Raw genomic sequence first — 288358 nt, 5'->3', positions numbered from 1 at the left:
TTGGTGATATTTCAACATGTTTTACTGCAGAAATTGGAAATGTAGATAAAAACAGCTGGTTGGAAACCCACTAATGACTATACATATAGACATGTCTGAAAGAAGATAGGAAAGAGAAGAGAGTGAGGGTTTTTTGTAATGTAATGCATTACAGTGGAGCATGGGCTATTTCCTTGAACATCAATCAAACACTGGTTTGAAGATCATTCATGTTATGTGATATTTTCATACATTTACGATATTGTGATGTGACATAAAAAATACATTCCTATCAAAATTGTGACACTAATTTCAGCTGCACTATGCAGTCCTACTCACTCTGTCAGTACAGATGGAAAAAAGCAGTTCAGCTGACGGACACTTCAGTTTATTGGACAGTGTGTGAAAGAGAGAGGGGAAGAAACAGAAAGAGGTTTTGTTAATTTGGGCATATCAAAGCTGAAAACCAGTTGTTGGCCGAATTGAACAAGTCATGTGGAATTATGTTGGATATTGGAGCCTGGGTTTATTCTTTGATCTTGATTCATGAGATAAGAATGACAGCTAATGTGGTCATCTATTGTGAAAAGAGAGAGTGTGCTCTCCGCATGATTCGCTTGGACAGAGAGTGAGGAGTTTGTTACATGCATCATTGTTGTATCCTCTTTAGTAGTATCCCAGTGCTAAATGTACTGGAAATTGGAATTTTTTTCATTTTTAGATCTTTTTGTACAAAATTTGATTATATTTCTGTGCTAAATAAACACGCACGCGCATCCCTGTTGTACAATCTAATAATGTGCAATGCAACAGCTCTGCCATAACATCTGTCTTTACAAAGTCTAAAATGATCAGTTTTTGGTGACATTATCAGAAATGTGTAAATTCAGTTATATGTTTATTATTGAGGTCATGGTTAAGGTCATGTAATTTTTGTTCTTAACATTTACAGACATGAGGCGTACTAGGAGCACCTCAGAATATGATACAATCCAGCATAAGACCATTCACTAACTATGACCTCTAAAACATATAATTAAATTAACACCTCTGTGACATAGAAATTGTAAAACTAAACTGTGGCAGAACACTTGTATTGGATTGCATTAGACTGTATAGGTGTACCTAATAAAGTGGCCACTGAATGTAAATTCTCAGTAGTGTCCTCAGTATATCCTTTTCTCATGCCTGAGTTACTAGATTCATATTGCTCAGTGCATCTTTGACTTGACTTAAATAGGGTTGTATGTCAGCTGACTGTGTCACTGTGCAAGAGAGTTTTGTTTGCCAACTCTGAATGCTATGCTGCTTCTTTTTGAGCCCCAAACTACAGATAATTATGGGGGCAGGGTGTTTCTAGATAAAAGGTTACATTTAATGGGATAGTGGCAGTGTGACTCAATATTTAGCTGCCTCAGGGCATGTTTGGTGCTTATCTCTGACCTCTCTTGTGTGGAATTTGCATGTTGTAGTGTCCCAACAACACTGTTACCTAGTGGACTGGATTAGAGCTGCTTTATGTTTAAATAATAATCTGTTTGTGTTTCAGCTACACAGTGGACAAGGTTTGTACCTTTTACCCAATATTTACCAGGTTTTATGGAAGATAATATAATTAGCAGGAGGAGAGAGTATATTTATATATATATATATATATATATATATATATATATATATATATATATATGTATGTGTATATGTGTGTTACACCATTTCAGGTTCATTTCCTGCATTGTCATGATCACAAATTTGCAGTAACCTTTATACCATCTACACATTTGGTATACATAGTTAAGCTCCATATATATTAGTGCTGGTGGAAGCATCTTGTTTTAAATTGTCTGTTGAGATGAATAGTTTATGAAAAAGACATGGAATTGAAATAGTGTGGTATGTATGTATGGTAAAACTAATTTTTTAAGCCTCTATATTATGATGTAATGTGGTATTATAGTGCTGCATATAGGTTTAGACTGTTTACCATTAAATGGTTAAAATAAAGATAAGTAGAATAGATTTCTCATGTATACACTGCTTCTAACTCAACTAAAACTATTTGTCATGTTTTTAATTATTATTTCTTTTGTCTGAGTAAGTGAGGTGTCACAGTACAGAGTTACAAACTGATTACATCTATTGAAAAACTTTGTGATGCATGAATCCAATACTTAGTTTATCTGATAAGATTAAATTTTAATGCAGCACTGTAATTTTTGTACTACTTCTGAAAGCTTTTTGATTTGCATCTGCCTTTGAAATCCATCCTTTAATAACAGTTTTGCATTATTCAGGACAAGAAAATACATGAAGCCGCAGTGTTAAACCGTTTTGCTCTGCCACTGTGAAAATGCACTGTATTGTGGGTAAAACACAAAGAAATTTCAGTTTAATCTTTTTTCAGTTGCTCATATGAAGCCAAAAAAGCTGCAGTGAATGGTAAATGGGGTAAATTAATGTAAGAAGTAACCAGTAATTTCTGAATTAGACACCAATCTCTGATGTAACAACCCAGAAACAACATGTTTCACCGGTCAACAGTTTCCAATGATATTGGTATGTAACTATTATGCAGTGCATCATAGCGTAGGCTGTTAGCCAGGAGGCAGTGACAGTCTCATTAAAATGGAACTTTAATTAATGATCTTGTCTGTTTATTACAAGTGTCGTGATGTGCATGAGCGCAACCCCTGCACATTTACACATTGTCAACATGACAATACACCCTGATGGCTATCTTCGGTTGTGATCTAGAAATCAAGACAGTGCTTAATTCATCAGGGGAAGGGGGTAGGTTAAACTTAGAAGCTGTCACAGAGCCCAATTCTCCCCCACAGAAATACTGACAGAATGCCTGAGGGTCTGGTCACTTTCATTATAATAGACAGCAGAGAAGATTTGGTTTCTGCTGCAGTCACCAGGCAGCTGCAATCAGGAGCACAGCTCTCTCACGCTCTTGCCCAGTAATTAGAAACAGGGGGGATGGAGGGAAGAGCTTGCATTTAACCTTCACATCCCCTTGTTTTATTAGAAGTGAATTTCCACATCCTATTTGGGTAATCCTCCTGCACAACTTGTATCTTGCTTTATACAATTTCCCTTATGTGGTCAAGGTTGGCTTTATTAACATTAACATGTAGCTATTATGATTACTTATTATTTGTTATTATTGTTGGTGCTCTGACAATACTTGCATCTCTAATATTACAGGTTTGGATTTATGCACTTTCTAAAGTAAGACTTATTCTGCTCATGCTTATCAAAAAGACTAGACTTTACAATTGGAGTTCAGGGTAATGAGTTTTGAGGTGTTTGCTCCTTATCCACACCACAACTCATTTTGTATGCCAGCCGGCTCACTTGGCTTGCTGCCCTTCACTGCGTGCACCGAGGGAATCCCAAATTCCTGTCGTAAAAGCACAGGAAGCTGTGACCTCTTTTGAAAGACTATGAATCATCCTGTTATCTCCATCTCTTCGGGGGGGGGGGCTCTCCTTCCAACGTATCACTGTCGCGTCAGGGCTTGGTAAATGAAGTGGGAAGGCAGTCGTAATGACACTGCAATGGCATTCTCAGAATTGAATTGGGGAATGAAATCTGCATGCCGTCAGATATGCAAACAATATTATGCACCAAACTGAAGAGAAAGTTGATGTAGAAGGGGAGCTGAAGTCATACAAAAGGTACAATGATAGAAGAGATGTCTTCAGTAACACTCTTTTCAGCAGTGCATTCCCAGGCTGGGGTAATGAAGCGCAGATAGTCATTAGCATGCCCTATGTGTGTGTCTAGTCAAATTACCTCTTGGCCTTGCTGCCGAGACTCAAAACAACCAGCCCTTCAAGTCAGCTGATTAAATGCAGCAAATGCCCTGCATTGGCTGATTTTCTCTTAATTGGTGGTGAAACCTCAAGCCAAGTTCACACTCAAAATATCATTCTTGGGATTCCCATTTAGTATGCACTATATTCAGTCTCACCAGGGATCTAATTTATGTGGAAACTCTTATAGTTAAATGGTAAATTTGAAGGACAGTTGCAAATAAAAAGGGTAAACTGCTTTTTTGGGGCAGCACAACAGCTCTCTTACATTCATTTGAGTTAGCATATCCACACCGCAGCCTCGTGCAGGGATTTGACTGTTTCACTTTGATCGGTTTTATTCTTTCTGGCATGCACATTAGGTCAGTATCTGTCCCCCGCATTCCTCTGGATTGAATATGATTTAGACCACTGCATGTCTCTGAATTAACAAACAGTTACTGGCAGAAATGACCCCTCGTAGGCTTATGAGAATGGATTGCAGAGTTTGTTAAAAAATTTGCTTTCTTTTTCTTTTCTTTTTTTTTTTAGTATTTCATTGTAACATTAATCCTGTTGTCCAATCATTCAGGTTAGTGAGACCTTGTAAACGTGGAGAACATCTGATTGATAAAAGGAGGAATTCATGCTCCCCCTTCTAATCTGTGTGCAGGGACAGAATGAGTTTCAAAGGTCATTCCCTTACTTAAGACAGACATAATGGATATGTCACTTCTGTTTGTTGTGGTTGGAGGTGTGTCACGCCATGCATTAGCCCTGAATTGTCTAGCATGAAATTATATTCCCAACCCTTTAAGTAAGGGTTGGGAATATACAATTTATATTTGATAGTTTTAGTGTGGAATGGCTGCATTGGTGACGGGCGGGGTGGTGGGGGCTAAATTGCAATTTTACTACCTGGAGAGAATGAATAGTCGTTTTTTTGTTTTTTGTTTTTTTCGCCTTACAAAAGCACAGAATAAGACAACAGCATCATAGCACAAATCATGGTCAGAAATGTGTCACCAGCAAGCCATTTACAGGTATAAATGATTGTGTTCATGTGCCCAAGGGAAGTAACACCGTAATTCACAGGCAGCGTTCACATGTGGCATAATGCCAAATTGAATTCTTCAGGAAAAAATAGGTTGAAGCTGGCCTCCTGCCACAACGCTAAGTAAATCTTGCTTGTGCCAAATTACAATGTTATCCAAGCTGGATTTGATATGGCTTATGCTCTGTAAAGATGGCTAATAATGGCCATTATAGATGAATTAAAAATTTCAGTGAGTAATGTACTGTAAAATCTACAATATCACATCATGTGTGCCTGCCTCTCTTTTTCTCCCTGAAGAAGATAGGTTATATTTTCAACTGTTAATGACTGTGACATTTCTAAATGTCTTGTAAAATAGGGCACATTGCCTGTCTTTGAAAGGGGAGATGGGGCAACTGGTGGTCCAGAGCTGGCCAGGGGCCAAAGAGATGGAGAAAAGGCTAACCTTTTAAAATAAAATAAGATTAGGTCATTCATCCTTGTCTCAGCATTTTCATTGTACTGTTTTGTGCAGAGAAGGGATGAAATCACAGCAATCTGAGGGCCTCACACACAAAACCTAAACTCTAAAATTAGGTGTCATGCTGCCCATCTCAAATATATAGCACAACACATATGGAGTAGCAGAGTTTCCCACTGTGTGGTGGTCTTTTCTGGCATGGATTTGGTCCAGTCATTTCCTACAGTGCAAGGCCGATTCTTATCTCTGTTAGCATATTAATCCTGTGAAGTCTTTGTGAGGGGAAAAATATCTAGAAGACATTTCAGACTTTCCTTTAAGTCCTCTGTTTGGATTATAGTTAAACAGTGTTGAGCATATCACATAGTTAACACTGTTATCTTGCTCTCTACCAGAGGACAACTGTGGAAAGGGGTGTTGTCGTCCCAGAAGTCCTTGTATTAGTGAATATAGTTCATTAGATGCTTTGAATATGTGCATGATTTCTTGAAGTGATAATTAATTCTCCATAATGCTCAAAAATCTACCCTCAGTGCAGAACCACGAGAACCATTTCCATCATGTTCATTTTGACTTAATATTCATGCTTCTGTTCTTTGATCAGCTGGCTGTCAGTGGGTAATGGCTCATGATCGCGTGCTGCTAATCCCTCAGAATCAGCACTTGCAGTGATTAGTAGTCTTTAAAAGTAAATATTCATAGTATTTAAATCCATAGCTGCATTGTGCTCAAATAAAGCACCTGACACCAGTGTAGAACTAGATTACAAATTTATGATATTTTCTTCTTTCTCTCTCTCTCTCTTTTTTTTTTTTTTACTCTGGACTTGCATTTAATTCCCACACATGTCACTTGGTGACTGTTGGAATAATTATCACCTGACTAAATATCCCACAGGCAGTGGAATCACTGGTGAGCTACTTAAGATTTTACCTGTAATGTCAGCATGTTACACAGATATTTCTTTTCCTTTTCTAAGAAATTTTGCAATCATTTTCTTAACATTAGCCCACTTGTTGCTCAGTAATAACATGTTGTGTTGTTCATCATGGATATTGAGTTTGCAGATTCGATTGTATGTCATCTATTGCTAGCCATTTTCCTTTACATTATTATTTATTTATTCATTTGTGACTCTGTGAAATAATCTGAGAAGTGGCAGCAATTCAGAGTCCAGTAATCAGGGTAAATTGTTTCATGGGAAGGAACTCGATATAGCAAGTGGATTATACAGTTTTTAAGAGATTAACTAAATTAGAACTTTCTAAAATTTTAACTTTCAATGTTGCCTTTATTTTTTGAGTTGCATTGAAAGAGTATATATGTAAATACTTGACTGAAATAGTCCAAGCTACATTTGAAATGCAAATAAAAACCTAAAAAGAAAAACAGTGTTTGATTTTCAAACTTTGTACTTTGAGAGAACCAAAACAGCTGCAGGGAGTCAGAGCCCTGGTCTACATCGGTGAGTCAGAGGCATCAGAGCCTCCAGTCTTAGACCTCATGTCATTCCCATTTAATATTTTCATTAAAGTGATTACACACAGAACCCTTATAAATCTTGTGTCATTGTTGTAGCAAATTTAACTCTCTGCCTCAAGGAAATTAACTGGGTGATGTTAACCTTTTGGTGTGATAAAGATAAATCCCCAGCATGGGAGATACTTCTTTTCATGAGGACACCACCATCACGAAACAGGATAAACCATTTTATCATGCTTCAGTAGTACTTAAATAGTAAAACAATATTGCAGTTAGGGCTCTGTGGTGCACATCCACTTCCTCTTTCTTTATTCTCTCCTCACTTTCACATCACAACTGCTAATGCCCACGGCATGTCTTTGGCTGGAAGATCAAATGTTGTGATCTGATCTGACCAGTTGAGTCAGCAAGGAAGTTCTGAGACACTGTGAAACCTTGTAATGTGATCTCGATAATCACCACTATCCTCAGTTTTAGGAGGCTGTAATCACAGTAGTTTTGGCGTCTGTCTCCTCCTCGCCATGTGTGATGTTGCGAGTGTGTGATTTTACTTGGCAGAGGAATTTATTTCTGTGACTTACCGTGTTTGTGTGCTTCTACCCAGAGTTAAAGTTTAGCCAGCATTATTTAGACATTTGTAACACTTGTAATTGGGGTCCTTTTAAGGAAAAGGGAAGTAATTTGATTTTCTCTGTTCATGGACTGGCATCGTAACAACCAGTTATTTTCCATTTATTTTCCAGTGTTACATGTGACAACAATGCAGCATCAAAAGAATCAAAGCTACCACGTCAGAAAAGTCAGAAATCACCATAGTCAGGTATCATGTAACACAAACAACAGTCCACATGCTGTGCTTTACTTTGACAGCAATCACTTCAAAACAGGAGGTAGCCAGCTACCACATAATCTGACCTGCACTACAGGTAGCGCTTTTGTGCCCTAATTCATTATTTTAATTCTTCTGTGTAATCACAACAAAGTTGAAAAGACACAGTTACCGAATTTACTGAGGAGACAACATGACGACCAAAGAGCAACCAAGCAGCGTTGGACTGGTCTCTAATGGGTTGCAAGTGAATTAACGGTAAAGAGGCCTTTGGCTCTTGCATTAACAAGAATTATTCAAAGAGCAGGTTTGTTATTTGAATTATGCTGCACCATAATGATGTAAAATGTCTTTGTACCTTTGCCTCTGAACGTTTTGCAAAAACAGCTATTATCAATTCCTCATAAATGCTGGAGGCTCATTACTGTGGACGTCAACACCACTTTTATTTACTTACTTTTTTTTTTAACACATGAATCCTTTTCACCGTAATTGCTGTTGAGTTATTAGCAGTGTAGACTTGACAAATGAAACTATGAATATCCATTATCTATACACACAGTCTGAAGCCCATGTGGAAAGCCAGCTGACAGGGTGATTTAGATAAATGTATATATGCATTAGGAATTCTGCTTCAGCTGTGCATTTCAGTCTAGATGATGCAACCATGTCAGAGGTAGTTAACTGAATAATTACCCTTATTATACACTGCATGTTAAAATAGAAGGAAGCCATAAAATATTATTATGGGTGTTAGTATATTTTAAATTGTGATGTCTTTAATAATGATAATATTCTCCATTACCGAACACAAATGCATTATTCAATATCCAGTTCAGTACACGGTGAAATCGCACACACACACACACACACCAAAAAAAACCCACTGTAAGCTGGACCATAAAATAAACATTTCTTGTCAAGTTTCTCATTACTACATCACCCTTTAAAACCTGCTTAGGATACACAACCAAAGAGAAGGATAGCTTTTGGTAGCAGCATCTGCAGTGCCCGATAAGCCTGGTCTAGGTGGTGTTAGTGAATCAAGACCCTTGATTATCTCCATAAGCCCCGTTGCAGTGGCCAGTTCCTAGATGTGGGTCTGGATAAGCTCTGGCCCACCTATCACTTACAGCTTTCAGGAAAGGATAACCAAGAGGATAAGGAAAGAAAATCAGTTATGATACATGTTCCACGGGTCACCACACCTTGACAACGAGACCACAGACCTCCCCTTTCTGGCATGCAGTTGGAGTCTCTCTTGGCTCTGAAGCAACGTGCCCACTAGCAGGTGTGCTGATAGGATGTTGTAATACAGGATTTTCAGGGACCTCAAATGTTAGTTTGTTGACAGCATGACAGGAGGTTGTGTATGGGGGCCTGGCCTCAGGCTCAAATATGAATAACCAACCTCTGTTTGTTGTCAGACAGTCAGGAGCATGATACTATACCAAATTTGAAGGGATGCTAAAACGGACCCATTATCAACAAGAGCAAATGCACAACAATGACAAAATAATGCTTAAAATGTTATTAAAATAATAATAATAATGATTATAATGATATATATATATATATATCCCTACAGCCATCTGAAGGCAGTGGGATAAGATATGTTATACATCTGCACTACCTGATCTTAGAATTGCTGTGTCAGAGCACAGTGCTACTACACATGGGTTTACGTAGGTTTTGCTAAATTGTGTGCAAATGACCTGTTTTCTCCCACATTTACACCCTCCTCTCCAACAAATTACACTTAAATACTGCAAAATCGTTGTGCCATCTTATTTTCTAGTCCAGGAAGTGCTATCTTCTTGCTATACGCAAAGAAGTCATAGTTAGTTTTAGGTCACTAAGACACTTTGATAATGTTAAAGAGGCAGGTTAGTTAAAGATCCTGGCTTAGTAAGGTTATAGGTAAAATTTCTTTGACCTACTGACCATGTCCCTTCTATGTGATTGTATGTATGTTTTTACTCATTTTGCAGTTTCTTGCTCAGGGGATTCCAGTTGTAAATTTGCAGGAAGCTAACAGTAGCATCGTTAACTTTGATCAGCAGCAAACACAATGTCCTCGTAAAACATAATCATAATATACCTAAAAGTTAAGCTGTGCATGCAACTTTAATCACAAGCCCATAATTTATTCAAGATGATCTAGAGGCAAAAACTAATCATTGTGTATGAGGAAAGACAGCACTGCTTCTGAGTTCTTATTTTACTGTGACCTACAGGATACAACTGACATTTGAAAAGGTTGAGCCATATATGACACCTCAGAACAAGTTTAGAGAAAAACCAAAATACAGGTCAAATACAGGCTTTTCTCCACACGTTAAATGAAAAACAGATAAATCTTTCTTCCAATTTTTCTGTCATTCTGTCTTTATCCAGGTGATGTTTGAAGTAGGTGTGAGATAGAAAAGTTTGTATCTAAAAAATAAGTCTGAGGCTTCAGTGGAAATTGGAAAACAACAGAGCCTCTCTGCTCCATATTGCAACTATATAAGCCATAAAAGGGTAAGGTTATCCGTTTGCTATTTATATTGGTGGTACAAATTTTGTTTTCTCTTTGTATAGGCACATTGTTTTTTTTTTTTGTTTTTTTTTTAATCATGGCATTTTTCATAGAGTTCCTCTGTTTAGTGTTGGCAAAGAGCTGAATAACAGCGTTATTACCTGCCATGAACTGCCACATTTACAGAGATCAAAAAGCGCTCGTTTTGTACTGTTTGCTCAGGGTGCAATTTCTCCAACAGAATAATGTTGAAAAATTACTTTGTGCGTGTGTGTCTGTGTGCAGAGACGTGGGTGTGTGCATATGCGTGCTAATGGGAAACTAAATCATGGTGCCTTGTCTTCATCACTGCTCTGTGAATTACCTCACCGCATGGTAGTTTGGAGCAGCTTATCCTCAGTCCAGCGAAACTCTTTGGCTGCATGTTGTCTGGTGCAATCTCTGCTCTCTATAAGCTCTCCTATTGAGTATCCAATAAAACATTTGGCACATTTGTTATTTTTTTTTCCTCTACTGAGGTGTGCTTTGTTGACAAACCTACCTGAGCATCTGCTCCAAAGAAAGAACAGAGCCTGACTGTAAAAGACTTCACAGATGTTATTAGTATTTCATCACAAAGACATTAATGAATATTCATATGCATATTTTTACAGTTATTAATTAATTACAGCAGCAGTCACCATAAGCATTACTTTCAGTAATTAGGCTAATGTTGAACATAATTTTCTGCATCTTTGGCCTTGTTTTGTTAATGTGAAAATGGATTCAGTGACACCTCTATGAATGCTGTCATAGATGACCATTTGTTGTGTTCCATGGTTGCAAAAAATAATAAAATCAAAAAAACTGAATTTTTCAGTGTTTCCTCAGTACAAGTAGAAACAAAGATTTGCAACTTGTGTCTTCATTGATTGCAAAGTCACTTTTAAAGAGTTAAAACAATCTATGTGATGTAGTTGAACATTAAAAGTGGACATCCACTGCAACAAAGTGGATACACTGTGTTGCCTGGTCTCATTTGTGTTACCTCTTCTCACTCATAGAAACCAGTCTTTGCTGCTCTTTGTTGTACCTTATTTCCTTTCGTCTGGGAATGAGGTTTGTCGAGGTGAAGCTGTAATGAGCTCTTGTTAAAATGACACAGCAAGGCTGCGAGACTCAGCATTTCAGAAAAGTACAGGTCCAAAATTAACTTCCGTGTTAATCAAGCTGATGTGACTACAGTCATAGATGGTTTGTATGAATGAATGTAGGTGGTTTAATGGTTTAATCCATGCAGAATGTATAATATACACTCATCAGCCACAACATAAAGTGTGTTCCCTACTACAGACAATACTACATACTGCATCTGACACTGCCTTTTCATTCTGAGCTCCTATTGGAAATGTTACCAAATGTGGTCTGAGTCTGTTATTGTTTCCTGCTGCAAACATTGTGAGCAACTCCAAAAAGGAATTTTGGTTTGCTGCTGAAGAATAGTTGTGCTGACTGTTAAATATGTGTTTGAAGTGGACATGGTGTTAACTGAAAGTTGTTTTTAGTAGTATTTTTATTATAGTGCAGCCAGATTGATAAAACAAAAATACCAGTAATGAATAGACTGTCAGGGATAACGCAAAACAAATTGGTTGATATTTTATAAGGTATGCCAATTTGTGCTTATTCCATTAAGGATAGATGTTATAAATAAAAAAATTGATTTGTTTCCCTTTTCCCTTTGTTGGTTTGAAATGCATTAGACATTGACCTAAACTGATACTAAACAACCTTGCCCATAGTTGCACCGTGAATGAATGTTTGTCTGTTTAAAGTGATGCAATCATTCGTACAGCTCAGTAACACCTGAAAAACATAACAATTGCTCAGTCTGAGTTTTCAAGTTCTGGCGAGGAAAATAATATGTCAGACTGCATTTTTCTGTTAATACAAATTGGGTCTGATCAAGATAGATTGGAAAAACTAATTTTGCCATGCTTGATAAACATGTAAATACATGCAAATTTCTGAAGCGCCGCTTTTTAACTTCACATTTCCAGCTCGCATTTGCTCTGCAGGAATAGATTTTGACCCTGATGATGATTCAGTGGGTGAATCAGGAAGCCTCTGTAAGGAGTCCTGTTTCAGATGTGATGAAACCAGAGATGGGAGCGAAGGGAGGGGTAGGACGAGGTTCTTTGATCTCCATCTATTTGAATGAGCACTGGCATAAATTGCCGCATCCACTATCAGCAGCGAAAATCAAATGAGATCTACAAAGCACGGGCCTAGTTCAGCTGATGTGCTCTAACTATTGGCAGGGGCCAGTGATATCATTTACGTCGTTGTAGTTGGAAGAGACAGATAAGACTGACAGATAGGCTGCGGGAATGAGATAGCTGATTGTTTATGTCCTTCTGATACTTTGTCCTTTTATTTTGTCTTTTTCAAATTTTTTACACCCAGCATGGTGACAATGAGAGGTGTATGCGGTGTGTGTATATTTTACAGGAGGATAACGGCGGATAACAAATAAGGTTAACAAACAGGCAGCGTGCTTTATAGGTCAGCAAGTTTGGCAGCGACTTTAACTACACCTCTGTCAAACTATCACCATAAAACATCACCGTACACTTTAAAGATTGTTGGCTGACACACACTAGCCCAGGGCAAATGTACACAGCCACAGATGTATTATTTTCAGAGCAAAGAATGATTTTCCTATGAGAAATCCACAATGTGGGCTGCCAACAGAACTCTTTATTTTTTTGTAAAAGACGCAACACAATCAATCTCAGCCATCGCCTTTCCCTGATGATGAGATCACAATCCGTCTCACTGAAATTTGGTTTGGGATTTTCCGCCTACCCATGTATATTCTGCGCATCAATAAGACAATGTTGAGAGCTCCGACTATTTATTCAGTGCAAACTTGATGATTATGAGGGAGTGATGCTCTCCGCAGATATCTTGAGCTATTCAGGGAATCTATTGAAGATGAAAATGTTGATGCATGTTCATTATTCTTTGAGTTCTTTTGGGTGAGGCGTGATAGCTAGAATCACAAAATGAAATTCAGTTTTAAGCATGCGCTTGAATAAATTATATAAAAAATAAGTGTCCTTACCTAGAAAATACCTTTTAATACATCAGGGTTGATGTGTTTTTATTCATGTCTGTCAGAATGAACAGAATAGAGCTATTTAATTGCACTTTAACTACTGCTAACCTGTTGGTCTTTAAAGATTCAGCATCATTTTTTCTTCACAAAAGCACGGGTCAGATTTATCAATGCAAGCAGGTCCTTGATGTGGCTGAACAACATTTCAGCAACAAATGAACGACTTCTGTGTTCTGCCGGTTGTGGAAACAGTTTCACAGTGTCTGGTCCTGCATTGAAATTCCAGTCCTGTAAAAGACACAAGCATGGAGTGGAAAGATAACAAGCTCACTCCTAATCTCCCTAAATGTGTTTGAGGCAGGTGTTTCCTGTAAAATGAGGACAGCACACCAAGATCAAAGCACATTGCTTCATAAATTCTGTCGCCTCATTCTGCATTCAAAGTGAAATGACCTAAAAGCTATTTGCTGTTTGGAACAGTTGAGAAAAAAAACCCAACAAAAAACCAAATACAGATGTGCTTGCATCTTCAGTTTGATACTGGTGTCAGTATCTGACACTGTCAAGGCCATAGGTTTCATTTTAGGTTTGGGCTGATGGAACATCTGTGCTAAGCGCTCACTACTAGATGCAGTTAATGGATAATACAGTGTAGCATCTGGAAGCATTTAGAGCCGTAACAACAAAAGTTACTCTCGAGAAGTTGTCCTTGCTGCGAGAAAGGTCAGCAGATAAATAAATGTGATGTTAACAGAACTGGCTCTAAATCGTTTCCATCAGAAGATACAGGGCCACCATGGAAACAAAATTGAGTGCACTGTTTTCAGTGGGTGACACCTTATCTGCAGCAACCACAAATCTTCTGTTTTGGGAGGAAGGGAGAGCTCTTTTTGTGCAGGTTTCTGTCCTCGCTCTTCAGTATGAGGCATTTGAGAGTGTCTTTCCTGTCTAGACTTGATATCACATCTTTGATCAAAAAAGCAAAAAAAAAAAAAAAAAGACAGGATTCCAATATTCTTCTGACCCATTTAAATCCTACATTAATCTCACCATGACTCAAGTCCACTGGGGAAAATATCTGAGATCCTCAGGCTGATAACACTGAAGTTATCATAGTAAACTGATGTTTGTTTTGGCATTGGAGGTTTGAACTCTGCCGTGCTGCTGTTAAAACAGAGGAATCTGAGGCCTTTAAGCCATATTTGCTTGGTCACATCGTTTAACCCAAGAAAAATGGCTTTCTTACACTGAGGCTGTTCAGCTTACCATGCAAAAAGTTAGCCTTTAGTGAAGTCTTTTTTTTTTTTTGTAATCTCAGGAAACAAATCAGACAATGACTTTTATTCAAAACAGTCTGATATTGTCCCATGGATATGCAACATTGTGCCTTTCAAATGCTGCCTCTTTAATGAGAAATAGATTTAATTCTGCACGGCAGAAATTACTCTGGTGTTGTTTGCAACATGCTGCTTTTTCCCCCAACAAAACAAAATTAAATCAGCTTCTCTTTGCATCACTCGATTGGTATCCTGAAAGCAAACAGTTGTACTTTTCTTTAGTTTTGGAGAGGCAGTACATCGATGGTGGTGATTTTAAAAATTCAGGTCATATCCCAACAACATCTGAAAATGGGTGACCATATGATCCTGTCTGCACTGATTACCTGCAGCATTGTTAAGTGATTACTTTGGTTAATAAGTTGTGTAAAGTGAAGAGTGTCATGTCTGCAGTTGAGTCATCTCTATCTCTCCTGATGGAGATATCAACACAGCTGTCGTTTTTTTACAGCTCTCATTGCTGGTATCATAGCTTATTTGCGCCTGGTTTATGAAGCTGTAAACTAATTTGACAGGAGGCAAGAGGTGTGTGTGTGTGTGTGTGCATGTGTGTGTGTGCGTGTTCATCCATAAGTGTATCTATTTGTGCAACCAGTGTGCAGAATTATGTATGAGGCTGACAGTGACTGCTCATGGGATCACAGGATTAAATACCCATTGTTGATCACAGATTTGACACCAGGTTTTTGTCTGGTTAATTTCTCCAATATCTTTTGACTGTTCTATATTAGCAAAGCATGCAAGCCCATAGTAAGCATAGAGCAGATGAATGACACATTTTATTAATGAAGGACAATTTGGTTATCAGGAATAATGAGATTTAAAAAAAGGTCTATAATTAATACAGTGATGCCCAGGAGTTTATGATTGTTGTGCATACACATTCAATCAGCTGAATTGTATACAATTAATAGGATGCAGGTTTTTTTCAATGATCGCTAACAAGCATTTATTATTCAAAGTTGTGTTTAAATATTCACACAATTACGGAGACAAATTGCTGGTTGAAGTTTCACAAATAGTCCAATCACAGCTGACTCCCATCTCAGCTGGAACCCATTCAGGTGTTGAATAACTTTCAATTTCAAAATCAGCTATTGAAAAAGGGAACAAAAGGTACAATGATGCTAAGAGAATGTGCCCACATAAATTAGGCAAAATCAAGTTGTAATGAACCTTGGACCTGAGGTATTTGTGATTGTGTGTGTGTGTGCATGTGCGTGAGCTAATTTGCTTTGCTACAGGATTTCTACCATTTTTCATTTCTCTGGGCAACATAGTAGTACGTTGTGCTATTCTATTTTTTTAACTGGACAGTTCTTTGTAGAACTACCTTAAATACCCTCCATTATTAGTAGAGATTTTCCTTTGGGAAAAAATAACTGCTCATGTTTTGTTACAGTGATGGATTCTTGAGACTTTCTTGCAGCATTTTTGGCCCTTTTAGTCATTTTTGGCACAAAATAACCCGGCGTGCTAAGTCGAGGGCAGTTTGGGAGTTTAAAGAAGTGAATTGAAATGATGCTGGGAATTCTCAAAAACTGTAAACAAGTATCATTTCAATCCCTAAATGTCAGTTGATCCTGATTATGTTGAACTGTTTATATTGTCTCCTCGTTCACAGATGAGCATCTTAGAGTACATTAAAAGAAAGTCGCTCAAAGCCTTCTAAATAAAAATAAAAGCAAATAAAAGTGAGTTTGCTGATTTGCAGTGTTTGAACTGTCTGAATTTTAACTCCCCTCAAAGATTAATAGTTTCTATTTCAATTTCAAGTGAAATAAAAAGAGTCAGCCCCTTAGCAAGTCCTGGCTCTCCATTGTTCTCCATTCCATTAAAATGCACATATAAACATAGCGGTTGCTTTTAGATGAAATTAACGCTACAGCCTGCTTTGATAAATGCTTTTGTGGAGTATAAAGCATCTGAATCTCCTCATCTATGGGAAATATCCAAAATGGGTGAACTGAGGTGACAGCTTAGCCAGCTTGTTTACCAGACAGATGGAAATGCTGTTTTCTATTTATGCTGGGCATGACACACCAACCCCCTGAAGCAACTTAGAGAGTGGGAGAGGGAGGGGACAGCGGAAACACAGTTGTTTGACAGTGATTATTCTGTCTTAAGTAGAGGGGTGTTAGCATTAGAACAGTTTCACTGCAGCTGTTCAGACCTCTCTCTCTCTCTCTCTCACACAACTAGACTGCCCTTAGTTATGAGGGGAAGTCCTGACACGCACAGAATCCCTTTTGACAAATTGAGGCCACTGGGAAATAAAATTGCAGTGGTGGGTACAGAGCTATGACATACTGCGGCGAGCCAAGTGCCTGGACTGTTAACAGTTTTTGTGACCTCACGCTGAAGTCCACTCCAGCATCCATTCAGCATGTCCCCCTCTTCACCCCCCTTCATCCCCTCCCTACCTCCCTCCAGGCCCTAGATTAGGATTGTTGTGAGTCAAGGAGCTCCTCCAGACCTGCCAGAGCTTTTTCACAAATTGACATCAAGACCCTGCCAGGATACGCGAGGTCCAGTCAGCCAACTTTTAACTGATACATGACACCGTACCGTAATTGGTCGTGACAGCTCATTGTGAATCAGGGAAAACTTGCGTTTGTGTGTGTGCGTGTGTACAGTAATTATGGCCAGTACAGCCAGCGTGTGACACATGTGCCTCATGGGCAGCAAGACTCAAAGAGCGTCCTTCAGTTTTAGAAAACTGTTGAAGACCCTGGTGGTGCCTGGTGAGCATCTGCCTTGCTGAAGCATCCTTGAGCAAGAAAATTAAGCTGTGACCCTGCAGCCAGGACTCACAGTGGAGCAAAAAGAGAATTTTCGAAATAATGTAGCCATGAATAAAATATCACACTCTGTCTACAATTCCCATTAATTAAGGTACCATAGATTTCCCTAAATTAAATTCTTGTGTTGAGTACAGCTGTGATTTCAATTAGAAACAGGTGGGGCAACCCTGGGTGGTGCAGCAGAAACATCTACAGCTTTATCATGGCTCAACATAATAGCTGAATAAAACTTTATATTAGTAAGCTCAGCTTGGTTTAACATTCAAATTGGTCTCTTTTATCAACACAATTGCACTGCATTAACATTTTCAGGGAGAATTTGGACACCTGTACAGTTTCTGTGTGGGAGCTGGTTGCATGTCGCTCCTGTATAAAATGTAATTGCAGGCCTGAGCCTTCAGCTTTAAGTGGAAGGTTATAGTGGGGTGGAGTGTGCACATGCTGTCCACATTCACCATCAAAGTGTGTTGTTGCCTCTGGCAGGGGGAAAAGGTGCAGTGGATCTGGGGGGTTGACAGCTGGAGGTAAAATAAATTTATAAGGGGAAAAGGTGTTGATGATGAGAGAGCAGGGGTGGTGGAGCACTTTTTCTGGGGTCTTCTTTTAGGGGATTTGACACTGTGCACCCACAGCTGCTTATACAGACATTCATTCCACAGCTGGTGAGAAAAAAAAATCTTCTAACTCAATAACAAAGCCTTCATTGTTTCCCCTCACTGACTGCGATATCTACCACTGAGCTTATACGACAGACAAAAGAAATGAGACTTATTTCATGAAGTATCATGGGGCAGAGGAGGGTACATAGCTAAGAATGAATTTAACCATGGTCTGTCAGGCTGAACACATGAGCGACCACTGTGAAATCCTCCTCTTCAAAAATGAACATCAGCATTTTTCCAGCAAATTATTATTAAAAGCCATCCTGTGACTGCTGTGTTCCTGTTCTTCCTTTATGAGCAGCGTTTTGTTATAAATGATGCTTTATTGGTAGTAAATGGCGGTGCTGGTGATCACACAGCTGCTGTAGGCCAAGATTATTTTATGGTGTTATGTTGTTGTGTCAAATTGCATTTTAGGCCTGTAGTATTGATTTTGTGTGGAGCTTAAGATCACTGGCAGATGGCTGTGTTCTCATCAGTCTCTCTGATATTGAAACAAAGTCTGAGTCAGTGTGTGAGTGTCCATTATTTGTAATTTTATACATTGAGAGAGGTTGTTGACACAGTTGTAGCCCACGCCAACCAGAAATCACGGGCCAAACTCCTCCAACCTCAGGAAGAGACATTTTATATGCATATAGTTATTAAAATGTTCACAGCCCAACAGACTCATCTGTTAAGCAGTAAAACAAGCTGCCATTACTGTAATCCAACTTGTAAATCTTCACAATAACACTGTAATGTATGTACAGGATTTACAATTTACATTTTAACCACTCTTACCAATTTTTGGATTTTTTTTTTAACCGTTCATTTTTAATAGACAGTTCTGCAGGTGTTTTTCTAGCTGGGTACCTTTTGTTTCTTGGCCAAAGTTTCAAACTTGTTGTATAATCAGAGGCTAGAAAGTAATGCTGAATGGGCTTTACTACTCACCACTTTGGAATGCAGAGTGTGGAGGTCAGAGGTCACCTGCTGCTGTCAGCAAAAAGGCTTTCTTTTCACTGAACCACATGACAGTGTTCATAGAGAGCAAAAACACATTAATTAGTCAAAAAATAGTGTGGTGCAAAAGTAGGTGAGTTGATTAATGCCAGCTTATAAATTTATTACAATAATTTGTAAGATTTCTTTCCTTTTGAAGTCTCTCCCCGGCTCCCACAACACTGGAACAAATATTAGCAACAAGCACTTTGTTGCTCAGAAACACACACAGACACATACACCTGCGATTTCCAGCTGCTTTGTGATATATCAGTGAGCCACAGGCTTTGCAAGATATTGGGTTGTCAAGCCAAAAAAGCAAACAAAAAAAAGCAGAATTATTATAGTATTTAGCATCATGATGGGTACGTTACATCTCCAGCTCTACAATGGAAAAGTAACCTTGTCTCTGTAAATTACAGGCCACTGTGAGCTGCGTTAGATGCCTGTTGATGTTGTTTTTATTCGTTAGTCACTAGCAAAATAGTCAGTCAACAGTGAGACACAAACCTGTCTTTCAAACAGCAGCAATGGATCGTAAATACACTGAGCAATAGACTTCTGTTCAAAAGCTGTTTGCCTATCGTCTTCGTTCTCACACAGACCAGACTGGTGAATGTGAACTTGCAGCTCAAAACCTTTTTTCTGCCAGAAACCCTGGTACTTTTCTCTGAATCTTAGTTTGCTTGGGTAGTGAACTGAACGAAACACTTCAGGGAGTACTCTTCTGTCATAAGCACCCTTTTCACCACAGCACATTTGCCTTCGCTGTTACCAGCTGTGAAGAATCTTGACATGCAGACGGCACTGTGAATTACAAATATTGCTCAGATGTTTTGAAACTCAGGTCATGATTGAAAGATATTAGACAAAATTAGAGCTGATAAATCTGACGGTTATTTTCAAATAATTGATTAATCATTTAGTTTAGTTCGTTGTTCCCAAGAGACTGCTTCAACCAACGCAATGTCAACAACCCCTCATGACTGGTTGTGACTATTTTTTTTCTTTATTTCTGGGCACCTGAGCAGGTCAAATAATCCAGTAATTCACAGTAAAGCCGCAAAGGTTGAATAGAGGAGAGTCTTTGATAATAATGTCATGACCTCTCAGTCCAATGTTGTGACTCCTTGTAGAGGTCCTGACCATTTGTAGGTTGTGAACCACTGAATTGGTCCAATAAATATTGGAAAATGGCCATTACAATTTCCCAGAGCCCAAGGTGATATCTTCAGAATGCTTTTTTCCTTCACCCAGAAGTCTAAAAGCCAAAGATATTTGATTTACAAACCTATAAAACAGAGAAAAAACGAAATGTTTCTGCACCAGACAAATGGTGGCACTCAGTAGTTCATTTGTATGTATTGAAACTGTATAATTTTCTTCACCAGTGGTGCTGTGTCATTCTTCGACTTTAGACTATAGTTGAGGAAAAGGAAAAACACACAGACATCCACTTTTGCTCTGTCAGTTCGGGCCAACATTTGACTTAGTGCTGTTAAAATGGCAGTGAGTGAAGCAAGACTCGAAGTAAGAAGTAAGCAGGATTCTCTCAGGACATCCTTATCATCCATTCTTTCATTTGTCCAAGGCAAGGTTTGAGACCCTGAAATTCAGGGGATTAATGTCTGCTGTGATAACCGACAGGATGTGCCGTTGGACTCGGAGCTGCAATCCGCAGGACTGCTGAACCGTGACGCCCTTGCAAAGTATTTCATTTATATTTTAGGAATGAAATAAAAGGAAGTAACCAAATCAAATGGATGATAAATGAAAGGACAAGGATCATAGTGAAAAAAGGGGAAACATTCAGTGTAATTTAAAATGCTGACTCTGTAGGTAAAGTAAAAATTGGGAGAGGAAGCATGAGGAATACTAACCTTATCCTCTCTGCAAGAGCCGAGGCACTTGATTCATCAAAGAGGGGGTCAGGCTGCCCTCATCACCACCAGGTGGGTTTCATTAAGTTGTCATCCTCGGCAGCAGCGAGTGTGCTGTTTGCGTGCCAGTTGCTCTCTGTAGTGCTGAAATTCCCCACGTTGGCTGGCTGTATTGAAATGTGCCTTACATGTTTGCAATATTTCTCTCCACATGCATATATGTATGTTACCTAGTTTAATGTGGAATTAGATTAATGAATTTGTACTACATGCTGAATATTGGTTGGTTGGTACATGAGAAATCACCTCAGAACATATTTGTAACATACAGATGACACTTGCCACAGACACAGGATGTGGTGTCATTTCACACCTCAGTATTGATAGGCTGTTATGTAATACAGTTTTTGGAAAATTACGAACACATGAAGCAATTCCAAGTGCTTTACATAAAGGCAAAGCATTAGGTAGCATTTGAAAACACAAAAAAAGAGTAAAATAAGATACAATCTTGGATAAAAATAAATCATAATAGAAATATAGTGTGGTTACAGTGCTGTTGTAATCTAAGAGATTCAGTGAAGGAAAGGTATAGTAAGGAATATGAGAACAACAAAGTTTGTAATTTTCACATGCAGTGGGATGCTTTGGGATGAATTTCCCTCTCTCAGGAGGGGAAACAGGAGCTATTTTAACTTTTCCTAACCATGGTTACTCCTAAACTTTACAACCAAGTGAACACATCTACCATTTTCTAAGCTAGAGAAGGGTATACTTGATTCTAAATATAATGTAACCTTTCATTTGTGAAGTTGCAAAGGCATTTAATATCTGTATGACAACATTAAATGTCTGTCTTGAGATGAGCAGTTTATGGGTAAATGTTTGCACAGAACTAATATTTATATGGAGCGTGTTCCAAGATGAGCATGAACACAGCATCGTGCAGTAAGTTAACATCAATGTTTTATATCCCACTTCCACTCCCACGCTATTTTGGTTTGGGATGGCACTTTGACCCTCCATGTGCATTGACCAACAGAGTAGAAGTGGGTAGGGAAAGGGTGTTGGGGGTGGTTTGAGAAAGAAAGACAAATCACAAAAATCCAATGAGACCGTAAATCAGACCTACTCGTTGGTTTGCAACACTGACCACAATTCGTGTTACCCATCCATCCATTTATCCATCCATCCATCCATCCATCCATCCAACCATTATCTTTCCTTTGAGGGTTGAGAGACAGGGTACACACTAGACAGGTCACCAGTCTACATAATAAATAATACAGTAAAAACTGTTTTGATTAATTTTATTGTCTCTGAAATGATTGAGTGTCTCTAACTTGAAACTGTTTGCAGGTTGTTTAATGTGCATAGTACTGAGAACCAGTTTTTCCCAGTTCAGGGTTGGCGAACTTGTTCTGTGATGTGTTGTCATGGTTGTGTAAAATACAGGTGCACTTATGCCTTTTTAGATGCCAGTGATGATTCTCTGACCTTTTCATATAACTCACAGAGATGAGTGCGATAGCTTTCTCAAATGATGAATCAAATAACTCCACGGTAACTAATGGTTTAATGGCAGAGGCAGCAATGTCAGTGTACATGATATCTCCATCCAGTGTGGAGTGTTTCTCCTCCTTCCTAACATTCCAATACTAATGTAAATTTCCCCATTGTGGGACTAGTAAAGGATTATCTTATCTTATCTTATTAAAATGCTGTTAAATATATTTAATGACTGTGACTATTGTTTAGGATGTTGTCGATTAACTGAACTGATCACAAGTTATGATGCTTCACTATCTGAGGGAAACCATGAATAATGTAGTGAACTACATAATGTTACCATTAAAAATCAACATCTTTTTAAAATTATAGCAAAGCACATCCTTCTAAAGTTAATTTAGAAGTACCTTTTTTATTTACTTATTTTTTTGTTGTTGCTGCATTGGTGGTGGATCCCAGCATGAATACTATTATTTACTTCATACTTCATATTTGCCAAACAGGAGAAAGCAGCAAAGTCTGCACAGAGGAAGAGAGGCAAATTGAAAATACAGATTTTGTGGCTCAGAGACACTGCTAATGGAAATTTTATGCTGCCATTGGACCCTTAACAGAGGAGGAATAAATTCATGGCTATGATGCTGTGTAAGAAAAAAAATAAATGGTGTACTGATGATTGAAGCAATTAGTGCCACTTAATTTAATTGTCCACATATTCTTATTTAATTGCCCCACTCATGCATATCAATCCACTGGGTCTAAGAAAAGGAATGTTTACAAACTGTGAATGTCATTTGAGCCTTGTATAAATTGATGGTGGTGACATTATTATTTTTTATAATAGGGAATTAACTCTCAAAATGAGAAAAAATATATACAAGATAACTGTATTAACTTGTATGCATCACACATTTGACAGTATATAGGATTGTTTGCATAGTCTGGCACAGTCTAACCTCACTGTATAAGGTTATAGTCAAATACATTATGCACTGTATACAGTATGTTCATGCAGAAATTCTTCTATTTTTTGTGGCTCTTATGGACAGAGTTATTGTGCTTCTGGAAGCAAAAATATAGTCTTCATTTGACTTTCTCCATACCAGCAAAATATGCCTCCTACGTTAATAAGACTTTATTTCCTCGCATTTGTAACCCTCGTTTGCATGGTGCAAAGTGCGGTCATTAAAAACTAACCTGTCATATGCAGGGGTTTTCATACCCAAGACGGTGTATGCTCTTGACTACACAAGAAAAACAGCATGGTTCATTAGGAAGCGCTTGGCAAGGAGCACTGGCTTATTTCTAGGCTCCACCGGGGCTATAACTGTGATAATACCACAGTGACATCATTTGATAAACTAAACTGCATCATTATAACAACTCTGTGCACAGACTTGTTTTGTTTGTGGGATCTCCTCCTGCGGTATACACAGAAACAATGAAGACAGCGTTGCAGCAGAGCACTTAGGTTTGTCTTTAGCTAATCACACTGCCAAGACTGCTGATTACATCCGCAATAATCAATGTGACATCCTAAACAGAAAGAAGAGAAAATGAAAAACAGAGATTCACAGCATCTGTGAGGGATTCATACCCATAACACACTCACCGACCAAATGATGAGAGATTTTTATTTGTCAAGACTTATAATTACATTTTTAAGCAGCAGTAAATCAGGTGTGTCTGTGTTTGCGCTTGTGGCTACCTATTGGAAAGAGATCAGGATGAAATATTGGTATTGCTGCTCTGGGCTGAGAAGATGCTTGTTTCAGCATGTTGAGCATGTCACCCTTCCTACCACAGCCCCAATCAATGCTGCCTTGACAAATCTCTCCCAGAGTGGGAATCATATTTTCAAGTGTTTGAAGGGCATTTGCTCACCCAGGCCCTCACAGTGACCCAGCTCCGTTTCACATTTACAACCTTTCCACGTTGCATGACACATTTAATCCATTCTATATTCACAGACTGACTCCAGGATGTCATATCTCCATGCTGCACTCCATCTGACACACATAGGAAAAAATATCTATCTATCTATCTATCTATCTGACACGCACACTGTAAGATTAGTGTTACTATTACTATAATCCTTCATTTATGGGGCCACAATTTTCTAATAATTTGCTAGGTAGTTTCCTGGAAAGAACTATGTAACTTGACATTTTGTAATGATTTTTGTACACCCATATAAACATAGGTGTTCATTAAATTTACTCTAAGTGTTAACAGTCTGGGAGCTGATTATTGTTATTTTGAACTAATTCTAGGAAAAAGTCAATTGGTCCATCAGTACCAATTGGTAAGAGTAAGCTAGTCTTTTCTCAATACATTGCAGGTCAGTTGAACATGCAAAGATGTAAAAGTTGTCTACATATATGAAGCGTATATATATATATGTACTATATATGAAGTATGCAATAAACGAGGAATGAATATTTATTTGAAAACCTAAAACAAATTCTCTGTGATTGGTACCAGATTACCAGGTCATATTCTCATTCAAGTGGGCAGTGCTTGGTAAAGTCCAAATGATAATGACTCTTTTGACTCCATCACTGCGTCAAAGACCTTGTAAATGATCGTATTAGTTTAATCAGCAGTAATATATCTAAGCATAGTCTCATGAAAAACAACTACAGCGTAGAAGCAGAATTTAACCACAAGTCAAAGATCTCTGTCTGCACAGTAATGTTCAGGTACATTACTAACAGCTATAAAAGGAGGCAGGTTTACTGGGCTCCCTGAGGAGAAAAGACTTTGTTTGTGATGTGATTCAGGTGAGATTGAAGATGAAAGTTCATTTCATATTTTATGGTTTGTTTGGCTACTCTTTTTAGTAAAATGTCTTCCATGTCTGCTGAGTTTTTTGTCCTTGGAGGATTATGAACAACTTGCTGTGTTTTAGGAAGAGAAACTTCTTTGTGGCTGATTTTATTTGTGAAGCTCAGGGCAGAGGAGAAGTTCTTTGTTTGCAATGTAAAGTAAGAAGTTATACAGATACAGATACATTGACACAATGAACACAGTTTATGACATAACATAAAAATGTGATTATGTAATATTATATCTGCTTTTCATTCCAAAGCAATCCAAATTAATATAGTCAACATAGTAATTGTGAACAGAAATTCCCCAACATGACAGAGAGTTACTTTTGTAAACAGCAGTCCAAATTGGTTGTGTTATTGTAGCTGAAGAAAGTAAACATTTGGAGCCTCTGTAATGAGGATGCAATTGCATTTATGGAGAGTTATTCATAGATAAATGGACAAAGAATGAAGACATTTCTTCTAGCCTCTCTAAGTTGGATATATATATAATATATATTTTTTTTTTTTACAAATGAGCATTAACATCCTGCTTAAGCCTGAGCTGTTTTCAAAAGCCTACAGACCTAAAAATATGGCAGCATGTCTCCTCACATCTTCTATATTTTGACAGTCACTACAAACTTTTCACTGCTCACTCTGTGCACATGAGTGCACCTGAAGTGAATGTTATAAAGCCTTTGACCCATGATGATCAGCTGGCCATGTGAGCCAGTTTTGATTTTCAAATCTTTTCTTCCTGCTGGCACGTTTGTCTCCTCCCTATAATATTTGATACATGCTAACCTTTGGCATGAGAAGAACTCAGACGTCAGATGAAAGTAAAGTGACTGTAGGGAGAGAAGGACAAAATCATCAATTCAAACTCAAATGCTGTCAAATCCAGCACAGCAGTATGTTATCTGCTACTGCAGACATGTAGTTTTTGGGTACAACTCTGCCCTGAAATTAAAGTGAATATTTCCACACAAACTAACTGAAGCCCATGTCACAAATAACAAATTTCATACCTTCAGTGTTCCAATCTGCCATAATGATTCAAAGAATTCACACACGTTCACCTGAAATAGCGAGTAATGTTAAAGATCTGAGGACTTTTTAAAATTAAATCTAGAGAATCTAACTAATAATTGACAGTAGCATGTTTTTATCTCTCATTCTTTTTTTTCTTTTTTTTGCTACTGTCTAATTATATGCACAGGAGAAGCCAAATATTGGCAAAAAAGATCAGATTGTAGTTTTTAATTTAAAAGAAAGCAAAAATACCACAGATATTAACTAACATTAACAGATATTAGTCAGTTAAACACTAAAGAAAATGTTTATGAGAAAATGCCTCATATGATTGCCGGATAATCTTCTTTTTCAAGCTATGAATGAAGAGGAATTAATTTTTTTCTGGCCAGACAATAATCAGCAACTAACATATGCCTGAGAAGAGTCATAGTGTTCTCCAGACTCAGAGAAAATATAAGTAAAATGCATTAAACACAGAAACCAACGCTGTGCTGATAATGTGCTGCCCAGGTGAATTTAACATCATTCCATTTAATTCAGGGCTGATGCATGTCAGTGCCAGACAGGGAGTTAATAGCATAATTTGAATTACATTTTGTGATCCCCTATCACAATCCCCAAAAGGTCAAAAAAGGAAAAAAAAATGTCCCTGAAACCTCACACCCAGGCAGCTAGAAAGAGCGTAATCTCAAAGTCGCCTTAGTTATGTATTATAAATGTTAATTCAATTACAGTTACATTATTACCTGTAATAGGGATTTGACATGAGATCAGAGACCTTTCTCTGAAAAAGAAAAGATAAGGCAGATATAGCACTATAGAGAAACACTGTGTAGTAGCTCTGTGGTGCTGCAGTGACCGATGAGAGATGGTAAAGAGGAATAAATAGAAGAATGTTATGACCTGAATGTAGGGCAGTGTAGGGAGGGGGACACAAATAAAAGCTCAGACCTCACAACTAAACCCTAGTTTCCTCCTAAAAATGATGGTGCAGCTGCACGCAAATGAAAACACTGGGGCTGCCAACCGCATTCTTAAACTTTCAAGGTGATACCTGGTTCTTTGTATCAGCAGGAAACTGTTGCCAAGGGAACAGAATTACTTGACTGTTGATAAAGAATGTCAGGCAATCAAGAGGGAGCTGGAGGCGCTGAAGCACACTCTGATAGGGCGGCACCTCCACCTCTTCTCTGAACAAAGATGTGGGAAACCTCCATCAATCCATCAACTATTCCATGGACGCTGGTCGGATTCACTAGGATCAGCACAGGATTGCAGTCAGGAACCTAAAAAGGCCTTGGTTCAGGGATATTAGTCTTATTTTTTGTCTAAAAATAATCTTGTTGACCATGTTTTCCTTTAGAAAAATAATCTAATTTTGCTGAAGTATATCAGACCTTGTCTTAATAAGATATTCTAGCTTGTATTGAGCTGGATTCAACCCGTAACAAGCTACAACAATTGTTTACATGATATTGCAGCAGAGGAGCGAGATTGTCTTATTTTAAGAGTAAGACCACTTTCACACTTCAGTTTAAGAATCTTGTAGTCCATCCATCCATCCATCCATCCATCCATTTTCTTCCACATATTCAGGGTCAGGCCGCAGTGGCAGCTAGCTAAACAGGATATTCCAGATGTCCCTCTCCCCAGCAACATTTTCCAGCTCCTCCTACGGGACCCTGAGGCATCCCTAGGCCAGATAGGATATATAATCCCTCCAGCAAGTTCTGGGTCTGCCCCGGGGTCTCCTCCCAGTTGGGCATTCCCAGAAAACCCCAGAAGGAAGGTGCCCAGGAGACCCTCCTAATCAGTTGCCTGAGCCACCTCAACTAGCTTCTTTCGACGAGATGGAGCAGTGCCTCTACTCTGAGGCCCCTTCGGATGTCCGAGCTCCTCACCCTATCTCTAAGGCTTAGCCAAGTCACCCAACAGAGACTTCACCCAGTCTCTAGATAGACATTTCACATTATTCCTATTAAGAGAACTCCATGCAACACACACACACGCAGAAATGTGCAGTGCTATAGCTCATCTCCCTAAGAGCATACCATTGAGGCTGGGTCCTTACTGCAGTGGTCTGGGTTCAAATCCAGCCTAGGCCTTTTGCTGCATGTCTTCCCCTCTCTGCCCTGCCTTTCCTGTGTCTCTCTCCACTATCACTAATCAAATAAAGCAGAAATTATTAAGGTACAAATCCTTAAAGTGCAACTTGCTTAAATTTTGGAGTTTCTCTCTAGTCTAGCTCTTAAGGTCCATTATGACCTTTCAGTTGCTAGTTTCAGCAGATATCTGTGTTCAATAGAAGACAATTTGATTATATTTTAGAATGTTTGGCTTCCTCCTAGTAGGGCTGTTTTTGCAGTGTATCTGAGCATGACTGCTGCAGTGGAAGCAATGCAAAGCAAAGACATTCATAATGACAGTCATTACCTGACAAAAATAGACCTTGGAAGGTCACCTGCAAGGCAGAGCCAGTTTTGCACAGAGAGTCAGCTAACAAATGTCAGTGTGCCATTCTCTCAAGACTTCAGCTGGGTACTCAGTTAAACCAAAAATCCATGGCTTGACATTTTTTTGTCTCCCTTCCTGCTGCATGTCAGCTGCACAGTTTCAGGGGAGGACTGTCAAATCTGCACACACGAGCCTCTTGTCTTTATGTAACATACCTGATTTGATGCTACTTGTTTCAAGTAGGAACTCTCACATCCACCGAGTGGTCAAGTGAATATAATCTGGCGGAGAAATATTTTGTTACAAGCTATGTGTTTTAGAGGCAGTTATATTTTTATTTCTAGGTACACTTCACTCCTGGGGCTAGATGCATAAACTATGCGTAAGCACAAAAAAACACATGCATATACTATTTCCCGTGATTCTCTATAGCAAGCTGTGGGCGATATGATAAAGTAGAGATGAAATACAATGTGAGAGATGTAATCTTATAGTAAAGCACGTTTCCACCATCTGTATTATTATTTGTGCAATATATAAAATGTCAACCAATGTTCTTTTATAAACTTAATTTTAAATGATCATTTATGAGTTATGAATTGTATAATTTCTTTTATTTACATACAAGCAATCATATTTTCTTCCTTAATGATCATTTTATCTAATTTTATTATTATATAAGCACTTGATTTGTGTATGACATCAGCAAAGCTATCCCTTTATCTCTTCAGGGGTTTTGCTGTGCTTTGAGGGTTTCATCCAAAGTAAAACTTTCATCTTTTTGTTCCTATGAAATATATAATATAATACTTTATTCAGGTAATGAGCTGAACAGATGTTTTTCACTGCAGAGCTTCAGTTAAATGTATAATCACAAGATAAAATTTGATTCACAGACCAGCTTTTAAAGCATGGCAAATAAATGAACCGATATACAGATATGCGAGATATCATCAATTATTTCAAGTTAAATGTAATGATGCATTTATTATGTCTTTTTTCTTTGAAACAAAACCATTAGTTGAACCAAAAAGCCAAATAGGTTAACATTATAATGGATAAATTTGATTTATTATCATTACTCAACTGATTTTAAAAAGAACCCCCTCCCTTTTTTTTTTTTTTTCTTCATTTTTTAGTGTTCTGAGGTCTGAAAAGTGATGGAGGCAGAGAGCAGAGTGTGAGAGCTCAGTGCGTACTCTTCTGAATCATGCTCAGTTCATAAAACTGTAAGCTGCAAATTGGAAGTAATTATGCTCCACTTATCACAGAATCACCTCTCTGAAGACTCTTACAAGCTAAAATGTTTGAATAACATCTGAATACAGAACATTTTATTTCCATAGCTGTGTATATAATTAAAATAAGTAACTAAAATGATAGTGTTATATATTCAGTGAATGTTTTGGAATATACCCTTCTCTCTTTCTGCAATGCTTGGATGATATGAAAGCAGTAGTTGAGGTAATACTAGAAACTGGGAAAAAGAAAAGCAACTCTTAAGGATTTTTAGCTTGTGGTTGCATAAAATTCACTGATGTAGAGCCATATTTTTTAAAAAGATTCTTGGCAGGACTGATGCAGAAAAATCAGTATGAAAAGACACTGCCAATTTACCACCAAATCAGAATCCACCAAATGAATAACCTTGACTAAATTACAGTTGCTCAGATTTGCATCCACACAGAGCTTAGTTAAGATCATCCAAATGAAGGTTCATAACTTTTATAACTACACAGGTATTAAATGACTGGAACTGGAAGCAGTAAATCTCAGTACAGTCCAACAGTATGTAAACCCTTTTTCCATATGCAGGCTCTTCCTTTCATCTGCTAAACATAACAACATACACTAAATGGCCACAAGTCCGTGAACACTCAAACATTACAACCAAATGTGATTCTTTGACATCAATGTAGAGCTTTAACAGCATCTACTCTACTCTGGGAAAGCTTTGCACAAGATTTGAGAGTTGGCTTAGTTACAGGATATTTCTACCACTCAGCCACAAAAGTGTTCCACTTCATCCCAAAGGTGTTGGATAGGGTTGAGGTCAGGACTCTGTGCATGCCAGTCAAATTCTTCCACATTAAATTCAATCTCTTTCTCCTAGATATTATGCTTTTATACAGCTACTTACTATACAACTAATTCAACTGTAAATACATTTTAGATTGAAGCATTTTCTATTTTCACAGTGATTAAATATTCTTAATTTCAATAACTAGCAAGCTGCAAAAATACTGATACTGAAGGTATCATGTTAATGATACTTGGTTAAGGCTTGGTTAAGGATGTGAATCCCAGGTTCTGGTGTCAGGGTCTTGTGTTTTGCATGCCCTGCGACTTCTGTACATTACATAAATGTACTGCTTCATTTGCTTGTGAACATGCAGTAATCCAAGCGATGGTTACATTTGCCTCTATTGACATGAATAGGAAAACAAATTAGTACAATGTTAACAGTTTAAGGAGGCAGCAAAATGTTTCTTTAAAGACCTCACTTTGTGCACAGAGGCACTGTCTCATTCAAACTGTTGTGGCAATGTTGTAAGCACCCTATTGTCTAAAATATCAATGTGTCCTGCAGCATTAAGATTTCCTGTAATTAGATCTAAGAGGCTGAGTTCAGCCCCAAAGCAGGGGGACAAAACTGCAGGTGTCCACATACTTTTGGCAGTTAAGTGTATTTCAAGCTGAGATGAGACAAAAAGGGGAAAACCAAGATTGCAGGTGATTACTTTTTCTTTCTTTATTGTTTTTTTTTCTTTCTGAGTCTCCCTCAGGTGTTAAAAAATGAAAAACCACAAGTTTAATTTTGACTCTCTGTCATATACAAATTATGGTAAATAACTGTGCCGGAAGAATGTTGTTCACCCACACATGAACTGCATAGTTTGCCCACCTCAGTGTTGATTGTATTATGCAGTATTTTGATTTTAGATATTGTTTCCACAATTGAATGTGCAGATATTTTTTTACCCACATATTGGCATTTGTTTCAGTTTCTTTGGCTGGCATTTACTTCCTGTAAAGCAAAGAATCATGAGGAGGCACAGGAAATTTTTTTCTACCATCCTACCCTGCTATTAGGTTTATTTTGTCCAATTGTGTTTATTTGGCCATGATCACTTCCAGCTGCCTTGACTCATTTGTTTGACTGCTGAAGCAAATATAGTTTCACTTACAATTTTCACCAATTACAAACCAGAATTAAGATGGATCTTTTTCCATTTTGACAGTAGACTGTTAAAGTTTAACTGCTTGGTGAAAAATGATTTCCCTTTTGGTCAAAATTTGAAGAAGTAGGGAGGAATAAATATTTTATCCCACTTTTATATTGCTGAGTTGTATTAACCTTTGCCGTTTATTTTCATACTTAATCTCTCTCTTTTCTGCCTCTCTCCAGTGGCCTCATAACATTTCCATTTTTCCATATCGATTTAGAAGAACAAGCTGTCAAAGCACCTGTTTCCAGCTGTATGTTGAAACAGGCTCAGCTGCTCAGCATCTTCTCTCTCTGATTCTACTTCAGCAAACCTCAAATCCATTTCGGCTGGGAATTTAACTAGTTAAGGCATCAGGTTCTGAAAATAATTCATTTCAGAAGGTTTAGAAATCTCAATGCTGTGGTGAAGAGTTTCTCATACACTTTTCAGCCTTGATTACAACTTGTTTTCTGTTTTGAAATCGGGCTAGTGCGTTGGAGGATAGAAGGCTCTCTGTACAATATTAGGGTGCTATACAAGGTGTTATATTTAAGTTTTTGCTGTTGCTACATAGCCAGTGTTAGGATTAACAGCTGTTTACTTACCAGTCTAGAGGAAACGGTGGGAGTTCAGCATCAAACTTCTTTCCTTTTCTTGCCAAGATCTCAGGTGGTGGAAAGCAATGCCAGTGTTAACTCTCTATTTACATCACTTCTTCCTACTGAGGTTAGCGTGCTAACCAGCTAGCTCTGACCCATCCCATCTTGTAATACCACTTTGCAATTGTGAGTCACTGTGGTGTCCAGTCTGCCCTCAAGCTAACATGACAGAATGAAGACATAGTGTTGCCCAGAGGACATATTCTAACCTCTTGTCTTCAACAATGGCTGAAGCTCATGGTAAGTAAACAGCAGTGAATGCTAACATACAGTCGCTTTATAGTGATTGCAAACGACTAGCCTTGGTCTGTGCAAAGGTAACAAAAGCCTGAGAGATGCTGGTAGGTGGATTTTGTTACCTTTGTGTCATCTGGGCCAGGCTTGGTGTTTCCCCCTGTTTCCAGTCATTAGAATAAACTAAAACAATCTAAAATATATTGATTCAGACAGATGGCTGCAGAGTAAGCATATACTATGCCACCTCTGATTATAAATTGTCTCAGCTTCTTATGCTGTACATTTTTTTGCTGAATAGCTGAAGCATTATGGGTACAGATTGGTCAATGACTAAATGAGACAGCAATTCAATTCCTGTATTGAATCTGACATGTTTCATTCACACTGCCCATAGTTACTGAGCAAATTGACAAATTACTTAACTTAAGGGGTTGGGAATGATGAGTAGTCTGAGTGTAGTCTAGTCGAACAAAGACAATTTATACCCTACCTGACTCCAATCCTGGCTGCTCTCCAGCAACTGGTCCTAATCACTCACTAACTCAGAAACTCTTGAAGTGGAAGTGTGTGCTGCCAGGACCCCTCAGACGTTTCCCAGACTGTCTGAACAAATTGGTTTGCAAGGGGGTGAGTGTGTAATTGTTGCCGAATCAGATAAAAAGTTGCCTGATTCAGGCACTTTGTATAACTGAATTCCTCAGACTGAACAAAAGACTAACTGGGACACAGTGGGTCATTTGTGCTCATGCATTACTGCTACTATTACATTTTATTTAATGGGTTTGTTCTGAAAAATCAGCAAAAATAACTCTACTTAGAAATGAATCTTCTGAAAGTTCTTGCTGTCCATTAGCTTGATTGATGGCTATTAATGATCACACAATATTTGATACTTAATACCTAAATGAGGTAATGTCAGACACAATCTTTAATCATTAATGTGACAAGAGGGTGGTCAAGAGAATTAGATTAAATCTCAACATGTCAAGGTGGTGTTTAAGTCTGTACGAGGTCGGGTAGAGCTGTTAAACTCCCTCTCTTCATGTCTTTCTCCCTCTTGTCACTCACACAGATACTCTAAGGGCAGATTTGACAGCCTGTATCTTCTAGTTCCTCTTCAGATTTTCCCATTTCAACCTGCGAGCTTTCTCTTTTGTTACTTGAAGTAAACACCTTTTGTAACAGCAATATCCCAACCTATGGTAAGAACTCAGAAAGTACCCCTCAGTTCTTCAAGATAAGATGTGGAAGTGGTGATCGCACTGCACAAGCCAGACCTTGAGCCAGTAATTTTGCTGCATATGAAGCTCCCCCCTGCAGATCTGTCGTCTGGGAGCAACATCAGTTGGCTTGCTGCATAAAGAGAACAAAGCGTGACAGTGTGTAGTTTTACCGTGATGTAAACCTAATGCTCCTCTGATGAATTTCTCATTAAATAAACCTGTGCTTGACACTGAGGCAAATTATGGATAAATGGTGGGTAAAAACGTTCAAAGCTCTTTCAACAGATACAGCGCTGTGACAAGATTTTAAATTACCAGAGTCAAAGAGTACTTTAGCGCTGTGTGTTATGTTTAAAACAACTGGAACAGACTGTAACACTTAAAACTGACTTTATTTCTGTACAATCCTGTCTGCTAGATACTGTATTTATACACTATTCATTTACAACAGCATACATTTTGAAAGAAACCGGGTTATGTTTTTTTTTTTTTTTTTGACATACAGATATTTTTAATGACCATACTGAATCCGCAAAGTCCTGCAAATTAGACCACATGAATTCTGATCTGGTGCTCCTACAAGCAGCACTATATCATTTATCAGTGCCTGCCAAAACTGTTAGAAGTCATTGTTGGGGGAAAAAAGTGCATTAGGTTTAGCCACAAAAAGAAATTGGTAAAGGAAACCAACAGTGATTATAGGAAAGAAACAAGAAACAAACAATGGTCTCCAGTCTCGAAGTCTTGCATTATGTTCACCCATCCAGCCACACTGACCTCTCCTTGTGTGGACTTGTGACTCTATAATAATGTTTATGCACTCTTTTCCTCCTTTGCTTAGATGTACAGTATTCATAATGTATGGCTGCTGAAAGGTTTCATTGTTTGAATGTAACAATGTTGTTTTGGCTATTTGCAGAAACAACTGATGCTGATGATTTTTCTTGGGAGGACAGTCTTGCTTCGTACACCCACCATCACAACTTCTGTGCAGCACTTTGTGGACTGGGAAAAAAATGCTACAGAACAATCACATTTTCCTGAAAACACATTAAACCAAACCATTTAGTAGAATGCAGGTATAAATGTGACATCTGGTTAGAGAAGGGTTGCTTGTGGCATGTTGCCATTCCTCCCTTTGAGAGGTAATCTGAGTGTTTAGAGCTGTCAAATCAAACACAGCTTTCAATTTTTTCACATCAATGCCTCTCTGGTCATATACAACACGTACAACGCTGTCACAGTATGTTAAGAGATTTCACATGGTCTAAACCATCATTGCCAGAGTTAATTGCTCGAAAGAGTGGCTATGCAGTTAAACCAAAACAGGATTAAACACCAATTGATCTTCCCCCTCATGCTTTACACTGACATCCTTTACCAGTGAATGTATACTGTATAGGCACTAACAAGCATGAGTTCTCACCTCTATTCACCCTCCTTTTTTGCAGAGGTGCAGAGGTTGGCTTGCCAAGTAAGCCATTCATCTATCAGAAGTAACTAAAACTGAAACTCAGCATCTTCTCTTTTAAAAATGTGATAACTGTGCATAGTTTTCTCAGACTATTTAGCACCTACAGCCTTTTCAAAGTACTGTATAAAAATACAGACTTGGTTTAAGAGGTGAATAAATTAATGTCTGCCTGTGTTTCCTGTGGCATAAGGAGCATTTTGAAGGAACATTTAGTACACCATAAAGATGTCTCATCGCTAAACATATGCACTGAGAAAGATCACCCGTGTTTAAATGTGTCATAGCCTGTCTATATTTTACCCAGTAATGTTGTCACTTTGCATACTTTACTTTTTTTTCTCTTCATGTATATTAATGCAGAACAAACATATTTTGCATGTAGAACCAGCGACAGCGAAACCGGCAACTAGACGAGAGAGTGAATTATTCAAAAACAAGGTTATTTTTCATGTCTCAGTCTGATCTTCTGATCCCCTCGCAGAGATTGTTTTGAGCTCTGATGATATTGGTCAGGGAAAGGAGCCTCAGTGGCTTGATCCACAGTTAGTGCTGCATAACAGTAGCTATTGAATATTGAGTGATCAGCCCCCGGGGAAATTAATGGGGTATCAAAGCAAACAGGCTGTATCACAAGTCTGGTTAAAATGACAGTGGCAGGAAAGAAAAAGGAAAAAAATAAAAATAAAAAAAAGCCGAGGGCCCAAATGCTGAGCGTACTTAGCATTATCTATTGAAGTTGCAGAGCTGCAGGTGCTGAAGGCACGACTCCACCTCTCTCTCTCTCTTCCTGTGTACACACTTGACTCCTGTGTGGAAAGAGCAACAACAGCTGTTTAACCTGAAGCACTATTGTCCAACTGAGGGATTTGTGGATAAAGGCCTGTCAATGTAGAGTAGAGAGGGAGAGAGTCGTCGCAGTCAGCCTTTGAATACACCACATTCACTATTCCAATATAAAGTGACTAGTATGAAGCCTGAACAGCTGCTCTCAAACTTACATTCTGCATAACTTGCAAGATTCTTAAACAAAAGCATGCCCTGTGAGAAAGAGGAGAGAGCTTGAAACCAATAATATTAAATAAGGTTTCCAGTGCTGAGGGCTTCTTAATGGCGGATACAGTACAGCAGAGGAGTCTGAACAGGCTGCCTCCCTCTTGGACAGCTGTGCTAATGGAATCCTGCATACTCTCAATTATAGCCAAGTCCCAGATCTACTCTAAGTGCCAGGTGGAAACAACACATTGTGTATTTACAATTTTATTTCTCTACTGCAACCTAACAAGAAAACAATGAAGGAGAGGTGCGCGTCAATAGTGTGCCATGGGAAACTATATCATTAGAAAACTATATTAGAATCAAGTCAAATGACTGTTGTAAGATAATCCTATGCATACAGTGTGACTTAGTATGCTGTTTTTTTTTTTTACACATCAGACACAGTCAGTAAGATGTCAACGTGTATTATTAAGTAAAAATCTGCATAGTAAGGAAAATTGTGCAACATGGACAATAAAGTCTGATGTGGTGATACCACCAGCTCTTTGTTTCAGTGTAACACTGAACACCACTGATGCAAAGCAAGTTGCCTGTAATCATTCTCTGTGGATTGAATCTCCTCTTAAGCACTGTGTGATAGCAGGTGATACGAGACTTACCAGTGACCACTGGAGGCTCTGGAGTGATACCCAGAAAACATCAAAGTAAAAGTGATGCTGAGTTGGCGGGAATTTAGTCTTACAAGATGTGATGAATGTCTGTGGAAGTGATAGTCATGATTGCGTATTGTGTATGTCAGCTGCTCAAGATTTATGACAAGACAAAAAAAGTGCTGGTTGGCACAAAATCATGCACATTTTTGGATAAAGTCATAGGCTCAAGAGGGAGAGCAGGTCCTCCACTAATCACATGGGTGGCGGTTCGATCCACAGCTGCTCATGACCACATGTCGAAGTGTCCTTGAACCCCAAATTGCTCCCCATGTAGTCAAGCTTAGCTACAGTAGACATTAAGCTTGGAAAAACTCCTTGAAGGCATCTCCTTGAAGAGTCATATTCCCAGTACTCGAAGCAAAAGCATACAGCCAGTGATCTCTGCAGATTACATATTGCTCATCAGTGAACTGCTCACTTTAATATGGCATTGCACCACTGAACACAAGCAATGCATAAATCAGCGTCTGCCCTGGGGGTTGACTCACCTTCCACCCCCAGAGTGTTCCCCTGTGATTCAGGCTGCTTTGACATTCACCTGCCTGCCCTCACGGGCGAAGTAACAGACCAGTAGCTCTAACCTTTACTCAACCAGTGATTTAGCCTGCCTGTCTGCACTGATAACACACTCTATCAGAGTCAGCCTGAGAAGAGGAGACGAGGGTTGCTCTGTGGAGCTGCTGTGCTCAGGTAGGGCCTTTAGTCACTGCCACCCATCGTGTGCGTGTTAGCCAGCATCCTCCTTTTATCTCAGCCTTGGTAGCCTCTATTCCTCACACCCACTGAACCTTAACACTCATCTATTCGACAGCACAAAACCATAGCGTGGAGCCTTGAAACTCACCTACATGAACTCATACAATGGCAGCCTCCAGATCCATCTAGTCACATAGCCTTTCACTGTCTCCAAAGCTCAATTCACTCCATCTGCAGGGGGGACTGGGGCTTCGCTGGGATTGAATGCTGTCATTTTGATGAGATTACTTCTTGACTTACAGATGAAATGCTTGAATACTTCAGACATACACTAGACTCTACACAACAGCTTTAACTCTATCAACAATGGCACAGTGATACACTGCAATGACTAACGTCTATCTGTGCCCTGCAGTTGTTGGAGTGGAATTTTAGGAACAAATGTCTTACATTACAGACCTTGATGTATTCTGCTTGAGATTTACAGTGACTGACCACATTTGTCAACAGCAATTACAGTGCCATAGTTGAGTTTGTGATAATATGTTATATAACTTAATTAAAATGTCATATATTATTGAAGTCATTAGACAATATTTCTAAAATGCCAATAAATGTCAGTTGGACAGTTGGGTTAACAGAGAAAACACAATTAAATGAACTGGTGACATTGTAAAAACTTTGGCTACAGCAAAATGAGGCTTTAACTTGATTGTATGGATTTTCAATTAAAAGTCAAAACTCATTTGACATATGGTCTTTATCTCACTCCATATTTTTCATGCAAAACATTAGATAGAAATATTCACTCAGTGAATATGGTATCAGTGATTCTCTTTGAGTTTCCTGCTTTGCAAATGGAGTGTATAAATGCATATCCGTGAATGTTGGCAGTGTCTCAGTGCTCCTGTTTTGTGCGTCTGTTCCTGATGACAGGGACTTTTACAGAACAATCATCACCTAATAATGTGCAGCTGAGAGTTGTGTATTCATCGCAAAAAGGTGTTTAACTGAGTGTGAGTGCCGAATGCTTTTCAAGTTTTTCCCCACTGACAGATGCTCTCTGAATCTGTGCTGTGAGTGATTATGTTTGTCAGGACGGTGGTCTGTTTGCCGAGCACTGGAGAGTGAGATTGGGAAGTGAGAATAGCTGCCTGAGATAGACAGCTGCAGCACTGTGGTGATTGCCACTTCCTCTTGTGTGATTCGAAATTGAGTTTCCCAGGGTTAAAAAAAAAAGAGAGAGAAGTAAGTCTCTGCCCTATGCTTGTCTGCTGTACTGCCAATCAAAGCTGTGTCCACCTCATAACACTATGCCAACGCTTTAGCCGCTAAAGTAGCTTTGTTGCAACAGCAACCTAGACTGAGCCCTTCATCTCCGCACTGAGATGCTCCAGCCACTCTCACTGAAGAGCCATGATAGTACAGAAAAGAACTGTGTTTTTGTACAGTGGTCCAGATGAAGACTACAACGCTTGTGTATGTGCAATCAGACTCTGTTGCTCTTGCAATTGGAGTAACAAATTGTCTCCCTTGTAATCAGCCTCTCTTTGCCTGCTGTTCTCATCAAAATTCTTTTGAATGTTCTGTTGCCATGGTACCTTGAAAAATCTGCTGCTGAGATTTTTTTTTCCCTGAGATAGCAGTTCTCATTTTTTGTGTCTGCTTACCTCACAGACAAAAACACTTTGGATCAATTTGAGACTAAATTAGTACATAATGTATAAATAGATTGTTTTGGGGGTAAAAGCAAAACATAAACTGAGAAAATAAAGAAAGTAATATTCTGCCGTGAAACTTCTGCTTAATTTTTGTTGAATTAATTCTGTTTGAATGCATGCACAAACACTATAAGAAATATAGAGGTTGAAATTGCTCTTGGCTGGACTGTGAAGTCTCCATCAGGAGCAGTGGTTGAAATCATGGTTGCCTCACACGCAGCATGAGCATAGATCTTAAGGTGTAATATCTATATACAGAACAAACATTTTAGGTGATAGATAGAAATGCTCAGCTGAACATTCTAATCTTTCTCTCAACATACTTTCCTGTGAAGTGCACCTAGAATCAGATATAATGTGTATGTCTGACTTTCTGAATACCTGCCTGATCCATCAAGAGTTCAGTGAATCAAATTTGAGAAATACTTGCTTCATTTATTTTGACTAAAGATAAGCTAGTTCACAGTGAATACATGACACCAAATTGGATTTTAAAGCTGCGATAACCAATATTTTTTGTATAAACAATGTATCGAATGACTGTGTGCAATGTGAAAAGTATTACATGTGGTGACAAACCCACAGAGATATATCACCTGAATCAGGCCTAGTCCACACGTACACTGGAATTCTTAAAAATGTAGCTTTTTACATATGCGTTTTGGCCATTGGACATGTGTTAACAGGGAAAACTGAGTTTTTTGGCTAGATGTGTCATTGTTGTTCGCTTACCAAGATAATAAGTTTCGATCAGATTTCTGATTGGCTAACAACATGACTTTACAGTTAGGGCTATATCGCCACCTGTTGGTATAATATACTCTTAACTGTTTTTTTTTTTTTTTTGTTTTTTTTTTTTTTTTGCATTTTCTCATGGACAGAGATTCTTTTAAGAACAAAGGAGGAAATCCCCCATGTATGTGTGCACTAACTAGGTCTCTATGGAGGAATTTAGCAACTTTCAACTTGTTTTGGTTTGATGGCACACAACTTTTCAGTCGTGGTTCATTGTCACCACTCTCATCAACCCTGTTCTTTGACAAAGCAGGCAACTGTTTTTATCAATAAAGTTTAGATAACCCACAGCACATGACCTGCACAGCACCCCATAGACACACACTGTTAGCAATTAGCCTGTGAACGTAGCAGAGCATTCAGCAGCTAAAAAGTCAGATATTTCCCTCAAGAACTTGTGGAGACCAGAAGAGCTAAGAGGAGGAATTTAAATTTGTCAAGTGGCCAATAATGAATGCTAATGTGTCAGCTAGATATGTAAATAAGCAACCGCAACAACTTTGTAAGGTGGTAATATGTAAGTGTTGCATTTTCAGCTCATTCTGGTTCTCCCAAGTGGACAAAAATAACAGTGTATGCAGCTTTAAATACAAAAATAACCCAGTCGTGATCAGTCTCTCAGTTACTAATTGCTATCATAAGAAAGTATTCATATTGTTGTTAAACCAAAGTGAGATGTGAATTGTAGTGTTTTTTTTTAGTCTGATCTAAGTTTACTTTCACAAACTTCTGCTTGCTGTCAGCAACAGTCAGTAAAGACTGATGTGTATCTTTATGTTCAAAGGGTAAAAAAACATGTCACAGTCTTACAGCTCCTCCAAAGTTCAAGATCAAAAGAACTGAAAAAATTCTGCTGCTCTTGAAGAACAGCAGACAAAGCTTTAATGTCAGAAACCCTCATTCTCAGCCTTCATTGGGGTTACATGATAATTTGCAGTCAACGATATGTAATATCCAAGATGCGTATAGCCATAATTGACTATAGCTTTTCGAGAGATACAGAAAACTTGTGTAAGACTGTGGGCTTGCAGAGATTCATTAACTGTAAAAACAACAGATGTGATGGATGATTTCATGCCCCCGTGGAAAGTGAAACAGAGTGCTCATTGAAATACTGAGTTACCAAGTGCAGTGGCTCCATTAAAGAGAGAGGGTGTCAAAATCTTGTAGAAAGCCCCTTTAAAGAGGCCAGACATTCCATATCTGCCTCTCTCTTTATTGCCACTGAAAAGGTGTCTCTCGGCCCAGGTGGAGGTGATTTAAATTTCATTACGAAAGAGAGAGACGGACCTTTTGGATCTTTCCTTCTTAAGTCTTAACCCAAGAATAAAAGGTTTTTAAACATATTCTCTAGCTATTTTAATACGGTACAATGTCAGACCCTTAATTACATTTGATGATATAATTGTTAATATTTTTAAATACTGGCATTCAAGTGGCTATTTAAGATGTCCCCAAGAATTATACATGATGTCTTGTAGCACTGAAGAAAGCTTTTGCAGCTAAAACACACTGGCCTTTTCTCTCAGAGCTTTATCCTTTGTTCATATAAGAGCAGCAGGATTCTTTTTATAACTTCAGGCATAAAGACAAACTTGGAGGACTGCTTGTGAGTGAGCTGTACCTCACACTTCCCCAGATGGCCTACGTCTATCTTTAAGATTTACCATACAAGGACACATTGAAGAGCCCTTAAAGCTGCTAAGTAGTACTTGTAGTATATAGCAGGTTGAGGCTGAGGTACAATAGATTTGAAACATGAAAGCATGATTGCGCTCGCTGTGATTGATTGGTAGGAGTGGAGTAATGTATAACATTTTCTGTCATTTGTAGCTGTTAGATCCCTGGGGTTTGCTGTGCATAATCTGTGCGTGTCGTTCTACTGTAACCTACTGGAAGAATAGTATTTTCAAAAAATTGCATGATTTTCTCTTGATTTTACAGATATCTGAGGACGGATCTGGATGAATGAAGCTCAAAGGGGTACATATATACTGTATGTACCCCACAAAGGCTGAGCTCTACTGAAACAGTCGGCCTGTTACGTCTCTGTGTTCAAAAGGCACTGCTGATAAGCCAATTAGAGACCTTTACAATGGAAATCACATCTACAGTGCTTCTGCATTTGATGGTAGATGGAGAGTTTAAAGCACATTAAGAAGAGAGAGTGAGAGAGAGAGAGCGAGAGTGAGAGAGAGAGAGCGAGAGTGAGAGAGAGAGAGCGAGAGTGAGAGAGAGAGAGAGCTAATGTACAGGGTGATTCAACAGCATAAACAAGACTTGCTTGAATCCACTACAGAGCAAGACAGTGCTTTAATGTCTTTGTCACTGCACTAATTCTAATCACAATTCAAAGTACACACAAACACACACACACACACACACACATGCAAGACCGCGTGCTGACATGTTGAACTGATGGAGCATCACATTATAGGCTCTTGAGGCTAAGCCAGGGAGAAGAAATTGGGAATTTCACTGTCCTTAATGGAAATTGATCGGAGCAATTTGTTAAAACAGTGACAAGGGCAACTGTGTTGTGTCAAAAATGGCATTTTTAGGTGGACACATACAAACACTGTGTACACCTGAACCTAAATTGAGCAACCTCGTTGTGTAATATGTTTCAGGTCATTAAGCACACCCTCTGAGGGTATTAGTGGCTGGGCGGTGTGCACTGGAATTGAGCGCAGACCCCCTTCTTATGTTTTGCACTATAGGGAACGGCAAGTTTCCTCATTAGAGTGGATGGATCACACTGACCTAATCTGCTATTATGCTTTCAAAGACTAGTGTGCAGTAATTTCATCACTTTGGCGAGTGAAGACAGTTACGACCGACAATCTCTCAATATCACACTAATCAATCACTTTTACAGTGCATTACTGAGAGAGGGAGCTTTGCCCCATGGAGTGCAGCCTGATATAAATAGCAGATTGGCTTCCTTCACGGCTCTTTTTCAATTTCCATCAGTATTCGGTGCATGCGTCCCGTGCACTCACCCACCTCACAAACACACATGCTCGTTCAGATCGGGCTCAGAGCAATCGCATAATGAAAGTTAAGCTCTACAGCACGTTCTGCTGCACAGGGAAATTTTGGGGGATTGGCATCTACTCAAAACTAGTTGTGAGTGTGCATTTGAATCTGAACTCAGCTGGTTTCAGGCCTTTTAAAGATAACTACACAGTGAATGTTTGCTAAGTTATTGTTAAGTTGGGAGGTTTTTAAGAGAAATGCAGCCTTTTCAAAAGAGGAAACATTGCTTTGTGAGTGCATGAGTCCCCAAAATGAGTTTGTGTCACATCTCACTGATCCATTTAAAATGTCCTGGAGGTGCCCCACCCATTATGAACTGCCCTTTAATTACAACAGGCTGCTGCTCTTGTACCAAGGGCTGAATTTTGCCACCTGTCATGTTGCAGCAGTGAAACAAAGATGATCTGAAACTTAGAGCTACTAAGTAAGATTATGTATTTATTCCAAAACAGCAAGAAGAATATTCCTATAAAGATTTACTATTTCTATAATTTTCCTTTAAGGACATAAAGTGTGCCTGTGGTATTCTGTGCTGAGCAGTAACCTTGTTATTTATGGTACTCTTATTTCTTATCATTTACACATTATGGTAGTCTTACATTTGGGACCTGTTATGTGTGATGCTTTCACTGTATCTTAAATTTTCTTATATGATGAGGTATTTTTTATGGCTAATTAATTCAGCTCACAGCAGACATATTCCATTTAAATCAACTGGACTTTAAAAAGGAATTCTGACTTTCCGCTCGTCTCAGGTCTCTAAAATATCCACCGTTTCATGTACAGTGCAACGCAAGTGTGTGCAATATGTGTGATGCTCCTGCAGCGAAATCAATTGGATTTGATGGGATTTGTCAAGTCCACCAGAATTTCTTTTCCCACCACATGTCCTGTGGCCTTCACGCAGGCAGACAATACACTGGGGGATGAATATGCACAACAACAGAAAACAGACATTCAAAACATGTTATCCTCTTCTTAGAGGCGTATTGCGGATGTGCACATTATGATGAAGGATGGGCTGTCTCCGGCTTTTCTTCTGCAACTCTGAGAGGATTACCCATTGTTTTTTTTCCCCTCTCTTTCTGTCTCTCTTTCTGGTGGGTGGATATTCATGGTTATTTATCTATATGCTGGATATCCATTTCCATTGATCTCGGCCAAGAGGAGTGCTTGTCCCACAGCAAAGCACACCATGAGGTGCTGACTGAGACGTGTGGGTGGTCAAGTTATTTGTGCTTCCACGTATTGTGCGGGGCATCCAAGATTGAGAGGGATAAAGAAAATAAGAGGGTATTCATTAGAAGCTGAGCACAAAGCAGTAAACATGTCTTATGCCTATGGGCGAGTGAATGTTTTTTTTTTTTTTTTCCTTCTTTAAAGTGCAGCAGTGACCCATCACTCCCTTCAATTCCCCCCCACCACCACCACCACCATCGTTGCAGCAGTATCTTGTTGTGCTGGACTGAGAGCCACCAGCCCATCCCGGAGTATCACAAACACCCCGCAGCGCCTCCTCTCCTCTCTCTCTCTCTCTCTCTCTCTCTCTCTCTCTCTCTCTCTCTCTCTCTCCCCTTAATATGAACCCACTATCATTTTAAACATTCCCTCTTTCTCTTCAGCGCAGTTAAAAGAAAGAAACCACCACTTTGCCGTGTTAAATGCAGATTAAATGACATCACATTGCTGCAGTGCGAGCTGCACTGTCCGTGAAAAGGTGCCAGTCGCTTTCCCCTGATAACCCAAGAATTTGTCCGCTGGCCACTTGGCTCTGCTCTGCTCCAGACATCATGGCGTGACAAACATGTATTCATTTATATCGGGCTCTTACTACCCAGTTGGACGCCTGCACGAGGAGTAGAGGTGCATTTTCCAAAGGGGAAAAAAAAGGCTGCCTGTTCTCCGGGACGCAGCAAGAATTCCTGCCACATCCCGCCCGGAGAAATCGACCGCATTGCTTTTGTCGAAGGAGCGGACAGACCAAGTCGCGTATGAAAACTACTCGCTCGCATGGGTACTCATAGTGTTATTATAGGAGGAAGGTGGGGAAAGAAATGATGCCATCAGTGCATGGGTGGGATGCCTTCATTGCGCTTCAGACGGGGGGGAAGTTGTGACAACAAACGGCTACAGTGATGGCAAACAACTGGCTGGTAAAAACAGGCGTGATAACAGCACTGTAGAGCAGTAACGACCGGGAAAACCTGGTGTTGGCGGACAGTTTTCGACCTTCACGGATTTTTTTTTTTTTTTTTTTTTTTTTTTTTTTCACGGACTTGAAGCCGGAATTTGACGCCGCAACCTTCAGACTGTCAAGAGCGCAAACCCATCGCTTCGGAAAGAGCGCCCCGGATCGCAGTTTACCTCCTCACGCCATCTGTGCACTGTAATTCATAACAAGCCTGAGATTTATTAGGAATTTAATCCACCGTATTCCTGCCGTTACAAACCCATACGCGCGGAGGAGGAGGAGAAGAAGAAGAAGAGGGGGGGACTCGATATGACCACGTACTGACGCTTTAACCCTCCTTTTTGAACACAGCTCGGACGCAAGCGTCAGACTCTCCTGAGCTTTTTTTTTCTTTTTTTGTGGGAAGATTTGTGTGTGTGTGTGTGTGCGCGCGCGTGTGTGTGTGAGTGTGTGTGTGTAGGTTGGGGGGGGGGGGTGATTTCAGCTTTTACATGTTCTGCCTTTAAGCCTCAATCGGATCGTACTGGGATTTAAGGTGGGGTTTCATCCAGACGCAGGTAACTGGAAGATACCCCCGCGGTCTCTTGTTGATGACACTTCAGCAGCAGATTGTCGCTCATCAGCGTCCGTTGGATTTCCTCTTTTCTTTCCCCAGCACAACCCTGACCAGCCCGATGATGAGAAAGGTTTTACGCGTGGTATTTGGAATAAATGAACTCTCGCTGCCATCTGAGGTTCGTTGTGAATTATAACCAGTGAGGCGAGCGTGTGGACGGAGGGAATCATGTGCAATAGGATCAACCCTTCGGCATCTGCTTTATTAGTCCCACTTTTGGTAAGTCACTTAGTAGACTTGGTGAGAAATGTGCAGTGGACTTTGGCACCTCTGACACATGTTTGAATGAGACGTATGTTTCTCTGATGAGCTGAACAGTGTCCAAATCTCTGATGTGCCGCATTGATTGTGCAAACTACTAAATGTAGAATAATAGGCCTGCAATATGCTTCATGTATCTATCTATCTATCTATCTATCTATCTATCTATCTATCTATCTATCTGTCTGTCTGTGTCTCTGTCTTGCTTTCATAATGTGCAAATCTTATCTTCGCTCTACTTTAAAGGCAGCCATTCACTGTAGTCTGCTGGATAATGCGATGTCTGTCTAGCAGAGATGTGTTCAGGTTACTTGAGATGTTCGGTCCTCACGTGGCGGAGCAGTTATTGATAGTATTAGTGCTGTCTGTTAGGCAGAGTCCGATACCCCCCCCCTCAAAAAAAAAAAAAAAAAAAAGCAAAAACCCAGCCCTGTCATACTGTAGCCGTGCTGTGGCTCCTGTGGCTGTGCATTGAACAAAATGGTTAAACACATGAGTTGAATTTCCAGAGTCTGGAGCGCATGTGGAAATGGCCCGGGCGTGTCTGCATCAGCACGACGCAGAGACCAAGACTTTTCAGAAATTAGCAGCAGCAGCAGCAGCAGCAGCACTGAAATCCACCCATCAGGGGCAAATTGCACTGATTGCTGAGAGAGTGGACAGTTTTACTGTGGAGTCACAGAGCTTGGATGATGGGGTGGTGGTGGGTGGATGGGTGGGGGTACCTGCTAATGTCCCGTGAGTTGAGTTCAAAAGGAATGCAGCCAGATAATTACATTGTTTTATGGCGAGAGGAGGCCTCAGCAGGATGTGTGCACTGTGCGCATGAGTTAGAGGGCCGCACACCTTTTTGTTTTTGACTTGATCAGCTAAGCAGGTTCAGAGTTGATAAAGAGATACAGAAGCACTGATGCAGCATGATAATGATCTCATGGGCGCCATGAGTGAATGCTGGCAATTACGTTTGCAGCTGGAATTTTCAGCCCCTCTCATCATTTTCCAGTTACTCAATAAGCTCAGCCTCCTTAGATTCAACTCAGCATTTGTAGGAATTTGTTAAACTATGCAGGGCTGGAGAGGTCAGTGTCTCTGGTCTCTGTTCATCACTCAGAGGACATTGGCTACAACAGATGGGAGAAGTGAGGGTCCAGGATGCCTGCGTTGGAGATAGCAAGGCTGTAAATCTATTAAATTGAGGTGGGGTTAGATGTCAATATGCTTACACTAAAGTCAAGTGAACATCCCTCATATAGCTCTGCTTTATCCGCATAATACCTTCCAAGACATCCCCTGGGGAAGATGTAGATACTGGCCAGCTGTGTTTCTACATCAGGGCGTGCAGTGAGTGTTACTGCAGCTTGCAGTGCCTCTTGAAAACACTGACTACCACCTGCATCTAGCATCTACTGTATGCACCCAGCTTTACCCTTAGTGAGCCACAGGACTGTATGTATGTTCCTACATTGGCAGAGTACCACCTCTTTACAGTTGTCGACTGAAATTACACAGTGAGATGGAATATGAATGTTGTCACAAGGTCTTGGCATCGTTTCATATTGTGGCAGATGCCTCAAATGTCTAAGAGCAATAAAAAACACACATTGTATACACCATATAAGGCTTTTATGGTAAAAAAAACCAAAAAAAAACCAAAAAAAAAAAACAAGCAGCCAGCTCAGGGGCTTGGCTCACTGTTATTGTTACTGTTGAACCCTGTGTTTCTGACTGTGCTCTGTTAATAGAGCAAATTGAAATTATGTTTGGTTAAAGCTGTGCATCATACAGGTTTTAATGTAAGGGACTTGAAACGACTCCTAAAAACGAAGGTTAATGAGGTTTCTTCTTAGGAGGGTTGATACCCTTGAGCCTTATTGGATTTGTAATTTGAATTAGCAGTGCATGCAGCAGGGCTCTTATGTATTTAGATGTGTGTTTTTTTTTTTTTTTTTAACTAGCTTTGTGTGCTACAGTAAGTGGTGATGATCACGTCTTTGGCTTGTCAATGTGTTGCAGGATGTTACAACAGAAGCTCAGAGCACTTGCTGTCATGTGTTTGCCTAATGAAATCAGGCAGGATGGTCATTATCATGCATTATTGCCAGCACTTCAATGTTTAGCGTTATGTTTAGCAGTGCCAGTGCAGGCAGGGAGCGACTGCAAAACTAATTCATATCTCAGCAGGTAATGCATGAAAAGAAAGTGACAATGGCATGTGTGCAGAGTTTTCTTTTTTTTTCAGCTTTCTAGGTTGCTGTATACGGGCCGTGGGGTGAGATTAATGGGGTCTCTCTGCCTTGCCATTCTGTTGCATTGTGTTACAGCAGCTGCTCATGGTGCCGGTGTCATGTGTTAGCATTATGAAATCGGGACCAGTAGAGGGTTATCAGCCACTGCAGGAATGAGAGAATAACAGCAAGCACAAGCTATTGATCTGTATTTGGGAGCAAAAAGACTTCATAAGAGAATATGTAGACCTGTTTTTGTTCTCTGTACAAGGCATATTAAAATAGCCATTTACAGTGAGTCATGCTCCCAGCTTAACATTTGCAAAGTGTACACATTTGCTCCAGAGATTATTTTTTTCAAGCCATTCTAAGATATAATTCTTACGAGTTAAAATGCTATGATGTCTTTTAGCATACGTGATTTTCAGTCAGTCCTGCACACAGTTAAGTACAGTATCATATATCATGATATCATGTAATATTGTGCCGAGTTGCAGAGATAAGAGGCTGATCTCAGCATTAAGGAAAGGTTTGTTGCAACAGAGAAGAGTCACCAGTCTAGTTTTCTTTTCATTCTCACTTTTAAAATCCATGCTGCTTTTGCGCTCATGCATTGTCTGGAAGGATAATATGATGCAAACCATGACAGACTTAAAAGAGGCAATGTGGTGAATAAAAAACTCTACCCTCTTGTTAATTTTTTCTGAATTCTGGACTCTGCATGCAGGAAAGGAGAGAATAAGTACCAATTAAGTTGTTATCGGTCGACAGAATTAGATGGATGTTTCTCCCAAGGCAAGTCAAGTTATTTAGTGCTCAAGATTCATGAAAAAAAGTTGAAGAAATGGCGTAATTACAACTAGCCAAAGAGATCAAAGGAGTAGCCACCAGAGCACTGAAGCAATTAAACTGGAGCTACCCTCGGAATTTGTTTTTTAAGGTTAGCGAGTAGCAAAGTGACAGAAAAAGCCAGTGGTTCACTGAAAGCACTGAACACTGAAGCAAACACAGGTAAATAACATACAGGCCTCAAGAGGCATAAAAGACTTTCCTCTTTTCAACTTTGCTGCATCATGAATTTCAACAGGAGCAAAAGGTAAGCGCACTAAAATATTACACTAAAAGGTTACTGCAGTGATATTTTACAAGTCGTAAACAGAGCTGTTAATCACTTACATGAGCTATTTGATACAGTCTGTATAGATTAGCCTGTTTAAAGAATGGTCCTTCCCACTCAGCAGTAAGGAATGAATCATTTGACAGTGGTCGAGGACTCAAAGGATATTTTTTTTCGTGCAGCATGTTCGGCATGATTTCCCCTTCCATAAACAGGGCTGGGGGTTGTAATGCATTAATTAGCTCAGACCGTTGGTGTGAATGCATGAGAGAAAACCAGAGTAAAATAAATCTCCACACAGTCCAAAGACGTACATGCAAGGAGGATTGGAAACTTTATTTTTGCCTGTTTGAAGGTGAATGTGACTTTATTAGCCCCGTGTCAGACTTGTGACCTGTCCAGACTGTACCTTGTACCTTGCCCAATGCATGCTGGGAGAGGTTGCCGTCCCCTGCGACCGTGACCAGGAAAAAAAAGTGTCGAAAATGGATGAATGAACTACATTATTTGCTGAAAGTGACTTGCACTGTTGCTAATGTCACTGCAAACACAGTCAATCAGATGCTCCAGCAAACATGTGTTTGCAAATGTTCAGTCAATATATTGAAATGAAACAAACTGTACTCAGCTGCAGTAAAAGCAAAGCATCAGAAATTATCCAAAAACCTCACACACACACACACAAAAAAAAAAAAAATTAAAGTGCATAAACCAGAGTATGCACATGTATGTCTTGAGATCATTCGTCTTCTGACTTGGTAACCTTTGGAAATAATGTTCCCTTTTATCTCCAAGGCTTTTAGCCCCTCACATCTGAGCAGTACATCTGAATAAGGAAAGCTGTCATTTATTGTCACAGAGCATGAACATGTGCCTGGAGCATGCCTGTTAACCGTGGCTAAGTTGCTGCTGCTGTTGTTGCTGTTGCCGTTGTTTCTGACAATGACTGATAAAACAGGTGAGCATAAAGACCACCAGTGCTTAAATTCTGACCCACTCCGTGCTACATGACGAGTGTCACATGTAAAATGGAGCAATAGGGTGTGACCAGAATGTGCAGTGTGTGTGTGTGTGTGTGTGTGTGTGTGTGTGTGTGTGTGTTGGAGGTGAGGGAAGCAGTGGAGAGTCACTGCTAGAGACTAGCTGTCGGAAGGAGGGATACAGATTCACATAGAGATATATATAGAGGTCAGAGAGCTAATTCTTTTCAGGAATCATGTGCAGGATGTGGTATGATATTGAACGCCCAGCTGAGCCCAGTGGTAAGCTGCCGTTACAATCCAAACATACCATATTCAGCCTGTCTAGAGCAGCTAGAGTCGTGACAGAAATATTCAATAGGGAAAAACATGTCACCTGCCGTAGAGCATATGGCATTTAAACTGCAAAGGAGCATCACATTTTATACCCATGAGATCTACTGCATGGTACCAACCAGCCGCCCATTCCCTCTGTTGACTCAGATAAGAAAATTATTGGTGGCATGTGTCTCCCTCAAGAACCTCTGCTGTGCAGTCATCCTGCCACTGTGGCAGCCTTGAACTGTTGCTCCTGACGCTGTGTGTCAGAGCCTTTGTATGGTCATTTAAGTAAAGTGATGTCATTATGTAAACAAGAAACAATGCCTGGATGTAGCACAGTATAATAGCGAATACCCACTGATGTCTCACACTGCAGCTTCTAGTCTTGTACTGTTTACCTGAAGGTGACATTGATTTAGATCATGCTTTCAGTAGCTGCATCTGGTCATATTGATCAATATCTTCTACCAGTACAGCATTTCCCTTTGGCTCTCCTGAGAAAGCCAATTAAGAGAGCTACATGCTCTCATACAGAATTTGAAATGCACACAAAGACTATCTTCCCCACAGTCCCATTAAATAATGCATAAGAACAATATATTATTGTGCTGGCCTTACTACCACAGGTCTTACTAGTCCTATTAAGACTTTCCTCTCTGAACTAAGGAGCATTGGACAAAAACGTAGCGCCTTTAATGCACTATAGGAAAAAGATAATGCCTCCATGAATTACTCCTTCTGAATATGCCACTGTGATGAGAGATCATTGTGTCCTTACAAATTGATTTGTTTGTCATTAAGTCACATGGCATGCTCTTCATCAGACTGCATCAGCCTCACTGGAGATGTCTAATTCTTCTATTAAAGGCTGTAAGACCACTGGAAGCATTAACTGTTCCACTGAAGCAAACGGTTAAAAGCCTCAACCTTCACATTCTGTTTTCTCTGTTTGGTTGAATGTCTGGCTTTAATAGAGAGACATGCATATTCTAGCACCCCAGTGCAAAAACAAAAAGTCTGTGAATAATGTCTTGTCACTGACCATATTTTTATCTATTTGTCTTTTGAAAGTGCCCATGCATGTTGTTCCAGGACAGCTGTGGTAACTGGATGTCTTTTACTGTATTCTATTTGATGATGTGCAACCACAATAAGGTATTTATTTACATTGAGGGGAAGATGAATCAGAGAATATTATTGCAGCAGTTTTTTCTATGCTTTAATTTCTTCCTCACAGTCCTAATATCTTAATACTTATTCAAAGAGCATGTTGAATTCTGTGAGATTTACAATCAGGCATCTCGATTTCTCATTTTTAGAGCTGGCAAACAATTGTAGGGGGAAAATAATTCTTTTAGCCTTGATTAAATCTCTCAGAAGTCTTAACGTCTGTGAGGAGAAAGTCAGAGGACCACTGCTGCATTGATACAAGTCTAACTAGGCTTGATCACAAAAATGCAGAACTTAAAGAAGATGAAAAATGTATTACCTCAAAGAAACAGGAGCGACAGAGTATCCACGCATTTGGTTCAAATCCATGAAGTTCCACTTCGTTCTAGGCTTTGTTGCATGTGTTAAGTGATATTCATCTAATATACACACAAGATTCTCAAACTGATAATTTACTGCCTCGGGCATTTTTTGATACAATAACAACCCAACAGGTTAACCTTTTACCTCAAGGTGTGGTGCGTTATATCTGTGTAATGCTGCAAATATTTGCTGTTTAAATCTTTGAGACCTTTGAAAGCTTTATGGCTCTGAAATACTGAGCACATTCTCCTCAGAGTAGATTTAAGGCACAGTTTCTGCAGAAATGTAGCACAAATAATTATTGATCAGTGTTGTCTTTTGTACCAATGGATGTAGAATGTCTTCATTATGTTCACTGTAGATAAAATATATGTTTTTTATAAACATTATTTGATATTATGTTTGATTTTCCTCGCCAGTGTTAATGCGAAATTAAGAATAGCTGTGAATTGCTGTGTATCAGCAAAGTTGTGATACTTAATGAAGTGTTTATGCAATGTGGTCTGTTTATTTTCCTGCACTTTTCTTTAAGTAAGCAGTATAACACATTGATCATCATGTTAGTGCACATACATGAGCAGAAGGACACTTAAGCAGGGTGGATTTCTTGCTGACGCAGAGGTTGAGCTGTGGCTCAGAAAATCTATTCCTCAGATCAACGTCCATTGGATGTTTCTATCCTTGTCCAAAGTGTTCACTCAAGTTCATCTATTAATTACATGAGCTGTTGCTGATGTACTGTTTCCTACAGTCTGTTAATTTCAGTAATACTTCATTTTGGGGATAGTTAGGGTCTTGTTTCTTAGGATTGATTTTTGGACCCCTGGAATGTGCCCAGTGTCTCCCATGTGTCGACAGGCTGGCTGTTTAGTAGGATGTATAAATCCTGCAGAACATGAAATTTTCATGCATTGCATACATTCAGTGCTTGACCAGGCTGAGTGTAGCAGAGATTAGCATAATATAATTTACATAATATAGCTATAGTTTTTTCCGGGTTAGTGAGTACCCATTTTTAGTCCTATCTATCCATCCACATTCAGTTGCCACTTTATTAGGTACACCGAGCCAAAATGAACGCAGTCTAATACATGGTCCTTCAATAACTCCTCCCTTCATGGAGGTTATGATGTTCAGATTTGGTTGAAACTGTTTTAGAGAGGTGGAGTTTGTGGTGCTTTTAAATGTGTTGTGTTTTAATTATTTTGTCCACCATTTTTATGTCAGTGAGAGTGGGTTAAATAACATAAACAGCTCTCAGTGTAATCAGTTAGAGCTGCTGAATAAGAACTTATGCTGTGCCCCAATTTTATATTACATCCTAATTGTACATTAATATTTATATATATTGTTTTTATTGTTGTTAGTATACAAGAAATCAACATACTTTACCATTTTATACTAATTGGAAATAATACAGTTCATCACCAGACACCAGTCAATCTGCCAAAACTTTAAACTTTACAAAGAGAGACTTATCTTTCTAAAAATGTCATGTGCGTGTAAAAGCTGTCAGCAGCTCCTCTCTTTCTTTTGTGCATTGCATTGCAGAAGAATAGTGTACATCAACAACACACTCAAAAATCTTTGTTTTTTTTTTGTATGCATTCTGAGTGTACTTAATTCTGTCACTTGTCCAGAGTGAACACATTACATATTCTAAGCCTACTAAGAATTAGTTTGTAGTGTCATTTGGGACTCAGCTTTTGACTTGTATTTCTGATTCTTTTATTTTGGCATAATTGACCAATTTATACAATAATGCCTCCACATCCCCAGAAATGTGTGTATGAATGTGTATATGGACATATCTATTTGTCTAGCTGCCCACCCATCTGTCCTTGGTGTCACTATCTCTCAGACCTACTCTCGCTCATTATCTGGGTTATTTGGGTAATTTATACATATTAACAGAGCCTGCTTTAGCAAGTGATGGGACAAACCAAGGAGAAACATGACATAAAAACAACTATAAGACTGTTAAATGGCGGTACATTTGCTGTGTAATTGTGTTCAATATTGCAGTGTGCTGTGATTAAAATTTAGTTGTTGCATTATTTTCCTAACAGTGAATAGTGACACATTGTTGAAAAGACTTAAAAAACTAAATAAGAAACAGTGCCTCAAAGAGGATTTCTGTCATAACCTTTTTGAGGATGCTTCTGCCCTTTAGTGGGACACTGGCAATATCCAAAAAAATATCTTTATTTCTGTTGGAACAAAGCCCCATGTGAAGTGGATCAAGTGCATGCTAGGCTTTGTGCAGCTCCTGCCAAGTCACAATGCAGCTTCAGCCAAATACAGCCTATAAAAGACTGTAATGGTACAATCTCTGTGCCTTACCTGTGCTTAAAGCTTGCAGAATACCTATTGACTATAGGGGTACAATGCAACAGAAAGTGCTATTTTACCATTCAGTGCAAAGAAATTGCCAAACTGTCAATGTGAGCATTTTGACCAGCAATTTTTAGGATAACGACTGTAGCCTATATGGCACTAAGTGAAGAGTGACTGCCTATTGTGTCCTACATAAATGGAAATGTGCTTGTTAGGGAAGCTTTTTAGTCCAGCACTCTAGTTCACTCTCTGTAGGACACTTATGGTCAGCTAAATGTGGGGATGATCAGGTCGCTGCCAAATGTCTTCAGCTGATCTGATGCTGTTGTTGTAATTATACTGAGGAGTGCTCTACGTTGCTCTGCCACAAATGTAAATGCTAATGTGAATCTTTTCCTCCATTTAAGACATGCAAGCAGTGGCCATTGCAAAGGTAATACTCTGCCCAAATATGGCTATCTTAAAATTGGAAATCTTTCTCCGGAGTGCAATTAACCCACAGCGCTACCAGAGGTCCTTTTAAGAGGGTTTTTATTCTAAACCAGCATGCTTACATAAGACAAACCAGCCGAAGGATGAGTGGTTTAGCATGCTGTGTTCTCGATGAAATCTTTTGTGATGTGGGGAATCATCTGTAAGGGCCTATACCGAGGGCAGGTGCTTGACATTGACTTACATGAGATGTGAACTGGCAAAACAAAAGCAACTCAAACTTCACTATTGAAAGGAAAAACAGCAGTGGCATAACGGCCTCAGCCCTCAGCATACCTGTCTGTCAAGATGCATTGAGACATGCCAACCGAACTCGTGTCAGAGAAAACAGTGCCCACTAGAAGGTCAGCTGTATATCATGCTCATATGAGCGGTGCTGAGACGTGAAACAATATGAAAGCTTTATGGTTTGATACCAGCATCAATATACTGTGTGGCAAACTAGCAAACAAACCAGCCTAGCAATGCAAAGTGATAATCTCGTTAAAGAGTGATTATCATCCAACAAGCAATAGCTGCATGCTTTTGGCCTTTCGGAGCCATCCATGCTTACAGTTATTGATGATGCACTTTGACGGGCTTCAGGAAAGATCAGTTCATTAGATCGGTCTGACAAACTACTTTCTCCGTCGAGAGACGTGATAGATGATGACTTGATGTAGTCATTGTGGGCTGGGTGTCTATTGACTAAAAGGGCCTCATTTATGGTGGCCAGGATTAGTGATGTAGGACATTCATAAAGCGTGTCAGCCTCCTCCTGGAGGTTTGGATGGATGGATGGCTGAAGGCTCTGGGCTTATCCTGCAGAGCTACATGTATAATTTAACTAAGCAGACATGGAAAGTAAAGTATGTGTACAGATTTACTGTTCTGTAAAGATACTATTGCAAGGGATGGGAACTGATAAGATTTTGATGCCAATGCCATTATCGATTCTGCTTATTGGTCTGATTCTTTCTAGATTCACTTAATGATTCATATGTGGTGCTAATATTGTAAGAAAATAGGATATGTGCATAAAGTGTCAAATACATGCCATTCCTTGAATTTGAGCCCGTGTTGCATAGAAAGATGTTTCAGTGTACTGCTGGTGTTTCCACAACTACTTGAAACCATTTTATCATTTTACAGACATTACCTAGCACTGTCAACACCTTTATTAATGAATTGAAGCCTTGCTAAGGACTGTATTCCTCTCCACATGACTCTTTCTTTTGCAAGTTTGACATTATTGTTTTGCAGTGCTAAACTGTCAGAGAAACATGCCAGCATCGATAAAAAAGAATTGATAAGCTTGGAAGCATACTATTCTGAAAGTTCAGACAACTTGGAACTGGTTCTCGATTCCCATCCCTAATTGGTACTTGACCTCAGGTTTACCATTCTGCACGGATGTGTACTTCACTACATTTCATTGAACTTTTTTGCTGCACTACGTTCATCTGGTAGCTGTTAGTACAAGCCTTTAACATCTACAATCTTAAACCTACCAAAGGGTTTATTCTCCAGAGTGAAAATGATACTTCAGTACATTTTACTGCTTTAGTTTTACAGAGGTAAACTGATTAATAGGGGAGGCTTCCTCTCGATAGAAAATTTTCACATTGCTTATGTTACACGCGTTAACAGTTTTCATGCCCCTGGGTCTCTGTTTGTTTGAGTGTGTTCATACTTCAATCTGACACTTAAGTAGGCGCTTAAGTTAAGCTCAACCTCTTAATTGTTTGGTCTTTTAAAATGTTCAAAAATGTGGAAAGATATTCAGTTTAGTTGCAACTTTTTATCTCATCATCAATTGAATTTCAGTATAAAATCATTTGTATGAACTAAGTAAGTTCAATTCAGTTCAGTTAAGATGAATTTCTTTTTCCAGAAAGATAAAGCTATGAAAACGCTTTACAACAAGCAAAGATTAATCAGAAATGTCAAAAATTAGTGAGACAGAAAGACATTGAGTTTACAGTGATATATGACAGAGAAACAAAACAGTGAACCAGAGAATATTCACAAATTTTCATTGTTTTTGCCTGAAAAATCTCTTATAAAAATAGTTGCAGCTTGTTTTTGAGTTGACCAACTTTAAGATTAATCAGCTACTCACTGAAGAGCTGCAAGATGGGAATGTTTGGCATTTTTGCTTGAAACAGATGACATGATTAATCAGTTATCAGAGAGTTAATATTCTGTTGATCAACTAATCCTTCAGTTGTCAGGTTCATTGTTCATATTGGACGGACTTCTCAAATAGTTCTATATAGCAGCTATCACTGTCATAGTATATTCATATTAATCCAATGAGTCCGGTGTTGTCCCATTTTTCACAAAATCTCTTAATGACTGGAGCAACTTCAGAAAGTGTCACTTTGAAGATTAAAGAACTGCTTTTCCACTTTTCATAGCTTCAGGAAAATCTTATTCATGTATACAGATCTCTACAAAAGTGTCCAAGGTAATGCTGCAGAGATGATGTGACGTTAATTTGGAGAGCATGTGCTGTCAGAGTCTCTAATTATTAATCCTCCCAACCAAAGGCAACTTAGATTTGTCAGGATTTCCACGCTTGAGCTCAGCACTGAAGTAAGATTCGAATCTCAACAACAATTATTGACTCAGTCCGGCCTCTGTCACCTTACATTTCACAAATAAAGCATCTGCAAATGACACAAATACATTATCTAATTGGTAAAACATTGTGTGTTAATACGACAAACAGACAAATATAAAACTTAAAACAGTTGCCCTTTGCTTTTGTCTCATAATTTCTTTGTTTTGCTCTATGATTGGGTGCTGCTTTGTGAGTGCATGTCTCAGAGGAAATAAAGCTCCGGTTCAGGATGAGAAGGAGATAACGTCGGAGAAATCCTCTAACTGAAAGAGTGCATGGCATTAGCTCAGTAATAGCAGATGGATACCCCTTTGATCCACGGCTGGGGAGGAGAAGTCGATTGAGTGACTGTGATAAGACATTCAGCAGTTAAGCACTTCCATTGTGTCTTGTCTTGACTGTATTTAGACTACACGGGCATTTTAATAATACTATTATTTAAAGAGGGGACTGAAATTGAATTACAACATACATATGTTCCTTTACTATCATTTCAAACAAAAAAAAAAGTGCTTTGAAGTTTGACCTACACGTACTATGGTTAACAAGACGACACTCGTGGAACATGTGTTCGTCCAGAATATGTAGTACGTTACAGCCATAAGTGTCAAATTCAATCATGAAATGAAAGAATTCCTCATGAACGTCTTTACAGCTTGGAAAGTCTTTGAATTTTGACATGTCAGTAATTTTTAGATTAGACAGCTGAGCAAGCAAGACACTTGGCAGCTGGCTGTCACTTGAGTAGCTTTGGGGAAGAGACTTCATCGCATTAGACAGTGAAATGCGTTGTGCATTTTACGGTCTTCAGTGATGTCGCCTGTGATCATCACACACAGCCACAGGAAAATTCAATTTTAAATCACATATTTAAAGAAATTATGCATAATTAATAATGCTAATGTTAACTTGTGTCTTGCTAAAGCTTTGAGAAGCGCACAGACACCAAATTCACTGGCAGTATGTGGTCAGGGCCTTCTTCAGGGGGAAAAAAAGAAAAAAGCCTCTTAATACTTTTTCACTCAGGTAAAAAACCTACACACCAGTTGTTTTATTGGAATAAGGTGGAATGATGGAGCTTTGAGTGGATTTTCCTCCCTCTGTACTCTCCGATCACTTTGAGTGTGTTGACAATGACATTAGCTTCATTTCACTCATGTGGCATTGTGGCTCAAGCTCCTTGGTTGTCTTTCCTTTCTCAGGCTTGTTGATAGGACACATCAGAGTTATTTGATGTGTTGCCATGGCAGCAAGCATCCCTCAAACCTGTTAGGTATTTGTGGTATCCTGGTGGCTCAGCTGGATAAAGTGTGTGCCATGTAATTGTGATATGCCGTGTTTGAATCCAGCAGGGACACTTTGTTACATATCACTCGTTTCTCCTTCCCATCTTCTTCATCTCTCTCCACAGTATTTAACCATAAAAATAACCTTTAAAACAGTAAGAAAGTGAAACTCTTATCTGACAAAATATGGAAGGAGAGACATTTTGAGCAAGATGCTCTGATTTGTCACGCTTCATCTTAACTCATGACAGAAAATCATGAGCGTTTGTAGAAAAAATATGTTGATGGATACTGATTTAAAAAGTCACTGTGCTGCCTTTCAAAGCAGGTTGGATGTTGGCAAGCTGAGAAACGTTAAATCAACTGTCCTTTTCAATTAGATATGCAATAAAGAGACTTGAAGATGTAAAACAAGCCTTATCCAAAACAGATGCACCTCCGTGTTTGACTTGAGGGGTAGTGTTTCTCTCAGCATGGCTCTAGTCTAATCGGTAGCCCAACATATGGCTGATGAGCCTACAGCTCTGTCATTCTGGTCCAAGCACACTTAATAGACTCCAAATGATTTGGCTCCAGGTGAAATACTTTTTGTGTGACAGAGAAGGACCTATGACAGTGAAGTTCACCTGAGACAAATATTAACAAAACAGCACAGAAGCTCACTGTGATGTCCTCAGCATATAGTATTGATATGTTCTTTCCTTTATCTTTCTTTTTTTTAAGAATCCTATCTAGTATTCAGTTACACATTGAAGATTTAATGGCTTGCCTAACATCTCTGCAAAGTCCTTTTCATTTAACTGAAAAAGAAAACTTTGATGTAATTACTCCAGAAGTTTGTGAAAATTTAGATCATGCTGTTTATGAGGTAAATTGATATTTAATACAATTTAGAAGGTTGCTTCACCTTGTAATTTAAAGCCTTGGCATTTAAAGCAAACGTCTTCTGCAATTGGAATTTAAAGGTTGTGCATAGTTTTAGGCAAATGGTAAATTAGGATTTTGCAATACTGGCAAAACATTTTTTTTTTTTCAATTTTTATTATGAACTGAAACTTTTTTGAGTTAGATAGACACATATGTCTTTTTGTCCTTACTAATTTTAAAGTCTGCTGCATATGCTTATCTTTTGACTATCTTAGTGCAGGTGTATGTGCAAAATCAGTGAGATAAATAACCTTACTGTAGCTCCAGAGGAAAAGTTAAGCCAAAATCGTTAGGATTTAATGTCTGGAAACCATAAATGTCCAAATAATATTTTTTGCCAGATTATGTGGCAGAATTATTACACTAGACAGGTGAAAACTTTGATTCGCTGGTTTGCACTAGATGAAGTCAGAGGTCTTTAGGATTCATCCTGTGGATTCATGAATGTCTGAACAAAATTTCCTAGCAACACATCCAACAGTTGTACCATAAGTACCACCAGCGTACCAAAGTGGTGGACTGACCGACTGAAAGACCCTGTAAGCATGGCTTAAAATAATTCATAACTCAGACCTCGATATTGCATTTGAAAACTTTTTTTTCCTTTTTTGAGTAACACACCATTTAAGTCAGTTCATGCATTATTACCTTCAGCTGCTTTTAGGAGTTGACACTAACTGTTGACATTATGTATGCCCTGTTTTTTCTCTTTAGTATTTTGCATACCATTTACATTTAATCTGACTGGTCGCATCATAATTTAGCATCACATCTATTTATATAAGATGGTGCCTTGTTGCTGTTTAATTTAGTCGTAGTTTCTAAATGCATAGCTACATTCAACATTTTCTCACTGCCCACCCTGTTATAATGCAAGTAGAATTGAATTTCATTATAGCTTCCACACAAATACCTGCACGACTATTATTCAAATATGTAATTATTTTCGCAGTAATATGTTTGACTTGGAGTTCGTCATTGTTAGGAACTTTCTGTTAATCAATGTTGGATCAGATTACTGTAAAATCTTACATTGACAATTATGTTTACTTTGCGCAACAGTGATCCTCACAGGTGATACAATTGTCTCTTATAAATGAGTTTTTAGGTAATATGCTGATAAACCAGAATGAGGTTATGAAGTTGTCAGTGTGGCAGGTGATGTAGTGCCTCAGTGAGCAATTTACATACATGGGAAAATCAATATAGAAATGCCAGAAAAAAAAAGATTAAGCAGGATTTAGAATGTAAATGTAATGAAGTATCTCTACTAATGGCATGCAGTTATAACAGCTCTGTTATCTGGGGATCTCAGATGCAGCAGCAAATGTATTTCAGCAGATGCACACCATTTTGATAGAGTTTATTTTCTAGGCATATAAAGATTAAATACTAATGTGAAAATAAGAGGATAAAAAAATAATGGTTACATCATGTTTTGCATGAAGATGTACAGAGCATAGATGGGCAGTGTTTGCTCTTCATAGTGAATGACTAATTTACATATGTGACATTTACAGTGGACTTAATTTTAATATTAGTCGTCAGGAAATGGAGAATTAGCTTTAAATCATGACAAACTCCAGATTTCCTCTCTAATCTGATTTGCAAAATGTTCCCTTTTCTAGTGACAGTAAGCAACATCACAGAGAAACACCATGAAAGAGACTTTTAACTTTGAAGTAGATAAATTAAAATTACAAAGACACATGGGAAATCCATATTAAGATGAATACAATTAACAGCATGAGTCAGCTTTTAAATCTTTGGGGACAAAGGCCTGCCTTGAATTTGAAAACATTAGAGAAATCACAGCCACAGCTGAGTTACGGTTTTAATTTAGAATATCAAGATATCATAGCTGCATCACAGTTTAAGCTTACACGGCCCAAGCCAGAGGCAAAGGATTGTGGATGACAAAGACCTGATGCAAGACTATCTTTTAGAATAATAAGAATAGAGAGAGCAGTGTCACATTCATAGTGTATAAAGTGAGGATAGATGTTCCTGCATGGTTTTTGAAATAGGTAATTAAACAGTATCCATATGGTACAGTGCAAAATTTATGATTTTAGGTTCTCATCCCTGGCTGTGTTCCCTGAGACAGAGGCTGTCCATGAATAATTAGCTCAGTTTGAGCTTACTTGTTAAGAAGCTTAGAAGTGCTATGAGCTAAAGTATAAGCCGGCTTAGTGAGGTAAGTCTTGTACACCAACTATTGACCACATGTTCTTGTAATGCACAGATATATTTTCAGCATCTTTAATAGGTAGCTTGCTGGAGCCTGATCACCTATCGGATTACGGTGCTCTCTGAACCCGGAATCACAAAGACGCAGAGGTACCAGTGGAAATGCTACAGCACACGGGAGGGGCTGAGCTGTCACCCACTGCTACTGCAGAGACTCCAATTCCACATCCTGTAAATGCTTGAAATGATTATGATAGGAGCGATGGTTGGGATTGACATTGAATCATCCTGCCATGTGCCGGTTACACTGACAACGTCTCTAAATGAAGTCTCCACGATAGCTTTCCCTTCATTTCGACCACACCACTTATGTGAAAGTAATAAGCTAGTGACCCTTTATGTCAGCCTGTCTAAGCTGTGATGGCAAAGTCAGTAGGATAAGAAATGTATAATGGCCTTGTAGTCCCTGTTGCCTTTTAAAGACGCCCAGATTTTCCAAGCCATTACCTTTGAGAGATGAGCACCAGTAAAGAGCGAAATATCCTGTTTGAGCAGTGTTTCGCATCAGCATTGACTCACACAGAAGGGGACCTTGTTTTTGTCAGTAAATCAACATGGCCTGTGAGTCTTGTGGCTGCACACAAGGGGGAATCATTGGCAGGTCCCATCCTTCAGGTTTTGCCTTTGTCCTCTGCATTGTAGACTGTTTCCAATGGTTACCAGGACTGTCACAGACCTGGAAGGTGCTGCAGCAGTGGCTCAGTTTCTGTTGATAAAAGCAACATCTGCAATAATATGACACAATTCTAGCGTGATTGCAACGCTAATTTGACCACAACTACCTATTAAACAGGACAAGAATAGTAAACATTTCTATTTCCAGGAGGAAGAAAATTAAGACTTTATTGCCATTAGAGCAAATGGTGCATATCGCCACAGTGTACTGCATATACCAGCTAAGTGCTAATAAATGTACCCTTTTGTAATTCAGGCAGAGATTTCTTCATCCACCATTTCCCCTTGAGATCTTTTTTTAGAATTACAATAAAGCTCCATCTGTCCATCCATTTTGAAAGTAGTTCATACAGCACACACACAAAAAAAAACTCTTGAGCCTACTCTTAATGACAGAGTAGGATGAGATTCGAAGAAAACATAAAGGGAGATCTTGTGCACTTCAGCCACCTTAAAGGAGCAGATAGTGTAGCAAGAGAAGAGAATCTCTGGGTCATTTCACAAGGGCTCAACTCAATGGAAGCACTGGACCATTCATACGCATTAAAGTTTGTAAGGCAGCTAACATTTTAATGTGCAGTGTGTCTTCATCCACAGCAAAACATTGATAGCAAGCATACTCTAGTATCGTCTTTGGCCCAGATACAGTATCCCTCTCTGCTAGATTTTGAGAAAGTGTTTCAATTTTGTTTAATTATGGATGTTAAACTTGTTTGCTTTCTGTTTTAACTTTGTTAAGAGACGTAAAAATGGCCTCCAGCAAATGAGTCTGTAGCCGGCTAATGTATTTGCTCTACACATGGTGCGCACTGTACTGTATACAACATTTACATGTTCGCTAACATTGTTCTGCAGGCTTGACTTCTCTCAGATCACACCCAGGCTAAAATAAAATGTCATGTCTTCAGCACACTGTCTCACCCACTGCTGAAGATGCATCTAAAGGAGGAATGACGCAGATGTTGCTGTCAGCAGACTTCTTTCTGCGTGTATCTAAATTTGGAGCAGAGCCATGTAGTATCAGTTAATGGAGTCAGTTTGTAATAGAAAAAAGAGGATTTTGGACTGAATTTCACATTGTAGATACTAATTTGACAGCTGTTTCATTGCATAAATTTTATTATAATGGGATGACAACAATGTGAGAAATCCTTTGTGCTGAGCTTTGACACTCTCAAAATCTACTGCTGTTAATCCACTGTATTCCTGCTGAAAAATTGCCAGTGTAATACCCCAAACAATCAGGAGAACGTTATTCATTTACAGAGGGTATTTTAGCATAACGCCTTATACAAATGATGCGCATATTCTTTAGGTAAGAAGCAGTTTCACAAATGCAGTGCATGCTACAGATAGTCGTGATGTAGGTGTGTAGCTGCAGGGCTGGCTCTGACTACATGATCAGATTTCACAGATTTCCCGTATCCTGTTGCTGCAAAGCCACAAGAGAGGATCAATTTAACGTGGCAAAATTTAACTCTTAATTGTCTCTGTCAACTTAAACGCAGTACGTTTGAGATGCAGAGATGGGAGGAGGCACATTTTCAAACCCAGTGTTGCAGTTCACTGCTCCACAGCTCGCTCCTGTTATTGGCATATAGTCACACTGTATCCATTATTAATCACATGGTTCTCAAGGACGACGTCTGTGCAAATTAGTATGCAGGGAGCGCGAAGATCACTTACCAGCAGTGACTTCAAAATTAAGTATTAAAAACAGAATTCTGGCCTTTCTTGCTATGTGCCAGGGCCGTATCTTTCTGCTGCACAAAATGGCCATGGGGAGATTTTTAGCTGAAAATTTCAGGCTTTACAATGTTTGCAGTTAAATTCTCTGGGCATGACAGATAAAGATGTTGCTGTAGCATTAATATTTTTACCTTCATCTTCTTATCTTGTTTTCTGAATAGGGCTCTGAAAAAAAAAAAAAGGAGGGAGACTCACTGAATCCCTTGCTGAACTCTTCTTTACAATATATGAGCAGTTGTGATTTTGCATAGTTGTCACAGAATTGTAGATGTTCAGATTTCCTCTTATTACTTTATTATTTATCTTAATCCAGCATGGACAAGAAGTCCTTACAGTGCTTGCTGCCTGGGGAAAAAAAGTTACTTACTACTTAGTTACTTCAAACTTAGCCTCGTTTTAACACAAGTGTTTGCTGAGTGGACTTTTTACAAATCACTGAATTTATATGGGTTTCACTCAGTAAATATTAACCCCAGTAACTGCCAGGTTGAGCTGCTGCCTAACTGACAAAACCAACATTAGCTTGCTAACATATTTCAAAGAGCAAAAGAGGTTTGTCTGATTTGACACTTAATCAAAATACTGTTTGATTTAATAACGAACATGCATTTCACTAAATACACAGTATATGTCAAATTCCAAGATGTAATGCCAAAAACGTTATACCTAATAATTAAATAACATCAGTCAGCTTAGCTTGGTCTGATATTTCTCACACATTTTAAATAGCATGCACCCAGCTAGCTGGTAACTCTGAAACACACATTTCTTCATGAATGCAGATATAAATAAAACAAAGTAATTTACAAAGGATTGTTTGCTCAACTAAAACTGCTTTTTGAATGACATTACATTTGATGTTACTGTGACTTCTTCATTTTCATGGTTGATTAGATGGAGGAACTGATTCACACGACTAATGTCTAAACTAAGACATTACTTAGGCTTCATTAGAGGAACCCAATGTAGTACATCACTAGTTTACAGCTAATGAGTAGTTACTGCAGTCCTCTGTAAGTTGACAATCATTTTTTAAAATGTCTGAGGTGTCTATTAATTCCTATTCCAGTTAATATGAGAGGGTGGCTGTTAATAAACCCATATTCGCTCATATTTTCAGCAGAAAATGAAAAGCTGTTATCGCAGTAAAAGAGATAGAAGAAAAAAATCACTTTATGAAGGGCAAAGGTTCACAGATGAAGTTTCAGTGAAAATCCCTTATCAAAATACAGAAAGCTATTATGGTAGGTTATTAAATTATCGCGTGGATGACTCAAGTCTAACTAAAGGTCTTCTTTCATGTAGGGAACTGTGGTTGAAAGGCAAGGCCTTGTCAGTGCACACTTAGTGCCTGACATTCAGCTAATGAATCGTCATGCTGTAATATATTCATCCCCATGCTGCTCTTGAGAACAGGTTGGGTTTGGATACAGAGGGATTCATCACTCTGTTGCCCTCTGCACACTTGTAGTGTATCCGTGGGTGAACAACGGCAGTGAGTGGGGACCGGTCATGCAGCTGCTCAGACGCATCAAGCTTAAAACTGTGCCACTTTTCCATCAACAGCAGCATGACATGGCCGCCTCTCTCACTGAAACGAGGAGTCAATTGACTGGCAGGCAGAAAAGGTATTTGGGGAGTTCAAGGAAGTGAAAGTAGTCGTCTGAAGTTCCTTTTTTTGTAGAATTTCACCTTCCTCAAAACCTATTGTGGCACTTAAAGGTAGCAATGGACCCTGAAGGAATTGCACAAGAACAACAGCATGTAATGGTGAAAGCATCTTTTTCTCTGCCTGGAATTACTCTGCCAAAGCTTTGCTGTGCCCTCAGAGAATGAGAAGGGACTCTAGAGGCTCTGTGACCCCTCACCCGTAAATGCAGTGCACTCTGCTGACTCAGGTGGTCCAAAGTCTTTTACGATCTTACAGTGCGCATTCTTTTCTTCGGCATTCGAGCAGGTTACAGAGAGACAAGTCAACAAAATAGCTCCTTACACCTAGAGATAATCTAATAAACGCTGAGTGGTAGCACGAGGAAACTACCTGATGTGTGTGTTATGGGCCTCAAAGACCCATAAAGTAAAAATGCACAAATGCAAAGAGCGAAATCCCCAGTGCCAGCTCACTTAGGCTCACAACCAGTGACTGAGATGCCTTTGAACTTGAGATTCAAAATTGATTTTCTTTAAGTTGCTTTAATGGGTTGAGGCTGCCACCCTATTACTACCACCCCAACTCCTCTATGACTTTTTCTAAACACACACTCATTAAAGTTAAATGCGAGATGGGTGTGTTTCAATCCAGGAGGGATCATTACAGCTTCCCTCAGTCGTGCCGTTGTGACATGTTTTCCCCCCGGGCTCGCTCGCTCCCAGCTGACGTTGTTGGCTCACATCCTCAGCGTTTCTCACGTTCAGTCGTGTAACCACAAACACAGTCACCTAATGTATATAATGTGTCACCAACACTAGAGCTGGCACCCTGCTGCTGCTGCTGTTGCTGTTGCTGCTGCTGCAGTGGTTTCGGGGATAAGATGATTTGCCGTCCAGGCGTCTTGATCCCCAGAGGCGGGTAGTATCGTTAGGCCCGCAAGTGCAAGGCACTTAACCTGGCCAGTTAATCACCCATGCTAATGATGTCTGCTGCGAGTCCATATGCTGTACATCAGAGGCCAACAAGGAACAGCTTTCATCAAAGCCACAGATGCATACTGTATAATTATGTCATGTGTGTTGTCAGTTCAGGTAATATTGTGTTAACTGATGAGCTGCATATTTGACAAAGAAAGTAATGATATTCATAAAATAGCTGAATATGAAAATAAGATGGCTACTAACGGGTCATTGTGGTGTTTAAAAGGTAAAGAATTAACAATAAAACTGTAATCCTGTAATTCTGTAATTCTCCTGGATTAGGGTGTAGAATAGTTTCATATATAATGTTTGTTAAAATATTGGATCACACTGTCTTCTGTCTGTAATTTCTTCCAGAGAAAGTTGAAATATTAAAGGGCCACTCTGGCAATTTAGTATTGCACTTTAATAATGTTCAGGGAGGCATTAAAAAAAAAGAATGGTCCAAATCGATGCAGCAGAGACAGTCATCCAGACTTTTAGCCCCTAACATGGGTCAAGATTCAGAAACACAGGCTCCTACACTTACCTCAATGCAACCAGTAACATCTTTTTATTAGGCCCTCCCTGTCTACCCACAAGCGCCCCTTTAAATTAAATCAGGTGTATAGTAACAGTCGTTCTCTCTCTCCCTTAGATTCTTTTTTCTGTTATTTTTCACAGTAAAAGTTAAATATTAAATTAGTTCGGGGATAAAGACTTTTTCTAAACTTCCAGAAACACTTTATTTTTAGATACACACTCAAATTATTTGCTGAAACAGGGATCTTGTTACAGATGGTTATTGATGCCCGATAATGAAGATTTTCCCTCATGAAAATCTGAGGAATCGTTAACTTTCTATTGGATTTCTACAAAGCAGTTTCAGAGGGATTCGACAGTGTGTCTCTATAAAATACAAAAACTCGCCATTTTTTGTCTTGTCCATTTGAGCCTGCACACCAAGTCTCATTTGAATTCCTTTTAACTATCAGATTGAGTCATACAATTACCATTAATCATCTCTCAAGGCCTGCCATTACAGGGGTTATATCAACCCTAATTTAATCTTCGTCTTGTCTGCCCTCTTACCCTCTGATCGGGGGAGGATTTCAACTGAATCGAGACTTGAAATTGAGAGGAGACAGAAGACTTATTGTCATGTAGTTATGTTTAACTTAAATACAAATGTTGTCCCATAATACAAAATATGCCCATAAAATATTTTCTCCATGTGTATTGTGGTTGTTTTTTTCACTTTACAGTGTATTTCTTAATTTTTTTATTTACCTAGCCAACATATTGTAGAAAACCTATGTCGTGCTTAGGTCTTCTGTGGCATTTAGGTGGCAGGTGGTGATTTTTTAAAATGGTTTCTGTCAGTTCAGCCATTGTGTAAGTACACTTGTCACACAAATAATTTTTTTAACACCCCTCCCATGCTGTGAAATGCCTTTTAGTAGCTGTATTTCCATGGCTCAGTGTGCTTTTCCTTTTAGCAGTGCTCTCAAAGACCACTTAGAAAGACCGCAGTTGTCTCGTGCCATGCAGCTCACACTTAATAGAAGATTTCCAGCACTGTAATATGATGCTGTGGAGGACTGGCTCTGCCCCATCCAGCAGCATGGGCTTATATTCCAGTGCCATTCAAATTACCATTAAAAACAAAAACAGGAGTGTGCAACCCTGTGCTTACCCAGTGTCAGACAGTCATTACGGAGTACTGCTGCTCACTGCAAAAAAAAAAAAAAAAAAATAAATAAATAAAAAAATACAACTAGAAAATTAGTCCAATTCACTACTGCATTTGTTCAATCATTAGCTTGTGTGGTCTGCCTGTTAATACTGCCGAATGCCTGATTGGCTATTACAATAACAGAGGAGTAGGCCATTTAAAAGGAAATGGAGTCCAAGTGCAACAACCTATGAGCAATGCTGTTCTGTGCAGGATGATAGTCATTTCCCCCTGTTTCAGATGAAGGATAATAAGATGGTGGGAAGCTAAAGGTTAGTAAATCCCCAAACTGTCTGTGAACATGTTGGTGAATGAGGATCCTTCTCCTCGCCGTCTGCAGCTACCAGAGCTGGTGTTGAGAAAGAATGGTCGCAGGCCAGCATAGAGCAAAAAGAGACCGCTGCCACTTAATATGTATCAGCTGTAAAGGGTGCTTTTGTATAGCTGCCCTTTGTTCTGCCCTTCCTACAAAGGGGAGCAAGAAAAAGTAGAACATCTCCATGGAGCTACATAGAGATGAAACAGTTTGTTGATTAATCAGTTAATCTCAGTAAGAGGATATGCTGTTTTTTTCTGTTATATAATAGTAAACTAAATAGTTTTTGTTTTCAACTGTTAAATGATAAAAGAAGGAATTTGAAGAATTTGTTGCCCTGGAATTTTTTTTACAATCTTCTGACATTTTATAACCAAACCAAATCAAAAAATCGAGAAAATAATCTGTGGATTATACAGTAATGGAAAAAACAGCCTCACAGCTACAACATTAATAGAATTAGCCTCAGTATTAACATTAGTAATATGTATTGTTTAAGGTGCTGTTATGTATATTATGCATATAGCTTTTTAATGTCATACCTTTGTCAGTTCTCTTGTGCTGCTGTAGTATGTGAATATCTGTCACTCCAGTGGTCAAAAACAGTTGAAAAAAAGTGCCACTTTTCTTCCTGACTAATTCTGGGAAACATAAGCATATTAGAAAAAAACTATAAAAGGAGAGAGGTTAGACTTGTACTTTGCTTTGTGATCAATAAGTCATAGTCAAAAAATACCAAGGCACACTGCTTTTAATAAGCCTTTAATAAATGGGCTTAGTGCCTATGCATCTTAAAGGCTTTTTTAATTTGCACAAAGCAGTGTGCCTTGGTGTTGATCACAAAGCAAAGTATGAGTCTGACCTCTCTTCTTTTGTCTCATGATACGTCCTTGGATCCAAAGAGCACCTGCTTTTTGAAAACTGGATTTATTAAACTGCCCCCTCTCAGCCAATCTACTGGCATTTGCTCCCTCTATAGGTAAGCATATTACTCTGTGTGTGTTTGCAGCTTGGCACTGCAGAAAAAGACCACATCCTACAAGCATGGCAAACATTCCTTGGAAGAATAAATGTTAAAAGGCACAGAAACCTCTAGTACCACACATTCACTACAGTGTGTATATAAAATGGAGACCTTACTAACTGTCTGTAATATAAAATGTAGCCATTGTGCTCAGAAGTACCAAGTGTTTGTCGCTTTTAAAGATTTATCATGGAAAATGTATTCAGCAGTCACCCGTTTGTCTTCTGAATGCTTTATTGAAATTTAGTTTTTATTGGATGTGCTGACTGCAGAAGTTCTTTTCGTATAGAAAGCCCTTGCTGATATAATTTCTCTGTAAACGCAGTATACTGTCCAACCACAAGCCACAAAATTGGATTGTAGCGGCAGTAATTCCTTTGAAGTGTGAGGACTTTAGAGATCAGTTGTGACTTGGTGGCTTGATAGATGTGGGAGCAGGTACATGTTTAGGGTGCCCACAGCCCAAATGTGGCTGTCGTTATGTGTATGATATAGATATGTCATTTCTTGCAGTTGTTCCTATACAAACAGCACACACTTGTCCCATTTTGTATCTAATTTTTATCCATTAAGTGCTTAGTGTCAGTATAATATTATTCAGTTCAAAATAACGGTGTGAAATCATGTATGTTTGGTGTGTTATCACTTTGAAGACACTTGTGGGAACTATCGGGTGTTGTTAAAAAGGGTGGTAATGATACAGAAGCTTTATCATGTTCAGCAGAAAAAGGCCTGGCTGCAGTATAATGGGCTGCTCCTGACCTATTTGGACATTATAATGATGTCCCAGAGGAACAGAGAGCACAGTATAAAATGACTTAACGTGAAATTCCTAGACGTTATGGGTTCCTATAGAAATGGCAGTATATTCCAAAAAGTTTATGATTAAGAACTGAACGTTCTAATAATTGACTTGTGGCTCCTAACACACAAGGCTGATGTAGTCCTCCTAACGATGTCACAGTTTTGTAGGCAGTTGGATGATTCACACTGTATTTAATGTAACCTGTGTCCGAATTATTAAAGCGAGATGGCCAGTGCTGTCTTAAGACAACGCTGTTTGATGCAATGCAGCACCGTGCATTATATAACTTTAATAACAGCATTGCTACACTACTCCTTAAAAAAAAAAGAAAAAAAAAAGGAAAACTGTGTTGCATCGTCCTTTATCTTAAGAAAGGTGTCAGCACAAGTACAACTCGATATATTTCAAATGCAATGATGTGCTGTCCGGTCCAGTTTAGCTATGGCCAGTCTTGCAGCAGTACTTTATATTGTTGTCATTGTAAATTTACTCTCCCTGAAGCGCCCTTGACATCAGCACTCGTGTGCACGCTTATACCTCTATATCCTTTTCACACCCCTGCATCTCTTTCCCTTTTGTCTCTGGTTTCTGCGTATTCCTCATTCACGCTGTAGCTCTTTGTTCCTGCCTGTTATATCGCCTGTACTCTGAAAATTTTGACTGAGAAGAAACTAAACATCAACCTCCCAGTGTTTTTCTGGGTCAAGTGCAAAATGAAATACAGTAGGACTAGTCAGGGATGCACCAGTGCTGGTTTCTATGGTAACTGCAGGGCTGTATTTAGTGCAGTTGTTTCACTGCGCCTGGCTCTCTGTTTTCAACCAGGCGAGGAGGGAAGAGTGAGGACCGTTCCCAAGGGGGCTAAACAGAAAGTGGGGCAACATCTCTCATCACCGTCAAACAAAATCTTTCAGCTTGAGAAGGGATCGTGTCATGAATTCCTTACCATGCCACAGAAAGAGATGATGCACAGAGGAGGCACATACAACCAAACATTTAACAGTCATAGTCACAGATGTAACAGGCATTGTTTATCTGTTGACACAAACTGACAAAACTTCTGATTTCTCAATTTACCATCTTTCTACTGTTGCACTGTTGGGAACAAATAGCTAAAAAAAAAAACAAATAGCTGCTGTAGCTCATAAAAATACAAAATAAAATGAAGAAAGGAAATATTTCCAGAATACGTGGTCTGACAGACAAACTTTTTAAAATGAAAGTAGATAGTACATTTAAACCTTTTCAGCATTTTATTATATGAGCATTTAGGGTGTTATTCATATGGCATGAATCTGCAGTTTATTTACAGAGTCTTTAAACAATAAATAAAGGAGATTTAAGCTCTAAGGGCCTAGCATCCATTTTAAAAGTTATTAATCTGTTGCTAGATTATTACAATGACATAAGGAGAGTCAATCACAAGCTTTTTAATAGTGGTCTTACATTTCTAAATTTTAGGTATATGTTTTGTTTAATGTCCATTGCACTGACTTCATTATACTTATTTTTTGACTACAATTTAGCCTTTTCTGTCAGGAATGCCATACTTATTTATGTTAAAGTTAAGTGAACTCTTTTTTTTTCTGTGTATGTATGAGAATGTTAGACTCAACATGGGCTGTTTTATAGTAAGTGAAACACTAATCAAAACATAATTGAACAAAGTAATTAATCCCAACATGAACTAAACATTAATCAGTATTTTTGAATAAGCTTAACCCAGCTTAACTCAAAGGAAACTAATTATTGTGTTGCAGTAATTTGTAATTATTTGACAAAAAATAAAGACTTACAGCTGTACCTGACTTGAAACTAAATCAGATTTGGCTGTTACCACAATTTGACTATTGGTTCCAGTTTTTTTTTTTTTCTTTTTTTTTTTATCAAACAGATATAAAGAGGAGTGTCTCTCCTGCCGGGCTGCTGACAGTGATGTCAGCCAGTGTTAACTCGCCATAACACCAGTAGTTTCCGCTTTAGCTGTGCGTGTTTCTACAACAGGCATGCAGCGCTCGGCAGGCAGGCAGAACTCAACATAACACCTGACACCAGAGCTGGGAATGTCAGAGCTGGCCAACAGAAACAAGTCACACTCGTGCCTTGTGCTGTTCAGTGTCTGCCCTTCGTTTCCATCACTGTCTCTTCTATCACAGTTAGGTGGGTGGGTCAGTCATTTTATGACAAGACTCAGTTGTCAGGTACACTGTTGCTTCTGCATTGCTCTGTGTGTGTGTGTACTGTCGGGCCACTAAAAAAAAAAGTGTAACAAGTCATTTTATGAATCGACTCGTTGTCCTCTAGACAGATGCATCCAATTTTAGGGGATAGCTGCAATGAGAGTGAATTGAAAACCTGTTGTTTTAGAGATAGGGCACATAAATACAGTACATATTTACATTTTTTTTAATTATTTTAGCACCCTTTGTATTAAGTCAGTTTACTGTAAAATGTTTTCTTATTGAGGAATCACACAAGGTTATGGATAAAAAAAAACAAGTTAAGAAAGTGAGACTTGAATATGCAAGTAATCGGGTCACTGCGTTTCAAAAATTATTTAGTCTGACATAAATGAATGATGTAGCGCACATCTGGCCAGATGCTTCATGCGTTTTCCAAGCCCAAACCACATGTCACTTGGAACAAAATTCATTTGTGTCAAAACACTAAGTTGTATTTCAGTGCCAGGTGACTGCAAGATATGAGAAAACAAGTCAAGAAAGTTCAAAGCAGGAGCACTCTGGGATGCAGTATTCAAATTAGGCTGGAGTGAAGGTACAACTAGGGAAAGTCTACAGCTGTTTGAAGTTTGACAGTATTTCACTGCCGACTCTCTGCTTCTAGCAACTCATTTCAGGTTCAAGAGGACTACTACAGGCCTGAACCCACTTTAAACACAGGGGTGTTAACTATTTGAACACATAATGATTAATTAAGCACTGAATAAACTACTGACAGCAATACATTCAGTGCATTTTTTGGCTAATATTTTACTGATGACAAGACTTAGCTTTAACCTTTATCTTGTGAAATACTTGTATTATTTATCACTTTTCTTTAGAGATTGTCTTCATAACTTCAAAGCCTTTTTGAATATTTATCAGACATTACATGCAGCAGCAAAGCATTGCACTTCTCATATTGATAGTTATTCTGTTCCTTAATTTGAGCAGTAAATTAATTGATGTGAATTAATGGCCGAATTAAGGGTTCTGCCTCATAAATGCAAAAAAAACCCAAAAAAAAACAACCAAACATGATCCCAAAATCGAAATGTTCTATGAATAAAGCAAAATGGAGGTATGAGGAGGGAAATGAGCCAATAAAAGAACTCTAATGTAGATATATATGGAACAAAGTGTTAATGGAGAGGAAATATTACAGACACACTCGTTTTGCTTCGGGAATAGCAACCGTTCACAGTGCTTGAGTTTCGTCTGGCTCACAATAAACATAAACTGAAAGTTTTTTGACTTTAGAGCAGCAGAGAGAATTGCCAGTGCCTCACAGAGCTGTGTGAAAGACGGGGCCGTGAGCACAGCATGTGTTGCATATAAAATATATTCTCCCCTCTTGACTTTCTTTTCCTTATTTTTTGCTTCAGTTGATTTTCCAGATGCAACCAATTGGGATTTTTCTGTCAGAGAAGAACATCGAATAGCATTTTTATACATTAAAAAAGGAAAATGTTGAATCCTGCGCCCTTTATGTAATAGATAAAGACATGTTAATCTCACACAAAGTTATGTTTTCTTTTCAGAATTACTGTTTCCTGCTGGTCTGATGTTAATGTGGTTTCTCTGCTACATTCATTGACCCATGGCAATGTGCCACACCTGAATTTTCAACGATCTCTGGGTATAATATTTCTGCATTTATCTTTATTTGGCAGAGTTCATTCCATCACACAAATGGTATTGTCAGTGTCATTGTTTCCTGTTTTCCACTCTCTTCGTTTGCTGCAGTAAGCTAATATTCATTCAATAAGGCACTGAGACCAGCCTAACATTTGCTGCATGTGCTTCACAATAAATTTGTTAGAAGACAGTGGGAGGCCTTTATTGTGAAGCCACCTCAGAAGGATGCCAGCTATGTTCGCTAATGTTGAGCTGAGACAATTACATCTCTGACAAAGCAGAGTGTATCATGAGACAAGGACTGATGTTATCTGAAAAGCACTGATGAGGTTTTAGCAGCTGGAGTTAAAAAAAAAATTAAATAAAAAAAAAAAAAAAAAAAAACACTGTAGGAGTTTTGGTTTGTTAGCAAAAAAAGAAGGAACAGAGCCATGTGCAGATCAAGTGGTCAGATGAAACACTACAGAAGCTTTACTCAAACCTCAAACCCCCACCATGTAACACAAACCTGTCCCATGGAAATACAGAGGGCAGCATGTCGGCTCTGTTCACTGCTGCTCACAGCAGCTCAACACTGTTCATAAGATCTATATCTGCACATAATACCAATAATCCTGCACGATGAGCCGTGTCTATTACTTGGTAAAATGCAAACATTCAGCTGAAGTTGAAGTGAAGCTCCTCAGCAGGTGTTCACAGCGGCTTTGTTTACGTCCAGCAAATCACTCAATTTTTTCAATTATTCTGAATCATTCTTTTGCAGAGGGGATGCCTCTGCCTCTGCTCCACAATAATTGTTGAATTAAATGGATTTTTTTGAAAAAACACAATTAACACTATTGTTACACAATTAACATTCACCCCATAAGATTTACTTGTGAATGGCTTATGACTACTATAACTGAATTAATTTCACTTTGAATATGACTCCAACTGCTAAGGTACAATCTGCATGAGTGAGCCACCTCATGCACAGTGTTTGTGTATGTTCGGCAAAATAAGAGCACATTTTTCAGCATGAAAGACAAAACAGTTTTATAGGAAATATTGTTCTGACATACCAACTACAGCCAAAGGACAAAGTGTGAAAAACGATAACAAATGGTGAAAAATCTTTGCCAACAATGGTGTTGTTTGAGCAAGTGAACGAAGGGCATTTATAAATTGTTTATTCATTCTCTGTTGTTTCAGTGCATCGCAGTCGTATTTTGGACTGTCCTTTCAAATCAAATCACCAACACTAGCATTAACATAGACAGCTGCACAGTTGCAAAACAAACGATCGCGATACCAATGTCAAATACCGACGTATAGCTTGGAGACTGGTCATTTAACAGGCTTTACAACGTCAGCATTCACATGGGATTAATATTATATTACAGACAACAGTTCCAAGATTAAAAATGTCCTGTCATCCAAGATTCTGTCACAGCAGCCTCTTCCATCTTAGGTAATTTATTGTCTCTAGATATGCATGACAAACGGCTCTTACTCATTTTTGGCTTTTTTGAGAGATTGATGAATGCTCATTTATACATATTGTACATTCTGCCTTCTGTGCTACTATTTTTTATGTTCATATTTATTATTCCATCACTATGAATCTCCATATTCCTGTTTTTGTGCAATATACAACTAGTCCTCCTACCACTTGTACTTTAGATGAGTATGACCATTTTATGCTACTTTAAATACATTTTAGAAGCAAATGTAGTACTTTTTTTTTTGTAGAATAAACTGGCCAACAGTATATAAATAGTTGAAATTAACACATTAAACTCCTGCTTACATTCTTATGCATCAGAGGTGATAATCTATTAATATAATATAACAGTATAACCCAGATGGGGCTATTTTTCTGAATGACTAGGATTCTTACTCATAATATGTGAAGTACATTTTGCTGATGACACCTCTGTACTTACGTGTAGCACAGAGTAGCGGAGTATTTTTACATTGACGTATTGCAAAGTAAAGGATCTGAGTTCTTCTTCCATACGTCCTATGTTTTTCGCCATTTATCCATCTTAGTTGTAGACATCACAACGATATTCCCCGAGATAATGTCTCCTGTTTGATTTATAATGAGTGAATTTGTAGAGGAGTAATCTACTTTTGAGGCGCTCGGGGGCCGAGTGGAGAGCTGTATGACGGCGAATAAAACCACCTCCAGACTACAGAGCTGTCATTAATCAGACCTTTGGCTGACAGTCCAATGCCTGCTGCTACATTCCCCTCAGACCCTATTGTTGGATATTTATGTTGATTGTAGCTGTTCTTCCCCCCGTCCTCTCCCATCCACTTGCTTCCCTGTCATTAATTAAAAGCATGTAGTGAATTTCAACTCACAGCTCTCTTAAAAAAATGTGCAGACTAATTTTCCCATCGGGCTGTTTTCAGCTTGTCTCCCTTTGTTCTGGAAACTGCCTCTCTGTGTCAGTGACGAGGGCCAACATGCCACAGTGGTCTCTAGTTCTTTTGGTGTGACACTGGACAACATGACTACTTCGTCAGGATAAAAATAGTGGTCTATTTAGTGATGGTGACGGGGCTAATTTACCATGTTGTGGTCCTTATTTAAGCTGTGTTCAACACACATAGTCATCACTGGGTTTTCAGCCACTAAGCTTATGGGAAGTGTGACTTACTATGCTGAGATGAGCAGTATCTGACTGTGACAGTGTGTAGTGGGATGGCCAAGTGTCATTTTCAAAATAACACTGTCGCAAAGAAGTGGTTTGGTGGCCACTGCTGAAGTATGTAGATTACACAAACTGTTTTGTTATGGATTGGAAATTGGAAATAGAGTGGAGGAGCTACAGTATAAAGCAGAGACCAGACACACTGTACGTAGGCAACCTTAAAACAAACTGGAGTAAATCTTGGAATAAAAGTCTTAAATCTTTTCATGTCTCATGTCTGCAAACATACCACTCTGTTCACCTCTGCTGAAGATGCGGGCTGCTTTCATAAGACAACTGAAAGAGCTGCCTGTCAGAAGAGTGCTCCATTAGTGCTACACCCACACTGCTCTTTTCTCAGACATACAAGGTGTATCATTTATGGATTCTGCCATTGTTTGCATATGCAGCAGCTCCTCTGGAATCTGCAGCAGAAATTGTCAAAGATGGTGATCGTCTCATTCCTCGTCGTCCCAGGCATTTTTTTTAACTCCGCTGTCGGATGTGTGGCAGTGAATCTTGATTCCATGGCAGACAGATGCCAACTTTCATCCCTTTTTAGTTTCCTTCAGAGAGGCAGTATGTTGGCTGAGAACATAAATTCAAAGTGAGCCAGAAAGTCAATCTCGCGTGGATTTGACGAGCAGAATATCCAAGCCACATAAGCACCTTTTGATCAACCCTATGAGTTTATATCAGGATTGACATTTTCTTAAAGTTAATGGGGCTTCTCTTATAATTACATGAAAACTGGATATGTTGGGGATTTCTTAAGTGCTGTAATTGATTTTAATAAGCATAAGGATTTCTTATATTTCAAGCTACATTTAGCAAAGGAGCCGTGTAGGGAGAGTTATGCATTCTTCAAGGCTGTAGATGCAGTGTTGTTGTAGGTGAGGATGTGTGCCCGCAGGTTGAGCATTAAAATCATCAAACAAAATGCACAATATTCTCAAAGCTGGCCGTTCTCCGAAGTTTGACAGCATTGTGTGAAAGGATGTTTATGGTCTGGTGAAACCACTCAGATTTCAGGGGAATGGTTAAGATTTATTAAGTATCAAGTCCATTCAAACTACACAGTCATTTATCAGGCATGGAAACTGCCAAAGCAGCAGTAGCAGCGGCAGCAGCAGCAGTAGCCCTGGCTATGGAGTAAATAAAACAGCAAAACTGACTCAGTATGCTGTTCAGGCCATCTCACAGGTCAGACAAGCAGTATGGTTTCAGAGCTTTGTATCGCTCACACATTTTGCTTTACTTTACTCATCTCATTTGACTCAGAGCTCTCTCCCTTAATACATGGACTGGGTTTTCTAATTTCAGAGTAAATTTTCTCCCTGAGATACTCAAGAGATAGATAGGAAGAAATAACTTCAGTGACGCTCTCCACAGGCTGCTATCATCATTTTAAAGTGAACTTGAAAAAGCCCTTTTTTTTGGCATTATGTCTGCTTATTTCCTTTTCTTTCCTGAGTGTAAGCTGAGGTGAGCTGCAAGTCTCAGTATAGCATACTCAGTGAATTATGAAAATAGGGCTGAAGCATTCATATTGATAAAAGTACACTCTCAGAAAGGCCAGGACTATACAAAACAGACATCTATAATATGCTAAAAATCAAACACAGGCGACTCAACATTTTATAGAATAGCAAAAATGTATTTACCTGCTCATTCTTCAAAAACATGTGTACTAATTTGGAACAGACACTTATGTCAGTGAAATATATTTCTATATTGGATTCAGACTCTTTAATGTCATAAACACAGACTGCTGTGTGCCTTGATATGAAGATGAAAAGTCCTGCTGTGCTTTTCTGGTGGCAGTGTTTGAATTTGCGTCAACATTTTCCTGGGCTCACTTGTTTTTATGTGGGCTACTTTGGACTTGATTTGATTGTTAGTGATCTAGCCCAAGCTTTTCTGTTACTCAGAGCTAGCTTGTAATTTGTCCAATGTGTTCAAGCTTATTTAAACTCATTTTAGACACAGCTTTGCTCAGGACAGAGCACTGTATTGTTATAATAAAAAAGATTGAGAAAAAACTATGTCCTGAGAAAGTGCCACAATTGTCACAATCAAAACAACATTTGGGATTCCTTGGCTGTATTTCCTATGTTTTTAGATGAGATATATTCCTTGTAACTTTAGATTAAGTAGCCCTTATTCACACCCACAGTGTTTTGAGTAACACCCTCTGTTGACTTTAAAAGCAGCTGTAGTTTGCTTAGATTGACAGTGGTTACAATGGATTGAATGAAGTTTCACAGGTGGGGGAAAAAAGTAAGAAAATAACAATGCCTGAGGACATTTCTCACACCACTCCCTCAGCATTATCCAGTTCTTTGTTTCATGGCTGTTTGCTGTGCATGTTTGAAAGAGTTATGTTTGATTCTCACACTTTTCTCACACATTTCTCCCGACATATGAAATGGTATATTAAAGCGATCATATCCTGCTCTTTCACAGGTTGGAGGACTGCTCTTATCTCACTGCATGCCATTTCTAAGATTCAAGATTTGGTGCTGTACCACTGTTACTATATTACCATGAGCCACTCATAAGGTTTACATCATCTATCTCAGGAATGAGGACTTGACACTTGTCATTCTCATTCTTTTGTTAATATTGTTGTGAGTTCAGAGAAGATGCAGTAATGTATGATTTCATTTTAACCTTGATCCATACAGCCCCTTTCATTGTCACTTCCTGTAGGACAGTTGGTGACATATTCATAAAATTCCCCTTAACTGCTTCCATATCTGTATTTGAAGAGACAGTATTAATGTGAGCAAATCCAATTTGTGTTCTAAGCTGTCTCATTGTGATATTCTTGCACAACTACAGGAGATAATAAAATTGTAGTGATAGTAGACATTTTTTAATCCTGATTTATTACTATTTTGAATAGGCCAGAATTCAAGTGCCCACTGTTGCTGATTTTTCTGAGTATATATACACTAAATGCTGTGCAACCATGTTAACGAGCAGCCATATATGTTAAGATATAATTAAATCACTGGAGGATTGCTGGACCCCACATGTTCTTGTTGATTGTAGATTATAAGCAGTGGGGCTCAGCTCTGTTAATTGTTTTAACTCCCATGCTCAGGTCAGGCAGTTAAAGGGCCTGTTCAGACATCTCTTACCGGCCTGCACATACCATAGCAGCATTCGACTAATTGAGCACCTGAAGGGCCAGATTGCTGTTTCTGCATGTTTTAATCCATTTACTATAAATCATATTTACTCTGCATTACTGTCAAGCACGCTACGTGTTTTTCCAGCTTCTCCAGTATAGCAATTGGTCTCATGTTTTTCAGTGTGAAACCAACTTATAGAGTCTTTTGTCTTTTGACATTTGCTTTTAGACAACATATTCATCATTTCATTTTTGTCAGTCACTGTACTGTTGCATTGCAAATGCAATTTAAAGAGTGGTTTGGTCTGAATAATCTGCTGGTGGGAAACACGGCCATCTGAGACGTGAGAGTTGGCTGCCAAGCACCCTTTAAATGCAAAATGTCACCCTTCATCATCGTTACCCTTCTCAAAACATCCATTCCTGTTTATTATTTTTCTTCCTAGTTAAATCCTCTCATAGCTTGTAAAAATTAATGCTGTTTGAAGTTATCAAGTCTTGGATATGGCCCCAAGGTGTAATATTAGGTGAAATGTGAAATATTTGTCACAACTCAAGTATCTAGGAAAATGACAATATTCAACCTGTGGGTGAAATTGCCTGTTGACGTAATGCATTATATACTGTCAATCCTACTGCAATATTCAAACACATGAAAATACATGTTTATATATACAGAGGGTTATTTACAGAGCATAATGTTGAGCTGCCCAAGATTTTTTTATGTAGTGATAATCCTGATAATATAAAGGTTTTACCTGCCTAGTCCCATGAGCTGTGTGCAGACTATGCACTGTTTGAACCAACTGAAAGCACTGAAGCGTTCCTTGACTACAAGTGCTTGGTGTCTCTGGAGGAGCAAGTCAATGAAGAGAGGCTCTTGCTCTTTCTATTACTTTGTGAATGAAACAGCTGAGAACACTGACCTGAACTAAGTCACAAAGATGAAATTTGAGTAATTTAAATTTAGTTCATATCATCCATCGTAACTTTTGTATTTCTACCTTTTCGACAGGATTTGCTACATGATTATAGCTCACAAGCTTGTAACATCGGAATACAGTTTTAAATACGGATAACTTAGCAATTTGTGGAGCAAGAATTGAAGAGAAGATTCATGCAAAATGGAGGAGGAATATATATATATGTGTATATATATATATATATATATATATATATATATATATGCAACAGAAAATGAATGTATTCTTCCTACACCTTTGCAGATGTCTGTTCAGAAGCAGGAGATTGACAGATAACATTTGGCTCCTTCTCACTGGTTAATTAGCATCACTGGTCATGCTAGGACGGTGATCGTTAGCACAAGAACCCAACTCATCCAAAACAATGTCCATCTGTTTAGCGTCGCCATATTTACCTCATAAATACTACATTGAAAGTGAAAGTAAGGTATAATGATTTGGCTGCCTGTTCTTCGAGTGGATAAGGAGTGCTAGCTGTAACACTGATTTCATGTATGTGCAGATAGTGGGAGCCAAAGTGAGAAGCGGCTACTGTAGAGCTCACAGACTGAACATGATGTTAGTACAGTATGTCTGAATTTAAAGGAAGAGAGGTTGTAACGCTGCAGGAACAAGTTTGCTTTCAATTAACTTCTGAATTCACATGTATTTTACCCAATTTTTACTTGCATTTACACTTGTCAAAATAAGAACCTTTGGTGTGTTTAAACATTATTTGAGGTCTAAATAAGTAGAAGTGTTTACATATAGAAAAATAAAGGTGTACAAGATGCCTTAAAAACATTTCCAAAAGCTAGTATCATACTCCAGAGTATATTTAAAAGGCGGTGTGTCGAACTTTGGATTAGGCCCAGTGACGGGGGTCGTGGTAAACTCCTCCTGTCTGGGTTATCGGTCTCTGACAGCCCACTGCTCTCTGATAGCTGCTGTCGTCACAGAAGCATGCATCACACACTTGTCAAAGCGCCTCTCCTCCACCCACCCCCTTTCCGCTGAAAGTCAACACCACGGTCTCACTACCACACATATACTTACGTGCTCGCGGACACCCTCACAAGACAAGCATACACACAAGCACATGCACACACATACAGTACACATATACAGACGCCGTTCCCATTATGGTGACAAATCCTGCCTGAGCTGGCTCCCATCTGTGAGTCATGGCGGTGGTGTGTTGTACGAGTCAAACTCCCCCGTCATCTGCCTTTCACAGATGGATCTGCGGGGTGTCCAAGGGCCTTGTCTGGTGGCCATGGTTGCAGGACGGTTTAGATACAAACCTCCCGTGATCTGGATCGAGGACAGACACATATTTCCCAAGCTTTGAGGTATAAGGGGGCAACTCTCCAACAAGGGGGTCAGGTTAATCATCACGGCTTGACGGGGCTTAATCCATTAAACCGTGAGTTCATGCCTACATAGCTGGGTTGGCTGAATTTCTGCACTGATCCCATTTCCTCTGTATACATATCCGTTCTTTCACCGTGGCTCCTATTTGCCCCTGTAATGGGATTAACTCCAATGACACCAATCTGAAATCTAGCTTTAAACTCTGCAGGGTGAGTCTTATTTCACTGGTTATTCCCAAAAGGGATAAAACATGTCTTGGGTTACATAATTAGATTCCTCTCTCCCACCTAAATGTAAATGATGACAAATTAATGATAAATAGCCCGGTGTATGCTCTTCTTGTTTTCTGTCGGCCCGGTCAAGATGCCTCCAGTAACATAAAACATGACTGACAAACCATGTTAATTAATATGTCTCTTAGAATATGTAGAGGGCGCTGTCATAAATAATGGATGCCGTCAAGAGCAGCTCAAATTGCCTCAGTGCCTCAACGACTTCGGGTCTGTGCAGCAAATAATGATTTGTCCATGCTATTACTTGTTTTGGCAATAAAGATAAAATAGGTTTACTCCACACCTACATTTAAAATACAATACATTTTCAGTTATTATTGTTGCAGCCACCAATAACTTTTGAAAACATAGCTATTAAGCAAGCTCATTATCAAACTCTTTTCGCTTCATAATAAAATCAAGCGTGGAACAATTGACCTTGGCGGAACAAAAACCCTTTCACTCCTCTCACCGCCTCATTCTCGTGGTGCAACAAGACATTAGAAAGCCGTTTCATCGGTCTGTCTCTCATTGCTCCCGGAGCCATTAACAATCAACATTTTTTGTTTTTTGTTTTTTTCCTCCACACCGTCATCTCTTGCTCTCCATGGTCAAATGGCAGAATAATACAAAGCCCTCTAGTTTGGATTTATGTAACTAAAATGTGCAGAAAAGCATATGGTTGTTAGTGATTACTTGTGGGGATGCAATGAACTGTTGCTAACCACATTTGACCTCATTTATATGAATGTCCTGGAGGGGTTTTCATGAGGCTTAAAGATGTTGTTTTATTCTTAGAAGGAGCTATAGTTTGTAATTTGTCTTGTCATTGTGATTTAAATTGATTCATGCAGAGCACTCCATATGCATATGGATCTAAAATCTGCATCATTGCTTGATAGTTTTAAATATTGTTGCACATATTTTGCTGGGCCGAGTTTGACTGGACTTGATTTCACCGATAAAGTACAGCCATACTGTATTTGTCATTTAATTTTAGTCACCATCCCCTCACGGTAGCATCAAATTTGCATAAAAATAAAGAAACTGTGCAAGAACCAGGACTGTATAATAATGCAGCTAAATTGAGAAATAATCCAAGGCAAGGTTACATCAGCCTTATCTTACATTCCGACACAGCAGAAAACCAAGGAAAATTGCACAAGAGCTTTACAAAGGGCAGGGTGTATGTGCAGTAATGTATACAGTAATGCTCTATATGTAGCCATTTAACATGGAGACTCAAACTTAACTGCTCTGAAAAGGGTTCAGAGTATAGTGCTTTGTAGAAAGGCGTTGTTAAGATGCTTCTGTCATTTGGAGTGCAGGTAGCATTGAGAACACACAGTTTGGTTCAATCATAGCTCAACATTTGTCCTTTAGCATAGAACTGTATGGAATATATTATCTAGGTGTAATTTACATTGGTACAGTATTAATGTGTGCAGTCATGTGTTCACATTTAAAGGGGTCAGTTTGAATATTCTTACATCAAACCAACTTTTAATGTCCTTTTAATCCTTTAGACCTTATTTATTCTTTGTATCCTTTACAGCTCTTAATGGTCATGGACCAGCATCTGTTGCAGACTCCCTGTTGTTTTATGTGTCTTTGTGTTAATTTAAACCCTTTGTTAGATATTTAGAACCACAGCCTCAAGAAAATAAACTTGCATAGATATAGAAAACTGACATGCTATAACCATTTAAGCTGATGTGGTGAAGCCACATCATTTTATTATTTCCATATATGTTCACCAGAAAACCAGTTATGGGCAGAAAGACACTAAAGTTCTCTGTAGAGCTGAGGAGAGCTGCAGAAGAGGATTATATTTCTCTGTGGGTTTGTCACGATGAGTGATTGCTTTCACATACACCTTGATAGCTACGTGATCCATTTTTAATAATTGAGTACAGCAGTTTAAAGTGACAGTTTAAAATGTACTGGATCTATTTCAGTTGCACCATTTTTGTCTTGAAATGTACTGTACCTATGTTTCTGTGTATTCATTAGTTTACTACTCTCACTATTCCCATATTATATATAAGTTAATACAGTTGCCATAGATATAGTGGTACTTCCATCTTCTCATGAATCATATATAAGAAAAAAGTTTTGGGCTGCTAGGTGATGGAAAATCTCACTAATTGTCAAATTAATCAGTGTTCAGGAATTTCTCTGTCTACTGCTGTAAATGGCAGTAAGCAATTAATAAATGGATTGTGGCACAGATGCCCTGCAGCCAAAAGGACAAAATGTTGTTTCCAATAATGGCTTTTAACTAATCTATTAAGCATCAGAACAGAATTTCTTAACCATTGATGAACCCATTAGTTACCACCTCTAAGCCTCTAATTATATTAGATAATTGTGCCAATATACAGCATATATCATTTCTCTTTCTTTCCTCTGCTAGCACTCTGTGTAGGCGAGCTGACTCCACCTGCACTCGAGGGCATAACATTTTGATTGACATTTCTTAGCAATTTCTTAGCAAACAATCTGTTTGACTGCAGTCTTATTTCATCATGGCCTCTCTGCCTTCCGCTGCCCCTTCTCAGAATATCTGCTGGATGGTGGTGAGAGCATTTGGGACCCGTAATGTCATTTACCCATGCAGACACATACCCATATTTCTTTTCCTTTTGCTTCACCCTTCTTTCATTTTTATCAGGCACAGATGTCCTGAACTGGACCCGGCTCTACAATTTATAGAGGACTTGAAATATAAAGGAGGCCGTGTGATTTTGCCCTTCACAATATTGTAATGTAACACGGAAGAATTTGAAAGCATTAAAATCTGTTTTGACCCCACAGAAAATTCACAAATGAAAGTCACCATAAATATAAATATGTGGCATGAGGTCTGTGTATATGTAGAGTTCCCAGACGGAGGAGAAACAGGATTTCTGTCAAAAACAAATCGGTTATTGTCTTTTCATGAAACCCTGCAGTAAACAGTGAGCTTTTGTGGCCTTTCTATCAGGACATTTTCCAATTTATCTTAATGGAAATCTGCTGCTTTTTTGCACTGAAGACCAAGAGAGGCCTAAGCTGCATCTGTATTGAACCCAGCATAAGATGAATAAGATGAACAGCAAAGAAATTAGATTGTGTAAAACACATCCATACTGTAGAGACGGAAGAATTTAAAATGATTTAATTTGATAACAGCAACAGATGAGGCCTATGTGTACCTTGTATGCCCATCATATTCACCATGATATCCCTTATCAGTGAAGCCTTTCCATCCCAATCATTTTGAACCTGAGTCATGCTCATGGCGCATCTCCATTGACATGTGGAAAAGGTCCACGGTGAGGCACAAAATGGATTGGGCATCCATGGTGGCTAATTCTGATTCAAGGAACTGAGAGAGCTGTGTTAAGGATGTTAGGCATTAAAGAGTTGTCTTTTTCATGGGATTATCTGCGAAGGAGGAAGTCAGTATTCAGACAGAGCTGACTGGCACGGCAAGATCAGCCCCCATCCAAGTAGAACACTTCTCCAGGCATGCAGAACATGCAGACTTAAGTCACATAATCCCCTTCAATATCAGCAAGGATGTCAATACGCTGACATAAATGGATAGGATACGACAGTTTTGCAGGCTTACTGTTGTTTCTGATCACAGCGTTTGCAGTGGTAGCTGGCAGGTGGCTATTATTAGCTGCTGCAGTGATATAAATGTTACTGTATATCCATTGACGCAGTGATGACAGAACATATTTAAACCTTTGGTGAAATGCTGCCTGTCTAATAAAATATCATCAAGAGTATTTCAGACTGCGTTTTATTCTTTGCACCCCAATGCTGTGGCATTTATGGGGCCTGCAGATATTGAAGCAAATAATTGGACTCACAAAGCTAACACTCAAGCACATCTCAGGGGCTAAACAAACAATGGCACTCTCTGCACATTTGGTGCCCGAGTTCAAATGAGACTGTAACTGTGGATCATAACAGGGCTTTTCTGGTGTTTTGTGGAAGCACTGTTCTGTCAGCGTGACTAAGCAAGGCATTCCAAGTCCAGCTAACCATGACTGTCTGAGAAAGCTATGAAAACAATCGCTTTTCAGAACAAGTGGGTTCAGGCGAATTGTCGATGTTACACGCTCAGATGTTGCTAAACGCTGAAAATGGCATTGTTTTTGCTTCTGCACGGTACTGCCGAGCATTTGAAATCCTGCACTTAACATATTGGAAATGGCATTCAGTGTTGAACGCAACGTATTTCAGGATGTTCTTATTATATCCTATCAATATCTGCTGCTACAGCAACCCAGTTTCTTCATGGAACTCATTAAAGTTGCATCGTATCTCATCTCATCTTACCTTACGTGGACATTTTGCGGTGGAATCTGGACATTTATAAAGATTTCAGTGATCAGTTGAAGGTTTTTTTTAATGTGATAAATATGGAACTTATGAATGTGAAAATCGTGTATGTACTGTATATATATTTATCCATCTATTTTGTCTACTCACTTATCCCTGAGGCTCAGTCTATATCCACATTCATTGAGAAAAAGCCAGGAAAACACCATCACTGTGCTCAGTTCAAAACTCAAGTAAAACTCCTGAGTTTTAAATGAGTTAAATGAGTTTAAAATGGAGCAGTAAACAGAAAAGTCTGTGCAATTACAATCTGAATTTTAATTAAAGGAGCTACTATAGATTTGAATACAATTTTCCATAATTTTATGAGCCAAGAATATGTTTAGCTTTTATGTGGGTGGGCTCTAATATGCCCCACTATGTTGAGTTAAAATCAAGCTATATCTCAGGAAAACTGCCTTCTGTGTCCTCATGCTCTCCCCATTTGATAATAATTTGCTATTTGGATATGGTTTGCTGTGTTTGGGATAGTTTAAAGTAAAATCTCTATATCATCTTTTACATCATTAGATAGATAGGTGGTAATAAGCCCTGGGCCTGCAAATGACACATTTGGGTTTAACATGATCCTCAAAACTTTGCCTCTTCAGCAGACTTGAAAAGGAAATCTTTTCGCTTTCCATTTTCAACCATGACAGTGCTGTAAGCTATCTCTCAGACTCTCGGACTTCCCAACTTGTAGTGAGCCTTTTCTTTCCACACTGAATGGTTGAAATGGTTCTAAAATTTAATGGCTAGTTTGATCAGTGAAATGACTGCTTGAATGTAGCGTGGTATACTGGTATAACAGCTGCAGAGGAAAGCCATAGCCTTGGCTTTTCTTTTTTTCTTCTTTATGTATTGAAAACTTACTCTTACAAGAGGCATAGTGCTCTTTTCCCATGCAGGTGCAAATGCAGGCAGTGCAATGCTAGTTCAAGTTTTAGTTTTTTGTTGTTTTTTTTTTTGGCTCCAATCAAGTCTGATTGCACAATGATTTCCCCAAACAGCTGTTTTGACTTGTTGGTGCCAAGTACACATGATGGGGAAAAGAAAAATCTTTAAAAAGGTGCGACATGCTGACTGAGGTTGTGTTTATGCAGATCATGGGGTGCAGCAGTTTTGTTACCCATTTTTGCATAAGATTGTGGATGGCATTTCCTCAGACCACCTTGAGATTTAAAAGCAAGAGCCAGTAGAATTTTTCATGGCTTTAGTTGGCGAAGGCATGAACACCATCATTTCCAAAATCATCCAAAGTTCATGTAATCACTTTTGGTTTGATTGTGGATGATTCTTACCCATAATGTCATGCACAATTACATGTAGGATGACATCCTACAGCAGTGATTGACTGATGCAAGTATTTCAGTTGTAGCCATTAATGTGAAGGGTGCACACAGGCTCCGACTGTTGTTGATGTTCAGTGCCCTGAGCTTCACTAAAGAACTCAGAATATTTTTAAGTGCTGAGAATCTGCACATATAAACAAACCCATATACTGTGTGAGTAACTGGATGAAATTTTGAATCATCCTAGTAACTATATTTATAACCTAGCAGCACAGGTTTCATTGTTAGATAACTACTTGCACATACTGTACACATGGAAAGACTGGCAAATTTTTGTGTCTCCTGAAACACAAATTGAATTTAAACTGGGACATGATGTACCCTTGGAAGAGTATTTGGAGTGCTGTATAATCGTATTTGGGGTGCAGTGTATTTGTGCTTTGGGCCTTGGCACCCCCTGCACAGGACCAGTTTACTCAAAGCCAGACTGGATTGTCTTTGCAGCCCTGTAGGAGACAGTCTGTCGCTTTTAAAGGGAATGAACACAGCTGACATTATCAGCCATTACAGAAGCTTATCCCACCCCTGCCAGCTGATTAGAATGTTTATTTCTCCCTCTATTTTAGTGAAACTGTGTGCAAACATGAGCATGAAATGTAAACTAGGAGTGGAATTATGCAGTTTTGGCAACCACCAGATGCTCAATCCTGGTGCAACACAGGAAAAGAAATTGCATGGACTTTGTTGGACACACCCAATAATAACAAAACCCCATAGTGTGTCAGTTTCAGTACACTGATCAAAAAGAAAAAGTATCAATTCTACTGATACAAGAGCAAGAACTCTTGTTTTGAGGATTAATACTAGAGAGAATATTCACACATTTAATAAAAATCGTATGTTCTAACATGCATGTTTTCTAGTAATTAGCAGAGCACAGCAAAAAGAAATGTCTAAATCATTAGGTTGTAAATGTATTCAGTAGTTGTTTATAAATGATGCATTCACCTCTTAAGTCGTGATGAGGGGCTCTTCCACCACATGATGGTAGATTAGTTTCTTTTAATAATAAAAGTGTCAGTGATTTTTGCCCTCGTATTACTTCATGTTGAAACAAATTTTCATCTCTGGTCTCTCCTACCTCCACAAGACAGAAAAAAAGGATGATTGAGCGAGTCGTTCAGCTGTCCCCAGTGAGATATTTGAAATGTTGCTGAAATGGGGGTTTATGCTCTCTGAGAACTTATCAGTTCTGTTCAGTGCAATCAATGGTGCCATTAAAGACTTTGCAGCCAAAGTACCCATTAATACAGCCAGTCGCTTGTTTATGTCTGCATTAATAAGTAAAAACTCTGTTCTGGTTTAGAGACGAGTTTGTCAGCACAGAGTGAAGTAACGAGTCAGAACTGGAATGTTGCGGACGTGGTGCATCGCTGTGTGAAAATAGGGAGCCCGAAGTTGCTGTGTTAGAACAAACCCATCCTTCTTGCACACTGTCTCTCATACCTACTGATTATTTATGTGGTACTGGGTAAATGTGCTGAGCATGGCTAAGTGTATAAATAGCAGTACGGACATCATCAGAGGCTTAAGCTCATGGGGGCAGGGGAGGGGAAAGAGCTTACTACCAGAGCATCAGATCATGAGCAACAGAGACGATCCTCCCTGACTCATCAAGAATGGAGGGAAACTCTGATCCCTCGCATGTTCTTAGTGTGCATGTTGGAGGGTTATGGGTAACCCTGCTGACCTCCGTGGTCCACTGGTGCACTGCTTTATGTTGTGCATATTGCATAATTATTCATATAAGATGACAAGTGCATTATTCAATTACCATGTTCCCCTTGGTTCACTGACTTATATGTGGGACATGGTTCAGGATAGCACAGACTTGCAAATGTAACTCTGTTTTTTGTTTTATTAAAAATAGCTGCATAACCAGAGCAATTATTAGAGCGTATATTATTTGATGTGATTCTCTCAGGCAACTTATATTATTGCTCAGTGTCACCACGGTCAGTGTCTGAGCCACAACGAGATTCCCCTCCTAACAAAGGAGACACAACATCCTAGTCACGGTAAATATCATAATAAAACATCAGCGCAATTTTTTCCTCATCATATTCCACCTCCGCCACCGCCATTATCTCTGTGTACTCGTCGTGTTCCAGCTCTCTGCAGCGCAGCCCACAGTGCAGGCCTCTACTTTGCCTTGGGTTGTTGCCTTTGTCTGGAGCTCTCTCATCTCTGGAGGTCACATTGGCCGCCCTGGAGGTACTGGTAATGGTCAGTGTGCCAACTGTGTGGGCATGCTAAGAGAACCATATGCTGTCTGTTAAATCACACTCAGCGGAGGCAGCAGAGTAACACGGCTGTTTGGTATCTGATGAAAATCACAACATGCTTAACATGCGCGATGGAGGCAAATGCCGCAGTCGAGCCGTCAGGTAAGCATGCAGCGCATTAGAGCAGGTATTTCTCGCATCCCTTCCTTTCTCACCTTGTCACTTCTTGTTTCTGTATTCCACACTGATCGCTTCAAGAGAGGGGGATTTAACAGGCAGAACGACCAGGCCTTACTCCATACTCCATAGGCTAGCCTGTTGCCACTATTCACAATTCATCCAACTGGTTAAGTTCACTGCGGCCCAGCATCAAATATGTGTTTCTTTATTTGTTCTTTATTGGGGGTTTTATAATAGCACTGTGGGTCTTGGCCTGAAAATATTTATTTTAGCCTTGTGGCAAGTCAGGCAGAGTAATAGAGAAGTGGATGTGTTGTGTGCCTGGCATTTTCACACATGGTTTAGACACAGCTATAGAGAGGCCCCGTAGCTGCTTCTTTTTCACTCTTCATTAAGAATTCTAGAGGGTGTTTCGACTGAGAGGCGATAATGTTTCTATGGACATCACCAGCCTCTAGTCTCACGCCAACTGGTACTGCAAAATACAGGCAATAGCATGTTTCAGTTTTCAGCGTGAGATTGTTTGTTTTCTGTCGAATGCTCATCTGAAAAAAACAAAACAAAAAAACCCACTGTAGAATCAGTGAAAAAATGTCAAACGGAGCATCCATTTTGTCGCTACGTGGAGACATAATCCAAGCTTACAGTTATCCAAACGCCTGCCTCTCCCTGTGTACAGAAGCTCTGAGATCCTGAAACACTGAACAAATAGCTGTTTGTCCTTGAGGACAGCCGCGAATGAGAGGCCTGGGTCGCTAGACTGGCTTTGGAAAAGCAGGAGAAAGCAAACCTTCCCCATGACAGCTGCTGTTTTAGTATCAAATAAATCATTATTCATGTATAAATCACCAGTGTTATATATATTATGTATAAGGCTGCGTATGCTGAGAGCTGAAACAATGTGTCAGTTAATTGATTAGTAAATTGACAGGAGACTGATAATAAGTATTTACAAGATATACATACAGGAAAAAACTACAGCAGTACCCTGAAAAACAACACAACAACACATAACACAAATGGTGAGGGGGGCCTGTACAGTATAGTACAGTACAGCACACAGTTAAATATATTATTTAGCTAATTATCTGTAATTATGGTCATAAGGTTTGGTTGACCTGTGCGGGGGAACCACGTTTCAAAATTCTCTCACAGGGTTCCACAGTGAGTCCACAGTAATAACTTAATTGCAAATACACAATGTTTCAACACATTTTCACATTGAATTCCAAAACTATAGTTAGTATCGCTGATCAAATCAGCGTTTTGTTTCATACCGAGAAGATTTAACAATTCAAATAAACATTTTTCTATTAAAAAACTGTTCTTCTTCCAATTCAAGCTGTGCAGCCCCAAACCCCAGCAAATAAACAACAAGAGAAGGAGAGAGGTTTACATTCATAATCACTGATATTGAATTAAATACTTTTGTCCAGAGGGACTTGACTGTGCAGCCATGCCACAGCACATGAATCAAAGTACCTAATTGCCCACAACCATGCCAACACAGATCAGAGGAGCTTGGGTTCTTCTTTTTAAGTCTGGAGGGAGTGATATAAGCTGTCTGTAAGATCTTTTCAGTTGTATAACTCTGAATCTTATGTTACTGAAAAGTAAGAATATGGAGGGCATATTCTCTCCCACTCTGCAGAGGTGAGTCTTGTTCCCAGTGTGACTGAGTGTGAATGTTGAGGTTGGAGGAGGAGTGAATCAACAACCTGTACAAACCTGTCACAGTACCTCTGAAATTTGGAGAAAATTGATCCTATTTGAGCATTCTGTAAAAAAGCATCACTGTCCAATTTATATCTCCCTCTAAGCTCATCAAATGGAGAATTTACCATTTGATTTATGAAGTTTGTATAATTTTGTGCTGTTGCCAGGCATAGTTTGACAGAGGATTGGTCCCTGCTTCTCAAATGTGAGGATTTGAATTGTTTCCTTGTCATATCATAGTAAACAAAACATGTTTGGATGTTTGACAGATGGTTGGATAAAAATAAGTCATTTGAGTGTTTCATCTTTGGCTCTGGGGAATGATCAGAATTTCTCATTCTTTTCTGACAAATGGATTCATTGAAAAAACAATAGGCAGATTAATTGATAATGAAAATAAATTGCAGGAACATATATGAGTTGGCTTTAAAAGCTGCAAGTCACCCGTTTCAGTAATTCTGTTGCATTAGCAGAAACTAGAAAGAAAGATATTCCTGGAGGCAGTATATAAGCCTAATGACATCTGATCTTTGAAGGATGTTTTGAAGCTTTTGTTTTTGCGTATGCAACCTTTCCCCTCTCCTCTGCAAATCACACACCCCACCACCAGTGTTTTTAATTAGAAAAAATAACAACAGTAACTGAAATGTGGAGTAGCAAAATCCTCTCGTAAACATAATCACTGTGTCACTCAGTTAAAGTCTATGTACGTGCAGTGTATGTTTTTGATGTGTCTGCGTGGGTGTTAGATGAGTAGTTGGAAGGGCAATTAGTATGCAGTCACAACATGTAAAACTACAGCTAAAACTGCATGAAAAGCCTGCTTGATATTTGCAGTGTGAGCGTGTATGTGTGTATCAATCAATTCCTTTGTGTTGGATGCTTCAGGGAACATGAACATACACATGGACATCTCAGTGAAGTGAAGCATGCGTGAAATTGTACCGCTCACATCGCTGTCTTTGGTCAGTCGGAAGGAGGACATTGGATGTTACACAATGCAATTTTGAAAATAAAGGATATAAGTTGTTTTAAAAACGTATCCATACTGGATGATATGTCTCTGATATCTTAATAACACCAGGAAGATTTTAGATGTAGCTAAATGTTTCGGATGTCATCCACATGTTAAGAGATAGGGGTTGACACTAAAGTGGAAGAAGAGGCATGTCTCTTTGGATGTAATGGACAGCTACACAACCACCTTTGAAGGTTGCTCTCAATGTCAGGGTCCTTTGTAGAAGCCTTACCTTGTTTACACATCGATGGGAAGTCAGAGTTCAGTTTGGTAAATATGTCTTGCTTGAACAAACACCCTGTGTCGCTGTGGCTGGAGCTGATAAAAAGGGCTGTTGAGATCCTAATCAAGATTGTCGCTTTGGCAATTAAATTTGACAGAGGAGAATCAGAGCTATCCCTCTGTTGTCATTATTCCCAAAAAAGAGGAAAAAAAGTGGAAAGTGGTTGCTTTTACTCCATCTACAAAGGCTTCAATTAGCTGTGATAGCTCCATGTGTGCCGTTTGTTGTGCACTGGGGGGAGAGAGAAGAAATCGTAGCTAAGTTGAATTATTTTAGTCTATATACAGTACTGCAGCAGTTTAAATTAGTTCCAAGAAGTTTGTTTGTGTCCTCTGAAAGCTATTGACATCTAACTTGTTTTGTGTAGTTCACTGCAGTCCCAGAGTTAGGTTTTGTGCATGCAAGATTTATGTCACTGAAGTCTAGGTGTGCACCAGTAATGCTTAAAAATTTATCTTTTTTGCAGCTGCACTGATGCTCATGTTCATGCCCAGTATTTAAATGCACTCAGCAGGTAAAATTGGTGGAGAAGATAAGGAAAATCTATAAATGCAGCTAAGTGCAGCATGATTTTCTGAAGTCAGTCACTGGAATAAACTTTTTCTGCTTGCCAAGAAGTGCTTCAAAGGCTCAGCAGTACTTTGCTTTAAAGAGTTTGGAAGGCGGTGTATTTTTTTTGTGCCTTTCCAAAACCAGATGCACAAAAATTTAAGTGTAATGAATGGATTACAGTTTGTTAATCTGCTCTTAACATAAGCTGCAATTGATAGCATGTCTCCCTAACTAGCTTACTACCTACAGTAGCAACCAGGCCAAGAAACACATCATTACCTTACTAGTGTAGTTTGCGGAGGTCACATGTTAATGTTAAAATAAGCCCTGATTATGACCAGCACATCAGCACAGTATGTCCCCACTGCATAGATGCTGGACCTGGATGATTTCAGATTTAATGCTAACTTTAGCATCTCTGTCCTGATCTGTACTGGATTTGAGGAAGTCTGTACTCTAGCAACATCAGGGCAACACTTTTCAAGATAGTGTTAGATTTCTAAAACACACTTGTTTTCATCCTAAAAGCCTTTTCTGAAATATCTCTTGAAAATATAAACAAGCATATCATGCAGCCAAACAGCATTACAAAATCACACTCCTCACTCCTCGGGTCATGTAGCCTTGTCCTCAGTCTTTTAACAACATATCATGAATATAGCCAGCTGGTGCATATTTAAGACCACTTTCACAATTTTTTTTTTTTTTTTTTAATTTAAAACAAGTCAGATACAAATACAATAGTGTATTTTTTCTTGCACTGATGTTAACCAGTAACAATAAATCACACTGTGGGTGTGTCATACGTCATTCACCTCGGCCTTTTTGTGTCAAGGTAGTAAATGTTAATGTTGATCGGCAGTGTGAAAGGTTGGAGTTTGACACAGAGCATCAGAATCAGTACAACTGTCACCCATTAAGTTAAAAGTTGGGGCTAATTAAAAGTCATGAACTGTGGTGAGCTGTCTGTGTGTTACTGTGAAGGCTGTTGTAATATTCTGTAATATACTTCATTTGAATGGTATGTACTTATACATTTTCTTCACTGTGACACTGTTGCACAATAATTGCAAACGCTCTTTTAGTTACAATGTTTTTCTCTTCAAAAATTGAAATGTTTAATTTACTGGGTTTATTAAACGTGAAAATAAATGCACATTTTTTTGTGACAAACTCAAAATACAGAATTTAATGGCACAGCATTATACAAGAACAGTACATGTTAGATATTCAGCAGACAGCACTCATTGAATTCATTGATTGCATTTAATAGCCTCAATGTGGAAAAGAATGATGTGAAAGAAAAAATATTAACCTCAAGGTAAGGCAAGTGTTCCAATATGCAATCCAAGGTTAATTATTACACTGCCTGAGACAAATATTAGTAATGCGTATAAAGCAGGAAATCATCTTTAAAGGAGGAGACAAGTAAAATGATATTTCTGCTTGAATTTCTCCTTTTTTGAATTTCATCTGGCAGAGGGGCTCTGGGCAGAAAATGATTGTTCCACCGCTCTAAAAATATCAAATCATTTGTATTGAGCCTGGGATGGAATCAAAGATTGAACTATAAATTGAACCTTTTTATGATTCTGACACTATTACAACTGGTGCCGTATGGCCCCCAATGTTATTTGTGCTTGCACATTAAGGTGTGACCGTTTATTTCTCTCTGCAGACTGCTTTGAAGTGAACCCTGTGAGGAGCATCCAAAAAGACACGATATTCTGGTGAGTTCCCAAATTGAAATTAAAACCCTCTTCACATTTACATAATATACTACCGTACATTACCCATCCAGACTGTGAGCATAAGCAGAAAAGTGATGGGGGCAAGGGGATGGAGGGGAAAAGGCTTTGATAACAATATGCTCTGACTCAATCGATCCACTCAGGTTTTTACTCCACAGGGTCAGTATGTTTGACTCACCATGCATGCATATTCTCACTACATTAAACACGAAGGCAAACCCACAGTGTTATCCATTTTCTTTCCTTTTTCTTCTACATATATTAAGTCAAGCGGAGACACAGAGGACTGTAATAACACAGCATCTTGTTCTTTTCCTCCTCTCTCTCTGTCACATGCAGAATTAACTTCATGTTCACATATAGAGAGAGAGGGAGAGGGAGAGGGGGAGAGGGAGAGGGAGAGGGAGCAAGCTTCCTCAGAGTGACACTGTTAGCTATCCTCTCACATAGGCAGGGTTGGGCTGGCGCCACGGCTGTTTGCCTCATAGCCTGCGCAATGGGAGTCGGCTCCATTATCAGAGCTGCTGCTTCGCCACCCTGCAGCAAACCCAGCATCCTCTGCTCCTGCAGATTTAATTTCTTATCTCAATAGGGAAAACAGCCCCTCTGATGAACAGCAGAAAACACCCTGGGCTGCTGTGAACACGGATTGAGAATACATACAATAGATTGGCTGATAAACTCGTGAACGTGCATAGCACTAATATTCCTCATAGGAATTTGTGGCTGGTCATAGATATTCAAGGGAATTTGCTTTTTACTGTAAATAATGATTCAGGGAAGGGACACTCCTGTCACCATTACATAGTGTATTTGAGCAATTATTCATGGATCTGCCATTAAGCACATATCAGACCTTAAACAAGATCCCTGGTATGTGAATGTCTGCAGTGTGCTGCTGCTCTTATTCTAGGACAAACCCAGTTGTCATTATGTTACTGTTTGCAGATAAATAAAGACAGCTCTTCAAGTGCTGTACTCTCACATGACATAAACTCAGCATGAACCCCTGCCACATGTGTGTTCCTTTTGTTAAAAGTTTTGCGAGAGCACATTATCACCTCTCAGAGAAAAGAGCAGCTGGATATTCTTAATGACATATTTTTTTTAAATGTCTCCTGCAAAAAAATGGAAATTATCTAAGCTTCACACTATGACATTACTTTTGTTCCCCCTCCCGCCCCTATTATTTTCCCATTTGCTGTATTTTTGACAACCCACAAAAATGTCCTCTTTGCTCCATTCGGTAAGGAGTCAGAGTCTGTAATGGAACTGAAAGATTTGACTTGTTGTGGCTTTTCCAGCCCTTTACTAACAGCTTCATCAATGTCACAAAAAGCCACTGTAGTGGTAATTGTGTGTCAACTTTCCCAGGCCCTAAAACAAAAGTTATTACGTGAGGACAAAGAAGTTACATAACTTGATATACTCTGGCTAAATTAGTTTTCTTGTGTTTTACAGTAATCACCTGCTGTGCTGACTGATAGTAGTGCTATCTTATCTGTGGTCTAATGTGTCAAGAATAATTTATTACAGACATTACTGTTTCAAGATCTTCTTGCATTCAAAATTATACTTGTAAATGTATCAGTAGAGTGCCCCCCCACCCCCCCTTTTTCTTTCTCTCTCTCTCTGGACATGCAGTTAATTCTGCATGTGACAGAGAGAGAGGAGGAAAAGAACAAGATGCTGTGTAATTACGTTCCTCTGTGTTGGTCTGAGGTCAGTTGTTTTAGAATATGTTGGGATGTTTAATAACATATCTAAATATCACATTTTCCAATCATATTTCATAGTCATAAATTGATTATACAGTATGAATATAACTTATGTAAAATGTTAATCTGCAAAGTAATGAGTAATTAAAAGCTGTAGACTAGGTGTAGTGGAGTAAAAAGTACAGTATTTCTCTCCTTAATGTTGAAAAGTAGAAGTGAAAGTGGCATAAAATGGAACTGATTAAGTAAAATATGTTTTTAAAGTATGTTAGTCTTGGTTTCCATGTACATGAATTATAATCCATCACTGGTTTGAACTCCTGAAGCCAAACCATGCATTCATAAATTAGAGAAATGTTATTTGAAATATTGTTTTCAATATAGATTGGAACATTATATGTGTTTGTGCAGGAAGAGAAACAAGTTAAAAAAAAAAAAAAAAAAAAGCCCCACAGCACTGCACAGGCATCGTATCATAGTCTGTATGAGAGACATCAAGACACGGCAGGCATAGCAGCTGAAGGGTTGCAGATACTGAACCTGATCGTTTTCAGGTGAATCCAGGTTCACATAATGTGGCACTGTGAGAGGACATTGATTTTTCTTTGAACTATCAGTCCTGCAGGATGCTTCCATGCACAAGGGGAGTGTCTGGCTTCAGCATTGCATGGGGAAGCAGAAATGGACTATATCAGCTAATTTGGCAATTGTGTAGAGATAGGAAGTTAATAATCCATAGTATGAGCAATAATAAAGCATTTAAAGGCAAAACCTTTGCATTAGCTTTTTTTTTCATCTAGAAATACAAGGAAAGGGACATAAAGCTTTTTATGTTTTAATGAATTTAGTTGAACAGTATTTGTGAGGGTGTGCTGTGTTGAATATCTGGTTCTTCAGATTTGTTTAAACAGGTTAATTTAGTTTTGATTAAGCACTTCCCATATTTGTCACAGAATATTTTAGTGTGTGACGTTAAATTAAACACAAGTTGACGATGTGGTTTTGAGATTATTAATTATCCTTGTATTTTTTGAGATGGGGATTCTGGTCTCCTTTGGTCGGGAACCGAGTGCAGGAAATGAGTCTGACACCTTTGACACCTTATTACACGTGAGGTCCATTAGTTTTCACTATAAAAGCAGTTTTATATAGAGCGACTGCACAGAAAAGAGTGCCAGACACAGACTCATTATTGTGGGCACTAGTGGTTCATGCATGTGTTGTTTTCTTCATATGTCCTTGTTAGTGCAAAATGTGTCGGCTTTGTGGAGCTAATGAGAAAACGCATCATGACACTAATAGCACAGGGGCACACCCCAGGTCTTTAGATAATGTATGTGAAAAGGACTGAGCAATATGCAGACTCCTATAGAGAACAGTGATAGTGTGAGAACAGTTGATTTAGAAAATTTCAGTGTATTGTTCCGTGTGTTTATTTATAGAAAAAAGCAAAGGAGAAATTTTACTAATACTCATGTTGATGAGTATTTTGATTTGACTTCTCCCTGCTCAAACTAGAAAGATGTAAAATGAACGCATTTATCATTCCTTTTTTATTTACAAAATCAAGGATGTGAGAGTTGTCAATTCAGCAGTCAAAACAAATCAAGTTTATCTGTGTGACCTTTAATCACAGACACTGTCTCAAACAGTTTGCTGATAGCCACAGTTTGAACGAAGTAAACTAAAAAGTTCAAATGCATTTGATGGAAAGCTAAGATTGCAGCAAAAATAAATAAGCAAGTAAATAAATAAATATCATGTAATTTAATTAGTGCTGATACTTTGGGATGCTGTTAAAATGCTTATTTAACAGTTCTCCTTCCCTTAAGTTTGACAAAGGCTTCATTAGCATTACCTCCGGTTATGAAAATACCCACTGTTTTCTATATAGAATATGATCATTACCATAATGTTTAATAATAATTAACAAGCCCTAAGGAGGAAGGTATTTTATAAATGATTGATTATAACCAGCAATGCAGATGATACGTTTGTGTATGTATGTGTTAAATACAGATAGGTAGAGTATATCACAGTAACATTTATTACTTCTTCTTATTAAACTGTGTACGTTTTCAGTCCTGCAGTGTTTTGCAGCCGACTTAAAGTCAGTGTTTTTCTCGTGTTATCATGCAGCAGCAAAAAGTGAAACTAATTGACACTTACAATATAGAAGAGAAGAGAGAAAAGAGCTCTTAGATTAACAGTATTCCTCCATGAGAGCACATTAGGCATACCAAAAATATCACTAAACCAAAATATAGAATTTTTTTTTTTTTTTTTTGACTCATTTTGAAAGTAGACTCTCTTCATGCAAATAGCTGTTTTGATGTGTTTTGTTGGCATCTGCTGCTTTTCTCAGGGCACTATAATTAAACAGGAGGAGGCCGCAACCCGTCTTTATTCTGTGTCAGTTTGAGAAATGGCTGTTGCAGAATGCACTGTGTCAAAGCAATGCGAGTTGAACAGGCAGCTAGATTTCTCATACACAATGGAGTCCATTTTTAGGAGCGTGTGTATCTGAGGATTCTTGAATTAATCTTCATTACCGCAGTGGCATAGATGTCTGAAAATGCACCAAAAATCAGTTTGTGGAAAAATTGCTAAACAGCACTGTACCACATTTTCTGTTTATCATCAAAGACAAGTATCATATTATGGTACATTATGAAGGCACATTACTTGTTACCTCACAGCTGAAAAACTTATTGAACTGCTTTGATCTCTTCTCCTAGTAATGCCTGACACCCCCAGTTATAGATAAACACATTAGAAAATGCAGGTTAATAGTCAATGTTAAGTTAGATTTAACAGACAGAAAACACCTTGAACTTCTCTCAATTGTTTCCCAACATTTTGAGAGCAGCACTCCATCACAACATAAGTAATCATTTTGAATCACTGAAAAAATACCATATTTTTTTTTATTTACTCTCCACGTGTCACCACCCAAGTTTACACCCACAGCACATCCCTTACTCTGACAACATCCTCAGGATTAACTCTCATATATCATCATTAAAGAGCACGGACCCAGGCACTTTGTCAGAGTTTGCAGTCCAGTGAAAAGGTACAACAGGGGCAGAAAATAGATCTCTTTGATGAACAATAGATTATGATGGAGAGGTGAGCAAACATTCCTCTCATTCGCTGCCCACATGTGCAGTGCAGCAAGACTTACCATCTCACGCAGCAGCAAAGTGCTGTCTGATCTCAAAGACAAGCTGCAAATGGGATGTAATCCTCTCAGATCTTTGTTAAAAACTACAGTGAAATGTGAATCTTTTCTTTCATCTTATATACAATATAGAGATGTGTGTTTCCATAAATAATCAAATGAATATGCTAATTAATTTTAATTGTATCCAATTTCCATATAATTATTATTTATAGTATCATTATATACAATATTTATAGGCTATCCACTTACATTTACATTCCAAAGAAAGGCTCTCATTCACACTCTCTTGAGTGTCTCAATTATCAAAGGATCAGCAGCCTCTTTTAGCCTGACTCCTATTGTTGTAATATGTCGGGTGAAAGTGTGACATAAAAATTCCCACTGAGTTCTGTGACTTTCGAGCTCACCCCAGCTGATTCTGCTTCAGCTGCAGTCTGTGTTTCCTCTTTTTTGTTGGCCCACCTCTGAGGAGAGGCATCTCCAAAATTAGAAACCTCACTGACAACATTTTGGCTCTCAAGTGTGATAACGTGCAGCAGCACACAGACAAGAGTTGTATAGTAATAAACCTGAGATTACTGCAAAAGAGAGATCACCAGAGAAATAATCAGAAAAGTGTTTTTATAATCAGCTATAAGGCTTGATGATATGGCCAAAGCTGTTACCAGTCAATACCGATAATTGTCATGATAAATGTCAAATCATTATTTCTTTCAAGGTAAAAGGCTGGTTTTGGTTCCTAAATTGTAGTAAATTGTGGTTTTAAACTATTCTTTATGGTCAGAACATGACAAACACAGTGAAACAGTTCTCAAATCTGAGGTAAACAAAACAATTATTAATCTAACCTACCTAATCTAAAACATAACTTGCAATGCATATCTTTCTTCCTGCGATGCAATTGGGAGTTCATGATTCATTCCTATGCATGGTATCTAAGCATTGAAATTAATATATTGAAAATGTAATGACTATTTTTTATATCTTTATCAGGGAAATTATATCATTAGTCATTTTATATTGCAATTTAGAAATTATATCAGTAGACTGATCAATAATTAAAATAATCATTAATTGCAACAATTGAAACAATCAACTTTGATGCATACAGCATACAACCTCTTATCAATGGCAGCTAGTTGGTTTTAACGCAAGACTACTACCTGTTTATTGCACATATATATATATATATCTGTATTTCTATGTATCTATTTATGTATCTGTATTCAGACTTACACTGGAAGTGGGCCAGGTCTATACACCAGAAGTTGGTAGAAATTGTCTTGGCAGCCTGTGCTTAATTCCTGCCAATGTCATGCTATTTACTTGATATATGTATGAGTTTAGCTGCTCAGAAAATATAACCATGTATCTAAATTTATAAAATAACAAAGAATCAACTGTGTTAGAACTCAGTCTTCATCAAACAAACAAACAAAAAAATGTCTGAGTTTGCCAGGATGAAAGCTGTGTAACATTAGGAAAAGATGTAAAAACTATGTTGATTACTTTTGATAATTTGAAAATGTCTTATTTTGATGATTATGAGGCATCTGATTTCAAAATGGATCTGTGGGCTTTTATCCTGGATGGACATCGTAGACTAGTCACTACAGTATAGAGTTCTGTTGATTATAACTTAAGTTTGTGAATGATGTATGTGCTTCTGTAACAGAAGCATTGATACTGTTTATATCCTTGATGTATTTGTATTCATTTATATCTATAGTGCTCATTAGCCTCAAATCCACTTCAAACAGCCTATTACTACATTACTGGTCTTATAAAAATAGTAAGGAATTTGCAGTGATGTCTTATTCCTTGTGGCATTGATTTTGTCTACTGGTTTATCCTCGAGTCATGCTGCTGGCTTTACTGGCCCAGACAGTGCAGCTGTGTATAACAACTGCTTTAAACTTTCTTCTAAAAATAGGCTGAAAGAAACAGCTAATGCCAACAGGAAAACCAATGCAGCTACCTGCTGAGCATAAATGCAGCCAATTAGCATTATCAATTATGGGGAGGTTCATTATTTCCACTACCTTTCCCCATGTGCACAAAACTAGCTCTTGTGGGAAATGACTGCATTTGTCACATGCTTGTATACTAAAGCTCGGGCCCGACCTGAGATTCAAAGTCTAAATGAACTAAAACAACAACACTGAGACTCTTTTTTTCTTCCACCTGGCACCTTCATACTAACTTCTCTAAGATGTTGCAAATTTAACACATGAATGACGCAGAACTTTAGGCTATTTTAAATTCTAGTGGAGATCTCAATGATCCCAAATCTGTCAGGCTGAATTTTGTTGAAACATGGTAAAATACAGAATTAAAGCCACGATTGTTTGGCTGGAGAAGGAAATGTACTAAAACTGGATGGCATCTTGGCATGGGGGAGGGGCACCGGTTACAGTGATATCTGGTTATTGTAGAAGAAAGATGGAGGCAGAAAAAGTGTATTTTCTCAGCTAATTGTATATGCTTAAAAAATACACTATTTTTACAAACTGGTGTAACATTCCAGTTTGACACATTAACATCACTATGATGTAAATGTGTTAGGTTTAGGCTAATTATCATCTGTAGCTGCTGAGCATGTTGATGTTATCCTTTAAAAGAAGTAAGAAGTCAGACAACATCAAAGTACATATAGGATGAAGCTAAACCTAGTCAAACCATTACAGAACAGACATCTACACACACATGTAACCATCAAACTGTCATGGACAAGACTAAACATTACAAGGACTTAAACACTATAGCATTTTGTGAATGACATGACAATGATAACACAAAACAACCCTGTGTTGTTTGTGTCAGCCGTTAATAGCTGTCTCTTTTTATTTCAGCCTTTCTTTTTACTTTGCAGTAAGGCCAACTTTAATAGTAATTTGATCTTGCAGCCATTGACCTGCAGGGAAATGTAATATGTTGTCATACACAGAGTTGTGGCAGCAGAAATCGTTGCTGTTTGCACACTGATATGACACATTTACATTTTCTTTTCCTTTACATTGTGCGTACATTTTTGTAGCATATTTGAGCCACTGCAGAAGAGATAATAAATGTGTTCAGCTGTTCTGGATGGAGTTCAGTAATAAAAGGCGAAACAGCCTCTCTGTATGAAGTCTTACAAAAGTGCCATGTTTAACGGTTCACGCTGTGAGTTTCTCTGGAGAATTGTGTCAGTGAGACCTGGCATCTCGGGAGACAGACGTGGTGGGACGTCCCGGGTTGTGGGAAGATGAGAGTTGCCAGATTAAGAGCATGCTAAAATGGAGCTTTCTGCTGTCTGATTCAAACACCCACAGCTGCTTTTTTAAATGGCTCAGGAGGCACGCACAGCTGCATCAATTAAAACTACATGTCAGTGGTTTGATAGATCAAATAAAATAAACCCAATGCAGATGAAAATGTGGAGTGCAAACATGACAGTGTGAGACAAAGCATAACAGGAATTCATAACAGACATCATGTTCCCTTTGTTTGAAATAAACCTCCCCTGATTGTGCAGCACAACAAGAGGCGCCATAAATTATTCAGGTGCTCCCCAATGGCTGCCCATTTACAGCCGCTCACTTGCATCTGACTGGACGTATTCTTCTGCCTGTATTCCTCAGTGATCTGCCTGTTTTAAAATGGCAGCAAAATACATGTGACCTCTGAGTAGGACTCCTGCTTTCACCTCTGATTCTTAATTTATTCATTACCCGCCGCCTGTATCAGGTATGCGCCGCAAAGCCCCTAATCGTAAATACTGTAGAATATCAAAATGAATGTGAAGGGGAAGGAACACAGAAGATTATTACAGCTATATGTAAATAACAAGGTGAAATATGGCTCCTTCCTCGTCACAGTAGAAGCACAACAAGGAAAAAGGTGAGGGAGAAATAACAGAATGCAGCAGTCAGATAATAACACCATTTGCTGTATTGTAGCCCATGAAGGACATCTCTCTCCAGACAGCACAGCATGTCATTTTTCTTCACTGCTGTTCCTCCATTCATGCTGATTTGAGGTTTGCTGTAGTGACTGCTAGGAAAAGGGAGGATGGTTGAATGCCTTTTCTTGTGAAGCATTTCTTTAGGTTTTAATGCTCACATCTGCACGACTAGCTGTCTATACTGCTTGAGGGCTCAGTCAGTTTCTGCAAATGTATGTTCATGACATTGGAAAATGGCATGCAGCGGTAAATTCTTTCAGGATATCAGGCTGTCTCTGGGGACTGTGACACCTCTTGTATATTTTCCTTCGGCTTTACTTGTTATAATTAAGCCAGACTGTACTCCCAAAAAGAATGACAGCATTGTTTCAGGCATGTGCACCAAAACAACATCTGAGTATAGGAGATGGTCAGGGTGGGTTGATGTGTCCACAAAACATCGGACTTTAACACAGGAGACAGCTTTTTTGTTTTCCGTCTCCAACCAGTTAGAAAAGTTGTTTTCTTTAAAGCATAACCACAATCGTTCCATAACCATAACCACATGATAATTATTGTTACCATGATGATGAATGTCCCTTCACCTTAATTAAGCTGTTTTTATGCCTAAACCAAACCTTAACCATAGCATTAAAGCAAATGGAGCATCTTACTGCTGCTGCTTCACATTAAAATAACTCAAATGGTGAAACACAAAGTGGCTTTTGTTGTGAAGAAGCCAAAGAGGACACAGCGCTAACTAAGACTTAAAAAATGCATCTAGAAAATAATGGTCATTTTTGATATTTTTTTTGACAGCAGTTCAGTTTTAAATATTACAGTGAGTAACCAAACCCAGTGTTATCTAGTGTTGCAGGAACTCATCAAGGCTGCTCATGGCATGATGGGAAAAGGCCAATTACTGTCTGACTTCCTTTTAACATGGTGTGAGTTTGTTTGGCTGCACTGTAAACGGATACACCAGTTGCTTCTCTCTTATGTCTCTGACAAACTGGCTGCTCAGTGAGCCGTAGTATTAAACCACATTGCTGTTACCATGGTAACCAGACACAGAGTGTCACCAAATCAACCTGGAGCAATCTGAGGGATTACAACTGTAGATAAACTTCAGTTAAAACATGAATTGTGACTTTTACAGCTTACAGATTTTTAAAATGTTGCACGGCGCAGAGTATGAAATGTAGTAAATCTCTTTCAGATGCCGTGCGTCATCTGTGACAAAGCGTCTTTGTAAATACATAATTGTCCTCATTTGAATTCACCCATTTTTATCAGCGCCGCAACATCATAGCGACTCGGTAAGAGACAGACTCAGGAATATAATCTCTAATGAAACAAAAACTAAATCCCCCTCCGGCTATAACGTAATGTGTCGCAGTGTTAGTCATTTAGTCATTTACGTATTCTGCACTTGACAGTTACAGCCTCTAAGTGTATATACCATTCAAAGGCAGACTGCAGGCTGGAGAATGGTGTTTTAATGTCAATTCAGTCATTCTCGGAGTGCATGCAGCCATCAAGGGACTTACAGACACAAATTGAGATGAAGTCCATTCACTTTTAACAGAGACGTCGCCCAAATAAATAAATCAATAGCTCGTCTAATCACTTTCCCACTTTCAGTTCAGTTGGACAGTGAAATTTGTTCTCTTGAGTCTAGAAAAAAAATGTCCACCTCTTTTTTCTAAACACTTCCTCTCTGTGAGGAGATGTGAACAGGATAATCAGTACATATAGTGTCGTCTCATAGTTAACACTGAAACATATTTTTAAAGTAAACTGAAACTGAACTGACCTTGACTCGTAATATGAATCAACACTGTCTTTCCTAACTAAATATTTGTCAACAAATCATGTCAGTATGTTATGATTGGAGTTTGTCTCAGTCATTGATCATTAGTCACACACCATTGCCCATTTTCAGATGTGCATGTCATCGTGGAACAGGCTGCTTACAGAGCAGAACCGGTTCTCAGCGTCAGGGTGGCACCTTGATTAAATTCCCAGCCTGTGCATGTTCCCGTGTGTCCTCTCCTTTTTGGCAAATAAATTGGAGTGAGCTGACCTTTCATCAGATATGCACAGCAAACTTGAGTGTTTAAGCTTCAAGAACCAGACACGTTAACTTCAATTAATCAAGTGAATACCATTATAGGAGGTGACGCGTACGTGACGGTTCACTGCACCATCCACATGTTTTACTCATCATCTCTCTGAGGCATTACTTTCTGATTTTTTTCCCAGTGGACCGAACTAATCACTGGCCTCTGTGTAACGTCACCCTTTGCTCTGCAACACTAAAGTCTATGTGTGTAATTCTCTCCTAGCCTGGCATTATGTAGTATCATCAAGAGGTTTATAAAACGTAATAAGCGAGTGAGGTTTTTAATATAATGTGTGGCATACAACTACAGTATGGCCAGTACTGACATGCAAGACAAATTCATATAAGGCCAGAATCAGGATGCTACATATACATTTTGGTCAAAAAGAAGAAGATGTAGAGTAAGTACTGTATAAATAGTCCATCTTGCTTTCTTTCCCAGCCTTTTGAGACAATTTGCAAACTCGGGATTGAGCAACTACTTTTGATTTAGATCATCTGTGCACCAGAATATTTCAGGATTTAGTCAAAAATAAGTCTCTCAAATCATCATAATTTGTACAGTACAAAAGAAAGGATGACTCACTTTCCACTTCACCAAGATCACACAGCTCTAGTTGAGCTTCTCCTGAATATTTTTGAATCTGCCAACTTTGTCCAGAGGTGAAGCACCAACTCTCAACTGTGCAACTAAAAATAAATGAGATGTAATACAAAATTCAGTCCCAAACTTCTGTTTGAGATGTAAAAATTTCCTCAACTTAGTTTTTTTCTTTTTAACTTGAAAAAAGCTGCACCTTTGTGATAGTATTAATCATTAATCATTAAGATGAAGCTGTGCATTGCATGTTTTTTTTAGGATGTGAAGATCTGCTAATCTGAGCTGCACTGTAATCTGGTGATACATAATGATATGATGCAACTACACTGAGGTGTAGTTTATTAACTAAGTGGTCAACTGACAAAAATGTGATTGACAGCAGTTTTGTTAATTAATGAAGTATTTCAGTCATGAATGAAAAAAACAAACATCATCTTTGTTTTAGCTTTTGAAATCTGAGGATTTTCAGCTTGAATATCTTTGATTTTTAGAGTGATAGTTGGACAAAATTGACACATACAAAATTGTCAGCTGAAGTGCTCAGACAAAGTCAATGACAGTAATTGGGCAAACAGTAAAGAGGTAGGAATTATTTATAATAAAGTCAAATAACAAGGCCAGGATGAAGTAGAAGCTAATTATAAACAGTATTGCTGTGAAAATGTGTTTTTAGAGGTGTTATATTAGGTGCTGATGATATTGCCCACCTAAGCTCACATTTTCATAGTCAAAGAAACATGAAGAGAAAAGTCACAAATTAGTATCTGTAGGAAGTCTACTATTAAAATCTCTAAATTAGGGGTACTATGATCCTGGGTCTTAGTTTGCCTGACTGCAGATTTCCAACTGGTGTTCAGAGTTGTGGTGATGAAAATGAGATGGAATAAAAGCACAGATAACCTTCTTAAGGTTGGAAAAGGCCATATTTTATTAGATTCTTTCAGCAGAGGAAGCAAGATGGAACAGTTCTTATGTCTTAGACTTAGAAAAAGATCTGAGTAAAAATCCAATAGATTCAGATGCACAGGCCTAACAGGAATTTACAGCAAGGCTGCAGATTTGGTTCCTTGTTGAATCAGATTAATACAGCTGAGTGGGTGGAATTCAGCAATCCTAGATTCATTATCATTAACTTGCAGTTTAGCGATATATCTTAGTTTGGAGATATCATTCTACATCTGGAAGCAAATCATTAAGGTGAATCTACTGATATAATTTGACAGAGGATTCAGTTCTAATCATTTCATTACAGACTAGATATGAACATCTTTATTGCAAATGTGTGTTTTTTTTAACACGTTATCAGTGCATTTTAAAAGCTGGAACTAGTGGGTGTTCACTGGGGAAATAGATATCGTGTTCTGCAAATGATGTGACCAAGTTAGATCATCCAGTATTATTACCATGCAGAGTTAAGTGTACCTGAGAGTGTAGATTTAAATACAGTGGAAATCAGTGCAGCCTAAAAAATGGAATATATAGTCAGGGGGTGGAGGCAATTTACTCTCACTCATATATAACAGTTGGATGGTTTGATCCTTTTGTTGCAGATGTTATTGAACACTTTGTATCACCTTTCGTTGCTGTATGTATTGACAGAACATTTCTTCCCAGTAATTCAATTAAGAGCTGTAGCACAAACATTTTTTGCGCATTGATTAAAGGCTCTTTATGTGCTCATAAAGAGTATTTCATCAAGAAAGAATCTAAAAATCAATCCATGGGAAACTCCAAACATGAAATACAGTTGAGATGATTTACTATCTCCCAACAGGAAGAAATGATCTATCAGCAAGTTATGGTCTGAATCATTTGAAGGGCAATAACTGTGACATAAACCCTTTCTGGAGGCTTTCAAGCAGGATGACCTGGTCTGCGGTGTCAACTGCCTCACTGAGATCAAAAGGGATTCAAACAGAGCAATCACAAGCACAAACAGCAACAAGAAGAGCTGAAGGAAAACCATCTGCGAGCCATGGAATGTCACGAAACCCAATTTAAACTTCTCAACACGTTATTATTCATAGAAAGTAGCAGTTTGGGCAAACAGAATTTTGCAAAACCTTGGAGAAATATGAGAGATATAAAAACCACTGTATTGTAATCAATGACATACTGCACATCTTGAGGTTTAGAGGAAGATTTAGTCCAGGTTATTAAATACTGACTGACTGTAGCAAACCAAGGTGCAGAAGATCTCCAAAGTGGCATGCATTTAAGAAAGACATATTTTCTCATTGCACTCTGAAATCTCTGAAGGCCTGGTAGAGTGCGATTGACATTTTCATACTCTAAGCTCTAGATATTATTCATGGAAATGCAGAGCATATTTGGAGAGGCCCATTTTAACATTTTATAGAGTCCCAGTATCTCACTAGAGGTGACTTGTTCCACCCCACACGACTCCGTATCCATTATAGATGGCTGGCTCAGCCATGCCAGCAATATACATATGTTTACAGCTGTCAAATGCACCAAGAGGAGTCACTGAGAGCCCTGGAAAAACAGCTATCATCTGAACTGGATGGATCCTGAAGACCTTATTGTGAGGTTATCTCCCAAGTATATCAATAATACATACAGAGATAAACATGCCAGATTGCATAGAATCAAGAACAGGACAACCAGTGTAGATTCAGGAATATTATAAAGTATGTTAAAGAGGCTGGTGGAAATTCACTTTTAATTCACTAACTGAAATATCCACACTTCCTGTAAACCATTGTATTTTAAGTTTGAAACATTTGAACATACATCTTTGTCTATTGATACAGCATTCATTACAACATTATCATTACTTTAGATATGAAAACCTTGGATTTGCAAATGTAGAAAACCCACATCTGAATTCAGCAGATTAAGAGTGAATTAACAGTAATAAGTAGTAGAGATGATCAGGTTCTGTCATGTTTGCAATGAAGGGCTGGAAATGCTTAGTTTCCCATCCACTGTAGAGGTTGAATAGATCTTTTTTTCTGAAGACGGTTCACTTTAAAATGTCATTTTTCTCACAAAAAAATACTGGTGATGTGTGGGGTGAAACAGAATTTAAGATTACCGTGAGGTACATGAAAGTTGTCCCTCACTTAAACTCTGTTTTGGTGCAAAAGCTCTCTTTGATTGTGTAGTTCAAGACCATGCAAGGGCAGCGAGGTGTTATGGGTATTTCACTTTTAAGCACATTGCTTCAAATGTGATTAATAGTTGATGTTTTGAGGCTGGTGGTTCTCAGTATTTGTTTTAAGGAGCTGGGGATGAATTTTCCACTTCCAAGATGTTCAGTGAGACTTTGTGGAAACCTCCAAGAAGTTTTTTTCTCTCTCTCTTTCATCTTAAGTTTTGTGTCATTTATTGAACAACTCAGTGAGTTTGTGCTTATGCATTTGTGAAAGACCAAGCCAGTCAGGCAGGGGTTTATTTACCTAAATATGAATTTTCTTGAGAAACTCATAACTTAACTTAACTTAAAACTTACGGGCTAACGGGTAAAAGTAATAAGGTTCTTTAGATCCTTTAATGAACTAAGGTCCAAATGAGAAATTGAGAGATTTCTAGAATAATGCAACTAGCATGGCTAAAAACAGAACTCATATTTAATAACACATATGAAGCTATGGCTCAAGTTTTGAGCTCCCTCGTGAACCCAGGTGAGTGAGTTCTGACCAAATATTTCACCTTCAGTATTAAGATAAGTCAGTGCCTAGCTTTCTCTTCTGCTGTATTAACACCATGTTAGACACAGGAAACAAACAGGACACAATCCAGAAAATGAAACATGTCATTGTTCGAGTTGTATATAACTGCTCCAAATGTCACCTAATGACAAAATAGAGGTAAAATTAAATGGTTTGCAGAGGCACAACTCAACCTCTGTACCTAATGTTATTGAGCCTTCACAGTGTTCTTATAGTACAGAGTAATTAATTTAATTTGTGTTATGGGAAAGCCAATAAGAAAAATGAAATAAATTAGTTTTTGTGATTCAGCACCAGTGAAATGAGAGAGAGCTGAGAAAATCAGATAAGCTCTTTGTATTCTTCCTTTGACATATTGCAAACGATCTTATCAACCCTCTCCTCTCCCGTTTGGTCTCTTCATCCTGACTCTTGTCTTGACAGACAAATCCTGTTACAGTTGGCAATGAATTCCACAACGAGACACAAATTACAGACGCCTGAGTATTTACCAGCCTGGAGAGAACTGGGATGTTTTCATGAGGGGAAAGAAATGAAGAGCACTTGTTTTTTAACCCGTTTTGTCAGTGACTGCTGCACCACCACCTCCACAACCTGTCAAAAGTGACAGTTCTGGCAGCGCTCAGGCACAACGTTGACATTATTTGCCGATGGTAAATAAAGAAAAATATCTGGCTAGCCAGTATGATTCATAGTTAGTCCCAGCTCTTGTTTACTGACAAGTTGTCACATTCATTTAGCAAATTACGCTCGTGCTTTGGGCTTTGTAAAATGGTTTTGCCCTCCCTCTTTATCTGGGAAGAGGGGATAGTAAAAAATACTAAAAGCTTTTTTTTTTCTCTCCTCAGCCTTCAAATCTGTTGACTCAGAATCCCTTTGAATCATTGATCTCTATGAAGAGGTTATACATTAACGATGCCAATACTTTATTGCAGTTTCTTCAGTATTCAATTAAATGTACAAAATTTCAACCAGCTAAAGGCAGCTCCATAACTCTTCCATAACCCTGCTTTAGAGGCTTGTATGTAACAGGATATGCTAATACTTGTCGTATTAAGCCCTTGTAATCTTCATGGTTGAATTTGTGAACAGAGGACCATGTCTTTTCCACATACTGTAAATACTGATGGCATAGCCCTGTGGAAAAAGTCGCTTGAACTCCCTTGAGTATTTAAATGATACCAGAGAGTATAACGCAACAAACTGTGATGCTGCAGCATATATGTACAAGAGCACTAAACATGACTGAATGATTACAAAATGAACAGTTATGGATTAAGGTAAGATTCATATGTATACCTCCTCCTGTATAATACATTTTCCTGGAAACTGCACACCATGTGCTTATGTAGCAGGCAGTGAACTGTGAAATCACTTGGTTTTCATGAAGTCAATTTGCATTCTGAGGTTAAAGCTCGATGGGGCAGGAGAGGTAGTTGTAAAACCTTCATTTAGTATATCAGACCTGTCTTTTCTCATTAAGGTGGCACAAAATGATCAAAGTGTCATTATTACTGAAATGACGCAGCATGCTAATGGCATGAGGCATGCAGACAGCAACACCAACTTGCACTGTTTTTAAACAACCACAGGGTGATCTAAATTTGGATCATTCTTCATCATAAGTTGTTTTGTATTCTTGCCATTTGTAACATTTTGCTGAGTTAATGATGTTAGATATGAATATTCACCCAAGCAAGCCCAGAACATAACACAGTGAGAATAATGGGGAAAAAAAATCTTTAGCTGAGTTATTGTTTTAGGTTTTAATAAGCAGTGGGAGTCGTTTCTGTATTAATCCTGTGTCCTTATGTCCAATCACAGCTACATGTAGACTCTGCTGCTCTTCAGCTACCTCTGCTCTCTCTTAATATTTCCTCCTGTTGATGTGGCATCAGCATGTCAAACCCCTGAAAATCTCTATGAACTGTCTGATGACGGTGCTAAAACCTGTAAACAGTACGTTGAGATGTGTAGACCTGCCTGTGAAAGGATTATGCACGTAATTGGTGGAACCACATTGCAAAACCGTCCTTGGGGAATATGGTGAATGTAAAATCTAATCCTAGTGAGCAATTTGTTCTCATGGGAAAATATAGCTTGATTTTGATTCAAAACACTGAGAGACTGCTTTATCATCAACACAGGAGATGAATCTGTTTATGAGCTTCTACTTAAAGGAGTACTTTATACAACCTTTTTCACACATGCACTACTATTCTCCCATACAGTTGGTGGATTTCCTCTTCCCTAAAGTGCTATGGATGGATGAAGTCATCTTAGCCTGTATGTAAACAGATCCATCTCCATGACAACTGAGCAAACTCCATCTGCTGATGAAGACCATGCAATGTGGTTAAAAGCCTAAAATATTTTAATGAGTGGACCTTAACTAGGTATTGTTTTGGTTAACCACTATTTACAAGGTTAGGAATGAATTCATATCCACAGAGTTTCTTTTAAGGGGGGCAAAGAAAGACTTGGTATACTCTTGATAATGCCTTTTATTTCTTAGTACAGAAATGTAAACATGCTCAAAGGCAAAATCAACTTTATTATTTATATCAGCTGACTGCAATCTCAGATTAAATGATTCATCACTTGCCAGTTGCTTTGGATTAATATCATAGTAGGATGTTTGATGTTTAGTAAGCTATGACCTACTACGCGGTTTTACAAGATTTTGGGCTGATCGTATCTTTAAAACATGTCCACTCCTTCCCCAAAGTATTCTAATATAAGTGGAGCCAAAATTATCTCAAAGACATTTCACAGAGCAGCGTGTGCAAAACAACATTTGAGCACCATTATGATATTAAGATATTTTTACTGTAGTGCTCTAAATACCACTGTACTATATCTCATGTTGCTGTCCCCTCTGTGTCTCTTAGAACTGAAAAAAAATTATCAATTAAATAATTAGTCAATTCAAACAGAAAATGAAGTAATTTTTAGTCATTCTAGCAGCATGGCTTTAGGGATGGCAATTATCGGCCTGTGATCCAGACTGAAATATCTAACTAAACTATTGGTTGGATTGACATGAAAGTTTGTTCAAACATTAATACCACCCACATAATAAAGCTTAATAATTTTTCCTATCCTCTGATTTTTCATCTAGCTGCACCAACAGGTCAAAGTTTTCATTTATCCAGTTAAATATCTCAATTATTGGATGGGTTGCCATGAAATTTGGTACACATATTCATGATCTCCTCAGGATGAAATGTTAAAACTAAAACGTCTGAAAGCTCTGAGTCTAGTTCATTCAAAGACACCAAACATTTAATGTAGAGCATTTTCAAGGTAATTATTTTCTTCTTTTTTCATTAGTGGAAAACAATGGAATGAAACTAAGTTGGATGAATATGATTTTCGTAGGGAAAATGAACAATCAATGGTTCGCAGATGCTGTCGCATTGACCTTCATTTCACTACAGTTCGGCTTGGATCGTTTTTATTAGTTGCTTCCACCATCATTGTTAATGATTAATAAATACTCTGGGGTGGATGGGGGCGTGAAGGGAGGCATGCCAGAAAAAGCTTGAGAACCAAAGATCTACAGTATAAATATTTCTTCACTCTCCATGACAACTGAGCAAACTCCATTCACTGCTGAAGGCCGCAAGATGTTACTGCCCAGTTGTCAAATTATTATTTCTAAGGTTGAGAATGAGAATGAACCTTCAAGTTCAACACATGAATGCACATGTGTTTAGCACATGTGTTACCAAAACATATGACCTTGGATACCTGAGCGTTGTCCTTTACTTGTTTCACCTGTTTTCAAATCGTGTATAGCCATATATAAGTCATCCTCCAACTGGGGCCGTAGTGGCCAAAAGCAGCCTCACCAAGGGTCTTAGACCAGACCTTAGGAAAACCATGAGACAATGGTTCTAATGGCTACATATCTCAAAACTATGTCAGACAAGTAGTTGGGACTATTTAGTAATTTGCAAACCAATAAAATAATAAATCAATTCTAACACTAACAAGTAGCCAGTGTAGTGATTTTAAAACAGAGGTAATGTGTTGTCTCCCTCGGGTCCTTGTTCACACACAAGCAGCTGAATTTTGTATCAGTTGAAGCTTTTAAGCTAGATTTGGTCACATTCCAGATGTGAGCATTGAAACTTAATTAGAGTCTTTGATGACACCTAGGTTTCCAGCCCGGTGCCAGCGACTGAAATTTAGAGGTCAGTATCTCTCTCTATGGCTCTGATCCAATGACAAGTACCTTATTTTCATTCTGGTTGAGCTGAAAGAAGTTTTGAACCATCCAAGCATTAACGTCTACAATACACTTCTGAAGATCATCAATGGGGCTTGTGTCATCAGGAGATGAACTGTAGTGGAAAAAGGAAACTTCCATATCTGGATTTGAGGATCTGAGCAAAATCTAATTGCATGTTCAGACCTGCAACTTAACCCATGTTGGCGTAATTGGATGAGGTCTCATTGAAAAGCGTGTGCACTTTCAGCTAATGCTTTACAGAGGACCTCAACATGTGAGCTTTGTCTGCTAGAGTCTAACCATGATACAACCAGCCTTAATTATCACCAAGAATGTTTTTTTCTTCTGATCCCAATCCGTTAGTTCCAGGGCCTCTGCTGGTAACCTTGGCCTGTAGCAGCAGCGAATTCATGAGTATTGATTGGCTGGGGAACACACCTACACACACACACACACACACACACATGCACACACCATTCATCTTTTCTTGACCTCTAATGGCAAAGGTTTGTAGAAGCTAATAAAAAGCTAATTATTCAATCAAACTGCTCCTACAAGCAATTTTCCATGAAACTGTTTTGTCTCATTTTAAGTAAAGAGCTCAGCTCGATTCGAGTCAGGCCAGTGGGATGGGAGCGTTCATTAGAGTCTGATGGTGTTTTAGATTAGCGGAAATGGCTCAGACAGAAACAGCTGCTCGTCCTTAATAATCATCTCACTTTCGTGGTTTTGTCCCCAGTTGACTCTGAGAATTTTGCAACTATAAATAAACAAAGAAACAGAATATATCTGATGTATTTAAACACACTGGGTTTACACTTGGTGATATATCTTCAATATGTTCACAGATTTGGGGCATTGCTGTTCATGCACATCTATTAGTTAAATGTAATTAGACTTTGACTGTGGCAACACAGCTGCTGAAAATCCATGAATGCGTACAGTACTATGATTGATATCTTGCCATATAGCGTATGTGATCCTGTGTGTAAATCAAGTCATTAATCAAAGTGCTGACACAAGGAGTAAATTACTGTAAAGCCGGGGGAAAAAGGGAAATGGTCTGATGGCATTCAGTTTCGTGGATCTGATGAGGATGAGTTTGTCCTCACAGTTATGACAGCTATCAGGCTACTCTACACCTCCGAACAGCATCGCTGTTTCCTCAACGAGTGGCTCTGTCAGTCCTCTGCTGAGTCATGATGACATTGAGAATGTCCTTTAATAAGCGTGTTACAGCTGCAGCTGCTTTATTGCTTGCCTTCATCCCAGGCACCATGATCTCTGCAGTTAGGGAAAGGAGGAACTCGCTGAAAAATTAAATTCCAACCTAAACCTTTACTCTAGTCAGGTAATTGGAAAATAATTAAAGTGTGTAATAAACACACAAAAACGTCCTCACGTGGCTGTGGTGCAATTAATTTCCCATACTGCTGTGGTCTGTTAAATGCTGTAGGTCCTTGCAGTAAGCTCAGGAATTGCCATCACTTCAGTCAATATCTGGGGAATGGAGCACAAAGAGAGGCGACTATCTCCAATATGAATGCATTCGCTCAAATCTATAATTGATTGAAGCTCCAAGGCTTGTTTTTGTCTCCCTAGATGGTCAGCAGGATCTGATGTAATGAGATGCCTTAAGGTTTTTGCAGAGGTTTCTTTTGCTGCTTTTGCAGAGCTGATATCTAAGCAGGAAAAATCCTCTCTCTGTTTAAGGCAGTAGGGAGATAATTCTGACATTGTTTTCTAAATATGTAATTTGTAATCTTGTGTACTGAGACAAAAAGTATAAAATGACAGTTCTATTATGTTACAATCTTTAAATAAATCAACGTGGCTCTGATCCGCTTTTCCTGATACTTGCTGTTTCCCCAAGAAACCTCCAAACAAATCATAACATTCTAATAAAATCATATTTATTTTCTCTGCAAGCCAATTGTTATATATGTGGAGATAATACATTCACTGCAGGTGCATTCATGATCAAAGTCTGTTTTTAGACACATAAAATATATACTGATGCTAGTGTTGCGTATCTCTCAAGACAGTATGTTGATGATGAGGTGAATTTCAAGTCTATGGTTGTTTTCTTATCAAAGAGATTGAAAAAGGAAAGTTTCTCATCATTCCCATAACCTGACTGGCCTTATGTTTTTCTATGTCAAACTCATGTCTCCGTGGGGATTGACAGACAGAATATAGCTGCAGTGAGGTTAAAAAAAAAAAAAAAAAGGGAAGTCTGAGCCGCCCCTGTTGTCATAGTGGAGTATTCTAAGTAACAAAGCTGGCAGCACAGGAGGATGACTGTCTCCCTAACAACTGTCTTTGTCTTGCTCAGATAGGAAGGAATCACAGTGATGGATAATGACTTGACGGAGAATGTCCTTTGGCCAAAGTTGCCTGGCACTGAGGATTTTTTCCCCCTGTCTTTTCACTTCATATAAGAGCCTAGAGAGAAAAAAGGAAGAGAAATAGAGAGGTAAAATCTTGTGGCTGTGAGAGGAAAATGGAGCAGGGAAGTGGAGTGTTTGATACAGTGAAGGGGAGCCATGTTGGAGATTAAGTGAGACCGCCTTGTCCTGGGCTGACACCTGGACTTATCACGCTGGGCCAGGTGATGATTTGATGCTTGGAAACGAAGATAAAACTGAAAAATCAGTTGTTAGACCATTCTGGACGGGTGAAGGACATCTTGTTTGAAACAAATTTCAAACTTTATGCACCTCCCAGTGGTTGCTCAGTGTCACATTGCAGTCACACTGCTCACTGTCACATTGACTGGCGGTGTGGGCTGCAGCACCCACCACACACACACACACACAGAGTGGAAGCTGTTAATATGCATGGCATGATAGACTGTGAAATGATAGACCGTGAAATCTGTGACACCTACACTCTTACTTTGTTTCTCTCCTTCATTTCTTAAACTCTGACATGACAGCGCTGACTCCTGCCCCGAGATGAATTGAAGAGGATTGAAATGACGTATCGAAAAGCAAAAGCTTGCGTCATAAATACTTCATTGGCTGCATGAATAGCTGAAGGTGACAAGCCTAAAGTCCCTCTCTGAATACAAATTGATGTACAGTAGAGCTGGAAGAAGAACCTGAGTGGAGAATTCTGTTTTTTAATGCATGAAGGCTCTCTGCAGACAAATGCGAGCGATATGGTAATCTCTATTGGATTGCGTGCTGCTGTACTGCAGGCAGAGCTGAGACATGTCATGTAGCTTGTTTTGAATTTTAGGGACAAGTGAGAAACTGAAGGCCTGTGACCTTGGCAGTCACCTCTCTCTCCAGTGTGAGGGTAAAAAAAAAAGAACATTTTGCTGTAAAAATAGCCTGTTAAGTGAGTTACAAAACCTCATTCCCATCTATCCTCATCAGATTGGTGCATTTAATGGCAATAACCTTATGTTAAATTGTGCAGTAATTATTTGGACGCATTAATCACCTCGTTTTCACACTCACAAAATCTCATCACGAGCAGAAGACTCGCCCGTGCTTTGTTTTGCACAGATAAATTCCAAAGCTGTGTCAAAATATGATTAATTTTTCATTATGCTCCCCTTTACACTTTGTTCTCCTTCTTTAGCTACAATGATGCAGTGAAATATTAATGACAGGACACACATTCATAGTCATGGTATCTCCAGCTCTGTTTTTTTTGGTGCCTCTCCTGCAGCTTCTGCTTCTTTCCTGTTGTTTCATAATCAGATCAGCGTTCATATCGCACCCAAAGCTGCCAAGTGGAAAAAAGGAGCAAGCTCAGTCAATGAGATTATGAATGTATGACTGCTTCTCTAGTGTGTTAAGGAATGTTGCCTCTTTTACAAGTATACTGTTTAAGGGTAGATGATAAACATCCCGCAATGTGTTAAACAGTCGCAGGTTTTTAGTGTAGCTTGCTAACTCACCTGAGGTGATTCTAACAAAAAGGCTAAACATGTTTTCGTCCTCTAGGTGGTGTTTTCCTGTGACGCCCGTGGGAGTCACCTGCCTCAGCCTTGACTCTCTGACTGCCAGTTGATCGGGATGTCGATTTGAAACCTGCAATGGCGACCAGGGCTTGATATTTGGTGAGTTTGTGGTGTTTTCCAAGTCGCTGCATAGTGACTGTGAGCAGTTGCGGCATCGCCTTTAGATGTGGTGGCTCTAACTATGCTGAAAATGTTGTGTTAGCAGTGGTGCATCAGCAGATTAAGGATGCAGCACTATGTAGATCACCGGTGGGAATTCATTACAGAAAAGACGATGGAACTACAGGTGCAGAACAGAACTGGGTCAAATTTGCAAATGCTTTTTTCTTTTTTCTTTTTTCTTTCGCTTTTTTTTGCAGCATCTGTTTTACACAGTTTAAACAAACATATGGGTGGCGTTTGTCAAATCAGAATCAGCTTCATTGGCCAGGTTGGTCTAGGCATTAAGGGAATATGACTCAGGTTTCAAATGGCTGTCAGTTTGCTTTCACAAAGTGCAGAAAATGTACAGTAAGGTACTTATAGACATGCATCCAATCAAAGGGTAAATCGAAACAGAGGTGAGCAAACATAAACATATGGCTGTTCTGTACAGGCAGGTACTGTAGGTATGCAAAAATAGATATCCCCACTGTATATAAACAACAAATGCACAACAACAAACAATGTCTGCAGGGTTATGAATAGCGTAAGAGTGTGTGGGAGTATTTGTCTTTATATGTATGCAGTAGATGGTTCATGGGCAGTATATAGAGCCCACTTGGATCTACATTTGACAATAATGGATAATATGCACTAGCTGTCTATTAAACTTTCACAAACTGTATATAATTTGTAATTTGTAACACTGATGTTTTGGTATTACAGGGTTATTGTCCTGGGTTTGTTTCATGACATTACATGTCTGATTTGATGGTTCATGAGAGTGATAATGTGGGGAAAGAAATGCAAGGGTTTGGTTTCAGAAGTGGCAAGGGGTGATGAGTGAGGTTTTCAGTAATAATGGTAGTAACACAACAACACCAAAGAAACATGTTGTAAATGAATGGCTTGTTAATGTGCTAACTACTTAAAATCAGTGTAATATATAGATTAAATTAGTTTCCTCTTATCCTCAAAACGGGCTAGGAGAAGATAGTGGTAGTTTTTCAGCATTGAGTATTTCCTGCTGATTTCCTCTGAGGCTACATACAACCTCCACCAATTAGGTAGGGGTACATATATCTAGGCTGAGAGACAAGACATGGGGCAAAATAAGACTGTAAAGCACTCACTACCACCAGTGTGTTAAACCTATTCCTCTGAGCCTGTCAGTATTTTCATCATCTCTAGAAAGAACATCCCTCAAACTCAGTGCCTGCATGTATACAGCTCTCTGTAGCACCTTCCAGAGCAGAGTAGGAACAGGTCGTGTCCAGAGCGGCGAGGTGTCATTTTATTGGCTCACTTTCATGAATCAGGAGGTGTACAAGTTCTGTGTAGAGGTTGAGCAGGTCTGGACCAATGACCTTCTCTGCAGACCTGACTGTCCGTCAGAACCTGTTCTTGTCCTGTTCCATTATATCAAGCCAAATACTAAGATAATGTTGGGGGGCTACAGAAATACTCTTCTAGGAATAATTACTCTCCTACCTATACCACTCAACTAACTTTGCCAAGTAATTCAAATGATGTGACCCATGTGTGGCACAAAAAGGTTCTGTCTGGAGTCATAGTGTTGCTGCCTGCATCTCTAACTAACCTGAAAAGGGCCATAAAACACTCTTCAGTACATAAACGCAGCTTCATGTTTCAGTTGTACAGTATATAGCATAAAGCTATTAATTAAAACCCTGTACACCAGAGGATAGAGTTAATGATCTGTGCTCCGTCTTCAGAGGGCAGTCAGCCGAGAATAATTGTGTGCATCTGAAGTGCAGTAGGTACCTGTATCCCCTTAACATCTGTCTGGTGTACTCTGAGTAGGTTTGCATCCTGAAAATGTCATTGCTCTACATCAACGAGCTATATCTGATCCAGCGTTCTGCCAGTGACTGTACTTTGCTGAGGGCGTAGTTTTAGGAAAAGGTCTTGGTAATTCCCCCGGGGGAGGTGGGGGGGTTCAGTAAAGAAAGGGGATTTGAGGTGAGCTTATTTTGCCTACCTCTGACCCTCTGTGGTCAGAACCCCTGCGGTTTCTGCGGTCAGGGGGGAATCACACAGTGCTGAGAACAAAGAAATATGATGGCTCCCACTTGTCCTCCGCTGGTTCAAAGGGAATGACAGGGCAATGCTAATTAGCCAGCTTGTGTTACTGAATTGAACATAACTGCTGTTCCCTTCAGTGTTCCCCCTCCCTCTCGTCGTACGGCTAACAAGCAGCATCTACAACAGTCATGCACCCTGCATAACTCTGCATATTTTGTACACTGTGAGACATGCAGTTCTGTGTCTGTTCCAAAAAAGAAAATAATTCCCATAGTTAAATTAATCCTTTCTAAGAGAATTCAATTCACCAGTCCCGTCAAATAAAAGCAATTTGTGTTGGGAAAGTACTGCAATTTTGGCCCATATGTATTCTTTCAGCATCTTTGCCCAGCTGTTCTTTCAAGTGCAGTTTAATCCTGGTTGTCAAGTTTGAGGGCGATAAGAGGCGTAACAACAGGATTCCCCACCAGTTCATCTCTGCTCACACAAAATTATGGTACTACAACTGAGAAAATGGCGCTCTGTAAGTAGGTAGTGAATACATGTTTTTAATCAGGGATCGAGGGGAGAGCGAGGAAGAGGTCAAGTTATTACCCTCACATATCCAAAATTCCAGTGGCGGCGCTGTGCATATATGCCTCCCCTCCCCTGTCCTGTGTTTTGTGGTCTGCTCCTCTTGTCAAAGTAATCTGAGTCTTGCAGTCAGTTTTTCCTGGAATACCAAGCATCAGAGGCAGTGACAGGCAGTGTCGAGTAGCAGCTCAGGGTATTCTTGAGGTTTACAACACATGTTGCGGAGTTGAGATATCATCTCTGCACCCGATTCTTGTTACTGCAGCTATAATCATCTGCAGAAATTAAGCTGTACGCTCCATATCATCCACGTCTCAGTATTACAGGGGCTTTTTGTGAATTTGAAATGGTGCTGCTGAAGCCATTTCAAATAATAGTGGAGGAAAATATGGTAAAATCAAACACACACCTGCGTGCATGCAAGCACAAGTTAGATACAATAGATGGGTAGCTCCAGGGGAGTTGTGCTCAGCGTCTTGGTGCTTTCTCTCTCTTTCCCTCTCTCTCAGTCAAATATCTTTTTGTTAGTGCAGATGCACTCAGGGTTGGCAACACATTGAAGACTGAGTCACTTAAACAGCCCCATCTTGACACACAGCTGACTCACAGTCCATTGATTTCTTCATACATCATATTCTTTTGTACTGTTTGTTGTAATGTATGTATACGTGAGGGAGGGCGTTGTTTGAACTCCCCCGACGCTCATGTGTTTGTCTCGGAGCTCCCTGACTTGCAGCATCGCATGATTAAAAATCCAGAGGTATGTTAAATGACACATGGGGGTGAAACCTTATTGCATAAACATCCTCATTAGTTACAAGCAGCATAACTGAGTTTAAGAATCCATTTACATTAATGGCCACGAATAACACAATCGGTGTTTGTGAGCATAAACAAGTGTCTCTCCCAGAGCAGCAAAACAAGAGAACCTCTGATCTGTGTTGTCATGCAAGTGTAAAGCCTGGAGCTCATTCATTCAAAATAAAAGGTGCATTACATTTTGATGTAACTTTTTACTGCAGTGCTTGAATCCAAAGAGGCAAGCTCTTAACCTAAAAAGGTATCCATAACCACAGAAACTTTTTCCACTCACATTTCTCTTTTATAAAATTATTATTTCATTCACTTTTGCAGAAATCAGCAGGGCATTGCAAATTATCTGTCTGGATAAGACAAACTTATCTGTCTAGTTCGTGGCTATTAGAGACTGAAGTTATTGAACTTTGAGAAAGTGGATAAAAGTTCAGTAACACAGACAGAAGCATGCTCAGGCATAAAGAAAAACTAATTCAGTACTGAAATTAAATGGTTCCCCTTGAGGAAACCCAGACCTATAACATAACTAAACTAGGCTCCAGTTAATTATGCTTATTGTATGGATAATGTATGTTGAAACATATAAGTACAGTTCTGGATATAGTGGTGCACTCACTGGAGTTGTGCTTTTTTTTTATTAAGAGAATCAAAGCTTTTCTCCTTATGTGGCACAAATAATTTCCATTGAATTCTGGCATGATCTTCTATGCAAACTGGTTGTTTATTTAAAGAGCTATTTATATGCATCTACCATAGCTCAAGGGAAAGGCCTTTACCACCTGCTGGGCTGAGAAACGTACAGAAGCATACCCACTGTTCTCCATCTACTTCCCTTTCATCATACTAAATGTGAATGTCTGACCATCCTTCCTCATGTCTCCTCATGTCTCTACCCTCTGCTTTTTTTATAATATGGCCATCTGTGCATTGGTACAAACAAGGCCACAACAGGAGCCCACTTCCTTTCATATCATTGACCATGGGAGTATGGGAGTAGGCTGCATGATAGTGGCAGACGAGTAGCTGGTTATGAGCCACAGCTCCTCCATTGTCTAGCATGCTGGAGAAAGAGTGGGAGCCCCTAAAGAGGCCTGGCAGAGTCTCCGCTTCCATCTGCCTGCATGCCTTGCCATGGAGCCCAGCTCGTACCACTTGAGATTATGCTCACGTCCAAGCTGTTACTGTAATTTGCATTGGCTCATAGGCAGAAGAGAGTGAGGAGGAGCTGTACCATGAGGCAGGGATGTTGTAAGTGGTCCTGGCAACACAATGAGCTTGCCTCCGCGTACTGTAATGGACAAGTGGCATGGGCAGAGCTATATTAAAGTGCAATAATAGCACTGAGCAGGTTGCCCTGCTGTCCAAGATTATGATCTGCGTCAGTGCCTGGAGTAAATTATAGAAATGTGGTGTTTGAAACGATCCCAGTCACAATCAGTATTGGTGTCGTATGCTTTATAGCTGCATTGTCGTCAGTTCATTCCCCACACCCGTCTCCTGCAGCATATTTAAACTGTCAATCAGATCACATGAAACAAATAAAATATCTGTCATTCCAACAGACCATACCCTTTGTTGTGTATTCCACTAATTAGCAAGTGATATATTTTTTTCCTCGTAATTCATTCAGATGAAAGATCCCTCACCTGGAGAAAACCCACGCAAACATTGAGAAAATAAACAAAGTCTCCACAAGAAAGGGCCAGAGCCAAGGATTAAGCCGAAAAACAGAAAAACGCAAGGGCTGTGGCACTGCCCTCTCTTTTTCAGATTAGACTTCAAACCCAGGAAGTGATCTTAAAATCTTCTTTAAGAATTCATTCAAAGCTCAAAGCAGCGGTTTTATTTACAAACCATTTCCTGCACCGAACAGACGTCTGCATTGAATATAGCAACAGCACCCATTTGGGAGACATTGAATTTGTAGAAACTGCTTTATGTAGGATTTTGAATTGAATTCACATTCTCTGTAATATAAGGGAACAAAACTCAAAAGAAAAAGCACTTTCAGCTCAATCCCACTGAATGTTCTCTGATGTCCTCATTTTTCAGGCTTAATTTGTTCCTAACCTGATAGCTTTTGGACTGCAATTTGGTTCAGTGGCTAATTTATCAAATTTACTAATTAACTAGAGACAGAAAATAAAGAGCAATTTCTGATAATGCCACCTCCATCAAATAGGTTGTGAGCTAATTATTTATGGTACAGCCACAAGCACAATGACCCATAATGAACTTTCTTTCGCTGGTTTTAAAGTCACTACATGTACCGTATTTAATGTTCCATGTTCATTAACATTAGTCTGAACAGTTATTTTAGTCAATAGATCCTAACCTTTTTTGATATATTGTAGATACAAGGTTAAAAGTTAAATTGAAATTAAAGCAGAAGCTGAAGTAAGCTGAAGACAGGGATGGAGGTTCAAATGTCAGTTCTAATCAGTTTTATTTCCTTTGGCAAGTTTGAAAGACATCAACAACTTTACACTGCAGTTAATCCATTTTTTGTAACACTGACTTTCCATTTTAGAGGAAGTAAAATTGACTGCTTTACAAGGATTCAGCTATATTAACTTTGTGCACGGCTATGAAAAAATTATAGATAAAAATAATTATGTGACTGATAAGAGAGAGCTAAATGTGTCTCAAATAACAAGCCTGACAGGTTTATGATTAGGGACTCACAAAGTGTGGCATGAGCTTGTCTGCAGTCATTCTAAACATTTCATTGATATAATTACTAATTATACAGATATGTCATGGATTAAATGTGTTGACCTGGTTTCCCTAAATAACTGTAATTGGAGGCAGAAATGGCAAATAAGGATCTAATACAGAGTCATGCGTATCAGTACTTTTTAAACATGACCCCTGTTTGAACCTGGCAGGTAAAACCTGCAGGGTTGGAGATAAAATAGAGGTTTGGGTCTTAATTTTTCTAACCCAATGACATTTTAAATAATTTATTGTTATTATGCATGTTACATGGACCCATTTGTCTAATTAAGCTCATCATTGCCATTTTTAGGAAACTCTACAGAAGGGTTACGAAAACTGTGTTGAATTTCTAACCATTAATAGCACTGTGGAGCCATGTTTTGGTCACCATTCTGTAGGAACCTCATACATGTGCGCAAGGATGCACATGCACACAGTGTCATGATTCACAGTCTTGCCAATGGTTTTGTGATATTTCACAGATCAACAGTTGGTGGCAGTAGCTTGCCAAGGCATGTAGCTATGCGCCAAAAAAGGCAAGGAAGAAGAAAACAAAAAAACTAGCATGCCAGCGTGCATATGAACAATGTACTGTAGGCTTTCAGTTCTTTAGAAACCTCACCTTTGCAAATGTTTCATGAAGAAGGAAATGCAGTAAATGCAGTTATTAGGGCTTCAAGTGCACACACACACACACACACACACACACACACACACACAGTGTGTTTTGTTTACTAAAAACTCAACAGAGTACCTTCAACTCGGATGTAGTTAAAGAAAAGATGGATTACCAACCAGGCAAAGAGGACAACTGCTTCAGGGCCTCAGGTTGTCTGTGTGTCACGTACTATTATTAACCATGTAATTTGTGGTAATTTGATTATTTGCCAATTAGTTTCATAATAACCACCAAAGTACAATAAAAATTGGAATGGAAAGGACATTAACAAATCACAAGTCCCTGTCTTGTAGTGGTGTCATATGTCAAAATATAGGTTTATTATCTCAGATATAAGTTGTGCTCGCACCCTGCATAATTATAAATAAATTTATGTTTTAATCAAATAATCACAAACCAACTGACACACAGCAAATCTCGAGGCAGGTCACTTACTCTGCCTCCGGGAAGGAGCTCAGTAGGGGATGGTTAATCTGGCGGCGCAGTCAAGGATTACATTTAAAAATACATGAGAAAAGAACAGCATGACACCACATTTTCATGATGCACCCCATACTAAAGCAAAACAAGATCCCAGATGATATGAAACATGCAAATAAACAAATGCACATATGCAAATGCAAATCCAGTATTAACAGTTTTACAAGAGCAACTGGTGCGCGGGATTAATGTGTTTTGTTTTGTTTGGTTTCTTTTAGTAGAGTCACAGTGAACAAATAAAGGAGGTGGTGCATGATGATGTTGTCAGAAGTAACTTTAATTCACTTAATTCTCTTAATTTTCTTGGTACAAAGACAACTGTAGATTAATCTACATCTCATGTAAAGTTTCTGCCCCACTACCACTGTGTATGTATTGCTATTGCAAGGTGCTTTATTTGACTGAGAGACGGGATTAGTGAGGCTCAGACGCCCCACAGTGCATATATGACTATAATACCCAAAATATATGTTTGACAAAAGTTCTGCCTAAACCAGCTTTGCACAAGCTTTCCTATGAAGTGTGTCAAATTGAAGCTGTGTGATCTATTATTTGTGTGCACTGAGTGAATCACATGCAGTCATAGCTGCCTCGTTCTGAGGTTGTGACTCGTAAGAATTACAGCCTTGAGTGAATTTGGACAACTGTCCTCTATATCAATTAGAGCTGTGTGAACTTTGCATTATTTTTACCTGAGATTAATTCATGCGGATCCAGTTGGTAATAAATCAAAATTAGTTTTGTTAATTAAATTATACTTAAGTCACAAAGGAGTCAGTACATTGAATATTTACTTTGTATTTGACTTATGATATAAATGATGAATGGAGTCATATACATTTAGTAGGGTCTGGTTTGGAGGCAGTGCCATACACTAGCTTATCAATACTTAAGGGGCCAGTCTACTCCAAAAGAACTGCTTGTCTGACCATTTCTGTATCTTCCTGAAAGCAACAATATGACATTCACACCCACTTCACGCCGTGATTGGCAAGCTGTGTATAGCTAAGAGAAGAGCCTGTGGATATGTCTATCAAGTGTCATTGCAGTCTGTTCAGTAGTTGTTCAGAGAATTCACTAAAATCCAAGAAAACTCAACTTAATGGTGGTGCTAGAGGAAAAGGCACAGGATCACTTTTGCCCCTGGAGACCATGAATGTCTGTAGAAAAATCCAGGGCAATCCATCCAGTAGTTGTTGAGATATTGAGTGGTTTATGGAGCGACCAACATGGCCATTCCTATAGAGCCACATCATTAGTGTGACTGAAAACCAAAGTTAAATGTGTTGTAAATTCCAGCAGCTTTATCCTTAATGACAAAAAACACAATTTGTCTGCGATGGCATGTGTATGTGTGTGTGTGTGTGTTTGAAGAAAATCCAAATCCTTATATATGTAACAGTTAAAGTTGATATAATAGAATCTCTTGTGTGATTAACAGATTGTTTGTTTCAGACAGGGTTCCTCTAATATAGAACTTCAGAAATCCATCTTCAGTGGTTTTAAGTTCAGCCATTTGATACGTATTCTCTCTCACAATGTGAATCAGCTCTTTGCTAGAGTCTGCTGTGGCAGTGAAGAATATAACTGGCAAGTATAATACCTCGCAAGGATACATACAGAGCAGGATCAATGCGGTATAGGAGCCATGGGAGGAGGATTTGAAACCAAGTGTGGATGCCTTAGCATCACTGAAGCACAAAGTGGCACCATAAGGCACCAATTCAGAGGGACTATTCAGCTCATCTGCAAAGAGAGAGGAGGGCATGGAGCTGTAGTGCTGAGGAACAAGAGGACAGGAATAAAATAAAAAAGTCAGTGGATAAAATGATAAGTGTAGAGGACAAACAATCATGCATCAGTGAGGAAATAACAAAACTGTCACCACATGGGAACACATGCAGAAGCTACATAGAGAATAAACAATCACGCTGCTACAGTGTTTGCAAATCACCAATTCCTGTCACTGACCCTTGCTGGATTTCAAAAATATCTAAGGCTAGAAATAGAAATCCCATATGTTGAGTGTCATTCAGAATCACTGTCTGTCCTGTCATTGTTTGCTAGCAGCTCCTGCTTTTATCATCATAGCCTGTTTGTCTGAGCTATTTTTTATTTATTTATTTATTTATTTATTTTTTTACAACTGTGTCGACTGTACTTCAGCAATCATGTGGAACGTGTCAGTGAAACTGCTACGCGGAGAAAAGGGTAACAGCCACACTGTGTATTGTCAAGCTACTTGTTGATGTCAGGACATTCCATCTTCTCATAAAATGTCTCCAGAAATGTACTGAATTTAAGCTGAGCCCTTGCAGTCACTGGTGGATTGTTTCTTACAGTCAGTAAACAAAAAGTATATTGGTATGTTGAACTGCATTAGCAGGTTAATCATATCATTTTGTGGTACAAAGTGATAAAGTACAGGTCATGTACAATTCTGAGTTATTTGTACTTCAATGATTTTGAATTTCTGCTAGTTCATTCTTCTACTCCTTCAGTGTGAAATATTATACTTTTTACTTCACTACATTTAATTTTACAGCTGTAGTAACAAGTTAATTTTCAGATCAAGATGTTAACAGACCTAAAATGAACAACACCATACATGGTTATATAGTATATTAAAGCATGTTACTGCATCAATAATCCAATAGTATTATATGTAATGGAGTAATACTGCCAGAGCCCATTTTGGCTGCATGATGATTACTTTTACTTTCATACTTTAGGTACATTTTTCCAGTAATTCATTGTCATTGTCATAAATGCCATTTATTATTTAGTCTTTGTCTGCTTGTCATTAGTTATTATACTTCAGTCATTTGGTTTGCACCAGTTGGTATTGTCTGTTCTGAATAAGCTGCCTAAATGTCCTTTGGGACTTATCCATCTATCACTCTAGTCTCTAAGATTTTGAATCCCAGACTTTTACTTGTGACAGAGTATTTTTAAATAGTGGTATGGCTAATTTTGCTTTACTAAGTCAAAGATCTTAATGCTTTATGTCATTAAAGATGAAACAGAATAGTTCATCTTTATTATAATTACTGCAGTGCCCTCATTCAAAAGTGAGAACTTCAAAAAGGCCAGAGTAAGAAGCTCTGCAAAACCTCTCACAGCAAATCTAAACTAGGCAAGTGGCCATTGTAAATCAGAGGGCAGTGCATTGTCCTGTTTATTCTATTAATCATGACAGCTAACAGATGGAATGCAGTCAGAGTTTTTTTTTTTTTTTTTTCATTTTGGCTCAGTTGTGGAGGCAATTTGTGTATAAAGTGGATTGACTGGAACAACACCATATCTAATAATTCCATTATGCGTCATATGGTCCTTGAGATTAGTGAGTGTATTTCAGTGAAGAATTCAGTGAATGGATGAACAGTAATCAGGACTCTGTGCAGAAATGTATTATGTGTGGATGTGTGACTTAAGAAACAATCACTTCACACAAATTCTTAAACAAAGGAGGTTGATAATAAATAATTAATTAATTAATTATTAAAAAGCCAAAATTCCCCCCCAAAATTGCTGGTTTTAGTGTCTCAAATGCAAATATTCTCAAGTTTTCTTGGTCATCTGTGATAGTAAATTGGATATTTTTGGGTTTTGGACTGTTGCTCAGACAACACAAACAATACAAACATATCAGCTTAAGGCTCTGGGAAATGGTGATGGGCATTTTATAAACTTGATTAGTCAAGAAACCGATTGGCAGGTAAACTTCAGCCCTACAATCAGGCACATTAGTCCACATTTGATGCAGCATGTAAAAAGTACATATTTGGTGAAATCCCTACCATGAATTTTGAGATTAATTTGTGAATAATTGTTACTTATCCATTTGGAAAGCAGTCAGAACAATGATTTACCAATCCTTCTTAATTAGCAGATAAAAAAAAAAGTTATTTAAATTTTAAAAGCTTAATTAGTTTAAAACGTATTTACTTACTTTGAGGTAACTTGTAACTGTTGCAGCAGATATTCAGGGTTGATCATATCAGTGAGGGGAGGTATTCAAATCAGAAAGAACAGGTAGCAGGTAAAGGGTAATAATAAATCACCTAAGTATTCAATCAATAAGTGACGTACATGACTGTACCTACGCAGCGTCAGTGTAGTCCTAATGTTCTCAATCTTGTTTAGGGAAGCTCTCACAATTAAAGTTTATGGAGCTGCAGTAGTTTGTACCTCTCAATTCTTCTTCATTGAAAGTTTTAAATGGGATGTAATTGAGAAGACCATCTTTGCATGCAGACATAATTATAATATGCAAATGCTCCTCCTGTTTACGGCGACATCCCCCCCACCCCCCCACCCTTTTGATGAGATGCGACCAGAAATCCCTAGGGCTGTGGAGCCTCACTTTAGGCGTCCACTGGTGCAGACAGAGCTGACTCCAATGAACTCGGCCTGTCAATAATTATGCCTGCATCTTGACAAGAGTCACAGAAGGGCAGCTAGCAGTTCGCTGCCTGCACTGTCTAATTGGCGTTTACGGCTTCCTGACAAAGTCATGTCCAGAAAACATCCTTACAATGCAGCGGCTCTGGGCAGATGTTTTTGTGAGAAAAGGATACACTCTGGTATTGTTTGTCTTCAATCGCAGGCTATTTTCAATGTCACATTCAAAATATGCGTGAGCTTCAACGACTGTAACTGTAATCCAGGGCTTCCACTAATGATTATTCTCACTTTAAGTTAAACTCCAATTTATTTTCCATTGATCATTTGGTTTTAGAATGTCATGAAATGGCGAAAAACTCTCATTATAACTTCCCAGAATCTAATTTTCACTTTTACTGTTTGGTCTGTCAGACCAACAATATAGAGCACCCATATTTTCAGTTACCTGCCATATATAATGAATATAATGAAGAAAACCAAAGAACACTTACATTTAAGCAGCTGAAACCAGCATATTTTTTCCCTGGCTTGGTAGACCTTTTTTATTAATAAAGGTCCAAAAAGATTTCGGAAAAAGACTATAATAAATAATTAAACAAGTCATTTGTTGGTGATTAATTTTCTGACTTGAGGAACTGAAACTAGTGAATTTTAGGCATTTTGATCTATAAAAAGTCATCTTCAAATTTCAACAGTTTAAAAACCCAAAGATATTCAAGCAGCAATGACAAAGAAAAGTTGCAAATCCTCACAGTTGCAAGGCAGGAATTAGGTGAGAATAAGTGAAACTGATAGGATGATTAATTTTCTGGTAGGGCTCTAGTGTAATCACAGATGAATTAAGATTTTAAAGGCCAGTGGTGGTTCTCATTACAAAAAACCCCACAGAGATCATCTGAGGTACCCTGCCCTGTCAAAAGAAGCTATTGTCATCCATGTAATGATCCTAACGTTATATCAAGGAAGGCCATATTTCATTATGAGTGAATATAAGCTGGCAGGTAATAACACGTTCCTGTACAGTTTAATGATGGCAGTTAGGACTCATATACATTATTCTCACAGAGGGTTATAATTAAGGAGACACTGTTTAATCTGAGTATTTCAGTTTTGTGAAACTGGGGTGTGTGTTTGCCTAATGTGAGAGTTGATCTAGGTGATTTATGAGATATTCTGAGTCGTCTTTAGTTGTTAAATTGGTAAAACAGTCACTTCCATCTGGTTATTTAATCCTAGAATATCCTGGAGAATTCATAGATGCCCTAGTTAAAATGTCCAACTCTGTTTTTCACTTTAGCTGTTGAAATAAAGACTGACTTTCTCCGACTGTGTAGATGCATTATCATCCTTGCAGCTGTTTGTCCTATTTAATGTGTTAACTGGATGCTGTGTGTTAGGAATGCAGTCGCAGAAAGGTGTTACACGGTCAAAAATAGGATGAGCTGTTTGAGACAACATCTTGTAGCTTTAATTTGATTCCTGGCTGCATTGTTTATGAGGCTTTCTAAGCTCTTACCTTAGTCATTTTTAAGTATACAGATTGTTTGTGAATTTGCACAAGTACCTGCTCTGGGGTCTTCTTTTAACAAAGCTATGTGAATTGATGAACCATAAAAACATGAATAAGAGGAAAAATGACACATGTGATGTTAATTTATTCTCTTTTTTGTTTTTTCCTTTTAGGCCTTTACAGCTCACTTTCTATGTTCAGAATGTTAGCTCGTGTTTTACATGGTGTTTGCGTGTGGGCGGCTGTGTGTGACATACTCACGTGTACATGCCTTGTGCAGAATTATGCCCTGTAAATATGATGAGTGCAGTCTTTTTTGATTTGTGAATATAAACATATAAAAACAAGTTAAGTGTTTTAGGAAATTATGAAAAATTTTCTTCATGTTAGCTGGAAAATATTGGAAATGTAAAATAAAGTCTTACCACCCATTTTTCCAAGAGCCTTCAGAGTAGCACAGTATTTCCATTAGGGATGTAGTTAATGATTATTTGCATTGTCAATTAGTCTATTGATTATTTTTTCGAATAATGATCAGAATTTCCCTAGAGCCCAAGGTGATGCTTTCAATTACTTGTTTTATCCACCTGACGGTCCAATACCAGGAAAACTGGACATCTCGCAGGCATACTCAAAAAAATATTGTGAAAATGAACAAATCCTCTTATTTGATACGCTGGAACCAAAGCCCATCTGCCAATTTCCCTTGATAACTGACTTATACAACAAAACCATTATCAACATTTTTTGATAATTAATCTCTCTGTTGGTGGATTAATTGACTTATTGCTTCATCTTTAGTTTTTTAATTTTCATTTTTTAATCCAATTTGGTCCAGTGTCAAAGGCAACAGGACAATTACCACAGAGCCACACACACAGATGTGAAGTAGAAAAATTTACAACCTTTGTAAGACAAACACTTCATTTGAGGTCCAAATAGGCACCAAGGGACAGAAACCCCCACACTGTTGGTTAAAGGACTGCTCCCACTGTTGCAGGGGTTAATGACCCTCAGACCCAAGAATATATGACTGTGCAAGTGGCTAAAATAAACCTAAACACACCCAGTACAAGCAACACTGGACATATTGTAGCTCTGATTCAAAATGCACATTAATCAATAAAAAGAATCACTGTGAACTGAAGCCATGTTAGAAACAACTGGTGTCTTCTAGCCAATTATGTAGCCTCTGAATAAAACCATAACACATTTCCAAACATTAAAAATTACACCTAAGACAAAAACATAACTAACCGTGACAAAACTGAGGGGACATTTCACAAGCATTAAACAAAATAAAGCCACCCACACTAATACACCTCTAATACAGATGAGAGTCTTCAGTCATTAGTGTCCACAGGGAGAACCACTCAGCCAAATATATTAACATTTCTTTACTTTTAATTCTGATATGCATTTTGAGCTGTATTATGAAGGCAAAATTAAACAAAAGCATAATTGAAACAAAACTTGTCTAAGACTTTACATTGGAAAATGATATGATATTTATATAGATAATTATGATTGTTTCAAAATTATATTTTCCCCCAGGAATTTGCTTTTTTCAGAATTTTTCAGACTCATACAATGCTTTACCTCTGACCAGATTAATAAGAAGAATGTATTTATTTTAGATATAGTCAAAAGACAGAGTGTGCCTTATATTGGAGTTTATTTTTGACCACTGGCCAAAATTTGATCCAAATTTTATATATTCTCCTGTTCAGACTCAGAGGTTTTTGTTTGTTTGTTTTGTGGGATGGATCAAGATTTAGGAAATTTAAGCATTGTGTTGAATGTTAAGTTGACTGTTTGGTGGCTTAGGATGGGCAAATCTTCAAATTTCAGTTGTAATGAATTGTAGTGCTCACCTCCTCACATTCAAAAGCAAACAGGGAGACACTTAAAGTAGGGTTTAGAAATAAGGTTTGGTCATAACTGCTCTGTAAAACCAGTTTCTCAAGCCCTCAGACAGGAGTATGCAGATGTTTCACAGCTCTATATATGTACAGGCAAAACAGTATGTATATATTTTTATCTTTATGTCTGCATAGACTGCATAGGTATGTGTTAAGGCTATCACTTTATTTGTGGGTGTATGTAAATGTGTGATTTTGTGCACATCTTTATTATAGTTGATTTAATTTCTGAACATAACAGACTGTGAATACAGGCTTTTCTTAATTAAAAATGCTGGTATTTAAGTAATCCTTCTCAGCAGTGCCTTGTGCTCCTGTGTGACTGGACACAAAAACAAACCTCAACTCCAGTTCACCTTGTGCTCTCTCCTTCTGTCCACATATCAATTTGGCAGCTGGCACTAATATTAAGCAATAAAACAGAAATAGAAATGTGAGGCGGAGCTGCCCTTTTCATTTTAATTTACTTGGCCATTCAGACATCCGTTCATGTCCCTTCTTACCCTCTCAGCACCCATTAAGATTGAAGCTCTGCTTTTCAGGCAGCTCAACATCATCTTAATGCAATTCAAAGACCTACATTCTACACCAGAGTTGCCGTGGCAACAAAGTTTTCCCCCTCCCTGAGATGCTGAAAGATCAATAGAGTATCCTCCACGGTGTGGCAGGACATACTCTGGCACAGATGGTCCTCTGAGAAACCATGAGCTTTGTGGCCTAGTTACTATCTGAATACTAATACAACCAAGCAAGGTCACTATTGTGTTGAAATGTAACAAACTTGGGCAACAGTTTTAGATTAAAGCTGAACCAAAGATCTTAGCACTGATGAAATCCTCTCATCCCGTAGCTCTTATAAAGGAACCTATTTAGGACAAAATATGATCTGTACTGCCACTAAGTGTCTACAGGAATTAAAATCTTGAAGCTTTGAATTCCAGTTCCTCAAGAAAGAGAGTTATTAGGTATTTAAAAGTCTTGCATTTCTCTTATAAATATCTTCTCTCACCTGCTTTTTTTCTTGCTTTGTCCATATGTCAGTCCCAAGCTCAAAGATATTTCATATACTATCATAAATGACAAAAAAAAAAGCAGCACATCTTTACATTTTGTAGCTAAAACCAGCAAATGTCAGTCATTTCTGGTTTGAAAAAACACCTCATCAGTTATCAGAATAATTGTAGATGAACCTGTGATAGACTGGTGGTCTGTCCAGGGTGAACCTGCCTCTCACCCAATGTCATCTGGAATTGGCTTCAGCCCCACACAACCCTCAAAGAATAAGCAGTATAGCTAATGGATGGATGAATAGATGGATGTTGTATACTGCTGGGAAACACACACAAAAAAAAGGATAATTCTAATCCATGTCATTTAGCCCCTGGATTTTCCATCATACTTTCATACTTTGACCATTTTGATTGTGAAACAGGAATTAAAAAATGTCTTGGTGAACCCTTCAAAAGCTCTGTTATGGTGTTAGCTTTCCTAGCATCTTAAAAAAGGAAATTTGGAGAATTAATTTAGACAAGGCTGGCATACTGTGCTGCCAACAATAAAGGAGCGTTGCTAAATAAATAAACTCTCTCCGGGGGTTTTGGAAATTTTCTCACAGAGTGTACCACCTAGTGTGTGTGTGCCTTTATACAAGGACGTGGTTTAACCTCAGTATAAATATGACTGAACACAGAAAATAACTGTGTGTGCATGTTGTATTTTTATCTTGCTTGTATTTTCTTTGTGGAGTAAATTACACAGGATAAATCTTTTTTTTTTTAATTTCAAGTTGTTAAGGTGGTTCTATATTGGAAATTATAGGTAAACCTACGAAGTCATAACTAGGAGGGAGGATAGTGCACAACACAAACCGAGCTAAGCTTTGGGTCGGGTGTGTTTTTTAAAATACAGTCTAATGGTCCAGTGAAATGCAGTGTAAAGCAGAAGTAATACTGTCACTGTTGATTAAACTTGATCAATGACCTCTGACAAACTATCCCACTGGTTTGAACTTGCGCCTCAAGCTATTCTACTTCCCTCAGAAAATGACATCACACAAAGTCAGATTTTAATGAGCACTCTGATTGGACAGTGGTATTTCATAGTTAACGAGGTGCCCTGTTGTCTCTCAGACAGTAGCCAGCCGGCAGTGTGTGTCTGTTTGTGTGTGTGTGTGTGTGTGTGTGTGTGTGTGTGTGTGTGTGTGTGTGCGTGCGTGCATGTGTATGTGTGTGTGTGTCCAACACAGTGAGAAGGGAAAAACAACTGAGAATTTTCAATGCTGGCTGGCAAACGCATCACAGGTTGATGTAAAAGGACAGCAGTGCACTCGCAATTTCTCACTTCTCTCACTATCTTGAACATGCATAACAACAACATCAGGCCAAGTTTGTTAAGTTTAAGACGTGTGAAAACAATCTTTGTGCACTGCATACAAATAAGTTGAAGTCTGAGGGATGGAGGAAGAGAGCTTGGCTTATACTTACTTTTTCTATGAAATTTGACACGTGGCATTTAAGATATTCTGTGAATTTCACCGCAGGCGTTTTTAGAGTCAAATTTAATTTCGGGCTACTGTGAGCATTAGATGCTTTTGCTTTGGGCGCAATGGGGGGACAAAATCGGTGGTGTTAAGGACGTCAGCAGCACCTCAATGTGGCGGAACGTAGATAGAAAGGCTCAAATTAGTCATGACAAATTGGATGGAGCATCAAAAATACTGAAAAAACAGACACTTGTGTTTAGAATTCACAGCCAGCTTTTCTTGAGTGCATTAAAAAATATTTATGCTGGACTAGATATTGCTGTTCATCGAGACATTGGATCTGGCAGGGATCAAAACTGTCACCCTGTGGGTTTGGATGTGGCGGTAGGCTGTAGCAACCCTTGTGTCATTCTCTAAACCGAGAAAAGAGAAGTCAGTTGTCATCCCTTTACTTTATCACCATTAACAGGCGCTCTCATCAACAGCAAAGCTTAAGGCATTAGCAGCAAAGATGGAAGCCAACGAGGGCATCAGCACATCACTGTTGGTGTTCCACTGGGGTCTCTTATGGTTATTACAGCCAAGGATCACTTTTTACTCCTGTCACCACAGGCGTGTTCTCTCTGAGACTGAAATCAATACCTCTAAATGGGAATCAGAGAATCAGAACATCCTCAAAACCCAAGAATCATCCAATAATGCCTCCATTGGATGGACTCGGAAAAAACAAGCCGCATTGCTGCTGTTTTCACCTTTACTTTTTGTTGCCGTGATTTACATGACAGGTTTCTGTCTAATTTTGCAGTACATCTCCGAAGCATTGGGAGAGCAGAGAGCACGAAAAGGTCATAAAAATCCTTGAGCTCTGCTGACAAGCGCCCTTTTCTATCTTTAATTCTCCACTCTGACGTGGAATTCAGAGCAAGAAAAACACATGGGCCTTGTTATACGTCGGAGATGTACATGCCACGGTTACCTAATATAGAAAAACTGTCCTGTGATCATTCAAGAAATTATATGGTTCAGTGATGATGCAGCCTGGTGGCACAAAAAGACATTCTGTTATTTCCATTAAAAGGCTACACAGACATGGGCTTCTGACAGTGTTGGCGCAGCCTTTCATCATCCCAGGTACCATTATTTCAGAAAAGCTCCATTTCATTTTGTGATTGATACCTTGCTGGCAGTCTCAGCAATCTTGGTCAGACTCTGGATTTTTGCAGCAGGCTCTCATAAAGGCTATGATGCTATATATTAAATCAAAGATCTCTATTTTTGACTCTGTGTCTCTCCTCTTTCCCCGTGTCTGTCTCACATGCAGGACCTGGAAACTGATCAACAATGGACCGGCTGGTTCTGTGCATGCTGCTCTGTGCAGCTCTGGTGAAGGGCTACAGCTGCCCCGGCCGCTGCATCTGCCAGCACCTCTCCCCCACCCTGACCCTGCTCTGTGCTAAGACCGGCCTGTTGTTCGTGCCGCCCACCATCGACCGCAAGACCGTCGAGCTGCGGCTCACCGACAACTTCATCACCATCATCCGCAGGAAAGACTTTTTCAACATGACCAGTTTGGTCCACCTCACCTTGTCCCGCAACACCATCAGCCAGATCACACCCCACGCCTTTCTCGGCCTGCGATCCCTGCGGGCGCTCCACATGGATGGTAACCGCCTCAGCGTGATTAAGAGCGACCACTTTAAAGGCCTCATCAACCTGCGGCACCTCATCCTCGGGAACAACCAGATCCACCAGGTGGCCCCCACCTCCTTTGACGAGTTTGTTTCCACCATAGAGGACTTGGATCTCTCCAATAACAACCTCCGCAGCCTTCCCTGGGAAGCCATAGCCAGAATGACCAACATTAACACGCTCACACTGGACCACAACCTGATTGATCACATTGGAGCAGGGACTTTTACGCTGCTCACCAAGCTGGTGCGCCTGGATATGACCTCGAACAGGCTGCAGAAGCTGCCGCCGGACAGCCTGTTCCAGCATGCGCAGGTCCTGTCTGACGCCAAGGGCTCCAGCTCCTCCACTCTAGCAGTGAGCTTTGGTGGAAACCCTCTTCACTGTAACTGTGAGCTGCTGTGGCTCCGCAGGCTGACGAGAGAGGACGATCTGGAAACCTGCGCCTCGCCAGAGCACCTCATGGACAAATACTTCTGGTCCATCCAAGAGGAGGAGTTTATCTGTGAGCCCCCACTGATCACCAAACATCTTGTCACTAAGCCCTATGTGATGGAAGGGCAGGGTGTGACTCTTAAATGTAAAGCTGTGGGTGATCCAGACCCAGATATTCACTGGCGGTCACCAGACGGCAAGCTGGTGCATAATAATTCCCGCACTATCCTGTATGATAATGGCACCCTTGATATTCTCATCACTACACTGAAGGACAGCGGAGCATTTAACTGTGTGGCATCCAATGCCGCGGGCATTGCCACAGCTGCTGTTGAGATCAACATGATCCCCTTACCCTTGTTTGTTAACAACACAGGCCACATGCGCGAGGACCCCGGCCTCTCAGACATCACCACCTCCTCCAAATCTGGCAATGACACCAAGGGCTACGACAAGCAGGACAGGAGGGTGATGGTCACTGAGCTGACCTCCTCCTCCGCTGTGATCCGTTGGCCATCTGAGCGCCACATCCCCGGCATCAGGATGTACCAGATTCAGTACAACAGCACGGCAGATGATACTTTGGTGTACAGGTAAGCCGTGGTGGAGGGGGTGGATGAATGGAGGGAGAGGAGGGAGGTAGAGCAGGGACATGAGGAAAGGTGAGACATCTGGAGTTACCATCTGCTAAATGACACAACGGTCCGTTATGGCAGACTGACAGATCCCAAAGACACAAAATGATTAAGTGTTTCCAAAAATAAACTGAACCCCTATAGCGTCGTCGGGGGGATAAATTGAAGAGGAATATTTTTCCATAAATCTTTTTTTTTTTTTTTTTTTCAGATGCATGGTAATATGCATAAAATGTACAGTATATTTAAGATACTTACAGACTTAGTTAACAATTTTCACTCTGAGTAGATTGTTGCAATCAGCTGAATAGATTGTGGAGTCCAGCACTCTAAAGGATTAAAGGGCCTTTTAAGCATCATTAGAATATAATATCACTCTAAACAGTAACATGAGGACCAACTATTTCACTGGGTGTAACTGTTTGTATCATTAGCAAATGTCTGCATTAACTAGGTTGCAACACAGAGTGTGATTAGACATGGTTGTCTAATGATAGGCTCGGCCGTAGTGGTGGGAGAAGTGTTCAGACATTTACTTACAGTAAGTAAAAACAGCAGGGCCACACTGTATATTCTAAATACTCCAAGTCCCACATTCAGAAGTAAAATACACAAGTATTATCAGTAAAATAAACTTCAATTATTAAAAGTAAAAGTACTCATTCAGCAGAAAAATGCCCCTTGCGACTGATGTGTTATTATACATGACATTATTAGATTTTGAACACTGATGCAACAATGCGCAATCACCATTTTACTGTTGAAACTGGCCGAAGTGGAGCTAGTTTCTTTTCTCTAATCTTTGCATTATTTAAGAAATATTGGACAGTTTTACCTGATCGGGCCTCAAACTGAACTATGACAAGCGGCCCCAACGAGGCACTGATATTTAGCACTGGTTCATATTTTAACAGTGTCTTGAATTTTATAAGCTTCTTGTGTGTTTATCACATAAAATCCCTGAAAAGTAACTAGTAACCACAGCTGTCAGAGTAAAAGTACATTACTCACCTCTGAAATGTAATGAAGTAGAAGTACCTCAAAATTGTACTTTTTATATTATAGTGCTTGGATGAATGTTCTTAATTACTTAATTTCCACCAACAAAATGTAATAAAATGATCAAATGTAAAAGTACTTATTTTTTCTTGTTAGTGTTATATTACTGGGTCATTATCACTGATATATTAACACATAAACACTACTTTAATGTTGTAGTCAGTAGAGGTGGAGCTAATTTTAACTACTTCTACTACTTTTGGGCAGTGTATCCTGTTAAGATTCTTATTATGTTTTTAAATCTTAATCTGAAAAGTAGCCGGTAACTGTACCACTTGAGTCAGTTAATTTGTACCACAAAGGTCAAGCACAAGGTCAATATAGGCAAGTTCTTTATAGTAAGTTGCAAAATACTGTATAAGTTAGGTTCCGGTTTGTAATGTATGTATGTATAAAAAATGAATAACCAAACTGAATAACCCTTAGCTGCAGTTAAAAACTGAGTCATGCTTTTGCAGAATGGGCCCACCATTTAAAATAGTGAGTAAAACCTCTATTTGGAAAACTTACTAAAATACTGTTTCAAATATGATAATAAGTTTGATGTGTTTCTTATGCAATATGTGATGCACATAAAGTGAATGTAGAATGGAGCAAAGTATTTCAGGATTCATGTATTCATGCAGCGAGTTAATAATAGTGGTCGACTTCATTTTTTTTTTTTTTTTTTAGTTTTTATCAGATATAATGAGCCGCTCTCCTGTATAATTTTCTCATCCAGTTTAGAGCATGGAGCTGAGTGTTGTTTTGTCTTTAGGTGGTACATTATTACCTACAAATGATAACCATCAAAGTCCCCCTTTAGGGAAAAGGAACAAGCTTCTAATTATATTAACGCCAACGTTGACCTGAAGACAATGCCTTTCTCCTTCGTATTTAGAGCCATGTAATCTCGCACTTGCCAACAAAATGTGACCTCAGGTATTCACACATCAAAACTGTCTTCACATCATGCATCACTTGTACTGGTGCCAGCAGTTGTTGTGGCATATTCTGTAGACAGTGAGCCTCCTCTGCTTTGTTTATCACTTTGCAGTTTACCTTTCACTGTCATTTAATACACAAACCCAATGGAACAACTTCTCACTGCTATTTTATAATATAACACATTCTCTCATAAGTCAGCTTTAATGCAGCGTGGTGCTTTTTATGTTTGTCTACCTGAATGAGTGATATTCAATGCTAGAGCTGCAATGGCCCTGTTGTCTTTTTGCTGTGCCGAACTCATACCGTTATGTGATTTAATACACCTTATGCAAATCAGTATATGTGAGCGTTGCAGTTCCGATGATTAATCCTCTACATCCTCACCACCTGCACTATGTTTCTTCTCTCTGCAGAATGATCCCATCTACCAGCAAGAACTTCTTAATCAATGATCTCGCCGCAGGGCGGGAGTATGACCTTTGTGTGCTGGCGGTTTATGACGACGGTATCACATCATTAACGGCCACACGTGTGGTCGGCTGTGTGCAGTTCCACACGGCCAGTGAAGTCAGCCAGTGCCGCTTCATGCACAGCCAGTTCCTGGGAGGCACTATGATCATCATTATCGGCGGTATAATTGTTGCTTCGGTGTTGGTGTTCATCATCATCCTGATGATCCGTTACAAGGCCTACAGCAGCCCGGAGGACAGCAAGACCAAGGTCAGCTCCAGCATGCACTCCCAGACCAACGGCAGCCAGCAGCGGCTCCAGCGCTCCACCTCCAAGCAGCCCTCCGACGAAGGCCAGCGAGAATCCCAGGCGCCTAAAGAGTGCATGGCGCTGGTGCTGAGGGTGGACAGTGAGAAGAAGGAGAATCCAGCAGCCACCACTGCCATCCTGGAGGTGGAGCTGCCTCCGCTGACTGTAGACAAGATGAAGAGACGAACCAGCCTGGATGCGCAGCGATCCGGTCCCCCATCTGAGGACACGCAGACAGACAGTAGCCTGACGGGCTCCACCATGTCCCTGTGTCTCATAGGTTCCAATGCCGGCACCAAGGAGGCTCCCAGGCTCAAGGACAAGAAAAGTGCCCTGGCCAACATGGGGTTGCTCCCTAATGAGCTGGCACGAACTAGGCACAGATTCTCTTTTGACGGTGGGGATTACTCCATATTTCAGAGTCATAGTTACCCACGCAGAGCGAGGACGAGGTGGCACAAGTCCACCAACCAGCTCAACATGGAGTCATCTCCGCTCGCCAACAGGAGAGTTACGTTCAGCAGCACCGAGTGGATGCTTGAGAGCACAGTCTGAGGAAAGTGTAGCTGAGAGAAAAAAAAAAGACGACTCGGCCACACGCAAGCATACACATGTAAAAACACAAATATGTCTACATGCCATATAACGCACACTTTTCCTCGCACACAGCAAACGATAAACACAAGCACATTTCCTTACACATGCAAACTTTCTGTGAGTTGCTGGAGAAGAACACAGTCTCCTTTCATCCTGCCTCCCCATCATACTCCCAGAGAGGTTTGTTGGCCATGTCCTTTCTTTATGCAGCAGTGCCTTATTCTAAAAAAAATGTACGAATGGAGGATGCTGCTCACTGTAGTCATAAACCTTCCTCTCTGTCATTGCTTCCCGCCCTGATAATGGGAAGCGTTACTCTGGATTTTTAATTTTCTCCTTTTTCTGTGACATGCCAAGGGGGTGTGGCGTTTGGATGTGACTGTTTAATTGTTTAAAAAAGAAAAAGAAAAAAAAAACCTTCATCATAACTGTAAAGTGAACAGCCAGGTATCTTGTTATGTCAATCATGTTTTGGGTTCTTTCAAAAAAAAAAACAAAAAAACTTTTGCACAGAAGACACGAGATACAAGGACAAGTATCACCACCAGTCTATACAATAATAATAATTAAAAAAAGAACAGAATTTTACACATGCCGATTTCTAACGGTTAGCTTAGAGAGGACGGACCTGGAAACCTGCCGTGGATTCCTCTTGGGCAGTCGGACTGTATGATGTTAAATAGGTATTGTTCCAGATGTGACTGTATATTAATCGGTACTGTATCTGGCTGGTCTAGATAAAAAGACAACAAACAAAAAAGACATATATAAGTATATTAAAACATTGGTGTATGTGTACTAACTATGTAAGTAAGTAAGTCATATGTCACATGACTTTTTACAAAGCATTTGGGTGTTGGCTGCAAGTTTTTACATTAAAAACCTGTGTCATCACACCTCTCCCTATTTAGTATGTCAAAGTTTGGACCATTTATCCCCTTACAAAGGGTATTAAATTTTTTGTGTGGGTTAACTGTATAAGTGGCGTTTCCTTCTTGTGCTTCAGGAGCAGCAGCATGTGCCCTCTGCGGGGAGGACACAAACACACACACACACACACACACACAAACACACGTGCATTGAGATGATAAATATTTGATTTACAGAGCACTATTTATAAGGCTCCTGTGAAAGCGACGGCCACAGAGCAGAGTGGGGTGCGGGACGACATGATAACCAGATGGTGTGATGCTGAATTTTAATGCAGCTGGCTTTTTTTTTTAATATGGATGTAAAGACCGTTGTTTACCACTAGGGGGAGACAAAGCTCTGTAAGGTCCCTAATGACTGGCAGACTGCAGTGAGGATCCATTAATGACCGTTATTAGCAGAAAACTGGTGTAGCATGCTGCATTGATGTTCAGTTTTTGTTAAGCTCTAATTCTGGATTGTCTGAAAGCTTAGATTTTGGAAAAGGGTTAACATTTTACTTTAACGCTCCTGTTTAGCATTCATAAGCATTACTGTATGTTAACACTTAACAAAGAGTTTAGAAATTACTACAGTGTGATTGTAAGCAGACATAAGAACACTTTTTCAGCGTATATTAATGTATTTGTCAGCAACTATAACTCCTCCTGTGAAGCACCCATAACTGGTGTATGAACAGTTAATGAACAATTAATAACCCATGTATAACACAGCTGCTTGCAATCATATTTAATGATATACTTGAACAAATCTTCACCGTTTGTTACAAAATATTTATCAACGGTTTATTTTTTTTAAAAACTCATTCACAGGCAGATTTGCAACAGCTGATAAATATATTCAGAACTTGTGAACATGAAGATATTTTGAACTGCTTCAGCAGATGGTGTTGCCCAGTTGTCATGGAGAGTGAAGAAGGCATGTTATTAATAAATACTGAATTGGCAAATGTAATAAAACTATAACAAACATATGAAGCTGTCTTACATTGTAAATAATTTATTCATTGTTTATACACAACCTACAAATGCCTTGTAAGAGGAGTCGTAGTTTTTGACAAATCCATTCATAAATGCTTAAAAATTACATGCCTACAACTATATTATATAAAACCATTTTTATTGTTTATATACTGCATATAAATGCTTAATGCGGGGGTGCGAAATAGGCATGACAGTGGGAAAAGATACAATCAGGTTGAATTGAGGGATATTTGTTTGCTGTGACAGAAACCACCCTCTCCTTCTGATTATAGCTACTTAGCGCAGGCTGAGATCAAACAGAGCTGCATGGACAGCACAGAGATAAACATGGAGCACAGAGATAAGTCATACTGGAGGTTTTCAGCCCTTTTGAATATCCAATTTGCATCTTCAGTAACAGAGGATTGAGGTTTAGAACGGGGTCATCTCTTTCCTTTTTTTTCCTCACCACACTTAAGCCAGTTCCCAGCCAAAACCATTCACATTTTACATAACCTGAAATATTGTTCTTTTTTTCTCTCTCTCTTTTCCTCCCATCTAGAAGAAGACTCAACTATAGGGTGTGAATGCTCGGCTGTCAGTTTGTGGTGCACACAATTTTTCAACCCTTGTCCATCTCCTCATTAACTGCTGATGCTTTCCGGCCTGGAAATGTGTTGCTGACCATTTCTCGCAGCAGGAGAAGTATTTCTGTCTTCTCCTATCTGTAACCATTAGTCAACACAAAATCTGCTTAGGTAGGAGGAGGCTGAGACATCACCCAGGCTACAAAATTGGCCCGGACAGCCAAACTAGCAAACACTGGGGATAGAGGAAAGTGTGTTGTGTCTCATCAGCAGTTCTGAGTGACTGCAAAAAAATGTGTCTTGACTTGATTTGTGTGATTTTTTTTCTCCCCCCTGAAGATCCCATTATAAGTTTAATGCATAGTAATGTGTGTTTGAAAAGTCCAATCTGAACCTGGTTTAGTCCTATAAAATCCCAGGTCTTATCCATGTTAACTATACTGTTACAATACTACTTTTTTTTTTTTTTATCTAACCACATTCAAACTGTTCTTTCTTTTTTGTGATTGGTTGGTTTTTTGTTTTTGGTTTGTTCAACTAGATTGGATTTAAAATGTCACATTTATAATATTACTTCCAGTAATTTTTTCTCAGCAAATATTGAGTGTAATCTGAAAATGAGAGGGAGAAATACTCCAACTGAAGCAAACTATTACAACTGTAAATTAGCATTTTGTTAATTGTGGAAACAGATAATTTTCTAAAACTGCTGTTATCTCGACCATTTGAGGAGACTCACAGTCATAGACATTAGCAAAAACTCACACCCTAGTGTGATGAGTCACACATGTGTTTCATAATTTCTAATGTAGCAAGATAGAAAGCAGGAAACATATATTTTTGTTTTTATTTATCTCTTAACAAGACTAAAGAGTCCACAGCTGTGCTACTGGTTTTGGAAGGCTGTACTTTATGTGGTGCTTTGAGTTAAGCTAATGCATGACAATGAACAAGCTGATCTTTAGAAGGCAATATTTACCATGCAAACCTTCCTAGTTTAGTATGTAAGCATGCATTAGGTAGCACTAAATGCAAAGTCAGAGGACCAAAGTTATGACAAGTCACCCTGAGGGTGACATGACTTCACAAAATTTTATGGCAATCCATGCAATATTTACTCAAAACCACATGCCAATCTCACGGTGACACTAGAGGAAATGTTATGGGATCACTAAAGTCATTAGGATACATCATCTGAGAACTAGGAATGTCTGTACAAAATTTTCTACCAATCCACTTAGTAGTTATATGTCAGTCTGGGCCAAAATTATGCACCATTTATTTATTTATTTAGTCTAAATAATTATTTCATGATATATCAAGGCATCTTAACTTGATATATGCAGCTATAAAAGACATTCAATTGTGTATTTTGCTCTCTTGTCAAATTTTTATTAACCTTAGCAATGTGTTGTTAAAAACCTCTGTCAGCACTGATTTGACCAGTCGAATTTTGTTTGCTTTTTTCCACTTCCAAGATTTGGGCAGTTGCAGCCAAGCTCAACGCAGCCCACTCTCTGCTGCTTAGAGAGAACACTTAGCCTATTGACACAGACTCAACAAAGTGCTTCAGGCTTTTCCAGTACACACACTCTTTCAAAATGGTTTAACAACACTTCCTTCAGTATCAGATTATCTAAAAAATACCCAGATGGTACAAGCCTACTACTGGTTACCAGGTTTATTTACACTTTGTCTCGTTAAAGGAAAAAAAAAGTTAAATGCATATGTAGTCTGGCAAGTGTGACAGGAAGAAACTGACCACAGAGATGATGTTCCTATGGCTTGGATGGTGCTGTGTGATTATGAGTGTAGTATTAAATTTGTATGTTAAGGGCTGTTCTTGGTGTTACACAATCTTTTTCTCACCCATTAAATTCATTCAGTGCACTTGATTGGGATCACTGTCTTCAGAATGGACCTGAATGCTCTCTGACTAGTTGAGCAGTCAAAGAGCACTTCCTCAAATCTCTACATTTATTCCCTTTGATCACAAGTAGCAGGTTGTTCACTGTATCTGTATCTTCTGCATCATGAATAGGTGTGCGTGTTCAGACTATGACAGGACAGCAATAACATCTTTGATCCATGATGGCTTATCTACCTCTTCCTTGCAAACAGCCTGATATACAAAAACTTTTTTTAAATCACAAGATCTTAAATTGTATTTTTTTTTATGCCAGAGGTTTTGTCCAAATATTAAAGTATGAATTATTAACTCACTTATCTAGACTTAGACTGCCATCTCATTACATCGCTGTATTTGGCTCCCAAGATGTATGAATTTTCTAAATGGATAGTCTAAACAGTCCAGTAGAAACTGTGGTTCCCATATTTATACGACACTATGTCTGATCTGTGAGGTTAATATGTATAACCATTTCTGTTAAACATAAAGCTGTATTCTGTTTTGTTTTGCCTGAATCCCATAAACATCAAAAAAATAAGTATTGTTTTGTCAGGGACTATTTTCAGCTGTGGATTAAAAAATATTTGATGCTTAAATGTACCTCTGGCAGCAGGACAGTGGATGTAGGCCTTACTCAAAATAAACTACAGCACTTATATTTGGTATTCTGAGAATACCTTTCACCCAGTGCAACAGTGTGACTAGAGCACAGACGAATCAGGGATTATATAATTATTGGATGCTGATCCTCATGTTTCATTTTGAAGAAAATGAGTTCCTTCCCATGGTCACTAATTAGTAAGTTTTCTTATGAACTGTAAATGCAGCTTTATGAACCACACTGCAAGTGGAACTTATATTTTTTGATCTATGAACTATTTATCTAACTATTAACCACATTTCAAAGGTAGGCTGACATAAAGATGAGGAAAAAAACACTCCCTAGTTGTCAAAAAAAAAAAAAAACCATTAAAAAATAGGCCCTACCTTCAGCCAAAAGAAAAATGACATTACTCTGCCTTACCTTTCTTGACTCCCCTCAGTATTGCTGTGCAGTCCCTAAGCTGTATGAGTGGTTGCTAATACTTGTTAGTTAGGTAACTTCATTGTTGATTTTGTTCTTTTCATGGGATTTGTTGACACTAAGAAAAGTATGTTCTGTGTGTGTGTCTGTGTCTTTATATATATATATATGTAAAAAGTTCAACTATTTTTTAAATAACAAAAATAATTTAAAAAAACAGCAAAATAGATGTTTATTTTTCACCTGTGACATTGTACTGCATACAAATATTAAAATTTAGACAACTAAAAAAACCATTTATCAAAACCAAATGCACATTCTGTTGTAACTACTGAGGAAAGTTGCATAATTTGATTTTTTCTTCTTATATAAAATAAGAACCAGTGGTCATTTCAGGACAGAGGGTTTCCATGGTGAGGCAGACAGTCTGAGGCGAGAGTCAGTGATCAATCAAGAAGCCTGCAGCCGACAGAATTCTTCACGAGGCAGATGCCCTCATCATCTCTCTTCACGGTGCCTGCTGCCTGCACTGTCGTACAACGTGCTTCGAGCCACTGCAGAGGTGATGAGATATTGCTACACAGAACGCCCATGGAGACAGCCAACATCGCAGGTTTGTGGATGTTTAACAAAGTATGATACAGAGTGGCCCTGCAGAGAAAAGCCCTCTGTGCAGTTAAGGGGGAACAACAGAAATCTGCAGTAGTTTTCCTGGTCGTTACCTGAGCTGGGTGTCTGTCCACGTCTGCACATCTCAGTCAGCAGAACTATCATCTGAGCTCTCCTCAACTGCTGCTTTCTTGTTTTTCCTCCTCTTCTTTTTTGAGTTTGGCCCTAAGTCTGAGTCTCTGTGAGAGTCCTGTTTTCTCTTTTTGCGACTGTGAATCCATCTCTCCCTTTCTCCTTCATCATCACTGTCCTCTGAGTTGCTGTCGTCATCTCTCCCTCTGGTTTTCACACTTTTCTTATCTTTATGTCGACTTTTAGTCCTTTTCCTCCTTTGCTTGTCTTTGGCAGCACTACTGGCATCACTGCTGTCATCACTACTTGAAGACTTAGCTTTCTTTTGTTTTTCTCCCTCATCTTTCTTCTTCTTCTTCTTCTTCTTCTTTCGGGAGGATTTTTTGGAGCGTTTTGATAAGCTTGCTTCTGTGTCTGGCTTAGACTTTTTCATTTTGTGGTGCCCAATCTTCTTCTTTTCACTTAAAAAAAACAAAACAAATTGAACAGAACAAATGAGGGCGAAACAGAGAACTGGATCTGCTAACTTGTTATAAGGAGTACTACTCAGCCTATGAAATGTTGTATAATGTCAAGTGGAGCTTTCTAAAAATAAAAAAACCCTCATAGTGTTGTCAGGGTGTTTAAAAGACATGGCATTTACTGGGCAGGATCTAAGGCTGCATGTCACATGAGATGGATGGTAGAGATGCAAAAAAAATTTTCCCCGTTAATGACTGCAAGCGTTGACATCATTTCAGCGTAACACCATATATGTTTGTGTTTAATTACACTGACTGTGGTTGTTGGCTTATGTGAGGCTCTGTACTTGTTTCATGTTGTTAGACAAACATTATTTACAAGTTGGAAAATTGTACTTACTATAACTGATGAGATGTGAACACAACTGATTTTTTAAAGCTTGACTTACACTAGAAACTAAACATCAGGATATCTTGACCTCAGTGGCAGAAATTATGACACAGTTTTAAAAATATTTCTCTGACAGATTTACAGTGGTAAATCAGTGGATTGCCCCTTTAAAATCCAAGTTGCACATGTAGCCTAGTTGTAGTGTCTTGCTTTATTGGAGCAGTGCTGTGTTTTTGCTTACCTGGCACTTTCAAACTCCTCAGGATAAAGCTCCTTGAAGCCACTATGACCCCACCTGTGTTGTGAACACATAAAATGAAAATGTACATCTGTTAGTCTTATTTACTTTAAAATGTTAGCATTTCTCCCAAGCCATTTTGCAGTAATACAAAAACACTTCACATGTATTTAAAAGAGGATTTAGACCATATACTGTACCTGTCTGGATCACTGGCCTCAAATTCATACAGTTTGCGAGTCCAGTATCGAGCCTCTCTGTCGTCGTGCTCTGACACTCGCTCTCTGCTTCGACTCAGGTCCCGACCTTGATCTGGCACTCGATCACAGTGCATGCGCCCCCTGGAATACAACCACTATTAATAAATCAGCAAACCAACAAACAGTAGCAGCTCTCTAAAGCCAGAGCTACATTATGAAATATACTCCCAAATGAGCTTTGGTGTCCAGGTGGCTCAAATTAAACCAGGATATTCACCGTTCCTACCTCACACACTCTGTCTCTGATGGATGTTTGTGGTGGGACATTTGGATCTCCCAGCCTCTCATTTTCCACATCTCCATCTCCTCCTGGATCTGCAGTGGGTCGGTTACAGTGAGTACATGGAAAACTGCCCAGATGCACACAAACTGCTTTATTTGAATTCACCAAAAGCAAAAGTGTAACGGATGTGAGGATATGTAAGGATATATTACATTTACAGAAGCTGTATACAGCTCAGTGACATTTGTATCCAGGGCCAGAAACTGGAAGAGTTTATTAGAAAAAGCTTTATCCGTGTACAGGCCATCACTCATTCATAGGATAAAACTTTTCTTGAGCTTTCATCAGCAAAAAGGTCATCAAAACCATACCATGAGAGAAATAAGATCTCCTGGCATCACATGGGCATGCTTTAGAACAGTTACTTACTTTTCCAACACATACAACTTATTAAAGCTCAAACAGTGATTTTTATTAAAGCAGGAATTTCAAACATTGAGTGTTGGTTGCACATGACATGCACATTTTGTGGTAAATAAGTTCAATCAACAATGTTGTCTTGTTTCCCACCACAGCCTACTATACTATAGTCTGCCCTCAAATGCAACAAACATTACCACAAACTACATCCTAAAGAAGGACCATTCATATGAATCGACACCTCTCTATAACATTTTAACAGAAACTAAGCAGTAGAACTTTCACGAGGGAAGGGTTCATTGTTATGCTGTTGCATTTGATTGCATTAGTTTCAACTAGCAACTGAGTTTGTTTCCCACACAAACACAGGAACCCAAACGCACCTTGTTGTGGGCATCTGTGTGGCGGATTACATTCCTCAACAAGGTCTTCCCCATCGGCTGTTTCGACATGGTCACACCTGACATGAGGTAAGTCATGAACAGACAAAACCGACCGTTGGTTGACAAACGTGAAAATAAGGCAGAAATAACAGCTTAACCACTAAATACAACTGTTTGACTAACAGTCACTTGTTAGCCTAGCTTGCTAGCTAACGCTGCTGGATATTCAAATACAAGAATAGAATTCAAGCAATACGAATGAACCTGTTTAAAATGTACTCTTTGCAGCGTCTCCAAACAACATAACGCTACGACTACTGGTACACTTTCACCATCACTTCGTAAATGTGTACAAACGGTACCTTTCCAAAACGAGTAGCATTCAAGAGGTACTAAGCACAGCTCACAACCTTTACCGGTACTTCCGCTTTCTGTTATGCGTAACGTTTACGCGTAGTTACGCCATCGAACGGTGGAGAAATCTGAGCTCTGGTTGGTCCAATGGCCCGTCAGTCATCGTGGTAGAAGTTGTGAAACATTCAACACAACAAAAACTAATATCCGTGACACGGACCATTGTTATTCATTAAAATGATCAATATTTGTTTTAAATCTTTAATATAACATAAAAATTTACAGTTTTGCTAAAATCTATAGCTAATCAGCAACTATTTAAAGAGCATTGATCAAATGGCTCACGCAATGATGTGATGTGATGATGACAGACAAACATTTTAGCAGGCAAAAAGCCTGTTTTTGCTGTAGTCGGCAGATCGAACCATAGGGCAGACTAAAAACAGGTGGCAAGAAAGATGTACAGGAAATAGTTGTTTAAAGTCTCAGGATAGTTCAGGTTAATCAAAAATGACAGAAAATGGATAAACGAATACAGTTAAATGAAAATTATATGAGTTCACAAAAAGTATGCCATCATTTCTCCCTGCTTCCAGTTGTTGTACTTTGTGCTTATCTAGGCTAAACTTGTGCTGGCTTGACTTAATATCTGACCCACATACAAATCGGTACACAGGATGCTATAGTAGGCTCTGTCAGAGAAGCCAAAAGACTGTCTAAAGAATATACACTCACGGCACTTTGTAAACTAATTGGGATTTGGCCTATTTACAATAACCTGACAAGCCAGTATTTTAAAAGCACAACATGAAGAGGAGTATGTGGTATTCAATTAACTGGTTGCCTAATTAGTGGTTTTAATAAGCAGTCTACTTGGATACATATATGAAGCTGCTCTATATTAGTTCTGAGTGAGGAGATAATTGTGTGCTTCCAACTACCCTTCGGGAATTAAAGTCTCATCTTGTTTCTTTATATGACCTAATTTTAAAGAACTGCCTATACATTTGTATGCAAAGTGGATATAGAGTGTCTTAAATAGGCACAGTTGAGTCTTGAAGCACAATTGCATTGTGCACTACATCCATCTATCTTGAGCCTTAATGTCACCCTGACAAAAACTTTTTTTTTTTCTCTGAACTGAACCTTATTACATTTTCTTTGTTTCTCCTCATCAGCTTTGCTTTTTCAAGCAGCTTAGACCTGTCAAAATCTGGCACCAATCACTGTGGAATTGTTTTTTTAAACACTAATAGTTTACTAATGAAAAGTATTAACTGTCTCTTTTTAAAGGAAAAGATCATCTTTTTAAAGTTTTTTTTTTCTCAAAATAGATCACTGGTTCAAAATTCACTGAAGCAGGGCTTATAGTCTTTATTGATCCACACAAGTCAGACCAGATTTGAAGCAGTTGTGTCAAAGTAGTTTCATGTACTGAGGTACTGCACTTAAACAGAGTTTTTAAGGAACCTTTATGTGAGTATTTCCATTTTCTGTGACTTTATACTTCATCTTACTTTTTACTCCACTGCATTTACCTGACAGCTACAGATACCTGCTACATTGCAGATTAATATTTTACAGAGAAAAGCTAAAATCAGTTTATAAGATATGACGCATGATTATAGATCAAACTACCCAACAGTAAATAGAGAATTTTACTTTTAATTACATTTTGCTGATAATTGTCTTGTTCTTTTACTTATGGGTTTAAATGCAGGCCTTTGACTTGTAATAGAGTATTTTTATACTGTTGTATTGCTACTTTTACTTAAGTAAAGTATCTGAATACTTCTACTAGCACTGCCATTTATTACTTTTTAGTCACATTTGTTTTTTGCCTGTTGTTTGTTCATAAGTGTGATAAATGCAAAACATTTGTTAACAGATTTCAGTAAGTGGTAAATCTATAACAGATTTCAGTCAAATTTGGTAGGAATTTCTTAATGTAGATTTCCTAAGATAGGCTGCTCAGAAATTGTTGTTATTTGCCCATTAAGAGTTAAGTGACTTATTTGAACGAAACAGAAATTCTTATTCATATGAAGATTAAACTTTTCCAAATACTCTCTGTTATGAAGATAACTAAATTCAGAGGACATGCAGCAGAAGTATGAGATCTGAGTGCTTGATCATTTTCAGATAATGTCAGAGCAAAATAGTTTATTTCACACTGGCGGTTATTTGATGCACAAATATTTTGGGCAATACCTGATTTGCAATGACGGAGACTGACTTCCAATTATCTTTCATTCTCTCCACTGTTATCAACCAAACAGTAAATGTAAACAGCCACAGACTTCCTGTACAAATTGTATATGACAACAAAAATGGGATGGAATTCCCAGGGACAAAGTCTTATCAGTCTGTGGTGCTTCATACATATTTGTTTGAAGGTCAGTGAAATAAAAAAGATGGCTACCCCAGGCGCAATCATAATTTACAATCAGAATCCATGGTGACCATGCAAACAATCTGTTCTGTTTCAGCAACTCATTTGATTTACAAATTGGCTGACTGCATGCCGTCCCTGTGGCAAACCAGCTTTCTTCTCAGCTCCTTGCTCCCCAGTGGTGGAATGACTTTGCCACCACACTTTGAACAGCAAAGTCACTCCCTCTATATCACCCATGCATGACTTAAATATTCTCTGTTAAAGAAACACCTTGTTTGCTCAAATTCCGTCAGTCATATCTTGGTCTGCCAAATCTTTATCGTCTGCCTGTTCTGTACCTGAGTTTGTCCTTGTCTTTTTTATACTGCAGCAAAAACTTTCAAAGTGATGCTGAAAATAATAGAATGTAGTTGAAAAACACAGAATCTTGCAGCATAATCTTGGTTAAAACAATTAGATTTAATAGAAATTCAGTTAAATTTCTTCCACATGCACACATTTCCAGAATCCTAAACTCACTACAGCAGGACTATTGAAGTCACTTGGACTATATCCAGTCAAGTCAGTTTGGATGATATTACTGGGGTCACATATATTTGATTTATGGTATTAAAGTTTAACTAGTAAAAAAATACATCAAAATGTGTTTACCTAACTGGTAAATCAGAAATGCTAAATGTAAGCTAGCTCACACCATTTCAATAACAATTTAAGAGACTGGCTACCATGGTGCTAGCTCAGCTGTGATGCTGTTTCCTCTGCCAGTTTTCTGTTCTCACACAAGAATGTAGGTTATAGATTGATTTGGCACCTGATTGAGAAGTGTTCATCTATTCATCTAACCTATATCTATTCATTTATCCAGCATCAATCGTAAAATATTTTACAAATTTCCAGCTTGAGATATTTCCAAAATTCTCCAACTTAACTTCCCATGGAAAGTTCCCAAAAATTTCCTTGAAATTTACCGCCCTTTGCAATCCTATTGAAAACACATTCTTTTAGAATAGGCTACTTGGATAGTTTTCACATGTCCTTTTGTCTATTGAATTACAGTAAAACCAGTTTGATTAGTTTGATGCCAGTTGCCACAGTGTAATGAGTCTTACTAATATGAGTGACAATGATTATGTATGAGAACTGATTAACATAAAATGATTTTGGGAAACTTAATTGCTTTCTTGACAACAATTAGATGAGAAGATTAATATCAGCCTGGTATCAGGTTGTACTGTATCTCATATCAGTCAGTATCTCATGTCTGCACAGGAAATGCAAAGCTATACAGTCAGCAGCCAATTAGCTTAGCTTAGCATAAAACCTGAAATCACCTGGAAACAGGGAAACAGCCTTTTTACTTCAGTCTTTAAAGATTAGATTTTTAGTGACTTTTCAGTTCAGATTATTAATTCCAAATATAATCAACAAATAAATTATTATGAATTATTATAGTTTTAAAAAATAAAGTTAGCACTGCCTCTGCCAGCTACAACACTGAAGTGGTGCTTTTGTTTATGTAAAGGATCTGAGTGCTTCTTCCTCTGCTGTTGAAAATGTTGCCTTTGTCTCTGCTGTTTGTTTGACATAAATCCAATAGCCTGCATTTTCATGGCTCTGTATTATCACTCTACAGTAAGGTGGCTCACTGAAGCATGTGTTGATGGTGCTCATACAGAATTCAAGACACTGTCATTTTGTTCTGGGCAGGACAGCAGACTGCCACGTAGAGACCTATTTCACATTCTTGGTGATGACACCAGCAACATTTCTAACAGCTTAATGACAGTGTGCTCAGCCAAAATGTCTTTCAGAAGGGTACTTAACACATGCCATAGAAAACCTTTTGTTTCTGTTACCTGCGGCACAAATTATAAAGCTGACACTTTTTACATTTTGGTTTAATCTGGCGGCTGTAATGCTTCAGAACATTTTATGGCTTTCTGTCACAACTGCAGTAAAAATTCAGCTCCCTACACACAGAACCATTTGTGTGTATATACATACCATTTTCTGTCTGTTTATTTCCACCTAACTCCATATTTCCTCTGACTGTGGAAATACATCATTAACCTCTTGTTTCAGCTTGTGTAGTTGTTGTTGTGCAAGCCTGTGATTTTATCAGCAAACAAAAGACTTACATATAACTAAGTATATTTTAAGGTCTCTTTTTCCATCCATTTGTTGGTTCTTATTTTAGCTGCAAGGGCATACAGTACAGAAAAGAGCTAATGGAAAGGAGAGAGAGGGAGAAGGAGAAAATCTCCCTCCGCCTCCTCCTTGTGAAAGGAGAGAGCAGTGGGGAAAGGAGGGAGGAGGAATGAGGGAGAGAGAAGGGGGGGGAGGGTAAACACACCCAGACAGAGCCATGTCTGACATCCTCGCTCACTGAAAGAAGGAAGGACTGATACAAAGCCAGTGCGACTGAGCAGAAGAGAAAAAGGCAAGGAGGCAGGCAGGGAGGGAGGGCAGAGGCACTAAATGCAAAAAAAAAAACAAAAGACCGTCGGAGGAAAAAAGGGTGAAAAAGATGCACAAGAGCTGCATCAGTTCTTGTCCGCAAGGAACAAAAAACATTGTGTTCCTGAATGGGAGCTGGTGAGCTCAACCACAAGGCGAGTGCTATGAGAAACCAGGCAGACTTCAGTCACTGGTGTTGCTGAGCACCAATCCTCTCTCTCTCTCTCCCTCTGTCTCTCTGTGTCTGTCTCTGCCAGCTAGGACTGAGCCTTGGTATGATTTAGAGGAAGGGTTCAGGGCTTTTGATTAGGATTTGGAGCTTTATGTTTTTGGAAAATGCTGCTGGAGAGGATTTGAACGTGCTGTTATTTCTGATTGAACACAGTGTGCGACGTGGAGACTCCTCTGGCTGCTGCTTTCAGGGGCTGCTCCCCTCCCTGCTGCCTGCTGGCTGTGTTTGGGCTATGGTCCTAACTGAGAAGCAGGGCATCACCCAGATGCGGCGCTCCGACTGTATGGGAGGTTAAGCCTGTAAACACCAGCATGGGAGCCAAACAGATGAAATGGTAAGAGCTTTTTTTTTAATTATCATTTTTAACACTATGTTCAGACTGGCTGCTGTTTTTGTCTATGATATACCATACATGAGGCCTAAATTTAAGAGACTATACATCATCTTCATCATTTTAATCATCTTGATCAACTTCAGTGTCTCAGTCTTAGTGTTAGAAATGTATTTCACCATAACAACTGACTTTTATTTCCAGACTGTGCAGGTTATTGTTCAGTGTTTACAGTGCAGTAGGTGTGGGTGTGTCCCTGTATGTGTGTCTGTGTGAGCTGAGCTGCTATTGCTTAGCAACCACAGTCCAACTTCCATTACCAGCTCTTCATGATTTCAATATTTTTACATTTTAAACTATATAAGAGTAACAAATACAGGATGTTTTTTTTCTACTGTTAAATAAGGCTCGCTTTGGACTGAATATATATTGAATTTATTCTTGATAATAAATCTCTAAAGTCTTTTTTCTTGATCTAACTGTTAATATATAAGCTAATTTACAAGTAAATGTACCAATACAACAATGTAAAAAGTCCTACATTTGAAAATCTTGAATAAAAGTACAGAGGTATTATCAGCAAAATGTACTTAAAGTATAGAAAGTTACTTGTATTTCAGTAAAACATCTCCTCTGACTGATGTATTGTTATCAATAACATTATCAGATTATTAATACTGATCAGTGTATAAGCAGCAGTTTACTGTTATGGCTTGGCAAAGTGAAACTTGATTCAACTATTTAAAAGGTTCAGGAGGGTTATAAGATGATTTATCTGGCAGGAAAGAAGGAGAAGCAAACTTATGCTACTTTTTAAAATGAAATATTGTGTAATTTTACCTGTCAAACTGTTATTTAAATTAAGCAATCTGAAGTGTAATAGAACTGCTAACAACTCTGAAATGTCCAAACTGGACACTGCTGTTTTGTGAGGAGCCACAAGCCAAATAGGCTGTGAAGCACAAATTTCATTGCAGTAAATTGTATTCTATAAGAGTAACTACAGCCCTGAAATAAATGTGGTGGAATACAATGTTTCCCTTTGAAATGTAGCGCAATGAAAACGTAGCATAAAATAGAAAGACTCCTCAAAATTGCACTTCAGTATAGTCCTGGAGTAAATGTATTTAGTAACTTTCCACCACTGCTGATCAAATGATGTTAATCTGTTGCACTGAAGCTCATCTCTTGTAAATCCCGGTGCTTAATCTTTGGCTTAGCCCATATGTTCCAATTCTATCTATTTGTTTGTGTTCTTTTGGAGCAACAGATCAGCAGCGAGCATCTAAAATAAATTTGTCACGAGGTTATTGAACTGCACCCAGAGACAATGATCATGTCATCAGTAATGTCATCATCTGCAATGACAAGATTAGAGGGAGGCAGCCTCTTTGATCCCCTTGTGAAAAACACTTAGGGATAATCACAGCAACATCTGATAAGACACTCAGTTCATCTTTTTTTTTTTTTTTTTTTACGTGATCTGGTGCAGTGACTCTTTCCGAGGAAGTGGGAGGTCGCAGCTACAAGAAGTTGATCAGTGTGGTAATTGTAGCCTGACAATTGTCACGTGACTAAACTCTCCTGAATTAAAAATCAAAATTACAACAAATTATATGTCATGTCATGACATAAAACATTCATGTCCCCCTCAGTTTGAACTGTAACAGCTTTGGTGAACCTCTGAGTTTTCTTCTAGTGCCTTCATCGGGTCAACAACATCTCTGTTACAAGTGTCATTTCCAAGAAATAACAAGGAATAAAATAAATTACTGCCAAACAGTCGAAAAAAGAAGGTTAATACAATCAAAAACAAAAATAGTCTATCTGAGGTAAGAAAGCAAAGAAGTCTTAAAGCTATGAAAGCAAATAATAGATAGTAGTAGATCTGAGTGAGTTTGGCAAATTGTTCCAGTCTGATAGAGATGTAAATTATAAAGTAGGTCTCCCAGTTTCTTTAGAAATGAATGGCACAATAAAGAAAGGGTGTTTTAATGGAACTAAAAGCAGTTAGTTAGTTAAAGTAAATGCATCTGAAAACAAAAAGCAACCAATGAAAACGTCCTCTAAAATTCAGTAGTAAACAGTTAAGTGTCTTGTATATGAAACAATGATATGTAAGATAAAGACACCTCAGGACAAACCAACAAATATTATTGTACACTACATTTAAAGGATGAAGATATATTTCTGAGGTGTTTCGGTATATGATATCACCTATAATAATAGTTGGAAATAAAAGCTTTGAATAACTAATTTTCTTGTATGGACTGGCAAGCAATAAACTGACTGATATAGGGTGCTGAGACTGCGATTTATCACATGTATAATAAAATAAATAAGTGGTCTAAAAGAAAAATCAAAATCAATCCACTGTCCTAATAATTAAATACATTAACTTTAATAAGTGGATACCCATCAGTAAAATTAATAGCCAACTGCCTGATTAATGTCAGTTTGCAAGTGTTAGCATGCTAACTTGCTAAATTAAGATGGTGAACACGGATTGTCATTTTAAACACTTAGCATTTTGACATTAGCATTTATCTCAAAGATGCCCATGTACAGCCTGTCAGCTGCATTGTTGTTTATCGTTTGCAGATTTTTTGGTGGCTAAGAGAGCTTAGGTGCACTTGATTATAAATAAGTCACAGGAATATGTGCACAATCACACTATGCACAGGTAGTGTGAATTCAGAAGTGACAGATAATGCAAGTGTTACTGTCTGTTGTGATATTAACTCATGCTGAGTAATGCTAAATCTCATTGGCTACAGTCCAGATCTTGCTGCATATGTATGGGAGGAACATGTTTAACCGTACAAATGCAATCCCTTAGGACATTCATTGGTTTCTAAACACAGTTTTATCCCACGGTTAAGTCTACAGTTTTTTTTTTTTTTTTTGCCTTCTTAGTCTTTAGCCTCAGGAGCAGGGTGATGAATTGTGTTGCTCTTCTATCCCTTTTCTAGCGCAGAGTTTGAAGACGCAGGCATGTTTTCCCACGCAGACACAGAGGGAAAAAGATGGAATCCCCTGTTAAAGGACCATGCATAACGGCATAGGTCACAGGTCACAGTAGCTGTATCCTGTTTCTACCAACACAGCAAAGTGAAGACGACAGCAGGCCTGAACCTCAGGCTACTGGAGATGCTCTCAGAAAACACAAAACATATATTCATGCAAGCTGCAAGAAAACCAGCCATTCAGAAACCATATGAGCATTATGTTTTGAAATCATGGCCGAAGGGGGAGTAAACTATGTAAGGAATTTCCTGTGGGAAAGATGATGAGTTGTACACATTCCTGCTCTCTCTGTGTATTTTCTGAACAGGTTTCAATCCTGTACTATGATGGGTTTTCATTCAATTTATTATTTGTTTAATAGTCTGGGAATCGCTGTATTCCTGTAGGTATTATGTGTTTAAAAACAGATATGATTTAAAATATTTAGCCCAGATGGGATTAATTCACTTTTTTGTGCTCCTTGGGGAGTTATTTACGTGCATATCTCCATTTTATGTAGCTATGTTTATTTATTGCTGTTCATTTGGCAGGAAATGCAAACACACTCACTCCTGCCTGTGCCCACCATCTGTTTCAGTCTAAGCTCAGCCAGCCCCGCTCACTCCCCCAAAGAGGAATATGTTATCACCCAGTCCACTGACGCCCCTAAAGAAGAAACAGTCCATGATCAGTGTGAGGACCAGGGGGAACCTCGGGATGACAAATCTGAGCTGACAGAGAAGAAATCTGTCACAGGTTGGTTTGCTGCACATCAGCTCTTGTAGAGCAAGATACGATGCAGTCAATCCAGACGTAAAGAAAAAGCTCCCCTGTCCGCCTCCCCCGTTCCTCTCTTCCTTTTCAGAGGAGGTGTCTCTCTGTGGATTGTGTCCCTCCCTCGGGCATGATGGGCAGGAGGAAGAGAAGTCCTGGGAGGAGCAGCTGGACGCCCACCAGGAGCAGCTGGAGAAGGAGATGCAGGAGGCCAGGAGGATGGTGTTCCGCCTCCAGGTATGTTCCTGGCGATAGCGCGTTTTTAAAAACAAACTGCACCGCTGCTATGAACAGATTGACAGAAGGCACAGAGACTACAGATGCATCAGAGGAAGGCAGCAGCTCAAATTTAGCATTCAGTGAAATTTTTAGCCTGGGTCCAGACTTATGATCCTCTGCCCACGTCTGCAGTGTTTTTCACACATTCAAATGGAATATCAACAAAAGGGTAGAAAAAAATTGACTCAAATTGCGAAGTAAAGACAATGGCAATTCATTCTGATCATCAGGCTTGATTATCTCTGTCCTGTATTTCTATGTTGAAACATTTGGCATTCCTGTAAGAGTTGTGTTTTTGCCAAGCTCAAGTCACATCACTCTACTTCTTCAAAACTTTCAGCCTGGACATTTTATATCTATGCTTCCACTGAAAAATCGATATACAGGTTGTCCACTATTGACAAGTTTATGCAAAATTATTTCTACGACATTTCAGATTAAGTTGCTGTTAAGTTCTACAGAATTTGCAGTGTCTAATACTTTTGAATGTTTGCGAAATATTAAGATTTGTGAATTTATCGTCTAAATGTTATATATTGTGTTCTATGTACACAGAGTCCATTCAGTCATTATAGTATCTTTTTTCCTTTTCTCTCTCTTGTTTCCAGTCTCATGTTCATATTTCAAACACTTTCTTCCATGCACATCATCTTTGCAGTGAGATAATTCATATGCAGATGATAGAGGGTAAAGTGAATAGTATATACAGATCAATACATAACAAATAAGAATACATCTGCACATCCCAAAAATATGTAACAGAGGCATAATCCAACATCACATGGGGGCAAAGTGTTTGAAATGACTCAGGAGATACTGCAGGCCTCAGCTCATACATGAACATACACAAAGTTAATATGTAGTAGCTGATGATCCCAAATGTGTGAGGAAAATGTGATGTTTTTTCATATCATGGCTATTCTGCGTGTCTCCTTGGTATTGGTACTGAGGACCTGACCACATTTTAGTATATAGTAATATAAAATTTATTGGTGTGTGTGGATTCATTCTTTGTAATTGGCTGTATTTTGTCCTGTTAGTGGTGCAGACAAAAACAAGTCAACGCACTGTACAGCGCCTAAAAATAGACGTGTGAGGTGACTTTTACAGAAATAGCCTTTCCTGCCAACTACACACATAACAATGTCGTGTCCAACCTGAGTCTGGTCTCGTTGCTAAGCTGGATCCAAATTAGTTAAACTCATATTTGTGATTTTCATTCAGAGTGTGTAGCCTGGTTCCAGACCAGACCTCTGAATCACCACCCACACATCAGATCTGTTCAATAATTTATATGAGTGAGGTGAAACAAAATAGTTTGTAGACATTTTAGGCTTTCCTGTACTCCACATTGACCTTTAGGGATTTATATGAACACATGTAGCTGCACTTGTAAGAAAACCAAAGGGACAGAAATGAATGACGTGTAACTATGATGCCTGTTGCCTGGTAATTTGAGTGAAATTCTGGGCAAAAGAAAAGAAATAGACTTTGGTAAATTTTCAGCCATTACTTGAAAGTGGTCATTATTAATTTAACAGTCTTAGATTGGATATATCTATGATAATGTTGGTATTTCAGCCTGATTATCAGGGGCGAGTTTTTATTTTGTGTTTTGAATATGTGTGTGTGGCCTTGTGTATACTGTATATGGGTTGGTGAGGGTGAAAAAATGAAGTCTGTGCATACTTCTGCAAGCTTTTCAATTTCTTTCAGTTCAGTTTAGTCCAATTCACTGGCTTGACTAGCTAAAATGGAAAACATGCTATGCAGCCAGGTCCAAAAATAAAGAGTTGCTTTATTTAAAAATACAAATATATAAATATATCAGGCTTCTCTATGACAGCTTACAGTCCTCCATTCTGTGTCTGTACATATGTGTGTGTGTGTGTGTTGTTGTCCTCAGGCTTTGCTGCTCCATGGCTCCCTCCCCGAAGAGGACCAGGATGGATCTGTGAGCTTCGGAGATAACCGGGCGAACGCAGAACAGCAGCTGGTACAGTGCCCTCTCTCTGCTAACTCGAGAAAACAACACTTGCTCGCCACTCTGTGTGAAGTGTCAGTGTCAGCCCTTCTGTTGTGATGAGGTTTGCAGCCATCACTCCTCTCAAGAGTGGCTACCGTAGAGCACAAACCAATCTCTCTAATCTGCTAGGCTGCTGTCATGCAGGCACCGTTGCCTCCCCATGCGTTCTGACATTTTTCCATTCTCTAATTACACTGCTCATACCCCTCTCCCTTTGAAGGTTCTAATCCGCAGTCGTCTGGACCAAAGCATGGAGGAAGCCCTTGATCTCAAGGTACAGTAAGTAAATGTAATTGGGTTTAATATAGAAGAGCAAAGAGTCCCCCACTCTAATGTCTCTGTTCACTTGTGTGACTCTTAGAGGGAACTCCTGAGACACAAACAGGAGGCGCGCCACATTCAGGCCATCAAGGTAAACCTCTTACTCTAATTTCGTCCTTTGTGTGTGAATTAAAATGGATTAAAGGATATAATTGAATCTTTTCCACTCTTGTACCCCCCTCCCAGCAAAGTGGTGATTCTGCAGTTTCTATCATATAACTTTATGAAGATAATAAAGTTAAGATGTGGGTGTGTGCTGTTGTATCTGTATTCAGGTCTGTATTCTGAACGTTTCTTTGATCTCCCTCTCTTTCTCATTAGGATGCTCTGCAGCAGCGCCTGGCAGTGCAGGAGGATGCTGTGCTGCAGCTAAAGCAGGAACTACTGAGATGCAACATGGCCAAAGAGCAGCTGGAAGGGGAAAATGTGAGACAAGTTATGATTTCCGTTTGACACGATAAAATATTTGCCCAGCTTGACCTATGAATGCAGGTATATCGGAGAGCAATGTAGCACCCCTATATCACACTGATATATCTTCTCACAGGCAGAGCTCAAACAGAAGCTGAGTGAACGGAACAAATTACTCACTGAATATGAGGTATTGTCTTTTATTATTTACACTTTCAGTGCATTCCTGAGATAAATACATGTGCATGTGAAGACGTATGACATCCATCTTTCTTGTCACAATAGCAACAGCTCGGGAGGAAGGACCGAATACTGCAGCAACAGCAACAAAAACTGGATGACGCTCAGCATAAAGCACATGAAGTCAGCCTTGCACGGGTATGGAGAATAACATGTTTCAAGCATTTCCATAAAATACTGTTCGAAGGTAAATGAGATCTATTATCTCTATTTATTTAGAGAGCACCTCTCAAAATCAAGGTAGCAAAGTAATTCACACAAGACAGCAAATGAAAATCGATGAATAACAAAATCAAATGTGAAATAAAGAATAGAATAAAACATGTAAAAACACTCCAGTAATATAGAAGTAATAAAAAGACAATCAAGTATCAAGTACTCAGTCTTCAGACAAGCTTTACAAATGATATAGCTTTAAAGCTCTAAATTTATTTAATTATCTTAGCTCTAAGTATTTTAGGGTCATAGGACCCGTATCACTGCAACATCTGTTTTTCATTTTGTAGCAGGTTAGAGCAGAGAACAGAGAAGTTACTCCTTACCTTTTTTCAGTTCTTTGTGTGGGAAGACACATGTCCAGCACTAAAAACTCCACACTGTGTACCATTTTCACCACAGGATTGAACAAAATGCACTCAGGTTTTAGTCAAATAAATGTGTTGTCATGGAGAAAACTCAGAAATGTGAATAGTTTCACTTGCCATTGCTTGATTGACTGAGACCATGGTTAATGGATAAGGCTGGCAGTATTCCGTACTTGAAAAATACTTTTATTTGTTTAAAAAAAGTTAAGAAATTTTCTTACCACAGCTGGCAACTGTAGTCTTTATAAAAACAAGCAAGTTGTAGGTTGTTGAGCACTATTTTCAGCTGCGGATTAATACACATTTGGTGCTCTTGCAGCAGGTATGTGATTCAAAAGAAACTACAGTGCCTATATTCATCATAATGAAGAAACATGTCAAATGTGTGGCTCATTTCTGTGTTTTTTGGAGAATGGTGGAGGCTTTGAGCCCAGAGGAATTAGCTTTGGATACGTGGGTCACATAATTACACAATATCACCAGCCATATGTTTTAAAAATTCAGTCTCACCCACTTTACTTACATGTAGTGTTGTCTATTCAACAGTCATTCAGAGGTGAAAGTGGTGACTACAGTAACTCAGTGGCTTCAACATCTCCTCCTGCATTCCAACACAATGCACCGGTACGTACACTTTTTACCTCAACATTTGTTGTAATGGTGCTGTGAGTAATTATGAAGAATGTTGGTTTTGTCAAAATTATGGAATCCTATCTTAAAATTATGAGGTGGCAGGTCATAATTATGAGATAATAAGACAGAATTATGAGGCACAGAGTCAAATCTATATCATGAGATACTATTTATGAGATAAGTCCAGACTTTGTCTTAAATTCTGAAATACTAAGCTGAAATAAGACTTAAATTTAACTTAGTATATAATTTTGAATTAGTGAGACAAATATTTCACCATTTTATAATTTTGACTCACCGTGAGCTTTTATTTTCTTTGTCTTTTTTTTCTTTTTTTCCCTTTTATAGACAAAAATAGACTTCAATACTTATCGCCTTGGTAGCAAAAACAAAACTACATTCATAGAAAGCATATGACTATCAAGAGTTTGTCACAGGGTGAAGAGCTGCAGCTGGTCAGGGAGGCACTGCGTAGTTTGAGAGACAGTTTTTCTGGCCACGATCCTCAGCATCACACCCTGGACACTCTGGAGCAGGGTGTGTCTAGTCTCATGGACCGATTACACACTTTGGATGCTCAGCGCAGACAGGACAGAGGGGTACACACACAAACACACACACACACCATTTCAGAGTACATCTAAAAAGTGGCAACACATCTGTCACCTGATGAATGATGAGTCAACAGCAACTGACATCTGACAGTTTACCGTGAGTAATTGGTTCTTCTTCTAGGAGGAATTCAAATCACCGGGACGGAGAGCCAACTCGACAGACCGTGACTCCTGGCCGCCGAGCTCAAGTGAGACAAACAGAATCCGTGTTTTGTTCAGGATTTGTCATCCCCTGCAACATCTCAACTCTGGCTGTTAAATCAAATTGTGCCATTCAATTACACTGCTGTGTACAGAGAGGGTATTATTGGCTGCGAGGCTAGGGCCATTTTAGAGTCTGGTTGTGAAAAACAATGTTTGCTGTTTTTGTAATTATTTCCAGAAATGGCGCACTCTCACAGCAGCCCGGGATTGGACACCGCTGTCTCCACTAAAGTGCTCTATTTTACTGATCGCTCGCTCACTCCATTTCTGATCAACATCCCAAAAAGGTGAAAATAAAAGCACATTTATGCTGGGTTTATATAACAGTGTCATTGTTTGTTCCCTCGCTGTAGCGTGCATGATCTTTAAGCAAATTGCTGTTTGGTTAGAGCAGGATTCTTGCATGACCAGATTTATATATAGAGGCTTCAGTGGCTGTGATGGTTAAATGTTTATCCTAGAAAAGCTTAATGCCTCTGTGGGTGTATGTGTGCATAGATCATGACTGACAGTGTGTGCTTACAGGCTGGGTGAGGTGACACTGCGAGACTTCAAGGCCGCTGTAGACAGACAAGGCAGTTTCAGATACCACTTCAAGGCCCTTGACCCGGAGTTTGGCACAGTGAAAGAGGAGGTAGGCGTGGGAGTAAAATTACAGCCCCCACTTCATTTTCACATCAGCTTTGGCAGGAAAATGTATAATGTCAGTTGAAGACTAAGATATGCTAATAATAGCCGTGCCTGCTCTATACTTCAAAACACAGTGGGGCGATTGATTTCCTTCCCAGAGAACACTGATTCATTTTAAGCTCCTATGTGAACTGTTGTGCCATACATCATATATATGAAGTCTCTCTTGGATATGTAAATGCTGGATGTTGGCTGTTCAGGTATTCCAGGACGGAGCAGTCGTGCCTGGCTGGGAGGGAAAGATTGTAGCGTGGGTGGAGGAGGACCACGGGGAGAGGAGGTAGAGCCCAAAAACCAGAGATCGCCACTACAAACCTCAGTTGTTCCCACTGGACCAGGATTCCACTGAAAAAAATACTTGCGATGCCATCAGACAGAATAGGTATAATAAAATTAACTGGGACCAATGGATCTAACACCAGTTCAGTATAAAACCATGTTTTAAAAGTGAATGTTTCATATGAAGAATTTGACTTGAATTTGACATTTGGGTACCATTTTTTGTTGTTGAAAGAATGCATATTAGACACTGTTTGCAGCTTATAAATTAATATGTGGGGCTAATTAATGGTCAGTAATGTTACTTGAAAGTCTGAATTATAAAGAAAGTTAATGTGAAATAACATGTGATAAGCTGTGCTCTAAAAAGCTGTAATCAGTGCATAGTATGCAACCTTTTCAGTACAAGTGTTGACTGACATTTTTCACATGTTCCAGATTGCCAAATAGTGATGTTGTTTTTCTGCATCAATTCTGATGTTTTAATAAACATGAATTATTGCATGGATCATTGTGTTGTCAATTATTCCCCCATGCCTAAGGTAATGACACTGTGCACCAGCTCCTAGCCATTAAACACCTCTACTCATACGCCCACACATTAATAAACAAAACCCACAGCTTGTCATTAAAGTCAATTAATGTTTTTTGGGTTAAGAATTAAATTTGCTGCTGCACATCAACCCACGCGGTGACATATTTGTTTCAGAAAAACATTTTGGTTTTGGGAGGCATCAGTTTACAGGGCAGCTGTTTATTGTTTGTTAGCTTTTAGTTTTTCATGGTATAATGTGTTCCCAAGGATTTTCAGATAGCAGAGAGGGAATCTAGTTTGTTTTGGTAATTTGCTTTGAGGTATTTTCAGTGTCTGAATTTACTCCTAGCTTCACAGTTTCCTCAGCCCATTCCCAGCAGGACTGTTCACCTCTTGTTTTCCCATTAAAGCAAATGGTCACAAAACGTCCACTTTTAAAGTCAGCCTTCGTTTCTTCTTGTTAAAGATGGCGGATGCAGTGTCTTCGTTAACAGTTTTTGGAAGCTCCAGAAGCAAATAGTAAACATCCTCCACTTCCAGTAAGACGTCATCCTGCAGAAGAAAATACATTCAGCGCTTTGTAAGACTCGCAATGGCAGAACCAGGCCAGTTATGTATTTTTTATGACATCCAACTTCGCACTGACACACTCTGGGTTCTAAAGTGGTTCATTATAACTGTTCAAGGGAGTGTGCGACCGCTAACCTTGGAGATTCTCAGCTGGCTTTCTGACATGGAGCAAACCTTTGGCAGCTCTACTGTCAGCTCCACACTGCGAGGAACTCCCGCTGTATCAGTTTTCACTTCGAGTTGGTACTCTGGCTTCTGAGGCTGCACAAAAGTGCTGGAGATGACCTGGATCAAATCCTCTCTGTGCTCCGCGGATCTACAGATAATTTGAGCTGCTGGTTTGTCGTCTTGTTTCTCTGTATGTAGGGAGGAGATCTGCTGCAGGAGGTCAGCTGGGGTTTGACTGGCTGTAAAAAAAAAAAAAAAATGTGTTATGGATTATTAGAGACTGCGGTAGAAGGTGAAAGATGATATGCCTGCAGCAGCAAAGGAGAACAGCTCCAACATAAAGGGCTTGTAGCAGCTTATCAGGGTATGAAACTTATTGCTCTACCTGTGTCAGGCTGTTTGGAGATGTTGGGCCACTGCTGAAATCCAAGGCGGCGACCCAAGTCATCTGGACTACTTTTCGGGCTACAGCTAATGACAGTGTACTGCTGAGATAACCTCAACCCATGCTGCTGCTGGGCAAAGCTCAGGGCCAGCATATAGACTTCTGTTTTATGTTGCTTATTTTCCTCTAGCACCGCAGGGTTTAATGCTACATCCAACACAGTGTACAGGCCTGAAGAAGGAAAACATCCAATTTAGTATTGTTAGTTTTCTTGTTTATATCATATAACACAAAAGCTAATCCTGTAGCTTGTGCTGCAGCACAGCTTCGTCCTTTACCTTGACTTTCATTTGCGTCTGTTTCCAGTTTTCCTGCACACACAGGTAATGGCTTGCTGGGATCCTGAGGTGCAGGCACACGTTTCCAGCTGCATATATTGACATATAGCAACCCTTTGTTGGGCTCCTGTTGAGAACACAGATGTGCTGTCTATGAAAAAACCTGTCAAAACTCACCCTATCTCTAACCTATAAATGAACACAGGTGTGACAGCTTCAGCGTGCAGGAGTCTGTTGTTTTGTATTAAGGGGTAGGCAGTGCAGCTGAAAGGAATAATTAAATGAGCAGACTGACAGAAAATTACATGGCAACAACTTTATAATCAATCTGTCATTTCAATAAATTCTTAAGTAAAATGCCAAAAATGCAAAAGTTCAAGACTCTCAAAAGTGAATGTTTTTTGGTTTTCTTTGTCTTGTCTAATAATGAATAATATCTTGCCTCTTTATTAAGGGCAGAGGGTGGTCCCAAAGCGTCCTCACTTTACTAACTTTTGCACAGTACTGCACAAAATAAATTATATAATTAATCGTAATTAAATAAATTAATAAATAAAGAGACCATTAAAACGTTCGTTGTGCCAACAGAACTTTCTCACAGAATCTGATGGGTCATAAAATTAGGTGCAGCACCTGTGCACACCGGGCCTTCATTAAAGAGACACACCTGTGCTTTCCTCCATGCCGTGCTCTGACGCCAAATGTTTGTCGTGAGAAAATGTGTAAATGCTGGCTTGTAGACACCTAAATAAAAGTTAGCTAGTTGACACTTACTAAGCCACTGCCACTTAACATAACGTAACTTACCAGTATTTCAGTGTACAGACAAGAGTCGAGCTCAGGCGGTGCGATGAATTCAGCCCTTTCCTCCATCTGTTTCTGGATGAACTTGCGGTAGGCTGCGGGGTCGTTTTCAGAAAGATCATCCAGCATGGACCAAAACTGGTTGACCCGCTGCAAAACATCCTGTGTACCGCCAGCGGAGCACATCTTAAGGTAAAAGTTTTACTATGACGTTAGCACTAGCAACACTAACTTTATCAGCCGCTAGCTAGCTTGGTTAACTCTGATAAGAGGACAACTAGAGAAACGCTGAATAATATTTTGAAATATATTAATATTTTGAAATAAAAGCGAGACAGGAGTAGCACACAAATGTATCAAACTACTAGTTGGCTAATGTTGTCAGTTGCTATGGAGATTAGATGAGAGGAAATCTACATGCATACATATATGGAGGAAGTGTTACACCGTTTCCACCTGGTGGTGAAAAGGAGAACTGTGGCTCAATAATCACACGACACAGGTTTTTTTTTAGAGGCATAATTTATATTCAATACATGAAAAATATAACGTAGAAATGCATTTTGATGTCTCCAGTTTGTCTTTATGTGCACATAATATAACGGACACTTAAAGTAAAAATATTAACTATCATTTTCAAATGTGTCAAACAGTAATATTAGTTGCATCCTCTGCTTGTTGTGCTTCATGAGCTCTCCTCAGTAATTCTGCAAATACAAATAATCACTATTAGCAGTCAATATAAACATTTTAATCATTTTCTATTGTGCAATGTTAAATATTCCATCTTGTTGCTGATGATCTAAAAATCATGATAATAGCTAGCTCTCTGTTATTTCTGTAAAAGGTATAACACTCTGCAAGACTTTCAGAGTGTTGTTGGATGATGTTTATTACTGATGCATCACTTGCATTGTAAGCAGTATTTTAATGTACCTGTACTGTAAAAATATTTGGTTAATTTCTACCACAGAATTTCTAAAAAAAAGTCTGTTTACCTCAATCATGTCGTAGATCCAGCCCAAGAATTCAGCCACTTTGGTGTAAACCCCAGGATGGTTGGGCTCGGCACAACCTGTCCCCCAGCTGACGACCCCTACCAGCCTCCACACATTTTCGTCCTGGCAAACCAGAGGGCCCCCACTATCCCCCTGTAGAGGTAAACGCACACTCTGTTCATTACACACTGACCTAGCTTTCCACATGCCAGCGTTTCATTGTGAGCAAATCATAGGAAAGAAGATAAATCTTTGAAACGCCTCCGCAAAGGTTGTGTTCAGAACGTGCATCTGACCTGACATGCATCCACTTTTCCCTCTGTGTATCCGGCACAAAGCATCCGTGTCGTGATCTCTCCATTGTACATGCAGGAGCTGTTGCATTTCTTTGTGCTTATAATGGGAACTGGCGCTTCTTTCAGGGTGTCAGGTGAGTGAACTGAGAGAGAAAAGGGATATCAGATGTTAGTACGCTTGGCTCTCACTGTCATCACGTGTGACTTCATGAGACTTGCAGCAGATGTAAATTTGTTTGAGAGCACTGCAGTAGTCTCTCACCACCATCAGGCTGTGTGTATCCCCATCCAGAGATCCAGCACTGTGTACCTCCTGGAAGATCATAGTCGTACTGAGGCAAGCAGACGGGCCGTATTGTATCTAATTAAAGAGAAAAATGTAATTAGTTTTGCCTGTTTATATTGTAATTCTAACAGGCTGGAACATGGTAATTTGGAATGAATTGTGATTTTCGTTCAAATCCTTTCATTGAGGCTTTTCCTCCACGCTTCCTCAGACATACGCATGCTATTTTTTTTTTTCACCCTGTTGTGCTTTTGTCTTGTAATGGGCTCCCTAAGGTTTACCTTGTTTTTCCGAATACGGTCGGGTTCACAAGTCATTGTTAAGTAGGGGCCTTGTCCCCCTTTCACTCAGAAATGTGTTTTGCTTATTACTACCTCCCTTGGACATTTGAGCTTCACTGTGCAGAATGATTTATGTGCTGAGTTTGACAATAGAAGGCTGTTTTCACATTCATCCGCTGTAGGGGACAGGTTTCTCTGTGCTCACCTGAAATCTCAGTTTAAGATGTGTACAAACAAGAATGATTTCGTGACATGGAAGCCAATTGTGGTACAGGGTGTGACTTTCATAAGTGTAATGTGGAAACTTTAAACCTTAAAAGCACATACACAGAGAGTAGACTTCTTGACATCTTGTTTCCCGCAGTTAAATTTCGGAAATGAAAAATAGTTGCATATTTAAAATTCTGGATTTTTCAATGAGGAAGAAGGAGCAGATGAAATGTTATGGTTTTTTTTTTTCCTACAAGGCAATTGGACTTTTGTGGAGAAAACAAATTATCTCTCAGACCAGAGAAGTTTTATCCGTCTTAAAACCTCTAAGTAGGGAACCTTTAAATTTTGTCAAGGTTGTATGCCTACATTTTTGAACTTGTATGAAGAACTGGCTCTATAAGATGTTGTAGAGAAGAGTTTGTGGTGGGAAATACATTTGTATCCCTGAGATTTATAGTTAATTTCCATTACAAGTTAGTACACCCTACTCACCTGGCAATGATCAGTTATTCTCTATAAAAGTGAAGGACCTTGTTGTTGCTTAAGAAAATAAAATAGAAAACTGAGGCTATAGTATTGATATTTGTGCTGCTATCTCAGGTCATATGTTGTGTGCAAAACTTGTGAGGAGGCTCCCAGACTGACCTGAAAAGTTCAGAGGAGTCCGCAGTTTCATCAGTGCTATATCACTGTCATGGCTCCTGTGGTTGTAGTTCTTGTTGTAGATGATCTTTTCCACAGCATATCCTGTTTGCTGAGCCATTTTAGCTGAGCTGCGGGTGACAATACCAGCATAGACCACCCAGCTGGACACCTGAGGCAGCCTGTAGCTGACATTTGAGAAGAGAAAAGAAGAGGCAGATACTGATAAGAGAGAATTATCATGTTTCCAGTGTGGTGCAGCTGTTAATGACTGATTATTCCCCTTCCCAAAGGCCGTAACCTCTGACCTTTAGCGCCGGTAAGGTCTGCAGTCTTACTTGTGCACACAGTGGGCAGCTGTGACTACCCATTGACTGGTGATGATGGAGCCTCCACAGGTGTGCCGGTTGCTGTAGTAGAGGCTGACCTGCCAGGGCCACCTGCCCAGCGTGGCCTCAACTCCCCCGATTATCCTGGGCAACTTTGCTCGTGTCCCACACTCTACACAGAGATCCATTCATCACAAAACTGAACTGTATTGGTCAGAAAGTGCTGCAGCAAGTGGCATCAATCACTCTCTGTGCCACTGATGGAAAGTTTTTTTCTAAGAATTAGGAAGAACCACAGGGCTTTGTGTAAGGTGCAAAGTCAAACAAAAAGTTAAGTTTAATTTGCTCACCAAAACATTGCAAAGCGATAACCTTCCCTGTGATACAGCTCCCCCTAAATGAAAATAAATTGGGTGACTAATGATGCATAATTAATGTGTTAGTAGCCACAAATTTCTCTGCATCATTATGAGTATGATGTCCTGAGACAAATTGCCTCACCTGAATTGCCACATATTTTCCAGACTGCTCCTGTGTTCTGAGGTAATTTGTATAAAGCCATCAGTATGGTTTGGCCCGATATCAGTTAGATTCACTCCTTTATGCTTGGTCAGCCTGCAAAGAGAACATATGCAAAATGGGTGGGAGTGCGTATTAAGATAATTCAGACTCATAAGGTGTAAAGCAAGATTGCAAATGAGGTATTAGCAGATTATAAATAAGCCAAGCCTTCAGCCTTGGCAAAGCAGGTTAAGATTAAACAGTAAATTAGTGTGTGAGTGCTCCAGCCTCAATCATCGTTAAGGGCCGAGGTGGTGTGCGATCCTGTCAGGAGTGCACACCTCAGATAACCCAGCTGCCTGCAGACCAGCGTTCCCAGCGAAGAGTTCCACCTCTCATAGCACACTGGCAGCCAGGTGGGCAGCTTCCCCAGCTGGATCTCCAGGAGGGAGTTCTCTGGGCTGATTCTGTAAAACACTGAACCCGATTGATTGAAAATCCCTCCAAAGACAAGCTCTCAGTCAACAGTAATGAACAAGCCTCTTCCATGAGGGGGAAATGATTAGGAAAAACACAAGTATCTATGCTAATGTAGTCAAAACAAACACATCATTATGTCTGATGTTTTCATGTCAGTCAATGGGCATCTCTCAAGAGTGAGCAAAAGGCAACAAGATGCAGCCAGTGAATGATAATTTCAAACTAAAAATCACTTCAGAGGTGTGAACCATGACCTGGTATGATGAATCGCATAACAATACGCTAAGCAACCACACAGTCCTGCACTGTTTGTTAATTCATAAAACAATGAAACAAATGTCTGCCTCTAACAAACCCCAAAGAGAGGAGGGAACACAGACCTTTCCTGGGGTCGGAGGTAGAAATATCCTCTGTCACATTGCAGAAAGACGTCTCCTTCGTGTCCCCAAGTCCCACTGGACTTTGGGGGGAGGAAGGTCTCAGCAGAAGTTTGACTATATGTAGCAAAGATATAGTCCATATATCATTAAATCAGCAGCAAAAGGTTACCAGATGATGAGAATTAGTACACAGAGTGGACAAAGCCTGTTTTGTAGAGTAATAAAATATTACGATGCAGAAGAGGAAAGTAATAAAATATTTTCATTGCTAGCAGTGCTGCTGGTTAGAAAAAACGCTCACTAAAACAATACTCACATTATAATTATTTTTTGCCTACTCTAAAATCTTTCCTGGAGGACCTGCCAAAAACCATGTGGAAAAAGAAAAAAAACTGATGCAGCAGGGGCGACATATCCTGACTTTTAGTCCTTAATACTGGTCTTGATCCAGAAACAGAGGCTCCTATATTTCCCACATTCCCATAAATCAAAAGAGTGCTTTTTAATGAATTCAAGGACGTGGTCCTTAAACTGATGAGCAAATTTTATCTTATCTTATCCATTTTCTCAAAGGTGCAGTATCAGTTTTGCTGATAAAGCTCTTGATTACTTTGCATCCTGATAAAAGTTTACTGGAGTAACAATAGGAATAATGAATCAAGATTTAAACAAGTTTCAGTAAGTAGCTGCCAGACTAGCACTTCTGTGGAGCCAGTATCAGCCAGGCCAATATATCAGTCAATTCTGGCTTATTACAGGAATCCAGGTAACGATATGTAAGAACCGTCAATACACTAAGGTCAAAGATATGTTTGAAATCATTTAAAATCAGTGTCAATATCACATAGTCTGTCCACCAGAGGCCAATATTATTAGGCCATAGGTCATTGTCTTACATTGAGATGTACTGAATATCTTGTTAGTTGGATGAAATTGTTCAGCTGGGCAAATAACTGGCAAAAAGAATTTAAAAAGTAAAAAGTAATTTTTACAAATTAGTTGCGGCTCTGTATCACATTTATAAAGCTTTCAATTGTGGATATTGTATAGGCCTAAGAAATCCAGCATAAGTTGAGCTCTTCTGTGTTGCAGAGCTTGAGTGGCTGTAACAAGACGTTTTGCACATTAATTTCCAGTTCCTAGTTACTCTTATAAGCTCATTTAGCGATGCTTCTTTAGACAGTGACTCACCTAGAAACCAGACACCTACAGCTAAGCCTCCCAGGAGTCCAACTGCACACACCGCTGCTAACAGCCTCACCAGCCTACGAGCTAAAGAAACAGTTAAGACTGGAGTTAATGACTCCTGATCCCAGATATGAGCTGAGAGGAATTAGTAAATGTCAGCTGTTACATATTTAGCACATTGGCACATCAGCGCTGAGACAGAAATGAATAAACTATGTTCTACATGCACAACACTAAGGAGTTCAAAAGCAAAGATACACAGTGACATTTCTATAAGAAAGCACTGCTTTACTGGACTTCTCACTATACAGCAGATTCAGTGGTAGAGGCTTACTGTGAGTTGTAGGATGAATCCATTTTAACCAGCCCTGCACTCTCTTGGTCTCTGCGACTCCTGCTGTTTTCTCTGAGTGAAAAGAATGACTGACAGCCGTCGGGTTCTCGATCACTGATAATGTGTCTCCATCAAGACTCTGTAAGAATTACAGCAGGCACGTCAGACCTCATTTTCAGCTCGTTCCTATTTGATAAAAGTTTTGGGCAAGTTTTACGACAAACAATACCTGCTGACCATCTGCTCCTCAACAGCTCTTCACCTGTCAGGCTCTGTCAAATTTAATTAGAGCACTGTAATCCTGGATATTAGCAGCCACTGCACAATCCAGATGTATGGAGTCACCACTATAGGGGTGTGTGTACACACCTGTACAGGTGTGTAAAGGTGTGTACAGGTGTGTGTGTGTGTGTGTGTGTGTAGAGCCATCTGAAGCCTTGGTTTGTTTGTTTTGCGTCTTGTATAACACATTTTAATTTGCAGATAAAACACATTGCCTGTTCCTGTTTTCAGAAAGGTTTTATCGCTCTGGAGAGTGTAGTTTTGTTGGGTCTACTCTCCAATGAGCATCTGCTGCTATAATAAACATATTTGGGGTGTTATAGTAATTATGATAAAGCTCTTAATACTGGAGATGTGAAAGCAGACTTGGTATCATAAAATTATAGCAGAAAATCCATCTTAATAACCACCACATTATCTGCTCTCTTGTTTTATTGGAGCACCTCAGTGTAACTAAAAATTTAATTTTGGCCTCTGGAATTATCATGAGTTGTATATAGTGTAGGAGCAGTTTAGAAATCTAGCACAGCTCTACAGCAAAGGTCATTACATGCACATGAATTGCAAAAACACAGGGAAATGTGACAGAAACAAGTGTGATACAAGTTTTAAGTGAGCACTACATGTGTTAACAGCAGCTGTTACTGTAAATTGTGAGGGTGCAAGTGAAGGAGACAACATGAGAGAGGTGGTGTTGTCAGGACTGCTTACATTAGACAGATGGAGCAAGGTGTAGTGAATATTTTGTCTCTTTTGCCCTCCCGCCCCCCTTTTTCTTACCATGTTTTCCTTGCGTACAGTCCTGAGGAAAAGGCAGCGTTGTCCGTGCTCATCTGTAGGCCTGTGCCGGAGGTAGAGAGGTCTGTCCCGCTCGCAGTTGATGCACCATTTGCCATTTAACAGAATGCAACTCTGGATTTTCCCTTCACAAAGAGACAATGAGGTCAGCAGTGGTGCAGAGAATGAGGCTGTTGTTTGTCCAGGGGGGTCATGGGGCCTGTGGAAGCAAGCTGAACCAGGTCTTTGTAGGGGGGAGCATCTCCAGAGATACCTCCAAGCTGACTATTGATAGGACACCGAGGGGTTGCTAGGTAACACTTTTTACCTGTGCCAAAAGATTGTCCATTTTCACCTGAGACATGTTATTACCTGACAGTTTGTAGTTTCTGAGAAAAGGTCATTATTGCAGATTGTTGAAAAGTCTCACATCATGTCAATCCCCATCATCTGGAATCCAAAACTATCGTCTCTCAGCACTCAAGAAGAAAATGAAGTCTGTTCTGTCTGCCCGCTGACAGATTACTTTCTCCTCTTGCCCTACTCTTTCAACCAGCCCACAGTCAGACTGTTTTTTGACAATATTGTTTTTCTGTATTTCAAATACCTCCTTTGTTTTAAATACAGTAGACACAGGGATATTTGAGCGCCTTCAATGAATCATTAACTCTAAAAATAGTACGAATAATTAACAGCTGAGATGAGAACAACAAGCTGTTGGTGAGAAAATAGCTTGAGCTCGCAGAGACAGGAGATCAAAACCTGTCTTCCCTTCATTTCTTAAAAGATATGACTAATGAGATGTTTGTGGCTAAAGGTACATTTCATACAAAGGTTATTTATGCATCTCCCATATGCGTGGTGTGGGATTAGCGAGAGTCCAGGTGAAGGGAACAACAGCCAGGAAGAAAATTCCTCCTCATCTCACTGTCAAAGCCGAATCCAAGAAACGGCCCAGATCTATTTGGCTCATCTCACAGGTGTCATATGGAATTATTTGGAAATCAAACACAGAGTAATGAGAATTGCAGCAGTGGTGTAAATTGCATGTGATGGAGCAACAGCAGAAATTCATATCACCAGGGCTGTGAGGTTAATAATGTTTGATAATATTAGCGTTGCACTGATTTTTTCTCTTGCAGAGGCAAACAGAGGAGGAAGGAGAACATAGCTGCTGTTTGGTAATTTTCACAAGGGCTTCATGTCTCCCTCTTCTGGTGAAATTGGTTTTCTCAGACAGCCTTAGTAAACAGTGATTTACAGAGCTGCCACTCACTGGATGCGCTTTGTTGGCAGTCATTCGGTGGAGACGGATAAAGACACTCTCATTCAGGGATATGCATGTACCTGATTGGTGTTTTATCTTCCATGCTTCCTTTGTCTCATGCCGTAGTTTATAGTCCCCAGATATCAATTGGAAAAATTAGTTTCATGTATTTTAAGTTGGTTTCACAACAATTTTGTTGTTTTTTCTTCCTTTGTAGTCATTCCCAAGCATTATGCTTCATGATTTCAAAGCCAAACTAACAAAAAAGGCAAACGATGAATATGGTCTCTTTGGAGTGAAAAAGCTTTTAAGTCACATACACTCAGTTTCTTGTTTATTATTGTAGTTTAGCTTAAATTAATCCAGTCTAATACAACAGCCCAACAATAAATCCTCCCTTCATGAATGCTATAATGTAATGTATAATGAAGTGTTGATTCAGTTTAAGTAATTTTCTGGGCTGTGTGGTTTGTGGTGCTTTTCGGAGCATTTGGTACTCCGACGATTAGTTGATTAATTGATTAGTCGATCGACAGAAAGCAACAGCCAGCAATTTTAATAACTAACATTTATCAAGAAAACAAGGCAAATGTTGTCTGTCTCTAGCTTCTCAAATAAGAGGATTTGCTGTTGTTCTTTGTTTTGTACCACTGTAACTTGAATATCTTTGGTGAATTAAATACACATCAAATGTTCAGTTTAACAGACAATAAGCAATCCAAATATGTCAACTGTGGCTTTTTAGAACGCATGATTTTCTGACATTATATGAACAAATAATCTAAAGAAAATGATTAGTAGTTGCAGCCCTTAGTCATAGCCAACAGGTTTATAATATTTGGTTTACTCTGATATACATGGGGTGGGCAAAATACTAGAAACCTCTCTCGTTATAACACAAACTCCATCCTCCCAAATGATCATGGAATTGAATCAACACCTCTTTTTACAGCAAAAAACATGAAAGTACTAGCCTAGGCTTTATGTCAGGACTGATGTATAAGACTGCATTAATTGTAATGTGTGTGGGCTGTCATACATATATCTTTTAATATTCTATGATACCGCCACAAAAACCATCTAGGCCAGAAACTGTCAATATCACTAAAGTGAATATACTGAATCTTAATGAGTAACTGATTAGACTTTGGCTCATGTTCATGTTTTGATCAGAAATTTAAATTCATGAGTAAATCCCTCCAACGTGACTACAACAATAACAGTCTGTCACCTTGCGCAGAGGGAGTGGGGGTCTGGGGTGTGTGTCCCAGTGTGGACTACATTCATTCATTTATTCATGTAGCACAGTCTGAGGCTCCACTGTGAAGAGGCTGGCTGCAGCCCAGTTTGGAGCCGTATCTATCTCTCTCTATTCTGAGGGGGGAAGCGCTCTCCCTGTTCGGTGTTGTGAGATTTGATCAGCTCTGCTTTTATCTCAGCCATTAGTATGTGTGCCTTTCTCAGTGTCCAGACCTTGAACATCAGATCGAGTCTCTCAGTCCCCGCGCAGAAAATCCCACAGTAGGTTCTAACTGAGCAGAAGAGAGGGAATCTTCTTTGGCCAGCATTTGCCTCAGCAACTCTCTACCCTACCGAGGCATTTAAACCTGATTCATTGATGTGTGGGCCGTCATGAGAGTTGTGCCATTGATGCCGTTGGCCGTGACCTCTCAGCAGAGGCGGCCATTAAAGGTTGGAGTGCCCACAGATGTAGGCAGAGCAAAGTGGAGCCCGTTAAACACACAATCCAAATACAGTGGTGGATGTTTTTTGTCTGACGCACCCCTATCACATGAGCTCAAGTACCCCTTCATGAACACCACCTGTCATGTTCCGTGTGTTCCTCTAATCTGGCTGTAAATTGAATCTTCTTTAAAAGAATACATCAACATTTTGGGAAATGTGATTCTCTTTGTTGTCGAGAGGTAGATTAGAAGATTGATACCTCTCCCATATCTGTCTGCTAAATAGAAAGCTAAAGATAGAGCAGCCAGTTACCTGGGCTCAGCATAAAGACTGGAAACAACAGGGGGAACCTGCTAACCTGGCTCTGTCCAAAAACCCACTTCCAAGCACCTCTTAAGCTCACTAATTAACACATTATATCTTGTTTGTTTAATCTATACAAAAATGACCAACTTTACTTCTAAATGCCCTTATTTAACATTTATAATCAGTGTATTAACAGTTAATAAATGGTTTATAACCTAGTTGTAAGCAAATATATGTTTATTCATGTATTTGTCAACAGCGATAACTCCTCCCTTGAAGCAGCAAATGGAGGCTGGTGTACATTATAAACAGATTTTGAATAATACATTTGTAAAACATGGTTTTATGATTTCTATTTACATATATAGCATAAAGTATATCTTTTATAGATAATAGAAATTGATAATGGATGGATAATGTACATTAATAAACACTTAAAAATGTTGTTCTGCCTGTTTACAGTGACATTATAGTCGTTTCACCTTTAGATATAGTCAGGCTAACTTCCCTCTTGCTTCTAGTCTTTATGCTTAGCTATGCTAGCTGTCTCCCTGCACAGATTGATTTTCTTCCTCTACAGTTTCCATGACCTAGCCTAAATCATACACATGTACAAACGATAACACCAGTCCACTGGGAAAATATGCTATATTAAGATTGAGTAAAGACAGAAAGGAGACAACTTAGTTGGGATTTGTCCAGTTTTTGAGATGGGCCAGTTTCTATAAAACTTCTTGATTCAGCCTTGGGTAGTATGCTTTCACTGTTTTAGGTGTGTCATAACATCCTCCAGCCAGCATTTATGAAATGGTGATACAGCTTTTTTCCATCTGAGGAGAATCTGTTGTGGAGCCATCTGTGTGGAGAAAGCCTCAACTACTGTTTGGGCAGCTCCCTCCATATATGGCTGTAAAAGAATTACGATCAGGGTATCAGGTACAATCAGAGAGGATATTAAAAACTCCTGTCCAAAAATCTTCCAGTTGCAGACAGTTTCAAAACACTAGAGGGTGGGTAAAATGCTTACTTTGATCTAGAAGCTAAAATCTTATGTATGTGTACATGATATTAATATGGTCAGAAAATACTGATTGAACCTTTTAACTTTTGAAAAATATCAAGAAGGTTGTTGGTCCTGCACTTTTGCAGTGTCATGACTCAGTCATGTGCTCAAGAAGTAAAACCATCAGTAAGCTGTCCAGGTCATGATGGAGCACAGGGTGAGGGCAGGAACCACTGATCTGTAGCTTACACATACACACACACACAAACACACACACACACACACACAAACACACACAAACTGACTGCCAGGTTCTCCCTGTGTGATTCAATAATTGTATTGCTCTGCCGGGCTGCCAGTGAGCTCTGCCTTCTGTGGAGCAGTAAATCCTCTGTGCTCGAGCCATTACTGCAGTCTGATCTCTGTGTCAGCTGTGGTAGCATACTGCCCTCTTGTGGTAAACTTGAATACCTCCATTTAAGGGAGCTGGATTCATTTTTGTGTAAATATTCAAAAGCCCTCATGCTCATTCAAAAGTTTGAAATATAAAATGTATGATGATTACTTGCTCATACAGACTTTGACCTTCTTGTATGTTGAATCTGTTGCAGTCGATTCCGGGGGGGGGGGGGGGCGTCACACACAAAGTAGAGTTGAATTATCTGAGAAAACAGCCAGACACTGTTTTATAGAGTCAACTGTGTTGAGCAGTTTGTGGTTTTACAGTTGAAGATCTTGACAACTATTTTAATTTGGTGGTTTTCTTGTATTGTCATATTGTAATTACAAGACAATACATTTGTGACAGTCTAAGCGTGAGCATGGCCTCATCATAGTCACTAAATGGTATGCAGTTGTGTCTGCATTGAAAGTGGCAGGATGAATAAATAGCTGTCATGTATGTGTTTGTGTCTTGTCTTGTAGAGGCTAATGATAGTGAGGGTGGGTAAGAGCAGAGCTGCTCCCCACCAGATGGCGGGTAATGTGGTTTGCTTTAGCTGCCCACCACGCTCACTCTAATTAAACAGAGGAGATTACATTAACACTGGCTCCCACTCAATCTGCTCCTCCACTGAGCGTGGCCTTGGACTGAAGTCAGGGAGGTGGAGGGGTTACAGAGGTGATTGTCATTTTTTTGCACAGTCAAAATTGCATATTTGCTTCAAAGTTAAATTAAATTTCTTATTAAGGACGTGAAAGTTGGAAGTCAGAAAAAGAAATACTCGGACCTAGACGGTTGGATTGACTATCTGAACGCTTTTCCCACACTTTTTTATAACTGCTGTTGTTATCTAAATGCCCTTGAGCAAGGCACTCACCCTCCATCTGCTCTAGTTATGAGCTCAGTGGTCAACAACATGTGACAGTGGCGGTACCTTAAAGCTCCTCCCCAAAAATTCTGCAAATGGTCATAAATTAATTGATTGAGCAATGAACAATAAATCAAATTATAAACAGGGATTTAATTGAACAATGAAAACAGACTATGTCATTAAGAAATAACAAATGAATAAATTAATCTGTTACTAAACAACTAAATAGATAATGTGAATTAATTTGACAATGCATTTTACCATCACAGGAAAATTAATACTTGGCTTTACAGATAAACAATAGCTTCTTTTAAAAGGTAGTCGAACAAGGTTTCCTTGTCTGAAATTGCACTTTGATGTACTAATTTGCTAATACTACTAAGGACTCAGATTCTTTGTGGCGTCAAACTTGGCTTATATGCTGTTAGATCTGAGAAGCAACAAGTTCACAAGTTTGAGATTGGTACTCTCTGTCTCCCATCATTTACCGCCTATGTCAGTTGTTCCCAACCTTTTTTGGTTTGTGACCTTTCAAACCTTTGTCTTGATGCTTAATTTGAATGTATTAGAAATCTGAACAGGTAAAATTATTTAGTATTTCTCTAAAAAAATGGTATACATACCATGTTTTGCTGTATATAGAAGAAAGTGTCGAGATTAATGTGCTGACCTGATCAGTTTACAGAATCTCCTTTTGGGGATCAGCAGTGATTTTTCTTCTAATAGCATTTACACATTTATTCACAATGTTTACGCTGTTGTTCAGTGGACATGGGTTTTAGTGGAAAGACGTGAATGGAGTCACACACTGTAGCTAAAATGAAGCTTAAATATCCCTGTGGTGAAGAGCTGAAGCACTAGAAAACAAGAGAGCGTGATCATTGGAGAGAGAGAAACTGTAAACACTGCAGGCTGGAATTTAGCTGACGGGGTTGAAGTCATATAGCTAGAAAATAGATTACACCATAAAACATTCACTGCGTACTCAGAGGCTACTTTATGGGAAAATGAAGAGGTTAGAAAAGGAAACCAAAGGAACACACTGCACGGGCACAATAACCTCCTAAATCCCAAAGGAATTAGGCGAACATAAAAATCCAGTATCAAAAAAAAGTACTGTAAATGCTGCCAGTACTTGTAATTAAGAGGTCTTACTTTCACTGTGCTGTGCAGGGAGCAGAGGCAGACCTAAGATGCTGATCCTTACCTCATTTCACATCAGGGATAAAACACAGGCCAGCTGTGGCTCTGGCAAAGTGCCATGAGAGGTCACCAAAGAGCCTGGAGTGACTCCAGCTGTTTGCAAGTAGCCCAGATGACACATAAACTCTATAAACAGCTTGAGACTGTGAAGGTTTGTGGCAGGAGCCAATAAACCGTTAAAAGGGATCAGCAGCATTGTCTTTGTCCAGATGATGGGCAGAGCTATAGTAGTGCTGTAAAAGTGATATGTGGAGGTTGAATTAGGACCTCAGAGGCTGTAGAGAGAAGAATTGCACCATATAGCTGTGATTCCCTGAGGGATTCTACTCTGTGTGCAAAGACTGGAAAAAAAAGAAGAAAGATATACCCATATACTGACTCAAACACATTTCATACACTGCAAAAACTCTGCTCTTGGAATAAAGGAGAAAAAAGCACACAAAAAAGGGGTAAACAAAATAAAAATTACTTTAAACAAGCAAAATTATCTGCCAACAGGAACATCTCACTTTCCTTTTTATTGTTTTTTTCTTTTTCTTTTTTTTGGTTTGTTTTTGAGAGCTGAGTTTCAACAGCAGCTTTATAACTCTGATAATTCTAGTTTCAAGCGTTAAGGTACTCCGAACCTGTAATAAAATCCCAGGAACAAGTTACAGTATCTTCCTCTAAGATAATTAAAGGAAAAAAAGCTTGAAACAATTGAAATACATGACATAATAAGAATACGTATATATTAAAAAGACAAGTAAAATATTCCCTTTCTTATATTTTGCTCTTTACAGTGTATTGCATGAAAAGTAGTTAGCAAGAGAGCAGGGAAGGCTGAACAGGTAGCTAATAGTAATAGATAGTTAATAGATAAAATAATGGTAAAATGGCTGAAACAGTTGGCCAAATGTAATGGATAAATGGTGACTTGACCAGACCAATCTAAATGGTCCAGTTTCTACTTTAATGTAATCAACTGTGTTAAATAACACTTATTTAAATTCTCTTAAAATGAAGACATTTAGAACATGACGGGTGTTCTTCTAGGACAAACACATCAGACTAAACAAGGTCGGGAACAACTGTCATACACTAGCTTCACTATGACGCAGCAGACAGCAGAAACAGGCAAACGAGACAGGGTGCATAAAATAGTAAATTGTTTTATTCTTTTTTTAACCATGCCACTGAACACTGACGCATACAGAGTTGTGCCTGAATCCACACTGAGAAAACACTTTCACACACTGTGTTACAAAGCTGTAATGAAGGGGGATTTTACTGCACACATGGCAAGAAGAACAACCCTGATTGGATACCAGGTCGAGCTTTGATCTGGCCCTGAGGTAGACAGACATTGACATAATCTAAACAATGCTAATCACATCCTTCTAGGACACATCAAATAAAAGGACATCTGCATTATCACAACATAGAAAGATCAAAGAAAAAACCCTTTTCAAACAAAAGTGCTCTATTTCTTTTGGTCCACCGAGGAAATCCATTTATAGTGCATGTTCATGTAGAATAGATACAGTGAATGTGTGTTTTCATGGCACTGAGTGTTGTTGGCTACTTAAGAAGGCATTGCTAATGCCCACAGACGCCAAGATTTGCTATACACACTGTTTTCATCCGAAGATCTCAGTCCATTGTCACTTTGAAGGGAACAATTTGAGACAAGCGTGTACTTTTACATCAAAATTGCTTGGAACTTGCATCAGAGTATCAGCCACTATCACAGTATGTTGCTTCCAGTTGCAATGTTCAGACGAAGTGGATCTACATGGCAGTCTATCTTTAATTAAGTAACAATAAACAAACACCCAGAAACAACTACCAATAGCACAGACCCATGTACTCAAGCACATCAATGCTCTACTTATAAAAGAGGCACAAGGGAGGGATCTTAATCAAATCAGAGACTTATAAAACACACACTTTAAGATGTTTCTCAAATCATACCAAATGTAAACAAATAGCAAATTACTGTAATACAAAAATACAACATGTTTAAATCTATAAGGCCTGTGTTAGGCTCACATAAGGGAATAACATACCATGACAAATTTGTACATTACAGCTACACTACAACTGACAATAACCTGCTCATAGTGATTCAAATGTCAGAATTTTCTTTTCATGTTTTGTAAAAAAAAACACAACAACTTCTTTTCATGTTTTCTTCAATTTTCTTCTAGAAAATTCTGATCCTGTGATTTTATAAGACATCTATATATAGTTAATGATAAAAAACTACACATAAAAGCCATGTTGAGGCTCTTCGCATTTTTTACACACTGTTTGACCATTTAAATTCTGATGTATTTGTTAGAAAATTAAAACTACTAGTGGGTGAATAATTTGCAGTAGGTCTTAAAACAAACGGTGAAAAGTGAGGAGAGGTAGAGCTCGCTCTACTAGAAATCATCCCAAGAGACACACCGACTGTGTGATGAAAACCAGTACATATTTGGTAACAAATAAACAAACATATAAATAGCAAAACCTATTACATTGCAAGAGAAACTCAAATTGTGAGCCAGTTACCTCGAAAACAATAACACCCACTGCAAGAAAGACAAGGCAATTAAAGAGATCAAGCTTATGAGGTCAAAACGTGGCAGCCATTCAAGTAAAACATGCAGAAAATAAACAACTCCAAAATAAGAATCCAACAGCAGAAAAAAAAACAAAACAAAACAAAAAAACAAACAAACTGAGAAGTCACAGGAAATTAGGAGAGAGAACGTTGCAAAGTTCAGCCAATCAAGCCTTCGTGGAATTATTTTCAACATCTACTTGCACAATCATAGAAGGATGACTCAGGTTGCCTGATGTTTTAGCAATCAATCATAAAGCTCCTGCTACACATACAGGTCAGCAGTCGCAGCCATTGTGGCATTTATTTTAACCACAGTGGATCCATTAGAGATACAGTTATCAAAACTGAATGTGTGTGTGTGTGTGTGTGTGAGCCATAGAAAGAGAGAAAGTGTGTATCTGTACATTGTGTGCACCAGGGCTGAGACAGTTAACAGTTCTCATAATCGATCAATCAATCGTTTTTAGCATTTTTTAACAGCTAAATATTTGCTGTTTCCTGCTTCTCAAAATGTGAGAATTTAAGTGTTAGTTATTATAAGATCAATCTCTTTGAATTGGGCTATTGGTCAGACAACAGTCATTTGAAGATATCACCTTGTCACCAAAATGACATTGTTTGAGACTAAACAATTTATCACTTATTAGTAAGAATAATTGAATCGATACTGAAACTAATCATTATTGGCAGCCGAAGTGTGGGCACAAATTTGTGTTCATGCTTGCTTTGTTTCGGTTGCCAGGTAAAAACCTTTAATCTTCCAAAATGACAACATCCCACAATGCATTTTTCAGTTTATCCCAAAAGTCTGATGTCTGTTTTGTTTTGTTTTGTTTTAGTTTAGTTTTTTGTTGTCATTTTTTTTAAACCAATAAAGAAACATTTAATCCTTCAGCCTTAAAAATCAGCAACACTGGAGTTACGAGGTTTTCACTCAGCCGTGTGTGTGTGTGTGTGTGTGTGTGTGTGTGTGTGTGTGTGTGTGAGTCAGTGTGAGATTGTGCATGGGGGGGTCCAAGTCCTGCTCAGACGTAACAGACGTACAGGTAAGTCTTTTCTATCCTCCAGTCTGCCGGCACCTCCTCGGGTTTGTGGCCCTTCATGTGCTTCTGCATGGCGGCCAGGCTCGGGCAGAAGTCCTGGCAGATGGTGCACTGGTACGGAGACGCTCCGTTGTGAGTGCGCAGGTGCTTGATCATAGCCGAGTAGTCTCTGGACCGTTGGTGACACAGCTTACACTCGAATGGCTTCTCACCTGAAAAATTCAACAATGCAGCATTAACCTTGTAGCCCCAGAGCCAGAGGCCTGCCAGGTGAAATGGGATTCACCTCTATTTCTAGTCCACTGTACTTGTGGTATTGTGTGTGTGTGTGTGTGTGAGAGAGAGAGAGTGAGTGTGTGTGTGAGTGTGTTTGTGCTCTAGGATTAGACCTATATCAGTTTGCCTGTAGTTTGATATTAGATATTGATCAGTCAGTTTCATCCACCACAAATTTGACCTCTGTGAGATATCAGGTAGCAATCACTAAAATCTAAACTGAAAGGAAATTGTTGGCAACTTGTCGGCACATTTAAATGATTTCATCTAATTGTTTAATGGTGTTTCTCTGTAAAATAAGTTAATGTAGAGGCATTCTGTGTCGTATTCTTTAAAATGGTTTTAAATGCTGCTAAACCATCAAACTTTAGTGATTAGGATTTGCTGAATTCAGCCTCAGATTCAATAAAAAATTTAATGCCTTTTATTGTCAATTTTTGTTTACTCTAAAAATAATACATCTTTTTGAGACAATAGCAGTAAAAATATTCTATATTTTCCCATTGTCTAAAGTCCCATGAAAAGAACTGCACACTCACTTATTCCCACTTAACACATAAATCTTCACAATGTCACAAGTATACTTTTATCGTCTAAAAAGAATAATAATAATTTCCTCTTACCACTGGGAACTATAGTAAATCTTACTCAAACAGGTGCATTTGTAAGGGACAATTGTCCTCTATTAATACACATTTAGTAAACAGCAGCAGGACAGTGTGTGTGGCATTATGACAGTATAAACTAGTTGGCTGTATTCATCATAATGACGGAACATGTAACCTAGTGCAACAGTGACACTCTTTGATGTGTTCTTAATAGTTTTTGAACTATGGTGGAGCACTGTGGCACAGAGGAGTAAGATGCATCAAGCTTTGGCTAGAAAGACAATGCTTTGTTAGTACGATCAGTTCATTGTTGCTTTTTGCTTTTTCATGGTAGTATTTGACAGGAACGCTTAGAAATATTCTATAGTAGAAAGATAAGCCTTACAAGCAGCACCAATACCCTGCTCTCCAGTATGTTTGAATATGTTTTGATCTCTGAACTCTCACCTGTATGTACACGGTAGTGTGTCTCTAGCTGGTGTTTGAGGCTGAACCTCTTCCCGCAGCCGTTACACTCGTAAGGCTTCTCTCCCGTGTGGATGCGTTTATGGCCCCTCAGCGTGCCGTCGTCTCTGAAACAGCTCCCGCAGAATTCACACTCAAACGGGTGATCGCCTGAAAACAAAGTCGTGTCACAACAGCAGCCGCCAACACCAGCACAGCCCATTATCGTGAGAGGCATTAAAGGCTAACTTTATCCTCGGCACGACATGGTATGGCGCGTATGTGGCTGTGTAGGTCAAACAGTCTCACAGCCCTTTGTCCACATGCATATCAAGCAGGGGAATAATGTGCTTTCAGACGTTGCTAATGTTATGACATGAGGACACTCCTCTTGGCTGTCTGCTAATAGCTAATAAAAGTCCTCCAGGCATGTGCTGCTCTGTTCTCTATACTGTAGTTAATCTATTTCTCTCCTAGGCTGAGGGTTTGACTCATCTCCAATGACCTATGTGCCTCATTATCTCAGTGTCCACAGCAACAGCCAAGTCAGAGGATACATTGCTCTCCTCATTACAGGCCGATTCTCCCCAATCCCCCACCCCACTGTGGAGCAGATGACATTTACAAAATGTTACTTCCAAGCAGAATGGCATACAAACAAGATACGCTGCCATGGCCAAAACTCCCTTCACTTCTGTCTCTTCACATCAATTATGTATTTCTCCTGTCTAGACATCAAGCCGTCCTGACAGCTGAGAGTGTTATTTAAGGTAAAAGAAGAAAAGGGGACATCTTTTCAGTAAATATCTCTCCGTCTCCTGCGGCACTAAGACTCACCCTCGGTAGAACACACAGACAAGTCATTTCCATTTGCTTTTCCTTCAATATTTATTTGGGTTTCCTCTATCATTTTGGGTGAACCACACTAGAACTGACAGCCGTGAATTGCAGAAGCCCAAAGGCTGTCTAAGAACCCAAAATATAAACAGGATGAAATTGCCCAAAATATGCACCGGCCATAACGGTACAGTGCTGTCATCAGAGAGGTGAGTCATCTTATAGAGAAGGAAAAAGGAGGGTGGGAGAGGATGCATGCAAATTGACTAAAACCTCAAAGCCAATAACCTAAGGAAATTAACCCAAATACAAAAATAAATACCGCTGTCTTTGTCTCTCTCAACATATGCATGCGTTTGACACCAAGTGTTTATGTTTTGTGACAGGAGCTAGCACTACAGACAGCGGTGATGGCACGAATGATCCGTCTCTTACCCGTGTGCGATCGCAAGTGTCTTTTGAGGGTAGTGTGGCTTGGGAAGGGGCGCTCACAGTGGCTACAGATGTAGCTGTGCATGCCTGCATGGACCTCCATGTGCTGCTGCAGGGCCTTCTGGGTCTGGAAGCGCTTTGCACACAGCAGACAGAACACCGCCATGTCAGTCCCTGGAGAACGCACAAGACACAGACGCACAGTTATTTCAGTACCATACACAGACAGGGCCTTAAGTGGGGAAACTGGGTCACTTCAACTTTGTGTGAGTCCTCTGAGGGAAAAGCTTCTTTCAAAGAGCAAGTGCCTCTACCTAAACTAACTCCCCTAAAAGCCCAGAGGCACTTTCAACTGCGAGTCTTTATACGTTCTATTTTAAACCATGAAAGTCATTGTTTTCTTTAAGAATTTCCCACACAATGCACAGCATGCCAATCACACAATCAATGGCTCCTTCCTGGTGTGTTAGATGTGTAATTATTCTCTTCATTCCCCATCAGGAGTCAGCTCCAGCCTGTGAAGTCCTCTGTCTCTGTGCTCAAAGAGCGGCTGATAGTAGCTCCACCCTAAATGATGCCTACACTATGCGCTCTGTGCAGAATGTTAAGTAGTGATATCAAGCCATTAAAGGCAGGACTGCAGGAAAAAACACAATCCAGTTTAATCCTGTGTGTGACCTGGCATCTCTTTGGGGCTGCTTTCCTGTTGCACAGAGTGTGGAGAGGAATACAGATAGGGAGTCGCTGGTAGGGTAGTTTAAGTCAAAATGGCTATGTGAGGAAGATCCATTGGCTGTCATACAGTCAACACTTGATCTACAGGCTGTGAATGCCAGAACGGATTTGAGCGCTGGCGTACACAGCCTGTAGATCAAGTGTTGACCGATGCAAATTCATATGTGAGGTAAGACTGAGGGACTGGTTAATCAGCTGCATCGGACATAATGTGCATGTCCTGGAGAGTGAGGCTTTAATGTGAGATTATGAGGTCCTTATTTCTCTGTCTGCTCAGGTTGCAGATCATTTACAATGATAGCAGGTCCCATTGCTCCTGACTCAGATTCAATCAGACATCTCCAGCGGAGGATCATTAGTAAACAGAGGACTGTGCCAGCACTTCATTGGAATTCAAGTGGGGTTGCTGTGTCGCATTTAAAATGCAGTCTGATGAGGTCCACTAAATCAAATCATTTGTTACTGTTATTGAAGTGCCTTGAGGCAACTGGCAATTAAATTGGAATTAACGCAGGGAAAGGGATACAGCACACTCATACTAAGAGGGAAGAGTGTCAGACACTTGCTTTAGGTTCAATCAAGTTAACAGACAAGCCTGTTCAAAGTAGAAAGAAAAAGAAACAAATCAAGCAAATTCACATTTCAGGGATAAATCAGAAACATTCACAGTGTGTTGTTTACTAATCCACGTATCACAATTTGCTCAGACAAAGCAGGACACTTTTTTGGTCTCAACATTTCACAGATAAGTACAATTTGGCAAAGAGCCACAAAGCCTCTTGTGTGAAATTATGGTGCTTCTTTTTGAACCTAGTTTTGAACCCCCCCCTCCCCTCCAAAAAACTTCTCTAATAGAACTGATCATTTGTAATCATTAACAGAGAGAAGACAGGATGAAAGACATTCCCTGATCTTAACAATCCTGCAGGGAGGTGATCCAGTGGAATGAACTGCACCTGTTCAGAGGCTTTATCCAGTGGACTTTTGCACAAAGGTTACACAATGAGGTTCAGGCCCTCATTGACCAAGCCCATTAGTCATAGGCTACTCACGCAACTCCTACAATCCCTGTCTTTATGCTGTCCCCTAATGACCAAGGCCCTTTCTCACCCACGGATCACAATATTTTAGTTGAAGACAAAAGACCCTCCATTCTCAACGCCTCTGCACCCTCCCCACTCCCCTTATCCGCTGACCATACAGGAAATCCTTTCACTGTCTAACCAGCTTCTCTTTCTGCCTGAGTCATACCTAACTAATGCCAGTTCACTATGCGTAGTGCAGCAGTGCAGCCTGGATAATGATCTATCTGAAAATGGCTAAAGACATTTAAGAAGCCACAAAATGCAGTCTCTGCATGACCTGTGGCGTGGAGCCTTAATTCACTTTTAACTAGTTTCTCTGGTAATATTTGCTGCAGCCAGCAGGGGGAGTGCTTTCTGTTCCAATGCATTCAGGTTAGTTTAGCTGCAGGCAAAGCAGAGCAGAGCCCTCAACCAACTGAATAACACATGATCCACCTTGTAGTTACTTCAAAGCTACTTTAATTATCCTCTCTCCACTCTCCCGTTATTAACCATCATATATTGTAAATGGCTGTTTCAATGCAGCCTGTGTACTTTGTTCCGGCTGCGCTGAAAGTTTAACATTCCTCTCTCTTTGAGGAGGTAAACCGTTACTCCCTGACACACTCGCAGACACTCACAGATGTATATCCTGATCCCTCTGTCACCAACAATACCGAAACTTGAGAAAAGAAATATGACAAATATTCTGTCACAAGAATCTCACTCTTGATCTCAGGTTGACACACGGTGACAAGAGCTCTGCAGTCGTTTTCGATTTTATTCTGCGCAACCAACGCTGAAAATAAAAATAACAAATAATATCTTGAAGTGTAAACAAAAACCTTCGGAGGCAAGGAAGTGTTTGTATGTGTTAGTGGTGGCATTTCGCCTCGCTGTGCTCTGTTAACTTTTCAAACAGAAAGGATTTGCAGTTGTGGAGTTTTCCAGTAAGCTTTGGTAATAAGTGCGGAGGAGCTTCTTTATGAGAGAATAAGCCCTAAAGTTGGCTGTCATTGCCCCCTGCTTTCTCACCCTTAACCAGACAATGGGCCTGGGATTTGGGCTTTAAGGCACAGGATGACCCCCTGACCCTTGGCCCTCAATGGGGTAAATACCATGTAATCAATGGTATTCCTCAAAGGCTGGAGAGTTGACTGAGCATTGTGTTTAGTGGGAGGCAGCCTTAACAGTGGGAATAATGATTTACTTTCAAGCAATTCTGCTACGAGGCAGAAAAATATAAACATTTACTATGTGCATTATATTACCGAGCTGCTTGTCTAATGCACAATTAGGTTTGTAATTGAGGACGGCTTGAGGTTGTTATGCTATTTCAGCATATCTCCACTAAGATGATGTGTATGCTCATGTGATTTAACATGGTCTGCCATCATACATCTGCCACTTATTCAGTCCAACTGAGGTGGGAGCCAGCCAGGCTCTCACGCTGCCTAAGAAACAAAACCATGTGTCTAGGCAACCAGATAGGATCATGGTCCTTGCTGGGGTGAAGTGTTCAAGCTAATCCCTTCATTCACAAATAAGCGCAGCCTGTTTCTTTTCAAGCGGCAAACAAAAGTTTTCCCACCCTGAGAATCTGGGAGTAAACCCACTGCAAATTGAACAAGAGATTGTATTCAGTGACACCCGCAAATCTGTATAATTTCTTCTGTGTTAATCTTAACTTCAGTGTCCGCTGCCTGCCAGTTACACTGATGGATTTGTTAATAATTTTAATAATTCAACATAATTTTGACTATTATTTTGCTAATAACTTGCCCTAATTTAACACATGCCTGGAGAATTTGATCTATTAAGGTATTTATTTTAGTAAATTGTGAATGACAGCCAAGTCAAAGCCAAACAAATCCCCTGCTGCTATCAAAAGGACAAGAAGTTTCAGACCGATTTCACAGTTCACAATATTACATCATGGCTGAACATGTCCACCAGACAGACTATTTCCTACGGCCCCGCTCGGTGTATACAGTGTGCTCACTGTCTGTTGGCTCACTGATATCACCCAGTTAAACATAAACAGTCATGCAGGCTACATTATGTGCTAGACCTCACATGACCCCGCACTTTCATATGACTGCATGTGTTCATGCAGACAACTCCCTGTAGATGTGGCAGCTCGAGAAGCACATACACAAATGCTACAGTACCTTAAACAACCCCGGGTGCTCATCAGTAGACTGCTAATCTACCCGAGTGAGGAACAACCGACTCAATAATTAATGCAACAAGAGATACGTTGCTCGTGTTTAACCACCATTCCATGGACCGGTTCATTTAGGTCACACACAGTTTCATTTGCCTCGATTCCTAGAATGTTTACATTATTTTCTCTGTCTACTGTATTTCACTTTGCGTGGCATGGCAGAGCATCCTGGGAGCCTTGCGTATCATGACAGTCTGTGTAAATAAATACTGGGGACACAATGGCCAAACAGAGCACAGTTCAGTTTAAAGCTTGTATGAATTAAAACTGGGTATTAACAGGAGGGTGCAATACGATGACAGACACTCAATTAGGCGAGCTAAAAGGTCTGCATTAAGAGGGCTGTATTAAAAAGCTTGGGCTGTATCTGAATGGACTACAGGACTGTTTAATTAGGGCTAGGACAGAAGGTAATATTATTCACTTGATGAAGCAGCCCGTAATGTGTGGAAACAGTGCAGCTGCTGTGAGTACACAAAGGCAGCACTCTTATGGCCTCTGCCTTGAAGGCAAGGTGGCAAAATGGTCGGCCAGTATGGTTTGAAGGATATACAGTCAATTTGTGTGCGTGCTGTAGATAAGCTACAGTCTTGGGTTTTCCAATATTGAAAGCTTGGTGCCCCAGAGCCTTGACTTGCTCTGATGAAACAAACCCCTTTGTTGTGAGAGCAGTTCGGAGACAGATCCATTCTTTTATTTTGGGCACTGACAAGTAGGTCAGAGGAGACTATGACAGTGCTGTGGTGAAGAGTAAACAGCAGCACATGATGTTGTTTTCCTCTCAGTCCTGGCATCCAACAACCAGCAGCAATCCTCTTGCCCTCAGGAAGTCCTCACATACCCCCTACCCCCTTCCCACAGTCCACCCCACCCCTCCCACACACACACACACACACACACACACACACACACACACACACACATACATATCCTCCCACCCCCCTCGCCTCTCTTTGATCTCTAACTTCAGCAACCCACGGCCATTCACCTCTGACATATCAAAATGGCTAAAGAGACTTTCACTGTAAGCTGGTCTTGCTGCCAGTGTTGCCAATTTGCTTCAGAGTAAGGTCTCCCAAAAGTAGTATTATTTCCCCACCAGAGGAGGTGGACAGCAGTGTTGCAGCTGCTGAGGTCTGACAAGTGTTAATCTGCTAAGAGGAAACTCATTTGGCTCACTGGTTATGCCACATGGCAAATTAAAGCCGTGGCTGTACCATCGGCACCCGAACACTAGAAGATCCTGTGTGTTTTTTAGGGGAGAATAAAATCCAGGTAATAGATTTATTAAGTGTAAATCTTTCCATTGAGTCGGAGCAATGTCATAATTTCCCTACATAACCTCACAACACAGCTGATTAAATTACCTGTAGCTCATGTCGTCGACTGTGGGAGCTACAATAAGAGTCAGTAAAAAGGGTCATGCGTCACAGCAGACCGAGCTGAGATCATGACAAAATGAGAGAGTAATGCCCTCCTGTACCCTGCTCTGGATTCAGTGCCAAGCTGAAACCGAGCTCTGGATGTTTACAACTCGGGGAGATGAGGGTAGAAACTTCTGGGCATCGTTAACACCCCTCCATGTCCACATCCATTAACTATTCATACTGTGTGTGCCACCTGGAGTTACAGTTACATGCCAATGCTCCTGAGAGGGTTATCACCTTTCTCTGACAGTAGCAGAAAAGGTGTGGATTCAGACACTGTCAAGCATATGTACCGTCTGACAACAATCTCACTGTTTTTCTCAGTTAGAGAAGTTAGAGTCAAACATGTTGATAATTTTTTTTTCACTTGAAACTAATGGGACATTATTCAAGGGTAAAGACCCACTACATTCACACTGCGGGGCATACTTATGGTATAAAGGCTTTATAGGTTGTCAGTAATGATTTTATCAATGGCAATAAAGTAGTTGTCAGTGCTTTAAAGGCCAGTATTAAGCTGTTAGAAAACAGAACTTGCCAGATTGCAGGTTCATATTTAACAGTCTAATCATGTTAGTTGGTGTTTATCTTAAATAGTTTTTAAATTACAAGATGGAAAAACTGGGTCATAGGTTTTTTTTTTGTCTACTTCAATGTAAGGCTGCAGCTAACTACAGTTTTCATTTTCGATTAAACTGCCGATTATTTTCTTGAATAATGATATGGTCAACAGTGAAAAATGTCCATAATTTTGCAGAGCCCATGGCTCATATTGCTTTGTTTGTTCAACCAGCACTCTCAAAACCTAAAGATATTCATTTTACTGTAATAGAACCAACAAATACTGACATTAGAGAAGCACTTTTTTTCTGTTGATCAACTTATCAATTAATTAATTTATTGATTTAGCTAAAGCAACTACCTTTAATCCATAACTGGTATTTTAAGTCATTGTAGGTTTTATTTATTCCAATTTTTATTCAGTTAATTTCATCAAACAGCTAAAAATACAAAGTAAGCCATGTTTACAGAGATTACACACCAACAACAACAAAAAAAGCTAAAATGTAGGCACACAACCTAGCAGCTGCACAATGTCCTTATTTATTTATTTATTTTAATGGACTATTACTGATATATTATGTATGTTGTTCTAAGAAAGCTTGCATGGTGGGATGTAGCATTATACGTGTGTACATTATATGTCTTAAGTATTGTGTTTTATATATCTTATTTTAAAAATCTGTGTTCTCCTCTGGGACAGCAGTTAGTAGAAAAAGCATTACTTATTTAGTTATTAGTCATTGATAAATTAATTAGTGACAACTTATAAGCCCTTTATATGTTAGCCCCAATTACAAAGTGGTATTAAAAGTAAAATATTAATACTTCTTACCGTTAATAACACAAATACCAATTTACTGAAAAAAAGATGTGCTTTTAGTACTTCACTGGTAGAGCACTTACTTGTTCTTGTTTTTATATATCTCATCTTTTTTTTTTTTAATCTCCTTCTCTCTGTAAAGCACTTCCTAACTTCTGTTTTAAAAAAGTGCGACTCTGTTCAGTTTCTTTGCTTGCTGAGAATAACATAGAACGGCTGAGTTTTAAGAATTGATTTAAGAGGATGAAAATGACTTCAGGTCCTCAGGCAGGTTGTTCCAAACTCTAAGAGCCCAGATTGCAAATCACAAGACACCATCCAGGTTTGTGCAGTCACTCAGCCAAAGACACAACTTAAAGGAAAAAAAAAAAAAAAAAATTTGACTCATCGTCGTGCCAACTGTTAATAGCAGGCACTGGCTGGACAAGAAAGTGTTGAAATACAAACATTTTCTTAATTTGAGAACACTGACTAAAGACAAAAGTTGTTGGCCTTGCTATTGAGTGTGAGTGTAGTAAGGTAAATAATTCCACAGCCGCTCTCAGGCAGCAGGTGAGGATAGTATGTCTGTGAAACTGTAATGCTGGCGCTGTAAAGCTACGGCTGTGGTGAAATGGCATGCAGTGGGTCTGGATGCCAAGGGATATTAGTGGGTGATATGTGAGAGGGCCTCCCACCTCACTGTTGATAAATTATGGAGCATCATGACAGGAACAGTTTAACCCAGCCAGCATGACAAGCAAGTTTAGACCCACGTAGTCACGGCTTACTCAACAGCTCAATGCATGCTGTCCAGGTTAAACATAATATGTGCGTGTGGGGAATGTTAGTGCATGCACACATGTTTGTAAAGTACCTGTGTGTGTTTGCCTGTGGGCTTCCAGAGCATCCTCTGAGGAGAATGTTGCTCCACACTGATCACACACCAGCGCCTCTGCAGGAGCTGTAGATAAAATCAAATTTATAAGAATGTATCTTGATCAGACATAAACACAAGCATGTGTGTTTGTAATTGTAGAGTAAGTCAGTTAATTTAGCATTTCAAGAGAGCTGTGGAAAAAGCAACAAGAGGGGAACAAAGGTGCCCTATTTCAGAAGTCACCAAAGAGGCTTGCTTGTCACACACTTGTGCTTTTCAGGTGTTAACACAAGGAAGCAAATGCGCAGAGTACAATGGAGCAGAGGAAAGCGCCATAAAAAACACAACTCAGGACAAACAAAAGCACCAGACAGGGTGCAACGGCCCTTCTTCTTGACAAAAAAGAGCCGAGCTGAAGAGTTTTATTTACCGTGCCCTGTTATCAGTCTCTGAACAGTGAGCAGACTGTCTGCCTGAGAGGCCACAGAAGGACTGGGTGTTCTCTCTACAGCAGACGCTTCCCGCCTGCGGCACATCCCTTTATCAAAAAAACACTTCAGAGTCAACACCCCAAATCCCATCGCATACACTGTAACTACAGTTCCCAGTTCACCTTTGGAATGCCCTTGTCTATTCTGATGAAGACATGAAAGAGACAAGTATGCATACTGCTTGCAGAAACATTCAATCCTTGTTCTGCACTCACCTCACTCCTGCACAGACAGACACATAGGACAGATATGCAAGCACACGCACACACACATGTGCGCACACACACACACACACACACACACACACACACACACACACACACACACACACAGCTGTTTGGATGTGGGTTGGCTCTCACAGAGATGTAAATCGGTTGCAGATCCATACTGGCCCAGGGCTCATTCACTGATCTATTTTCTGCTCAGCTGGCTTTAAATGAAGTTAAAATGACTCATTAAAACACCCACAAGCTTTGGGAACTCTGAGCGCTACAGCCTAAATGTGGTCCTCTTTCAACTCTTACGATGCCTCTATACACAGACACTGTGCCACTGTTCCCAGTGCTGCACACAAATAACAAAAAAGCCCCAATCTGTTCATTTCTAAAAACAACAATTTTTGAAAACAAACTGTTACTGTTTTGAAGCGGTGCGTTTTGTTACAAGGCACAAAAATAAAACTTGGTTGAGAGTAGTCTTATATATAGTAGTAACACTGGAGCAGTGTTGTAGATCCTGATGTTGTGTGACGCTGTCCAGTGTGGTGTGTTGTGTTGTGTGAGATTGTGTGATAAGGGAAGAAGAGAACATAGTGCATTGTCTTGTGCAGTCAAAGGCACGGAGTGTGCTCTCATCCATAAACCATCAAACTGTCTCCAGACGCGGCTGCAATCGTCCTCCATCAAAACACTTTGTCTGGCATACCAAAATAAGAGCCAGCATCGAGCTGAATACCAAATCAGCCCATTAGAGCAGTGGAGCACTCGCTCCTTAGCAACCAGCGGGATCTAAGGCTGCTATACCGAAATACACAGTGACAAAGAAATGAGATCCACATCTCTTTTTTTTTTTTTTTTTTTTTGTAGTATTATGGGTTGACACATTGGGATGGGGAGAGTTTATGCAAAAATTCAAATTAGGTTAAAGGTGCTGCTGCTGTGGATGTCACTGCGAATTGAAAATCAAAGCGTGTTGTCAGGGGTCTGCAAGTAATGCAAGACAATATGTGTGTTTAGGGTTGTGCGGAGGGTATAGACGAGAGGATGGGGAGGGGCGTGGGGGGAGAAAAGGGACGACTCAGGTGAAGTTTAAAGGAGCAGATTCTCTCTCATCTGTCAGCAGTATGTCATTTCCGAACAAGGGACCTCACCTTGTCTATACACATATTCCAACTGAGGTTTCTGTTTTAGTTTCATTTTTAGTCCCTGTTCCACCCCCACCCCACAAACCCACCCCCCCTTCCTCCCCTCTACCCCTCTGCTCCTCTTTCTCTATTTTGGATAAAGTAGCTGGGAGAGCAGTCAGGTCTGATTAAGTCTGCATTTGGGTACAGTGTGTTCCTGGACACACATCTGCGAGCGAGCCATCACACACGCTTCGGAACACTGGCAGAACACCCAGGCCTGCCGGCAGCTGATGATGTCATCACTCAGAAGGGGCAGAGCTGGCGAGCTGCCAGAGTCTCCGAAAAAACACAGAAACGATTCAAACGGAGAGAGAGAGGGAGGGAGGGAGAGAGGGAGAGAGAGAGAGAGAGAGAGAGAGAGAGAGAGAGAGAGAAAGAAGGGGAGGAGAGGGGAGGGAGGGGAGAGGTACATAGACCTAAGCATGGAAAAGAAAGCATGATCCAAGTATTCGGAGCAGCACTAACTGGTGGGAGGGAGGGGAGGGGTTGTAGTATGAACAGGTGCATTTGAAAGGCCGCACTATCAAGAGGCTTCATGAGCACTGAATACTGTGAGATGAGAGTGTTAGAGTTACTAAGTACCTGTGTGAGACAGCATGTGCATCCTCAGCCGCATGCTGTCCTGGAAGTGTTTGCCACAGTATTCACAGCCGTGGCCCTTCTCTTCGTTATGCAGCCTCCTGTGGAAAGACAAACACTAATGTGAGCGTGTTAACAGAGACGAGAACAGAGCGAAGAACGCACTCGTGATAATAAAAGTATCTCATTTCTGCGCCTTTTTCTGTAAGGTCTCCCAAACCCAGAAGCATCATTGTCCTCGTAACAAGAGGAGCATGTTTTAATTCCGGCAAGAATCCCTCACTGAATGCAGCATCATTAGTGTAAGAGGCCCTTGGAGTTGTGAATCACAACGCATGAATGCTAAAAGAACACAGACAATAGGATATCTGGCTAATTTCAGAGTGCAGACATACGCGTGTCTCCACCCGCCAGCACTGCAAGACACTGGGCACGCACACAAACACACACACACACACTAAGCACATGCACACAAACTCACATCCCGACATAACACGCGCACACATACACTTCTCCTGTAACTGCAATGAAAAGGAGAAAAGAAGATGATTCGCTGAAGCTCTGCCGGCAGCAAAACCTATCATATCATATCACACACATCCAAGCATGCAAGGCATCTGTACTGTTATCCTTATATCACCCTGCTAACAGCAGCACCAAATGGCCTAAAAAGAGTGCACGGTTAAACACACTCTGTGGTCAACATAAATGAGTCCTGAGATGTAATTTAGCACACATGAAATCAACATTAACATATGAGGGGGAAAAGGAATAATATTGGAGCTACATCCCCAGGAGCACTGGCAGTTTCTCAGCTTTTTACTGTATGTTTGAAGATTTGACCAAATTTAATGGTGATAATTTACTTAAAAAAGCTTTTATTTTGGCAGTCTTAGGTGCGAACCACGTAACCGTGATGTATACATTTCCTTTTTCTCCTACACCATTAACTGTTTAATTAAAGGCAAAAAATATGGAGTGTTCTGGTGCCCTAGGGGTTTAAGGCCCTCACCATGTAACCATAATGTTCCCAGTTTGAGTCCAGCTGGGGACAGTTGTTGCATTTGATCCTTCATCCCTCTGTCTCTCTCTTCATTTCCTGTCCACACTATACAGAAAATGGGGCTATCCCTATTTCCCATAGTCCCTAAAAAGGATTCAATGATAGTAAATAATTCAAGGCTCCTGAAAAACTTCAAACTTGCATTTAAAAACTACCTGAAATACTGCAGGTTTTAGTTTGTAATGTCAGCCACATATGAGGCATGACCTTTTTAAAAGTATTGCATTTTCGAATTTTGGCACTCAATTTCTCAACTTTTTGTTCCTTTATTCTGCTGGGACAACTCCAACAAAGGGTGCAAAAAAAAAAAAAAAATCAGTTTAATTCCTGTGGTTTTTCATACAAAACTCTGAGGAGATACCTCTTTAACAACTCTACAAATGTCAATCTGCAGACCAGGTGTATGCTCAGTGACCTGGTTACAGACCTGCAGCAACTTCATTACATCCTCAAGCGGCGCCACCAATGCAACTCCTTCAACCTGCGGACATCCGCCTGTCTCCATGAGTAAGCACCGCGCATCACTAAATATCCCACAGGATGCTCTGTTTCACCGGGCAGTTTCGACACAACTCTACAGTGGCACGCGGCTGAAATGTCAGCCGCAGGCGCGGACGGGGGAATTAGAGAGAGAGAGAGAAAGAGAGAGCGAGGGAGAGGCTGTGATCCTAATCATGGGCTAGCTGCATATTAGGACTTCGGGCTCGCAGATTGTCTTGTTTCAAATGATTGGTGATGAGTCAAATACACTGCCACGCACGCACAATTATAAACATCTGCAACCAAGTTAACGAGAGTTGTCACTGAGATAGTTGGTGAGGTTTTTTTGTATGTGTGTACAAATGACAGAATACAAAGTGACAAGCTCATAAATAAGGGAGAAGTATAGAAAAAACAACGGGGTGAGTCGAGAAGCACAAGTTATCCATCATCTAGCTGAAGCGTCCAGCCTGGTCCCTGCTGAGAGGCTCCTCTCTGCTGATGCAAAGGAATGCATATCAAATAGCCTGGGAGACAGCCTGTTGTGTGAGGCACACTTCAGCACAAATAATCAAACAGAATTTAAAAAAATAAGGCTTTGTAAATAAGACACCAAGGCCTCTTTATATCAAAAATCCCTCACAAAGACCTGATTCAAAACTTCCCGACATGTCTCACTGTTAACACGAGTGCAGGTGTCCGTGAGAATAAATTAACATATTTGCTGTTGCTCCTTCCAGCTTTTAGCTCACATAGTATTTTAACATATTTGAAGGAAGGAAAAAAAATCCCAAAGACCAAGAAACGGCTCAGTTCAAGAGACACGTGTCCAATTCTTTTCTTAACTGCATAATCAACTGCTTAGCTTACATTCATCATGCCACACAAGCATGCACGCACCTGCGAATCCCTCACATCTTTTATTAGATATAACACACATTTTGTGGAGCAGGGAGTGTAGCTGTGTGTTTTGTTTTTTTGTTTTTTGTTTTTTTTGTTTCAGGAAAATATCACAGACTAAAACTATGACCTCTTTCTTTTGGCTTTAACAAGTGATAATTAGATTTTGGATCACAAAATTAAACTTTAAGATGCTAAAATAGATTTAAAATAAACTGTAACGCTGTGGGAAAGTGTAAGAAAATGTGGTGTTGATGGGCGCGTGTCACCTGTGTTGCTCCATTGCCTGCCTGCTGTGCAGCTGAAGCCCACATTCGCCACAACACTGTTGGCCTTGAGCCTGGCCCTCGTGCCTCATCCCCGCCGCAAACTGGCCCAGCCTGCTGAGGAGCTCTCTGTGCAGCAAGCCTTGGTGCAGCAGGCCGCCGTAGGCCCTCGGGTCCAGCGGCACGCCCAGGGACGGGGCCACAGAAACGGACACAGGCAGCATCCCCTCCCCTGCGTGGTTGGAGGGCACAGAGTATATGGAGGCCAGATGTTTCTCAGCGATCCCGGGGAAACAGTCAAGAGAGTTGCCCACTGATTGCCCTCCGTCTTCAGGGCCCGTGTGCAGCTCTCGAGCACTGGTGATCACGCTGCCCCTTAGGGGAGTCCCCGGGGCTTCGTCTCGGGGCTGGTCTGACATACAGCTTCCCTCCCCAGCGCTGGAGGACCTGCCCTCGCAGCTGTTGGCTTCGTCCACCTGCATACTCTCTGATTTTATACTTCTGGAGGGATCCTGGGACGAGGCCTGGGATAACTCTGCGCCGTGGCGCTGAGGTTCCTGGGAGCTCTCCATGTCAATCTGAGTGTCCAGCTTGGGGCTCGACTCAGGAGCGGCGTCAGGCTCTGGACCAGGAGAGCTCCTCTCTGTCATGTGATACAGTGCCAGGTGGTGCAGAGCGGTGGGAGTGGTGCGGTTGGGTCCGTCCTGTATGGAATGCTTCTTGGACATCAGCATGTGCCTCCAGTGCCTGGCCCGGCTGTGGTCACCGTGGTCCCCGGAGCCGTGATTCCTCACCGCCACCTCCTCGCTCTCCTCTGCCTGGATGGTCTCCAGCACCTTCAGACACTGCTCCTCCAGGTACTCGATCTCCAGAATCTCGGCGGCGTACAGCAAGTCGTCCAGGTCCTCGGCCGTGGCCTGGAGGGACGCCGTGTAGGCGTACTCCAGTATCTGCTGGAAGGTCTTGGGGGACAGGAAGTCCAGGGCGTAGCGCAGGCTGCTGCGGTGAAACAAGATCTCGAACATCTTGCTGGTGCAGGCCAGGACGGTGCGGTGCGCCGGGAACTCCTGGCCATCCACTGTGATGATGACATCACACAAGGTGCCGGTCAGACGCATCTGATTGGCCCGCTGCAGGAGCGTGCTGGGGTGAGTGGGATTGTGGAGCTGGAGCACACCCATGTTTGTCAGACCCGTATCCACTCGGACCTTTGCTGAGCCCACGCATGAGGTGTGGCTGTCTCTGCCTACTTCACTTGCCTTCTGCTGGTTGTGGGTCTGTGGTTTGAGTGGAGTGGAGGGGGTGGAAGAGGGGTGGGGGGGTGGTGGAGGGAGAGGATCATTAGCGCCCGTCTCACTTACAATGTGATGCAAAAGACAGTTAATTATACTCCAGTCTACACTTTGATCCACACTCAATCAATGTTGTTGTTTTTTTAAATAATATGCATCAAAAAATATAGTAAATTAAAAATGTTCTGTGAAATATAACCCCCTCGTTTAATCCTTTCAGGGGATTTATCTCACGCACGCAACATGTTTATTTATTTTAATTAAGAACCAAAGGCAGACAACAGGTCGATGAGCGCAAAGCAACAGTTTCCATTGCAGGTGATTAGTCTGAGGTCTCGTTGAGAGCGGTCACGTCGCTGTAATAACGTCTGCATACAGAGAGGTGACGGTTCAATTTATCAAGCGCCACACACACATGCACACGTACCCCCCCCCCACACACACACACACACGTCCATGCCCTCAACAGGTAGGCTCGCTATTAACAAACATCTCGAAGGGATGATTAGCTCATTTAGGCTGCTCACGTTCATGATTAGATATGTTAAAGACAATTAATCCACTCTGCTTAAAATCCCTAAATAACTTATAAAACTATCAAACAGATGAAAGCGTGAAAACGACGCGCAATCCTGGCACCGCTTCGTGTGTGTGTGTGTGTGTGTGTGTGTGTGTATTTTTTTTCCTTCTTCTCTCCAGTTAAATACCTGAATGCCTGTCTGTCTGGGAGATGATTAAGCTCAGTGTGATGTTTTTAGTATTGGCGGACCACTCAGCAGCACCGGGAGTGATGCTGACAGGCTGCATCCTCAACTAACCGCAACACCAGAGCGCATCAGGTGCAGACGCACAATTCCACCTTTTCTTATCCAAACACATTGCGACAAATTAACCCTCACCCAGCGCTTATTTACTGTCTGCATGGTGAGCGAGGTGGAAGGGGGGGACGAGGAAGGGGGGACGCGTGCTGTCCAAAAATAAAAGACCCAATTTATCTGAAATAGTCCAATGATATGTCGGCGAACTGAACGGTCTGACATCCAGTCTGAGCTTTAATCAAGTTTGTTTTTACAAAAGAAAACAAATCCTAAAACCAGGCTGCGGGCAAACTTCGGGTCGATTTCCACATGTCTGCTGTCAGGCGAAATTACAAAAATCCGCCACGAAACTGGCGTCATTCAACACATGAATTATTAAAATTAGTCTGAGACTGAAGAAGAAGTTCACCGGAGCGGAATCACCTGGCTGAAAAGCATCAGGAGAGGTGATAATTTTGGAATAAAAGTGTGCGGCTGTCACAGTTCTTACCTCTGTCTCCTAACGTCCTCCGCTGATTATCCAGGCAACATCATGGTTACACATTTCACAGTACCCGCTCCAAACTCAGTCCTGCTCCAAGTAAGCAAATCATCAGCCAGCCACGACAGTCAAAGCAGCAGGGGGAAAACACCACTTCCGAGAACGACTTTCAAAATAAAACAACGACTTGAAAACCACGTGTTTTAATGCTTAACGGGGGAGAATGGGGCGTAAAGATAGTGTTTGATATGATTAAAATACGTGATGAAGAGGGGATATACAGTATATTAATAATTTAGTTGCAACCAAACGTAAGAATTTATGGGAAAGTATTTTTAAAACATTTATTTGGTTTGTGAGAACCTGTAGATTAGGACTATCAAATTAAAATGAAGACAGATTTGGAAAATCTCAAAACAGTGTAAGTCAATAATGTTAATGTTACATCATGATATTATGTAGCTGTAACTGCAGCTTGCACTGAAAATAAAATATTTACATATTATAGTAATTATTGCAACATATCTAAGTGTACAGGTAACTATCAGTAAAAAGTTGTTTTTTTTCCGTGACACACTATATCCAAATATTTGGGTAACACTCAAAGACACAGTAAAAAGTATATATTTTATATATTAAAATATTACAGTTAACATTTATTAAGAGAGGACCTTCTTTTGGTGAGGGGTTGTCTGCCTCAAGACAAATAATGCTAAATGTGTCGCTTATATTGATTTTGATACAAAGGTATGTGAAAAGAAAATTGTGTAATTAAGTTACATTTTAAGGGTCAGGTTTATGTGGGTCTTCTGTCTGTAATGTTATGTAATCTATCTGGAAAATACATTTTTTTGGCAATAAAAGTCGACTTCAGATCTGTGGGAGTGGCTCTGTGGTGTAAAAATCATTCCTGTACAGGTTGTGAGGAGGGGAGCACGAGTGACAAACTTTAGTTTGACTGGAGGAAACTGAGATGTTACAATCGAACCTGTATTTTCTGACTGTGGCTGTGGTATCCTGGTGACCTAGTGCGTTAAGTCACTGACCACAATGTTTTGTTTTCATGTTTACCCCACTACATTAATCTGACAGTTACAAATAACTCGGCAGATTACTATTTTACATATGAAACATACAGTATGATAACCTTAGGAAATGTAATTTTTTGCACATATACTATCAAACATTAAATAAATGAAATTACTCCACTTTGACAAGCAGCAATATTCAAATGCTCCTCATATGTTACTGTATAACTAATTATGAGATAATAATGTAAGTGAGTTGATTGTGTGTAATGAGTACCGTTCCATGCAAAGTTTTGGGGAAATTACAAATTTGTTGATTTGAGCAGAAAGGAAATAAATACGACCCCTGCAGCAACGGCACTTTTTATCTCATGAACTGAAAAAATGGAGAGAAAATCCTCCTTTGCAAACTGTTCAGCATGGGGGTGGGAATATTCTGCTTTGAGGTTGTTTGGCAGCCAGTGGCTCGGTGTCCTGCAGTCAGTCAAGAAAGTTAAGGTGAAGAGAGGCTGGCCTCTTCAACACCACAATGATCCGAAACAGACCTCTAAATCCACCATGACCCACTTCAAGAAACACAAACTGAAGCTTTTGGAACAGCACTCACAGTCTCCTGACCTGAATGTCCTTGAAAATCTTTAGGTAGATTTTAAACATGCTGTGTGTGCAAGACGGCCTAAAAATATCTCCGAGCTGTAGGTGATCTGGAAGAAAAAAGCAGGTGAAAATTCACGAATCAAGAATAGAAAGATTTTTGGCTGCTACAAAGAGCGTTTGCAGGCTGTGATATCTGGATATCTGGAAGTCTGCACACACTTCATTTACTGCTTATTTTTTCTCCATTTGATAATTTTAGGAAATAAAAAGTTGACAGTGCATCAATATTTTAATACAGGCTCACTTGAATGTTGCTACAGGGTTGTAATTTTGTCTTTTCACTATTTAAAAAAAAAAAAAAAAAGCAGCAAAATATGGAATCTGCCCAGACATTGTATCCAATTGATTAATACTACACTTTACTTTCAACACACATAACCAATTCTGAGTGCAGAACTTTTAGATGTAATTGAGTATTTTGATATTGCTAATGTCACTAAAGTGAATGACCTGAATACGTGTGCAACCACAGAAGAATAAACTCTGTTGCAATAAACTTGCAACACCCCGAAAAATACAGAGGAATTACCTCAATAGTAGCTACAGCTCTGGAGAAAAATGAATACTTGTATCATCATCTTGTATTTTATATAACTCCTGTTGTCCTGTAGGGTCAATCCGCCCCCCCCCCCCCTCTGATCAAGTCTACCGTTTTTATTTTGAAGGCCACAGCACCTCAGTTCCTGTACCGTCGCTGTTGCCTGCCGCTGACTTGACTGGCTGCAAATCATCACCGGGGAGACGTCACGGCTCTGAATGATCGCCCTCTGCTCCTCGTCTCTCCATCAGGGCTGCAATCAGAGACATCTACAGGGCATCTCAACTACTGACAGGTTATACGAGGTGAGGACCAGTTAGTTGCCCTGAACAAAGAAGCAGAAGCTGAACAGTGCAACGGGCACACACATGCAGCCAGTTTTTTTTTTTGTTTTTGTTTTTTTTTTAAAATATAAATAAATTAAACAGGACACTTGAGAGAAAAATGAAGTAGGTAAGAGGGGACAGTCGGTCAGTCTGGTGTCCGAAATAGGATGTTGACACTTTGTTGACAAGGCACCGGTTTGTTTGGTTCATGTCACATTAGAGGTACTGAGGGGAGGAATGCCACAGCTGAAAATATCAAGCCCCTCACCGGTACATAGTATTTTGACATCCTAGCCTGGAAGTATTAACTTTACTCCTATACGCGAACATGCATTATGTAACACGTGTTTATTTACTCCCCATCTTTCTGAACAAGTAGCCCGAGGAATTTCCAGTCCCAACATAACCTGTTTGCACTGTAACCTTTCTGTAAATAGTCCTGCGTGTCCATGACATGGCGAAAACAAAAAGGGAATCCAAAAGCAGGTATTCGCTGCCATCTAGTGGGCAAACTATGTCACTGCACGATCTGGATCTAAGTCAGGAAGGTTTTTTGTTTTTTTTTTAAAAAAAGGGGGGTAAAGTAATTGAATCTAATGACAAAATGGGCCAGGACAAAATTAGATTCGGAAACCATTTTTTATTTGTAAATGGGTTAGCACTCAGACTGTACACAACAGATATTTTCTGAGTTTGACCCGATAAAACCAAAAGGAGCGTCCAGAGACGAGGGAGCAAGGTGGTCTGGTAACAGCAGTGGAGTACTAGGTGAGTAAAGCTTGTTATTTATTTATTTTTTCTAATATGCCTCATATCTGTGTTCAGTTCTCTTGACATTACATCTATTATCTAAAGCTTTAAAAAAAAAAGTTGAATCTTCTGTTTCAGGGGGACCACCCTGCTTCCTGCCAATGGTATCCTGAACTTGTCAAGCAGTCGCTCTCGGTGAGTGATTTTTGTACAAAAAGACAAAAACTTTAAAAAAAAAAAGAAGAAGAAGAAAAAAAAGAAATTCAAAGACCACATTACAGAACACTTGAATAACAACTGGGGGAGAGAAATAAAAAACAATGTGTATTTATGCCAGAACAAGCCCCGAAGGTAACACTCATTAAATCAATATGAGAACTATTTGCCCCAAACAAACATGGGCACGTCTATCAGCCTTGTAGTTATACGTTATAAAGTACTGACTGAATTCATGCCAAGGCTCAAAACACCTCCCTTCACTATAGCTGGCAATATATAGTGCTGTGACCAGAGACGGACAGTTTTATACACTACACGTGTTATAATGACCACATTAGTCCATTTATCGTACTTTTCTTCTAATAATACAATATATTAAATAAAAAAAAGAACAGGCTAAACCTCTCACGACAAAGCTATGCAGATTATCATAGAAACTGATGACAAGACAATCTACTGACACACAGGCACAGTGCACAAGCTTGCAGGCAGGAATGGAAAAGAAATCTCTGTAGTTTTTAAATAGTACAAAAATGCTTTTTAGAGTTTTTATTTATTTTTTTTGTCTCAAAAGCACAACTCAGAGTACGAAGCCAGACCTTTTGATCTGCTTTAATGTGAGGAAGAAACGATAGCTATCGTAGTTGTTGCCCTCCAAACATGTTCGTGGCATATATTTAGCTCAAAATCATAAGACATTCGCTTGATTCATGGTTCTTCAACCTTTGGCTGAGAATCAGCAGTTAAGCTTTTTTTTTTTTTTTTTGTCTTTCTGTTTGTGTTCAGTGAGTTGCCTTTTTTTAATCAAATACATTTTTATTAATGAATATTTTTATCTAACACTGTGGTACGGCAGTGACAGACTGAATACATTTGATCATAAACTGGGCCAAATCTGATCTGATAGTGCACACGGTCGTAGCGCTGTGGGATTCTCGGTCAGTCTCCCTCCCTCCCCCCCCTGCAGCTGGCTGTGGGTGAATCCTGTATTGTTTATAACCATAACAAATATGGTTTTAATCCAGACATTGAACTTGGGCCTCTGTTTAATGAATGCCAGTATATCTGTGAGAGATGAAACATCCCCGTAACAGACAAAGTGAAACGGTATACTTTGTAAACAAAACTTTACAACCACTTGCAGGTCAGACATGCAGAACAAGCTATTTTATGAGACTAGCCTACAAATTAAGAGTTGAACAAAAAGAAAAATGCAAACAGTTTTACATTTGAGCTTTAGAACATGAAAATAAGAAAAATAATTTCTATATATAGTTTTTTTTGTACATTTCTCATAATAATCCAATACTTGTGCAATTGCAATTTAAACTGTAAGCACAATAGAAAGTTGAGTTTAATTTCATATATTTACCAAGCAATCATTGTAACAGGAGATTGTTCTTAATCATCCTGATTGGTTAAATAAAATAAGAATAAAAAAATAAAATAAATCTCTTATGACCTAAAGATAAACTCCTTGGGTGTAGTAAACATTTCATGAATGAAAGCAGAAATGAAAGCACAGTCAAAGTGCGCTCTAACCAATAGACGTGTGGTGTTTTTGAATATGTAGTTAAGGGCACTGGAAATCAAAACTCCTGCAGTGTTTCTTGCTTGTTGCTGCTGCAAAATGTTTTGGAATCAGGGCTTGGGGGGTTACCCCGGGCCCATCATGCTTTGCTCTCTGTGGTTTTTGTCTTTATGACACTGTTGTGTTCTGCACCGATCTCCGTCAGGGCGTTTGGTAACTCTGCCTCCTCCAGTTTGACTTTCTCGTCAGAAAAAATCTTCCTGCAATGGTAAAAAGGAGAAATTTCAAAATTAGAAATCCAGTCGTCTCTGGCAAGAGAACATTAAAAAAAAAATCTCAGCAAACAAACACTGTAATTAAACACAAGATTAACCATTTATTCTCAATGACATCTTCACCCAATATGTAAGAAGACACTGTATTGAGACGTCTTCTTACATATTTCTTCACCACCTTGACAGTCAGATAGAATTAAACAAACAGATAATGACATACCCATATAATTCATTCCTACACTAAAACAAACAGTGTGTAGCAAATACTTCCTATCGATCAGTTTAGTTCTACCTCAGAGACTATGATAGGACAATAAATGAGCTCTGGGGTTGTGATATGTGATATCCATGTTTTGTGTTAAAGCAGTTAAAGCAGCGAGGCAGTTTGTAGATCCTGCCTGCAGCGCCTCTCCTCTCCTCTGCAGTTCAGAGCGGGAAAACACCACGTCTACCCTCTGTTCTCTTTAGTGGAGCTGCAGAGTTCATGTGGGTTCAGGCAACACTCAGAGGCATTTAGTTACTGCCTGAGACAAAACATTTTGTTATTAAAATAAGGCCCATTTCAGACATGGAATATGTAACACTGCTGGCTTCATCTGTTAAAGCGATGGCTTACATACACACTGTAGGTGTTTGTTATAGTATTCTAGCATCTGCTGTATGAGAGGAAGCGGTGGCACAGCATTAAAAAGTGAAGAATATTCTCTGTTTTTTTCAACAGATTGCATCAGTGATTGATCGACAACTTATTTTGCTGTTGAAGACTAATAAACAACCACGGTAAGCACTCCCCTCCTCTCCGCAAACTGAACCTCATCAGTTTCATTAGATGGAGAATTTTGTTTGAAAATGTCTGACAAAGCCCAAACACAGACTGAGAGGACATTAAGTTGAGAGCCTCATTTAATTTCTATTTGCTCACATTATGTGAGTGTTTTTTGGGATATTGACAATTTTGTCCATGAAGATGGCATGAATGAAAATTCAAAAATATACAGAGAGGGAGACTGCAGGTCTGATTATTGTTCTTCTAAGAGGCGACACTTTTAGGCTGCGACTAATCATTACTGTCATCATTAATCTGTGACGCACAAAGTGAGGTCATGAACTTGTTTGTTTTCTGCATACACATCAAAAACCTAAAAATAAAAAACACAGCATCCATGACAGAAGCTGGAACTACAGAGTTTTTAATCATTTATTCAGCAAATTTTCCACTCAATTATCAAACTAGTTTGTTTTTGTCAGTTCGCTAATTAATTTTCATAAACCATATCTGATTTTAGAAAAATCTCCTCAACAACATAACACTGACTTAGCCACAGTGTTTCAAAGTTTTAACAGACTTTTAAAAGATATGATAATTAAAGGACAAGTCTGGTGTTATTCCATATTTTCCTTATTGTCCACAAATCTCATGAAAAGGCCCAAACCAACAATATATCATTTCATCTATCGATGCTTTGATCCCCCCCCCCCCCCCCCCGGTCTGTGGCTTTCAGCCCTAATCCCACTGGTTCTTATTGAAAACATAAATCTTTTAAAATAGTTCACAAATACATAGTTTTTATTAAAAACAAACATTTTTTCTTAAGATAGCCGGACATTGTGGCAGTGTGTATTCACAGGAGCAGCTGGTGCAATGATGTGGCTCATTGGTGTGTTTTTTTATGCTTTTCAGATAACAATGGAGCTCTATGGCACAGAGGGATAATATACATCAGGCTTTGACAACACAGACAAAACTTGTAAGTAGAATCAATTTCTTGTTGGTTTTGGTTTTAAATGGGATTTGTTGACAATAAGAAAAATACAGAACATCACCAGCGTTATCCTTTATGTGACACATTTGTTACACCACTCTTAAAAAGGCTGAATGTTGCTGTAGCCTGTACTTTAATCTGACACACATTCAGTTTGGTAAAAGTGATTCAGGCATTTACTAAGACATCAATGTGTAAAATTGCCATCACGTTTATGTATCGAGCTGCATGTCTGAAAGGGGCTCAACTATTTTTGTGGTGAATGTTGTAGAAGTAGAGACCCCACAATGGAGAACTGTCACACACAAGCGTAAGAAACCAAACCACCATATCACTCCTCTATCCACAACATCTCACTGATAATTATCCCAGTGTCATTACCACAGTTTACCATTACAATATTTCATATTGTGTGGTCAATGGCAAGATGCGGTGGTGAATGAATGGGCATACAAGTTACACACACGCACACACACACTCATACACACAAACACACACACAGATAAACCTCTAGAGGGAGCCGTACTCATCGTTGACAGGAGGCGCAGTCTTGGCCAGAGTCTCTGATGCCTCCAGAACTGGGCCTGAGGGGGGGAGGTCTGCTCCGTCTCCATTGGGCAGAGAGGGGGCAGAGGGCGGGCTGTCTAAGCTAATAAGGTCTGCAGCCTGGGAGGGTCTCTCGGTCCCGTTTGACAGCTCTAACTCGAAATCTGCATTTCTGGGCCCCGCGTCGGGGGTTAGTAAGTCATACGGGTCTGAGGGCCCTGTGAAGATATCATTCGAGACCAGCGTCTCTGCGCTGGGAGGGGCAGGAGTGTTAGAAATAGGAGTAACAGGAAGAGGAGAGGGGACGTCTGCAACTAGAGGAGCAGATTCTTCAGCATCCTGGACTTTAAGAGCACTGTGGATCACTGAAGGAGAGCTGGTAGCAGCATCTTTGGCAGTGGGTATGTTATTATCAACAGTTTGGTCAGTAGGTTTGTTATTGTCAAAGGCAGTAAGGCTACGCCCACTGGAATCTGGGCCATGCGGTATCTGAATCACGGTCTGGTTTTGGAGGGGCAGTGGTTGCTAGAGAGGAGGCAGTTTTTGCTGGTGTCTCAGTGTCTAAGGCTACAGTGTCGGGCTGCGTGGGAACCTTGGTGACCGGCGGGCTCGGAGCAGGTTTCTTGGTGTTGAGAGCGGGAGAGGACGATGGCGAGGACGCAGCGAGTGGAGACACAGGGGGGCTACCTTTAGCGTTCAGGGCGGCAAGTTTGGGAGAGTGTCGACGCTTCGGCGGTATCGGTGTCCCAGATTTTTGAGGCTTAGTCCATTCAGGGGTCTGAGGAGGGGTGTTTATTTTCTCCTGTTCCTCCGGGGCGTTACTTCCTCTTTGCTCTACTAACGGGGCCATTTTAGCCTCGACATCAGACGTGGAGAGGACGGGAGTCGGCGGGTTCGTGTTCGACTCTGGAGTAGGGGCCGGGGCCGGGACGGGGGTGGGTGAGGGGTCGTTGGCCGGGGTGGACAGGCTACAAGTGAGGGTAGTGGTCTCGCTAGAGGGGCTGTCCTGAGCAGGGTCAATTGTTGCAGTGGCTGTGTCAGAGTTGGTGGCTACGGAGGAGAGGGTTTCCAGTGCCAGAGCAGCAGTGTAAGCCGCCAGCCTGAGAGAGCAGGGAGAGAACAGAGACACACAGACTAGACACCAGGGTGACTGTGACAGAGGAAGGGTGGCCCGGACGAGAGCATGCAGAGGGATTAGTTGGCTTTAGAAATTCACACAAACATAGACAAAGCAACGAAAAAACGGCAACTATTGAGCCTGGTGAGAAAAAGAAAGAAAAAAAGGGCGTCATGCTGTGAGTGGACATTAAAGGATACATCCCATACACACACCAACACAGAGTACACTGACTACGAAAACTAATGTACTAAAAAAAGCACCAGTCTTCCTGCAGAAAACTACAGCACCACGCAGAACCACCTATAAGGGTTAAACAGTACCAGTGAAAATCTCATACTGTGTAATCTAATTTTTCCGGACTACTAATATGAGAGATGGCTGCTGAGGTTGTCAAATGGCTTTGTATGAGTTGACCACACTCAAGAGGACAAAAAGCCTTTCTGTGTCTATAACTGGTATTGCTTCAACCTTGATAATAATGAGACAGAAAATCTCCAAAGGCTGGAGAAGAGAACACAAAGTGCAGTAATCCCTCTGGCAGAGGATAAAAAACAGAAAAGCAACACAGTTCAGTGGACTCCACTCAAGAATGACCTCAAGTTTTCAGAAAATTTCAAGGGTCAAATGTTGTCCTGTTGAATAAGGTAATTATTCTTTGAAGTGGAGTGCAATGTACAACAGCTAAAGAAACACTTGAGCAGTAGAAAGGCCGTGTACTGTATGTCAGCTTTTACTCACTCTGGCTCTGTGAGAGGTGTAGTTTCGTTGGGTTCTGTCGGGCCCGCTGCGTTATGATTGGCTGTGCACTCGTCCTCTGTTCTGACTGTTTCCACTATCGGCTCTTTGGACTCGTCTTTCCTGTTGGACAGAATAATGTATATCTTGGTAAAATAGCAACAGGTTATCTGATCTAGAAAGTTATTGTTTCTGGCGCAATGAGCAGTAAGAAAAAGTGATACGAGTAGAGCTGAAATGATGAGTCAGTTGATCAATTTGTCAATCAGCAGAGCAAAATGAAAACTATTTGACAATCAACTCATTCACTTATCAGGCAAAAATCGTAAAAAAAAATCCAGCCATGTCTCAGGTTTCAGCTTCTAAAATGGGAGGATTTATTGTCATTTATCATAATGAGCTAAAATGTCATTTTTTAGCAAATGGTCGGACAAAACAAGGCATCTGATGTCAGCTTGAATTCTGGAAAGTTGTGATTAATCAAGATAAACCAGTAATAAAAATCATTAGCTGCAGACCTAGATACAAGAACACATTATGTCTACAGACCAAATGGATTATCTATTCAACTAAATCGCAGTCTGAGTGTTCGATCCGTCTGACACATGAAGTAGTCCTTGTGGCTGTATTTTAGAGAAACTGGTAGCATGAAATGTAGCACAAATCATTACACAATGCAACTTCCCACTCAAATTGATTCGAAACTGCCTTATTGCCTTATGGTACACATGAGAGTCTGAGTTCAATGGCTTACCTAAACTCAGAATCCTTCATATTTTCACTGAAGGGGAAAACCACTCTTCAACTTCATCTCATTTAATGGCCCATTTTATTGATTTGTGTATTTTTCCTGCTCCTTTAGATACTTAGTGAGTGGACCTGCACAAGACATATTTATTTTGCTCAAGAGGCGCATCTCTTGTTTTTCTTAATGGAAAACTCCTCCCTAGTTATCTCTTGCTTCATCCACCTAAGCATAAACCCTTCAGCTAAAAACTCTTAATTATCTTCAGTGTCAGTCCTTGAAGGTCTTCTGGGAAAAGCAGGAAGTCACTAATTAAAGCAGAAGTACAGTGGATGAGGTATAAACAACAAAAAGGCAAATTAGAACAACTTGATCTAAAAACTGCCTGGAACACATTTAACACCAGATTTATTACTTATAGTAGTGCAAAGAGCATCACATGGTGTTTGTTTGTTTTTCTACTTCAAATAATTTGCACAGGTCTACCAAAAATCACCTTCATTTCGTTGTTATTCCTTTCAACTGGATATATTTAATTAATTGATTTTTTTTCTGGCCACCTGGGGGCAGCACAACAAGCTGTAAACACAAGAAATAATCATCATATAAAGTTGATACAGTGAACTAGTTGGCAAACAGCCCATGTTTGCTCATCCAGCAGACACAGAGCAACATTAGCATTGATCTGGAGATGTGTTTCTGGGCACCTGGTGAATCTAAGACTTAAGCCCCATTTCCACCTGATACTAATGTGTGATGTGTATCTGGACGCATTATACCGGATAATGATATCTGATCCACAGGCTTTGCATTTACACCTGGTTTTAATTAGCATTTTCATTATCTCTGTTCTACTGCCCTGTGGCTGGATCTCGATCTCGAAATTAGCAAACTGGGCTTATAGACAACAATGCAATGGATGGACATGATTCATTTTTCAATCACCTTTTCGTCATGAGGGGAGATGTAGCTACAGCTACTACTTTTGTTGGTGTTGTTTAAGGGAGGAGCAGAGTTAAATGATATTTCTACTTACAGGGCAGATTTATGCTGCTGCTTATCTATCGTATCCTGATACACACTGTACACCCTGCATTAAGACGCGTTTCTCCTTATGCAGATAGGATATTAAGTTGATGATGTTAATGCAGAGTTTCAGTTTAAATGATAGATTCACACATTTTTTTAAAAATCTGTCTAAAAACAATCGAACTGCCCATATGAACATTCAGTTTTTGCTCATGAATCATTCCTCTTGTTCATACTAACCTTCAAAAGATCCATCCCTAAAGAGCTTTAAGTGTAAGTGACAGGACAAATCTACAGTCTTAGCTTGTGCAAACGTGTATTCAAAGATTTATCTGAAGCTTATATGAGGCTTCAACATCTTCTAAAGTTTGTTGTTTTGCCCTGAAATCCCCCCTTTGTCTTAAGAAGACTAACTTTCAAAGATATCTACTTGATTTGTCTAGTTCAAAAGCTTCAGATAGAGTCAAGAATATACTTCTGAAAGTAAAGTGGACTTTGTGGATGTGAATTTTGTCCCCATCATTAACACTGAACTTGCATTAAAAGCTTATCTCTCAATGGCCAATGTGAACAGGAAGAATGATTACAACAAGCAAAACCCTATTTCAGTGTTTAAATGGGCATCTGACTGTTTTTTCAATACAGACTTGAAACATTATGCTCCACTGTATTCACTAGCAAGCCTCTAACCTTGTCTGCTGTTTGGTGCTGGGCAGTTAGTGTACACTGTGTTTAGTAGAGCTTGTTGAAAAGAGATGTCTGCTGCGACTGGAAACTGATGCTCATCACCCAGAAAACTAAACCTCAACAGTTAGGTTGGGCTGTTACAACAAAGCAGTCATCAGATAGATAAGATAGATGCGCCACAGTTCACATTCCGCTTAGTCATGTGATCCATTGTTAAAGTAAAAATATTGATGAGGGTAATTTTAAAAAACGTCTATGTTGCTAGTTTGTGAAAATAAACCACACATATAAGGAGTTTAAAAATGAAAATCGAGTCCTTCAGTATAACTGGACCTTAATGTTAATCCAGCCAAGGCTCGTGGTTTAAAAGATTGTTGAACTGCTTGGACTGTAATCGTCTCTTAATACTCACACTGCCTTGCCCTCCTCCAAGTGTTGTCCTTTGGTCCCTGTGCCGGATTTGCCGCAGAGGCACATGATGAGGCCGCATTTGTTGACAAAGTAACAGGTGACATCCACAGCCAGCAGCAGGAGTACAAATACTACTACAAGGATCCCTGCCCAGAGCATGATGCCCATGGAGAGCGCTGCCTCATCACCCAAATCTGCCAGACATGAGACAAGAGAGGGAGAGCGCTGAACAACTGCAGCGTGACACAGTTTTCTAGAAACAGCCAAGAACAACTAAATAAAGTGCTGCTATGCTACTATAACCACAGATACTTCCATAAAACAGAAGCAACTCACCTGCTATGAGCACTGATAGGTTTTAGTTGTCTCAGCATGAATTTAGATGCAGTGTGATGTTTGTGTGGACTCCGCTGTCTGACTTGTGTTCAATTATTTATATAACTTGGTTTTAAATATGAGGCATGTTGAGGATTTTATATGCAAATGAGTTAGGGTTAGGCTGTCCTTTAAAAAAAACATTAAAAATATATATTCAACCCATTTATTTGGTATTAGAAAGAAGAGCAAACCAAAGCTTATACTGTGTTGCTAGTTACCCAGACATGCAGGATATTTTGCGGACAAAATGAACGTGAGGCTTTTTCCAGATATCACAAAAAGTTTGTGTTTGTGTAAAGTCCATTTTAATTCTAGCAGAAGACTGCAGAAAGTCAACTCTCTAAAATATCCTCTGTTTATAAATGTAACTCTTCCAATACCAATAATTAACACACAACAAAGTTGGCTAGTGAATGAAATACAGCTGAGTAATGCACCCTCAAATTATAAATGTATAAAAACAGGTATTTCTGAATGATATTTGATACACATTACATGCATGAGAAATATCTGGACATCTGTCTTAGTAAACAGCACAAAAAGAACAGTTTCCATATGATAATTCTGTGTACAGCTTGTCACCATTATTGTTACAAACATTTTCAGTTAGCTGTTTCTGTTTTCAATAATGTAAACGTTAATGTTACAAACCTTTACAATACATACGCAAAATTTTGTGAGCGATTAAAGAATGTAATACAGTGTAAACGGACAGGTCCAGCACTCAGCCTTTACTCTGTTCTAAGTGCTATTTTCTTTTAAAAATATCCTCATTTCAATTCCACTATTGTTCATTACTGTAAACTGGCGCTCCTCTCTGTTGTCTAGTGCTGATGACTAGCTGTGCTAATGCTGAGCAGAGTGAATCTGTGGGAGGCGGAGGTTTTCCACTGCCTTTGGTTCAGCATGTCTGTCTGGTCTGTTCTCAAGCTACACAGCACCCTTTTCTCACCCATAACAGAGACACATCTGTCATGGACAAAGTCTGTTTTAAGGAGTGAAAGTGTCCAGAGAGACAGCCAGGCCAGAGAAAAGGCAAGCTCTCCTCTACTGTTATGCTGCGAATTCCCCCTCCCCACGAAAAACTAAGAGAGCAGAAGTACAGTGATGAGGGACAAGATGAGTGATACCAAAGTGCATGTCACAGATGAGCAGCCCTGAGTGGCTGATGGGGGGAAGGGGAGGGGGAGAGAACAGCAAAACCCCGACCACACCAAAATGCACACAGGTCGAGACGAAAATGTTCACGTGGTCCACCACACCAATGTCCAAGACCAGGCAAGAGAGCAGGAACATTGAGAGAGAGAGAGAGAGAGAGAGAGGAAAGAGAATAAAGGACAAGCACGGGGGGCGGGAATGAAGGGAAACAAAGAGGAAAAATAGAGAAGGGTGGGGAAAACAGAGGAAGAGAGAAAGTGAAAATATGTCAGGTCTGAAAACCAAAAGTGAAAAAAAGAAGAAGAAACTTTTGTATCGAGGGAGAAAGCAACACATCAAAGCAAAAGCACAGCACAAGGGGGAAAACTACATGTTGACTTGATGGTGACTCAGTGGTGGGTGAGTGGGAAATGCTTTAGATTGGAAAATGAATTAGAAAAGGAGTGAGAGGACAACATAATGGTGTGTTGCGATGTTTCAGCAAAGCACTCGGCAGTGTCTAGGTACCTAAAGGGAATCTACCAGGCTGTGTGGTTTTTGTACGTTGGTTAAAAGGTACGAGTTAATCAGTTAATCAAGGGTCAATTACAGGCAGCTACTACAAAGGGACAAACTATCTGTTCTAGCTGCTATTTTAACAATAAACAAAGCTCAAGAAAAACTACAATCATTCAGAGGAAATCATTTCATCCTCTGTGGAAAGTGCCTGTCCCAGTTCTGTGAGCGCAAACTCAAGCTCATTTAACAAGGCCTGTCAAAACTTTAAAGTGAGAAATTCAACTGGAAAATCATTTCTGGCTCACTGCCGTCCAGGAAATCTATTTTTTCTGTAGATTTATTTAGTTGTCATTCACCTTTCAGAGCTAGGGAGTTAAAAATAGAACTTGACACTCTGGTTTTTGAGCTTTGAGTTTGGCTCCTCAGTTTTCTGGCTGTTTAGTTCCAGTTTAGTGTCGGTGGCTTGAGGGAGGGTACCTGGGATGGCATCTGGCTCTGTGGTCGTCCTGAAGGACATGGTTGCTGGCTGTGATTTGCCCTTCTGATTCTCTGCCACCACGTAGATGTTGTACTCTGTGTCCCATTCCAACCCGCTGAGAACCACGTACTCGCTGCCGCTGGGCAGTTTGATTTCTTGTTTCCACTCTGATGCTTGTATCTGAGGACACACAGACAGATATACAGCAGGTGCATTAGGTCTGCAACTAACAATTGTTTTCATCATCAATTAATCTGCAGTTTTTCTTCTTGAATAATTATTGATTAATTATTTGGTCTTTACAACATCACAAAATAGTAAAAAAAACAACACTCCAAACCCAAGGATTTTCAGTTTACTATGATGCGCTCGGATGCCCTTGCCACCTTTTTATAAGACAGAAGATGAGGATGGAGAAGAAAAAGCAGAGAATTCTCACAGAAGCCTGAACCATCAAAAATGTTGCTGGGAAAACACAGACTGATCATCAGCTCTGATCGGCATACTCACAGGTTTATAGCGGACAAGATAATGTAAGATGGGTGAGCCGCCATCGTCTTGCTTAATCCAGCTGACTTTGAGGGAGTTTCCTTTAGGTTGAAGAGCCCCTTCAAGCTTAGGAGGATTGGGATTCCCTGCAGGCGCACAAGAGCAATACAAACATAAGTCAGAGGTTTGCTTAAGTGATGCAGAAATCTAACTGTGTTATTGAGGCAGCAAGAAGCAATTCTGTCAGTCCACCTTTAAAATTGCACAATGGGAAAGAAAAAAAACAAGAAATTTGAAGTTTGAAACTGGCCGCTCTCTTTGTTGTCCTTTTCAGTCACTTCTCCTTCCTTAATCACTTGCCTCGAGATGGTATGTCTCAAGTCAGACTAATTACCAAGTGACACAGCTACATGCTTATCTGATTCAGTCTGAGTTGCTGAGTGACATTCAATTGGCACAAAAATTACTGAATGACATCCTCCCAGTGTCACACAAGGCTTCGGGGCACAGGGTTATTTATCACTGACTGAAATGTTATGTAAGATTTCAAAACATAACAAATAAATAAACTGCCTGTAAAGATAACCACCGAGTTTAACATACTCGGGATGCACTAAGCAATGTTTTGTCTTTCTTAATCTCATAAGACGGATGTCCACAATCAATGATATTAACAGATGGCAGCTGTGAGAAAGGAGATGTTTTTATTTAATCACTAGTTCACTAGTGCTCTGCTGACCTGTGGAGTTACTCAAAGGTCAATCCCAGGACCTGTCTTATTCTCCTTTAAAGGCACATTATCCATGCAGTTAGCTGTCTCTCATCATTGCTATGTCAGTGCTTTATATATTTGTCAAACCTGTGGAATTTTCAAATTTGCCTACTTTTGTTTTAAGGAGAACAGTGCCTGGATGTCTCCTAGTTTTCTGCAAATAGATCACAACAAAACAAAAGTTGGCTTCCAAAAACCAAAGGGTTATTTTTGATTCCCAGTTGCACTTTGAGAAACAATAAGCCAGTTGTTGAGTCCTGTTGTTTTTTAATTAAGGAACATTGCCAAAGTACACTGCGTCTCATCTTTCCAACAGCTCAAACAAATCATCCACTGTTTTATCTCCTCTCGTCTCAACTACTGTAATGCACTGTTTAATCCAAGAAGCTGTAGCTCATTTACTAGGATTGAATTCGAAATCCTTCCAATTAGTTTCAAAGCATTACACAGCTAGGCACAACCATGTACAGTATGAGTGAGTTGCTGAGGTCATACATGTCCACTAGGGCTCCTGGTTTTGCCCCACTCAAATTTCAAGACTCACTGTGACTTAGAGCTTTTTCTGTACTGACTCCCTGTGGGGGTCAGATCAGCAAACTGAAAGTTTTAAATCTCATCTCAAAACCCTAAGTATTTTATTGATGCATCCTTGTCCCCATTTTTGGTCTTCTTTCACAATCTAAATTTTATGTTTTCATACTTGATATTTAATATCAAAAAATCGTTTTTCGTAATCCTTAAGCACTTTGTAACCCTGGCTTAGAAAAGTGAAACATTAACAAAGTAGGGCTGCAACCAACAATGACTACATGTTCTTTATCAATTCATCTGACGATTAGTATTTCAACTATTCGTTTGATCGAACAAATGTCAGAAAACTGACAGATGAGAAAAAATTTCAAAGTTCAAAGCGATGTCTTCACACATCCTGTTTTATCTAACCAACAAACCCAAAGATATTCAGTTAACGGTCACAGAAGACCAAGAAAACTAGAAAATATTCACATCTTCAATCACTTCTCTGTCAATTGACTATTCAATTAATCAGCTTCAAAATAAAGTTTTACTCACTAACAGACAACAAGAAAGTCGTGCACAGTGTTTATTGTTCTTATTTGCAATATTTCTTGCCTTCACAATTAATTTATTGGTATTAATTAGTTAGTGGATATGGCCTATGGTGATGGTATTCAGGCTATGGTTAAACATGATGCACAATGTGGAGGATATATTTTACATGGTAGCTAAAGCACTGAGCAGGAGTACTGATAGCTGCTGATTGAGAACCAGAGCAAATTTCTGGAAGGAGCCATATTTTGAGCGGAGATGGGAGGACACCTATTATGATTCTCTGGTGATTAGAGGAAACTGTTTATTACCCACTTGATTTATAGTCACACATCCTAAAAAAAAGAGGAGAGGTAACATGCCTCAGGTAGCGGGCTATCAGTACTGTCCAAGTGATGCTGATATTAAACACTCTTGACTGTTATATATTACTGTGAAGGCAGCTCTGGCTCTCGCTCATTTATCCTGCTGATACAAATGTCTACATGACTTGATTAATAGGACTGAGGTAGACGTGTATTACATGACTGCCTAGAGACGATGAATGTGTTGTTTAATTGTGGGATTCTCCGGTTACAGTTAGGAATCTTCTTTCAGAAATCCGCAACATCAAGTTACCTTCTGTGGGGCGGAGGGGATCGTCAGCACCATGCAGGCCAAATAACAGTCACATGAAATGTACATGTGAGTGGTTGAAAGAGGAAGGAAGACATAAAAGACATAACAAACTTAGAGACAGGGACAAAAAATGTAAATGACCCAGAGACAAACTAAAACAGAAAGATATGAAATCGCAACAAAGCTATTCATACAGATAAACACAACAACTGAGCACAGAAATTCTTCTGTTTGGGCTCTCGGTGTGAAAAGACCAATAGACATCTAACAGCTTTATCCTCCTGACTTTAGAGGCTTTATAATTTGCAAGGCGACTGGTTAATCAATGCTGATGGGCCTAATCCACATGTAAACATTCCCAAATTACACCAAATAGCTGGAGCCAGGGGGGGGGAATGTACAGCTTATGAAATTCAGAGATCTGGCATTAATTCACGATACTGTCATTAAGCCAATTAATTCACAAGCTGCAAATCAAAACTACATTAATATTCATATTTGGATAACTCAGCTGTCAACTTATGCGGTGTGGGTGAAATAAAGTCTACAGACAGAGGAGGTAAGGATGACTGGGCCACACAAGGTTGCAGTTTCTAGAGAAACATGCACATTTTGCTATGCTTTAAAGTTATTACAAATGCAGCTAATCAGTAAGGGTGATGGGGGGTTATTCTGTAGGTAAAGGAGCAGCTACAGCAGTAAAAACTGATCTATTATGCTCACTACAAAACAAACCTGCGACTTCAGTGAAAAAATGAAAAATGTCGTCTAGAGAGATAAAAGAGAAAAAAATCAGGCAATCACAATCAGCTGTCTCCACAAATGACTACCTGAATCTCTGTAATAATTCTCCACTGAAGAGTTTACCAAGACTCATTTTTGGCAGACTGCACCAAAAAAGAAGAGGAAACAAAACATCTTACTTAATGATTGCCACATTTAAGGTTAGAATGAGGCAGAGGCAGCTCACATCAAACTGAAAGGCTGCTCTGAGACGCTGCTTCAAAGATGGCGTGCAGAGAAATGTAATTATATTTCATGAAAATAGTCCAGCTAATTTATTCAGGATGTTCAAATGAGTCTTAAATTATTAACTGAACGGACATCAAACAATGTTTGTTCAGTGTAATTACTACTACAGAATGTTAAAAACCCTAAGTGATTTGCCCTTTGTCTGCTGTCTTAGTCTTAAACCTTTAGTCATTAAACTAGCACTTTTAATCTTGACTTGTTGTCTTTGTCATGAATTTAACTTGGATCATGTGAGAAATATTATGTGTTGAAAGAGTTAAGAAGTTGGTGTCAGAGACAACAGAGAAACAGGGTTAGGACATGTTAAAAGCAAAGCTGAAATGGGCCGACGATGGTCTACAAATACATCAATCCAAAGGTAGACTTATTAGAAACATATCAATGTGTTTATCTGATTTTATACTAAGCATTTTAAAACACCTAACACATTAAACAGAGAGCTGAAGAAAAAGAGATGAATCACTTACTTTTGTAAGTGTGGCCTGATGGATATAACAGACAGATGATGGCAAATGGATAAAACAAAATGGATGATTAAAATTATAAAATGAAAATATGTGGATGGTGATGAGCAGCATGCAGTTAACATGTGAATTATGTCCAAAAATAAAAACAGAATCATACAGACAGCAAATACATTCAATATTAGTCCAACAGAGGGTAGCAGTTTCTCCTCCAATAACATGCATCTCCAACCAACAGAGGGGGCTAAAACCTAAATAATGAGTTGAAGACTCGCCACAAGGCTGATTTTCAAAGGAATAACTCTCTGTTTCCTACTCTAATTCATGGTTCACAAGCACATAATGAGTCTAATAAAGGACCGTGAAACTGTGGCTTTTAAATGATTGTGTGATTATATCCAACTGCGATCTATGTGAGGAAATCAGAGTGCAATTTAATGTGTAAAATGGAAAGATGGTGCTGAAAAACTGGACTTAATGACAAAAACTGTTTCCTGAATTCTTAGATTTCAAGGTCCCTCCATGGAAAAAGTGATTTAGTTCCTGTTGTCAGTTTTACTCCTGGATGAACAAAGAAACTTGGAAGAGGACAGAGTTTAGACTGAAAAGACTCTGTTGGAAGCTTTTGTGACTCTGTCCAAACAGTCTCAGTGCTGACATGTGTGTTGCTGTCCAGCAGCTGTGAAACTCTACTCTTCAATTAGTTTTTATAGATAAGCAATGGGGCAGAAAAGCACTTCTCTCTCCAAGAAAGAGAAGAGGGGGGACCTCAGGTAATGTGTTTGTGGAGACGGAGGTCAAAAAGGTCTGTTAAAAGCACTACATTGCGCTGTAACGTTTGCAACTTGTGCCACTTACGGACAGGTTCCGTCTTGAAGAACTCAGCAGGGCTGCTTTCACCTTCGCCCTTGCCGTTGATGGCTGACAACTTCACTTCGTAGTTGGTCTCTGGCTTCAGGCCTGTTATAGTCACCTCGCCGATAGAGCCTGTTACAATATATCAGAGGCAGTGCAATCCCTGCTGAGAACACCTTGATAATTTTGATTAGCAGGTAAAACAAACATGTCCCCTGTTCCAACAGTACATGCATAATTAATTCCATCACAAGTAAACAGTGGTTAGCTCATTTCTCATTTCATTCCAACAATGTTTAAACAACTGATAAATCTATTTAGAGATGGTCTAAACGGTCTAAAACTACATATACACAGAAACAGAAATAATTGACAGCTGTTTATCAGCCATCATGGAAAGATCACCTTTTGGATTAGGATTAGTTTGCACATATTCTTAATCTTAGCTGTCTCACTCTTAGATAATATTGTTATTGTTTACTTACTTGCTTAATCTTATTATCATATTGCAATAATAACATTGTGTAGCATAACAAAAGAACTATAGGAAAATGTCCTGTCATTTAATTCAGTGTATCTGTTCAGTCCTTTTAAGACCTTTTTAAGACCATACTGATATGTATCTCCTACGTGCAAACAAAAGCAAAATCACATATAAAACTGTCAAAATATAATAATTGCAATGTTAATGCAATTAACTGTGTTCCAGTGGTACACATTACATGAAACAAAATACTCATATGTGCAAAACAAAACCTCACATAACTAATTTTGTTAGCTTTTAATGCAATTTGCCTCTAATCCTTTAAAGACCAGGATTTAGTGGCCTCTAGCCATGAGGTTGCAAATTGTTACCAACTGAATAACGCTCCCTCACGCCTCCGTCTCCGGAGAACCTATGGTGCCCAAAAAGGCACCACAGGTTCAAGGAAGGTTGTGAAAGGCGCTCTGTTCAGGGTTACTGTAGAAACATGGCAGCTCATGAAGGGCTCATTCTCAGCTAACAAAAAAGCAATGATTCTTAGTTACAGGTGATTATACACTAATGAAAACTAATTATAAATATTATAGTCTGTTACTGCTAACAGATCCCCCAAAATCCAACACAGGCATCCTACAGTCTTACCCCCCAAATTTGTATTTCTCCAAAACAACAGCATCAGTTTTGTTTTCGATTTGTGTTCTTACCGTCTTGGATCTCGTAGACTCTCTGCATCCAGCTGCCCCTGCCCTGCATCCTCCACTCCGCTCTATATTTCAGAACAGGGACACCCCCAGTAGACTCAGGCTCCTCAAACTGGATCTGTGCTGTGGTGGAGAAGGGTCTCACCTCACTCAGAGATGGAGCTGATGGCACCTCTGGTAAAGGAAGGAAATGCAGTGTGATTACAACAGAACCTGTAAGATTGCAGCACACCAGTGCTGTCAGACTCCATTGTTCCATTAGACTTAGAGAATGAGCTCACTGCTCCTAATGGCTCCAAATTATATCTAAAAACTGCTTCATCTTTGTAAGAAATCTATGATTTATGACAGTCATGCCATTTCTCTTGCACTGAATGCTTCACGGACTGAAGGTAGGAAGGTAGAAAAAACATTTAAATCCACTTATGACAGACTGATTCAAGTTACAGCTGATCCAAAGTCAGCCTTAAATTGTGATAACTGCACAAAGAAAACCACTGAGAACAGTGAGCAGCTTGCTGGGCTTTCACAAAAGCAAAACCTTTATGAGAATTTGAATTTGATAACGCTGGAAAAAGTCTTGTTGCATTCAAACACTTTGGTACTGAATACAATAAAAAAAAAAAATCACATTGAAAATATGATTTTTGTGATCATTAAGCATCAATTAATTTTGGATTTGTATCGAAAATATCTGATTTCTGGTGAAGACAATTGACTATTAATTTATTATATATTCATGGAAGTCATGTTTAATAATCAGAACAACCTTATTTGGGTTCAGCCACCGCTGCTCTCTCAGTCTATTTTAGAGAAAATGACTGTGTTTAACTATTTGACCCAATGACACTGGTTCATATCCAAGTGCTGGTGGCTGAATTCACACACACTGGTGTGAGCACTGTTGTGTATTGAAATGCTTTGATCTTTGAAATGAAAAGGCGGCACACTGTAATTACTGTGGTTGCCCATGTTCTGTTCCAAGAGAAGAATGTGGTGTTTTCAATTCATTTACTTGAGATTGTGGGTCAAGAGTGGCATTATCTCTCTGCTCTCTCAGCTGGTGGTGATCTGATGTTACAATAAAATGTTGTAGCTTTGACAAACTGTTTTTTACTTCACAACATACACAGTGAAACCTTGATTGTGCACACTCACATATAGTGTTTTATCTATCTGAGCATTGCGCAAAGTGAAAATCTTAGATCTGTTGTATTTTCCAAACAACCAGAGGGAAGGAACGTTAAATTATCTCATGTTGGTTGCATTGCCTATTCATCTAAATTTATCATCCATCTCAACAAACACTGTGTAATCTCACATTGTGGGAGATGTTTTGGTTTAATGTGGGTAAAAAATCTGCTCCTAATGCCTAGGGCCAGAAAAAAAATGCTGGAATTATTCTCAATTTAATTTGTGTGCTACAATGAAATTTATCTTAACGACTGGTTATAAATACACAAGGTTTTTTTTAGCAATCATTGAAAACATACGTCCTATATAAGACTTCTTCCTATCATCATACTCCTTTAAATGTTGCTTGTGCTAAAAAACACAGACACAAACATATATTTGTGCAAAATATAGAAGGATTTTGAATCACAGTATCATCACTGACCGGCTTGAATGAGCAGGAACTCCTTGGACTCTGTGCCCATCTCATTAGAGGCAGTGCAGTTATAGCTCCCAAAGTCATTTTCAGACTCAGGGGTTATCTGGAGGAGGAGAGTAAAAAAAGGAAAGCGGCAAATATATGAAGGGCAGTGTACCAAAACAGATGAACAAACTTGTGTGTCAAACACTCTGAAGGTGACCTTTTTGTTTGTCCATTAGAGTAGCCTATTTTTATTTGTTGCTGTGAGCTTTCCTGCTGCTGAATTATTCATGTGATTTTTTACACAATGGAGCTGAAAGAAAACCCTTCACTTCAAGTCTATGGTCATGAAATTTTGATGACACGAGGGGTGTGTGTGTGTGTGTGTGTGTTGCACATGGAAAGACTCTCTGTGTACATTTTTTTTTTAATACCAAGTGTAAATTGTGGTTTGATGTGTGTGTACCTGCAGGTAGCTGGCTGATGGACTTCTGAAGATCTTAATGTTGGTGGTGTTTGAGTTGGGGAGCTGCAGTCCATCTCTCAGCCAAACGATAGAAACATCACTGGGATGAGCCTTGACCTCACAGCTGATATTCACCGCATTTCCCTCCCAGGTATACACTGCCACTGCACCATGTATCTTAGGGGCATCTAGGAAACAAAAAATACGACTTTAATACAAACTTCCTACCAAAACATTTTTGATTTTTGTGGATTTAACAGTACCTAAAAATAGTGATCTATATGATCAGCAAATCCGTATTTTGTTCATTTAAAAAGGGTGGGGGAGTAGCTACGTTGATGTAAGGAGGAAATACTCACAGCGGACTTCCAGATAAGCTGGCTGATCATCCTCTCCAATGGCACTGCGTGCTGTGCAGAGGTACTGACCAGCATCCGTATACTTGACATACTTTAAAGTGAGGGAGGACACGCGAGCATCACTCCTCACCACAACATTTCCATCCAGACTCTAAATGGGAGCAGAAAATGGCTTGGTTTAGAGGAAAAACAAACCAATTCACATCAGTTATTTTCCATAGCCATATTGCACATTTACATCTACAGAGCACATTTCAGCATAAAGATGTGTGACCTGGAAAAAAAAAAAAGCAGACAGAAGTAGGCCTTTAATGAGCAGAACAGACATTACATTAATGAAACAGGCACATTCTGCTCTGTGAAGACGTGGAAACATAAGGACACAGTTGACAGTACAGGGGAGCTTATCAATAATTGATGACAGAAGGCGCTAGAAACCATCTAGAGCTTTTCACAGGAGGGCTTACCAGCGCATGAAATATGCTGATGCATGACACCAGATAGAGCATTACCTTACATGCCACATTTGCACTTTATACTGAAGACACTTGTGACTTAGTGTCACTGCACACAATCATATATTTTTTTAGTATAACAACATTTAAAGTTAACTATTTGTCGCGTTTTTTTATTTTGGTGTATTAGGTTGCAATGCTCTCTGAACCCACTTTCAGCCCATGCCCCACTTTCAGTGATGAAGGGCACATGCCAAGTCACATAGCATTTGAAACCTGGGAAATAACAACAGACAGCTGGCTAATGAGATGTGTAAATGACCGTCCTGCTCTAGAGATACCTGGTTTCATTAACTTGATATGCAGAGTTTCAACATCCAACTATAAGTAGCTTCCTGACCTTCAGGGTCAACCAATCTGTGTTGTTGTGGTTGTTGTTGTCATGTGACACTAAACTGTCCAGGTGTTAAATTACAGACCTCATTTGTCCTTTTAGACAAATATTTTCACCACGAGGATTACTATTTCAAACATTTATTATACAGACTAAAAACATTATTTTTCACTCACAAATGAGTTGGGCGAACCTCAGCTTAACTACTTATTTAAGCTGCTAATGACACAAAAAAACTGTCGTCTAGATGAAAACAGTAAATCTCTAACTCAGTAAGTCTCAAACCAATACAAATTTAATTTATGGATTTGGGACATGTGAGTGTTCTTACACAGTACTTTTTCATATAGTAAGCTTTGGTGTTTTTGTGAATTGTTGCTTTAACAAGGTACTGCAGAACTGAATATCTGAGCCTGTCTTTTGATTGCTCTCATGGCTTTGATCCAAGCTACAGGCAAAACAATGGCACGGTTGCTTTTCCACATATTGAATTAGGGCCCAGTCTAGGCATCCATGTAAGTGAAACCCTTGTTAGTTTGTATTCAAATTCATTAGACAAAGCATGTCTGGGGCATTCATTATGCATAGCGGGTAGCAGGACCAGGGAGACACTTACATAACACGCTACCCTTTTATTCTGACCCCTGTGCAGAAAATGTTCTCTCTCGACCCCTGTGGTACTGTTTCTGACTCCTGCATCTGTGCAACATGCCACACTATGTACAACCATGAAGTTAGTTAGTCAGTATATCTCAGTGTAGAGTCCTTTTTAATTTTGCGCTCCTACTTTTTGGAGAATACAGTGTCAAAATGCCTACCAAAGTCAGAACCACATATGGACAGTTTCTCAGAGGCTGCAGCCACTCATTCCTTATATGAAGCCTATAATGAATATCATTATCTATCAGAGGAAAATTATGTGTTCACTGCAATTTAATATTGTGATTCATTAATGTTTCATAACAATGATTTTCAGCTTTAATGCATTATGCACCAGAGTGGCTGTCGATTGGAAACTTCCTTGATCATATTTTTTGGCTTTACTGCCTCTTACAAAATACATAAAAAAACATTTTGGTGTCTTGTGTGAAAACCTGGTATAAATCAGACGGGGGAAGAAAATAAAGACTTTCAGATGTGAGCTCCTCTAATAAATCAAACCAGACTGACAGTGGAGCTCTCCTACAGCTTCTTCAGCTTTACCAGCAGAGGAGAGAGACACTGCTGGAACATCAGAGCATAAAATTGAGAATGCACTGAGGACACGTGAAACTCATGTCTCTCCAAATCTTAACTGTCCCAGCATACAAATATACCTTCCCCAGAATGTACCTTTCCATTCTGCAGGCTTGTCAAATGAACACTGAGCTGCCTACACATTTGCAAAAACATGCTCAGCATGCTCATACTGCTTCGTGCTCATACCCCTCCCCTGTGCGGTTTATAATGCGACGCCTTGCAGAAAGACAAACATCTATCGATTCAGAGTGCAGGTGGACTTTAACACCATATCATTATGTCAGAAAGTGAATATTATTATTGCCTGATCCATACACTTAGAACATGACACCGCAAATGTGCTGCACATATGCTGCAAAGATTTAATTTGAGAGCCAATAGTTAACTACAATACTGTTTATATAATAAAAAAGGATGGGAAATTTTGAAGCCTGTGTATGTTTTCCTGTTCTAGGGAAAAGTGGCACTTGTGGGGGATTATCCTTATCCTTCTTAAAAAAAAAAAAAAAAAAAAAAAAAAAAAAAAAAAAAAAACAGAGCAGTTTAGATTACCGTGATGCACTGTTTGGGCTTTTTGGACTTGCCTGATTTTTGTACTATCAGCTGATTGCAAATCTAACTGTTCAAAATTATACATTTTACCCTTACATTCTCCATTAGCTTATTATTGCTGATGCACAAAAACGTTAGTGCAACCATGCGTAAATTACAGCTTAACACATACCTAGTAATTACTGTCAGCATGTGCCTGACGAGAAAGGTTCTTCCTCACCTCCTGTGCTGAGTGATGAGTTCTTTCATTTCAAAGTTTGTGTAATCATAGGTGTCATTAACGAATGCATATCAGCTGTCAATAGGAGGAAACAATGATTGGAAAAAAAACATTCTCAAAACTATTACAGAAAAGAATAGAAGGAAAAGACAGATTCACTTTATGTGTAGTGCTCCCTGCAATTTGAAAATAAAATAGCAAGGCTATTTGAGGAACCAAATGGTCTATAAATACATATTCATTTCCTGTCAAATGGTACAAAAGTATAAATAACAATGGCAACCCTAGTGTCTAATCTTGCACCTGAAACGGTGATGGGCTCATCGTTGGTGACATACTTTGTGAAAGCACAAATGTCTGTTCATTTGGAAAAAAAAAACAAAAAAAAAAAAACAGTTCTATTCTGTAGAATGGTGCACTCAGCACTAATATTGGACATCACAAAGTGGTATTTCTCACCATTTTTCTCACATATGTAAAACACATATTTGATAGTGAAGAAAATTGGAGAAAAGCTTATGTGGGCAGGTCTGTCTTTTGCCAATTTTCACTTTCTTTCAGGAAAAATGCCTGGCTCTGATACTCTAGGCTGCTGCACAAAGACATCTTTCATTTTCTCTTGCATACATATTCAGTCATCTTTGGTCCAACAAATTAGAACTATAAAATTACTTATAATGTCAAAAATACATGCAGAAGTTATAGTCAAGAACTGGCAGTGGACTGAGTGAGATCTGGAGATGTGGGTGGAAGGACAGAGAGATCTGAGGAGTGTGAGATTTATCTAAAAAAAAAGAAAAAAAAAAGAAAAAGAAATCAGAGTAAAGCAGGTTGACAAACTGCATTTAACAGAATCGTGTACCTAATCTATAAAAAGTAATTAAAAACAAAATCATATTTGAGCAGGCAGATGTCTTGTAATGACTTGTGAGCTAGGTTGAAGGTCTGGAAAAAACACAGGCTGAAGTAAGCTACAGCATGTTCAGTTTATATAGAAAACAAACAAGTAAAACAAAGAGATAGACAGACTTGCACTGGCTTGTCTGGCTACTGCATCGTTCTCAGGGTTTGTATTCTCCCTGACCCTTATTTGATCAAGAGTTTTGATCTGCATCCATCCAGAATTGAATAAGACTCCCCTGACATGAAAGATGGATGGGTGTAGGAAAAAGTCATGCATTTAGAATACCTTGTGCTGCTCGGGCCGAGTCCATGATGCCTGTAGAGGACAGAGACAAAACAACAAGCACAAGGCAAAGCAATTCTTAGAAAGTAATCCTTATCCAGACAAAGCAGGGACGCTGCACATTGCATGCAAGAATTAAGTGCCCACAGTTTATTTTCTGTGCATCCATAGTGCCTGAGCTGAATGTCTGATTTTGCTAAAAGGTCTACAGGTATAATAAGGGGTATGCTTTGGACTTATTATTTAAAGGTAAATTTTTAGGGGATTTTTATGGTGTATTGTTTCTGTACAGCACACCGGAACAACACTGCTTCTAAGCCTAAAAGAAGTTAGGCTATTGGCATAATGATAGCACAAATGCTTACAGATAAGAAGGTTATTGGTTTATCAGTAAGAGGTGAGTCCATTACACTGCAACAACAGAGATATGTCAGCCTGTTTGGTAAAACTAGTGCAGCAATTATCGACTCACAATCCATTTTTGAGGCTTGCAACAATAATGAGAGGATAAAAGCCAATAAAGAGGAATTTACTCTCACTGTTGTCTTCACGCGTGCATGTAAAAAGTCTTTCCTTTCCTTCACCAAGAAACAGCGGTTGCTACCTTAGTCGATCAAGCTACTGAACAACACTTGCTGGGTTTCTCAATAAGTAATGGCGCTTTTAAAATAAGCAGTTTTGTGGAAAGCTCTTTCTACGCCCCCATGTGAGACGTGGAAATAAATCTTTGCCTACAGGAGGCCCATGTTATGTTGAGTAATTTTGCAAGTCAAATGTCCGGCTTTGAATGTTAACAATACTTGTGCTAATGTTTCATATTAGGTGTTTTTTCTCACTGTTATGCTTTGATTATATTCCAAGGTTAAAATAGACAAAAATGTGATTTGCATTAATTCAGAATTTAAAATCTGTTTGTTCTTTAAAAAAACAATATGATGGCATCTCTCCCTGATCAGTGGATGTTTGTAAGGCTGCAGGCACGTTAGTTATAAAAATATACATAAAATATTTCTCAGAACTGATGAACTTAACATTCACTGACTGACCAAAACTGTACAATGATAATAATAACTCAGGCTGGGTCATTGTCCAATGTTATAATTAATTGCCTCTCCATACCCTCATGCAGTCCCATTTCAGTTCTCATGTCTGTTCCATGTACATACTGCATTTTTTTTTTTTTTTTAAGAAAAGTAGTATATTATTTGTAAAAACGCTAAAAGCATTTTTGACATTGTTTGACTGGGATCAACATGGGTTTAACATTTTGTCGTGTAATTCAGAGTTACTCAGGAAATAAAATCACATACCAACATAAAGAAGTCATAGAAAGTCATATATAAATACATAATATTGGTCATATCTCCACCTCTGATGAATACAGTAAAACACAGTACTGCTACACGAAGTCATTTTACATCATGATAGATAAAATCAAACCTCTGAATGACAAGCAAATCATTTCAACTGTACTACACAACATTAAATCACAGTGACACCGTAAAACCCAACTCCACAAGACAGAAAGCTTTTTGGAAAGCATGCTCTATGAATTTCATGATGCGGAGGAGAAAATGTTAAGCATGACGATGAGATGTGATGGCCCGCGTAGTGAAGAAGTATTGAAGCGTAACAAGCAAAATGATAAACAGCTATTTCATCAGGTGCAACGGCAAGAAAATGTCAAGTAAATGAAGGCAATCTGCCGGAATAATTGTAGGGCAAAACAGTGAATCAAACCATCAATGAATTCACATCTAAAATCGCCCCTGAATTATCCTCTCATAATCAGTGCTGGAGACTTATGAAGAACATAAAAAAAAAAAACATATGGTGTGTTTGAATTCAAGTAGCTCATGTCAGTGATGAACCTGAGTCACCGTTTACTAGGAAAATAAGCAAATTGAGAGAGATAAAAAGAGGAGATCATAAAAACCTTATTGGGCAAATCATATGCAAAGCTTACTGTAGGAGTGTAATTTCACTATGTTCTTAAAAGCGTTGTAAGTCCTCCACTGTCACAGTAAAACACACTGTGCACCGTACATCATTATAAACAGCAGTTGGCTGCGTATCGCCACCATGCTGAGAAAGAGCGGTAGCCCAATTAAAACAGGCAACCTAATGGTCTGTAACATCACCATGCTCATCCACACACTCATCTGCAGCACTGCCTCTGCAGTAAGTGAGCTGACAACTACCACTGTCATATCTGTGACAGGTGTTTGTTTAAGACAAAAGGACGATGAACAACGGCAGATGCGAGTACGCAAAACGGAAGACACCATAACACAAAATCACTGCTCCCAGCAAACATGCAGAACAATATGGTGACGGTTCCCTTGCGACTTATCATTTTTCCAGCCCATTGTTATTTCCCTCCATAGAGAATTATCCTCGCTCTTTGTTTCTGACATGAATTGTAATGTCGGCGTGAAGAGGCCAATGCAGAGAGAGGAGACATACTAACACAAATACACGTAAATGTACTGAATGCTGGTTGTGTTCTATTCACTGGGTGATGTCTGACCGAAACTGATGAGTATGCACATTGTCGTCGTCCTGTGTCATTAACTGCTGAGTCTAGGAACCTCTGCCAGTACATCACAGAAAACTGAGCATTTTGGTGAAGAAACCCTTACATCACCCCACTACTAAGCTAGCAGGCGTGCTGTTGTAAATGAGTAGCCTTTTGTGTTTGGAGAAAACAATGCTCTCTCTGCACTGGCATACGACGTTTAAAGCATGCCTCTGTTCCAAATGCCCTCCCTACACCGCTACCACACAACATTAATTACTAAATTTTCTTCCAAGTATCTCATTACAAATAAAATAATCATGAATTTCTTTTCTCAAGTCTATAATTTCTAATTGGAACTCAGGATGTTAGACAGAGGCAGACTTTTAAAAGCGGATTTGTGTCCTGAAACTTGAATTTTTCTAAAATAACACACAGATTACAGACATAAAGTGCCATCACCAATCAACTAGGCTGTGCTCCGCTTTTAAGTTTTATAATTAGTCTTATTTGACTATAGCTTCTCCCTGCATAGTTCAAAATATTTCCAGATAATTACAGCTTTAAAACTCCCTGAATCAAGGAGAATGTTTAATACATATTCAAATGAGCAAAACATTCATTATGTAGATAATGTACAAAGCATGGATAAATACTTCATTTACATTTTCATTTATTAAACAGACACACTTATCTAGAACGACTCACAGCAAATGTATTCAAAGGACTGAAATGACGAAATATCGCACGTAAAGTTGATGGAGGTTTTAAAATAAATATATACGTACTTAACTTTAATTGACAAATAAACAGAAACAAAAACTATCCTCAGATAGGCACCAGTTTGAATTTGAAACATAAGCAGGCATACACCCACAAGCGTACAACCTTTCAACATATTACTTTATCTCGTCTTTTTTATGTATAGTACCACTGCTTTACTATTGTATGATACAGTAATCTCCTTCAGTCCTCCCATGATGCATGTCTTTACTCACTGTTATCAGTCAGTGCTTTTGTCTGTCAACACTGAAGATTTTATTCAGACCTTTAAAGCCTGAGACCACAGTAGAAAGTCAGTCAAAGATTTCAATGGCTAATCTGTTACAGAGTATGAGATGTAATATAGACTGTCCTGGTTTCTTACATGACTAACAGTATCTGAAAGGATTTTACGTTTCCACACTAGAATAACGTTCTCCAAACATTTTACGAGGAGTGATTGATAAGTTCATGGCAGAAGGAGTCAATTTTAGAGAACCTAACACTAACTTTTCAACATAGCCCCTGCATAGCCCCATCTGGTTGCATATTGTTCAGTGCTCATGTGGACACCCCCCACCCTCCGAATCTTCTTGATTTTCTCATGTAGCTGGAATAGCATGACCCTCTTCCAGGTAGTCCACCAGCCTTTGCATCCCAGGAAACAAAGGCCATCACCTTGCCAGCAGAACCCACAGATTTGGCTTTCTTGGGAGCTGGAGACTCTGAGTGTATGGAAGTGAACCCAAGGTTACAAATTGCTGGAGAAATCTCTCATGATCCGCCTCAAAAATAGTTGAGCAGATTGTCTATTGACATGTTGTGGCAAATCTGCCTTCTCATCAGACCTAGTTTTGGGTCTGTCTTGGGGCCCAGTGTGCTGACACCTTGGTCATATGGAGTAAACACTGTATGACTGCATGGACACATTCCTGGACGATACCCAGCTTTCTGTCAAAGTACCGATGTGTTACTCGTCAATCTGTCGAGATCAGGGCATGGATCTCGTTAAAGGTCTCCCATGTGGTGACGGTGAATGGCTTTCTAGGGGGGAAGGTGACACCTTCAACATGCTATAGGAATAGGTACCTTCCCTTAATGCTGACACCATGATCTCATGGACCTCCTTGAGTCCTTGAGACTGAACTACGGGATGACTGCACAAAGGCCAATGTTGTCCATTTTCTAAGAGAGGGCTAACTTACAATTGTCAGTTGTTACCCAAAACCGAAATATTAGTTATTCACTTCAAACTTTCTGCCAGATTTCTGATTAAGAGATGAACTGCTCATGCATGTAACAAGAGCATCTCCTTCTACCTTAGGCCACAAACTTATCAATCAGTAGGTAGTTCTGCTAAAAGTCTACTACAAAGTAATTGAGAGACTGAAAATTATAGAGAGTGTGCATTTTTGCTTTAAGTTACCCTGTGGAGTTTTTCACCACGAGTAACACTATGAAAAAAATTTTTACATGTGGGTCCACATTTTGACAAACGTACATATACACAGGCACACAAGTGATGAGATACACATTCCTGCTGATGGTTTTACGCTAGTCCACTGATCTACCGGTGGAACACTGGTAACACTGCTTATTTTATAGAGGAAAGAAATACAAAAAAAACATATTTGTTAGACTTCAAAGATATACACAGTGTGTTTTGGTGAGAAACACTGAATGTAAACAGAAACTTAAGTTTACTCCACAGGGCACCTTTTATAAACCCTAAACAGAGATATTTTTTAGAGTAGTTCAAGGCTGTAATTTAGCTTTAAAGGAGGAAAACCAAAACAACACAAACATCTACAAAGTTTTTCTGAAGATTTTTTCAAAGTTGGTATCATGAGGATTAGAAGTTACAGTCCCTCTAAAATGGAAAATCTTACCTGATCCACGGTATCATGCATATTGTGGCAAAACTACTTCTCATAGAGCAAGTACAGCAAAAATGATTACACTGTCAGCAAAATGACAGCAACTTCCTATAAAGTAAAGTCCACAGTCTCCTACACAGTCAGGGCAGACCAGTATCCAACAAGCTAAAAGGAAAACTGTTTTTGTAAAACTTTGACTATTACACCCTATTTAAGATTCATCATATTACACTGATAATCCTCTTCTGTTATGCAGCTGAATTTCAGGTCTAACAATAAACAGAGCATCACTGATAGCTGTAATAAAGTATAGTACAAAATTATATTATTATCATGGGGTTCTGTCTAAATAAGGTAAAAAAACAAAACAAAAATCTATGTACAATATGTACTATAATCAAAGCTCTTTAGACAAGAAAATAAGAGAGGCTGACCAACTATTGAGTCAAAGAACTGAAAACACATTCAAATACACTGCTAATTAATTCCATCATCACCACCACACATCTGAAATGGCACAGTACAGATCTGTACTGGTTTTCTGACCAATACTAAAAACTGACATGAATATATTAATGAGGAAATGCTGCCCTTAACATCCTTTAAAGTTTGTACAAGAAATTCTAAAGTGAATTAACAGTTTTTGTTTTTGCAATTCTCCATGTCCACCCCAAATGAATGTTGTTTCACTTGTCACACCCATTCTAGATGAAATACAGCTGTTATGATGATTACAGATAGCATGACAGACAGACATCAAATGAACAAACAGAACAAGCCAATTAAACGATTAGCAGCCGTTTCCTCGTGCATTCATTTGAGCCCCACCAAGGAAATCATTTCCCCTGCTGATAATCAGTAGTATAAAGGAAAATATAAGCAATCTGCAGCTACTCTCATTATTCTACAGTGATTCAGTAAGGCTGCTAATCATTTCTTTGAAGAAGAGATGCCACAGATCACGCAGCATACTGCAGACTTGTGCAAAACACACTGCCACCAGAGCGCAGCTGTGCCTCACATGACATGTTTCACGTGACATGCCATAGTGCAGCACGTCAGAGACTACACAGTACAGAAAATGGGTGGGTAATGCGAACTGTAGTTGCCTATTTTTGAGTAATAAAAAAAATACTCTAAAAGAATTATTTATCCCCTCAGCCCTGACCTGCAGAGTCAATTTTCACACCTGCAGTATAGCTTGCCAGGCAATATTTTTCATGACATTTAACCATGAAACTGTGGGATGTAGAGCTCTGAGTGCTCATCTACTGCAGTGATCAGCTGGCCTGTCACTGAGAAAAGAGGAAGTTGATGTACAGCAGCTGGGTGGTGTGTTCTGCAAAAAACGCCGCTTCTCATGGGACAAATACACTAGATAATAGGACTAAGGTGTAAACTGCTGGGCGTTCATGTTTGCCACTGTGGGTGTTCAGGAGTTACAAAGAAAAATATAGGCCTGTCGTGACATGCATAATATGGTGGTAGCAGTGTTTTGCACTTGTGAGGCTCCACTCCAAATCTATTTTTGAATATCAAACGTTCAGCCCTATAGGTTAGACAGGTGGCTATAAAAGGTTCGTATTTCTGTTCCTCAGAGCACAGTGCCTGTCATCTGCTTGAATTCATCTCCGTTAAGCCACTTCTCCACTGGCCACCTCTGCGCTCAGTATGTTTCAAACACTCATATTTTCATTTCTGTCTGCAGGGGTTTGGTGTTGGATACTCAAAAGACAGATTTTAGGTGGAGCACATTTACCCTCAATTTTCAGGTGACACTGACATAAATGTTAGACAATCTACAGTATTATGGAGATGACAGACAGACTGAGCTGGGCTTGAATCCAGGAAACCTCATGCTGTGATGGAAAGTTTGAAATGATCAGGCAACAGCAACACAGAAATGGCGTTTCCCTATTATTATGTTATTAACCAAGTTTTCAGCTGATCTCATGAGATAAGTGCTACACACTTTCTGTCACAAGATCAGTGAAGTGTTCAGGCTATATTTGGAAAGCATGCAGGTAGTCGAATCAATTTCATGAACTCTGATGAGATCATTCCTTGGGGTTTTCAAGAAACAGCTGGGAAATTTTCAATAAAAAGGGATTATTTGATTTCAGTGGGGGTTTCAAATCTGGAGGCATACTTTGCAACACTACTCCAGTACATTTCTGTGCCACGCGGATTTCATACCTGATAGATCCTGTTTAGATGTGCCTGTAGGAAGAAAATGTAGTGCATGTAATGGACTGGCTCCAGAATTCCTCCATGAACTACAGTATATCTCTGAAGCATTTTCCCCTTCATTACCTGTCAACTGTAGCAAGACACCGAGGCCTTGAAGAGCCAGGCCATGTGGGCAATAGATGTATGAGAATACCAATCAGGTATTCATTGTTTTTGATGGTTTGCACATGTAATATTGTAGAGGATATTACCAAGAGGACATATACAGGGTTATCAAGGATGTAATGGAAAGTAAAAAGCTAGCTCTTTACCAATGCAGTGCCAAAACAAATTTCAAAGATGGCAGCAGAATATCTACTTAAAAAATGATAAATTATCACATTCTAATATCAAATCTTTTCAATCACTGGCATGAGCAGAATAATGGCAATAGTGATTGAAAATGCTAAACAAACACTTGAGCAGTCAAGTGCTCATTCTAGCCAATACAATACGAAGCAGACAAAGTTTAATTATTGACTCAAATTACATGCTTATTTTAGGAATGTTATAATTGGGTTTCTGATGCTGATTTTCTTGACATTTGGGAAAACTCAAGTCAAATCTGAGTGCGCTCCACATTACTAGCTGAGTATCGCTGAGCTAATTACATGAACTCCACTGGGCCATCTCGAAGGAGCTGCTAATTTAGGGGAAATAGGCAGCAGTACATAAACCTTGTTGAGGGTGTTTCACAATGAAACTGCACAAGTCCCCCACCTGCACATGATCAATATACCTCTTGAATTAGGTTAAAGGTATTCAATTCCTCTCGTTCAGATGCCAGTGTCTTGCAGTTCCTCCCTGGTGGTTACTAGTCGCTGTGTCCCAATTTTCACATCACATACTAGTGCCTTACAGATATACTAGAAGAAAAGCGGAATTCGCAAAATGTACTTTTTCATTTTGTAAAGAGGAACTCATATCATTCAGACTGAATCTTCAGAAGTACATCACCATTTTCCAGTTTAGAAGTATTGCAAAGTGCAAGTAATATAAATCTTTTCATGGATTTATTTCTAAAGCTATTTTTTCTCTCTCCAAATGGTTTTACTCTGTAATTTCCCCAGTGTGTACTAGTTACTTAAAAACTGAGAGGTTGGAATTCATGTCTGACTATACAACTGGGACACAGACAATATCAGTCTACTTTACATCAGGTGTACTTCATTAACTCCAAGAGGAAAAATGCTGGCAGACACCGAGTCTTACGGAGCAAAATTGAGTGCCTAGGACTCAGTTATTTAGCTACGACTATCATCCTTAGCGCCTTTATTATTTTACCTGTTCTCCTTCAGTGAAGACGCGCTCACCGTAGCTCCAGCTGATGGTGGGAGTTGGATCACCTGAAGCCTCACAAGTCAAAGTTACCTGCTCCTCCATCTCTGAAGTGCTCTGGTTTACGATGTAAGTGATCTTGGGCTTGACTGTAAAACATAAACACACAGTCATCACATCCGCACGAGCGTGGCGAGACAGCCAGGTGGTTAGGCAGCACAAGTACAATAAGTAAAAGAGCCGCTCTGTGGATTTGGGGATGAGTTCAAAGGGAGGATGAGGATCAGCAGTTTGACAGGTGAGGGGGATTTTTTATGGCAGCAACACTGTATTTAAGCATTTCCCAGTTCCGTCAGCGCCGGCAAAGTTATGATAACCATGTGTGGATCCAAAGTTAATTCATGTAATAATTTATTTAGTCTATCTCTCTTTTTTTATGTGAGCAAACTGTCAAGTTACAGTACACCTGAGCTAACCTGAAAGCACGGCATAATGCCACGACTGTGACATGAGCAGAGCGAAGCAAATTGAAGTGCTACTTCTGAAGCGTAAGGATGTGCATTGCTCTGCGCTCTCATCTCTTTCATTCCACTCCATGAAGGATGAATGCACGGATTAGGCAATGGGTTTCCTAAATGTAAGTCTATTCAATGTAGTGAATATAATTTACAATATTCTGCACAAGAAAACAACTGCAAAATTGCATTAAAATGCTGTTATCGCAACCGATAATTATCAAATTAACAAAGGAACGTCCGTCTTGTCGTTTTTTTTAATTTCTAAATGAAGGATTTGAGCATGTAACAGTTTATATTTAAGCCAGAGGTGAAACAAACTGATCTACAGGACTAGGATCAGAGCGGAATAGCATTGTATCAGATATATAAACCAGTCCATTCCAGTCCTTCTTTTAAAGTGAAAACACTAGAACCATTTTGTAGCACACAGCTTTGTGAGCGAGAGGACCTTGGAGCAGCACAAACAAATGAGCAGTGGCCAGGGGTTTCAATAACAGTCTCCACAATGATGATGTGTATCAGCAAGAAAAGTGTGTTGTATTTTAAGTATTTTGCAATTGAACAACAGCTCTAAAAGCTTCTGCTGCTTATTTTGTTCATGCTGGAGAGAAAGGAAAGAAAGAAATACTGCCTAAACCTTACTGTCACTATAGCTCTGACACTCACATACTTTTCTTTTTATTGATGAACTTATATTCTAAGCTCAGAGGTATTCAGCGATCAAACTATTTGCTTCACTAGTTTCAGCCTTGCCCTATTTAAAGGCTCTGAAAACCTCTTTTCCCAATCAGATTCTCACATCGCACATGAACAGAAAATCTCCTAAAGATAGACCAGTTTTGGTTATTTCACATGAGAGATGTCTGCATTTCTGTTTTCGCCTGTGATCTTCTCACTGGTTTGAAGTGGCTGAGGTTCAGTTGGAGAGAGCTGTTGTCACGTACTTCTTTGCACCAATCAGGATTTAGCAACATGTGAATCAAAAATCAAATGACAGATGTGAAGCTGTTTGCTTACGTTGCCAACACTGTCAGTCATATTGATCAAAACACCCACACAATCTGGATGACGCTCGAATTTTAGTGTTAAACTCTTGATAAATAATACATAAGAACTTAACCATAACCATTACCTGGTGTTCATATAACCGTGAATATTGAATATTATAGAAAGACACTTGAGATATTTATATATATCCACTCAGACTCTGTATTGACAGGAGACACATAGTAAAAAACTTTAATCAAGATTTTAAAAAATCAAAAATCAAAATCAAGATTAAAAAAAACGTGATGAAATGCATTTGCAGCTTTATATTCAGTAATGGGAGCTTACAAGAAAATGCATGATAGCAGCTTGTCTACACCGATGTAAGGAGACCATAGCTTTGTGAGTGAAAGAAAATCCTCGAGATAATGAGGTAAATATTGCTAAAGAGGTAAACAATGTGTGAAAGCTGTCTTGAATTATTTTATGGTGATTGTTTACCCATTGAGCTCTAAAGAACCCAGCTTTTGCCACTTGTTTTGTTTAGGAAAATGAAGTGCATGAGCTAACTTAATGTAAATTTAATTGTCACAACTACATGAGCTGATATTGAGATTGAAATGATGGTCATTGTTACGTGACAAAATAAAGGCGGCAACAACCCTAGTGGGCAAAAAAACACAGAAAAATGAAAAGAGTTCAGCTGAGCTCATTCCACTTGGCTAGTTCTCAAGATCCTTAAGCTCCATCCTTACATGAAACAGTTACAACCCACACTGAAACAACACCTCATCTTATATTCCTTAAAAAACAAGACACACAACCATACAATTGTTCTTCCCCCACCTACATACATATACTTCATTCCCACACACTTGGAACATTTTATATTGTCACCTTAGTTCATGTATGTATATAAAATGTTTCCTCTTACCAAACACTCTTAGACTGAGCTCCTGCTCACTTTCCCCAGCCTTGTTCTTGGCAATGCAGGTGTACTCTCCTTCATCCAGCTTGGTAACATCCATTATTGTCATTTCTGAGCCATCTTCATTAAAGCTGTACTTCTCTCCTGACTCGAGAACCACTTCGTTCCTGTGGAAAACATGAGTGCTGAACATTACACCCATCAGTCCAATTCAATTTCCCTAACCCTAACACCATTTTTATACCGTGCCATATTATAACAGGTTGCAGTTCTTTGAAAAGAAAAACTGTTTCTTAAACACCACCTGTAGAGAGTTAGAAAATATGCAGGCGTTTCTAGATGAATGTGGAAAAGATCAAGTGATGAAGTAGCAGTACAGTGAAGAAAAAGGTGAAAGCTGAAAATCTCAGAGCAGAAAATGCTTTTCTAAAATGAGGGCGATCATGTTTTTCATGCAAGCCTTTTGACATTTTGTATTAAGTGGCAATTTCAAAAAAAGTCTCATGTGTTTTCATTTTGTCCTAGTGGAGCATGAATTGTTTGTCACTACTGCCAGAAATGCAAAAAGAGATAATGTTCTCTGACCTCTGGCTGTCTGCTATCATTTGTTTTTGGGCTTCAGTACAGCTTTCAACAAGTGATGGGTGCTGTATAACTGCACATGTATTAAGAAATGATTCAAATGGCCAAAAAAATACTAAAAATCCAAGGCCAACAGATGCTCCTGGGCTCTTTGCACTTTGTGACCCCTCCCAGTTTAAGCTGTCCACAAACCTAACTGCTGTCTTGGAAACAAGATAAACAGGAACAGTTTCACAAAGCAGGAGACTATCAATGGCTGCATTCAGACGCACAGTATAATGTGGCTCTTGATGACACTCTAGTCTTCAGGTTTCACTGTTGACACGCACCTTTGATACCCTGTGATTAAGTATCCTATTGCAATGAATAAACCAGCATATCCCTAATAACCCTGCAGCACACTATTCACTTCAGCCTTCAGTTTGATGCGGGTAAAGTGGTGCGTATGACCAATACCATTCCTGATGTGGGTGTGATACTGTATGGTTATCACACTGACAGTGTTTAAATTTGACTATTCTAATAACTGCCTATAAAAGCCAACTGGCAAACAAACCTCATCCCCTTTCTTGTGACGAGCTCTGGGCAAGATATTCAGTCCAACAAAGCCACATTTTACAGAAGCAACATAATGTTTACCTTTAATACACACACTGAACCAGCGGGCTATTATGTTTATTTTTCAAGTGATATTCTGTTTCTATAAAAACATTTTCTTCACTAGTTACTGATGGAGATTGAAATAACATTTTTACACAACTCTGCTGTATTACGGACTGCTTCAACAACCTTTGTAGTATAGAAGTATAACATAAAGGTATAATAGAAGCCTATCCCAGCTGATATTGGGCAAATGTTCCAGTTTAGAACCTAAGAAATATCAATGGGCAAATCTGAGGATGCAGGAGCAAGGTTTGTTTATTTTAAGATGATTTAAACTGATATATGGCATGAACAGCCAACACTTCTCATTATTTTTGAGTAGACCTACCTCATTATTCTGTTGCAGCTTTAACCACTCTTGATTATATGGGTCAACATCCATTTGTTCTGTTTATAACAAGTTGTGCTACCTGCATCAAAGCCTACTATTTAACTGAAATCACAGCGTGGTTCAGTGTTTGGTCAGTCTCTATGCCTCTTGGTCATTCCACCATTTTGGTCCAGAGTAAAATGTCTTAGCAGCTATTGGACTGATTTAGATTCATAGTTACCAGAGGATGACTTTGGTGATCCGCGGACATTTCCCCTCGACAAGCTGACATTTTTGGTTAAGACTGAAATATTTCTACTACTGTTTGACAGACTGTGATGAAATCTGGTACAGACATTCATATTCCCCTCAGCATTACTTGTAATAACTGTAGTGATCCTTTTCATTGAACACCAAGATTAGGTAAAATTTTTAATTTGTGTAGTATTTTGGTTGAGGACCAAGCATCTGTAGAACAAAGGATATTACCACCAGCCTCAACTGTACTTTGTGTATGGTGCTAATTGGATAGCATACTATCATGTTAATATGATATGGTGAACACTATAAACATTATACCTGCTAAACTGCAGCATGTTAGCATTGTCACTGGTTAGTCTTGTTCTATAAACTATCACTTGAACTAGCTTTAAGTTAATTTGGAGATGATAAATAAATTATGATCTCTAATGTTCAATATTCTGACTTTGTATGTGAGAGTTGCCCCAAAAAATATATAAAAAGTTAAAGTTAAAGTTCCTTACGTGCATCAGCAATAACTTTATCATTAGATTAAGTCAGGCATCCTATTTTTTTATTTTTTTAATATAAACTATGTTTTTGACGTTTATGTACAGCCTAACTGCAGGTCAATTTTACAAATTAACAGATGCATTGTTTAGATTATTAGAGCAATGTGCCAGCATCTGACAAGTGTTTGAAGTCACTTGTTTCTCCAGTTGTAAGCAGGGTTTTACCTTGTCCAAGTCACCATGGGTTCAGGATAGCCATCAACAGCACAAGTCAACATGGCAGGCTGCCCGACATCTGCTGTGGCATTCACCTCCGACTGCCATACCCTGATGGTCGGGAGCACTGAGACACAGAGATAGATAAATAATGAAACGGACAGAAAGAAAAATAAATTGGGCGACAGATACATACATAGGCAGATAGTCACATAGATACGTAGATAGATGGCAGAGGGGAAAACAGCAACAGAGGCAGTGACAAATTCAGAACACTTATTTTAGGCACACTCATTTGCTAGGCTCAGAAGTTGCAGGAAACAGAGTTCATTAGCATGAAACATCTTTGATACATGGTTGCTCTGGGCAACTGTTTCCACATTGATGCTGAGCCTGGTCGCCTCTAAGGATATACAGCTTATTTAAGCGTCATGGGACACCTGCTGCACAAAAACATGCACACAGGAACACAAAAGGAAGAGGAAATAGTGCCAGGGAGAAAAGGCTGCTAACCGTTAACAACGACCTTGATGACCCGCAGATCAATCTCGCCGCGGGCCATGAGGCGACCCTCGCAGGTATAAAGGCCCTCATCCGTCTTCTTTATGCCACGGATTTGAAGGTGATTGTTGCTTAGTACCTTAAACCGAACTGAAATGAAGAAGAGAGTAAATGCACCGTCAGGTTTGTAACATATTTGGCAAGTTTAAATCAGACACCAATCAGTCACTTTACTAAGTATATGATGATGAACAGCTGCTGCTGAGGGCTACATCGTGAGATAACAAAACACGATAAATAAATAAAACTCTTGTCTGAATTAATAGGGCATGGCAAAGCTTCACTTTGATATATCTGGCTGACAACTTGCTTATGAATTTATGCTTTTTCATCAAGCTACATTAGTGGGAGGTATATGTATTATTTTGCTAGTCTGAAGGCTAATGTGATGAAAAAACAACTGACAATAACAAGTCTTTCTGGGCACATGTTATATATTATATTCACTTTGTCAAATCCCCATCTGTTAGTATGTCCAACTCTTCTTTCACCAGCTCCAGAAATAAAAGAGAAATACAGCTACAGGAGCCCCCCTTACTTTCAAATGAAATACGAACCGAATAAATTTAATCACGTAGTGATTCAAAATACTATTACAACCCACACATGAGCTTGTGTTATTATTTTTCAGCGAGCACTACCAACAATACCATACATATTATGATATTGTTCAGTGTCAAGGGTGAATAACTGTGAGTCAATTGTATTTTCAAATTCAAAACCAAATTAATTTTTCCTTTCAAAGCACAGGATAACCCCTGGAGAATAATAGCAACAAAAGCAGGGCATGAACAATTTTAAGTCTCTAACAGAGATGATGTGTCTATTGTTGCATTTTGACTATGTACTCCTCTTTATGTAGTTGTCTATACCCATTACAGTTACAATAAATTAGTAACATTTTGTTTGGCTTTTAGGTTGGACTTTTGTTCTATAACATGCTTTTTGTTGGTTGTCTTAAAGAGTTTTCCCCAAATCTCTAATGACACTACAAAACTGCAATACTGAAACTATGCTATACTTGTTCATGTTCTGATTACACTGTTACTCACCAAACTGTGAGTACAAGTACCCTGATATTTCCCTGATTTAAAGAGAGTGTAATTTTCACTTTTGACAGAAATACAGCAAAGAACAAAAATATTATTTTGAATATACTTTCTAATACAATAGATTTAAAGGGATTTTAGAAAAATTACTTTGCAAAGTAGACTGTATGCAAACTAAATATCAAATTATATCTAAAACTTCACATTCACTGGCTAATGTTTGTCATAGACTTAAGAGCTGAACAAAATATTATTAACTCATGACTACTGAGTAAAGTGTGAGTTGTTTAAAAACAGATGACAAGGGCTAATCACAGTAGCAAGTGAAACTGAAATATGATCTCAAAGCTGTTAGAAAAATCTTACCATCTTTTTCCAGTTGTATTTTTGCTCCTTTATATTTCCAGAGGACAGTGGGAGGAGGTGAACTGATGACATCACAGATAATGTTGGCATTGTCTCCTTCAGTAAATTCTTGGGGTGAGGGTGCATTTGTGAAGGTGATTTTTTCTGTAAGAAAACATGCAAATCACATTTTTTTAACTCACTCATGTAACGAGTCTCATAAAAAATACCCTTCATTTTGTAGTTGCTGAATAGGAATATTTTTTCACCACTTAATTACAGTTGTAAACATGTTAGGCATTTATTCACACTAGCAGTTTTTTCTCCCACAATTTTCCTGCAAAAAAAAAACATAACTGGTAGAGTGCTTAGCAATTTTACCTATTACCATACTTTTCTGCATATAAAAAAATCCAACCTGAACCAAGCTGCAACAAAATGAAGAAATTCTACAACCTTAACCATTTTCCTAGTAACTTTCTTTTCCTCAAACTTGGTGTCTGAGGTTATGTTGAACATTACTCCAAGCATATTATCACTCCAAATGAGCTCCCCTGGCTCACTATATCTTAAGTTACCAGAACTAAAGCATTTCTAATCTACAATTATTTCTAAAAACTAACCAGTTTGTTAACCAAAGTTGCTGGGTGTTCTACATGGTATGGAATGAACTAAATTTACCTTACAGACTTGACTCAGGTTATAAGAATCACATTCAACTTTCCTGCCTTAAGGCCATCCAATCAAAGTTTAACAGACATTTAATAGACATTATTTTTAACATGCTGCCTAGCTCATTTTGCTGATATGAGCAGAAAACAAGCCATTCTCTTAATGTATAGTGAGCACTAATATATTGCACCTGCTTTTTTTGGAATGAGTGGTACAAGTTTTTAACGTAAATCCTTAGACACACACACAAAGAAAACAGTAGCTGTAAAATGATACAGCTGCAGCTGTACCTATCATTGCCTGGGGTGGGGGCACAAGTGATGACAGTGCTGCACACATTACATCTACAAACTGCTCCTGCTATTACTTTCCTTTCCTATAGGTGGCAGAGGTTTGCATGTGTGTAACTGATCTGACAACAGCAGTTCCTTATGCATCTGCTTGAGTTTGAGAGTTTGAGAGTTCCATAACAGTTCCATAAGGTGCTTCTTTCATTAACTTAACTTTAACTTTCATTACATGTACTGAGCCAAAACAAATGTTCATTAAAAACACAGCAAACTGAAAAATAAAACTGCGGTTTTATTTAGCGAGAGACCCTGTATATTTATATTTTAATATGCATCTACATGGGTGACCACTTCTGATAATAACCTAAAATAAGCAGTGAAGTCACAGAAAAGTTCTGTTTGGAAAATCTAAGGGATTTTGTCTGATGGACATTTGCTGATGTTCAGCATTCATGGAAAATAAAAGCCATTACTCACAAGAACTGCACAACAGACAGGATCATTAAGCAGCCCTCTAATGGTCTTCCGACCGTTTATTGAACTGATGAAAAATCCATCCTCACTTGAAAAGAAAAAGAGTAATGTGTTGCCCTTGAGCAGTCAATAAAATACTATGAGTTCAATAAACATGATTTTTTTTTTTTCTTCTCTGCTCATAGCGCTCTAATTTGAAGAGTGTATAAGGTGGGGGTGGAGGAGGTGGGGGCAGGAATACTTACGAAAGATTTTCACTTTGACGGTTGACTCCCCTTGCTGGTCTCCATTGGTAGCGACACACTTGTATGTCCCCGCATTTTCAGTTCCAGCTTTATACAGTGTGAGGGTGGACGATGACTCATCATTACGGGTTACTGTTATGTCTGGTCTGTTCGGTTCTATCCTGTCCCCACTTGGTCCAAACCAGTCTATGTGCTTGGCAACGCCTACAACTGAGGGCACAGTAAAGAGCAGTGCATAAGAAAACAAGTAAGGTGCACACTGAACATCAGTGAAGTCAACCAGTGCCCACAGACTGAACATCGTGGGCTGTACATTTTTCTGCATGGGCTGAGGCCTGCGTTTTTTTGAAAAAAACAAACGGTCAGAAAAATTAAGTGAAAAAATACCACACAATACTTGCTCTAAACATTTTAGGCCATTGTTTGCCTTGAACTAACATGGAGGGCAACAGGAAACATAGACCATCAAAGGAGGTGTTACGCCTCAAAGGTCACTGATTGATTGATTAGGTTGAAAATCAGGACATTTCAGCCACATGGAAACATGATACATGTCCTGTGCCTTTAAATCACCAGGATGCCTCCAAATATTTTTAAAATATGCCTTGTGAAGTAACGTAGATTTACAGGACAATGCCTGGTTGCAATCTGTATTAGTGCTCTGTATTATTATATCATCTGTCCCTCATCTGAGTAAAGTCAAAAGCCCTGCTGCTGGTTTATAAATCATTTAGTAATCTCAGGCCTGAACACATTCCTGATTTCCTTGAATAAGATAAACCCAGTAGGGATAGAACCGAACAGGATGAAGCTGCTTTTAGCTGCTATGCTGCACACAGATAGAACCAACTTTTTTATGATCTCAAATGCACCCTAACTCCAAACACTTTTGAATTAATAACTCTGCTGCTCTCCCGTGCCTTCAATTGATTGGATTCTCTACTGCACTTTTATTTCCTTTGTTGCATTTGGGACAGCTTACAACTTATTACTGCACTATAACCTTCATTTTATCTAATTTTTTAAAATCTCATTTTATCCTATCTTAATTGATTTTATTCTGTTTTTTATAGCCTATTGTGTTTGAATATCATTTTAATGCTTTTGCCTATTTAAAACACTCTGAATTGCCTCTGTGTTTGAAATGTGCTCTATAAATAAAGCTGCCTTTGCCTTTGAGTGCCAGTTATCTATGAGAATCTGTGCAGTGTACACTCACAGTACTAACATGCCAACTTGAATCAGGCCGTTTTCTTGCAGATTTTTTTAGATAAGTTATTTAAACATTGTTTCTGTCTTTACATTAAATTGATCTGCTATACAAACAAATTATTATTTTGTTAATTTTTTGAGAAAACAAAACGAGACACCAAAAAAATCGAGTAAAGGCCCAAAAAAAAACAGTAGTTTGGGAGCAGATTTAACAGTTTTCCCTTCCTTTTAGTAGCTCTAAGGTTGTAGAGTAGTCATGTAGTTATCTTATTTTGCTAGGGCTGTGACGACATCTCGTGCCACGAGATCTTGCAATATTAAAAAACGTGATGATATTTCTCGTCGAGGTGAAAAGCTGTCTCGCAAGATAATATCTAGTTGCAACTACCATGACTGACGAAATTAGGTGCATTCGACTTAATGCGGCGCTGCACAGTGCTGACTTGACATGATGCATGTTGGGTTTAAAACGATGCATACGGGTTGGAAATTTGTTTTCTGCAGTTGCTCTCCTCCGGCCGCACCGGCTTTGAGCCGCCTCTGTGACGACAGCACTTTGTCCTGATTGGCTCAAAGCCTTCACTGACACGCATGTAGCGTAGAACATTTTATTCTAAAATATCTTAAGATCAATTATCTCTTTCTGCTTATGTTTATATACACTTTTTGAATCATAGTTTATTTTTCAGTTTTTATAGAATATTTTATCATTTTTTTTTTATTTCTTATTTTTAAAGAATGTCTTTGTAGTTTGATCTGATCTTGATATTGAGTTTATCACATGTGTATGACGACCCACCAAGGTTTACAGAATTAGAGGGACAATAGTCAGGACAGTTTGATAAACTTACCTTCACACATGAAGAATTTGGACTCGCCAAGACTAATCTCACCATGGCTTGGTGTGATCTGCACCTCCAGTGAAACTGTAACAGAAAAAACATATACAATACACAAATCAGAAAATTGCTTAAAACTGTTTTAAGAAACAGTATTAAGAGAAACTGCAGTTACTGAAACAGAAAACACTTGCATAGAGTAGAGTTCACATCATGTATCCCTGAGAACCTAACTGCAACTGCACTTGCACTTTCATAGTCACAAGCAGAATTGTATTTCTATTTGGTAACTTGCAGTACCACTCATTGGAGACAAATGTGAGACTTAATTTTTTATAAATTATTAGAGTTTAGTTAACAGTTAGTTCAAGTTATAATTGACAAACCGTTAATACATAATCAAAGGCAACAGTGTTAAAAAAAAAAAAACCTAGGTTGCTCATGTTACATGAGCAACTACTAGGTATATGTTGCTGTATGTCACACATGTTTGACATGTGTCAATATTACTGCTCCCATTGAGAAGGCAGTGGGAAAAGGAAGCAATGCCCAATCACATCAAGAAACCGTCAATGCCAGTTTTGGCTTAAGCAGCCCTATTACCAAAAAGATGGACATTCCCTAGTCCTCTTTCTTCCTGTCCTTTCAAAAGAAATAACATCAAGTGGGCACTGAAATAATTTAGTCAACATTCATCAGTTGGAAAGAACCAGTATTGTGCTGCCAATTTACCTTCAGAGAAATTATATTTAAGATGCTTTGAAAGATTTTTAGAAATCATGCTGCAAGATAAATGCAGTGTGTCTCTCAGTGACAGCCTGCACTTCATCAAAGGCCTGATTAAAAAAACAGATTTCTGATATTTGACACAGACAGAAGTATGGCCTGAAACACTTCTGCACTTAATTAGAACAAAGCTTCACTTGTTTTCTTTAGAATCTCCCAAGGGGGTAGTGAAGGGTTCCTGTGGTTGACTAAGAACTGTGACTAAATGGGGCCCAAAATCCCACTCTATACTATGCATGACCAAGAATGGGTGAGAATGTACCACCATCAGTGTACACACACACACTGAAGGTCAGGGTGAGAGTGGGCACATAGTGTTGTTAACTTACAAAGGCAAAGAAGACGAGTCTAGTGAAGGTGGACTGGAAAGAAACTGCAAAATATTTTCTTAATGTCAACACATGAAGCGAAGAACCAAGGAATGATTTATTCTGGTCACATCTGTTTCAGCAGAAGTTAATTCCCCTAAAGGTAACATTCCCTCAGATGTGACAATGTAAAGATAATTACAATTACAATAACAATACAGTCAACGGAACAATATTTAAAATCCCCCAATTAACTGATATTCTGCCGTTTCAAGTTGTTACTTTATGACGGGTGATAAATTCTAGCATATTAGTGCTGTAATGAACCCAGGTAGCTGGGTTTACTCAGTTTAACCTGACTTTAAATCACATTTTTCTTTTTTTCTAATATTGCTTTTTTGGATATATTTGCTAAACTCTGAATAAAATTTTCTAAATGTGCTGAAGATGAACAATTATTGGGCTCAACTCCTGGACACTAACACATAAAAATGAATGTCCCAAATTGATCACTGCTAAATATAAATAGCAATTAACTGCAAAGAATCACTAACTCGTTTGGAAAACAAAAAACAAAGCAAAAACCAAAAATAAGACGATGGTGACATCCAACACATGGCTGAGCTTAGATCCTGGATAATCTGTTCAGTATTCCCAAATCTGAATCTACAAAATTATTTAGCAGGTTTGTAGAGTGTGATCCCAGTGTAGAAACTGCCTGTAGGCTCTTCATCACTGTAGTTTTGCACTGTCTCTGCTGTCAAGTTACCCTCATTTGAGTCAACTTCACACAAAGCGCAGGACACTGTATTAAATTAGATGTATGACACTTATTCAGTTGTTTGAAGCTGTATTGAAGTTTTATTTTTAAATGAGCCAAATTGTTTCAGTTTTGTCAACAGGATTTGATGTTCAAAGAGAAAGAACATGAAAACCGGGCATCATAACCACATGCATTTTATTTTCATGTGAACTACTAAATAAAACAATGTTATGCAAATTTTATGGATAAGGATTTGGTTTAATTGGGTCGAGGAAAGAAGTACGGATGGTATTCATTTAGTCAAACAAACAGGCAACTAATTTGCAGCGGATGCATGATGATGATTATTCAAGTCAAGTTAAGTTTATTTGTACAGCCCATTATCACATTCAATGTCTGAAAGCGCTTCACATCAGCAATGCTTCCCAACCCAGGAATAAAATCTTAAAAACATTCTACACACATGAAACAATGGCTGAGACCAGAACAGAAAGTGGCAACAGAAACACAAAATTACCCCATAATTCAAGAGTAGAAAAAACAGCACTCATGTGATAAACCCATTATAAGAAGTCCAATAACCTAAAAGGGTCCAATGAAGGATCAAATGAAATAAGCCCCATTAGAAAAGTCCATGAAATGTTGCTCAGACGTATATTCTCTGACATATTTTCTGGGGAGAAGCACAGATGGTGCAGTCTAAAATGAAGAAAGACTACAAGATTTCAGGATTTACTGTTTACATTGTATATGTCAGAGCAATGCAGAGGCTGCAGAATCATGCAGAAATATACTAAACACTTACCACAGCATTGCATTTGAGGCGCAAATTAAGTGCAGAAGTAGGCTAATCAAGATATTTAACAGTGCCATGTAAAAACTGTACACTTAGTGCAGGCCAGTTTATCTGGTGCATCTAACTATACCTAATGCTGTCTAATACTGCCGTGTAAAAACCCGTCCCTCATGAAGCTTATAATGTTTTGGGTTTTGTTTCCACCAGAAAATATCATTATCAGCAGCACCAATAATGCAGCCTCCAAAATAACCATAAAGCTAAACAGATTCAATCAGAACCTGAACATGATTAACTTCATCAGCGTAGGAGTCATTGTAGGACTCTTGTATTAGACTGTGTTAGTTTTAGCTGGGTGTACCTAATAAACTGACAAGTGAGTCTACAGTAGTCTTTACATAAAGGGATAAATAACGGAGGGACAGGTAAATAGATAACATCAGGAAAAAACTATCAAGATACATAGTGTCAGTTTAAGATAGTGTTAAGATATCAGACACTTTAATGTAACTGGATCAATCATGTGCATTGAATAAATGTCATGAATTCAAAAAGCAAAGAGCCAGACTGTAAAAACTGTCAGTATACTTCACAGCACTGCTTTTCCTATATCAAAACCAACAATGCAAAACCATTCTCATATCCTCCAAGCAAGCTGACATTCAGCAGGATGAAGGTCCCATGGGGAATTTCCATCATATGATCCCCCATCCTCTTCCCTGACGCTCACTAAATGTTTTTTTTCCCTTATTCTGTAGAATATTAGAATACAAGAACAACACACCTGCACCGTCTGGGAGTTTTCCAAATTAAATTACTCTGTAGTCCTAGCACTAATTGGTTCTCTCAGATCGAAGGCAGAGCCGTGGCTCCTCTTCGCAGATAGTTATGAATAAGAAGACAGGCTAATTGCTCTCCAACCAACAGCTCACTTTTCATATATTAAAGAGGCTAACAAGCTACTGTAGCTCAAGTCCAGATAAAGGGCAAAAACACTTCCAAAGCAGGGGGTTGCCAAATTACAAGAAACAACTGTGTGTCCTAGAAATTTAATCAGAATGTGAATCCCCAGTGACCAATCCATTTTAAACCTAAGTAAGACTGAGCCTGCATGAAGATCTCCACATAATAGAAGTTAAAGGAGCATGCACTGCAGATAAGAGTACATTAATTTGAGAAGCACATACACTCTACTTTTAGTCTTAATTCATTTGACAAAGGAGAAAGGCATTTTTGCCAGTAGCACAAATTTCAAACATAGCTAGTTCACTGAGTGATGTAGTATTGTCTTAATTTAGGTTGGTATTTTTAGCCATGCTAAGGGCACAGCTCAAGGAATGGCAATGTTGGTCTGTTGCTCAGTCCGCCACATTGGACAACCTATAGACTAAAACATCATACCAACTACTGGGTCGATTGTCATGTAATTCTGAACAGGCATTCCTAGTCCCCAGAGTCATATTTATCTGAATCCCCTTTGGCCACTACCAAGGTAGCAACTACTTTTCCTGGGGTCCACACAAGTAAACATTACATCATAATGCAAAACAATAGTGTAATTAAAATCCAAGGCAAAAGTGAACAACCTACCCACTCACTAACTCTCAACTATTACCATGAAATTTACATGGATTGTAAAAAACCATGGTGATCACTTCACTCCCAATAATTATGTATGATACATTCATGACCAAGTAACCCATCAGCTTCAGCTACACTTTGTTTTTAGTGGTAATTAGTAAATGTTAGCATGCTAACATGTCATTCTAAGATGATAAACACAGAAAACATTACAGCTATTAAACATCAGCATTTTGGCATTGTCACTGTAAGTATGTTAGCATGCTCATGATAGCATTTAGCTCAACACATCGCGGAGCAAGTACAGCCTCTTGAAGCTGCTAGCATGGCTGCAGAATTGTGATCTTGTTGCTTGATTAATTTTGCTGTAATTAATTTCCCATATGCCAATCAATATCAAGGGGTGTGTCAGTATCTTTTGACTACCAGCTGCAGTTTGATAAACACGCTAAGACAGTCATTCAGTCCTTCTACTTTCATCTGAGGAAGATTACTAAGACCCCATATCACCTCCGTTGTCCCTATGCTGACTTCTAATTAAATTTAGGATTCAATTCAAGATCCTCCTCTTCATCTATAAGCCAGAGTGTATCATAAACTATTAATGCCTTATACCTTATACCCTGGCCCCTCAGGTCCTCTGAGCAAGGCCTGCTAGTTGTACCTCACTCTAGACTGAAAACAGGAGGGGACTATGTGTTTGCTGTCCTGCGTCCCAGGCTGTGGAACAGTCTCCCCCTGGGAGTCAGGTCAGCAAATTCTCTTGTGCGTTTTAAGACACAGCTGAAGATTTATCTTTTTTCTAAGAGTTACTGTGCTTGAGTTATTATGTACACTTCTTCTGGAGTTTTTTGTACTGTATAAACAAAATATTACCTGATTACTTATGTTGCGAGCATCAAAACTTTTCAATTCCTACACATTTTAGAAAGGAAGATGCAGTATGACACATATAAGTCAATTATAAAACTTCTTTGCATAAAGAACGACATATAATATCAAATGATTTATAAAAAAAATATATAAATTCTAGATGGATTCTCATATTTGTTCTATCTTGTCATATTAAATCTGTCATATTTATCTGCACCATTACTTCTCTGAACTGCTTATAATGAAACACAAATTCTTACACATAAACTTACCATACACCTTGAGTTTGAACAGAGTTCTATGAAAGAAGATTCAAAATATGACTGTTATGTATTAACACCAGAGCAAGGACTTAAAAATGAATAGAAAGGGAGATGGCCCCGAGAGCATCAGAAGGTTCCATGTACCACTAATTGGCAAACCTAACCTTAGGCTTATAAAACTTGCAAAAAAAGCAAGAGTTACATGCCCAAACCTGTGGTAAGTTCCCTAACTGTTAAAACCCTCAAAACAAGACTGGTTTGAGAGACCTACAGAGAAATAAACAAGTCGAGAAGGTAAGAGTGACCTAATTCTGAGAAAACATGCAATCTCCCTGCAGTTAAACTTGACATTATACACAAAAATGTATCTTCAGTCTGGGGTTCTTCAACCAAAACCTTGCTTTAACCAAAATAAAATACAGATGAAAAAATTCAATCCTCTTTCCATCAAGAACAGCCGCTATCGACCGTGTATAATACAATAAATGATTTCAGGAATGTGAGGTTAGTGTATAAAGGCATCTTGCAAGAATTTCTGAGATATGGACAAAAGACCAAGTGGAATTTTCCACCAATTAATGTCAAGGAGACTGAATGAAAGACAAGGTATATAGCTCTACCTCTGAGCTGTAACTTTAGATTGCATTTCACATCAATCATTTGGCTCTTTAGACTGAAGAGGAATAAGTTAAGAAACAAAGATGTACTGACAAAAACCAAGGAGGATAATTAAATTTAATAATCCCTGCCTTCAAGAAACTGCCAATTATGGATGCAGAATATGGTTGGAACCCCAAGATTGGCTGCCAACAATTGGATGAAGAATCTGTCCCAAAATCTGAGCAGCAAATTAAGTCTTGTTTACAATGGCACCATGTGTTCAGGCTGAAATAAAAACTTGACAGATGACATATGAGCCGAGAATGATGGTCTGCCTAAATTTTACCACAATACCAAGGGAAATATTCAAGAAAACACCAGCAATAAATCTAGCTGTTTGTCTGGGTTTTTTGTGTCCAAACAGGAAAGCACAGGGTGAATTTGAATGCAAAAAAACTGTGGCTCTGACATTAACAGTTCATTTGTGATGTAACATTTACTGTAGCTGTGGGCAATGTCATGTTTGGATGCAGGCTGATCATGACTATAGGAGACAGCTTGCAGTGTCAATAATTCATGCCTCTGTAGGTCATCAACAAAACCTTAGTGATTGTAATCTTGGAGCAAGCTCATTAAGTTTATAGCAACATGGAGAAAAATACTATATTACTAGTGGTGGCATATTATATGATTTGTTTTTCTGTTGCTTCTTAATGCAGATCACTACTTGATGCAGCAAAATGCTAAATATTCTGTGCCACTTATCTGAATGAAAGTGTAGTTTAGGACCAGAAATGACTGCATCCTTCCCATTTCAAACTACTGCGGTCTCTGATTTCTATTTAAGGGTCATGTTCATGATTTCTTCAGCACAGCCACGAGGCATTGTACTACTTAATACCAGTACATGCCCATCTGCTTGCACGTGTATGGGTGCGTCTGTGTCTGTAATGGTGGTGGAAAGGGGTTATTTCATGAATGAAAATGATGTACATTGATGTCCTTGGGCTACAGTAATCAGTGGTTGCAGTTGGAGGTCCTTAAATAGTCTCACATACTTTATCTTTCCAGCTTGGGTTCTATCTTAAATTTAAGTTCCCCACAGGAATACACTTTTCCACAGTTATGTTGGGAGTAACTGATAAGATAGAAGAGCAAGGACACCATATACATGAGAATTTATGCAGAGCCTGGCCTTTTTCCTCTGGCCTCTGTAGTTATCTTAGAACAACACCTCGGGTGCTGCAGCCTTTGCTATTGGATGTTGTAGTGAGCCTTAACCCAAGCCCGTGACTCGCTTCACTTGCCGTGTGGGATTATGCTCATTATCTTTTCTGCCAGCATAAAACACACACACGCATACAGAACCATTTAACCTTTAAGCCTGCCAAATTGACAGTCAGTTGTAAATCTTAGCTTAACTATCTCATCTAAACTAAACAAAAGCATCTTGTCTGTCCTTCAAATGAAAGGTTCGCTCTCCAGTGGGGCTGGAAAATCACTGAGTAACTTGTGATACAAGAGAAAATTATAACCTTTAAAAAGAAAAAATATGTATACCAGATATTAAGTATTTATTTACTACATCAGACTTTCAGTTTTACACAGTCTTACAGACCGCTGAGATGAAACAGCGTATACCCGAATGAATGAAGACTGAGCCTTTCTAACACACACGAACACAAAGAGCGACATGAACACATGCCACTATTTCAGTGTCAAACAGTCTTTGGTAGTATCTGAACTGCTGGAAAGAAAATCCTTTTAGAGTTCAGATGTCTGCAGGAATGAAGTGCCTCTGCCTCTGTAATGATGCCAGTGTGTTTATAATGTATGGCAAGAGAGACTGACTCACAATATATCACAATATATCACGATGATGATGATTTGTCCCACACCTACGTGATGAGAATAGCTGCCAAAAACTCTTCCACTTAGACAAATTTATTGCGCTGATTTATTATTTCAAACAAAAACCTCATAACACATATTTGTCACTGGAGCAAGCTTACACCGAGTTTGTTGTTTTAAATTCTTGAACTGAAATTACAGTAAACTATTTACAACTGGTGGGTTATAGTGGAATTACAGAAAAATGTGTATTTATTTGATATAACATGAAACTAGAAAAATACTGGCAAATTCTCACATTGCAGAAGCTGGAACCATCAAACCATAATTTTTGCTAAAAAATGGTCATAGGTAATTCATCGATTATCTTAATACTTGCTGATTTTTTACATTTCAGTCGACTCATTGCTTCAGCTCTAATTAGAACATATGTAACTTGTTCTTTCAAAAGGAGTCTGGTTTATTCTGCAGCAGACAGTCATGTACACCCAGTGTTTTAGTACACAAAGCACACAGTTTCATTTTCAGTGAATACTAGTAAAAGGAAAATCCACATATTACTAGAAATTAATTAAAAAGCATTTAATTCAGAACAAACACAGCATTGAGATGAGCGTCTTGAAGTGACAATGGACACCCAGAGAGAGAGTATTCAGTACTTACTAGATTTAAGGAACAAGTGAGTATTTGCTTGCAGATCATGTCTTTCAACCACAGTTATACTCACTTCTACCAGTTGCTATGGAAACGTGTTTCCCGGCTCCCCTCTCCCCACATTTGACATCACTGCTCTCTCTCTCTTCCTCTCTCTCTCACTCACTCTCGCTCTTCCTCTTTCTCTCTTGTATGGCTGTCTGATTGGATGCAGCAGTGCAGCCTCTGAGGAGTGACTATTTACATTGAAGAGGTTTTAAAAACATAGCGAACAACTTCAGCTGATCACCATTGCTTTCGGGGGGGTGGGGCATTGGCGGTATGATGCTCCAACGTCTGTACCACTTAACCATATACTATAAATACTAGAATACTAGAAAGCTATTAAATCAACCCTGTGTACAATTTTATTTCATTGAAACCACATGATGTTTAAAGAGCAAATTTTAACAATTCATTTGAGGCTCAGCTGGTGCTTCCCTTATTACAGCCCCAAGCTGAGGCATCAGTATCTGCCAGGCTGTAGACCTAAGAGCATTTCATTTGTGCATTACTTTTCAACCATGATAAGTCTGCATAGCAGATGGCCGGCAGCTTACAGTAAATCTGTGCATTAGCTTTAAAAGAAATAGTTATGTGCCAACCCAAAACAAACCACTAGTGCAGAGAAACTGCCTGGTTCTTAATTATATCTATTTCAAAGCTTTCAGTCCAAATTAACCTAAATCTAAATCCCAAATCTTCTTTCTGTGGCATCTACAACACTCCGGGAGGCTTAAGATGTAATTTATACGCACTTTAATCCTTTTTATAGGTTATAAATGATTAATTATATCTGAAAATTAATATATTCTGCAATCACAATCAGTAGATAACAGGATTTATTTCATGGCAGCAGAAATGTTGCATGTTGAAAAACGAGGGCGTAAAATAACACTTGAAATACTGATGTAATGGTCATATTTATGAGTTACATAATAGGGCAGAGCACATTAGAATAAGAGGCCGAGGCAGCAGAAGCTGAGTTGCCACAGTGGAGATGAATCAGACTCCTATCTGGGTGTTGAAGAGGGGCAATTTGAAAAGTGGCTGTGATACTGAAGTATCATAAAATATGTCATACTTTATGCCATATTACCCTTATCATTCTGTCATAGGTCAAAAGGATCATTTTAGTCCCATGTTCTGTAGCTTGATGTGCATCACTGTAAGAGGGGATTTAACTAAAACTAATTCTGGACAGAAATACACATCAAAACACATCCTTTAAACATCACTATTTTGAAATCAAACATATAGACGTAACTTAGAAATTCAATTGTAACTCGTATTTAAAAACTTTCCTGACAGCATTACTCTTAATTTTTTAAACTGAAATCTGTGATTTGCCTTACACTGACTTACTCTGCAACATTACGAGGTTTACTGGAAAAATGGCTGTTCCAATTGAATTAGCCAATACAAAATGTAATTTTAATACATTTAAACCCAAAGTGGTATAACATGCCACTTCAACATCCTGCCTCGGTTCTCAGCAGGATTTACTGACATTGTCAACAAGGATAGGTGTGGTCTTACAAACAATAGTGAGAGGAGTAGAGTTGAAATGATAAGTCAATTAATCAATTTGTCAATTGCCAGAAAATGAATCCACAACTATGCTGATAATCGATTGCTCCTTTTCTTTGTCTTACATGATGATTCATCGAATATTTGGATTTTTTTTTTCAGGACACTGCGGAGTGATTTGTCATTGGCCTTCAACTAATTATTATTTTCAACACTGATTAATCGCTAGACTAACTGATTAATTGTTTTGCCCATAAATTGTCAGAAAATAGTACAACAGTATACAGTAGTACACTACCAACATAGTATAACTGTACCAACAGGGCAAAAATCCAAAGCTCTTCATTTTACCATGAATCATAATCCTAACACTACTAAAAATAACTAAAATAACTGTCATTTAATTGTCTGACCATCTACTAATTGACTAATTGTTGCAGCTCTATTTTTTCTCACTATTCTCACTGATTGATTAATCAGCAATGAAAATAATCATAAGCCCTAATGCAGATCAGCATTTATAAAAAGCAGTGAACAGAGAATGGGTCCAGGCACAATAACTGTGCCAGATTAAGAGAATACACTCTGTAGTTTGTTATTTTCTATAGAACAGTGGTCACCTGATCTTAGGAGATTCTTCATATCCTGAGATTTTATTTATAGTGTTTGTCCCCAAGGATGGGAAGCCTCAATATGCATCATTTACTCTGCTGCAAAACAATATTGTATTCACAAGATAAATTCAGATTAGGGAAGATATTTTTCCAATCTATGCAGTTGCACATGGCTGCACCATTCTCCCAGACTTGGCACTTTCATCAGCATTTTTACAGACTACTGAAAATAAGAAATAATAAATACATAATACACATAGCATTTTGGGCTGTCGAAACACTGCCATGGTGCTATAAGATCTTAAATAACATCATGACTCAAACTCAGTTAAAATGAACTCACTCTCTAATAGGTATATGCCTCTCTGAGCTACATTCCTCTTCCTCTCTTAGTGGAAGATAAGCTGTGACTCAATGAGCTACGGTGCACTCTACTTCAGTGGCCAGAATTCACCCTCATTCAGGCAATTTAGTGTGAGTGCCCCTCAGCATCTGCCTCAGCTGTGCACCACACAACAAAAGCGCAGGGAGGCGGAGAGCTGAGCGTCTGTGGCCCATCATGCCATGCTGTGTACTCCTGTAATGAGTCAGTATTTAGAAGGCTGAAAACAAGGCCAGAAGAAAATGCAGACGTTGTGCTGGTAGGGACACTTAAAATACAGGGGGGAGAAAGCCTCTGGAAAAATGGAGATTAATTGTGGTTTTATAAATAATTCTGACAATTCTGTGAACACAAACCAAATCTAGCCACAATCCAGGATAAACATGTTTTATCAAGTGCGAGAGAGGGATAATGTGATGCTGAGAAACAATAATTATGCCAGAAATCCAAGTTTGATTTTCATCCAGCTTAGGGCTCCAGTGGAGCTGTACAACCTGTGCAAGGACTGCGAGAGAGAGGGAGAGAGAGAGAGAGCGGTCTGTCACCATGTCTAAAAAAGACATGCATAATCAGTGAAATGGAAAGATTCTTGGAGGCTGAATTCTGGGGACTGTGCAAAGATTTTATATTTTGGGCTTGAACCCTGTGTAGCAACTACATACAAGAATAGGGAGTCTGTGTGGCATGAACAATGACTGAAATGTTAACATCTCTGCGAACACAATGAATCACCACAGTCTGTCGAAAAATAACACTCATTCTTCCAGATTAATCATTACAGTGGTTCTCCAGTGGCTTCCCTGTTAGCGCTAGTCACGACGCACTCCCGTGAAAAAACCCACAAAGCAGCTGCCCTGCTTGCGACCAGCGAGAAAGCCATTAAGGTTTATCAGAATATAATACACTAATGCTGTGCTAACTGGGCAGAATTTCATGCATCTCTAATTATTACTGTAACAACAACGAGGCAAAAATAGGGAGACGGGGAGGGCAGGAGGGCAGGAGGGAGGGAGCCACAATGACCACTCAGCCACAAGCTGCCTGGGACTACACAGAACCCCGAAGCCTGGCACATGCACACAGCTCTCTCTGTGTGTCCATTCAGAAGGCAGACAAGCTGGGACGAGCCGGATAAGCCTGCCTGTGACTCCACCAGGAAGAGGATCAATAGGAGGGAATGCACCATTTCAGATACAGCCAGACAGAGCCAGGGGCAGGGCAGAGAGGCAGAGCAGCACTTGAGTACTCATTATGTTGTGTAGGATGACACAGTGTGTGCAGCCACTTCTGGAGTCATCTATGAATGGAGGAAGACGACGCAGACCCATTAGAGATTAGAGCAGACCACACAGTAATTGGATTAAAGCACTAATGAAAATAAAAACCAGCATGAGCGTGTCTCCATCAAGGTTACAGAGCGGAGGAAGATAATTGTGTGAACACGTTGATAGCAGGCAGAGAAACCGGTTGACAGAAGCCCGAACCTATCTCACGACCAGAGAAATGTTGGACTATTTTCACCATGGCCATCTCTTTTCCCTCGCTTGCTGGCATGGAAACAGTTGGCTGCAGTTAAGCATTTGGACATCACCCACCAGCAGTCAATCACATGCTCATGTCCCGCCTCCCGCACTAACAGAGTCTGAAATTAACACCTGCCAAGTATCAAATGCCAGTAAAATTTGTCTTTGCCAGTAAATAAACAAGGGTCACCCACCACATCGGCCAAGATGATGATGCCTCAGCTGCTCTTTTCCTGTCCCCAGATTACGTCCCCGCTGACCACCATACACTTTCCCTGACCGTGAGCCAATCAAATCAGAGCAAAACAGTGGCTGTGCATCAAACAGGCTTCAGATTAACTGCCTCTTATGCTGGCTCAACAAAAAACTGCTAAACTGTTATTTCCCGCTTGACTGAGTGGTGATCCAAACTGAAAACACTGGCTTAAAGATAACCACAAACAAAGAACTAGAAGAGATAGAGACAGAGAGAAAAAAAAACATGACAAAGAAGGTTGACATCAAAGCCTCTATCAGCTTATATCTTTACTGAATTTTTCACAACCTCCCTGACTTAATGCCGAAGATGAAACAGCACTGAAAACAAGTAGGCTGGTGTTACAGCTCAGATTCTCATCAGACAGACAGACTGTAAAACAATGGAACACTGAGAAGTACTGATGAGTGAAACTGTCTAATGATGGTGGACATTTAAACATTTTTGGTGCTCATTTAGTACTGATAGTAACTTGCTTAATAAGTAAAAGACAAAATTATACACATTAGGCTATTCTGATAGCACTGTAGAAAATTTCAACTTTAAGAAGTAATTAATGAAGCAAACAACAACCCTAGCTGTGAACTGGCACTATTATTTTCAATTGCAACTTCCAAACACCAAAGTAATAACCCAGTGTTTACTGTTTACAAGTGGCCACCTTCCCTGCAAAGAAAAAAACAAATAATTCTACCTCAGACGGAGGAATGTACTGCATTTTTGCTATGTAATGTTCCCCACACTCAGAGAATCTATATTCATAGGATCTCTCACCATCTAAAGTAAGCAGACAACTGCCACTGAAATGCCTTCAGTTCAATTCATCTTTCTGATGTGTACGTGCAGTGCATTTCCCTGCAGGAAAATCAGCCTCTTGCTAACCATATCAGAATAAAACCCTTTGATCGTAGCACAAGAGTCATCTGTGTTCCACTAAGGAGCTCATTTGTTTTATCCTATTTAAAATTAGTTATACTTTCCCCATGGGGAGATGTGTCTTCTGAATGTGACCCATCCTATTTCTTTAGGAGGATTGGGCAACCATAATGCAGTGCCTGGGGACCAGCTATATTTCTGAAAGCCAGCACCCCAGCCAGACATCCCCCCACCCCCCCAAAAAAAGTTAATGTCTTTGGAACTGGAAATGCAGATGAAATCCATGAATAAGACTGAAGTTGTATTCTATGATTATCTTTCTCAAATGTGTCACTTAACAGCATATTGCTTTTATTATTTGTACTCATGCTTTCAATTCTCACCTCAGACTCTTTAAACTAAAGACTTTCAATAAAGAGAGTCTGATTTCCTTGATCACTGAGAAATGTTTTCTATCCTTTCTGACAAGGGCATGCTTGGTACTCCAGTAGCGCATCCGTGTTATTCAAGGCCATCCCTGATGTACCTCATTAATCCATGCCACATCTAATTGTGCTAAGCCATAACAGCCGACCATTTGCATTCTTAAGCAACAGTGTCAAGCGCTTCCAAAATTTTTCCAGTTGCCAACTAATTAGAGCCGCTTTTGACAAGCTAGACGAGGATGGTTAGCGCCAGTCCAGTTATTTTTGTTTAATTTCTTTTCTTATTTATTTTATTTGACAAAACTGTGCCCGCTCAGCCACAACTTGTGGTGCATATCCAATAATTCCAGTTGGCACTTTTGAGACACATTTGTGAGTATCAGAGTGACCAGTATGTGGTTAAATGTTGTGGACCCCCCCACACCACGCCCCCTGCCAGCTATACAGTAAGATACTAAGCCTTTAACAAGATCCATTGATGCACTGAGCAAAAACCACAGCGACCAAAGGAAAGCCAGGCAAGTGGGTTGCCACTGTGTTTAAAACACCCAATGTCCTGTACAAGAGGAGATAAGCAGAAGGGCAGTCATGGTCAGTTAACCTTAAAAAGTATTCTGTTTTGTGTCATCTTTTAGTCAGCCATAACACAAATGTTGTGATTCAATCATTTGGCACTTTTGGTGAGACAAGAAATTCATACTCTGACTAGACAAGCGATGACTCATTAACAACCTGCTACTACACCTGCTAAGCAAATCTGTTCATGTTTACTGTTAGCATGTTATCAGGTGTTCCTCTCTCTACAGATCCAGTGTACATTCAAGAAATATTAGCGCTGAAATTCACTGCACTTGATCATACTACATACAATTAGTTACCTGCTTCACAGAGCAACTGTTATAGTTTCATTAAGAGCACTAATTGTGTAGGTGGATTCCTGCATTCCCCTCATGTTCCTGATATAGCTGTCAGTGCAAAAGAGCAAGGAAAGCCCAAGGTTGTGTTTTGCATTCTCTGAGACAGACCGACTAGGCGTGGTCTCTCTTCACAACGGCTCCACTGAGGGCGACAGATGGCACAGAGGCACCTTATGACACAACATGAGCTTCCACACACACACACACACCTTGTCGGCCAATCAGAGGCTGGACTGTAAAAATAGACACTGGGACAGGGCTAGCCTCCAGAGAGTTGGCTACTCCATTTCTCAGGGATAGAATCTCCAGGGACGTATACTGAGAGGGAAGACTATCTCCATTAATCTCAGCACTTAAAAACAGGGTTGTGATGAATTAGAGTGGGGTTATGCCTTTTTTCCTGATTTTATGCCTGCTCATTATATGTGTAATACATGCCAGTTGCGGTTAAGTGGCCTGGACTGATTTCATTACCAGTGGACATACATGGATTTGAGTGTCATGTATACCTTGAACGGTTTTTCAAGTATTGTACATTGACAGCAGAAAATAAGGTTTAACATGGAATAAGGTGCACAAACTGATGACATATCCACAAAATCACTGCACTGGCTGTAATTTGTTACTGATAGTCCTCATTTGTTTGACCTTCAGATGACAATAACCAGTCAAGCCAGCTGATTACTACGGATCCCTTAAAATTCATTCAATTCAGTCGGCGGTAGAGCCGAGGCAGTAGACACCACATGTTTGAGCTGTACTCCATTGAATGTTCTGTTAGAAATCCTGTGAGCTGCACTACTGGATTTCACAAATTTGTTTTGCTCCTGACAAATTTATTCCAGAAGCCAGGAATTCAAGTAATCTGAAAGAGTCAATTTAAGTCATTTTTAAGAAATTCAAGTCACTGAACTGGGGAAATTTACTCAGTGGGGGGGGGGGCTTTCAGTGGAGGTTCTCATTAACATATGTGTCATCATGTGCACAAGGTCTAAAACACAAATTTGCACCAAAAAAGCACCATAAAGACACCAAAGACACCAAATGCATCATAAAGTAGTACAATTGTGTAAGCAGAGCTGTAACTAGTTGGCTATTAATCAATGAATTAACCAACATAAAATTCATCAACAACTATTTTGATGAGCAATTAATCATTTCAGTGTTTTTTCAAGCAAAAATGACAGTTTCTGGTTCCAGCTCTCTGTTTCCTTTTTCAAATCTGATAGAAAACCGAATATATTAAGGTTTTGGACATTTAGTTGGAAACTGAGAGTATCACCATGGCATCTGAGAAATTGTGAAATAATCAGATAAACAATTCTAGTATGTCATCTAGGTTTTAATTCTATGGGGATTTTTTTCACCAAAGACATGACAAGTAGCAGTTTTGAAATTATTTATCTTTTATCAGACACACTTCCAGTTCCCACTTGCATATATTATTTCTCTGAGGGACAAAAAAAGATCTAAAAAAAATCACAGGAAATAGGAATCTTATTAGTAACAAAGTCTGTTTTAAAATTTCTGAAACAAAGGTTTGACCTGACAGAATGTCCCTGACATGAATATTTTTAAAATATTTTTCTACAATCATTTATTAACAAAATTGCAAGAGTAACAGTTTTAAAACTATTAATATTTAATCAAGCCACCAAATTCCATCAAGCATGAGTCTCCTTCAGGAGGTCATGTGTGCAGTGTCTCCCTGAAAACACACTATTTCATCAGTCTGACTTCATGTCTAACAGAAAAATGTAATTACTACAACTCAGTTAAAGTGAGCCATTGGCTACACTTTCTTCATGCTTACCAGCCTGTGGACAGTTCTCTGCAGGTATTAGTCTACTGATGGCAACGACATGCACCTACAATAACATCAGTATCATAGGCGCACATAAGCAGACTAACTTGAAAACCCTGGTGCAGTTATTCAGTTTAAGTAAACACAGCATGAATTTCACCTTTATGTGTTCGCCACTTGTTTAGGGTAGCATCTCTCCTCTGGTTATTTAAACAAGATCTCTTTGAGACACTAGCAAACCAACCACAGTTGCCTCCGCTCACAGCATTGTGGGAAAACATGCCACCCCCTCATTGAATAAATATCCACAACCTAAGGCAATACAGCAGCTCCAAGTTGGAGCCCTCCAATCCCAATGTCTTATGTTGCAAAAGGATTTCAGCACTGCATTCCTTCAAGCTAATTTTCTAATTAAGTTCAATGAGAAAATTAGCTTGAAAACAGAGCCGCATATTTTGCACAACACATCACAATGCCATCATTTGAACAGATACTGTGGATACTGCAATCCAACTGCAATTAAAATGCTTATTTTGTACTTATTATGTGATGGTAGCTCTGCTATGTTAATGACTAGTCTTTTGTCCTTGTTAAGGAATACAAATCAATTCCAAAACAGTCTTTTATCTTAAAGTCCAATGAGGGCACTCCCTCAGAGGATACAGATTTGTTCTGTCTACATTGACATGAAACAGAGAACATTTACACTGGCTTCAGAAAAGTATTCAGACCCTGTCACTTATTGCACATGTTATTGTTTCATACATCAGAGATTGTAAACTAAAAGTGAAAACACGTTTTTAGATATTTTTGCAAATTCATTTAGGATCAAAAACTGAAATCTTCAATTAGAGCTTCAGTTCTTCTTAGGTAAATCTCTACAAGTTTTGTAAACCTAGTATATCCAATTCTTTCTGGCAGGTCCTCTCAAACTTCATCAGATTGGAGGGCAAAGCATCTGTTAACTGCCATCATAATGTCTCTCCACAGATGTTCTATGGGGTTAAAGTCAGGCTTTGGCTGGGCCACTCAAGGACAGTCAGAGACTTGTCCTGAGGCTGCTCCAGCATTCTCTTGGCTGTGTGCTCAGGGTCATTGTTGTGCTGAAAGGTGAACCATTACCCCGGTCTCAGGTCACATGCACTCTGGCGCAGGTTTTCTTCAAGGATCTCTTTGTATTTGGCTACATTCATCCTTTCCTCAGTTCTGACCAATGTTCCCCCATAGCATAATGCTGCCACCACCATGGTATTAGCCAGGTGATGAGCATTGACAACTATTCACTACGTAGCAAGCTCAGAGTTCTGCCCCAAGATCTATCCCTTGCCACAAAATTTCATCATAGAAATCTGCAAAGTTCCTTGTACTTCATTCCTTGGTTTTTGTCCTTACGTGCAGTGTGGATTGTGGGACCTTATATACACAGGTGTGTGACTTTCTTAACTATGTCGATGCAATTGAATTTGCTATAGATGGACCAATCAAGTTGTAGACATATCTCAAGGATAATAAAGCAAATAGGATGCACATGACCACAATTTGGAGTGCCACAGCAAAGGGTCTGAATACGTTTGTAAATGAGAGATTTCAGTTTTTCATTTTAAAAACATAAAAATGTCCAAAAACATGTTTTCACATCATGGGTTACTGAGTGTGGACCGAATCTGCAGTTTTGTCAATTTGAAATTAAAGCTACAACATAATAACATGTGCATAAAGTGAAGGGATCTGTTCTGAAGCTATGTAGGCAGAAAAACATTTATTTCAGCCACTGGTTTAGCTAGACAATGAGATTGGGTCAATATAAAATATAACAGTAACAGAAAAAACAGATTGCACAGACGTGTCCAGATAACAAACAATGCTAGCAAATACAGAGCAAATAAATCTTGTAGATAAGAAGGACTTAACAATTCTGAATAGTTTGAGTATTGTAACATAACATTCAAACTGACTCAGCCTCTCCATTATATCACAACTCTGTGTGAACACATTTTCCAATACTACACGGCAAGACAGATGAATGCCACAACAGCTGATGTCAAACATCCTTAAAGCTCCAGCATAGCAACTTACATCCACTCCTGAAACACCGTCCTGACCCTGTTCAGTCAAAATGTGTTTTAACTGTGCACTACTGTAGCCACTCAGGCAGAGAAAGCAGCCATGTGCTGTCATAAGGTAGAGAACAGCTCTTCACAGGCATATCCCCTCTGCCCGCTAATGGTAGTTGTTGTGAAGGAACCTCCAGTGGGAGTATGTACGCGAGTCACCAGCATGCCATTGAGAATACAGTGGATGATTACTGTTTGCTAACAGCACACATGCAGCACACTGACTGTGAGGAATATGGTGTAAGCACCATGAAAGCCTACCAGGGTTTGTGTGAGTTAAAAAGTTTGAACACAGTTTGAACTGCTTTAAATTATAGCTTCATAATCATGAGTTAATACCTGTTAATATTTACAATACTACCAGAACAGTGAGGTAATTATCTTTAGACAACAGCAGTTCTCACAGCTGTCATGCTGCCATTTTTAAATATTCTAAGGGTACGTAGATGCCCTGTCTCTACACTGGCTTGGTCACAATGACTGGTGATGTGAGATAGTTTCATTTGCTTCAGAGGGCCTGTCATCTGCCCCGCCACTCTATGGCATCCATGGAAAAGAGGCACGATGGGGTTCATGACACATCCGGCTTCTGCTGGCAAAGAGAGCAAGACGACTTTCAGACAGTGGAAGTCAATGAGTCATACTGAGAGGAGATCCTTCAAGGAGAAGCGTGAGAGACATGGTAAAAGAGACCGCGACAGACAAGCAGACAAGATGCCAAACATACAGCATACATAAAAAAAAAAGTTGGGTTCAAAAAGCTGGCACTTTTTTGTTTGGATATTTCAGTTTCAGTCTACCCCTTTGGGTTGAACAAGTGGTGCAGTGAGTTTAAACCATTTTAACCATATTCACATCATGTGTTAAGGTCAGATTTGCAACCTTGTATGTTTTCTTTTGCCCTTCATTCCCTTTTATGTTCTTACTCTCCATTGCACAACATCTTGACTAGGAACAGTTTAGTTTAAGATTTTTTTCACTAATTTTTTTCACTAACCATTCTTTGTTGTAACTATGCTACTTTATTATAGCATTAGATCAATGCACTAACACTACACTAATACTACAAAAGAAGTTAGTGTTTTGTAACTGTGCAATGTTACTGCTTTGATCAGTAATGTCAAAACCTGTCAAAGTAAAACCTGACGAGATTTACAGTCAAGTTTCATCAGTTCTGAAACACAATCGTCACACTTATTTGACTTTTTGTGAGTACCTTCTTAAATTCTTAAATTATGAGTAAACTTTAAGATAATCATCATGTCATTGTGATAATCTCTTCTGTTCACAGTTATTAGAATACATCTAAAATAAGTTGCAAAAAGTGTTTCTAATCCCAAAGAAAGCAGTACCCTCCTCTTTCTGTTACAGTGCAGCTAATTGATAATTTATGAGTCATCTGTTCAGTCAGCCAAACTAGGTACATGGAGGTTTGCACATTTCTAAATTCAAACATGCAATAAATTATGTAATTGTATGTGTTTATCTTTATGAGGTTTTTATCACTTTTCTTCCAAATATCAAATCTCCAATTACCTATTCAGTGCATTCACTGGAAAGGCATAATGTAGGGGAGGTTTCCACTACCCTCAACCAAACAAAAGGTGCTGTTAGTGCAGTGACAAAGAAATTAATCTTCTCCTTGGCCCCAGGTCTTCAGTATCTTTCTTATGTTGGGCCTTAACCGTAATGTGCTGTACTGACTATCATAAAGATTATTCCTAGCTCTAGTAGGTTTTGCTAGGTGGCACTGGGAGACTCACAGATGATTAAATGGATATTTTAAAGTCTGAATTTAGATTTACAGTTCAGTGACATCTTTGTCAAGTTACTCAAGCCAGATTTGGGCAAGACGTTGAAGCTTGGGTGGAACTAAAGTGGGCTGAGCATGCAGCATGACAGCCTGAGAGATTTGTCAATCAAAACTAAGACACCCTAATAAGTCACAGAGTGACACAGAGAACCTCCACTTTTTGGTCAATACTCACAGGTTGCAATGAATGGTGAAGGCTGACCTGTAAACTGTTAAGAGTTTGACAGCTATGCTTTGTATCACAGTTCAGCGAAGCCAAAATGACAACATGCCAGTGTCACCAAACACCGTGCCTTGATATCCTGTCCAGGGGTATCATACACAGTAAAGGTGGCAAGTCAAATGTTGTCAGAGTTCAATGCCAACACTGACTGTGTTTGTCTTAATGCCAAGAATGCAAATGGAGCTTGAGGTTACAGCACCCCCAATATACACAATGAAAGCTAATTTGGTCAGTTACGCTTGCATGATGTGTGCATAACCACATCCTTTCAGTTACACTGTCACACACAGTCCAGTCAGTTATCAATGACTTGGATTTATTATCATAAATTAAATATACATTGCATTATATAGTTGAGTTTAAAAAATGTATTATAAATCATGTTGATACATCAGACTGGAGATGAATAAAGTAAAATAAAAATATGAATCACTATAATAACCATCATACTGATAAGTTTTTTAACCATAGAAAACCGTCAAGCTGCGACTGCAACACACTGTGAGCTAGTTGAGCCAGCTATAAGCTAGTTAACACCAAATGTAATTTTGACATGGATGCGGTGTTGTCAGGCATTATGATCTGCACCTTTTTAATTTGTATGCCAGGAATAGCAACAACCCGTTAAAAGACAAAACCAGTAAAGAAAAATGGGCAGGCTGTATAAGATCTGTATAACACAGACAACGGTCAAAAGCTTTCCCATATCCTGGAATAGCAAATTCTCCAGACCCCTTAATCACCTGTCAGTGGGTTAAGAGTTGACCAACTGTTCCAGAAAAAGATGAGCGTGAGGTTAAACAGTAGGCTGGAGCTAATTTCCACCTCTTTAGGTTTCAAGAGAAACTAAACAGTGCAATTATACAATAGCCAGAAAACATCCCAGAAATGGTGGTGGTGCACTCCTCCAAGGGCACTGTTACCAAGCCCAACAAACAGCCTTCAGCATTTCTCAACAGATCTCATCTGCCCCCATCACCCTGTCACTGAGGACTGTAGTACTCCAGTGACCTCTGACTCAGAGATGGATTCTAATCCCCTTTGAATCCTCCAGCAACACCTCCTGTCCACCGGGTGTATGTGTGGGGGACTGTGTGGTTGTTCAGGAATTCTGCTCAGTGCTAGGTTCAGCTCTGATGATATTGCCAGTTAATACTGGCAATTCAGTGCCTTCAATGAAAACACCTTAAAATTACACTTCATAGCTTCTCAAAATTCCTTCCACAGCCAGGCTTCACTGGTTACATCTGGTTGGTTGAGGTGTTGGTGTATGAAAAGCGACGAGGTCTATGGTAGATTTGCATTAGTGTGAATCTCTGTGTGTTATTCCTTCCTAGTGAAGCTACTCTGTTGGAAAAAGAAAAAGGTTGTCGTGACTCCGTGTCTATACGAGGAAATATGTGGCTAAAAACATTCCATTTAGCAGCTACATACACCTCAGTTTGAAGGAAGGTGGCTGTCAAAACAGGAAAAAATGTCACAAAGCCATCTGTTACAAGGGCATTAACAGTGTATTTCCCAACATACTGCAGAGTGCAAGCAGTACCAAGGCAAATGTCTGCAAGAAATAGTGTAATGCCCCTGCCATTAATCATTCATAATTCATTGGAATCAATGACCACAGGCCTGCATGTGCTGTCCAGATAAATGAGGTCAAAGTGGGTGTTATGATCTCAGATTACATTGTGTCAAAATTACCACCCTACTGTAATGTTCAGAATCCAAAAAATACCTCTGAACAGCTGATTGTTATGACTGTCTATATTTGAGAACAGTACTTTAGAAAGCAATACGAATAAAAAATAATTAAAATCAATTATTCATTGTGTGACAAGCTAACCACAGCAATAATAATCAATTAGAAAGGGAACGCTTAAATTAGAATTTTTTTATTCAACATACAATTGAAATAGTTAATCTTGGTAGAAAATGAAAAGATGTGCCAGATTGCCATGTAGTTTCTTTCTATCTTTGGACATGTCTATTACATAATTTTAGATTACTCTGCTTGAACAGGGATGAAATGAGGTTAATTCCCATCCCCAGTGATACCACTTTCTAAATTTTCTGTTCCTTCTAGTCCTCTAAAAATCCTAATACTGAGACATGTACCTATAAAATGTGATCAATTTCAGAATAATGTGGCACTTTACTGATCTCTGCAGCTATAGGCTAATACATTTATAAAAAGGTGATTATTATATTATTATCTTTTCACAAGTAGGCAAATCTGGTATGAATAAAGAGCCTTTGAAAAGAGAGATAGCAGGTATCTGTGCAAGACTACATAGAAAATATTCAAGTGCACTGCTTTCCATTGATATGCATTACATCAGACAAAACTTTTCACATGTAAAACCGTAAAATGGGTTAAAATATACTTGACTGCCTGTTAAAATGCCTCTACAGGCTCCCCGAATGTAGCCTATCAGCGGGAATTACTGACATCATTTCAAAGTGGATCCTACACGCTGAATGGATCAGAAACAGCCATAGCTGCTACTGCTCCCCTGGAGATAGTGCCTGCTAACTGTGATCTAATTAGAGATTAAAAATAACTGCTTTTTTCCTGAATGAGCATCACTTCACTTCTTTAATGACAGGATTTTCTTTCCCCCATAATAATATTAATGCATGCCATGACTTTCTGTGATACAAAGGTATCTCCACGTTGCCAGCCAATGACTAAGCCATAGAGGAGTGTAGCGTTAGAGGGGGTGATACACTATAGTGACTGCATAGAAAGAAAGCCTGAGGCATAGCTATCCAAATTTTCCCTGCTCTACGCATGGCATGGTGATGCATCCTATAGTGTTTCAATAATGAATGCACCATGATGTGCATGGATGCATGAGAAGACACACACACTGCTTCCCTTCACACTACATAAAAGAAGCTGAGAGCTAAATCCTAGCCAACAGCATATTGCTTTATTACGGTAAAGATGAGACATGCACTCATTTTCTTAAATCAGACACACTGTAAGCTCCCTTTCAGGAGTTTTGAGTTGAGAAGACTCATGTGAATCTGTTGTAAATTGGGACATAATTCCCTCCAGCGTGGATAGTGACATAATTGTAAGCTCATTTCCTCTTTCAGTGGGCCGCATGGGCCACAGACAAGGCTGTGATGGCTTAGTTTGGGTCACAGAAGTCCTGCCTTTCCCTGCTTCTCTCACTGCCAAATAAGACATGGAGAGGCACAGAGAGGGAGCCAGGAGGTGCTCTCACTTCATAACAGCCTAAGCAAAAGGGGAAATCAGTCTTTATTTGTGAGTGAATAGCCAAGCGAGAAAAGGTGATACGTTATGCCAAGTGCACCAAGCATTTACAAAGCTGAAGGTGACTTGTTTGGGGAAAAACAGAATGGGAAAGAAAATAACCACATTCAAATCGTTCAGAGTTGTTTTCACCATTGTCAAAGAGGAGCTGGCAGCCTGTCCTAGAAGCCAAATGCCAAAATCTTTTAATCGAAGATAAACCCAGCTGTTTACAAACAGATAATTGTAACATCTCCCGCTTAAAGCATTACTTGAGTGCTTAAAACATACAATCAGTGTGTCAAGTAGTCTCGCCTATTCCTCACAGATAATTGATACTTAACAAAACTTTCACGAAACCTGCAACACCCTGTCACAGGTTCCTTTTGTTCCACAGAGCAAAAGCTTCAAAGTGGAAAGAAGTCATATAATGCCTAAAAGGTTTGCCAATCTAGGGTTACACGTCCACAGGGATCCTGCGTTCACAGAGCTGGCCTCTTTTCTTTTTTTAAAAAAATCAGATGAATGACAAGGACACACTGTTCTGATTTCCTGATGGCTCCGAGATCTTAAATCTTTTGATTTTGGGAGAACTATGCATAGTACAAAGTTTAAAGGGTTACGACCTTTAACTAAAAAGCATTGTGTCTGAGGCAGGTTTTTCAGTATGCATGTACAGTAGTAACAAGATATACATCAAGCTCGTCTGCCAGGTCTCTCTGAGTGCCGTGTTTAACCTGTTTCGCTCTCTTAAATTAAACCTGATTAATATTAATCCCTAATATAATAACCCAGATTTCGCAGGAATGACATTAAGGATGTGCCCACCAAAGAAACTAATCGCTGAAAAAACAGCGACTAAGCCCCACAGCCTGTGCCTCTTCTGTGAGCACCCCCCTCAGGAAAGTATGTTCATGTTCCTCCCACAGTGTTTCATGGGGTCACATGCACGTGTAATGTCATCTTTTTAGCGTCCTTAGGCAATGCATCTCCTCTCAACTCTCTCAGACCTGGATCTGTCTGATCTACTCCCATCACTAAAGAGTCAAGTGGTGCTGGCTGGAATAAAACCACAGCCTCTCTTGCTTCTCCTTCCTAATACTAGAGGAAAACCATAGCATCTGTGAGATTATTTTTTTTAATGTGCAAAAGATATGAGATATGAGAGGTTATAAAGATGTGAGTCTACAGTCTGATTTGTAGGGAGTGGACATTTTGCTGATTGTTTCACGGTTAAGATAATATATGAATCTGTTGAAATTGCCAGCCCGAACAGATAAAAGACCAAACACATGCATGGCTGACAGTTGTTTCCCAGAGACTGTCTTCCAATCTAGGAGCTGTGTTTTCCCATGATCTTTTCCATCCTGAAACAAATTCTGGTTCAATAAACATCCTCTAAAGCTTAGCAGTAGCTTGTCAGGAGATGCTCTGTTCTTGGCAGGTTCAGTTATGTGATAAGACAAAACAAAAATAACAGAAAATAGAGGTGAAAAGATATGGACTTAGCCCTTTACGTGCTATAGTGGGATTTCACTAATGGATCTACTCCAAAAGTCTGTCCTGATTTTAATACAACTTTGCAGGAGTACTGCTTGATACTCACAGTCAAAGGTCTGTTTGGTTTATCAGTCTGCAGGTGCACACTGGAGTAGCATCGCTGTTGCAGCTTAGTTAAATGCAAAATACTCCACACCAACAAACAGAATGCTGAAATATGTTTGGCGTAACTGGTCCAATATAGCACTGTATAGCAGCCCTGTGGCATACTAAGCCATCATTATATGTAGTCCTCAAATGATGAATGATTGACAGAAAATTTAATTGACAATAAAGGCAATCAGTTAATTGCTTGAGACATTTATTAAGCAAAAATGTCAATAATTTGCTGGTTTCAGCTTGTCAAATGAGAGGATCTGATGCATTTTTTCTGTTTTATATCATTGTAAATGGCACACCCTTGGGGGTTTTGCAGTTAGTTGTCAAAGGAAGCAATTTGCAGGAATCAGCTTGTGTAAAGAGAATTTGTTTCAGGTATTTTTCACAATTGTCAGTAATCTTAGAGACTAAAGGATCAATCAACTAGCTGTAAAAATAATACAGAGATTATTCACCAATAAAAATAAACATCAGCTACAGCTTTAACCATATACATTTCCACTGCTGCCTCTCTGCAGCGTATTACCATGTTGAGCTGTGATATTATGGGTCTCATTAGGTTGGGGACAAGCTGTAAAGGTCTCTGCACCCAATCGAGCTCTGTAATTGTACAAACTAATTGACTGTGGTCATGCAGACAGTCGAGAAAGCAACATTTTTTTAAAGACTGGCTGTATCTTTTTTTGGGGGGGGAAGGAAATCCACTCTTTTAGCAGTGTCAGTTTCTATCCTCATAGGGCTAAGTCAGATGTAAAGAAGCCTGTAGCCTCATATCAGCCTGCAGTCAGCCATGATTCCATCTTGCTTTGTAAATGGAGCAGCATGGAGCTACGTCATCATTTCCACATGATCTGACTGATGATGTAACACAGGCTAAGCGAAACAATCCTACTGTAAACCAAAGCCACATGTTCCTGTTCAGAGGAGCCATGTGGTGGGATGCAGAGATGCAATTCATTCATCATTCCCACAGGTTCAGAACATTCAGAACTCATCTCTTAGCCTGCCCGGCTTTGCTTCACCTCACTCACTTTGATTTCTGGAGGCTATGTTTCATTTTCTGTCAGAAACTGCAGTCTTGAAATGATTCCATATTCCAGTTATCAGTTAGAAGAGGATCAATTAATAATTATGTCAAGAGGCTCAACAGGCCTATTGAGCATGCAGCCCACAGAAAGGAAAAGGAACAGAAAGATGGTTAATCCCTCTCCAATCTCAGTTCAGTCATAAATACTGCAACTATGCCATATAATCATCCACTGAAAGATCTGGATTTTCTTCGACTTCATTCAACCACTCAAGGATTAAGTACTATTTCTGACATTTGCGTTGAGCATTATAAACACTAAACTAAAAGAGTAAGAGAGTAAGACTGTAAAACAAACATTTTAATTCTAGCTTCAGTGGAGGTTGAGTTACGCGAGAAGGTCATCAGTCTACCTTACATATGACTTAACAACACAAATACACTGAATATGAATGTTAACTGGCAGTGTGATAAATGGGAAATGAGAATTAAGAACCAAGTGTGGCTATCTCTGTTTAAATCAGAATTCACCGTATCATGGTTAACAATACATTATACACTTTGTTCTTTGGTGGTGCTTGTCAGGTTGTCATGTAGATTTCAAGGCAAAGCCAAACCCCATATCATGTACTTCCTTTCCTAATTATGCTACACAATTAGTAACTAAGTAATTAAGTAATTAGGTGGTTAGACTGATAAATATTGATAAATATGGTCACAAAGTAACAAGAAACTGCAGTACAGAAATACCAAAGATAAGTCAAAAGGTAATTAGAAACAGAGACAAAATTACATGGCAAATACAAAATGTCCCATTCAGTGGATAACTGAGTTATAATTTTTGAGAAGAAAAAATCACCCCCCAAAAAAATGGAGTTTTGTTGACTGATGTAAAAATGAATACTGGCAAATATTTCATCTGATGTTTTAAAATTCACAAATGTAACTATCAACCTTGACAATTAAGTATTGATGGTTAAATTATACAACTGGTTAATAACTGTATTAAGAAGATCTTTCATTTGAAACATCTCTACTCATAAATTTCTTATAGCTTCAGATGTTCTGACAAGATCACTAACTATGCAAAAACTTAAAAAGATGTTCTCTCTCAAACAGAATTGAGAATTTTAAGAGGCATGAAGCTTCTCATTTACTCTCTTATTATTATTTATTCTCTATCATTTCCTGATCTCATCTAATGTTCCCATTAAATTAACAGGTTTTCTCCAGTTATTCAAAGTAGCTTGTAAATTCCTACTGCTGTATTACAAGGGTGTGACTAAGTGTGGTGGTAGAAGCATGACAAAATAAGCAGTACACAATGCGTCAAACACATTAAAATATGCTTACATTAAATTACGGTATAAGAGAGGATTTTTAAAATTTATATTCCCACATAAAATCCTCCGATACCCCCAGGAGAAGTTAAATTGCATTACCATTACAATGCAGCGAGGGCTCCACTCCCACTGCGTTTTCCTCTCTTGCCTGAGGAACACCCCTGCACATATCGGATTGTACATAAAGGATTAAAAGGCTATCCCACGAAAACCCTGAGCCTGAGTGTAGCTGAGAGTACTACTCCAACCATAAGCGCCTCACGTCAAATTACTGATTTTAATCAAAAAAAAAAAAAAAGTGGGCGTGTGAAGGTTATTTAAAAATGTAATTTGACACAAACTCCCTCAATTGGACTTACATAATCACACATTTTACCAACTTAGAGGATCTCATTTCAAAGCCTTTATGTGGCATCAGATTACATAAGGGATGATTCAGAGTAGAAGTTGTGCTTGTTGTGCATTAGTGTGCAAGAGAGACCAAACAGACCAACACTGTCCCTGAAAGACCTTTGATGTATTTTATTTTATTTGTCAACGACCCCTCCCCAATGCCGCCATTACACCTGTGCGCACTGAACAGGTGCATCTTCACTCTGCCATGTGTTTTATTCTGCACAGTGTACCTTTAACTGAGAGACCGTGACTCAACCCAGAAGGCTGTTTGTGTGTGTGTGTGTGTGTGTGTGTGTGTGTGCATTTATGTGTGTGTCTACAAATAGAGAGGGAGCCCAGCATCACTTCCCATCAACAACAAACACGTCCCATCCGAGAACAGACCAACGGCGCAACACCACAACACGACTACAAATGGAGAAACATTTCATCCCCGTGCTACACTCCCATTCACATAATATCCACATCTACGTTAATGCAATTTTAAAGCCTCCTCTTCTAGTGCATCATATTTTATTTAATGAACAATAACGCTAAGTCAGCGTGCAGGCTGGTCACGCAAAGAGCAGCGCTGAGAGTGCGTGTCCGGAGAAAATGGTACCCCGACACATTAGCAGAGAAATGTCTTTACTTAAAAAACAGATCGCTCCCCCCTACAGCTCGCCAGTAAGCTAATTAGCAGCAGTCGCAGTACCGTTACCGTTGCACCTGCTAAACAGAGTGCCTGCGGGCGGAGGGAGAGGGAGGGAAGACCAGGAGGCGAGTGGATGCCTGCGGTCCTGACCACTATTAAAAGGGAGGAAATAGATGGGATACCCGTAGCAGAATACAAACAGGGATTTCTGCTCGCTTAGAAAAGAATGGAGTTGGAGCTGAATGTGAGATTTTCTTACCTGTACAGCCCACGAGAAGCAAGGCTAGAAAAATATCCCTTGACTGGACCATCGCAACTCCCGAGTAACGTGAACGTTGAACGGCGAAGCTAACGTTTAATCTCCGCTCAGTCCCTACGGTGTTGCCCCCCGGGTTTCCTCTCCTCTCTTAACAACTGTTCATCCTAATCTATATATCTGAGCTGGTCGGTGATGAGTGTCAGCAGCAGCGTCGTTGACGACAAGTAGCGGTCAGAGATTAGCACTGATGAGCGCCAGTGCACGGTTCAAAGTCTGACTGACAAGCAGAGCCTCCTCACACACGTGAATTAATCCGCACAAGCGGAATAAAGGACCTCCTGTTAAATAGTGCGTGGGTCTCAAAGGAAGCCGGTGTAGTAGGGAAACCCCCTCATAATCATAATAATACAAAATAATACACCTCGTGTTATGTATGTAGTGTACATGGGTTATTACGATCGTTTGAAAAAAAAAAAAACACTAAAGCAGATTGAAAAGATGATGGAAGCATGAACCTTTAAGCAGGCCGTTTTACGTCCCTGGGCATTTTGTATCTCTGTCATCATATATCTCGCATTTCTGTGGCCAGTTTGAGTCATTTTTGGTCATTTACATCGTCTACATGTGGTCGTTTTGCGACTTTTCATACTTGATACGCATCTCCGTGGGTGTTTTGCATCTCCCTGTGGCTGTTTTGTGTCTTTTTGAAATTATTTTATGTCTTTTTGTCGTTGTTTTTAAGGCTATTTTGTCGTTTCGTGTCTGTAGTTGTTTAAGGTCTCTTTGAGTCCATTTTTATTGTCTTTGTGTTTTCACTGATTTGTTAAGTAACAGTTGACGACTATGTTGATAACTGATTACTCATCTCAATAATTTCATTCAACATTCTCCAGTTCCTGGTTGTCATTTCTGAGGATCTGATGTTTTTTCAATCTTAAGTGATAGTAAACTGAATATATTTCAGTTTTGGACTGTATTTCATTTTGATTACATGATGAAAATAATATGCCACTACTAAGGGCTACAGGGACTCTTAACCAAAGTTTATCAATTTACAACTTCTGAAACAATGGATTACCAACATTTATAACAAAGCAAAGGGATATTTTACAACCTGGCAACCCAAAATGTAGCTTTTTTAAAAAAAAACCTTTAACTTTTTTACTTATTTTTTGTGGCCTACAACTAGAAACAACACTAATGAGAAAGGCTGTTATTAATAATAATAGTTATGAATAATTATGTAATCACAAATTAGAGGAGACAATTATTGTTATTTTATTTGTCTTTTTATCCTAAATAAGTATCTTGAATATTTATACATATATCTGTGCACTAACTAATTTATAATTTATTTGTATTCATCTCGTTTACCTTTGTGATGTTGTACAGGAGAACAATCCTCCATTTTTGTTAAAACACTGGCAAAGAGTCCAACATTTGAAATACAGCATGTAAAAAGAACAACAAAAAACACAGTCAACGCCTCTACATACTTTTGTAAAGCACTGCTGTGAGTCAAATACTCTACTGACCTCCCCTAACCCCACCAATGACCAAAGAGAGCCTTATGCAACACACTTTATTTATCCTTTAAAGTGAATGGTACCTGAGAGAGCAGAGATACAAGGGAAGGAGATGTTGTTTGCTTGCACAGCAGGGAGGAATCATTACATTTGGCACACTGTGAGAGCGGCGTGCCTTTGATTTGCACTGTTGGCCAGCGAAGATATGCAATGGGCCAAAATTTAATAAACCCAAATCAATCTGTGGGCTGGATGAAAATGTATTGTGGTCAAATTCTTGCACATTCACCGCAGCCCATCCTAATACAGCAGATCCCTCCAAACATACCATTACAGGGAGTGTGGACCCAAAAATGTTCACAGACACTCCTTTCCTTCATTCATCTTTTAACCAGCCATCTACTAAGAAATAACTAGACCACATAGGGAGGGAGAAAGGCAACGGAGAGGTAAGACGGGTGGCTTTAGGCCACTGTGGGGGGAAAAAGGAGAGAGGTTTGACTGGCGTTTGTGCCTCAGCATCATAGATAGGAAAAGTATGACTCAGCTGATGACTCATATAAATGCCCTCTGAATATACTGTAGTGTTTTATTCAGTGTGCATTGAAGTTGAAAAGCTGATGTAGCTTGTTTTTATTTTTAGGTTATCTTGTTAGTGTTCACAAACATCTGAATCTCCAAGAAATCTTTAAGCGGTTTCTCATAAAGTATGAAAAATGAGGATAAATGCTCAAGTAATTATTTATGGTTATGAAATCTCACAAGTCCAGTCAGCCAAATTCCTTGGTGTTAATTAATAAAAAGCTTAACTGGAGACATGGTTTTCAATTAGTCTGCAGAAAATGGACAAAATCGTATCTTATGAAAGAAAAATCTTTCCAGTAGTTTTACAGTGTTGTGTTTTTAACTTTGTGGTGCAGTCCAGTCTCATTTATACTACTCTCATCTTCTGTGTGGCAGCATAGCTTGGACTGCTACATGCCCTAATCATCTTCATGAAATATTTTGTTTTGCAGCAATAATTGTACTCACATATCTCCTTATGAGCCATCAACTCCATTTTTGTTAAACTGAACATGCTGTCCTTCTGTGAAACCACACATAACATGGTCTTTCATCTATGCTCAAATCACGATCATCATCAAAATCTATTTGACTATGTTCAAACACATACAGTGGTGGTAGTGGTAGCACATGTGCATGATGACAAATGTAATCTCTGTTTGTTTCATCATCCTCAATTCAGTACAGAGAAGCACATGAGTAAGTGGGGAAACAATCATTTTACAAACACGTACAATACTCTCCAAATTAGAGCATAATGTTTCATTACGCACCAGACTGTCTGAGGGCATTTTGTGTTTTTCGTCTCTCTGTCTCCCTCCCTTTCACAGTATCTCTCCCCCTCTCTCTCTCTCCTGCCTCCTCTCATCCTTGTTCACCCATTAGAGCCATGACCACACATGCATACTCTCTTGAGCTTCCGCCTACATGCACATACACACGTGCAGTACTTTACATCTACTTTATCAACATTAATTACTATCATCTATCTATCTATCTATCTATCTATCTATCTATCTATCTATCTAGCTATCTATCAGCATATTTTTTGTGGAGAAGATACACGTGAACGTCCTCCACCGTAGGAGGTTTTAAAATAGCTTCTCTTACCTCCTCCGCTACTGTACCAGAAGACAACATATAATATTGGTATGAACATTGGTTTCTGGGTCATGGAAGAAAAGTAGAGGTCATTTATGCAGGGAGGGGTATGCATACTATATGTTCAGTGCACGTCTGCGTGACTAACAAGAAAAACAGGGAAACTACCATGACTGGTTAGCATTGTTTTGAGAGGACCGTCTCCCTCTTATTGATGCTTGCGGTGCATATTACATAATCAATTACTGTCTAAATCAGGCAAAAGAAAATAAAAACAAAAACACTCTGTGGTGGGGTGTTATTGTGGATCCAGAGGGCTGGTGGAAAAGCAGCATCACGACCTGGCAAAATAGTTGATTTGAATCACTTGCCAACAGTCTAACTTTTTTCTTTGACAGTTTGCTGCATTGAATGTATATTATTGTCATTTTAAACCATAAACATGGCCTGTTGTAAAAATGAAAGCAGCCTACCACAACCAGGAAGTCACAAGTAGAGGAACTTGTGTCAAAGCTATTGGTCAGTCTAATTCGATGTTCTGCAATTTAGATGAATGACATGGTGAGAAGCTTTGAGAGAGTTTGAAAGCGCAGCTCCGTCATTCAATTATCACCTTTAGAGCAGAGAGACTGAGCTTCCGATAATCTCAGGACTAAGGGGTGCGTATCAGCTAGCTTGAGTGGGTGATGGTGTTGTCAGACAGTGGATTCATTGTCCTGAGATTCTGTCCTGCAAGGCACACAGGGCCCCTTTGTGGACTGCAGATATTAATCTGCGTAGGCAGAGATCTGGAGGAGTCTGACTAAGCTCACATACAACCACACACATCAGTACACACAGAGACACACAGACAGACTCAGCCATATGCATATTTATTATGTAACAGCAGAAAAGAGAGGATGCAGTGTCCAGTCCCGTGCAGCATCCCCCTTCAGTCATAAAGATTTTATTCTTTAGACATGATTTACACAATACATTCAAACTGCGAGTTTGTCGTCACCACTGTAGACATAAGGTGCCATTGCTAGATGTCACTGTGATGCTCTAACCAACTTTCATCATCACTAAGTACAAAGAGGGCTCAGTTCCTCTCATAGTCCAGTGTTTGACCGCCAGGCCAGTGACAACCCTTCACCTCTGCCTCATCAGTGTAACCCAGAACGCAAGAAAAATATTCTGTGACCACACGATGACTCAGTCAGCTAAGTCACACAAAGAATTTAATTGAGTATGGAAGTATAAAGTA

The 288358-nt window shown here is 39.3% G+C and overlaps 7 protein-coding genes across 11 annotated transcripts; 2 read left to right on the top strand and 5 right to left on the bottom strand.

Moving 5' to 3' along the window:
- The first annotated feature begins 45724 nt into the window (after window positions 1-45724).
- On the top strand, window positions 45725-145016 carry lrfn1 (leucine rich repeat and fibronectin type III domain containing 1). Of its 2 annotated transcripts, XM_018668260.2 has the most exons (6): window positions 45725-46216; window positions 46315-46494; window positions 97190-97241; window positions 120707-120822; window positions 139819-141214; window positions 143656-145016. In XM_018668260.2, exons 5-6 carry the CDS (start codon window positions 139839-139841, stop codon window positions 144554-144556), a joined length of 2277 nt encoding a protein of 758 aa, XP_018523776.1. In that variant the 5' UTR covers window positions 45725-46216; window positions 46315-46494; window positions 97190-97241; window positions 120707-120822; window positions 139819-139838; the 3' UTR covers window positions 144557-145016. The 2 variants fall into 2 exon arrangements, with proteins under 2 accessions (XP_018523776.1, XP_018523775.1); XM_018668259.2 differs by having other exon boundaries at window positions 45725-46494.
- A 5201-nt stretch (window positions 145017-150217) lies between these two features.
- On the bottom strand, window positions 150218-153551 carry nkapd1 (NKAP domain containing 1). The gene is made up of 6 exons (XM_018668243.2): window positions 153490-153551; window positions 153128-153204; window positions 152328-152416; window positions 152042-152182; window positions 151845-151898; window positions 150218-151212 (listed from the first exon to the last, which is right to left on the bottom strand). Exons 2-6 carry the CDS (start codon window positions 153194-153196, stop codon window positions 150765-150767), a joined length of 801 nt encoding a protein of 266 aa, XP_018523759.1. The 5' UTR covers window positions 153197-153204; window positions 153490-153551; the 3' UTR covers window positions 150218-150764.
- Window positions 153103-169465, top strand: dixdc1a (DIX domain containing 1a). Of its 3 annotated transcripts, none has more exons than XM_018668241.2 (16): window positions 153103-153214; window positions 158719-158899; window positions 162501-162658; window positions 162768-162913; window positions 164862-164951; window positions 165202-165255; window positions 165343-165393; window positions 165624-165728; window positions 165850-165903; window positions 165999-166091; window positions 167084-167161; window positions 167608-167769; window positions 167906-167972; window positions 168167-168275; window positions 168514-168622; window positions 168879-169465. In XM_018668241.2, exons 2-16 carry the CDS (start codon window positions 158877-158879, stop codon window positions 168960-168962), a joined length of 1383 nt encoding a protein of 460 aa, XP_018523757.1. In that variant the 5' UTR covers window positions 153103-153214; window positions 158719-158876; the 3' UTR covers window positions 168963-169465. The 3 variants fall into 3 exon arrangements, with proteins under 3 accessions (XP_018523757.1, XP_018523756.1, XP_018523755.1); XM_018668240.2 differs by lacking the exon at window positions 153103-153214 and adding an exon at window positions 158500-158606; XM_018668239.1 differs by lacking the exon at window positions 153103-153214 and having other exon boundaries at window positions 158512-158899.
- Window positions 169466-169558: 93 nt separating this feature from the next.
- On the bottom strand, window positions 169559-172139 carry pih1d2 (PIH1 domain containing 2). Its single transcript, XM_018668242.2, has 5 exons — window positions 171761-172139; window positions 170954-171080; window positions 170616-170846; window positions 170198-170469; window positions 169559-170044 (listed from the first exon to the last, which is right to left on the bottom strand). The coding sequence occupies exons 1-5, from the start codon at window positions 171941-171943 to the stop codon at window positions 169910-169912; spliced, it is 948 nt and encodes a 315-aa protein (XP_018523758.1). The 5' UTR covers window positions 171944-172139; the 3' UTR covers window positions 169559-169909.
- Window positions 172140-172643: 504 nt separating this feature from the next.
- Window positions 172644-184332, bottom strand: tmprss5 (transmembrane serine protease 5). Its single transcript, XM_051065532.1, has 13 exons — window positions 184326-184332; window positions 178748-178890; window positions 177686-177824; window positions 177355-177435; window positions 176164-176277; window positions 175645-175780; window positions 175304-175417; window positions 175153-175196; window positions 174812-174974; window positions 174477-174661; window positions 173314-173412; window positions 173052-173194; window positions 172644-172908 (listed from the first exon to the last, which is right to left on the bottom strand). Exons 1-13 carry the CDS (start codon window positions 184330-184332, stop codon window positions 172651-172653), a joined length of 1626 nt encoding a protein of 541 aa, XP_050921489.1. The 3' UTR covers window positions 172644-172650.
- Window positions 184333-186653: 2321 nt separating this feature from the next.
- Window positions 186654-207368, bottom strand: zbtb16b (zinc finger and BTB domain containing 16b). Of its 2 annotated transcripts, XM_018668237.2 has the most exons (7): window positions 207236-207368; window positions 204639-205912; window positions 201930-202027; window positions 199449-199535; window positions 191759-191929; window positions 190490-190657; window positions 186654-189370 (listed from the first exon to the last, which is right to left on the bottom strand). In XM_018668237.2, exons 2-7 carry the CDS (start codon window positions 205814-205816, stop codon window positions 189141-189143), a joined length of 1932 nt encoding a protein of 643 aa, XP_018523753.1. In that variant the 5' UTR covers window positions 205817-205912; window positions 207236-207368; the 3' UTR covers window positions 186654-189140. The 2 variants fall into 2 exon arrangements, with proteins under 2 accessions (XP_018523753.1, XP_018523754.1); XM_018668238.2 differs by lacking the exon at window positions 199449-199535.
- A 3027-nt stretch (window positions 207369-210395) lies between these two features.
- ncam1b (neural cell adhesion molecule 1b) lies at window positions 210396-284212 on the bottom strand. Its single transcript, XM_051065396.1, is given in 21 exon segments — window positions 210396-212535; window positions 214840-215345; window positions 215347-215959; window positions 216718-216837; window positions 219588-219780; window positions 222098-222278; window positions 222609-222733; window positions 227400-227528; window positions 228585-228755; window positions 230200-230296; window positions 230642-230829; window positions 231001-231151; window positions 235050-235079; window positions 243717-243859; window positions 246150-246310; window positions 248676-248793; window positions 249180-249317; window positions 250643-250786; window positions 252303-252512; window positions 254366-254440; window positions 283922-284212. Coding segments are annotated over 21 exon segments (3666 nt in total). The 5' UTR covers window positions 283974-284212; the 3' UTR covers window positions 210396-212414.
- Between the last annotated feature and the right edge of the window lie 4146 nt (window positions 284213-288358).

This window comes from Lates calcarifer, linkage group LG21 (genome assembly GCF_001640805.2).
Source record: "Lates calcarifer isolate ASB-BC8 linkage group LG21, TLL_Latcal_v3, whole genome shotgun sequence".
NCBI classification, from domain to species: domain Eukaryota; kingdom Metazoa; phylum Chordata; class Actinopteri; family Centropomidae; genus Lates; species Lates calcarifer.
The sequence above is the reverse complement of the archived record's forward strand: the minus strand, read 5'-3'. Positions and strand labels throughout refer to the sequence as shown.

What these genes read in the sequence shown, in the direction of transcription:
- dixdc1a (XM_018668241.2), top strand. Translation starts at nt 158,877, where the DNA reads ATGGGAGCCAAACAGATGAAATG. An exon ending in AGAGAAGAAATCTGTCACAG is followed by an intron (nt 162,659 to 162,767) that starts GTTGGTTTGCTG and finishes CTTCCTTTTCAG; the next exon opens with AGGAGGTGTCTCTCTGTGGA. An exon ending in AGGAAGCCCTTGATCTCAAG is followed by an intron (nt 165,256 to 165,342) that starts GTACAGTAAGTA and finishes TGTGACTCTTAG; the next exon opens with AGGGAACTCCTGAGACACAA.
- lrfn1 (XM_018668260.2), top strand. Translation starts at nt 139,839, where the DNA reads ATGGACCGGCTGGTTCTGTGCATGCTGCTCTGTGCAGCTCTGGTGAAG. An exon ending in GATGATACTTTGGTGTACAG is followed by an intron (nt 141,215 to 143,655) that starts GTAAGCCGTGGT and finishes TTCTCTCTGCAG; the next exon opens with AATGATCCCATCTACCAGCA.
- pih1d2 (XM_018668242.2), bottom strand. Translation starts at nt 171,943, where the DNA reads ATGTGCTCCGCTGGCGGTACACAGGATGTTTTGCAGCGGGTCAACCAG. An exon ending in AGACGCAAATGAAAGTCAAG is followed by an intron (nt 170,847 to 170,953) that starts GTAAAGGACGAA and finishes TTCCTTCTTCAG; the next exon opens with GCCTGTACACTGTGTTGGAT. An exon ending in CTCCAAACAGCCTGACACAG is followed by an intron (nt 170,470 to 170,615) that starts GTAGAGCAATAA and finishes TTTTTTTTACAG; the next exon opens with CCAGTCAAACCCCAGCTGAC.
- zbtb16b (XM_018668237.2), bottom strand. Translation starts at nt 205,816, where the DNA reads ATGGGTGTGCTCCAGCTCCACAATCCCACTCACCCCAGCACGCTCCTG. An exon ending in GCACATGCTGTCTCACACAG is followed by an intron (nt 199,536 to 201,929) that starts GTACTTAGTAAC and finishes TTTTATCTACAG; the next exon opens with CTCCTGCAGAGGCGCTGGTG. An exon ending in ACACTACCGTGTACATACAG is followed by an intron (nt 189,371 to 190,489) that starts GTGAGAGTTCAG and finishes TGAATTTTTCAG; the next exon opens with GTGAGAAGCCATTCGAGTGT.
- tmprss5 (XM_051065532.1), bottom strand. An exon ending in GAAAATATGTGGCAATTCAG is followed by an intron (nt 175,197 to 175,303) that starts GTGAGGCAATTT and finishes ATTTTCATTTAG; the next exon opens with GGGGAGCTGTATCACAGGGA. An exon ending in GACTCCTCTGAACTTTTCAG is followed by an intron (nt 173,413 to 174,476) that starts GTCAGTCTGGGA and finishes CTCTTTAATTAG; the next exon opens with ATACAATACGGCCCGTCTGC.
- nkapd1 (XM_018668243.2), bottom strand. Translation starts at nt 153,196, where the DNA reads ATGTCGAAACAGCCGATGGGGAAGACCTTGTTGAGGAATGTAATCCGC. An exon ending in GAGGCCAGTGATCCAGACAG is followed by an intron (nt 151,899 to 152,041) that starts GTACAGTATATG and finishes TTCACAACACAG; the next exon opens with GTGGGGTCATAGTGGCTTCA. An exon ending in GAGGAGTTTGAAAGTGCCAG is followed by an intron (nt 151,213 to 151,844) that starts GTAAGCAAAAAC and finishes GTTTTTTTTAAG; the next exon opens with TGAAAAGAAGAAGATTGGGC.